The 245,353-nt window shown below is 50.5% G+C and overlaps 6 protein-coding genes and 2 long non-coding RNA genes across 16 annotated transcripts; 3 read left to right on the forward strand and 5 right to left on the reverse strand.

The window, feature by feature from the left end:
* Positions 1-41,221: 41,221 nt before the first annotated feature.
* Positions 41,222-48,394, reverse strand: NPY4R2 (neuropeptide Y receptor Y4-2). The gene is made up of 2 exons (XM_041749643.1): positions 48,357-48,394; positions 41,222-44,752 (listed from the first exon to the last, which is right to left on the reverse strand). Exon 2 carries the CDS (start codon positions 44,710-44,712, stop codon positions 43,585-43,587), a length of 1,128 nt encoding a protein of 375 aa, XP_041605577.1. The 5' UTR covers positions 44,713-44,752; positions 48,357-48,394; the 3' UTR covers positions 41,222-43,584.
* A 23,989-nt stretch (positions 48,395-72,383) lies between these two features.
* GPRIN2 (G protein regulated inducer of neurite outgrowth 2) lies at positions 72,384-82,992 on the reverse strand. Of its 2 annotated transcripts, XM_041746816.1 has the most exons (3): positions 82,826-82,992; positions 82,039-82,116; positions 72,384-77,864 (listed from the first exon to the last, which is right to left on the reverse strand). In XM_041746816.1, exons 2-3 carry the CDS (start codon positions 82,090-82,092, stop codon positions 76,590-76,592), a joined length of 1,329 nt encoding a protein of 442 aa, XP_041602750.1. In that variant the 5' UTR covers positions 82,093-82,116; positions 82,826-82,992; the 3' UTR covers positions 72,384-76,589. The 2 variants fall into 2 exon arrangements, with proteins under 2 accessions (XP_041602750.1, XP_041602751.1); XM_041746817.1 differs by lacking the exons at positions 82,039-82,116; positions 82,826-82,992 and adding an exon at positions 79,275-79,555.
* Positions 82,993-91,636: 8,644 nt separating this feature from the next.
* Positions 91,637-100,759, reverse strand: LOC121488369. Of its 2 annotated transcripts, XR_005987032.1 has the most exons (5): positions 100,506-100,759; positions 98,969-99,105; positions 95,741-95,840; positions 92,794-95,010; positions 91,637-92,377 (listed from the first exon to the last, which is right to left on the reverse strand). It is a non-coding gene; the product is annotated as an uncharacterized LOC121488369 (long non-coding RNA). The 2 variants fall into 2 exon arrangements; XR_005987031.1 differs by having other exon boundaries at positions 92,794-95,840.
* On the forward strand, positions 95,921-106,976 carry LOC121488367 (synaptotagmin-15-like). Of its 3 annotated transcripts, none has more exons than XM_041750886.1 (8): positions 95,921-96,375; positions 98,591-98,786; positions 99,165-99,307; positions 100,297-100,592; positions 101,224-101,527; positions 101,863-102,056; positions 102,765-102,868; positions 103,722-106,976. In XM_041750886.1, the coding sequence occupies exons 2-8, from the start codon at positions 98,605-98,607 to the stop codon at positions 103,903-103,905; spliced, it is 1,407 nt and encodes a 468-aa protein (XP_041606820.1). In that variant the 5' UTR covers positions 95,921-96,375; positions 98,591-98,604; the 3' UTR covers positions 103,906-106,976. The 3 variants fall into 3 exon arrangements, with proteins under 3 accessions (XP_041606820.1, XP_041606819.1, XP_041606821.1); XM_041750885.1 differs by lacking the exon at positions 95,921-96,375 and adding an exon at positions 97,982-98,037; XM_041750887.1 differs by lacking the exons at positions 95,921-96,375; positions 101,224-101,527 and adding an exon at positions 97,982-98,037 and having other exon boundaries at positions 101,886-102,056; positions 102,765-102,885; positions 103,722-103,901; positions 104,450-106,976.
* A 14,120-nt stretch (positions 106,977-121,096) lies between these two features.
* SHLD2 (shieldin complex subunit 2) lies at positions 121,097-198,761 on the reverse strand. 4 transcript variants are annotated; one of them, XM_041748603.1, is made up of 12 exons: positions 198,708-198,761; positions 178,236-178,328; positions 173,943-173,989; positions 153,952-154,057; positions 152,068-153,588; positions 147,933-148,040; positions 139,096-139,290; positions 138,799-138,933; positions 133,023-133,229; positions 126,696-126,924; positions 122,169-122,284; positions 121,097-121,444 (listed from the first exon to the last, which is right to left on the reverse strand). In XM_041748603.1, exons 5-12 carry the CDS (start codon positions 153,581-153,583, stop codon positions 121,209-121,211), a joined length of 2,742 nt encoding a protein of 913 aa, XP_041604537.1. In that variant the 5' UTR covers positions 153,584-153,588; positions 153,952-154,057; positions 173,943-173,989; positions 178,236-178,328; positions 198,708-198,761; the 3' UTR covers positions 121,097-121,208. The 4 variants fall into 4 exon arrangements, with proteins under 4 accessions (XP_041604537.1, XP_041604538.1, XP_041604539.1 ...); XM_041748604.1 differs by lacking the exon at positions 133,023-133,229; XM_041748605.1 differs by lacking the exon at positions 121,097-121,444 and having other exon boundaries at positions 122,195-122,324.
* LOC121487189 lies at positions 137,204-165,419 on the forward strand. 2 transcript variants are annotated; one of them, XR_005986785.1, is made up of 5 exons: positions 137,204-138,545; positions 146,464-146,593; positions 149,077-149,221; positions 160,843-161,017; positions 162,942-165,419. It is a non-coding gene; the product is annotated as an uncharacterized LOC121487189 (long non-coding RNA). The 2 variants fall into 2 exon arrangements; XR_005986784.1 differs by lacking the exons at positions 160,843-161,017; positions 162,942-165,419 and adding an exon at positions 153,480-153,621.
* A 155-nt stretch (positions 198,762-198,916) lies between the features above and the next one.
* Positions 198,917-233,750, forward strand: GLUD1 (glutamate dehydrogenase 1). Its single transcript, XM_041747175.1, has 13 exons — positions 198,917-199,487; positions 212,823-212,903; positions 213,423-213,478; positions 214,284-214,347; positions 218,746-218,840; positions 224,175-224,354; positions 225,484-225,621; positions 225,829-225,966; positions 226,337-226,417; positions 227,498-227,621; positions 228,417-228,508; positions 231,683-231,745; positions 232,349-233,750. Exons 1-13 carry the CDS (start codon positions 199,049-199,051, stop codon positions 232,466-232,468), a joined length of 1,671 nt encoding a protein of 556 aa, XP_041603109.1. The 5' UTR covers positions 198,917-199,048; the 3' UTR covers positions 232,469-233,750.
* A 7,370-nt stretch (positions 233,751-241,120) lies between these two features.
* Positions 241,121-243,206, reverse strand: FAM25A (family with sequence similarity 25 member A). Its single transcript, XM_041747180.1, has 3 exons — positions 243,056-243,206; positions 242,082-242,144; positions 241,121-241,300 (listed from the first exon to the last, which is right to left on the reverse strand). The coding sequence occupies exons 1-3, from the start codon at positions 243,126-243,128 to the stop codon at positions 241,167-241,169; spliced, it is 270 nt and encodes an 89-aa protein (XP_041603114.1). The 5' UTR covers positions 243,129-243,206; the 3' UTR covers positions 241,121-241,166.
* Positions 243,207-245,353: the final 2,147 nt, after the last annotated feature.

Raw genomic sequence — 245,353 nt, forward strand, 5'->3', positions numbered from 1 at the left:
TTGAGGTCCTGCCCTGGACTTGGCTTCGGCGCCAAGTCACTGAGTCACCCTCTGCCCTCAGACAAGACTCTGCGCTGCCATCCCTCGGGGCACAGCCTTGGCCCCAGCAACCCCCCGCAAAACTAGCCTGACGCAGCCAAACAGGAGCCTCAAGACACGTGGTAGGGGAGGCAGCTGGGGAGACACCGCTGTTACACCGATGTGCCCGGTGGGGACCCTGAGCAGCGGCACGCAGGCTGTGCTTTGGCCCGGGGTGGGACACCTCTGCCCCACAGGCAGAGCAGGGGTCCCGGGTTCAGGGAGACGCGTCCCGACGGGGCCGCGGCCAGAGCGGCCTGCGTGGTGCGTGGCCTCCCCAGAGCTGGCTCCCGTCTGGCCGTTGGCGCTCGTGGCCTGGGGCGACCAGCGGACTCTGGGGCCGCGGGCGAAGGGACGTGGCCAGGCACCCTCAAGCCGGGACACGGCACCTCCAAGTCACGTTTGCTGGAACAACCTCTTGGCACTTCTGGTAAAACAGACGTGGTCCTAAGGGACTTTTCCAATGGCTCTGGGATTTTTTTTTCCTTTTTTATTCCTTTTTACTGCATCTGTGTTCTTAAAGATAATTTGGGGTCTGGTCGGTTTGATTTCAGCAAAAGAGGAGAAGCTGGGTGCTCCCCACTTGGGCCCCTGTCATCGGCCCATGATGGCACGGTGTTTCCTGGCTCTCTACGGATTAGGGAGGCACCCCCAGGTGCCTCATCCCCGAAGCGCGGCCCGGCCTCCTCCTGGCGAGGCTGACTGGTAGAAGGAACCCCCAACCTGGGACCGGGTCTGCCCCCGGCGCTGCCCAATGGCCTTTCCCAGAGTCCTTTTCTGCTTCAACGGAGCCGCCCTCACCACCTGCTTCCCAGACGCCGGGTGCCTCTTGGACTCTGAGAGGGAAGCCTTCCTGTCCACCCTAAGGACAGCGGCCCTGGACATATGAAGGGGACGCATCCTCTCTCGACTCCTGGCACCTGCCGGGCACCTGCCGGGCACCTGCTTACCGCTGCAATGACCAAGGCAACAGGTCCGACCCCCCGCCCCACCAACCACCATCCAGTGGGTTGAGCAGCCACGGCCAGAACCGGAGCCGCCTTCTCGCTGCCCCGGGGCTGGGGCTCAGCCTCCCAGTGGGCGAGTCAAAGCGCAGAGGAGCCACGGGAGGCAGGCAGGCACACTGAGACCCCAAGCTCTGGGACTTCCAGGGACACAGGGAGCCTCTAAGGGCTGGGGCCTCGCACATCAGGGCTGCAGCGCTCCCCGCCGTGTGACTGAGGAGCCCTCACTGCCCCTGCAGAGCCAGGGCCACCCCTGCGGCCCTCCCAGTGCGTACCCAGCTGCAAGTGGCGCCGGGTGGCCTGGGACCCGCTGGCGCCGTGCCCTCTGCTGGCCGCAGGGTTACCTGCCCGCATTGCCCCCCCCCTCGACCCACTGCCCCCCCCCCCGGACCCACTGCCCCCCCGGACCCACCGCCTGCAGAGGAGGCTGGCGGGCCGGGCCCCCTGACCATTGGTGGGGGAGCCCGAGCTCCCTTGCACACCCGGTCTGTGCTCTGCGGGGCCACCGGCCTCTCCAATTAGGTTTCAAAAACACTTATCTGGGGGCGCCCGGGGGCTCAGCGGTGAAGCATCACCTCCAGCCCAGGGCGTGACCCCGGTCCCGGGATCGAGTCCCACGCCGGGGTCCCTGCAGGGTGCCTGCTTCTCCCTCGGCCTGGGTCTCAGCCTCACTCTGTGTCTCTTGTGAATAAATACATGAAATCTTAAAACAAAAACAAAAACAAAAACAAAACAAAACTAGAGTTCATCAAAATTTTAAACTTCACCAGTAAGAAAATTAATGAACAAGTCCAAGACTGGAGGAAGAGGTCCCAAAGCATCCCGAACAAGTGGTTTGACGTTGGAATGTCTAAGAACCCCTTCGGGCCTTGGCCAGAGAGCACGGGGTGTGGGGCTGAGGGCTCAGTTCTGGGGCCTCCGCCGCTCGCAGCCCTAACTGCTGGCTCTCGGTACAGACCTGGAAGTTGCCGAGCAGCGGCTGTTCGGTGGCCCCAGCCCGGGAGACCAGTCACCACGCTGTGACCCAGGTGACCCAGGTGACCCAGTGCCTCTCACTGCAGCGTGACGAGCAGCACGTCCACACACTGCTCACCTGTGCCCATTAGGGCTCCATAAAGCTGGAGGACAGGGTCTTTCTACGAGTTGGTAACAGGGTGGAGGACACCCTCGGGCACCCGCCCTCCCAGGGACACATGCAAGTGCCAGTAAGTGCACGAGGACACTCGCTCCTCTCTCTCAAGTGCCACACATTCACTTTGCTGTGACAAAGTAAATTATGTAAAAGCTTTAGAAAACCTTTCAGTGGGTGCCAGGGGCTCAGTTTGGGGGCCAGCTCTGGACTCCGGCTCAGGTCTTCCCCCCAGGGTCCTGGGATCGAGGCCTGTGTCAGGCTCCCGACTGGGCCCGGAGAATATTCTCTCTCCCATTGCCCCTTCCCTGTCTCTCTCACTCTCTCACTCTCTCTCCAATAAATAAACAAAATCTTTTAAAAATAAAAAATAAAATTAAATAAATAACATCTTTAAAAGAAAAAAATTCAGTCACTTCTTATAAATTTAAATGCAATGCCTTACTGTACAATCCAGCAATTCCATTCTTAGGTTTTTGGCTGAAAGGAGTGAAAACTTACCTCGTACAAAAGGATTTATACGGCAATGTTCACAGAAGCTTTACTCTTATTCTTATTTTTTTTAAGATTGTATTTATTTATATGAGAGACACAGAGACACAGGCAGAGGGAGAAGCAGGCCCCACGCAGGGAGCCCAACGTGGGACTTGATCCCGGGTCTCCAGGATCACGCCCTGGGCTGCAGGCGGCTAAGCCGCTGAGCTCCCGGGCTGCCCAGAAGCTTTATTCTTTTTTTTTTTTTTAAGATTTTATTTATTTATTCATAGAGACAGAGAGAGAGAGAGAGGCAGAGACACAGGCAGAGGGAGAAGCAGGCTCCATGCAGAGAGCCTGATGTGGGACTCGATCCAGGGTCTCCAGGATCACGCCCTGGGCTGCAGGTGGCGCTAAACCGCTGCGCCACTGGGGCTGCCCCCAGAAGCTTTATTCTTAAAATGTGAAACAATCCAAGCATCTATCAACAGGAAAATGAACAAATAAATTGTGTTGGATCCATGCCAGGAAATGCTAGCGGGCCTTTACAAAGGAAACGGGCCCTCAGTGCACATGACAACACAGAGGAGTCTCCGACACGTGCTCCTGATCCGAGGAAGCCCCATGTGAAGGAGCACGTAGGGTAGGACGCCACGCATATGAAAACTAACCCACAGTGAAAGAAATCAGACTGGTGCTGGCCCCGAGATTTTGGGGTGGGCCCAACGGGCAGAGATAAACTGGAAGTGGCACAGAGGAACTTTCTAGGGTATTAGAAGTATTTTAAGTCTCATTAAATGGGGGCTACAGGCAGGCACGAACTTGCCAAAACATATCAAATTTTAACAATTAAGAATTGTGCGTTGCGTCGTATGTACATTATCCATCAATAGGAATATCGTAGAGAAAGCTGTGATGAACATTTGTGTGCAGATTTTTATGTGGACTTACGCTAAGGTCTCTGCTAAGTGCCCGGGGATGTGACTACTGAGCACCCAGTAGGTGCAAGTCTTTGCTCAGTGGACGTTTAGGGTGTTTTTGGTCTTCTGTTATTTGGAAATAATACTACGATAAACATTCCTGTAGGAATTTTTATTTTTTAAGATTTTATTTATTCATTCACAAGAGACAGAGAGAGAGAGGGGCAGAGACACAAGCAGAGGGAGAAGCAGGCTCCCCACAGGAGCCTGAGGCGGGACTCAATCCAGGAACCCGGGTCACAGCCTGGGCTGAAGGTGGATGCTCCACCGTGAGCCCCAGGTGCCCCTCTTGTAAGAATTCCTACAGGTCAGTCAGACGACAGACTCCTAAAATACAGCACCTGGATCAAAGTTCATGCGGCATTGTAATTGAGATGAATTTTGCCAAATTGCCGCCAAAATGACATTTGTGTCGATTTTTTCTTTAGGAAAAGGAAAGAACCAGTCAGTCTCCTAATCCTCTCACTAACAGTAAATTCTCAAAATTTGATCACTGTTAGTCCGCTGGGGAAAGTGTGGTCTTCCTGTGATGACAAATGGTCTAAACACATGATGCTTTTCACATCCCTAGGAGCCCTTTGTATTTGTCTCCTCTGCTACTTGACAGTTCCTCCCTCAGTGGAGCTCGGGGATCAGCGGCGTTGTCATCGTCCCTGTCAGGCCTCCCACCCCGGGGAAGGCCACATCTGTGTCTCCACTTGTCGGCTGAAGGGCACCTGGATTGTTTTACTTTGAGGCTCCTACGAACCCACTATGGACGACTTTGCGTGAACATACGTGTTCAGATTACTGGGTGTGTACTGGGAGCGGAATTGCTCACTCACTTGATAACTCCATTTACTTTCCTCAGGACCTGCCAGGTTGTTCTCCAAAGTGACTGCACCACTTTATATGCCCACCGGCAGCACATGAGATTTCTAATTTTTTTACATCCTCATAAACAGGTGTCATTATTTGTCTTTTTTGTTAAATCCATCATAGCGGGTACATAGTGCTATCATCTTGCACTGTTGATTTGCTTTTACCTAGTAACTACTGATTTGGGCGTCCTTCCATGTGCTTCTTGGTCACATGTGTGTCTTCTCTGGGGAAATGTTTGTTCAAATTTTCTGCCCATGTTTTCACTTGTTAGCTGTCTTTTATTATTGAGCTGTAAAATTTCTGTCTATATTCTGCATATAAGATCCTTATCACATATATGATTTGCAAATATTTTCTGTTCCTGGGTTGGTTTTTTTTTCTTTCTTTCTTGATAGTGGCCTTTGAAGAATAAGTTTTTAATTTTGATGATATCTAGTGTATTTAGGGTTTTTTTGTTTTTGTTGCTCTTGCCTTTGGTGTCGTATGTAAGAATCCTTTGTCAAGCCCAAAGTCATGAAGATTTACCCATATATTTCTATTTTTTTAAAGATTTTATCTATTTATTTGAGAGATAGAGAGGATGAGCAGGGATAGGGGTAAGCAGACTCCCCACCCAGCACAGAGCCAGCCTCTGGACTCAATACCAGGACCCTGAGATCATGACCTGAACCAAAGGCAGATGTTTAGCCAGCTGAGCCACCCAGGTGTCTCCCATCCTTTCATTTCTTTTAATAGCTTTATAGTTTTACTTCTTACATTCAGAACTTGGATCCATTTTGAGTTAATTTTTGTATATAGTGTGAGATAATGGTTCAACTTCATTCTTTTGCATGTGGATATCCAGTTGTCCAGCATCGTTTGTGGTAGACTTTTTACCCCACTGAACTGTCCATGCGCCCCTGCCAAAAATCAACTAACTGCAAGTGGAAGGGTTTATTTCCAGAACTCAGTTCTATTCCATTTCCAGTAACACACGGTCTTGATTATTACAGCTTCGTAGTAAGTTTTGAAATCGGGGAGTGTGGGTCCTCTCACATCGTTCTTCTCTAAGAGTATATTGGCTTTTCTGAGTGCCTGGCATCTCCATCTGAATTTTAGCAGTAGCTTGTAAATTCCTAAGAAAAAGGTAGGTGATGGGGATCCCTGGGTGGCTCAGTGGTTTAGTGCCTGCTTGTGGCCCAGGGCGTGATCCTGGAGTCCCAGGATCGAGTCCTGCATTGGGCTCCCTGCATGGAGCCTGCTTCTCTCTCTGCCTGTGTCTCTGCCTCTCTCTCTCTCTCTGTGTCTCATGAATGAATAAATAAAATCTTAAAAAAGAAATAAAAGAAAAAGGCAGGTGAGATTTTGATTGGGATTGCACTGACTCTGAAGACCAATTGGGAAGTAATGTCATCTTAACAGTATCAAGTCTTCCAAATCCACGAATATAGGATATCTTTCTATTTATTTAGGTCTTCTTTATTTTAATAGTGTCAGGTGGTTTTCAATATATATATTTTGTATTTCTTTTATGAAGTTTAGTCCTAAGCATTTTTGATGCTGTTAAAAATGGAATAATATTCTTAATTTTATATCTGAATTGTTTGCTGCTAGTGTATACAAATACATTAAACTTTTTTAATATATTAAACTTTTATATTGATTTCATATCTTCAAACTTGCTAAACTCACATTTTAGTTCTAATAGTTATTTTGTGAATGCCTTAGATCATACCTGTGAATATAGTTTTACTTTTTCCTCTATAATCTGGATGTAATTTATTTCTGTTTATCTACTCACTTGTTTACTTATTTGCACAATTGCCCTGTCTTGGATCTCTAGCCCCATGTTGAGCAGAATCGATGAGAGCAGATTTCCTGGCCACCTTCCTGGTCTTCGAAGGAAAGCATTCAGTCTTCCACCATTAAATATGATGTTGGATATGGTTTTTCACAGATAATCTTTTCCAGGTTTCAGAAGCTCCCTTTCTCTTTCTAGTTTGTTAAGTGTTTTTATCATGAAAAAATATTGGACTTTGTCAAGTACTTTTTCTGCATCTATTGAGATTATGTGGTTTTGTCCTTTATTCTATTAATGTGATATATACTTTGATTAATTTTCTCATGTTAACCAACTTTCAGGTATTTTATTGTCATACAAATTACATCTTTATATGTTATAAGCCCATCAATACTTTCATAATTATCATTTATGCAGTGGTCTCTTAAATCAGACAGGATAAGAAAAAGGTAACAAAAATTCATCACACTACTCTTTTTTGTGTTTACCTGCGTAACTGCCTTTACAACAGTCTATTTCTTTGTGTGGATTCAAGTTATGATCTAATGTCCTTCATTTCAGCTGAAGGACTCCTTTTAGTATTTCTTATAGGTAAGGTCTGACAGTGATGGATTATCTCAGTTTTTGTTTATTTGGGAATTTCTTGTTTTTTCAAGGATAGTTTTGCTAGACTGAGAGTTCTTAATCGACAGTCTTGTGGCACTTTGACTATGTGGCATCCCACTGCTTCAGCCTCCACTTCTCTTTTTTTATTATTATTATTATTTATTTATGATAGTCACAGAGAGAGAGAGAGAGAGAGGCAGAGACACAGGCAGAGGGAGAAGCAGGCTCCATGCACCGGGAGCCCGATGTGGGATTCGATCCCGGGTCTCCAGGATCGCGCCCTGGGCCAAAGGCAGGCGCCGAACCGCTGCGCCACCCAGGGATCCCATCCTCCACTTCTCTAATGAGAAGTCAGCTGATCTCCTCATTGAGGTTTGCTTTTGATAGGTTGTTTTTCTCTTGCTACTTTCAAGATTGTCTTTGCCTTTTGACAGTTTGACTCTGATGTACCTAAATGTCGGTCTCTGGGTTTATCCTACTTGCAGCGCAAGGTGTGTGGATTAATGTTTTTCAACAAATTTGCAAACATAACGACAACTATTTCTTCAAATATTTTTCTGCCATTTTTTTATCTTTCTCTCTTCTCCTCCCAGGACTCCCATTATGCATCTGTTGATAGGTTCGATGTATCAGGTCTCTGAAGCTCCGTTCACTTTCTTCTTTCTTTATTCTGTTCCTCGGGCTGTATAATCTCAACTGATCTATCTTCAAACGACTTCTCTTCACTAATTCTGTCCTCTGCCTGCTTAAATCTCTTTGGAGCCCATCTAGTATATTTTTCATTTCAGTTATTGTACTTTTCAAAACCAGAATTTCTAGTTAGCTCTTTTCTATAATTTCTATCTCTTTATTATTTCTCTGGTGAGATATCATCATACTTTTCTTTAATTCTTTAGACATAATTTCGTTCTTTAAAGATGTTTATAACAGGTGATCAAAAGTCTTTAACAGTAATTTGAATGTCTGGGTTTCCCCAGTGGCGGTTTCTAATGAATACTTTTTTTGTCCCTTTGAATAGGCCATTTGTTATTATTTCTTTGCATCTTTCATATTTTTTTTCTTGAAAATTGGCATTTTTAAATAATATAATGTGGCAACTCTGGACAACAAACTTCTTCCGGGGTTCTTTTTCTTATTGTTGTACTGATGCCTTTTCTGTTTGTTTAGTGATTTTTCTGGACTAATTATCTAAATTCAATATTCTTTGTCACATATGGCTACTGATGTTTCCTCCTGGTTAGTTTAGTGGTCATCTACTGATTAGACAGAGACTTCTTTTAGTACCTGAACCACTAAGTCCTCCTACTTTTGCTATGAAATGTGTGTGTTTGTGTGTGTGTGTGTGTGTGTGTGTGTGTGTGTTAAGCTATGTTTTCAACAGGCCAGCAAACAACTTACAACTCTGTCTCAGTGTTTACTTCCTGCTTGCTGAGAGCCTCAAGGTCAATCATGGTGTAAGCCCTGCACAGGTCTTTCTTGGGTGTATATACAACCCAACACATGCATGTGGCCTTCTGGAATTCCAGGAATATGCCAGTGCTTTTCCAAGTCCCTATGAATATTTCATTCCCCAGTTCTTCCCTTCAGGAGTTTTGATCAGCCTCTTGTTAGCCCCAGCTGGTATTGCTACCCCAGGCTGCTGATTGTTTTTGACAAATGCCCTCAGGATATGGCTGTTTGCACAGAGCAAGCACTGAGCCATGTCAAATAAAGATAATCCCTAAGAAGGGGGCTTTTTCAGGGAACTGTCAGATCAAATAGTGATAATTCTCTGGGAATGGGGTTTTTTTGGAAAGCTCCAAACCCATTCTGTCCTCTCCAGTGACTGCCAGGCTGCTGGTTTTCCCTGCCATAGCTGTGAGAATTTTGGTTTGCAAATGCACCACGGGACTTGAAAGGAGGATGGGAGTAAGGCAAGTTAAGACACCACAAAATTTGGCTATTCTTACCACAACTCATCCATTTTTCTTGAATAAATTATACTCAGAATGTTGAAACCTTTTGGCTAATTTCCAGAGCTCTGAGAAACTTAATTCTGACCATTTTCACTAGTGTTCTCCTTGCTTTTTGAGATTGTATATTTTCAGAGGTCATTATTCTTCCGCTGTTGAAGTGCTTTTCTTGGTCTGAGTTTTTGTGTTATTGTTTTTTTGATTTAGGTTTTGGGGTTCTTTTTTTAGCTAGCTCTTGGAGGAATGGTTTTTCACTGCATAGCCTTGGAATTTTTTTCTTTGAAGTCAAATATTCATTTATTAGCATCTGTTTCAGTGTTGATCACTCTGTATCAATTTTCCTTTCAGCCAATAAATTCAAGTCTACTTTTGTTTCAGGAAAGTTGTTTTGAATTTTGACCCTAATATTTTTTTTCTATCTCACATTTCAGGTTTCCTTAACCGAGGAACAGAATGTCCTCCTCTGTTTTGAATGGTTTCTGTCTTCTGCTGAAGGCTGTCTATATACCACTTGTTTGCCTTTTCAAAACAAGGCCCCTCTATGGAGACTTTTCTGTATTCAAGACAAAATTTAGAGAACTACGTGTGTTTCCCCACCCATGGTAATTATAAGAGTAACCATTATTATAAGGTAAACATCTAATGCTTCAACATCTGATGTCATTTAATGACCACAACGACCTTGTGAGCTATGTATTATCTTCGTTTTACATTTGAAGATACAGTGGCTCAGAGCAGTTAGATAACTAGTCCACTGCCACCCAGCAGTTAAGCGTCAGAAGCAGGATGTGTATTGAGGAACATCCAGCTCCAAAGTCCAAGTGCTTCAACAGGCTGGCATAGTGATACTTATATCTGCCTCCACCAGGGCCCCATCCATTGATCTGGGACACTTGCCAGCTCATCATCCCTGCTACGGCATGACAAGCTGAGGACCTGGCCTATTTACCTTATTAAACAAGGCCCCTCTCAGAGCTTAGAATGGTTCAGTGCAAAGATAGCAAATGATATGATACACATGCCACTTCTCCCCCCCTGGCACACATGGAAGGCTTTGCTAATTGAACATGGCATTCTTCCCCTCTGTGCTCAGTTAGGTCAGGATCCTTCTAGACCCGGTTTTTAGAGCAGCCACTACCAATCTATTAGAGCTGAAATGCAAGTTGAAAGACATCCCTTATCTAAATAGTTTATTAAATAAGGAGGCTGAACTGGGGAGTGGCAGGTGGGGGAGGGGGTGCAGAGGAACAAGTGAGTTCTCATAGAATGAGGAGGCTGAGCCCATGCAACAAATATAGGCCATCAGAAATTTCCAAGAAAAAAAAATCCTCATTTGTCCAGAATTTGGGAAGTGAGTGTGAATCTCAGAAAAATCTAGAAATTTCTGGTTATGGCCTGATGCCAAGTCGCACCGCCCTTATCTAATAGCACATTTGCATTTTTGCATGAGTGTAACTGATAAAACTCTTTGGGGTCTGCTTTCTGTGTTGCTGAAACCCTCATGTCTGACTTTCTAAGGCTCTGCTTTAACATTCGCTGCCAGTAAGTGATCCACATGGCCTCGCACAAATGGCTCTCTGGTGGGCGGCCTTTGCAAGTGCCCAGGACCCCGCTGGTGTGGGATGGGGGTAATGAAGAGCCCCTGATCGCTGACAGCTTGGGGCGGCCCTGTGTGTCCCAGTCCCAGGGAGCGAGAAGCGCCTGTCCCCTCAAGCTTTGGTTCCAATACCCGAGGCTCCTGTGGGGATGAAGGGAGCAGCCAGGCCCCTGCCGGAGGGTCAGAAGCTTGCCCTGCAGACCTCCGGGAGCCTTCAGCCGGCAAGATGGATGGCCGGGGGCCGAGGAAGGCAGTGAGGGCTAAGAAATGATGCAAGCCTAGGCATAATTGGATTCTGGGTTTCTGCAGAGTGTGCTATCACTGCTTACAAATGGGGCCCGGCCACTGAATTGAGTTATCAAGCGAGCAGAGTCCTGAGTCACGGATCACCCTTTGTCCACAGCGGGCCGGAGGCGGCACTGCGTGGGAGATCGCAGCTGGGGGCTCGCGGGGACGCCTCCTCCTAAAGCATGAGAAAGAAAGAGGCCGACAAATAGTCTCAGGCGGGCGGTGTTTCTCACTAAACCCAAAAGCGTGTGTGTGTGCGTGTGCATGTGTGTGCGCGTGCGTGCATGTGCACATGCGTGGCAGGTGTAGAGAGTGCAAGCAGGTAGGAAGGGGCACACGCCGCCGCAGCAAACGGCCACAGATGCCAGCCCCGCGCAGGGCCCTGAGCGCCCACTTCGTGGCCCAACCAGGTGGCGAAGGCAGGTCAGCAGCCACGCCCGGAGACCTTGCCACGGGCCAGGCGTGTGCTCGTCCACTGGTGCAGGCCACACACGTCCCTCATGCCCACGTCCCAAGAAGCCACGCCACTAGTAAGGCAGCCCTCCGGGTTCCTGCGAGTCCGCTGAGAGGGGAGGTGGGCACAGCGATGCACGAGCCCTGGGCCCCCGGCGCCCGCAGCCCAGTGGTGTGACATCGGGCAAATCACCGGCCCCGCTGTTCAGTCTCCTCCTTCATGGAATCCGGGGTGCTCTCAAGTCCTCCTACACCACCTGACCTCTCCTCTGTCACCGTGGCGAAAAGCAGGGCTGACTTGGGAGCCCTGTGGGTGGAGCCAGGAGAAGTCGGGGCAGCGGGGACGGGGACAGGACGCTGGGCTCAGAGTTACTCCTCCAAAGGCTGAGCCGGAGGCCCGCGTGGGGCCCTTAACCTTCACTGGGCCACTCGCTCTGCTGCCGTGGTCTCTGCCCCAGCTCAGACCTTGGGCCCAGAGGCTACACATTATAAGGAGGACAAAGCGCAGAGGGACAGCCCAGTGCCCTGCTGTGCCCAGCAGGTGGCCTGGGGTGATTGACTTCACTCCTCTGAGTCTCTCTTCCTCTGCCTCATTCCTCCACAGAGACATTCCTCACTGCCTTTTCTTTCTTTCTTTCTTTCTTTCTTTCTTTCTTTCTTTCTTTCTTTCTTTCTCTTTCTTTCTTTCTTTCTTTCTTTTCTTAAGATTTATTTATTTATTTTGAAAAAGAGAGAGGGCACGCTCATGCATGAGTGGGGGCAGGGCAGAGGGCGAGAACCCCAAGCAGACTCCCCACTGACCCGGAGCCTGACCCAGGGTGATCCTGAGACCCCAAGATCATGACCAAATCAAGAGTCGGACACGTTAACCAACTGAGCCACCCGCGTGCCCCTCATTTCCTCTTCCAGCGTCTAACTTAACCCCACCATCATTGTTTTCTCTCCATCTCGTGGTTTTTCTCTTCAGGGAAGTTACTACATTTTGTACTTCTCTGTGTATTAGGGGAGGGGATGTCTGTTTCCCCCTGAAATGTGAGCCTCGAAGAGAGGGACGTTGCCAGTCATTCACATTTAATGTCCAGTGCCCACAGGACGCCAGGGGCTCGGCAGGTGAGCGCCTTCCTTCGACCCAGGGCATGACCCCGGGGTCCCAGAATCGAGTCCCACCTCGGGTCCCTGCAGGGAGCCTGCTTCTCCCTCTGCCTGTGTCTCTGCCTCTCTCTGTGTGTCTCTCAGGAATAAATAAATAAAATCTTTTAAACAAGTTCAATGCCCACCACAAAGAAGCTCACGGTGTGTCCCCAATACTAGCAATAATATAACAATAACAAGGGTAATAGTCTTGCCCTGTCCCGTCCTGACCCCACACCTAGATGTCACTTTCAGAAGAGAACTAATTCCTGGCTTGGACCCACCCTTGTGGGCAGGGGCACCAGGCCACAGCGACCTGACACCCCAGGCTCTGGCCTGTGGCTCCGGGGCTGGCCTGGCCTTTCTCCTGGGCGGAGTGCTGGCAGCCTGGCTACATTCCCAGAGAGGTCCTGTCTTCTTGGGCGCGGTCCTCCCACACCAGCCCTTCCAAACCCCGACCAGGCCAGCCCAGAACACACACAGGCAGAAGCTTCTAGGCCCACCTCGGCTGCCCTGCTGGGTCTCGGGAAGACTTGCCGATGGTGCCCGCTCTTTGCAGGCACCTCGGTGGGAGGCTGGGCAGGTTCCAGCTGGCCTCTCTTTTCCCTTCCCCCGAGGAATATCTCAGTTTCCCTCACTCCTGTCACCAAGCATCAGGCCAGCCTGGAGGTTTAAGGCTTTAGTGGTTCAGGAATTGCACAGGGGAGATGAATGGAATAAGGGGTGTGAGCCTCAGTCTCTATAATTCAGCACCTTATCTCCCCTCATCCCTTCCCTCTGTCAGTAAGATAAAGGCACCTCCATGGCAAGTATCCCCCACTCCTGTACAGTGGCTTGGGTTTCCTCATGGCCTTAACATCAGTGAGGAGAATACATGCAACCACTCATATCTGAGAAAAAGAGTTAAACAAGGGGCAGCAACCAACATCCAGAATCCCATGACCATTCTGACCCTAGTGGTTTTAGCGATAAAAGAACCTTAGAGTATTTGAAGCTCAGATTGGGCAATAACTTGACTGAAGTCACACAACCAGAGGGCAACAGAGGCAGGGTTTCACCTGCTGGTCCCCCAGATGCCTTTCCTCTGTACCCTGTTTACCAGCCAGTTGCTGCAGCTTCTGAGGGATCAGCCCTGCTGAAGGCTGCTCAGCAAACTGATCTCTGTGAACAATGTCCTGCCTCTGCTGTAGCAAGCACCCCAGATGACACTTCCCTCCATGACCCCGGCCCCCACCATCATCCCAAGAACACTGCAGGGCTGTTTCACTCATCATCAGCCCAGAATGCAGGGCCTTTGGGCTTTTCCAGGACCTGTAAAAATGTTTGAGGCATGGGAAACTATTGGGAGCTCTGAAATACTTAAGTGAAACTGCAAAAAAATATCTTATTAATGAAATGTCTTACAAGGTGTAGCATTATGTCAACTAGTGAATGTGTTTTATAGTAGTTATGTATGCTATATATAACTCATGTCATTATACATAAACTGCATTTAATGATGTTGGATGTGGCAGCTTTATGGGGTGGATAAGGCCTCCCAAAGACAGACCACGCAGTAAGCAAGTGAGCAGTGCTAGCCTTGATTTGCCAGGTATGCCCAGAGCCAAAGTCCAAGCTCTTCCTACTGTATGTCTTTAAAAGGGCCCTTGGAGCCTTTTATTCCTTTAATCCTTCACCTCTTGTTTTTCTGAAGACATCATTGAAATTGAAGCTTGCAAATTCAAAATGGAAAAAAAAAAACATAAGGCAGAAGCAAAAAGAGAGGTGGGCCATTAATAAGTAAATTAATAACTTCCAACATAGTTCTGGAAGACAGAAATTTCACAAAGTATGGGGAGAAGGAATAGAGGGAGGATCTGCAGTGCCAAATATATTATTGAAGATTCCAAGGGAGGTGGGAGAGGCTCTTTTCACACACTCAACAGGCCTGACAGCAACTGGAAACAGGCAGGGTTTCAACACTTCACTCAGAGTGGTAAAGCTTGGATACTAGCAGACTTTGATAATATATACAAGTGTTCTTTAATGTCCAGGGCAACCACTATGAAATTTGTACAAAGAGATATACTCTCAAACATGATAAATCAATATGGAATCCTAAACAGTATTCAAGTAAACCATAACCCATGAGAAGACCCAAAAAAAGAGAAACAGAGGAATCATAGGAAACAAACATAAAGCAAATCACAAAGTGGCAGATTTAATCCCTAACATACCAATAATTGCCCTAATGTGAATGGTCTGACTGCAGCAAGCAGGACAGAGATTGGCAGAGGGGATTTAAACAACTCTAGCTATTTACAAAAAAAGTCTCACCTCAAATTCAAGGACAGAGGTAGGTTGAAAATAAAATGATAGAACAAGATACACAATGCATACATAATTTTAGAAAGTAGGTGTGGCCCTGTTAATATCTAATACAGAAAAATTACTAGAAACAAAGAGGAAAATTATGAAATGATGAAAGGACCCATTCGGGAGGAAGACATAACAATCCTGTATGTATACATGCCAAACAACAAAGCCTCCAAAAACACGAAGCAAAAACTGATGAAGCTACAAATGCACAATTATAGTTGAGGACTTCAAAATCTGTCTCAGAAACTCAAAGAACTGCTACCCAGTAAATCAGCAAGGATACAGAAGATCCAAACACCACCATCAACCAACAGGATTTAATTGACATATATAGAAAAATCCATCCAACAATAGCAGAACACAATTTTTTCACGTGTCCCTGGATTGCTCACCAAGATAGACCATATCCTGGGCCATAAAACAAACAACAGGGATCCCTGGGTGGCACGGCGGTTTAGCGCCTGCCTTTGGCCCAGAGCGTGATCCTGGAGACCCGGGATCGAATCCCACATCGGGCTCCCGGTGCATGGAGCTTGCTTCTCCCTCTGCCTATGTCTCTGCCTCTCTCTCTCTCTCTCTCTCTCTCTCTCTCTGTGACTATTATAAATAAATAAAATTTAAAAATTAAAAAAACACAAACAACAAAAAACTTAAGGGAATTAAAATCTTAGAGCGTTTTATCTAACCACAATGGAGTCAAACGAGAAATCAAAAACAAAGACAAAAGGAAAATCCTTAAACACTTGGAGATTAGACAACACACTTCTAAATAATCCCATAGGTGAAAGAGGAAGTCTCTAAAGAAATTTTAAAAATACACAGAACTGAAGGGAAATTAAAATACAACATATCAAAATGTCAAAAAACAGAGATTACAGCATATCTTATACAGTACCAAAAGGGAAACAAAAATGTATAATGCTAAACAGGAAGAAGGAAATAAAAATGAAACAGGAGATGTCAGTACAGACCCAATAGCCATTTAAAAGATATAAAACAATGGTATCAACAACTTGACATGCATAAGTGCGAAGCTTAGAACAAATCAATTCCTCAAAAACCAGAAACTACAAAAAACTAAGCCAACTTGTAATAAAAAAATCTGAGTAGCCTTATAACAATTAAACACATTTGATTAATAATTAAAAAGCTGTAGTAAAATAAATCTCCATGCCTAGAAGTTTTCCTTTGAGTGTTCTATCAAACATTTAAGGAAGAATTAACATCGATTTTACACAATCTTTTCCAAGACACAGAAGAAGAGGGAACCCTTTCTGACTCATTTTATGAGGCTTGTATTACACAGATACAAACCAGACAGAAAAAAAAAAAAAACAGACAGAGACAAAGAGAAACAACACATTAATATCTCTCCTGGAAAAAAAAAAATCTTTTCTGAACTCACACCCCAAAATCCTCAACAAAACATCAGCAAATCCAATCCAATAACGTATAAAAAGAATTAGACACCACAGCCAAGCAGGATTTAGTTTAGGTATGTGAGGCAAGTTTAACATTTGAAAATCCACTGATGCTAATCATCACATCAGCAGGCCAAAGAAGAAAAATCACAGGATCATGCAAACTCATGCAGAAAGAGCATTTGACAAAAGCCAACAGTCATTCATAATAAAAGCTCTCAGCAAGTTAGGAATACAGGGAACTAACTCAAACTGATGAAGATTATCTGCAAAAGAAGCCATCACTAACATCATATTTAATGACCCAACAGAATATTTTCCTCTAAGACTGAGAACAAAACAAAGATGTCCATTCTCAGCACTATATTCAACACAGTGCTAGAACTTTTGTGACTGCAATAATTCAGGAAAGAAAAGAAACGCAGATAGGAAAGGAGGAAATAAAACTGTTTCTATGTCAGATAACATGATCGTCCATGTAGAAAATTTCAAAGAACCGGGGATCCCTGGGTGGCTCAGTGGTTTAGCGCCTGCCTTTGGCCCAGGGCGCGATCCTGGAGTCCCGGGATCGAGTCCCGCGTCGGGCTCCCGGCATGGAGCCTGCTTCTACCTCCTCCTGTGTCTCTGCCTCTCTCTCTCTATGTCTATCATGAATAAATAAATAAATCTTTAAAAAAAAAAAAAAGAAAATTTCAAAGAACCTAAAAAACAAATAAAAACAAAAAGAAATCCCAGAACTAATAAGAAATTTTAGCAAGATTATAGGATAAAAATCAACTCAAAAATCAATTTCAAAACTCAACTATAAAATAAACTGAATTAAAAGTGACAAAGGATTTGGATAGAAGAGAAGGCCTACAGACGGCAAATAAGTACGTGAAAAGATACTCAACTTCATTAGTCAGTGGGAAAAGCAAGTTAAAATCACGTGGCCTTAATGTCTAAAACTTAATAATCTGACGCCGTTGCTGGTAAGGATGTAGGGCAACTGGACCTCTCCTACATTGTTAGTGGGAGTGCAAAATGGCACAGCCATTCTGGAAAATGATTTTTGGTTTCTTATAAAATTCAACATATACTTACTGTAGGGCCCAGAAATTCCCCTCCTAGATATTCACCACAGGGAAATAAAACTTCCATTCATCTGTATACAGATGATCAGAGAAGATGATGATAGGGGATCCATAATCACCGAAGCATTAATATCCTCCCAGGAGTAAGTGGATAACATGCGCCACATCCGTACCTGCAACTCCACCCAGTTAAAAAGGAATGAGCAACTGAGCCATGAGCATGCACAGGTGAGCCTCAGAGGTATCGCGTGCCCAGGGAAAGAAGCAGCCTACAAACTACATAGTGCATGCTTTCACTTCCATGCAGCTAACAAAAGGCAAAACTATCGGGCCAGGGAGTAGATAACTGCTGCACGGGGGGAGGTCCTGCAGACAATGGGGCAGCACAAGGGAACTTCCGGGTGATGAAAGTGCTCCATGTCCCAGTCTTGGTGCTTCAGAGCTGGGGAAGCGTCTGCCTTCAGCTCAGGTCATGATTCCAGGGTCTCCTTCTGCCCACCTGTGCGCTCTCTCGCTCTCTGTCTAAATAAGCAAAATCTCTTAAAAAAAAAAAAAAAAAGAGGAAAAAAAAGGAATTATAACTACCCCAAAAGTGAATTTTATTGTTTGTAAGTAAAATTAATTCTAAAAAGATAAAAGAAAGTTAATCATGTGCCTTCTGATGCAATGCAACACAAAATTCATAGAACATCTATGAAGAAAAAAGGTTAAATATACACTTATATGATCTAATCATTTCATCCCTAGGTATTTTCCCAAGAGAGATGAAACTGTATGTCCACAAAACTGGAATAATTCAACATCCATCAAGAGCATTCACCTCTCGCAGAGTGTTCTCAACTTAAAAATTGTGGGATATCCATACAATGGAACACTAATCAGCCATAAAAAAGAAGGTGCTTTTGTACATGGATTAAATCTCAAAATAATCATGCTTAATTAAAAAACAAAAAGAGGGATCCCTGGGTGGCTCAGTGGTTTAGCGTCAGCCTTTGGCCCAGGGCACGATCCTGGAGTCTTGGGATTGAGTCCCACATCGGCCTCCCGGCATGGAGCCTGCCTCTCCCTCTGCCTGTGTCTCTGCCTCTCTCTCTCCCTCTATGTCTATCATAAATAAATTTTTTAAAATCTTAAAAAATTAAAAAAAAAATCTTAAAAAATTAAATTAAATTAAAAAAGACCAGAAAAACAGGCATTCTTATAGTATGATAAGGGGAGAAATAGATATATACATTCATTTTCTTGACTGTGGCAATGGTTTTATGGGGGTGTATATACACTAACAGTCATCAAATTATATGCTTTCAAAATGTGTCATTTATTATATATGAATTTTATACCCTAATGGGCTATTTAAATTTAAAAACAAAAGGAAAAGTAAATGTGTATTTAATGAAGGTTAAGATATGAAATTTCTTTTTTTTTTTTAGATTTTATTTATTTATTCATGAGATACACACAGAGAGAGAGAGGCAGAGACACGAACAGAGGGAGAAGCAGGCTTCATGCAGGGAGCCCAACATGGGACTCGATCCTGGGGTCTCCAGGATCAAGCCCTGGGCTGAAGGTGGTGCTACACAGCTGAGCCACCCAGGGGTCCCCTGAAATTTCATTTAAAATGTGAAGTCTGGTCGGCAAAATAACGGCACTGAGTTGGTGTCAGAGGGGCAGAGACTCGGCGCTGCTAGTGGAGAACTGGAGAACTGACAGTGTTGGAAAGGACAGCCCAGCTTGCATGCCAGCAGCAGCAGCAGAAAGAATAGGACAGCGGCAAGGGAAACTCCGGGTGGCACATGGACCTAGGCCGCTGAGGAACTGACTTCAAAATAGGGTGTCCTAGACAGTCTCGGTGGGTCCTGAACAGTCCCTGGCCGGGGGACACAGGGGCAGAAGAGGAGGTGAGAGCAGTGCCGCGTCCGCAGGGCCCCTGCCGTTGCAGGCGGTGGACGTGGAGGGAGAAGTCCTCAAACCAAGGAGGCGGGCAGCCACCAGAAGGTGCAAGCGGCAAAACCCTGAGTCCCCACTGGAGCCCCGCACACCCTGACCCGGCCCGGGGATACCCACTCCAGACCTCCGACCTCCAGAACTCTAAGATTTGCAATGTGTTCAGCCACTAAGTTTCAGTAATTTGTTACAGCAGCTGGAGAGAAACCACGCAGGGCGCAGAGCTGTCGATTCCTGTTTCATCCGACACTTGAGGCAGTGTCCACCCCTGCGCCATGGGGGGCTAATGCTGAGGGGTCCAGGCTCACGATGCTGGGCACCAGGAGAGGTGGGCCCGCCGGGCGCCGTCATCAGAACTCAGGGCCGGGCTTCTCAGGCAGGATCTCTGCCCGCGGTGGCCCACGGGACGTCACCAGTGGGAATCCCAGAGAAGAAGAAAGCAATTTTAGTAGCGAAAGTACAGGGGTGGATTCTTTTCTCCTAATTAATTTTTTTAAATTCCAATATAATTAGCATACATTGTCCTATTATTTTCAGGTGTAAAAGGAGTGATTCCACAATTCTCTAAGTTCCTCAGTGTTCATGATGATTAAGCGTCCTCCTAATCCCCTTCACCTCCTTCACTGTCCACCCCACCCACCTCCTCTCCGGTCGCCACCAGTCTGTTCTCTAGTTTGGCTCTTTTTTTCTTTGTTTGTTTTGTTTCTTAAATTCCACGTATGACTGAAATGATATGGTGTTTGTCTTTCTCTGACTGGCGTATTTTCCTTAACATTATACCTTCTGGATTCTTAATGGCCTACATCAGGGACCAGGCTCGGGGTTCAGGCAGCTGCCACGGCCAGGGAGGTGGAGTGCCCGGGATGGGCGAGCTGGAGCATGCTCGCACGTACCCCGGGAGAGAAGGGGAGAGTCCTTCCCAAAAGAAAGAGGGGTGGGAAATACGGGAATGCCTGCCACAGTCCATTACCCTGAATGAGGCTGACAAAATGCAGGATCAAGGCTTAATTACGGAGTGCAAAGTTATCAAACTAAATAATGGAAGAACTAAAAATAATTGCGGAAAACTATGAAACCTGGGGAATAATGAAGGGAGGAAAGAGAGGCACATACATGGAGCAATCTCTTGTTTTCCACCGTAGGGGATCCACAAACTTTCTACAGACACTAAGTCAAGAAAAGAGTACATATACGTGCTAGTCTCGGAGGTACCCAAGGGAGGCACTAAAAATGGGAATGTTTAGAAGTTTGCTGGAGAGAGAAGGTGGACACTGCTTTCCTTCATCATAAACCCTTCTCTCCTGTTTGATTTGTTCCTAATTGAATGCATCTTGTTGGTGACCAGATGTACTGCGAGAGCAAAAGATTTTTAAATATTTGGATGAATGACCTAAGCTTTGAAAAGGACTCGATCAGTATCTAGGATGGTGATTCCATTTGAGATGAAATTTTAGAATCGTAAGGAAAAGATCTATGATGTGGTATGATCTTTTTTTTTTTTTTTTTTTTTGACGTGGAATGGTCTTAACTAATATTTGAGTTATGCTTTTTGGAAGGAAACTACCTTATTTTTTATCTACTTGGCTGAACCTCTAGGAGTTTGACTTGTTATATCACAGGTCAATAAAAAAACTTGATGGTCTAAGTCTGGGGAAAAAAATCCACCCTTACCTGCTTTAGTTTTTAAAAGCCAATCACAAATGGATGAGTGAATGGACCTCTTGTCATCCCCTTCTCTCCAGGAGACAGGAAGATGCCATAATTCTCACAAGAAGACTTGCCCCTCTCCATTTATCTGCTTCCCAGGCACGTGGCTCCTCTGTCCGGAACACCGACCTCGCCTGTCCATTCTTCAGTCCCTGCCAGCTCTGGCCCCAGGGGATGGCCAGAAGCCACCTTAGCAGCTGGCCAGGATCCCATCTGCCTTTGCTTCTCTGAGGCCTGACCTGGTGCTCAGACTCTTGGCCTAGATCCCCACCTCCACTCGCCCAGAATCTGGGTCTGGCTCCCTTGTACCTGAATTTCCTACTGACTCATAGGTCACAGCTCCCTGAAGCCCCAAGGTCACTTAGGTTCCAGAGGTTATCTGCATTCCTTCTTCATCAACCCAAGCTCCCAGATAGCCTTGAACACCTCCAGTGACAAGGACGCCATCCCTCCCTGGAGCTGCTCCTACTCCAAGTAAGTCAATAATCATTGCCAGGCTTCCCCTCAACCCAAGGGGCAGCACTAGGACCAAGATGTGGGAGCCACTGAGGCAGAACTTGGCCTGCCCTGCATGCTGACCCCAAGGCAGCCAGACCACAGCCCTAGGATGCTCATACACCACAATCTGGGCTTGATGCTGACTTCTAGTCCCTCTCTGGGTCCCTGCTTACCCACCCAGTGCTCCTAGACATTCAGAGTCTCACTCTCCACCCTCCTCCAGGGCCCAGCCATGGACTTACACTGATGCTGGGTGTCGTATAGAACCATAGTTGATCCCATCTCTGTAATCTTTGGTCACCATCCCAAAGGCAAGCCCCTGGCCACCCACCATCTCCCTCTCTTCCTCCATCCTGCTCTGGGACTCCTCTCTGTCAGGCTCTTCCCCCATGGCTGATTCCAAGTCCTTGTCACTGTACCCTTGGGAGCCCTATCTCTGAGCAAACAAACCCTCCATCATCAGCCTCTTTGCAGAGCTCCCTCGCTCCCGGGCTCTTTGAGGACACATCCCCTTTGTCTTCAGTCAGGGGCTCTCACTCTTCCACATCCAACTGGGGGAAGGATGGAGTGGGGTCCAGAGTCTCCCCCTCTTTCCTCCATCCTTCTGAGGTGTCATCTGCTGTCCGATGGCTGGGACAGACAGCCTCCCCTGAGCTCCCCAGTCCTCCCAGGTCACCCTGTGCTGTCCACCGGAGGATGGACAGTGCCTTTGGGACAGCCTCTCCCATGTTCTGTCTGGAAGCTCTTAGGCTTGCCCGGCTTCATGCCAGGCTCCCAAACCAGGAGCCCCCCTTTTGTTTCAGCTGCGGTCCCCTATCCTTGGAGGACCTCTCCCCTTGGGAAACGTCAATCAAAAGTGGATTTAGCATCTGCATTATTTGGAGTCATGGCAGGAAGTAGAATTCAACCCGGATGGTTCAAATCCGAGATTTTAATGACAATGCTCCCAAAGAAAGGTGGGCAGACTGTGGAGAATAAGTAAGGGAAGTGGAGAACATGGAGGCAGTGACTGTAGGGTGCTGTCACCACCCATGGGCTGAAGACACGAAGAAGCAACTGGGCCACCACTACCAGGAAAGCTGGAGATGCGGAGGGGGCTGCCAGCCGGAGGGAGGCCTTGGAGGAACAAAGCCCTGACCCATCTCTCTTCTAGCCTTTCACCCTCCAACCAGAGCCTCCCAATGGCTGAGTCCAACCTATGCCCAGCGAGAAAGGCCTAGCCAGGAAGCCTGAGGAAGTCTGATTCACAGACCAAATGGGCCAGAGAGTGACAGTAGGAGGTGGAACAGGCGCTGGGTGGACAGGTGAGAACAAAAGGAAAATAGCAGAAACCAGGGCCATCAAAACTATTTTTGGAGTCCAGTTGCCTTGTTTTACAAATGGAGGATCCGAGGCGGGGAAAGGATGGTGGCACAGAGTCCTAGTTGCACAGAGGCTGTGGCCAGGCTGATCCCAGACTCTGTGTCATCATGTCCCCTGCTGCCTGTCACATGATAAAGTCCATGACTCCAGTCCTCCCTTCTATGTAGTCTTTTGAAGTGTTTATGCACTAAAAATAATTTTTAAACCATTTTAATAGGGTACATTGCTCTGAATCCCTTCCCCAACAGGAAATATGCTGGCTGGCTGGTGGGAGGCTTGGCAGCTGGCCTTGAACTCCCTTGACCTCCCCACGCCCAGGCTGAGGTTTTCCATCCGAGCCCGAGCTCGACAGAGAGGCTGGGATTCAACAGTCATAACCCTTCTAGTTATTGCTCTGTAGCCAGCAGCTGGATTAATATTCGGAGAGGATGGGAGGAGAACTCTAATTGAATTCCAACATAATAAATTGAAGCCAACTCCTTCGATTTATGGCACTGTCTTCTGGCATCTTTTAATTTTGCGTCACATTCATTTGGATCCAATCAAATTAGGGCGCTCATTAGCGGCTGAGGTGGGTGAGGCTGGAGCCACGCTCCCTGCTCCCAGAGGTAATGAGATCTGTGCAGCAGAATAATTCAGGAGTCCATTTGGGGCTGGGGGATGGGAGGCTGTGAGGGCACAGTGGTCAGACTCATGATCAGGGAAGCTGACTCCGGCGGGGGCAGGTGTGGACTCCGGATCTCGCTACTTGCTTATAGGATGGCCTCGGCCTTCACCCTCTGCAGCCTCACCTCCTCCCCGGGATAGAAGCATCACACCTACGTCTGAAGGCTGAGCATGAGATGAGATCAAGATGTCATAAACAGCTCGTCCTCCAGGCTTCAGGCACCGACCTCTGCCCTGTCCTCTCACTGAGCCCCCAGGAACACCATCGATGGGCTCTGGCTTCGGTGACCACCCTGGATTCACCCTGCCTCTCAAGGGGTGCTTGGTCAAAGAGTTGGTGGCCTCCTTAACTTTCCAGAAAGACACGCTACTTAGAGCCACCTTGTTGGCTTGCCTAACTAGGAGGCCCACGACCAGGATTTTGGGTACGATTGGGCCCAGGAATTCAAGCGAGGTCTTCGGAGTTTCATGCTCTACCTCTAGACTCTGCAGGCCTCGGCTTGGCTTTGGTTTCACCCACACTGTCTCCATGAGCCAGCAAGATAGTGTGCAGAAGCCCCAAGCTCACCTGGCCCTCAAGGCACATTTAGAAGGAGAGAGAGCTCCTCTCCTAGAATTCATTCTCAGTTCCTAAAGATGGACTCTGGGTGGCCTTGTTGTGTCATACGCCAAGCCCCGAAAGAACAAGCATGTCCGATGTTACGAAGCGCGGAGCCAGCGGCCATCTAACTCGCCATGGCCGAGAGGAGGAGTCTTTTATTACCGCCCAAATCACAGAATGTTGGTCGAAAGGAGCCTTTTTCTCAAAGCAGGGCACCCTGGAGGTAAAATTGTGCCAGAAGTTCCCTGCAAAGCCATGTGAGGACCACACAGCCTGCAACTAGAATGCGACAAAGAGAAATATGCTCCTGGGATTTCCTGGGTCCCCTTTTCCAGTGCCTCCTCCCATATTTCACTCCACCCTGGGACTGTCTCCCCATCCTGCCAGAGCATCTACCTTCCCTGACCTCTCTCGTCTTCTTCTCTAGAAGACCAAACATCTCCTCTGGCACCCTAGAACCTTTCTCTGCTTTCCCTCTGAAACCCGGATCCTCTGCTCAGCCTCCAAAGTGCCTTCTCTCTCTGCCTTTCCCCAACTCTTACCCCTCTCTTGAGTGCCGAGAGGATCAACAAACATCTGGAGGTCCCCTTCCCCAACTTCTAGGGAAAACCAAGGGAACACATCTGGCACAGGTTGGGAACCACATGGATTCCCTGATACCCAGGGTGCCTCTTCTAGGAGGATAGGAAGCTGTTGATGGGAGGAACAAAGGGGATCAGGGCTCTCTGTGGTGTGGAGAGACAATGATTGAGATGCCACTTTTGTATGAAGAGTCCTCAGGTTTAGAAGGCCATGTGGGCCAGATCCTGGCCTAGCACAAGGACGCAGGGTGGTGGGGTGGAGTGAGGGGGAGGGTGCTTTCTGTCCTATTTATGGATGAAAAGAACAGTCCCTTCATATAAGTAAAACCCAGAGTCTTTGATCTAGGTGGCCAGAAGCCCTGCTTTGCTGGGGACAGTCCTGATATGATGTCTTTTGTCCCAGTATAATTTTCAATACTGTCCTGTAGTAGGTTGAGTTATGTCCCCCAAAAAGTTGTGCCCATGTCCTTATTCCTGTGACTTATAAATGTGACGTTATTTGGGAAAAAAGGTCTTTGAAGATGTCATTAATGATCTCAAGATGAGATCATCCTGGATTATCTGGTGGGCCCTAAATCCAATGACAAGCACCCCCGTAAGAGAGAGAAGAGAAGATGCCGATGTACAGAAGACCATGTGAGGACAGAGTTGGAAGAGATGCAGCCACAAACCAAAGAACGCCTGGAGCTCCCAGAAGCTGGACGAGTAAAGGAAGACGTCCTCCTCCTAGAGCCTTTGGAGAAGACAGCCGCGCAGCCCTCTGTTTGCAGAGGCCTCTGTTACTTCCGGCCTCCCAAACTGTGAGAGAATGAGTGTTTTAGGCCCCAATTTGTACTAATTCATTACATAAGCCCCAGGAAACTCATACAAATCCTCTTTATTTTCAACTCTCCAAGTTTGCATACTTGCGTTCTCCCCCTACGCGCACGCACACACACGCACACACACGTACACTCCAGAGGGGAGCCTGGGGAAAGGCAACACGAAGCAGGTTTCCTAGGCCTGTGCCTGTCTTACACGCGGGACCAGAGGCCCAAGGGGTTGCTGGAGGTTAGCAGGGCACCCGGCCCAGGTCACAGCACGGGATATGCGCAGGAACAAAAGAAATGTGTCTGATTCACATTTCCTGATTTCAAAACTCACCCTAAAGCTACAATAACCAAAACGGTGCAATACTAGCAGGAAGATAGACACACAGACCAACGAAATAGAACTGAGAATACTCAGAATTAAACCCATGCTTCTATGGTCAATTGATTTGACAAGGCTGCTGTGTCCCTTTTTGAGGAAAGAACGATCTTTCAACCAACAGCACTGGGACAACTTGATTTCTACCTGCAACAGATGGAAGCTGCAGCCCCGCCTCCCACGCTATACAGACATTAACTCAAAATGTATCAAAGACCTAAATGTATCAAAGACCTAAAAAATCAGAGCCAAGACTATAAAACCCTTAGAAGAAAATATAGGGGTAAATCTATGACCTTGGATTTGGCAACGGATTCTTAAATATGACACCAAAAGCAAAAGCAAAAAAATAATAATAACGAATAAATACACTTCATCAAAACACAGAAACCTTGGAGAATCAAAGGACATCATCGAGAAAGTAATAAAACATACAGAATGGAAGAAAATATGTGAAAATCATGTACATAAAGATTCAATACCCGGAACGTATAAAGAATCCCTAAAACCCAGCAGCAAGGAGATAAACCCAAATTTAAAGATGACCACAAACCTCGCATACATATTTCTCCAAAGAAATGACACATAAATGGCCAATAAGCACGCGAAAGGATGTTCCGCTTCCGGTCATGAGGGAGACGCAAATGAAATCGCGACGAGACACCATCTCACATCTACCAAGGTGGCCATAATTTTTTAAATGGAACGTAACACGGGTCGGCGAGGTTGGGGGAGAACTCGGAGCCCTCATACGTCATCGCCAGGGAGAAGGTAGGACGATGCGGCCGCTTTGGAAAACAGGTGGCTCCTCGAGAGGACCGGGTGGGCCCACCACACGGCCCAGCATCTCCAGTCCCCCGCGGGGAGATCCAGAGCAGCCCTGGTCACGGCCGCCCGACTGCGAGCCACGCAGGCGGAACCGGGGCGCGTGTGGGACACCTGCCGCAGAGGCGCTGCAGCCCCACACGGAGCCCACCCGGCTCCGCACGGCTCCTGCCTTGGGCTCAGGATCGCGCATTGTGGGATCGAGCCCCGCGCTGGGCTCCGCGCTCAGAGGGGGTCTGCTTGGGGGTCTCTCTCCCTCCCGCCCCACCCCACTCTCGCTCACTCTCTCTAAAAAAAGGAATGACGTTTTGATACGTGCTGACCGCATGGATAAACCTTGAAAATAAATATTACGCTAAGTGAAACCAGCCAGATCCAAGCTGATGAAGATCTCATGACTCCGCGAAATCTCTAAAATAGATAAACTCGGGGATCCCTGGGTGGCGCAGCGGTTTGGCGCCTGCCTTTGGCCCAGGGCGCGATCCTGGAGACCCGGGATCGAGTCCCATGTCGGGCTCCCGGTGCATGGGGCCTGCTTCTCCCTCTGCCTGTGTCTCTGCCCCTCTCTCTCTCTCTCTCTCTCTCTCTCTCTCTCTGACTATCATGAATAAATTTAAAAAAAAAATTTTTTTTAATTTAAAATAGATAAACTCGTAGAGACAGAAGGTAGAGATGACGAAGGGCTGGGCGAAGCGGGGAGCGAGGTGTAGGTGGTTAGCGGCTGCAGAAACGGGGTCGCAGAAACTCTTGGGGGACAGTGGCGAGGACGGCACGCCAGCACGGATGTGCTACATGTCCCTGACCTGCACGCAGTGAAACGGCTAAAATGGCAAATCTTACGTTGTGTTACAGCCACGTCTCACGCAATAAAAAAGAACGTGTGTGTGAAGGGCCAGGCCAGCAGTGGTCAGGCGCCCGGCAGGGGTCGGCAGCGGGGGTCCTATCCTCAGACACTCAGTGCCAGGCTTGTCAGCTGTCCTGGGCGCCCCCAAATCCATCTCTTCTGAAAAAGAGAAGAAAGTCCAGGGCACAAAGAGATCATGCATATTCATAAGCTGGCATCCTGGCGTTTGCCGAACACACTCCTCTGCCACCAGCAGGCCCCAGAGCAGGTCGCGGATGGCTCTGCAGCAAGGGCACGGCTCCTCGTCCACTGCCCCCGGGGACAGCCGCAGGGACACCGGGTCGCCGGGGACAGGGATGGGGGGGTGCACACCTTGAAAGGCTGGTTACCGCTGCGCCAGGCAATTCAAGAGGCAAAGAGGGTGGGACAGAGGGCTCCGGGCCATCTGGGGGTCCCCGAGGCAGTGACGGGGAGGCTGCGCCCTGCAGCTTGGGGGCCGGAGGGTGCGGGGCAGGTGTCACTGCGGGCAGGGGCCACCAGGGGCGGGAGGGGGCACGGAGCGCAGGAAGGGAAGAGCCGGGGGGCTGGAATGGGGGCTGTGGAGACATGAGCCCCAGAGAGAAGAGATGCAAGGGAGGGTCCCGCGCCAGGACTCACGGGGAGCAGTGCCCCAAGGCCCACTTATGCTTGCAGAGGAGCCAAGATGAGCGAGGGCCATGGGTGGGGACCACCAGGGGCTCCAGGCGGGCACTGCCCCCATGGGGCCTCCAGCCTTTGCCAGCACTGGAAGAGCCAGGCCAGGCTTGGGGGGGGCCGGGGGGGTCGGGGGCGCAGGGGGGCTGCTTCCTGGCAAGAGCAGACGTGGGGGCTGGTTTGCAAAAGAACAGGGCCCTGGCCCCAGGCCCCCCCAGCCCACAGCCCCTGTGGGGTTCAAGTGCTACTCAATGACAGCAAGGCGGGGTGGGGGGGACGTCAGAATGTCAGCCCAGCTGAGGAAGCTGTGGCCCGGCCCTTGTCCCCAGCCCAGTGTCCCCGCCCAGTGTCCCCAGCCTGGGGTCCCCACGCAGGCCGGCTCTGCTGCACCCCTTGGCTTCCTGACCCCCACGCTCTCAGCACCACGTCAGCCATACCAGCGGGCACAGCCAGCCTCCTGCGAGCCTGATATCAAGTCTCCAGAGACAAGGGACCACTGAGGCAGGCTGTGACTCTGGTGTCGTGGCAACGGCAGGACACAAGACACGCTGGCTGTGGAGGCCGCGGCTCCTGCCCGTCAAAGTGCGTGTATCTGTGGGCTCCGGGCCAGGCCTGGATGCCTGGCGGCCTCAGGGGTGCGGGCAGGAAGCTGGGTGACCCACTCGCAGACGTCTAGGGGGCTGGGGCCCCGCCGCCCAGCGTCTGGGCCGGAAGAGCTGCGCCGGGACTAGGCTCTGAGCCCCTTAGCCGTCCCAGGGAGGGGTGGGCTCGGCCCCGTTGCAGAGGGGGTGCCCTGCCGGCCCAGCCTGGAGGCTGCACAAGCTGTTCACCCTTCGTTTGGCTTTTAGGGAGCGCGCCTGCAGGGATTCCTGGGACCAGGCTCTCCCGACAGAAAGGAAGCCGAGCCGGAGCCCTGAGAGGCCCCGGGAAGGGTCTTTTCCACCGAGGCACGAAGGCTTCTAAAATCAGCCGTTTCTGATGAAAGACGCAACAGCCGCTTATTGTAGAAACCTTGGGAAATGTGACAAATATAAAGAGAATAAACAAAAACATGACTGCAACCCTGTAGCCACTGTGGTCTTTCCCTCCAGGGCTCTGGTCAGGCTGCCTCCTGGACTGTGACACAACGAGGACCCCACTCCAGGGGCTCCTAGGGTCCGCACGCTGGTTGGAAGCGGGTAACGGGCCCCGAGCACCCTCAGGGCCCCTCAAGGGCCCTCCCCGCCCTCCAACCCAGCCTCTTCCGACGACACGGAACCCAGAAAGGCCTCTGGGTACATGAAGCCTATCGCCCTCGGGTCCCCCGTGTGCTCCAGCCTCCTCCAGCCTCACCCCCATGACTTGCACGCAGGCCCCTCTTTCCGATCAATGAGCAAGGGACTGTCGTGCATCCGGCCACACTCGTGAAGGAACCCGTTTGCTTCAGCAACCCCGACACGCTCCAAGCCCCCAGGGAGGCAGATCCAAGCCGCCGGGGAGACTTTTTTTAATGGAAGTAGAGCCGACCTGTCGTGTCAGACAAGCACGTGATGCTCACCGCCAGCATCGGTGGGGTGGGGCCCCGCCGGCCACCAAAGGCACCACAGTCACTTGGCCCACGTCCCCGTGACTGAGCTCCCCCCACTGATCCCCGTAGGCCCGCTGCCGCCTCCCATCCCCCCATGATGTTGCCCACCCCCAGCCCCTCCCCTTGGCCAACGTGTAAAGACGGCTTCTCTTTTTCGTTGTTGCTATTGTCGTCTGTCCACTTGTTTTGTTTTTTTAGGTCCCACATACAGATGGAATCATGGGTATCCGTCCTTCACTTATTTCACTCTTATTTCCCTTATTTTCCCTTTTATTTCACTTAGCATTAATATGCTCTAGGTCCCTTAAAAGAATTAAGTCAATTAAATACATCAAAAAAGAATAGAAAGGAAGAATCATAAAAGGACTGCCTGGTCTAAGTTCATTTTAAAACCCGTGCGAATCAATAAATAGAACTCGAAAGGGAATACGGATCTAAACTAACACGCAAACGGGCATTATCCACGGTTTGGTTTTTGTCTGGTTTATCTGTACGTCCTAATTTTTGTTTGCATGAGACAAAGTTAAACTTGGCTTTTTTGTTCAAAGACAAAAATATAAGTCATTTGTACAGCATTCGTTTCAAGAAAAGGGGACTTTCAAAAAAAAAGACACCAGAGAGGTCTGGGCACCTGGCCGCCCGACAGGGGTGCAGCCGCCGCCACCTCAGCCACCACCTCTACTTGTTCAATAGTTCTAAAAACCAAGTGTTTCTGAGCCAAACGTCTGCTCAGCCCTGTCTGCATAAGGAAGTCTCCATATCTGTTCAGGAACACATGCGTGTGTTAATTGGTCTCTGTTGATAAACACACACGCGGTAGATTCCTGTGTCAACACTGCGGCCGGGCGCCGCTGGAGGAAGCGTGATGGGGCGATAAGCAGGAGGCGCTCCATGTGCCTGGAGCCCGCAGAGCGCGGCCGCCCGCCGAGGGCTCTCTCCCGCCGCGCTCCATCTACGTTACGCCATCCTGCTACTTACACACGAACACTAGACGGGCTGTCCTGGCCGAGGGTGGGTGCTCCACTCGGGAGCCGCCTGGGCTGAGCCCGAGGGACCACTGCAGCCTCCACGAGCTGCGCTGCCCCGCTGAACCTTCCGGTCCGCCCTTCGGCCTCCTCCCTTAGAGCTCAGCCCTGAACCTCCAGGCTCCTTTGTCTGTCCTCTGTGGCACTCACTCCAGGCCAGGCATTGCGTTGGCCACGCAGCGGTAGGGACCCAGGGCCGGAGGGGCCACAGCCAGGAGGACACCCAGACAGACGTCCTTTCTTCCGACCCGTTCTGACCCGTTCGGTGGCCACACAGGCAATGAGACAGGCGCCCGGGGAAAGTGCTCGGAGAGTGAACTTGGACTGTTTGCAGGGACTCAAGGGCGGCATGTTTGAGGGACAGAAAATCAGTGGTTGGTGGAGGGAGCAGAGGCTGGAAAAGAGCGTGAGGAAGGCGGCCAGAGGTGGGCTGGCAAAGGCCCGGGGGCCACGGAAGCGCTGGGGCTGCAGCCTGCAGGGCTGGGAACCACCAGATGGTAGCGGCAGGGTCGGATTTGCACCTGGAGCCCGAGGAAGCCGCCGGACAGCAAGGCCGGACGGCAAGGCCGGACGTGGAGGTGCCCCTGAGGGAGCTTCTCGCCGTAGCCGTGGGGCAGGAGCTGTTGGGCGGCTGGGCAGCGGGGTGGCTGTGGAGGAGGCCCAATGGGAGCACAGGGCAAGGGCCTGCTCGCTTTGGGCTTGCCTTTGGGTGTGGGGGTGTCACCCGCGGGCACGGGAAGTCTGGGGCCCGCCAACCTGCAGGAGCGGCGGAAGCCAAGGGAACCCAACGCAAGTGCTCACGGGAGTCCGGCAGGTGGGCTGCAGAGGCCCAGGCAGGGCCAGGGAAGGGTTGAGACCCGAGGGCCAGAGTTAGGGGAGCGGCTGGGCGGACGTGGGGGGCCGCGGGGTGTCTCTGGGGATGTGGCGCTGAGAGCAAAGTGCTGCCAAGGCCGAGTGGGGAGGGGGCCAGTGTGCGGCGGGCAGCAGGCTACGTGGGCCTCTCCGGACAGCAACTCCAGCAGCCGCGGGCATGAGACGCCAACAGCTGAAGCGGGCAGAGCACGAGAGGGCGGCGGCCGTGGGTCACGATGCTCTCAGAGGAGCTTGGCCTCCGAGGAGAAGAGCTAAGAGGGCTGTGAGGTCCCGGGAGCTGCGGCCGCGTCCCAGAAGGACAGGGCCTGCGGGGAAGGAGCCCAGGGCCACTTGGAAGGACGCGGCCCGATGGCCAGAGGCCCTGATGCCCGTAGCCCCAGACGAGCTTCCTCAGGGAGTTATCCGCACACGCCTGGGGCTGTCGGTCCCGCAGGCTCAGGGCTGGGACACTGGCCAGTGTGGAGCCCCGGGCAGGCGGGCAGGAGCGTCGCGGAGTCTCAGGGACAGGCTGCCCGCCAGGCCCACGGCTCGACGCCGACGCTCTGAGCCCCGAGCGCAGGGGACGCAGGCTACATGGGCCGGGGCTGGAGCCTGGGCGACACGTGGGCAGCGGCGGGACCCGGGCCTCCGAGCCGCCATCCCGGTGCCTTCTCGATGTTTTGGACACTTGCGGCTCGTTCCCCACATGTCCATCGGTGCTCGGTGAGAATGCACACCGATGATGCTGTTGCCTGGCCTTTGCCAGCCTGGTGCACGGCTCTGAGGTGGCCACTGCTGACCTAAGTGACTGACGTAACCGCCCAGCCGCGGCCCCAGCTCCCGCGTGGACTTGCCGGGCCCAGGGCAACCCGGCTGTGAATGCAGCGAGCCTAGGGCCACCCCCCGCCGGGTCCTGGGAGCCTGATGCCAGGGTTGGGGGGGGTGAGGGGGTGGGGGGAGTGGGGGGGCCCCTGCCGAGGGCCTCCGCTCCGGCTGGCAGGGTCGGGGGGAGGCCTGAGGAAGTACCTCGTCTCCCACGGGATACAGAAATCATGGACCCTCCCAAAAGTGCACAGAATCCTGAGAACATTCTAGTCGAAGCCCCCATTTGACGGATGCGGAAGCTGAGGCTCGGTGTTAGCGACCTCCAGGCCCTTCTCAGTGAGCTGGTGACACGGGAGCCACACACGGGGAAGACGGCTGCCATGGCGACAAGCCCGTCACCCCCTGGCCAGCACACTGGACCCCGCGTGGCTCAGGCCGGGTCAGGGCCCCAGGGAGCAGGGACATGTCCCGCAGCGCATGCCGCCACCCTGGGGACGCGTCAGGACAGGAGTGTCACCCCCGCCCGTGCCTGTGGGCCAGGACTCAGCGCTTAGGGCCACAGTGGCCTCGCTTAGCAAGCTGAGCCCAAAAGCTGGGGAAGTGGCCTCAGGGCCCAAACTTCGCTGCGGAGCCCGGATGAAGTAGCGGGGGGCTCAGGGCCCGCGGGACCCCAGACGAGCTCAGGGACGAGCCAGTGGCTCTGCAGGGCCCCGCCGCTGATCCACCGGCTGAGTCAGCCCCGGGAAGCCCCGGCATCGGGCTCCTGAGCAGGGAGGCGCCTGCCCCTCTCCCGGGGATGGCCCCGGGGTCTGAGCACCCCGCCAGCCAGCTCCCCGCGCTCCCAGCTCCAACCCCCTCGGGCCGGCTCGGCTGTCACCTCCCGGGACAGGACACCTGTGCCCCCTGCCAGCCCATGGGCAGCAGCAGCAGCCGCAGCACCTGGCTGCGGCCACGGGGCTTCCCAAGCCCAGCCCACGCGCCATCCCGGTCCTCCTGTGGCCAGCGCCCCCCCCCCCCACCAGTCACACCGCCCGGCCTCCTTCTGCCCCCGCCCCAAACACATGGGATCTGCTGCCTGCGGCTGCGCTCACCACCTGCCTGCGGCTGCGCTCACCACCCGCCCCAAAGGGCCCTGGGGGGACGGGCCGGCCCGTGTGCATGGGGAAGTGGGTGGCTTGAACCACCCGCCCGCTGCGCACCCAGCTGGGCCACCTGCCAAGGGGCGCCCTGAATGAGATCGGAGGGCGGCGGCCACGGGCGCTTCCCCGGCTCAGGCCTCAGGCCCTGCTGGGCGCAGGCGCGGGTCCAGGTTGCACAGGTGCTCAAGCACCCACCCCCCACACTCTGTGATATTTAATTCTTTTTTTTTTTTTTTTTAGATTTTATTTATTTATTTGACAGAGAGTGAGCAAGAGCGAGAAGGGGAGCGCGGAGGGCGAAGCCGACTCCCCTCTGAGCAGGGATCTCAGGACCCCGGGATCACGACCTGAGCTGGAGGCAGATGCCCAACTGAGCCCCCCAGGCCCCGCCCCCCCATATTTAACTGTTGTGACGCTCTGTCCTGGGGGAAGTGGTGCAGGCTGCCACCTCGGAGCTGTCAGCCGTGCTGATCAGAGAGCCCAGTAGTCCTTCCCCAGGACGTAACCGAGGCCCCCCCCCCCGCCAGCTGGCAGCACGGCTCACACCTGCCCAGGTGAGGTACAATCTCCCCGTGCCCCAGACACCTGGGTTGAAGAAATGTGGGTCAGGAAACAGTGGGAAAGGGAGGTGTCTTCTTGGGAAATCCTGGCTCCGCAGCACCTCCACCCGCCCCCACACCCTAAGGTCCTGAAGCCCAGAAGGGGCTGCAAGGGACGTTCGCAGGTGGCAGTGGGCTGCTGGCCCTGCAGAACACACTACCCGGGGAGGGAGATAAGGCTATCGGGGTTTGCGCAGCGGGGCTGGAGCTCTTTGTTCTGAATGTGCGCCCTACTTTCCCTAGGTTTCCTTGGCAGTCAAGACAAAGACTAATCAAATGCCCATTAACACCTTTATGAATGAAAGGAAATGTATTTTAAGAGAGCTTTGTGCTGATACACAATTGCCCTGATAAACTTCTCGAAGTCTGACGGGAATCCATTCCAAATAAATGGTGACATTTAAGCAGCCCGTAACCCCAAGGGCCCGGGTGCAGCAACTCTCCGCAGATCCCTCCCGCCCGGGGCAGGAAGTGCTTGGTCGCTGTCAGCGAGGAGAGCATCCTAGTCTGCTCTGCAAACCCCTTCCCGGTATCTTCTGGAGACCCCGGGGCCCCAGGCTGGTGTGCCTCCGTGGATTGGCAGTGGTCTAGCAAAATATACCAGACCCTTGAAGACACAGTGTAGGGAGAAGCCCCACCACCAGACGAGGCCACGCCAAGATCTCTGTCACCAGAGGCTGTCTGCCCAAGTCAGCACGACCCAGTTTAAGACAGAGACGAGAGCTGTGCTCATTCCTCCACCATCAGACATCCCTCAACACGCTGTAGGAATCAAAGATTTCCTCTTTGAGGAACTTGCAGATCTTTGCAGCATTTTCTCGGGCATTATTGGTCCCTGCAAAGTGATAAGGACAGAACAACTCCCGGCTTCCTGCCAAGAAGCTTGACTTGAGGCTGTTCTTGATTTTCTAAAGAAGCGAGGCCATAGAACAACTCACCTGGTGAGGGCAACCTGCCTGATGTCTCTGGCTCGGCTCTGGGGAAATAGCTCCTATGTCCAGCTTATGCTGCCCTGTCCACCGGGACACTGTCCCACCCCATGTCCTACGACCCCAACATGTTTGCTGACCTCAGTGCCCTATCACCAGATTCAGCTCTAGGCAACCGGAATTCTTTTGGACCATGCCCAGCTCCAAATCAGCCCACACCCTAATCTGGCCCCCATCCGCATGGATTGGTCAGGCCTTGACCCAAGGTTTCCCTAGAGCTCCAGATTTAAGCACCTGACCGTCCATCTACATGCCCAAGTGTGCCATCAACAACATGTCCTAAGATAAGCTACCCGTCCCCCAAATTCTGCTCATCTGGTCCACCTGGTCATTCTGATCCATCTCATTAAATGCACTAACTGACACCTACTTTCCCAAGCCCAGAACCTGAGAATCTTCCTTCTCTCCCCAACACCCAAGGCATCCTGTCCACTTGACACCTAAATATGTTTCCAATGCATCTCTCCTCTCCAAGCCCACCTCTGCTTTGGTGTTTTCTTTTCCTGCCTGGCATCACTTTCTTTGAGAGACTACCTCTATCTCCTGCTATAATAATGCTCCCACCAAAACCACAATGAGGTCCCACCTCACACCAGTCAGGATGGCTAAAATTAACAAGTCAGGAAACAACAGATGTTGGTGAGGATGCAGAGAAAGGGGGGCCCTCAACCCTGTTGGTGGGAATGCAGGCTGGTGCAGCCACTCTGGGTAACAGCATGGAGGTTCCTCAGAAAGTTAAAAATAGAGCTACCCTACGTCATGGCAATTGCACTAGTAGGTATTTACCCAAAGGATACAAGCATGATGACCCAAGGGGGCACCTTTCCCCCCATGTTTATAGCAGCAGTGTCCACAATAACCAAACTATGGACAGAGCCCAGATACCCATCACCAGATGAATGGATAAAGATGTGGTACACACACACACACACACACACACACATACACACACATGCTGGAATATTACTCAGCTATCCAAAAGAATGAAATCTTGCCATTTTCAAGGACATAGAACTAGAGGATATTATGCTAAGCAAAATAAGTCAGTCAGAGAAAGACCATATAATTTCACTCCTATGTGGAATTTAATATAAACAAAACAGGGGAAGGGAAGGAAAAATAAAATAAAATGAAAACAGGCAGATGCTCATTTGGGCAAACCATAAGACACTCTTAATTCCAGGAAACAAACTGAGGATCGCTGGAGGGGAGGGGGATGGGGTGGGGTAATTGGGTGATGGGCATGAAGGAGGGCACGTGGGTGTTACACACAGCTGACAAATCACTACATTCTACCCCTGAAACTAGCAATACACCTATGTTAACCTCATTGAATGTAAGTCTTTAAAACATAATAATGATAATGATGATAATAATAATACTATCAGAGCCATGTGATTCAAGTGAAGTTGACCCACCACCCCCACCCAGGGGTAGTTCCCGGACCCAGGCCTGGCTAAAGAAGGTGTGCAGCAACTTGGCCACGGTCATCTGTTCAGGACTGAGCCATGGGAAGCCTCCCTTGGGTTCTGCCTGGGCGCAGGAGGAAAGCTCTGCTCCTTGTCCCTGCGCTCATGAGGAGCAATGGTGGGAGCTATGGAGCCTCCTCCTGTCCACGTAGGAGGATGAGGCCATGAAGAAACCAGTAGAATTAAGGAATTAGAGTTGTGGAGACAAAGGGGTGAGGGAAGGAGAGTCCTGATGTCATTGTTTGAATCCCTGGATCCAGCCTATAACCAAAGAACTTCTTTTGGAAGAGCTCCATCCCATGATATGAATCCATAAATCCCTATTTGGTCATAACCAGGTTGAGCTGGGGATCTGTCTCGAGGAACTGAGCACCTGGTGGACACAATAGCTCCCATGGTTGGGTCTTTCTGCCTTCAAACTCCCCTCCTGTACTGGTCAGCTAGGTCGCCATAACAATGTATCACAAACGAGGTGGCTTAAATAACAGAAATGTATTGTCGCAATGTTCTGGAGGCTGGAAGTCCAAAATCAAGGTGTCAACTGGGTTGGTTCCTTTGAAGGCTGTGAGGAACGCGTCCGATGCTCCTAGCTTCTGATGGTTTGCTGGCAATCTTTGACCTCCCTTGGCCTGTAGAAGCATCACCCAGACCTCTTCCTTCATCTACAGTATGTGCGTCTCTCTCTTCAAATTGCCTCCTTCTATGAGGATATCAGTCATGTTGGATCAGGGGTCCACCCTCCTCCAGTGCGGCCTCACCCTATACCTGCCACGCCCCCTACTTCCAAGTAAGGTCACATTCTGAAGTACTGGGGGGTTAAATTTTCAACATTATGAATTGGGGGTGGGGACACAATTCAACCGGTACCATCAGCCAGCCCACCTCCAGCTCTGCCCCACATCAGAGGTCGATCACTTATGCCCACCTTCAGATCCTCTCGTCTTCGCCTGCTGGTCCAGTGGCCACCGCAGCACCCAGCTCTGCAAGGTTCTGACCGACTTCCTGCAGGTGTGACCTTCAGGTGCCACATCATCTTATACACTCACCGCACACCTTCTCACCCCTCCCCAGAGCTGCTCTGTTCAGGAGAGGTGAGTTCAAGGTCTAAGAATGCACAACTCCATGGGGGAAACCCCTGATGAGTGAAACACAAGGATTGATGGTTAAATTCTTACTTCTTTCTCCTTCCAGAGAGTCTGTCCTGAGACTTACACAGAAGATCAAGTAATCCGCTGCCTTTGAAAAACAGCCAGTTCAATAACACGTCTTCGAATTGGCTCTCTTTCCCTCCCCGTCTCACTCCCCATGTCCTCACTTCATTCTCCAATAAAGGAAAAGCCCATAAGCCTCTGCCTCAGCTTCTCTTTAGGGGAACCCAGGCCAGCTCAGCCACACTGATCTCTCTAAATGAAACCTGGCCATGCCATTCCCCTGCTTAAGGACTTCCATGGTCCCTCCATTACTCATAAAGTTCAAACTGTCTAGCTGAAAGCCAGAAGGCAGCTTGGAGGTCATCTGGTCAACATTTTCCCTGCTGTAATATTCCAAGTCATGGACTTTGGAATTCATCAGATTCGGTTTCAAATCTGGCTCTTTTTGAAAAGCTGGGTAAAGTGTTTTCCCCCTCCATTCACTTCTTTATCTACCCAATCTGAGGGTTGAAGAGGCAATGCCTATAGCGTGTCTAGCGCAGTGTTTGGGGCACTAAATACGTAGTAGCCAGTGTTACAGACGCAGAATCAGAAACCAAGATGCAGAAGAGGCCTCTGAGGGTAACACAGCCAGCTAGCAACAGCTTTACTACACATGGAACCAAAATCCTATAAAACCAAATGCCTACACCCCACAAATAAGAGGGAAATATCACTCCCTTCAGATTAACTTAAAAAGTTTTTAAATGTATTCACTCTTCAGATACTTCTTTTGCACCTCCCCTATGCAGACAGTCCTCCAGGAGCCAAACCGTGAATAAAACACACAAGGTCCTTGCCTTCATGGGGTTTGCATCCTAATGGGGAAATAAGGCACCCCACAACAAAGCAATAAATGCATGTAAGCATGTCATGGGGTGCCGAGTCCTATGGCATAAGGTAGGCATGCGGGGTGAGGAGGTTGTATTTTCATAGCATGGCTGGGGAACTAATCTTCTGAAAAAGGTTCACTTAAGGTGAAGGGAGCAAGGGTGTGAAAATGTGGATATCAGAGGGTAGCGTCGTCGGGGGTAGGAAGTACAAAGGACTGAAGTAAGAGCAATTTGAGAGTGCTCGAGAGACCGCAGGAGGCCAGCGCTGCTGAAGGAGGTGGAAGAGGGGAAGGGTGGTGGCCAGTGAGGTCAGAGACAAGCAGATGGCCAACTCAGGCAGGCCGTGGATGAGGGATGTGGTTCTGAGGGTGACGGAAAGCCAGTAAAGGGTTCTGAACAGAGCGTTTAAAGGACTGCTCTGCCCGAGTGAGACCCTCAGAGACAAGGCCACCGCAATCATCTTGGAGAGAGGGTGGTGATGGCCTGGACCGGGGGGCAGAGCCCGGGAAGATGTGACGTCGTCATTCTCGATACATTTTGAAGGCAGAGTTTAGAGAACTCACTGGAGGGTTGAATGTGGGCTGTAAGTGGAATTGGACCTCAAATGGTACATCCTGAGAGTAAGTGAAGGAAAAGGAATGATAAAACTTTCTATGAGAAATGCTTGTTCCCTAGTCACGGAGATTAAATGTGCAGACGTTTGGCAGTGACGTGATGGATAAGCTCTGGGTATCAAAAAAGCTGTGCCCACTGGGCCTAGGACAGCTGTGGTGACTTATACTTATCCTTAACTCTTTATACCTGTTATCCTTAAGTATTTATGCACTTGGAGGGTTTCCAACACATCTTTATTTAACAGATAATTTGCCTAGCAGCTACAATGTGTGATGTGGTTCCCACCGGGGATACAGGCGCAAACAAAAACTCAGCATCCTTGGGAAGCTTCCTTTGGAAGCTGGATGTACAAACCTGAGAGTAGGCTGGAGAGTCACATCTGAGAGCATTAGACGCATAAACAGTGATGTTGAAAGCCAGGAAGCTGGGTGAGGCCACCTAGGGAACTAGAGGTGGGCCTCCCTGTCTCTCGGGTGGGGGGAGGGGGACATGCCAGTATTCCGAGACCAGGGACACCAGGTCCAAGAAGGAACCTGAGAAGGACAGCCCAGCAGAACCATGAGTGGGGTGTCCCGGAAAAGCCACATGCAGAAAGAGACTCGAGGAGAAGGGATTGATTGACCAGCTGCCAAACATTGCTAATTGGTCACAAAAGACAAAACTGAGAACTGACCGTGGGATCTGGTGACATGGGAGGTCACTGGTGGCCTTGGCAAGAGCTGTTTGGATGGACAGGTGAGCACAAAAGAGCGTGGGAGGAGAGCAGCAGAGACTTCAAGATCAGACAAGCCTTTGGGGGAGCTCTGGGCAAAGGAGAGCCCAGAAGCGAGGATGCTGGACGCTCAGGAGGGGAGCCGGGACAGGGTCGCGAACAGCAGAGGTCTGCTCTTTCACAGTGACCCCTCAACAGCGGCCGGGCTACAGCAAAACAGGCACAAGCCGCTGAGCACAAACCATTCCAGCCTCTTTGGAAGTCAGTTTCACAGTACGCGTCAGGAGCCTTGAAAAATGTCCACGGCCTTTGACCCAGTAATTCCACTCCACTTCTCCTCTTCTAGGGAAATAATTCCAAATACAGGAAAAGTTCTCTGTGGGCGCCTGGCTGGCTCGTCAGTAGAGCGTGTGACTCTTGATCTCCAGGTCACGAGCTCAAGCCCCACACTGGGTGTGGAACCAACTTAGAATATTTTTTTAAAATAATAAATCAGAAAAAAGTTGTCTTGCATAGAAGCTCATCACGGAGCTACACATAATAGGTCTAGAAACATCTCCATTCGCCACAACAGATGATGATCATGGATGTAGGATGGGTCTAGTCATTGGACTATACACTCTATGAGAATAGGGACAGAGTCTGTTTTATTTACCTCTGTATCTCCGGCACCTGCCATGTGACATATCTGTTGAATGAATGAAAATTCTTACAAGGTCAAGCAAAAGAAAATATTAAAATATATCTCAATATCGTGCATAAATATGCACACACTTACAGTAGGAGTTCAACCGTGTTTTTCCAATTAAACTAACACTATATACAAAAACTAAAGAAATAACTCACAAAATGTAAACAATGAGTGTCACTGGGTAGCAGGACACGATTTCCCTTTTTCTATTTTGTTATTGCATGTTTTGGGGTATGTTTAAGAATGAACGTGATTAACTTTATAATGGGGGAAAAACGAGCCAATGTCATTCCTGGAAAAAGGCAGGGCAGGAGTAAGGCAGGATTTATGCTCCCACCTCCAGGTTCCATAATGCTTTGCTCCAAGGGTCTCCAGGGGGTCTCTGTGGGTGGGTGGCTCCAGCCCGAGCCCCAGGGCTCCGGGGAAGATGGGCTGTTCCCATCACTGGACCAGGGACAGGGACGCGCCCGTCAGCTGGGAGCCAGGAGCCCTATTGCCCCGAGGGAGGTAGCAGCTTTGCTGGCACATTTGCTAAATCCTTAATCTGCTCTCAAAAATGACACACAGCATCGTGGAAGACCGCTGGTGACAGTTTTCAGTGAAATCTGAGGGGCACATTCACTAAGGACGTAACTGCACAGCCTGGTCATTCAGCAAATATTTATTGAAGGAATGAGAAGGCGTCACAAGAATTACGTCCGCGTGCAGATGGAGAAGAGACAAACAAGCGCGGCCAACGAGCCACCTCTTCGGCAGCACCACCGTAAGCCCATCTCCAGAGCTAGGGTTCCCAGGGCACTCGTCGAGATCCCACCGTGGATGGAGCAGAGCTTCTCACCCTCAAACGTGTGCACCGTTGACTTGGAGATGTTAATCACCTGAGGATTCTGGCCGCACAGGCCTCACGTGGGAACTGAGATCCTGCATGGCCACAAGCGCCAGGTGATACTGAGGCTGCTTGCCTGCTGAGCATAGTTTGAGCAACAAAGTCCTAGGGGGCCGGGGAACCAGACAACTCCAAGGGCCATGAGGACCTGGGAGCGCAAAGAGCCATCCGGGCAGGTTGTGCCAACCTGAGCAAGGCGAGGGGAACACAGAAGATGCTCAACAAAGTTTTCACCAACAACCCCAAGTCCTAATGCCAGATGCCCAGCCTGGTTCCCCTGTCCTCAAGCACATAGGCACCCTAAAGCATCCTTATCCCCAAGCACCCCCACTGCAATAGGCAATGAGGCAACGACTCCAGACAATGGCACAGGCTCTGCAGGGGCCTGAAGCCTCCAAATTCTTTGGGAGGCCCGGAGAACGACATCTTGCCGGGATGAGCCCAGGGCCTGGGCTTGGCTGGCAGGGGCTTACGGGGAGCAGCCAGCAGCCGATGGCACCAGAGGACAACCACAAGCTGTGCCCAATAGGCTGGCTCAAAATCTATCCCAAAAGCCAGGGTAAAGGTCAACAGAGGAACGTAATGAGAGATGTGAGCAAAGGCTGGGGTGAAACAAACAGCTCCAGGAAGGGAGCTAGTGGCTCCAAGAGCACTGGTCTTGGGTGTCGGCTGCACGAGGTCTTGGTCAGCCTCCGAGTGAGACTCCTCCAGGCCCCCAGGCCACGGTGGGTCTAGCCACGGCCGCTGTGCCAGAGCGTGGGTGGGTCTGCAGGGCAAGAGCCAGCCCGGGGTCCCGCCACAAGTGGCCCAGATGCGATCCTGGCCTGCCTGACAGGTCTGCATGACAACAAGTCCTCGGATCTGGCCCAGCAGCGAGGACTGGGGCATGACCTCCGTGGGGGAGACAGTCATGGTCAGTGTAGCCCTTCCTCCATTGCCCCCAGTGGGCTGGAGGAAGGGGGACCCCTACTCCTTTCGGCCAGCATCCCATTAAGCCACAATAAGGAACCCCCGGCCCCTACCCCTATGGAAGGCTTGGTGAGGCTTTGGGATGACCATGCACATTGCCCAGAGCAAGTCAGCTTAGCGGTCAGAGCGTGCAATGAAGGAGGCCGGGGTCCCAGCCTTGAGCGCTGTCGGCCTGGCAGTGGTCAACGCCGTGAGGGTCACAGAGTCCTGGGCTTGCGGCCTTGTCGAGAGAAGTCCTGTTGGCCAGGAAGGGCAGGTCAGAGAGCCCTGCCCGTGCTGGACCGGGCCGCCACGCACCTGTGCTCAGCTGAGCACTCGGCAGGGGCGCATGTGCCACGTTCACCGGCAGGGGCCCTGTCCCTGCAGCAGGGCCTGTCCTCGGGATGGAGCACAAGCTCTGTGACAGTGCAGATGCCCCCCAGGGTGCCTTATCAAGGGGAGATACATGTAGGCCCGTTTCCACATACAGTGGCAGAGGCCGTGAAAGAGAAAGGTGGAGGGAGTGTGAATCCTGGAATCCTGCTGCCCGGGGCCGACTTTCCCCTGTAGAGGAGCGTGAGGACCCAAGGTGACCGGGGTCCATGCTCTGCCTCAGGATGTGCCCATCACGGAACAGTAATGCCTCTATCTTGTCGTCAGAGACGTCCTCACGGCCTACGAAGCCTGCCCACCAGCATCACCTCTCCCGGAGGAGAGGGGTTGCCCGAGGTCCAGAGCTGTGACCCCATGGGCTCCTTCCCTCGCCCCACAGGGACCTCACAGTCCTGCTGGCAGAGGCGAAACCCTTGGGCCCCAGGCTGAGCGTCTGTTTGTGAGTTAGAATGAAGTCTGCCACTACGCGCAGAGCATCTCTGGCCTGGCACCTACGCAGGCTGTAAGGCCTACTGCGACCTGCAGAATGCGACTCGGAATTCTCCCAGGAACAGACGGCTGGACCGTCTGAATGGCAAGCTTCACAACGCAAATGGTTGCAAAACCGTTGCTGGCCCCTCCGGGCTCCAGAAAGCCAGGAATAACGGAGTGCCGCCTGAATGCCAGAAGCGGTGCCGGTAAGGATGCGACCGGCCCATGTAGCTGGGTGCAGAGGCTCGGCGACAGACATGGCAGGGAGAGGCCCCGGCCCCATTGGCTAAATGGGGTTAGACCTGCCACTGAACCTCAGAGACCCTTTGGAGACCTCCGTGTGCACCGTGGACAGGGGCATGTGCTCAGACTCATCCACGGGGGTGCTCTGCTGACACGTCAGCACCAGGGCCTTGACCTCCTTCTTGAAGTTGGTGTTAAGAAAGCCATAGATGAAAGGGTTGACACAGGTCGAGGCCATGGCAAGCAGATGACACACCAGGAAGATGAGGTTGCCGTAGCAGATGGGGATGGCCTCGTGGTACCAGTCCTCCAGGCTGTTGAACACGTGCAGGGGCAGCCAGAGCACGGCGAAGGCAACCACCATGGCCACAAGGATCCCGTTGATCCGCTTCATCTGCCAAGCCCGCGAGTTGTAGGTGCCCTTGCGGAATACCCGCTTCCGCTTCCGCAGGTGCCGATAGACACGCGCGTAGCAGACCAGGATGAAGGCCAACGGCATGCAGTACTGGAAGAGCAGCAGCAAGGTGGTGTAGACGATACGATAGTGGTGCCGCGGCCACGACTCCGTACAGACCAGCTTGTCCGCCAGAAACTCCACGGCCTTGGAGTGGTTCCTGTGAAAGACATTCTCAAGGACGCTGTTGACCAGGAAGGGCAGGGAGAGCAAGCAGGCGGTGAGCCAGATGACCACAATCCCCAGGTAGGCCTGGGAGATGCTGGGCTTCCAGCCCGTTGGGTTGATGATGAGCTGATGCCTCTCCAGGGCCACGAGCACAAGTGAGAGGATGGAGACCGTCACCGACATACACTGGATGAACGCCAACACCTTGCAAAGGGCCTCTCCGAACACCCAGTAGTCCATGATGGTGTATACGGCCGTGAGCGGCTGGCAGATGAGGCACATGAGGAAGTCGGAGAAAGCCAGGTTGGCGATGAGCAGGCTGGTCACGTTGGCTTTCTCCTTCTGCCTGATGGTCACACATATCAGGCAGAGGTTTCCCAGGATGCCTACGACAGTCTCGATGCTGTACGAGGTGACAATGAAGACCATCAGGTCCACAGAATCCTGGCAGTGGTCAGAGAAGTTGTAGGGAACGCCCTTCAATTTGCTCCTGTTCTGACCCTGCGGGGATCCTGGGAGCAGCAAGGCCAGGAAGTGAGAGATGTTCATGGTGCACGCGAGAAGATTCCAGAAGGGTCAGTGACGATGCCTACAAAGCAAACAAATGGTATTTAGGGATCGTGCCTCCTACCAGAATCCAGAGAGAAGCGGGGGCCAGGTAGAGAGGCTCATGGCCGCCACCGTCCCCCGGCTGCTGGGACCTGGAGACCCCAAGGCTCAGACGCGTCAAGCCACTTGCCCACAGTCACACAGCTAATGGGGAACAGGGCTCGGTGGCAAACCCGGGTCTGACGCCACGATCTGTCATACGAGTGCCCTCTGACCTCAGGCTTCCGGGCTGTTTAATGACAAGGAAACTAGAGTTTTGTGTGCCGAGTACCGGGCAGCAATTCTCTGGTCACATCTGATCTACACCAAGACGGCAGCAGGTGCCACCGCGGGCTCGAGTCTTTCTGCACCGCTGGCCCTTTGGGGTAAAACCCAACCTCAGAGCTCGACACCCCCTGGTCCCAGGCCCAACCCGGCTGCCAGCCCTGTTTCTCAGGGGCACACGGCAAAGGGAAGGCCGTCAGGTGTGCAAAGACCGGGTTGCGGGCACGCCGTCCCTCCCCTGCCTGTGCCTGCCTGTCAAGCCCATCTGTGACCCCATACGCGTCCCTCATGATCAAGGGCCGATTTCAAAGCACCGGGGCTGGGGGACACCAGGCGGGAAAGCCACGGTGGGGACCAGGACGGAGCCCAGTGGCCAGCGGGCCCCTGCACGCGCCTGCACAGGCTGGGGGCCCCCGGGGGGAGCCCCACAAGCCCCCAGCCCGGAAAGGCCCAGTGTGCACAAGGGCCAAGGACTTCCAGGAGTGCACCCCAGGGGCCAGGTGGCACGGACCCAAATCCAAGAGCCCCGGGTCCGCAGGAAAGCTGCATTTCTGGTACAGGACCTGCTGGGAGGACACAGGACCCCGGGGCGGCACCCGAGCAGAACCAGGGCGGGAACAGGTAAGACTTAGATGCCACCAGCGCCTGGGGGGGCCGTCACCATCCAGCCCGACTCCACCGTGGGGACTTACGGGGTCAGGGTCACGAACAGTCAGAGTGAGGGCGCCTGGGGGCTCCGTGGCGGAGCCTCTGCCCCCAGCTCAGGGTGTGACCCCGGGGTCCTGGGATCGAGCCCCATGTCCCGCTGCTGCTCAGCAGTGAGTCTGCTTGAGATTCTCTGTCCCTCTTCTTCTGCACCTCCCCACGCTCGTGCCAGCTCTCCTGGGAAGGGAAGGGGATGGAAGGGAAGGGAAGAGGGAATGGTCGGAGTGGGAGCACATGGGGGGGAGGAGTGGGCCACCTGCTGCTGGGCTCTTTCCCTCAAGAGCAGGTGCAGGCCCATGTCCCCGGGCTCAGAACAGTATCTTTTGTTGCACAGGGAGAGCCGCCCTTGGCATCTGGGGCAACAGTAGAGAGACCTCTCCGATCCCGGGGAGGCTGCAGGCCGTGAGCTCGTCCTGGGTTCAAATTCTGACTTCAGGAAAGTCACTAAGCCTCCGTCCCCTTGGCTGTGGGAGGGGCCGGGGAGCGATTCTTATCCCACAGGATGGCCTGGTTCCCTCCTGGGTCAGGGGAGGAAGTGGGCAGAGAGGGTCTGAGCGCAGGCCCTGGAGCTCTCCCTCCCCTCCACCCTTTCAGGTTCAGTCTCCATCTTAGTCCCTTGGACGGATCCCACAACTGAACAGACCGGGACCGGTTCAGGAGCTCTCCGTGCCACCCCCCGGGGAGCCGAGCTACCCACGCAGCAACAAGACCAGCCTGGCACGGCGGAGGGGCTCGTGGGACATCAGCTCCCTTCTGTCCTGCCGCAGCCCACCCACCCCAGCTGCAGGATCCCGCGCACTTCCCCGGGAGGAGTGCCCGGCTCCGGCTCTCACCCAGAGCCTCCTCAGGCGGTCGTACGGGAGGGCACAGAGCGGGCATCAGGCACCTACTCCAATCCTCTGGCCCGTGCCCAGCCCCACATGGGCACCAGCCCCGCTGCGGCGCCCTCCGCCTGACCCTGGCACAGTACCCCCTCCCCCAGGGCTGCCAAGCCCACGCTCCCACCGCTTGCATCTCTGCGCCGAAGACCATGCCATCCACAGGCCCGCAGCCAGCCTGTGAGGCACCGTGCCAGGCCCCACGCTGCCCTCACTCACTGCCCCATCTGTAGGTGAGGCCTCAGGACGCTGGGGGGTCCAGGGGCGCTAAGGAGAGGGCAGTGGCTGCCAGCCTGAAGACGGGCAGACGAGACTCTGGAGTCTGGTCCCTGGATGTCCCAGGAGATGCATGTGGGGACGGTGCAGCCAGAGGCGCAGGGAGGGGACTGGACGCGCAGGCCAGGGAGGGCATGCAGGAGCCGAGTCTTGGAGGATGGAGGGTCGCCTCACCCCCGGGAACAGAAGGGACAGCAGCCTTCACTGCACTCTGGGTGCCTGATGCCCCAGTGAGCACTGATCCAAGCACACCCTCCGGGAGGGCGACACCCAGTTAGAGCGAGGACCTTGAGGTCCCACAGCTAGTGGGAGCCCCACACCCTGACTCTGAGGTCCCGCCCTGGGCCCTGCCACACTGGTGTTGAGAGGGGAAGCGGAGGCAGGACACAAGCTGACTGATGTGTGGGGACTGGGGCAGGGGCAGGTGGGAGATGAGTTCCCAAGGTCCCTGCCAAAGCCTGACGGAGCCCAGGGGTCCAGGGGGTGCCCAGGGGCACTGGCAGGTGGCTCAGGTCCCCTGGGGACCCTGTCTCGGCCAGGTGGAGTGCTCTGCCCTGTGGTCCCAGTTTGCCGGCTCAGAACCCCACCTCCAGGCAGCTCCCGGAGCCTCCTCCGCAGGCCCTCGGCCTCCCCAGGCAGGCCTGGGCTCCAGGTCCCTAACACAGTGACACTCGTACAGTCGTCTCCTGACTGGCGCCACCTGGAACCTCGGAGGCTCCCTAGGCTCCCGGGCAGCAGCAGAGCGAGGGCCCCCAGGAGGAGGGCCGACTGCCACTGCCATGGAGCTAGAGATGCCCGTGCAGGCAGGTCCCTCCTGGCCCGGGGAGGTCACATCCCTGAGCTGGGGCCAGAGGCCACAGAGACCACAGAGACCACAGAGACCACCCCCTGCCCCCCTCACACCGAGACCGGCTCCCCACCTGCCCCGAGATGCCCCGTGAGGCCTCCTGGTGCGACCCTGACTCTGCAGGTGCTGATAGCTGTGGGGACCCGCGGTGCCCCTGAGCCCTGGTGCCTCCCCGCGGCCTGGCCCCCACCGTCCCAGGGAGACCAAGGACCACGACACATCAGAGCAACCGGCCAGGGGAGCTGCTGGGAAGGGCCGTCGGGGCTGGGGCGCCCCCTCCCACCACCCCTCCCCTCCCGCCCCGGTCTCCCCAGGTCCCAGGGCTCTGCAACCGGCCGGGCCACGAGGCTCCGCGCCCCCTTACCCGCCCCGCCCCGCCCCAGGCCCGCGCTCCGACCACCCCGGCCCGCTGCCCCGCCCCTCCCCTCCCCAGGTCCCAGGGCTCCGCGACCCCGGCGGGCCAGGAGGCTCCGCGCCCCCATACCCGCCCCGCCCCGCCCCTCCCCAGGCCCCGCGCTCCGACCACCTCGTCCCTCCCCTCCCCTCCCCCTCCCCTCCCACTCCCCGCGCCCCCGCCACCCCGGCCCCCGCCCGGCACCCAGGGGCCCGCCTACCCGCTCCGCCGCCGGCGCCCTCTGCGCGCAGCCCCGCCGCCTCCGCCCGCCCCGCCTCCGCCTCCGTCCCCGCCCGCGCCGCCCCGGGACGCCCGGCCCCCACCCCGAGCTCCGGCCCCGCTCGCGGGCTCCCCGCCCCGCCCCCGGGACCCCGCAGGGCGCCCCCGGGACTGCGCTGCTCCCCGCCTGGGCCTCGGCGTCCCCCTCCGTGAAATGGGCGGCTCCTGAGCTCGTGGCGGGATGCGCTGTGGGCCTCGCGGCGCCTCGGGTCCCGGTCCCGGGAGGGAAGGCAAACGGGGGAAGAAAGTGAGCCCCGAGGAGTGAGATGCTGCGGGGACAGGTGAGCTCCAGGTGCCCCCCGCGCCCCTGTGACCCCGGGGCTGCCACTCGCTGGGGAAGGGGCCTGGAGCTGCAGGGGCAGCTGCGGTTTATGGCATCTGCGGCTCTACCCTCTCGCCTTATCGCATCATCACAGCAGCTCCCAGGGGAAGGCATTTTTACTCCTGCTTCACTGAAGAAGCCGAGAGACTCCAAGATTGAGCCACTGCCCCGAGGTGGCAGCCGAGCAGCCCTGGGTGGCCTGCAGGCCCGAGCCTCTGCTCCCAGGGCCCTGGGGACCCTCTGCTGTGGAGCACATCTGCAGCCTCCCAGGCTCCCCGGCAGAGGCAGGTGGCACCCGAACCCGAACCCCTTGTGTACCCATTCCCCACCCCCAGGGCCCCAGGTGCTCCTCTGCCCCCAAGGCCCAAGCACCGGTCCAGGGGTCCACGTACAGAGGCAGCATCTGACCAGGGAGGAAGGCCACGCAGTTAACCTTGATCAGAACTGTGGCTTCCTGGAGCCTAGAGTGGACAATGTCTTCTGTCTGGAAGCCGCTCCGCCGCCGCCGGGGGCTCTACCAACACCTGTTGTCTGCTCGCCACCTCCTCGTGGGGCAGCTGTGCTGCCTTGGGGCCTGGCTGCTGGGTCCTTCCGGGAGGTCGCCGCAGCCCTCGGCCGAGACCCTGCCCAGGCCTCAGGAGTCTGGGCCCTAAGCCCAGGGGCTGGAGACCCGCGCGGAGCCACAACAGCCGGATGGTTCAGGCAGCCCAGCCCTGCTGTCAGGCAGTGGGAGAAGCACCTGCTCTCCCTCCACCCTCGCGCCCTGGCCAAGTGCCCTCATCCCATTTCTCAGTGAGAAAAAACTGAGACCCAGAGAAGTGGAGCGACTCGCCCGGGGCCCACGTTGCAGAGGGCCAGGCTGCGATCTTCGGGCAAAGTCGGAGCTGCTGCAGCACCGCAGCGCCCCGCCCCCCCCCCCCCAGCCCCCAGCCCTGAGCCCCGGAGGGAGCGCCTCCCTGCGGACCCGGAGCCCCGCAGGCGCCCTCCCCGGCCTGGCCTCCGCCAGGGAGGCAGACAGCACCCTCTGGCGGCAGCAGCGCAGGAGCGGCCGGAGCGGCCCCAAGAAAGCGGAGGCCGAGCTAGAAACTGGGCACCGTGCTCCCCCCCCCCCCCCCCCCCCCAGTCTGGGGCCACGAGCCAGGTCGGGGAGGCCCTGCACCATGAGAGGGGAGGCCTTTTGTCTGGCCTCCTAGACCTGGAGCCTCTGCGACAAACAGCCTCGCGATGGACAACACCCCCCACCCCCCCCCCACCCCCCCATCCCCCGCCCCTCAGCCTGTTGCATGTGAATCACTTTGGAGCTAAATGCAGACCCTAATCCCTCAGACACCTGGGCTCCTGGTCGCTCAGGCTCCCCCAGGGCTGCCAGGAAGGCTGTGTCAGGAAGGACTGATGCGCCCCAGCAGGCCTCTTGCGGCCAGGGGGCTGCCCTTTGAAACCAAGCCCGTGTCACTGGTGCTGTCACCACCTCGAGAGCCAGGGGGGCTGGTGGTTGAGAGCCGGGTGCAGGCGCCAACTCCCCGGCTGCACGTTCTCGCGGAATGGAGCTAAGAACGTAAGGCGGCGCCTGAGGGCTGCTGTGAGCAGCAAGAGCCGAGATGCCAGAGGCCCCCAGTGGAGAAACGGGCCTGGCCCCGTGGCTGCTGTTGTCCTTCCCAGGTGCCACCCCGCGCCGCAGGCTCACGGGCCGTCGCCAGCAGCTCTAGTCCGAAAGCTCCCCAGACCCACGCTCCCACCTGAGGTAGTCCTACAGTCCTCACAGGCCATGCCCAGGCTCAGTCAGTCTATTTCTCCTTAAACCCTTCCAGGGGTCTCCCCAGACGCCTTCTCCACTCAGGCTCTACGCTGCTAGGGACTCTCCCTGTGATCCACATCGCCAGGTTTGTGCAAATGTTGCTCCTGTCGCCTGGACTCCCTGAGCTCGTCGTCCACTTGGGACGCATTCTTACAGACGGAGCCCTTACAACCAGCCCCCAGAAGATGTCCCACTCCCCCTCATGCTCATTCTAAAGGGAAGCTGTGAGTGTGTTCCCCCCACAGAGAGCTCCCGGGCAGCTGGCCTGCTTTGCTCCTGGAAGATGCAGAGCACAAGAAAGCCATGTTAGCTTTCCAGGAAAATCAGCTTGGTCTCTCATTCTTAGGAACAGAGAACCAGAGAGTCCCACATGCTTAAGAAATCAGCAGCACCAAGGAGACAGGTGACAGATGACCGACCCCACATAAAGCTGAAGTAGCTCGGGGAAGAGAGCAGAACTTTAAGAGATCATACATGTGCGTGAGAGAGATTAACGAAGCTGCTGGATTCGTAAAACAAGAGCAGATTGCTAGGAAACAAGAGACCTCAAAAGCAGGAAAGAAGCCTTGAGCATTAAATATATGATTGCTGAAGTTGAAAAGCATTTTATTGGAAGGGATGGCGGCGGGGGCGGGCAAAGGAGGGAAATGTCTCATAATGTGGAGCGAAAACACAAAAAGATGGAAAACCTAAGAGCAAAAACAGGAGACATAGATGATTAGTGCAAATGATCCCTTATCCAATTAATAGAATTTCCAGGAAGGGAGGAGCAAGAAAACGAAAGGTAGCACATGGGTCACAGATGGGGCAGGGAAGCAGAATCCTACCCCAGAGAGTCCAATGAAGAGACATTAGCTGAAGAGCAACCCAGGGGTGTGGGCAGGGGTAATGGGATGAGGCCCCCAGAGATGGGGGAAGCAGCCACCACCCTACTGGTAGCGGAGCAAGGGGGGAATCCTGTCAGCAGAGCCGGGGCCTGTGCAGGACGGGCCCCCAGTGAGCCGCTACGGTTGAGGCCTGCACGACCTCCAGGGCCGAGCATGGAGACAAGGGAGGTGGGACAGAAGCGTCCCGACTTCTCTCCTTCCACTTCTGGGCTCCTGGGGCTCCTGCCATCAACCAGGGCCCTGGGAGAGGGAGCGCGGGCAGCAGGGGATCACGCAGCCTCCCCAGGTGCAGAGGAGCCCAGCACAACGGCCGAGCATGGCTCTGGGTGACTGTCCGCAGAACGGTGCCCGGGAAAGGGATTCTGAACAATAAACTTCCCCAGAGATGTGGGTTGGAAAGATCTCCTGGGTGCTGCTCAAAATAAAACTCTTTGGAGCACTTCTGCGGCTCAGCTTCCACCCCCTCCCCTCCTGAATATCCACATCTGTACCCAAAGTTTTTTCCCAGGGCCTCCGCGGTTCAGGGGACAATGCAGTCCTGGAGCCATCAGTAGAGCTGAGCAGGGGTTGTCCCGTGAGGGGGAGGCCAGGGTTGCAGATGCTGGAGGCCGAGGACAGGGAGCTGGGGAGGAGAGGAGCTGTGCGGGACCACGTGGGGGCCGCACCCAGCAGGAGAGGGGTCCAGGGGCCCAGAGCCAAGCACTCGAGGACAGCACCCGGCGGGGGGGGCACAGGGTGTCACAGCAGGGCAGAGAGAGGGCCCAGGTGGGGGCGGGAAGCCCTGTCGGAGCCCAGTGCAGGGACATGGACGGGCTGGGGCGGCCGAGAGGGGAGGGGGCTGCCCGCCCCACGGCTCATGTGCGGACCGTGACGCCGCCAGGCCCCTCGCCCGTGGAGAAGGTTCTTACAAACCCAGAGGGGAAAACAGCAGAACGAGCCCGGGGTCCCCGTCACAGCGAAGGTGTTGCGTGGGCGCAGGCTTTCCGTAGACACATGGGCCTCACCTGCGGCGTCTGCCTGACACGAACTTCGACTCCACGCGTGTGAACGCCGAACACATTCGGTACCAATAGCAGTTCTGGATTTGATCGTCCCTGGGGCTGGCGAGACGCAGGAGTGTCCTCCCTCGCGATGCGATCCCGAGGCCTGGCCCCCGGTACCCGCGCAGCTGCTCGGTTTGCACCGTCTTCCGTACAGCGTCCAGTAAGTCGCGTAACAGTCACCACTTTATCACGAACTAGGCTTTCTGCGCCGTGACGGGGCCCAACCGTAGATTGACAGGAGCTGTCCGAGCCTGGTGAAGCTCAGCTCAGCCATGAGGTTCCATAGGTTAGGGTATTAGATGCATTTTCGATTTACGTTATTTCTAAGGCACGGTGGGGACATAACCGGGTTGTAAGTTAAGGGGTTCGTTCAATTGCACATCAACACAGTTGTGAGATCCCCACGCGTGCCTCTCCTTACCTGCCCACTGGGAGAGGCCTGGGGTAGGGACGCCGAGCATAATGAGCACCCCTGGCTCCCATACTCGGCTTCTAGATGCCTCCGGAAAGAATCCAAGGGACCGGGAGCGCAGGACATGCACCTCAATGATCTTCGGAGGCCAGAAAGTAACAGGCCGCCCTAAGAACAATGGGGCTTGTTTAAAAACAACCAGAATCCAGCAGGAGGGGACCCTAACCGGCCAAATCTAGGACAACGTGAGTATTACAGTAAATAAGGAGAGTAACAGATAATGGCCCTGCTGAATAAAATGGAAACCCGCGAGTCGCCTCCAATATAAACAACTGAATGAATGAGGTGAAAGTTTGATGAACAACAGGATGTTTGGGATCCCTGGGTGGTGCAGCAGTTTGGCGCCTGCCTTTGGCCCAGGGCGCAATCCTGGAGACCTGGGATCGAATCCCACGTCGGGCTCCCGGTGCATGGAGCCTGCTTCTCCCTCTGTCTGTGTGTGTCTCTGCCTCTCTCACACTCTCTCTCTCTCTCTCTCTCTCTCTGTGACTATCATAAATAAATAAAAATTAAAAAAAAAAAAACCAACAGGATGTTTACACAGCTCCCGCACATCTCGCCATAAAATAGTCATTAATCACAGAGGGAAAAATTATTTACTTTTCGGCAGAGGAGCCAGGAAGACACCACCCTAATGACCACGATCAAAGCAACCCCCATCACCAACGCAACACATTGAGCTTATGGACCCGGGAGAGGGGGCAAGACGAACCCTCGGGGCTTTCACCGTGTTTCTGTCAAAGGTGGACCCCATCCCGAGCAGCCACCAGACGGGCCTGTAGTCTCGGAACATGTCCGGGCGTGAATGTCCAGAGGACAGGAGAACCGTTCCAGGATAGAGACCAGATTCATGAGAGCTGAAGCCAGGACGCCGGGGCCGCGATGGAGGAGCCGGGGAGGCACAGGGCAGCCACGTATCCGCGTGGTCACCTTAGTCACATGGCTGTGTTCTTGCTCAAGCAGGACAGTGTCGGGGCGGCCCCGGGGGCGCAGAGGCTCAGAGCCGCCTTCAGCTCAGGCCGTGGCCCCGGAGATCCGGGATCGAGTCCCGCGTCGGGCTCCCTGCATGGAGCCTGCTTCTCCCTCTGCCTGTGCCTCTGCATGGAGCCTGCTTCTCCCTCTGCCTGTGCCTCTGCCTCTCTCTGTGTGTCTCTCATGAATAAATAAATAAAATCCTTTAAAAAAAAAGAAAAGAAAAAAAGGAGGAGAATGTCCTTCTCTATGAGAAATACACGATAAAGCTAGTCTAGGGGCGGGGGGCATCTCGTTGCAGCTTACCCTCAAACGGCTCAGAATTTTTAAAAAATATTCCCTACACTCACTTGTTACTTCTCTGTAAGTCTGTCTATACATTTTCAAATAATGATATTATTGATCATAATTAGATTTTTCACCTTCATGGAACAAACCAGAAATAGAACTGAAAGTGGCGACCCCTGGAAATCACCGGGGTGGGGAGGGTGGCAATGGCATTTACCCAAGCAATAAGAATATAGCTCATTTCTTTCTATTAAAGAAGAATAATGGTCATAATTAAAGAAGAGAATAAATGAAAGAAATGAAAGGGCACCCACAGCACCGAAGACAGAGAAGCTCGGGGGCCGCCACCCTGGGCTCAGTGTCATCATCTATAAACTGGAGCCAAGACCACCTGGTGAGGATGCCAAGGTAGAAAGGCCTGACGGAAGGAGGCCGTGGGGGCAGAAGCCCCGAGGGTCTGGCCTTCCCTGAGGCCCTGGGCTGCAGAAGGAAGCACATCTGCTGTTGGGAGGCGCCCTGACCCTGAAGGATCACTTGGTCTTTGTTTGCCTTTGTTCCCTGTGAGGCCATAAAGAGGCTGGGCTGTCGTGACCTGCCCCTGCCGCAGACAGAGATAAGGGGCTGGCAGCTGGCAGCCAACAGCTTTCCTGCCTCCCACCCGCAGCTGGCCTCTCTGGCCCCCTACCCAGGGGTAGGCTGGGCCCCAGCCCCTCCCCATCCTGCTGCCGGGGCTCCACTCCGCTCCTCTGCTCCACCTCCTGGAAAACCAGGGCATCTCCAGCAGCCAGGGAGGAGGGAGCCAGGGAGGAGGGAGCCTGGGAGGAGGGAGCCAGGGTGAGGAGGGAGCCAGGGAAGAGGGAGCCTGGGCGCACAGTCGCCACCTGTCCCCACAGCTCCGTTCCCCCAGCAGGATCTAGGCTGGAAGCTGAGGCCCGAAGACCGCATCCTCCTTCCTCTGCAGAGAGTAAGCAGTCGGGACCAAGGGGCACCATCCGAGGCTGCGCCCTGTGCCCTCCTACCCAGGGCCTCACAGCCCAGCGCGCCGCTGCCCCCGTGGAAGACGAGAGAGAAACACGGAAGCCGCCCTGCCTACACTGCTGGTCTTCACTGCCCCGGTCCTTGTCCCTGCCCCAGGGACCTCCTGGGACCTCCTGGGACCTCGTGGGACCTCCTGGGGCCTCCCAGGATCCATTCAAACCATCCACGGTCATTAATAAATGTTTTTGAGTTCTGCGTGTGCTGGATGCTGGACACAGAGCTTGGCTCTCAAGGACAGGGCCACGGTTGGGTGCCGGCGGGTGCTTAGGGGAGATATCCAGCAGTGTCGCGTGCCTTAGGTGAAGAGCCCACCCTGTTCTACCCGTCGTGCCATGCACGGGCATCGGCCACGCGAGCCGCAGGGCTGAGCAGGGTGTCAAGGGGCGAGGAGCAGCTCGGAGCTGCCACCGGCCTCAGTGGGGCCGGGACCGTGCTCCCCTGACGCGGTGGGGGGTGCGGGCCAGCAGAGCACAAGGTGCTCGAGCGATGATTTATATTCCCCCCCCATACGGAAGGAGCACCTCAACACCAAAGACAGCCAGATTCTGAGCTGATGCACAGAAATGCTCAGAAGCACAGGTTTTAACGGAGACTTTTATTTGAGATCACGGTGGGGTCACGGGTGGTCCTAAGACGCAGTGCGACGCTCCAGGCACGGCTGGCGTGGTTGATGCCACACGACGTGTGAGCACCACGGTCTCCGCTGCCAGTGCCCCTGACTCAGAAAATCGAAGAAAACATGCTTCCAAAGCCTGGATGCTCAGACACGTTCATAAGGCAAGAAATCACACCCCTGAGGAGTGAGGACGTGCTCCGGAGAACGACGGGACGACGACCCTATCTTCGAAACCAAGACCGTCGTTGTGTCTTCGTATGGAACGTCAGGAAACATCATATGATCAAGTCAAAGCAGAATAAAATTCCTTTTTACTTGAGACCCTGACATCAATCGGACTTGTCAGCAAATTGAATCTGTCTTAGTTCACAGAGTCGTGAATATATCGTATCCTTCCTATTTTCATAGTAGCCCGGAAACGGGAACTCACAATGCGGTACCTGAATAAATCAAGCATTTTTAGATCCAAGTGATTCGCTTCATGGTTTCCCTTTCATTAAATGTGATTCTTCTAAAAAAAAAAAAAAATCGTATTTCTGATTTCATGTGTTTTCCTTTTCAAAAAAGGAGGATTATTATTTTCATTCCTAACACATTTCTCTTTCATCACTTCCCCTAAAATTGAAGTTATTTAGATTCTCCGTTTCAGGTTGCCGTAATAGCCGAAAGCCCTTCAGTGATGCTCGCACTGGGTCCTTTGGGGTCACTAACTCCCTCTCCACTTGGGTGACTGTGCCTAGTAATCTCATCCCTTTAGTTTTTTTAACGCATTCTGACAACCATTTTTCATTGCCAAAACCTCGTTAATTAATTAATTAATTAATTTATTTATTTATTTATTTGGTAGGCTCCACACCCAGCATGGAGCCCAACACGGGACTTGAACTCGGGACCCTGAGACCAAGACCCAAGCTGAGATCAAGAGTCAGACACTCAACTGATCGGGATCGAGCAGCCACCCAGGGAAGCCCAATTTTATTTTCATTCTTTTTTAAAAAATAATTTATTATTTATTCATGCGAGACACAGAGAGAGAGGCAGAGACCCAGGCAGAGGGAGAGGCAGGCCCCATGCAGGGAGCCCGACGCGGGACTCCATCCCGGGGCCCTGGGGTCACGCCCTGGGTTGAAGGCAGGTGCTAAACCGCTGAGCCACCCAGGTATCCCTTTATTTTCATTCTTAAAATAAAATTGCTTGTTCTTGTTTGATGGATTTGATGAACTCGTCGTCTCTTTTAAGATTTATTTTTCTTTTAAATCCCCTGTTTGCTCATTTAGCTGTGTCTGTCTGGTCAGTTGTCATACTCCCCCACGCATGCACGTGGGGTCCGGTAGGAAGGTCCGCCGCAGGCTTAGAGACGAGCCCCAAAGAGTAACGCTAGTTCTATTGTTTGGGGGTTGGGTGGGCGGCAGCCAGGCCCGGCCCCTGGGGAGCATTGCTGGGCTGGATGTGCTGACGCTCAGCCTCTGGGCAGCCGTGCCCCCCACTCCTCCGGGTGCCGCCGCCGCTGTGCTCCCCCTGCTGCCTGCTGTTCGGTAGGGGAGGCCAGAGCCCACAAGCCCGCGGCGGTTCCCAGGCCCCCGGCCTGCTACTGCCCCGAGGCCCGCGGCCCCTCCGTGAATCCTTCAGCTGGAATCACCCTGAGAGCCCGTCCTGGCCGCTCACGCAGAGCGGGTGCACCTCCCCGTGCCCACCAAAACCCATGTCTCACGATTCAGGGTGCTCCTACTCTCCAGGCCATGAAAGGTAACCCGATGCGATTGTGTCTGGGGATAGCGGTGGTGAGTCGGGGTCCCCATGATTCTGTCCCACGGCCGCCTCATGACTGTCGGACTGGCGCCACTGCTGCCGCCCAGACCTTGGTAAGGACTTGGTGCGCTGGCCAGCACGGAGCCAGGAGCCCCCCACTGCCCGCCATCCCCCTCCCCCCGCTCCCCAGCAGAAGGAACGTCCTAGCAGGAGAATAAGGGAACGGCTTGCCTTTATCCCAGAGGCCACGGCCCCCACTCCCTGAGCGAGCGTCTGAAGGACACCGCACCAACCACCTAAGAAAAAGTAATAATAAGGTTCAGAAGGGGTAGCTCAGGAAAACAGTGATGCAGAACCCAGGCGCGGACCTCGGGGCCCTCCTGGGGCAAGGCCTCCACACTCCCTGGGCCCCTGTGTCCCCCAGCCCGTAGCAAGGCCACAGTCGAGGGCCTGCGGCCGGGCCGCCCCCTCCGGGACTCAGGCCTGGGCAGGGACCCTCCGTCTCCTCTGCCAATTGTCTGCCATGTGCCCAGCGCTCACCGACTCCCTCACTTACTCTTCACGTGGTCCTGGATGCTGACATCATTACCCCTGTTTCACGGGGGGAGGAAACGGACTCTGTGAACGGAGGTGACGTGTCCCAGCACAGCCAGTAAGGACCCCCCCAGAGCTGCGGCACCTGGGCCCCCCTGGCCAACAGCACGGACAGTGTGCAATGGCACGCTGCCTGCACCCCTGCAAGCAGGTGCCTGGGGAAGGTGCTGGGAAGAGCTGGAGGAGTAAGGGGAGCAGGGTGCCAGGCACGGGGAGCTCCGAGGGTGCAAACAGGAAAGAGCACTTGACTCCCAGCTACAGGCGGTTGACCTCCAGGCTCCCGGTCCCGCCCCTGCCTGTCCCAGGCTGCCCCTGCCCCAGGCCTGTGCCTGCTACTGGCCCCCCCACCCCCCGCAGGACTCGCCACCGCAAGGCAGAGACCTAGTAGGGGCAGTGCCCTCTGGAAGGCGCCGGTGCCCCAGGAGAGGAGCAGGAGGCCCGGGGACCCCAGGCGGGGGGCAGCCTGCAGGTGAGAGGCGGCTCCAGGAGAGGCTTCCCAGGTAGATGCGGGGGAGGGGGGGGCAGCTGTTCTGAAGCTAAAGACCAGCTAACATGTCTGTGAAATGAGGTTCCACGATGTTGGAACCTGCACACGACCCCGAAATACAGCAGGAGCCACGGGCCTGGGCGGGTCCAAAGGACGCTGCTCCGGCCACCGAGGGCGCGGAGCCTCTGTCACCGCCTGCAAACGTGCGGCTGCCTGATTCCCGCCGCGGCCGAGAGCTCCCTGGGCGAGGCCACCCCTCAGTCACCTCCAGGTGACCACACGTCTGCTGGCTGACTGGCACGCAACAGGTCAGCGGCTGTTTCAGCAACAGGTACTCTGGAAACCAAGCCGTCATGCCCTTCCACGTGTCCCACGCTCGAGCCACCCGCCTGGGACACGGCCCTCGCTTACACTGCGGGGGGATGCGGGGAGCCTGCGTGGCAAGGCCAAGCCACAGTGAGGGCCCCCGGGGTGGACAGCAGCATCTGTCCACTGCTCACACGTTCTATTTCCTTTCCCGTTTTTTATGAAAATAGAGGAAAACTCTAAATGCAACTCCCTCTGCCTCTCTCTGTGTCTCTCATGAATAAATAAATTTAAAAAAACACAATACTATCTTTTTATTTATCAAACGGGGCAAAATATTAAAGTGTGACGACACTCACACGTGGCGTGGGTGTCAGAGGATAAGCATCCTCATGTAGTATCAGAGGCAGAGACACAGGCAGAGGGAGAAGCAGGCTCCACGCAGGGAACCCGATGCAGGACTCGATCCCGGGACCCCAGGATCACGCCCTGGGCTGAAGGTGGTGCTAAACTGCTGAGGCACCTGGGCTGCCCTATTTTACCATTTCTTGTTATTTTTGCACTGCTGTCAACTCTGTGGAGGTCTCAGAAATGCTTAATTCATCCTCTTATTTTCTCATATTTCCATTTCCTCAGCAATGAATTCCTCTCCTCATTGTTGATCTTAATTCTCACTCTCCTTATGATTAGTGTTTCCCAGTGTTTCAGAATTCACGTTGCAACTGAACGTCTGTTTCCTTTATTGTTCTCACGGCTCATCGCCTGTACCCACCTTCACCTTCCCAGATCTCATCCCGGCCCCAAACAAGTTCTGCGATAGCAGGTTAGAGCTAGCCTGGGGCTGAACCCAGAGCTGTGACAACTGGAGGGGCCCCAGTCAGCCTCCCAGCCTCCTGGGCATCATGCCTGCCCAGCACGGGGTCACTGAGGCCACACGTCTCCCTGCTCCGTGCTTTGCTCGGGCCCGAGGCCCCAGCCGCACCCCCCCACCCCCGCAGATCCCCGGAGAGCGCCGCAACACACGGCTTCTGTCCTCAGGCCCTGCTGTGTGGAGACAGGTGCTCAAGCATGGCCTCCAAAGTTGGAGAGATCTGAGTTCGAATCCCGACTCAGCCGCCAAGGAGCAATGCAGTCACAGTCACGAGATGTCAGGGCGCTGAACCTCATCTGCCGCATCGTGAACGAACAGCAGCAGCTCTCTGAAGGCGGCTTTCCACTGCTGCAGAGCGCTCGTGCCATGTTTGCCGGGAACTCCTGGCATCTGACAAGGTCGGGGTTCCCAGCTCTGGTGAGCATTAACCGTTGGCGCCCCTTCCCCGCCCGCCCTGACTTCCGAGGAAGGAGGAATCACATTTGATTTTGGGGCACACCTCAGAACTGCTCGTTAACCAAATCAAGAGAAGCACGGATGCACAACCAAAACCCTTTGCCAAACACACGACGGGAAGCGCTGGCACGGGTGCCCCTGGGAAGACACACGGCAACATGGTGAGTGTCCTCGGGCACAGGCACGCACGTGGGGCGCTCCCTGCCGTGTGAATGGGTGAAGAGCAAACCCCGGCAGGCCAGGAGGGTGCAGACTGCTCCTGCTCCCGCCCACAGGAGCCCTCCTTTCTCCCTGCCCTGGAACGCTGGGTGCCGGAGTAGCACGAAGGCTCCAGGTGTCTCCTCCTCCCCAGCTGCCCAGGGTGACCAGGCTCGGCCCGTCCCTCCCCCAACTCCCACCTACGGAGAAGGTTACGGGCCCCAACCCAGGGCTGCTCTGGGCAGGAGCATCAGGCTGGGCCCTGACAGGCCATGTCCTCTACCAGGTGTCAGTCAGGCTCCCCTGAGCCCTGAGGCCCTGGGCCTGCACTGCCCTTGTCCACCTGCCCCTACCTGCCCCTGTCTACCTGCCCCTGTCCACCTGTCCCTGTCCACCTGCCCCTGTCCACCTGCCCCTACTTGCCCCTACCTGCCCCTGTCTACCTGCACCAGTCCACCTGCCCCTGCACTGCCCAGTTGCAGCAAGAGTCTCCCTGAGTCAGCCCAGTGGGAACCCCCCACCTTGATATCTGATCACCCTCAGTATCTGATCAGATTCTTGCTGCCCCGCCCTGGGTGTCTGCTCATTCTGCCCAGAATCCTGCCAAACGGGTTTTAGCCCAGCTTCCCAGCCGCTGAGGCCTCCTCTCCATCCGCAGCCCCCCCGCCCTCCTCCTCTGCCATCCACAGCCCCCCACCCAGCCCCCACCCGGCCCCCACCTGGCCCCCACCTGGCCCCCGGCCCCCGCCCGGCCCAGGCCTTCCTAGGCCGCCTCTCTGGAACCTCCCCAGCCTCTTTCCGGTCTACAAGCTTCTGTCTCCCCCTGAAAGCACACTGCCACCAGCAGAACCAACACCTGCTTCCTATGCGGTCAGAGTGGAGACACGTGTCATGGTTTGTCGGATGAGACTTGTCACCTTGTCCTTCCGTCTGGAAGTCCCCACAGCTTCCGATGCTCCCAGCTTCCCTTCCCCCCGAGTGCCCCGTCTGTAGCCAGGGTACCGTGCATAAGCCATAAAATATGTTTACACAGAGATTCGCCCTCTGAGATCTCAATTATCCCCTACATTCCCAGCTGCTGGGACGTTGCTACAGCCCGCGGGAGTCTGGACAGTCCTCGTAATCTCAGGGCTCTGACCATCACATCTGCTTCACCAGTGCACCCCACCTGGACATCTCACCTGGACATCCCACCTGTGCATCCCACCTGGACATCCCACCTGTGCATCCCACCTGGATATCTCACCTGCACATCCCACCTGTGCATCCCACCTGGACATCCCACCTGGATATCTCACCTGCACATCCCACCTGCGCTTCCCACCTGGACATCCCACCTGTGCATCCCACCTGGACTTCCCACTTGGACATCTCACCTGGATGTCCCACCTGGACATCGCACCTGGACATCCCACCTGGGCATCCCACGTGGGCCTGGCAGTCTTCTCATGGAAAATGATCGCTACTCTTGTCCCAGGTGCCCTTGGCATTGAAACGCGACCCTCCTTCATGCCGTGGGTTTCTCTTCCTGCACCTCAGTGATGAGCCTCCTGAACCAGGTGGCAGCAGGCCCAACCCGAGCTGGCAAGGTGGCCCTTCCGTGTCCTCCCAACCCCTGTTCACGCCACAGGTATCGCCCCCGCGTGTGGTCAGTCGTGTGCAAGGCTGCCTATGGCTGCGGAGACCGTGCCTGATTCGCCCCAGTGTCTTCGGCTCCATCCCAGGGCCCGGCCCCCAGGGCACCCACAGACTTCTCTAAATACGTCAAGGGGTAGCTCGAGTGGACGTGTGTGGTGCATTCCGTGCCGCGTGGCTAACGACGGAGACCCCAGGACCTGTCCCCTGAGAAATGCCCGTCCCAAGTGGACGTAGGGTTAGCTGCCGGTTGGGGCCGATACCTGACGCAGCTTCCACGGCCCAACACAGCACCAGCTCAGTCCCTTCTGGCTCCTGAGAGCAGAGCCTGACACGGGTCTGCAGGGCTGCCATCCTCTGGAGTCATCGGGGCCCCCGCGTCCCAGTCTGTGAGCCCGGTCCCTTGTCCCGCCTTTGAGCCGCAACCCGAGGCATCTTCTTTTGAAGAAGCCGAGGCATCTTCAAATCTTTGTCTCGCTCCTCGTCCTGTCCTTACCCCTTCTGTCTGACCTCACTCTTCTCCGTCCCTCTCACCGGACCCTGGTGGTCACGCTGGCCCCCTCAGGATCATCCAGGATAATCCCCCCTGCCAGCCCTTGACTGCATCCCATCCGCAAAGCCCGTCTGCAGCGCAAGGACATATCCACAGGGCCCGGGGATTGGGACCTGGACACCTTAGGCCGCCTGCCGGAGTCCTGAGCCGGGAAGCCTGAAAGATGGTGAGGGGGTCCGAGCGGGCCACCCTCTTGGGCGAGGCAGTCTTCACACGGCGTCCTCGGCACCACATGCTCCCCGCTGCCCTCCTCACCCCCACACGCTACGAGGGAATGGGGGAGGAAGGCACTTCCACTTGCCAGGCATATGCATCTGTGTTGCTCTCAAAACCACTGTCTGCAGAACCTTCCAGCAGTTTCCCTGACACCCCACTGGGCCCATGTCCCGCTGGCCGGCCTGAAGCCAGCCCCCATGCACCCCAATCGCGCCCATGGGCACCTGGCCTCCTCAGCAGACATCGTACCCAAGGACAGAGGAGGTACCCGGACGCCTAGCCAGCGCGGGCCGACCCCCGGCCCACACAGGATCCTGCCCGACACCACAGGCCTGGGCCGTGCTTTCCAGCCATCATGGGGCCCCGTTGCGCCTCAGGCCCCTCCTCTGGGTGTTCTGGGCCCGGGAGCGCCCATTGTGGCCCAAAAGCCCCACCCTCCATGGGTGTTCTGGCCTGAACCTGCTTTCCCGGCTTCTGGAAACCCAAAGCCAAGCCTGGCCGCACCCCAGGAGTGGCAGGCTGCCACTGCCTCCTCTAGAGCTTGGGTCCTGGGTTTTGGAGGCACCCAGACGTGTGGGAGGAGCCACAGAGAGAGCCGGGAGGGGAGGGGAGGAGGAGCGGGCGCCTGGGACCCTGGGGTCTCCGGCACAGACGCCCGAGGGACAACGGGGACAAGCATTCCACGGGCGGGCGGTGGGACACGGAAGCCCTGGCGAGAAGAAACGGGAAAAGGGAATTTGAAGCAGGTTCCATGCAGGGTGCAGTGCGGCCCCGGGTCCCGCAGGGCATCTTCCCTGAAGCCGGGCTACCCCCCGCCCCGGGTGCTTCTGAGAGAAGAGCTCCTTCTGGGGGCAGTGAGCGGAGAGAGAACCTGGCGCAGAGCGATGCAGGTGCTGCCAGGGAGACATGCCCCCCACCCCGGACCAGCGCCCCAATGTCCCCCACCCCCAGGAGGGGGCAGGTTGGACCCATTGACAGAAGGCCGCTGAGGCTCCCGGGAGTTGGAGACTCACCCAGCCTCACGCAGCAGCTGGGGGGGGAGGTGGGGGGGGCAGGACCCAACCTCCAAAGCCCCTGCCCTGGGCCCTGCACACCGCTGCCTGGCCGGGCTATTGGCCGAGTCTGCACAAAGGCATCCTGCAGGGCAGGCACCAAGCTTGGCCCCCAGGTCTCCCTGCACCCCTCTGCCCCCGCCTGGCCATGAGGTCCCACCGGGATGCACCCGGCCCTCCCCAGACCGTGTCTTCGGGACCCTGGGCCAGGTGGGCCACTGAAGCTGCAGGGCCCGGGGCTGCTCGGGGACCACCGCTCCACAGCTGGACAGCCCCCTGGGCTAGACAGCGGGTGGGAGTGACGGAGGGGCAGCCGGAGGTCAGAGGGCAAGAACACGCAGAGGGGGATGGGGAGGCTGCCCTTCCACCCCAGGCCACCAAAGAAACTGTACTGTAGCCGCCCATTCCCTGAGGGGGCAGTGGGAGCCCCTCGGGCAGCCCCAGGATGCTCAAGCCCACCTTCAGCCCAGCCTCTGGGGTGGGCCCGGCATGGAGGCCCTGATGTTGGGCGGATGACATGTCCCAGAGGGGAGTCAGAGGCGCCCGCACACTGATGGGGGCCTGGCCCGCGGCCCCGTGTGCACTCCCCGCCCCTGGAATCCGGGGCCCAGCCTGGGAGACCTCGGGACCTGGTCCTGCCCGGGGCCACGAGCTGCAGCTGGGGGCGGCCTGGGTCTTTTTTTTTTTTTTGGCGGCCTGGGTCTTGCTGCCCAACCCCGGCCTGGGCCGCTGGCAGCAGGTCTGCTAATGCCTCGCGGCCCCACGAGCGCACCCTTTGCCAGCCACCTGTCCCACCAGCAAAATCCTCTCTAGGACCCGGCAGCTCTAACTGGGCCCCAGGGCTCCCCCGAGGCCGAGGTCACCCATCCGCTTCCCTGCCAGGACCCCCGCTCCCCTGGGGCCAGTCTCTGCCCCTCTGACCCCTGCTCCCCGGTACCAAGAGCCTCCACCTCTCGGGCCTGCCCTTTACCACCCACTGCCACTCTGATCACTCCAGAGCCCAATTCCCCTCCTCATACCCTCAGTGGCCCCACATCCACAGAATAGAGCCTCCCGACCTGGCCCCTCTGTACCTCTGAGGCGTCAGCTGCAGACGTTCTTTATTCCGCCTCCAGCATCCCAGCCCCCTAAACACCTTCCGCTCCCTGGAGGCCTCTGGATCCTCACTTCTGCACATGCAGCTCCTCGGCCTGGCCCCTGTCTTCTCCCCTCCCAACATGCACTTCCAACCCCTACCCATTCATTTTCTCTACAACCAACTCCTATTCATCCTTCAATGTCCTAGTCAAACATCACCTCCTCTGAAACCTTCCCTAGTAGCTTCAGGGATTTAGTGGGTTTTCTTCCCTCTGGGTCCCACAGCACCCTGCTGGGCTTGCTGTAGAGCTTTGGATACAGTTTCATTTGGTTTTCATTCCATCACACTCCTCCCTTAGAGCTCTAAGGGTAGAAAAAGTTCATTATTTATATCTGGTTTTCAAGACCTAAGACCTTCCTTGTCATAGTACCAAATTACAGAGCATAGCTGCTAAATGGAAGGAGAGAGAGAGACAGATGGGACAGAATGGATGGACGGATGGGCGGATGGATGGATGAGTAGATGGATGGATGAATGGAGGAGTGGGTAGATGGGTGGATGGATGGGTGGACGGGTGGACAGATGGATGGATGGATGGGTGGTTGGGTGGGTTGATAGGTGGTTGGGTGGATGGGTGGATGGGTGGATCGATAGGTGGTTGGGTGGACAGATGGACGGGTGGGTGGGTGGACGGCTGAATGGATGGGTGGACGGATGGGCAGGCGGATGGGTGGACGGATGGATGGATGGGAAGAGAGTCAAAGACAGATAATGGATGGGGACATAGATGAGGGGATGGATGAATGATGGCAGTAACATGGGGATGGGTTAAGTGAGGAAGATGGACAGTCAGATGAATGTCTGGATTTGGGTGAAGGATGAGTAATGGATGGGTAGGGAGATGGATGATAACGGATGGTTTGTGAATAGATTCATGGGTAGGGAGATGACGGGTGGGTGGATGATTCATGGATTATGGTGAACGGTGGGTAATAGGTTTGTAGGTAGGTGGATGGGAGTATCCGTGACGAGCTGAGCGGTTGGGAGAGAAAACAGCAATAATGAAGAGGAGGGGCCAGCAGAGAAACGTGGCTGCACCAGGCGTCCATCCCCCATCACCAGGGTCCTGCAGCGAAAGGGATAAAAGTCAGCCCCGAGGCTTGCTGCCGAGACCAGCCCCTGCTTCACACCCGGGCGCCCAGGCGCCCAGCAAGGGGCTGTGAGCCCGCACTTCCCGAAGCCTGTAAACAAGGTCAGAGGCTGAGCGAAGCCTGCAGGTCGGGATGACGTTTTTGGATTAGGAATGGGCTGGTGAATGAATCCCAGCGAACAAGATGACGTCACTGATAAGCCCCCCAGGTCTGAGACGGAGGTGGGAAGCGAGGGAGTGCTGAATCAGCAATGCACTGCGGAGAGTAAGGACCCGGGTCTGGCACCCCGGGGTAGGGGGCCGGATGGAGGGACCACAGCACACAGGGGGAGGGAGGGAATGACACAGGCCCAGGGAGGGTGCTGGGCTGGGGTGCAGGGTGCAGGCAGGGCGACCCCGGGGGGAGAAACAGGGTGACAGAAGGCAGCTGCCAGGAGAAGTAGCTGGCCAAGCTGCGGGCTGCGTCCTGCTCCGGGTCACGGTCGCCCCCCTGCGGCCCTCCCACGACCCTGGCTCTGCCCCCGCCCTGGGAGTCTCTGACTTCCCATGGTGACGGGTGTCCCCCAGATTCTTCTGTCGCAGTTTGAGTCCCGATGCCTCAGATCACGGCCTCACGTGGAGACAAGCTCTTGGCAGAGAAGACACGGGAAGGCCAGTCAGGGGCGCCCGGCGTCCTCACCCACGAGGAGCTGGGAGTCGCAGGCAGGGGGACGAGCCGTGGCCCACGGCCCAGGGGAGCCCACCGCTGGCGCCTGCACCTGTCACTGCCAGGCCGTGTCGCATGCGTCCTGTTGTTTAGACCACCGGGCCGTGGCGGGGGTGACAGGGGCCCCTGGGGGACCCCGCCATCTCCCAGGGTCCGCCTCACATCCCCCCCTCGTTCAGTCTCGCCCTCGAGCTCCGTCCCCCACAATGGCTCGCAGTTCCCTTCGCCCCGAGCCCGGGTTGGGGAGGCCTCCGAGTGTGAGTCCGGGAGGCTCAAACCAGGAGAGCAGGACGGCTGGGTCAGCCTACATCCTCCTCCTCCTCCTCCTCCTCCTCCTCCTCCTCCTCCTTGTTGCCCGCCCCCCTCCCTGCGAGCCCCCCCTCCCCGCCTCCCTCCCTCTCCCGGGCTGCAAGGGCCTCCATAGACCCCCATCCTTCCACGCTGTGGGGGCCGCGGCCGGGTAGCTCCATGCCCCGGGGTGCCGCAGAGCCCAAGGTGGGAGGCCCCGCAGCCCGACGGCCACCCACCCCCTCCCGGGCCCGCGCTCCCCCCCAGCCGGGCAGCGCTCCGGGGCACCGCAGCCTAGGTGACCTGCGCCTTGGACCTTCAGCCGAGGCCACTGCGCAAAAGGCAGGGGCTTTGACACTCCGGAGTGTTTACTGCCCGAGCGGCTGGAGGGACCCACGGACTCACCAGATCCACTGATAACGCGGGAACTCTCAGGCGCCAGGCTCGGTGCAGTGAGCATCTGCCTTCAGCTCGGGTCACGATGTCGGGGTGCTGGGATCGCGTCCTGCATCGGGCTCCCCGCTTAGCAGGGAGTGTGCTTGCCCATCTCCCTCTACCCCTCCCCGCTCCTCCACCCTTCACCCCCGGTTCTGCTCTCCCCCTCTCTCTCTTTAATATTTCTTAAAATAATAATTAATTAATATAAATATTTCTTAAAATAATAATTAACTAATAAAACCATATGATAAATCTCTGTACCTCCCTCTCAATGTAGCTCCGAACCTAAAATTGCTCTAACAAATAAAATCCACTAAAATGTCAACAGAGACACTGGTAATATATGTAAAAGGAGCATCTTATTAATACACCAAGAGCTCTAGCAAGTTAATAAGGAAATAAGAATCCAATAAAAATGGAAAATAGACACGCACAGGCAAATCACAAACAGACTCAAATTGTCAGTAAATATATGGAACAATAATAGGAAACATTTACTTAGCCCTGCTTTGAGCCAGGAACCCGGCGAGCGATTTCCATGTCCGATGCTATTAAATCCTGAATGCCAACCACTGCTGCTCACAGGCGAAGAAACTGGGATCCGGGGAGGTGCCGCAGTTTCCCCATCACGCGGCTCGAGCCCAGCGAACGGGAACCTCAGCCACGCGGCCCGGCCTGACACAACCTTACTCACAGTAAAGGAAAAGCAAACCCAAATAACCACCAAGATACTATCTTTTTAGGGCACCCGGGAGGCTCAGCAGGGTAGCGCCACCTTCAGCCCAGGGCATGACCCCGGGGTCCTGGGATCGAGTCCCGCGTCGGGCTCCCTGCATGGAGCCTGCTTCTCCCTCTGCCTGTGTCTCTGCCTCTCTCTGTGTCTCTCATGAATAAATAAATTAAAAAAAAATACTATCTTTTTATTTATCAAACTGGGCAAAATATTAAAGTGTGACGACACTCACACGTGGCGTGGGTGTCAGAGGATAAGCATCCTCATGTAGTATCAGGTGCAACCTTTTTGGAGAGCAATTTGCCAGCATCCATGGGCATTTTGTGTACACAATCTGATAAAAACCTCCTCCCACAGGGACTCCCACATATGGCCACACAACTATACGTCCAAAGAAATTTATGTTTATGTGGTTGTTATAAAAGCAAAAACTAAGAGAAATAACATCAAGTCTGGCAGAAGAGAACTGGAACAATAATCAACAATCATAACTTTGGTACTCTGTGCAGTACAGCTACACAAGACAATGAAGGAGGGACACTGTGTGTACGGCAATTACTAGAAAGACGCGTTAATTTTTTTTTAAGATTTTATTTATTTATCCATGAGAGACACACAGAGAGAGGCAGAGACACAGGCAGAGCGAGAAGCAGGCTCCACGCAGGGAGCCCAATGCGGGACTCAATCCCGGGACCCCGGGGTCATGCCCTGGGCTGAAGGCAGATGCTCGACCGCTGAGCCACCCAGGCATCCCAAGACGCATTAATTTCTAAAAATGAGTGCAGAGTAGGTCTCATTTGTATAAAATATTCAGAAGCCTGAGGGTGGACTACGGGGGAAATTTCCTGGAGAATGGGAGGACTCACAGCAGGAACTGCAGAGGGGCCAGAGGCAGGTCTTCACAGTCCCTTTACACGACTTGAAATTCTTATCGTGAACATGTATTCCTTTCCTTTTTCAAAAAGTCCAACAAAACCCCAGGCCTGGAGTCACACAGTGCCGGGCGTCTGGACCCCAGCGCCCTCAGGTCCTGGCGGTTAAACCGGAGGGTTCCGGCCCCCGTGAACCTCAGCTGCCCTTGGTGGGGGCCTGGTCACCTGAAGCAAGACGAAGAAGAAGGCGGGACAGAGTCACTGCCTCCGCCTTTGCTCCGGGTCCGGGCCGGGAGAGCTGAGGGCTGCGTGCTGGGACCTGGTGGCGCGGTGCTGTTTCCCGACAAGCCTGTGGCACCTGAGGAGCAGCAGGCGTCTGCGATCACGAGGTGGGAGGAAGGACTTGAACCCCTGCTGTCTTCACCGAGCCACTGAGCCCGCTCCAAAAGCGGCCCAGTAAACTCTCAAGTGAAATTAAGAATTAAGTGGGAAATTGAACATCCGAATTGTTAAGACACCTTTTTGTCCATGATTCAGTTACTTGCAGGCAAAATACATCCTAAGGGAGACACCACCTACCTCAGTGAGGCCGCGTGGGTGTGGGATGGGAGGAGCCTGGTCAGGAAGCGGCTTCCCCAAACCCAACTTCATCCTCCCCTGTGCTCCCCTGTCCTCCCCCATCCTCTCTTGTGCTCCCCCATCCTCCCCTCTGCTCTTCTGTGCTCCTCTGTACTCCTGTCTTCCCCATCCTCCCTCGTGCTCCCCCGTCCTCCCCTCTGCTCCCCTGTACTCCCCTCTCTTCCCGTGCTCCCTATCCTTCTCTGTCCTCCCCTGTCCTCCCCATCCTGCTCCATCTTCCCCTGTACTCCCCTGTGCTCCCCCATCCTCCCCTCTGCTCCTCTATGCTCCCCTCTCCTCCCCTGTGCTTTCCTATCCTCCCCCGTCTTCCCCTGTCCCCCCATCCTCCTTTGTCCTCCCCTGCACTCCCTTCCGCTCCCTGTCCTCCTCTGTGCTCCCCCATCCTCCCTTGTGCTCCCCTCTCCTCCCCTGCCCTCCCCATCCTCTCCTGTCCTTCCCTCTGCTCCCCTGTACCCACATACTCCCCCGTCCTCCCGCATCCTCCCCCTGCGCTCCGTCCTCCCCTGTCCTCCCCTGCACAGCCCTCAGCCACACTGTAGTCAAGCAGGTCTCCTCTCTCTGGGCCGCCCCTCACCTACCCTCCATGCCGCCCACAGTCGGAGACTCGGGCCTACAGACGCTGAGGACAGCCCCGCAGGGAATGCAGCACCCCGTCTCACCCACTGCCCCCCGACCCTCAGCCAGATGGTGCAGGGCCCCTTGGGGGTAGGCACAGGCCTGTCTACACCGGGGCTCAGGAACAGGAGAGGGGGGCACCGGGAACAGGAGTGGGGGGCACCGAGCATGTTCACAGGTTGCAGGTGTGAGACACAGGTGAGCAAAGGGGTTAGAGAACCCTGGGTTTAGGAGCAATGCCAAGGTCTCCTACCAGCAGCCCCTGGGTGCATCCCTCCCCGTGTGAGCACATGAGGCTGCCCCCGTGCCCGTCACCCCCTCCACCTCCTCCGTCTCTATCCTTCCTCCTGGAATCTTCCGTCTGCTTGTCCTGGAGGAGGACCTGGAGGGGTGGGCCCTGGGCACGACAGGCAATGGCGGGAGGGGGCTCCAGGCAGCTGGGGAGGGAGGGGACATGGTCATGGACCCCTGCTTGTATCTCCAGGGACCTCAGCGGCCACGCCACAACCACCAGGGGGCCCCTGGGCTCCTCCTCCCGCCCCGGTGCCCTCCCAGCTGGGGTGCCCTCCTACCCTGGTGTCCCCCTACCCCTGACCCCTCCTGCCCTGGGTGCCCTCCCCCCTGCACCCCAACACCTGCCCAGGGTCCGGGTGTGGGTGGAGGAGGAGGACCCTCCTGTCTGGGTTCCACAGGCTCTGGCACCCCGGGGACCTCGGCCGCACGAGGAGGACGCCCACAGCCAGTGCACCCACACCCTCCTGGGAGGGCAAAGGCTCAGGAGTCAGGAGAAGCCACATTTCCAGGAATATTTTACAATCAGAATTAATGCAACAAATAAATGACCAAGTAACACAAGTTCTAGTAAAGGCAGGATCCCCGGCGGAGCCTGGCTGCCCGGGCCTAGGTCAGGTGTGCGGGGTGCCCGCCCCAGGGCCCCGCCGTGGTTCCCACCCTCCGCGCTCCCCCCTCCCCAGCCCAGCAGCTGGACCCGCAGGGAGGCCGAGCCACCCGGGACTGAGCCAGAGCAGGGGTTCTGGTTGGCCCTTTGGGAAGCTCCAGCCCCTCCCTGGCCCCCAGCTCTGCGGCAGGGCCATCAGCCACCGTCCTCCAGGGCTGCGGGCCAGGCCAGGCCTGAACGCCAAGCGTTGCCTGGGGCCAACACCTTGCCAGACACTTGACGCCTAAAAGTGACAGGTGGCTGGGCGGGCAAGGGGCCCAGCAGGCGCGGGTGAGAAGGCGAGTCCGCCCCCAGGGCCCCAGCACCCCAAATTCAGCTCCACGCTGAGGCGGCTGCGGCTCCCTGCTTGGGCCTTGCCTCTTCCCCGCCCAGTCCCCAGCCCCCGCTCCTAGAGCCCAGCGCAGAGAGTCCACCGGACAGCACACGGCCCCCGGGCTCCAGACCCCACCCCAACCTCGTGACACCCAGGAGGGGAGGGTGCCCACAGCCACCCCCCAGGGCGCCCCCGGCCCCAAAGCCGTGCACCCGCCCAGCGGGCCCGGGACAGAGCGCTGGCAGTGACGGAGCAGCCCGGGGGGCCCGGGGGGGGTGCTACTTGACAAGTCCCGGGACGTGGCTTTCACCCCGACGGGATGGGCAGGTGCGCAGGGAAAGCTCAGACCAAGAAAATCGGGGACACGGGGACCCAAACCGAGCCGTGGCCGTGGGGACACGCACGGGGCCACCAGCCAGCCTTCGGGCGAGGCTGACCTGGGGCAGCAGAGGGAGGAAGGGGCGAGGACAGGAGCGGAGACGGGGCTTCCGGGAGGCAGAGGGGGCTTGACCCAGAGGAGAAACGGGGAGAAGCCGAGGTTTAAGAACACCGGGAGGGGGTGGGGGGTCAAACCTCCAGACAGCCCCCCACCGTCGGCCGGCGCATGGCCACCCCTACAGCGTGCGGTCTCTTCTCAGGGAAACGGAAAGGCCAGGCCAGAGCCGAGCCCCCTCCCCTGGGGACCCTCAGCCGCCCCGGAGGGGACGAGGACCACCATGTCCAGACCCGCCTCCCTGCCGGGCGCCCCCAGCTGGGACAGTCACAGCCAAGTCGCAGGTGGTCACTGCCAAAGGCACAAGGTTCCAAGCTCCCAAAGTCCTGCAGCGAGAGGGCGGGAGCCCACTGTGCACCCCAGCCCCCAGCCTGCACACCCCACTGGGACTGGGTCCCCGGAGCGGACGTCGACCTCTCTGAAATGCTTTCCGTGGCTTATGACCTGTGTGCCCACAGCGACCACAAGAGGCCCGTGCTCTCCCGGCAGGGAGCCCCCGCCCCTCGCAGTTTCCCAACGGCTTCTGCCCAGAAAGGGGGAGCAGCCCGGGGAGGCCCGCAGGGGACGCGCTACAGACACCAGCCGTGGGGGGCTCCCGGGCCCCACTCATGACCACCCCCAGGAAGCGCGCAGGTGAGCCCTGCGTGCCAGGTGGAGACGACGGAGGCCCGGGGGGCAGCGTCCAACCTGCAGGGGGCTGCGAGGTGCCGCGTGAGGCCTGGCTGGCCTCCCCCTCCAATGTCTAGAACAGCTTGTTGGACAGAAACAGGCTCTTAGGGAAGCAGTGAGGACTCGAGTGGGTGCCCCTCCGCTCCGCGCTTCTCTGGACCTGAGGGTCCCCGGGCCACCTCTTGGGTCTGAAGAGCGCGGCCGGCATGAGGCTCCGGGTTTGCCCGTGAAGACTGCTGGCTCCCAGGGACCGCGACGGGTGCTGACTCAGGGTGCCCGGGGGCTGGCCCTGCTCCGCCCGACGGGTTGGAAGGAAACTGATAAGGGACACGTCGCAGCTTCCGATGACAACTGGGCCAGGCCAGAAGGGCGCCGCGGGGGCCTCCAGTGTGCCAGGTGCAGAGTGCCACCCATGAGTGGCTGCGGCCGCCCGGCACGGACACCACCCGCACGACGGCCCAGAGCAGCCCACGGGGAGATGCGCAGGCCCTGCAGGCCCCAGACCCCGTGCATCCCCTGGGCGGACGGCCGCTGTGCAAGAGGCTTGCCCGAGGACAGCTGGGCCCCCAGGACGCGCCCAGGCCCCACGCAGAGCACCCGGCCCCGGGGCAGAGCCTGCCTTGGGCTCTGCTGTGGCCAAGCCGAGCTGGGACTCTCCACTCGACCCCCTTGCCGACCCCACGCCCTACCCCGGGGCACTTCCAGGCCCTCCAGCCACAGTCTCCCCGCGTGGCTCCCAAAGCTGCTGTTCCGAAGAGCCCTGGCCAGAGCCAGCGTGTCCCGAGCCAAGCATGGAGCTCGGGGTGAAGGAACGGGAGGGAGGCTCCTAGGGGGAATGGCCGGGGGCAGATACGGGCCTTGAGCACAGCCTAGCCCGGGCCTGCCGGGGGCCGCGGCAGTGATGCACCACAACGTGGGCAGGTGTGCGCACCAGCATGCCAGGTGCTCTCCATGGATTATTCCCCTCGCTCTGCAGAGCAGGGACAGAGGCAGGCCTGGCTGCCAGCCTCTCCACGGGAGGACGTCGAGGCTGCGAGGTCACCCCTGGCCAGGCTCCCATGCTCTAGACATGGCCTGGGGCCCCAGTGCAGCCCAGGGGAAACAGGCTGCAGTGTCCCCGCCATGTCCAGGACGCCAGGCTCTGCCCGGGGCGGGCCTGTGCACCCGTGAGAGGAGAGCCCGCTCTCCTGGGCCGCACCCCGTGCAGCCCGTAGGGGAAGTGACCAGCCCTTCTCGGCCCTGGCGTCTCCGGCCCCGCAGCACGGAGACCCCGGGGGCGGCCTTCACTCCGGGGTGGACCAAGCCCCCCGAGCCTCGGCCTCGCCCACAGGGGATACGCACAGAAGGCCAGGCCCAGCTTGTAGGGGCCCCCAGGGCTGCCAGGAAGGTGGGAACAGTGGCCAGGGGCGACAGGGACAGGGATTCCTGCCGGGTGGGGGCGCTCGGAACATGGGGCGCTCCGAAGGACATGACCTACTGGAAGGAAACCAGATCAGCCAGGCCCGCAGGCTGTCCCTGCAGACCTCTGGCGTCCAGCACTTTATTTCTAATTCAGCAGGACAAGCGTACACAGGACAGAATGTGCATGCCCCACAGGCCCTGAGCGTCTGGCCGGAGGCCAGCAGGTGAGCGCAGGTCGTGCCCGAGGCTGCTGGCAGTGCCCCGAGTCCCTAAGCATGACCCACCGGCGGGGCGGCCAGGGGACGGGGTGCAGGCCCCTCCCAGGCCACGCACTGGGGTCCAGCCGCTGGCCCAGGCCGAGCCTGCTTGCGGTGTGCGGCTGGGCAGGAAGGGAGGTGCGGGCCGCCGGGCGCCCCGAAGGAGGTGGGTGTGCAAGGCCCGTGCCCAGAGCTCCAGGCACAGCTGGGGGCTGCATGCCAGCCGAGCCTGAACTCGCAGCAGCCTGGAAGCTCCTGGGGGATGTCTCAGGTCGCAGCCCTACATCCCTCATGCGACCCTGTGCCGGCCCCCCCCCCTCCGCCGCCGTGCCCGGCAGCCTCATCTGGCTCCAACTGGAACCCGGCCCCCCGGGGTCCTCCTCCCCCCTGAACCCCCTGCAGGACACGGGCACGTGAGCTACCCGCCTCTTCCATGCTCACTTGTCACAGCAACCCCGAGATCCTGTTTCTCCCTGGCACCGGGGTCCTCCTCGCGGGGAACTGCCTACCCGCCCCCCACCCAACAAGTGCCCAACTCGGCCTGAGCGGACAGGTCCCCCCCACCCCCTCCGACCTGGATGCCCTTCCGCACCGTCCACCCTGCTCGGCTGCGGCCCCGTGTGATGCATTCCCCCCACCCCACGTCATCATATCCCATGTCCCCGCAGCCCCTGAAAGCAGGAGGGCAGCCCGGGACCAAGGGTCACGCGCCACAGCGTGAGGTGCCCAGAGCCTGCGCACACGCGAACGCCTGCCGACCCCACCGTAACGGGGGCAAGGCCGAGTCCACTCCCGCCCCCAGCAGCCCCTTGCCCCAGCCCAACCCTCACAAGCACCCCGGTCTCACATGGGCAGACCCACCCCTGCCTCCAGTAAGCCCGCTATCGCGGGAGGCTTCTCCACCCTGGCGAGCACAGGCTCCTCGGGTGGGCTCGGCTTGGCCAGCGGGCAGGGGCCAGCGGCACCCTCCCAGGCAGGGGTCCCCGAGCAGCACCCCGACCTGCTCCCCCAAGGGGTAGGTGGGCGGGTGGTCCTGGGAGCCGAGGACCTTCCACGGCAGCCCAGTATGAGGACCCGAGCCCGCTCCCGACTCCGGGGCTTGAGACACCCCTGGGCCATGAAGCGCAGGGTCCAAGCCTGGGCCCCGGGGCCCCTCACCCAGGACACCCCCACCTCCCCCACCCCGCCCAGGCCAGCTAACGCAGGCAAGGCAGGGAGAACAGGCCCATGGCCTCCCCCGCCCGAACCCCACATCTCAGAGCCCACGCCGACCCCTCCGGTTCCCCATCACTCTCCCTTCCCTCCCTCCTGCACCCACCAGGAACCAGCCCTCAGCGGCCCCGGGGACCGGGCCCAGCTCTGAGCACCACCCCCCTTCCCCCCCCGCGCCGGACCTTCCTGAACACCCACCTCCCAACACCGTCAGCCCAGCGAGGGTGCAGACAGCCTGGCGCGGCCCTGCACACGACCCTGACCTGGAGATTTTCCTGGGGGCGGCTCTGCCCCGACCAGCCACCTGCCTCAGGGGACAGAGTGGCCCCGGGTCCGGGTCCGTGTTGCAGAGGTCACGGCCAACCCCCAGCAGGCCACCCGGCACAGCAGCTGCGGCCTCACCAGATCTCCCTGGTTCCATCCAGAGGGTGGGGCTAGAGGTGGGCGCCCAGCAAGGTAGGCGCCCCCCCCCCCGACAGCCCAGGGTGTCCCCGACAGTGCAGCCCCTCCCTGAGGACCAGGCCGTCTGGTCACATGAGGAGTTGGTCAGGGCCCAGCACTGCTTCCAAAGAAAGCCACCGAGTCCTGGGGAAATGCCAGCGGGGTTGGGGACGGAGCGTCAGGCCGTCCCTGGTGGGGACCCTGTCCAGGGTTCGCAGCCCGGGGGGACAGGCATGGGGCGCTCGGGGAGTGGCGGGGAGCGCAGGCCGGGGCAGCCCCCAGCTCGGTTGGGGCACCTCCATCCTGGGCTGCAGGTCCCGGGAGGTTGGCGTCCCCAGCGTCCCCAACCCACGGCCCCGCGTCACTCGGGGGCGGCGCTGGAGCAGCCACAGCAGCTGGGGCGCCGCAGGGACTGCATGACCGCTCGAAGCGGGCCCCTCCGGCCCCCCCCCAGGCTGTCCACGCTGGCAGGCGCCCGCTGCAGGTGCTCAAACTGCATCTCCAGGTGCTTCTGGATGGCCACCCCCAACACCTCGGGGTCCAGGGCGGCTCCGTACACCTCCCAGGTCATGCCCTCGGCATCCCACCGTACGTCCCGCACAGGGGACGGGGCCTCCTCCAGGCCAGACCCCGGAGTTACCTCTGGGAACGTGAGCAGGGCCCCGGGGGCTTCCAGGGCCGGGCTGGTGGCCACGGCCTTGCACGCTGCCAGGGGCGCTGCCTGCACGCCCGCGTCCTGGGCTGACAGACAGGAAGCCGACACGGGGCCCAAGTCACTGGCCGAAGTCATGGTCCACACGTCCTTGGTCCTGGCAGCAGGTCCTGTGGCGCATGCGGTGGGACCCCAAGGGTGGGCACAGCAGTGGGAGAGCCCGGGGGGCCCCCTGGGGAACCTGCACTGGCAGGTCCCCCCCCGCTGAGCCTGAAGCCCGGACTCACTCACAGATGCCACCAGTTTGGGAAAGGCCGGGACCCCCGGGGCAGGCAGGGCAGGGCAGCAGCCACCAGCCCCCACTGCCGGGGACAGGGCGTGGCAGGAGGCAGCGGCCGGCTGCGCAGTGGCTGCGGGCCCGGCCTGGGGGCTGCCGCTCCGGGGGGCCGTCCCTGCCAGCTGCACCCCACTCCCCACCAGGGTCCCGGCTGAGCCTGCCGGCCCTTCCTCGGAAGCCGGGCCCCCCTCCAGGCCCGCGGGGGTACCGCCCGGCTGCAGCTCGGCCGCGTGGACAGGCGAGGCGCCCAGGGCCGAGCAGCTGAGGCTGGCCTTCTGCGCGGCACCGTGGCCCCGGGCCTGCGGGCTCCGCACCAGGTCCGAGTGGCTCCTCTGCGTGGCGGCAGCCCCGGCGGTCTTCAGGCGACACGGGTCACCACGGCCCACGGTTGACACGTTGCCCACAGTGCTGCTCCGCCAGTGGCCCACGGCCCGGACCCGGGGGCTGGGGGCCGGGGGCTGCGGCACGCCGTCCACGTGGTGCTCCTCTTCCTCGGGGACGCGCGGCCCGCCGCTCGCCTCACCAGGCTGGGCCTGCCACACGGTGCTGCTGGCACTCTTGCGGAGCTCGGGGGCGCGCCCCCCGCCGTCCCCCAGCAGGCTGGACGAGCTCCGCGACAGGGGCTGCAGGCGGGTGCTCATGGCGGCCTGCAGGACAGGGGCGGGGGAGTGGGGCTGAGCCCGGGGGGAGGTGGCACAGGACTTTACCACCCGGGGAGGGCCCACTGGTGAGGACTAGCCGCTCCAGAGCCCCCCCATCCGGGACCGCCCCTCACCGGGCACAAGGCTTCGGCTTAACGCCGACAACACCTTTCCACCTTTCCGGAACCGCTCTGGGCCCTCCCCGCACCCCAGGCCCGGCCTGGGTGAACTGGGCCGCTGGGACTCAGCCCTGCAGCTGGGAAGGGGACGGGGCTGCCGGACTCGCTCCTCTGGCTCCAGGAGAAGGAGGCCCACGCACTGTCCCTGCACACCCCCAGCCCTGCACACCATCACCCTGCACACCCCCAGCCATGCATACCATCACCCTGCACACCATCACCCTGCACACCCCCAGCCCTGCACACCATCACCCCTGCACACCACCAGCCCTGCACACACAGGACCCGCAGCATCTGTTTACTGGGTCCACAGCCGGCTCCAGAGCACCTTCTGTGCCAGGCTGTGGAGCTGGGGCCGCAGAACCCAGATCGGGCTGTGCTCCCAGGAACATGGTCTAATAGCACCACGCAGACAGGCCTTCCTCATAATTTAAATTCCCTCTTGCCGAGGGGGCCTGCACTCTCCTTGTCTCCCCTGCCCCACCCCCCTGCCATTCCCGTCCTGTCCTCCAGCCCCGCAGACCTCTCTGGATTCAGAGCCAGCACGGTGGCGGCCCCCAGCTGGGCTGGCTCCGTCTCTGGCCGAGCAGCGTCCAGCAGGGATGCAGCGACCTGGCCAGTTACGGGCCTCCCGCCAACCCGCAGTTGCCAAGGCAGGCGTGTGGCCTCTGCCCTCTCTGCACCCGACACCCGGCACTGACCCGACACACAGCTGGTGCTGAGACCGCCCGGCCGAGGGAGCAAGAGGACGCACGAGGGAGGCCACGGAGAAAGGGCCGTGAGCAGGGCACTGGCAGGGGAGCTCACTTTCACGATGAAGCAGAACAGGCCTGGGGGAGGCCCAGCCCCGAAGTCGGCAGCCAGAGAACGAGCGAGGAGAAGGCGCCAGCGAGAGGGAAGAGAAGGAGCCCAAGGCAGCCGGCTCCCCAGAGGAGTGGTGGGCGGGGGCTGGGCAGGGCCCCACAGGGAGGACCCGCCAGGGCATCCGGGCCAGCCGGGCCGGAGCCAATGCTGGGAACGGGGACTCTCCCCAGGACTCCCGGCCTGGCAGGACCAGCTGGAGAAACAGGGTGGCGGAGGCAGCTCAGCTACAGACTGGGCGATCCCCGTCCTGCCCTCCACCCCGGGCTGATAAGAACTAGCAAGAAACCGACCGCCTCGGCCAGGGGAGCAAGGCCAGCGGAGACGGAGCCTGGGGCAGGGCTCCCAGGAGCCAGGTTTCGGCACAGTTACCCACCTCCCCGGCCCCGGCACTCGGGGGACGGCCGCTGGTGGTGCCAGCCCTCGGTGAGGCTGCTTCTGGAGCCCAGTCCCCCGCGGGCTCAAGGCTGGCTGTGGAGTCCAGGTCAGCACAGCTTCCACGATGACGGGAAGATTCTAGTCTGCGCCCTCCGATATGATGGGCACTGGCCGCCTGTGGCTACCGAGCCCTTGACAGGTGGCTACACGCTGGATTCCTCAGTTCAGGTCAACACAAGCGATTTAAAGGTAAATGGCTGCAGGTGCTTCACAACTACAGTCCCTGACTGGGCCTTTTGGCCCCTGGGGGCCAAAGCCAGGCCAAAGCCCTGGTCCCTGGGAGCATCAAGAAAAGGATGAGCAGCCAAGGGAGGGCTAGCACCCAGGCCTCGGGGGCTCCAGGATGGACGCACACAGACAAGGGCGACAAAGCCAGGAACAGCCAGCGACGAGGGTAAGAAGGGACAGCTCCCAGGGCTCCGTCACCTGTGCCACGCACGTGCACACCCTGTCTACGCACTGGCTCCTTTCATTCTAATTGTCAGGGTAGCCTCGTGACATATGTCAGCAACCCCGTTCTCCGAGGACGAGGCCAAGGCTCAGAGAGGCATGCTCACTTGCCCAGAGCCCCGCAGCTGCTGGGCGGCTAAGCAGGGATCAAACCCGGGAGCGTTGGAGCACTGCGATGACCTCTGTCCCCGAAGCCAACACCCTCCACTGTCCCTGACTTTTTACTCTTCTGTTACCCTGACTCAGCTGAAGCCCCAGCACCCGACACAGCCCCCGGCACTTGCAGCGGTGCCCATGCCACGCTGGGGGATGGGGGGGGATGAGGGAATGAGTGGGAACGAAGCCTGGGCCCCGCCCCGTCTCAGCAGCCCCCTAGGCTGCCTGGAGCCAGGGCAGGAGCTGCGCCTGCTGGCGGGAAAGCTGCAGCCACCAACGGCCCCCAGCGGCAGGTTCAAGAACAGCGTCTGGCTGAACCCTACTGACTCAAAACCCTCCTAGGGCCACAAGGAGCCAGGTCAGCTCCCCACCCCCAGGGAAACAGGTGGGATGATGCTGGGGGTGCCCTCAGGCCCCTCCAGGCACAGCACGGTACCAAGGGTGCTTTGCCCCTCACCAGGACTAGGCATTGCCCGGAGGGAGCAGGGACCACGGAGCTCCCCGGCCGGTGCTTCTCCACTGCTTCCCTTCTTCATCTCACCCCAGTGGCAGGTGACGAAAAACGGGCTGGAGCAGCTCAGAGGTGTCAGAGTGCCCCCAGCTGAACCCCAACAGGTAATTCTCCCATAACCTGGCCTTCCCAGCCTTGAGGGGGAGAAGCACCTTGAAAAAGTCACTTGGGCTACCGCAGGGAGGAGTTTCCCACAGGCCCATCGGCGGGAAGAGGAGCCTCCCAGAGGCAAGAGGAGCGGACCACGTGGGCTTTGGTGCTGGAGGGGAGCAGCCAGGGGAAGGGGTTCCGCTCCTAACCCTGTCCCCCCTTCCTGCGCACGTGCCCTCTGGGGGACCCCGTGCTCCTGAGCCTCTTGGTTCACCTGGTCTGCAAACCAGCAGGAAGTCCCCGCTGCAAGACTGCCGTGCAGCCAGCGTGACGGCGGACTGAACGGCGACCGCTGCTAACGACGTGTTCTCTCCTCCGTCAGGAGGGATCTGCGCTCAAGGTGTCACAGGGACTAGCACCGGAAGCCACTGAGACACCGCTAGGTTAGCCGAGGCTCACTCCCCAGTCCTCCCCGTCTGCTCTCATCCTAGGACCAGTGTCTGCGAGTCCATCACGGCACTAAGCCTCCCAGTCTACTTTAAAACTTGATTTGGGAGGATGCACGTGCCTACACTTGTACACGCACGCATGCGGGCACACACCCGAGTCTGGAGTCTGCAGTCACAAGGTCCTGGGTGGCCTGCCCACCTGCCTTGGCTTCACCCCAAACAGACCCCAGGAAGATGCTTTAGTACAGAATAAGGGACAGGCACACGAAGCTATCTGAGACACCCAGTGTTCTTTGAATGACACCTTTCTGTCCCCTCTTCCTGCCCCATATGATGCCAGTGTGGCCCTGCCTTGTGGCCGGTACAGGAGTGTCCTGCGGCCCCAGCTCTGCTGGTCAGGAAATGTAAGGATCACCAGCCTCACGTGCAGCAATTGGCTGATGTGACTTTGAGTAGATCCTCCCGGTTCCCCAGAACCTTCCAAGCTGGCCTGCGCGGCTGACTTGGTCAGAGACTCCAGCTGCTGCCGGATCACCCGGCAGAGGAGCCCAGGCCTTTGGGAGTGTGGCCAGGAGGGCCACCAAAGCCGCTGCAAGCAGGCCCTGCTGCAGACCACCCCATGGTGTCCACGCACACCTCCTCTTGTTCACAGACAAGCATTTGGACGCTGATTCCGACAAGAAAAGCAAACCCGTGTGGTCAGGAGGGGAAAGGGCTCCAATGTTAAAACACGGACCTACCCCTCAGGGACCTGGAAGGGACACACACCACATGAGCCCCTCATCGGAAAGTGGGGTGTGGCTACCTCCAGCAGATGGTCTGATCCATCCCAGTAGCCAAAAGGGACCTGACAGGACCACTCAAGGCCCCAGAGGGGCAAGGCAGCAAGGAGCATCCCTGAAGGATTGTTTGGAGGGCGTGAAATCTGCCCATCACGGAAGGATGGGGGGGACTTCAGTACCCAATGCTCGGGTCATGAGCTGTGGCCCGGTAAAGTGTTCGAGGATAACCGTGGGCAAAGGCCCCAAGGACCCAGCACTGCTCACCGGAGAGAGGCCCAGGCCCGCACCAGCCCCAGAGCTTCTTCCTCCGAGGACCATCTGCCCGGGCTTCCCAGGAGGCACCTGGTGGAGAAGGCAAACCTGCTTCAAACCAGAGGCAGCCCCGGGAGCCAGTGCGTCCCCACCCGCATGCTCCCTGTACCCATGCACTAGCACCAGCCCGGCGGGCCCCACCCGAGGCCCCATCGAGGCAGACGCAAGGCGGCTCATGGTGGGAGCCGCAGGAAGCAGCACCTCCACAGCTGCCTCTGCACAGCACATGCACAGGCCGCCCTGGCCTCTGGCTGCGGGGCGGACACCCTCCCCCGGAGCACGGCCGGGCCCTCGCACAAGCCCCCCCACTCAGGGGGAGGTCCTCAACACAACCCCACACTCGGCTAGGGCCTCCCCAGGAGCAAAGGGGAGGCCGGGGCTGGGGCAAGGGGGCAGGGTGGGGGGACAGGAGCGGAGGTGGGGAGGCTGGGGCTGGGCAAGGAGGATGGGGTGCTGGGAGAGGCCCGCGGGGGGCAGCGGAGGGTGGGTCCCCGGGAGGGGGGCGGGCAGCGGGGGGACGGGCGGGGAGGCGGCGGGACGGGAGGGACAGGCGGGAGGGGGGGAGGGAGGACGGGGAGGGCGGGTCCCCGGGGGCGGCTCGGGCCTGGGGTGCGGGGTCCGAGCGCCCGCGGAGGTGAGCAGGGGCTTCCGGGGCGCAGGAAGGGGAGGCCCCCCCAGGGGAGGCCCCCCTCCCCCGCTCCCCACCCCCGCCCCCGGCACGCGCCCAGCCGCCTCTCACCCGCTCCCCGCTCGCCCGCCCGGGGCCGCGCAGGCCGGCGGAAGCGCTGCTCCTGCGGCCGCCACAGGTGCCCGGCGCAGCGGCCCGAGATGCAGCCGGAGCCCGACCCGGCCCGGGCCCGACACGCCGCCGCCGCCGCCCGCCCGCGGAGCCAGCGCGCGAGAGGCGCCCAGGGCGGCCGGGCCCAGAGGAGGGCGCGGGGGGCGGCGGCGGCTCCGCGCACCTGGCCCGCCCCGCAGCCCCGCCCCGCCCCGCCCCGCCCCCGCTCGCGAGGCCGAGGCCCCGAGGCCCCGCCCCCGGGCTGCCGCCCTGGCCACGCCCCCGCCCTAGGCCACGCCCCCGGGCTGCCGCTCTGGCCACGCCCCCGCCCGAGGCCCCGCCCCGGCTGCCGCTCTGACCCCGCCCCGCCCGAGGCCCCGCCCACCGTACCGCCCTGGTCACGCCCCCGGGTGCCGCTCTGGCCCCGCCCCCAGGGCGCTCCGGCTGCCCGCACTGCACCCTGTCCCCGTGGCCCACGAGCCCCCGCCGTCCTTCCCGACCTCAGGATGGGTCCCCCGGCCCGTCCCTCCGGCCCCGCCCCCTCGGGCCCCGCGCGTCCTCCGGTGACCCGGGTCCTCCCGCTCTGCCCCAGGTGCCCGTCGTCCCGGCCCCACCCTCGAGCCCCCCTTGCTCTGGGGCCGCCCACCGTCGGCCCCGGCTGGTCCCCCGCGGTCCCCCCTGCGCGCCCGGTGCTCCGAGCCCAGAACCGCAGGGTTTCCTCCTCCCAGCTCCTCTGTCGCGGACTCGGAGACGACCCAGGTCCTCCGCGGGCGCCCCCCCCGTCCCCCCCGCCCCCTTGCTCCCCCCAGCCCTCCCCCGCTCCCCTCCCCCCAGAGCCTTCCCCCCTCCCCCCAGCCCTGCCCCCCACCTCCCCCAGAGCCCAAGCAGGTGGACGCCATCTCTGGAAGCCCGGGTTCCCCCACCCTTCCCCTGCCCACATCCTCACCCCCACCTTCGCCGGGGCCCCACCCCACTGCAGGCCCTTCAGTCTCCAGCCTGCCCATACCCCCGCACCTGCATCCCCCAAACGCCCCCCCCACCCTCCCTTTCTGCTTCACAACTCTGGGAAGGGTCCCGCTGGGAGCACCTGCTCCTGCCCCCTTTTGCTCTCCATCCCCCAATGTCTGACAACCACTGGCCTGCCTAGGGGTTCAGAGGTGCCACCCACCCTGACCTGCCTCTGACCCCTTCAGCTCCCGGAGGTTCCTGCCACCCATCCCCCCTCCTTGTAAGAAGAGGGTGCGCGTCCCATCCCTGGCCCCCGTCTCTGAGAACTGGGTCCCAGTGTTGACTGGATTCCAGCTCTGGGGACCCCTGGTTTGCCTGCCCAGCCTTCTGCCGAGGGGTCTGACCTCTTTGGTCCCATGCTCCCCACACCCCCCTGCCCCCGCCACCGCCCCAGCCAGTGCCTCTCTGCTCCTCCTGCGGTTTGGGAGAGCTCAAGGCCTGGCTCACGTCTGCAGCCTCACCCAGCCCTGCCCAAGGCCAGAGCGTCAGCAGAGGGTCAGCGGGAAGCCCCTCACCCTGGCGCCAGGTGGAGAGTGGGAAGCCGGGCGGAGTGTGCACCATTCCCCCCCTCCCCCAGCCCCTAACCTGGCTCCTGGCCTGGTCCCAGAGCAGGGGTATGCAGCACGGTGCAGCAGGTGTGACTGGCACATCACACGCAGCCACCACCCCCCACCCCCCCCCCCACCCCCGCTGCCCTGTTCTCCAGTGCGGGAACCCTCACACCCAGCCTCGGCGTCCCCATCTGGAGCTCTGAAGGGCCCTCTTCAGATTATCTCAGAACCACGGAGACAATGCGGACCACCCTGTCACCCACAGCATTTGGGGCCGCAGGTCAGGCCCTCCCACTTCCCCGCTGACCTTTAACACAGATATCCATGCCTCCCCATCCCCACTCCGTCCCCCTGGGGTCCCGATGGCTACGGGCCTGGCCGGAGGCCTTGGCCCTACCTCCTCTGTCCCCCACTCCCCGCCCCCATGGTCAGCTACAGCTTCAAACTGGAGCTCAGTCCCTGGTAGAGACTCACTTCCTGAGTCCCGGGAAGACTCCCACTGCCCTAAGCACCCCTTTCCAGTGGGGCTGCAGAGCATCCGCCCAGAGTCTGGCACCTGGCTCCGGGGGGAACGGGATGACCACGATGAGGCCCCAGGCCCTGTCCTCCAGCACACACCGGCTGGCAGGGGCATCCTGCCCCAAAGGAGGCACAGGGGAGACTGTGCTGAGGCCACCAACCCTCTCCTGCTCCTGCCTAGCCATGAGTGCCCCTCCTTTCCCATCTCAGGGTCTTACCCACATTCCCTTTTTAGGGAAACCAACAGAGCCCCGAGAAGGGACAGGCTACCTGGGGTTACAGGGAGAGTGGGCTCCGGTCCCTGCGGCTCCCAGCTCCCTGGCCATGAGCCAGCCCTGAGGACCTCGGCAGGTGTTCCAGGGGGGCGGCTTGGCGTCGGGTGTCCACCTGCGGGGGCGGCCGGGCCACTCAAGCCGCCGGGGTCTCTGAGCGCCCGCAGGGCCCCAGCACCTGGCCGGCGGGTCCTCCTCTTCCTCTCCTTCCAACGGTGGCTTGGCGAGAAGCTTCTCCGGCTGCGGCGGCCGCCCAGGGGAGCCAGTCTGAGGCTCCGCCACAGTCGCGATCCCGACTCCCCTACATACTCCCCCCCCCCCCCAGTGGCACTGCTCCCCTCTCTGGCCTCGGTCTCCTCATGTGCACAGTGACAGCAATCCCCCCCCCGCCGAGGCCACAGGGAGGATGGGGCTGCGCAAGGGTCCCCCCAGCTCTTGCTGTTGTCAGCCACTTGACCAAGGATCCCCGAGCTCCTCCGGTGTGGGCTCTGCGGGCTGTGGGGCGGCTCTGGGCTCGGCGGGACGAGAGGCTCCAGTTCAGGCCCCAGGGCAAGTGCCACTTCTGGGGACTCGGAACCTGATGGAAGAGGACAGCCGGGAGGCTCAGGAGTTCAGCGGGGCCAGGCCAGGACTCAGGGCCAAGGTGAGCGGCACACGTGGAACTCCGGGCTCCTGGGCCCTCTGGGCATCCGCCTGCAGGGGTCCCTGAAGTCCTGGAGTAAGTCGGGTCCTCAGGGGGAGTGAAGGGAGGGTGGCCTCCCAGGCGGCAAAGGCCTGAGCAGCAGCCAGAAGGGACAGGGGAACTTGGGACATTGCTGGGACATGGGGGGCCCCCGAGCCGATTCACCATGGTGCCGGAAGCCGAACCCCCGCAGCGCACGGGGTGGGGTGGGGGTGTTGGGCCAGAACCCAGGACGGCCGCGGGCACACACTCTTCAAAGCAGGACCATAAAGGGGAGAATAAGGGGTGGGGGGTCACCCGGCAAGGGACGTGCGGTCAAGAGAGATTTGGAGGTTTCGTTCTGGTTGTTCGGTTTCCTTTCTAGGATGCTGCGTCATGGAGCAGGAGTCCTTGATTTCAAGCGACCGAGAACAATTCGGGATCAGATAGAAAGAGAAGGTGCTGGAAGACTTGGGGGAGCTCAGGAAGGAAGCTAATGTGGAGCGCTAGCCTTGCTCCCCAGGGTGGGAGTCCGGGGACCCCAGACCCCAAGAGCAGAGGCCGCTCCACAGTCTTGCCCCGTCCCTGCCTCCGAAGGAAGGATTCCGGGTTTTTCCTCCTTTGTTCCCCCGTTCAAGGTTCAAAGCCTCAGGGAGCAGGAGCTTGTTTGGGGAGATGGGGCCACGTGCCTCTGTCCTTGGAAGGCAGGGGAACGCTTCCCAAGTCTGTCTCCAGGACCACAGCCTAGCAGGACATTTCCCGGGTTGGGGCAGGGGGACGGGGCCAGACGCACACGGATCTGTGCCCCATCGTGATGGTGACGGGAAGGAGCCGTGGGGAGGGACTGGCTGGGGAGCTGGGAGGAGACCAATGGCCAGCGGAGGTCCCAGGAGCTGGGGCCTGGAACCCGCGAGGCGGGAGGAGGTGGCTTCCCTCTAGGTGGAAAGCGGGAGGACTGAGGCCAGGCACCTGGGTAAGCCCCGGCTGTGAGCCTCTGGACTCTGCTTTGTGGAGCAAAAGGGAGGCTCTGGTGGTGACGGGAAGGGAGGACGGAGGGGAGTGGGGGCAGCAGAGGAGGCTGGCGGGGGCGTGGCGGATGGGCACCCAGTGGGCAGTGATGGGCAGTTTCAGCTCAGGCCACTGTCACGCGGATGTGGGACTGAGCCCCCTGCGGGCTTCGGGCTGCGCCAGTCTGCTTGAGGTTCTCTCCCTCCCTCCCTCTCCTGCCCTGCGCCCCGCGATAAAAATAAGAGAAAAATAAAAAGCGACAGTCGTCACAGAGAGGGAAGGAGCCTGGGTCAGCCACCCAGATGCAGCAGAAGCCTGCTGAGCCTACGGGGCGGCGGGGGGAGGGGGAGGGCATGGGAGCAGCAACAGCCCCCCCCCCACGCAGCAAGTTACAGGCAGGCCTGGGGGGGGCAGGGAGCGGGGTCTTGGAGCGGGTGGGGGCCGAGGTGGGCTGGTGGGGGTGCAGGCCTGGCTGACCAGCGGCCACGGAGTTCGAATCCAAGTTACTCTGCCTGTGCGACCCCATGAATAATTGTGTCTCCGCTCTTTATTTATTTATTTATTTATTTTTTTTTGTGTGTGTGTGTCTCCGCTCTTTAGGTCATGCATGAACTGGTGGAAAAGGCGTCGGAAGAGAAAGCTCCGTCCTCCCCCGGAGGACTGGGTTACACGCTCTGCGGAGTGAGTCCGGAAGCCGTAGACCGCGTGTGGGAAAGGCCACCTGGAAAAGAATGGGGTGGGGGTGGGGGGTCATAAGAGTCTAGGACATTTCTGAATCAGGTGGCCGCCCGCTGCGGTCGGGTCACTGACTCGCCCCCGAGCTGGTCGTTGGCTAGATCCGAGCCCCGGATAAAAGGGCCGATGCGGTGCCGTTTAGGCAAACGGGAGAGTTTTTTGAATCCAGCTTAAAGCCAAAGACTCAGAGGAGGCGGGCACGCTTCCCTCCGGGCCAACGTGTCACGCGGTCAGGCTCCCCTGGTGGGAAGCAGGGCAGCTGGCAGCCCTGAGTCCAAGCCCCTGAGCCAGGCCTCACCGGCCCGCCCGGCCACCCAGGCCACTGGAGGCGCAACCCTTGGACCCACCAGCCTGGGGCACCTGCGCTTGCCGGGACCGTGGGGGCCCCGAGCTGTGCTACGCAGCCTCTCCTGGACCACCGGGCCTTGTGGACAGACCAGGTGCTGCTGCCAGACCGGGGGAGAGGGACCCGAGCTGGCCCGAGGCCCAGGTGGCCGCAGGCAGCCACATTCTGCGCGTCTCAGAGACGAAGCCACTGGACAGTCCCTGTGTCGTTTCAGCTCCCCGCAGCCCCGCGTCGGGTTGCCTCAAGGCAGACACCACCAGCTGACCCAGGACCATCCTCCCCCCACCTGGAGTGACAGCACCTGCCCCAGACTCTGTGCCGCGTGGCACACTGGTGCCTGGGCTCCGGCCCCCAACACGTTGGCAGAAGAGATGTGTGCAGCCTCTGCTGCACCCTGGGCCATCCTGTGCCTCAGTCCTTCCATCCCCCGGCCGCAGCAGTCACCGTTCACCAGGCCGCGTGGGGCCCCCAACGTGTGTGACCAGCAACAATAGCCGCAGAATCATCCGGACAAACGAGCGTCAGGAGAGGGGAAGAGAGTGAAGGCCACCGCGCCCTGGGTGCTGGCGGCCCGAGGATACACCCCAGCGGGTCGGGCTTTGGGCCCCCGGCAGCATTCAGCACCCCACAGTGGTCTCGGCGTGGGGCATGACCGAGCTCTGCGGGCAGGACAAAGGGACCTCAGGCCGTTGAAGCTGCTGTCGGGCATCCGCCGGAAGGAAGGCCCGTGCATCTCATGGCACCCAAAACAGGTTCTCAAGGTGCCTGTACTATCGACGGGAAGCCCAAGAGCCTTGCGGGCCGCGTGAAGGTGGCACATACAGGCCTCCCACGGGACCCCGGAAAGGCACCTGTAGCTGTAGGAACACGGGGGCACTCAGAACGGGGGCGACTGTGGGCTACCTCCTGCCACTCTCGGGAAAGTCCCTTGTGGGCCAGCAGGGCAGGGACAGGGCCAGTCCTTCATGGGCCAGCAGGGCGTGGACGGGGCCAGTCCCTCATGGGCTAGCAGGGCGTGGACGGGGCCTTCCCATCTCAGCTGAGCGACCCCGCTGGTCAAGATTGGGGGGTGGTTGGTGGAGTGCACAGGCCACTAGCCAGCTGGCCAGAGTCTGTAGGCTGCATCGCTAAACAGGTGCCCGCGAGGAAACCTGGAAGCAAATGGGCAGAAAGCCCACGACGACTGTGGGGAAGCATGTCCGCTCGGGCAGCGCGGGCCCGGCCAGGACGAAGCCTTCGCTGTGGACGCCTGAAGACGCAGCCTCCGCGGGGCGGCCTAAGGGGTGGGGGAACTACTGTACCACAACCTGAATGTGACGCGTGGGTGAACTACCTGCAATTATGATAAAAACGTGAAAGAAAAAAACCAAGCTGACCCCTCGGCAGCAGCCCCACACGGCGGGAAGCGGGCTGCATAACTGCCAGCCCAGCAGGTGCACGCCTTCCATGCCAGGGTCTGGCCGCGTGGACAGAGGGCACCAGTGGGGCTGGAGGGACAGTCCTGGGGAAAGGGCCGTCGTCCTGGGGACTCGTGGTCCCGGGAATCTTCAGTTTCTGCCCAGGGGGACTTGCCGATGGCGACCCCCCCCCCCCCCCGTGGCCTCAGCAGGGGCCCATTTCTCCTAGTGTGGATGGGGTTCCCTGGTGTGCGGCCTGTTCTCGCGGGCCGTCCTAGAGCGCAGGTGACAGTGGCTCGTACACGAGTCTGCTGAAGGAGCACACGGCCAGGCTCAGGCCAGCCACCGCGTCCTGCCACCCCGGCCCCAGAGACGGTCCCGGAGATGAGCAAGCGTCCCACTCAGAGCCAACAACGCACAGCAGAGTCCCTCTGGGAGTCCCGAGGAAGACGCTGCACTTCCCGGGGACATGGAGGGCCTGAAGCCACCGTGTGATGCAAAGCTTGGTGCTGCAGCCAACCCGGAGGGTGACGTCGAGGTGAAGATGTGGGGAGCAGCAAGGTCCTGACACCTCGTCCAAGCTCGCGTGAGGCTGAGGCCAAGGCTGGTGTCCTTCCTTGACTTCCCAACCATGGAAGCCAGGGATGACCCTCCTTCGTTCAAGCTGCAGTGCGAATTAAACTCCCACCCCTTGTTACCCAAAGCGGCCTCGGTGACAGTGTTGGGCAGCCTGGGAACAGTTCAGGGGCAGCGTGGCAGGCAGACGGCCGCGGCCAGCCCCACAAGGTGAGCCGGACGCCCCCAGCAGCTCGCTTGGGAGACCTGGACGTGTTATAGGGACACGTGTGCGTCTGAGCTCGAACCAGAAAGTCCCCGGAGCTCTCAGGGCAGCCCAGCCCCAGCCCCGCTGCATCGCTTCCCGCCCGGAGCCGGGGCTGCCCTCCCCCTGCAGCCTCGGCCCCGCTTTCCACCAACTGGCACCCTCCAGGGACACACAACTCCGGCCCCTCAGATACCAGGAACCACCGAGGCCCCACCCCTGCCGCTGGCTGCCTCGCCCCTGCCATCTGTCCCAACCCCCGGTTCAAACCAGACAAATCTGATAGACGTGGGTCACCTTCGACGCTGAAGGACAGCACGCACCCCGGCCAGCTGACGGACGCAGCTCCTAGGTCAGGAGCCCCCTCCCCAGGATCACATGGTCTAAGACACGGCCACCTACCCGTTGTCCCCTAGCCGGGGCAGCCACCGCTGCTGAGCTGTCGTCCACACAAAGATGTCACACGAGCCACCACTCTGGCGTTGGGAGGCGGCAGCCCACCTCCAATGGGCTAAAGCACCCAAAGGCCCCGAGTGGGGCTCTTGTGAGTCAGCAGCTCATGGCGGTTGGATCTGCGGGACGCGGGGGGCAGGGACATCGTGAGAACCTGGCACCTCCCGCGTCTTGGCAGGGCTGCCTTGCACGGTGGGGCCTCAGCAGCCCCCGGGTTGTGTCCCTGCGTCTATCCGTCCGCAGAAACGGACTTAAAGCATCGGGAGCAACGCCGTGTTGCTGTGTGAGCTGCTGTTCCCGCCGCCCCTAAACTCGAGGCCTGGGAGACGGTAAAGGAACGTGAGCTGCGGCCCGGCTCTCAACCCGTCCCCGTAGCCGAGGCAGTGTGAGGCCCTGAGCGCCCGTCCCTGGGTCAAGCTGAACTCTGGAGGTAAGGGGTCCCCCCATCTCGTGCTCTGAGACGGGGGGAACACGCGGCCTCAGTTGCCAGAGGAAATACGGGGGACACGCGGCACAGCAGCCGCCCACCACAGTCTGCACCTCCAGCGGTGCAGCATCCACGCACATCCTCCCTCCCTGGATGTCGTCGAGAAGATGTTCTCGCTTAGGATAAAGCCGGAGTGCCACACGCTGCCGAACCCGCCCCATGGAGGAGCCCAGAGGGAGCAGTGCCACGCGGAGCTCCAGGGCCCAGGGGCGGGACCCATGGGAGCCGCTCTGCAGGGTGTGACCGGGTGGGGGGAAGCCGGGGGAGGGCGGCCGGGTCAGCGCCCCGACGGCAGCCCAGCTGGCCAGCTCCCCCAACGCTTCCCCGGGGCCTCTAGGCCCACTCGGGGCACCCTGGGACACGCCCAGGGGGACCCACCGCTCGGACAGTAACGCCGCTGCCGCTGGCGCCGCCGCCGGAGGCCTCCCGGGACAGTGAAGCACCAGGCAGATACCCGGGGCCCCACGGGGCGAAGCCTCGTGTCCCTTGCACATCAGCAGGAGCCGCTTCCCTCGGGAGCCCAGGCCCCTTCCGTCCCCTCCCGCCCCCTGCCCGCCCGCGGGTCGAAGCCTCGGTGGTCAGGACGGTGGGAACTGGGCACCGCGACTTGGAGCGTCCCCCACGCCCCGTGTGCTCAGACTCCACCCGCAGGGGCTTCGTGCGCCCACCCGCGAGGGGAGGAGAGCCGCCCCGCCCTGCCCGCTCCCGAGGGCCACTGCCCCGTCTCTCTCCTTCCTCAAAGACGCCCCGTTTCCGGGACGACGGGGCCCCAGGCTGAATGCACTGGCCCAGCTTCCCTGCGAGTAGGGCCAGCGGGAGACCGACCACGTCCTGAGCAATGAGGTGTGGAAGGGAGCCTCGGGGAAGGACGCCGCGTGACGCCTGGGGACACCACAGCCCTGCTGTGAGCACAGGACAGAAGCCCCGCGCTAGGGAGGCGAGGACCAGGATGGGCGAGCCCACGCTCTGCCTCGACCCGGGCTGCGGGGTCCAGGAGGACTCTCGGGTCCACCGGTCGTGGCGTCGTCTGGGGTGTGCATTCCTCACCCTTCACCTTCACTGCTTGAAGTTTCTCAAAACTCCGGTTCTGCCCATTTAAAGACTGTACGCTCAGGCTTTAGCCTGTGATGACTCACGCTGCGGCGCATCGGTCCATGCATGCCTCAGGTCCAGGCTCAGCCGATGCACCGCCCTGTGTCCTTGAGCAGGTGACGAAGGACATGTAACCAAAGCTCTTCGAGCCTGTGTTTCCTCATCTGTAAAATGGGAATAAAATTGCCGTGATGCAGACAGCCGTTTCCCTTACTCACCTCCCACCGTGGGACGGAAAAGGGCAGGCGCCCACCCTCTTGGTGCCCCTGGACACCAGCCCCCATGGCCTGCCCGGCGGCGATGTACGGGGCAATGTGCTGGGGCTTCCCGAGGAAGGGACCGGCGTGAGTGACGGGCACACTTGCTTCTTCCTCTCCTGCCTTTGGACTCGGAGCTGGAGGACGCCCAGCCTGGGGCTGCGGAAGCTCCCCCGCTGTGAGGCGTCAGGCGGGGAGGGAGACTCCCGGGCCCGGCTCTTGGATAGGAACCTTCAGCAGCCAAAGCAAACCTGCAGCCCTCTGACCGCAGATCCCCCAATAATCCCCTATCTCTCCAATCCTAAGGCCCACGCTCTCCTTACCTCTAACACCTCTGAAATCAAGCCACGCGTCACCACCCGGTTGACGCTGAAGGACCCTTTCACTGCTCGGCAGGATTCTTCTCAGATGCCGGCAAAGCGGCGTGATAATGGTGCGTTTAGCATCTTAAGGTCATCGCAGTAGGGAAGCGAAGCCTCCTTGTGGTGAAGTCCCGGTAAGTCAGGTTTTCCATCAGACCAAAGAACTGCTAACTGGGGAAGGTACCTGCTGCAGAGGGCGGCTGGGAAAGATGCACACAGGTGTGCTGCGCACGGAGGGAACCTGGGGTAGGTTCTATTTAAAGGGAAGGTACTTTGTCCCAGCCTCAACGTGCCGTTGGCCCAGCCATAGACACGCGCAGCCTCTGAGAGACGCAACTATTTGTCGAGAAAATAAGCGCAGGCAGACGAGGAGTTCTGGGCTGGACCACACAGAACTCAAAGCAGGTGCCGACCTTGTATCACTTGAAACTTTTGATTCCAAACGGAGACACGCACTCGAACCGGCTCGGGGGCAAATGGGCAAAGTCCCGGATGTTCCAGCCTCGACGGGCTCTGAGTTGGACCCGCGACGCCGTGGCTCGGGCCCCGGGGCACCAGCGGCACAGGGCACGCTCCGTTCTCAGCTGGGCTCTTGGCTCAGGCAAGGTCCCCGGTGAGCTTCCAGGCCCTGGGAGGCCCGGCCCGGCACCACCAGGAGGCAGGTGTCTGTGGGCCTGGCCCATCCTGTGTCTGTCCGGGTGGCCCTGAACCCGGCACAGCAACAGCAGGGGGAGCCTCCGAGGAGCCAAGGCAGAGGGAAGGGTCAACGCAAGCCGCGCCGGAGGAGGGAGGGGGCTGTCGCAGAGCACACAGGCCACCATGTCAGCAGCAGGACAGGGGACGGCTTCTCCTCTCTGCCCCTCAGGCCACCACCCCCCAGGCCTCCCCTCACTCACAACGAAGGCTGGTGCAGGGAAGACCCAGCAAGGAGCTGTGACGAGGCCATGCACCCCAGGCCACCACCCCAAGGCGTGTGGAGGGGACAAAGGGTGCAGCTCTCCGGAGGGGAGCCCTGCTCGGCGCATTGCCCCAGCCTCACTGGAGTCACCGAAAGTGGAAACCGTGTTTCAGCCCCACTTTTGCTGCTTAGGGAATCTCTGTGGCACTCATCCATGAGCGTTCCTAGCGCCTCCCACGTCCCAGGTCCGCGGGGCTCAGCCAACAGGCTGAACCCACTGCGTGCAGGCGCTCCGGTGGGTTTGCACCCGCTGCACAGACCCCAGGGCCTGCACCAGCCGCCCCTGCCACCCGGGCAGGCTTTCCTCGGCCACGACCCCGCCTCTGCTCCGGCCCCCCCCCCCCCAAGTCCTTGGCCAAGCTCGAGGCCACGCGGGAGGGAAGTGCGGCTCCTGCCAGGGGCTGTGACAGCAGCATGACATCCGGACCAGGAAGAGAGGACTTGGGACCAGAAACTTTATCTACTGCAAAAGGTAAACCAAAGATTTGGCCTTCCCCGCGGGCATGGGTCGTGGATTTGTTCATCATAGAGAAAGCTCCGCTCTAAGCCCTGAGGCCGACCAATGGCCTCCTCGGTGATCTGTGGTCCAGGGAAAGGAGGAGGGGCCAAGGGAGTGCTGAGGCCACCCTGTCCCACCTGCAGGGAGCCGCCACCGTCATGCGCCCTCCCTGTCCCTGTGTCCCTGTCCCCTTCCCTCAGCAGCCACCAGGAGTCATCCTCCCCCACTGGTGAGTCATCCTGGAGTCCAGGGGCTCGGGGCTCAGAGTCTGGAGGCTTCTTTCCTGATGGAGACAAAGACTGCTCTAGGCTCTAGGCTCCGGGACCTGGAGGAGGGACCCAGAGGAGGGACCCGGAGGAGACTTGCTGCCGGGCACCTGGAAAGCCTTTAGCCGCTATCCCTTGGCCGCTGCGCCCGCCTCTCCATACCCAGTGGCAGAGCCGTGCTTCCCTGATCCCAGCAGGTGGACCATCCCAGCTCTCGTCCCTCTTCAGCCCCTAGAAGGTCCCCCTCCCTGGGGGGTGCTCCCATGGTTCTGGGTACAGCCGCCCATGCCCGTCAGTCCCCCCGGGCCTGCCCCCTGCCCCAGCCTCACCGCCTGTGTGCATCAGCCTCCAGGTGGCTCTTCGATTCTGTGACATTCCCCGGTGAGACACGAGGTCCTGGGGGGTCCCTGAGGCTGCGTCCGCAGGAGGGGGAGCTTCAGAGGAATCCCGAACTCCTGAACCCCGGGGTTGCACAGCAGGCTCAGAGCAGGGTCCAGGCCAGGGCTTAGGAGGAGGTGGGCTCAAGCCCGCGCCCCAGGGGGGGCACCCTCCAGCTCTGACCTGGCCAAGGCTGGCGCTCTCCCCCCACACGGCCTGGTCCCCCAGGGTGGGCTGAGGCTGGTTCTCTGCCACCTGCCTACCTCCGCTCTCTGGAGGCTCCTGTTGGTTTACTTTTTAAAGATCTTATTTATTTGAGCTGGAGGGAGCGTGTGCACATGCAGGGGAGACATGGGCTCGATCCCTGGACCCCGGGGTCACGCCCTGAGCCAAGGGCAGCCACTCGGCCGTCCCGGGAGACCCCTCTGGAGGTTCACGGCTAACTTCTCGGAGTCTTTGCCGAAACATCAACTTAACACCTTGATACGTGCAAACCAAACTTTTTAAGAAGCATTTCCCAGCAGCCGCCGAGGGCCGGCCCTGTGCCTCCCGGCCTCCGGCGCCAAGGAAGGCTGGCCAGGTCAGGAGCCAGTGGGCGCCGGCCATGTGTTTCTTGGCACAGCCTTCATCCTGCTCCGGGCTCTGTTCCGCGGCGACGAGAGACGAGGGTCCCCAGACAGGCTGGCTCTTAGGGTTAATTGAAAATGGCCTTTCTCCTCAATCACCCGCTGCCCTCAAGTGTTAACACGGCAGGCGCGGAGGCCTCGAGGCCTGGGGCCCTGCCACCCTCCCCGGGAATGCTCTTACCAGGCGAAATGTGACTTCCTTTTGGCCTCAGAAAAGACAAACCGGGTCTGCCGCTGTTTCCAGATTTTCCAGCTCCCAGAGACCCGGGGAGGAACAAGACCTGAAAACAGGAAGCAGGGCCCGGCTACAGCCAGGCCTGGACACCGTGGATGGAGGGGAGCTGGCCCCGAGGCTGCGGCCCTCGGCCTGCTGCACAGCCGGCCCACGGGGAATGGTCTCGGGCCTTGCTTGGCCTCTCCTCTCGGCCGGCCAGCAGGGGAAAGGAAGGAGGAGTAGGGCAGGGGCGCCCCACGGTTTCCAGGTGGTCGGCAGAGCCCCGGATTCCGTTTGCTCATCGGAAGACAGTCCCCACCCCGCAGGGTGACACAGCAGGTCTCCAGAGGCCACGTGTGCCGAGCCTGCACCCTCAACCCCCAAACACGAGCGGCAGGAGAAGCAATCTCCCTGACACCTGCCCTCATCTTGCAGGAGACGGAACCAGGGTCTGCGCTCAGCGGGCCGCGGCGTGAGGGCAAAGGCCCAGCCTCTGGTCTCCAGGCCCAGCCGAGAGCTTGCGGGGGCCTGCGATGCGGAAGCCGGGGGAGCAGCGCACCCGGGGTGCAAGCCCTCCAGCCCCGGCCCGGATGCTGCGCCCAGTAAGACGCGGCTCCCTGCCTTCATGAAGCCCCGTCAGCCAGGGAGGGAGACGCGGGGTCACACAGGCACTGGGTGCGGCAGAGGGGTGGCGGCGGGGTCCTGCGGGGTGAGCCTGGAGGACAGCTGGGGGTGGGGGCTGAACATGAGGAACGGAGAGGAAGTGGGTGCAGTGTCGGGGTTAGAGATGCCGGCCAGGCTAGAGAAGGTCGTCCTGGGGGGAAGCTGTGAGGGGGGTGGTGGGGGGGCTGTGACAGAGCAGCCAGCAGGCCTGAGAGCTCAGCAGGAGGCTGGGGCAGCCACAGGCACCCCTTGGCAGAAGCACCCACTCGCGCAGCCGGGGGCCAGCCAGGGGCTGGGGCGGGCCTCGTGGGGGGTCCCCGATGCGGGCTGCGTGGGCCTTGCTTGCTGCCCGTCCAGGTGGGGGCCCCTTGAGCGCCTCAAGCGGCAGGAGGGAGGATGTGAAACCCCCCCCCCCCGAGGCTGCAGGGACGGGGGTTCCAACAGCACCCCCGTCCTGCCTCGGCCCTAGAACCCGGTAACCTCACCCAGAAATGGGAACCCCGCAAGCCCGAGCCCCCTCTCCTAGGCATCACCAGCCCAACACGAGCAAAGGTTCGAGCCCCAGGCCCTCCAGACCCTGCAGCCAGCGCAGTGGGCGCCAGGGGAACGGGTGGTACAGGGGCCGCCCGGCCTCCTGGCAGCCCAGGTTGCAGAGGACAGACAGGCCCTACTGGGTACACACGCAGGGACCCCCTTCACCTGACCACCCAGGGAGGACCCCGAGGGCACCACCCACCTATCCCACCTGCGCCCTACCAGCCCAGTGGGCTCCGTGCCTTGTCCACTCAGCCTCCTCCGTGGGGGGCCAGGTACAGGGGCCAGGCGAGCGGGGCTGACTCGGTCTTGGGACGCGGCCCTCAGAGCTGTCAGACAGGCCGACCCCACCCCATGCACGTCCATTCCTTTCGGTCCCACCTATGACGCGGCCCCAAGTCTCACATGCTCCCAGCGGTGCCCCCAGGGATGCTGTGCCGTGTCCCAAGGGGGTGCGTGTCCTCCCCTGGGCACCGCCAGAGCCCGCAGAGGAGCGGGAGGCCCTGCCCCAGCCTCGTCACCTGGCGCCGCCCCTGCGCCCCGGCAGGAATCCACACAGTGCCGGAGCTGCGGGTGTCCAGGGGACACAGTGCTGCCGAGTCACACAGTGCACATAGCCCCCCCCCCCCCCAAGGCCTGGCCACCATCCTGACCCTTTCAGCCCAGAGGGCCCTAACCCCACCAGACACTGTGCAGGCCCAAGCAGCGCAGCTGGCGAGGGCGGAGCCCAGCGGAACCGGGTTGGGGGCCGGGAGCCTGGTGGGCACCAGCCTGGGGGGGAGGGCAGGGGGGGGCAGGTGCAGGCCCCTCCATCAGATGCTGCGGCAAGGGCCTTTGCCCCGACCCTCCCTCCCTGCCCTGCACCCCCACCTCCCTCCCCGTGCTCAACACACCCGGACTTCCCTTCCGGCATCCACCCCCCCTCCCCCCACCCCCTGCTGGATGAGCCAGGCCTGGTTGGGTGGAGCTGGCTGGCTCCCGGCCTGCACCGCCCCCAACGGCCCTTAAAAGCCTGCCCCAGGGCTGAAGGCACCGAGACCTGAGCGCTGCCAACAGCCCCATGGCCCGTAAGTCCCCCACCCTCGCCCCCAGCGGGCGTCGGGCCCTCCCCCGGGCCCCCCCCCCAGGCCGCACTTGCCCAGCGGCGCAAGCCCGAACCCATGGCCAGGTCCCCGCAGGTCCCGGCCCCGCAGCGCAGGGGGTCCAATCCGGGGCGCATCGCCCCTCCCGCCCGCACCCTCTCCCACCGCCCCGAGGGCTGAGGAAGGGATGGGCCTTCAGAGAAGTTATGGACCCCAAACAGTCCAGCGTCCCAGCAGCTGCCCCACCCCAGGCGCGTCCCCCGTGCCTCCTGGGGCGCCTGACGCCCACACTGGGCTACCCTAGCCTGACCCGGACGCAAGGCTCAGGGAGGCTACATGGGAGCACGAGGAAATGGTCCCTTCCAGCTAGAAGCCCAGGTTCAGGGCCAGCGGCTTTCCCAAGCCTGCGGGGGGGGGGGGGGGGGTGGTCCAGGGGTCTGCCCAGGGGCCAGGTGCTGCGAGAGCCCTGCCCCCAGCAGGTGAGGGTGAGGCTGGTGTGGCCTCCCCGCAAGGCGATCCTGGCGGCCTCTGTCCCCAGAGCAGGTGGCCCTGATGGCCGGGGGCCTTGCCGGGGGGCTGCTGCTGCTGCTGTTGCTGCTGCTCTGCGGGAGCTACTGCCTGTGGAAGAAACTTCGCACCGTGCCCGCCTACGAGGAGCTGCCGGGGACCCCGTCTGCCCGCAGCCTCCGGGGGCCCGGGGGGCGCAGGCCTGGGGGGCGCAGGCCCGGGGGCAGGTGAGGCAGGAGGCAAGGGGGCCGGGCACGGGCTGGCAGGGGTCTGTTGTGGGGCAGCCCTCGGCCCGCCACAAGGGAACCCCGGGACCGTCACCACCAGCGGCGGGGCAGGCGTCGCAGGCTCATGTGCCAGATGAGGAAATGGGCGCAGAGGACACGCGGGGCCGGGGAGCAGGACTCACAAGTGCCAGAACAGGCATTAGAGTAGGGCCTGGCAGCAGCAGGCGACAGCATTGGCTTTGCAGGCGGGGTGACGGGGCCGAGGGGGCCCCGGGAGATGGTGCTCTCGCCTCCTCCGCTCCTGCTTCCTCTTCTTCCCCTGTGGGCCAAGCACACCGAGGCCACCAACATGCATGTCCTCTCCCTGCCTCGGGACAGGCCACCAGATGTGCCATTTGTGGTGCCCCCTTCCCTCCAAGACCAAGACCGGGGGCCCCTGTGCAGTGGAGGGTGTGTGCAGGCCCCACAAAACCCCTGCCTCGCCCTGGAGCTCCGGCCCCACACCTCAGGCAGCATCGCTGGTGAGTGCTCCCGCCAGAGCCCGTCCCAGGCCAGGGCCCGTCCAGGCCGCGTCGGGGGCACCCATTGGCCTCCACGGCCAGCAGCCCTCACCGCCAGTCACCAGCTCTGTGGGCAAAGCCCCAGGACTGCGATGCCTGGGGAAAGCCCACAGCACTGGCGCCTGCTGGCAGGACCTGGACAATGACCTCCCCCCCAGGTTGGACCCCGGGAGTGAAACACCGCGGGAGAGGGGGGGGCTCCGCTGGGTCTCAGCAGGAAAGCCACGTCCCCGGGAGCCTAGTGCTCCGGGCAGGGCCTTCTGCTCCCGACCCCTGGAAAGAGCTGCCCAGGGAGCACTTGGAGGACTCGGGTTTACCGGGAGCCGTGGCAGCCCCAGCTCGGGCGTCTGAGGGGGAAGGGACCGCACCCCTTCTTACTCGACCTCAGAGCTGAGCTGGGCCTTGTCAAGGTCTCAGGGTGGTGAGCAGCACATTGGGGCGCAGGCCGCGTGCGGGCTCTGTGCTAGGCTGCGAGGCGGCCTGACGCAGGGGGCACAGCCTCTGCCGCCCCCGTGCTCGGACGCCAGGCCCCTTCCCCGGGACCACACCGGCACCGCTGACCCTTCTAATTGGAAGGGGAGGAAGAGGCAAAGCTTTGTCACTGACGCCCCCCAGACACGGTGGGCAGGAGCCAGGCCAGGTGCTGGGCACCGCGTCCCCCTCCCCAGCCCCAAGCAGGCCCTGACCTTCGGGGCAGCGGGTAAATGAGTACCGGGGACGCCGGGGGGCCTCGGGGGGCAGCAGGCCTGGACAGGGCATGCCTTAGTGCTGGTGGGCTTCCTGGGGGAGCTGCACTGGAGACGGGGCTGTGTTCAGTGGGAGGAGGGCTGGGGGGTGCGGCCCAGAGAGGGCTGCCCGCTGGAAGCTCAGCCAAGGAGAGACAGGTGGGGGGCCCTGGGCTGCCGCCCCCTCCCCCCCCTCCTGGCAGACCACGTGGCCCTGTGTTGCAGGAGAGGTAAGCACGGTGGGGACCATCAACCCGGAGCTGTACAGGGTCCCGGAGGACAGGAGTGAGACTGACTTCCCCGAGGGCTGCCTGGGGCGGCTGTGGTTCTCTATGGAATACCGGCAGGAAGCCGAGTGGCTGCTGGTGGGCTTGATCAAGGCGCGGAGGCTGCGCGCCCCCTCAGAGGCCTGCAGCCCCCTGGTGAAGCTGTACCTGCTGCCCGATGAGCGGCGCTTCCTCCAGTCCAAGACCAAGCGCAAGACCTCCAACCCGCAGTTCGATGAGCACTTCGTCTTCCAGGTAGGACGTCTGGAGCAGGGGGCTGGCCTCCGGCGGGGGCGGGGGGAGTGGACGCTGCACAGGTGGGCCCTGGCCTCCCGGGCTGGGGGGGGAGGGGACGCTGTGAAGGTGGGCCCCACCACATCGCCCGAGGCCCCAGGCACCAGGGCTCCGCTTTATCCCACCGCCAAGTTGGGACGACAGCCCTGAGCCTGATGGTGGCGCTGGGGAGACCGGAGGGAGGTGTGGGGAGAGGCCCGTGCTCCTCTCCGCCACCCTTGGAGCGCCTCCTGAATGCATGCCAGGCGCTGGCAGCCCTGGCTCCGGCCCGGGGGCGGGGGTGGGGGGGTGGGGTGCTCCCGGCCAGGTTCCCGAGGCAAGCAGAGGGCGAGCCCCACTGAGGTCCGCAGCAGGCGGTGCCCTGGCTGCCCGAGCACCGGCCGGCTCAGGGCCGAGGTGCCGAGGCTGCGGGGTCTGGGAGCCCGAGCAGGTGACTGGGGCCCTGATGGGAACCAGCCCTCAGGAGCCACCGTGAGGCCTGGACAAACATGGTCGAGCTGCGCTGGTGAGGGGCGGAGAGGTCTGTGCGTGGCGGAAGTGTGATCCCGAGAGCACGGCCCTGATCCTTGCCCCCTTCTGGGGCTGGGGGCAGGGGCTGGAGCCAAAGGCCTGGCAGGGGCCCAGGCAGCAGAACTCACAAGTGACCCTGGTCTTCCCGCACTGTGAGGATCAAGGCCCACAGACCCACGTGGCTCCACGTCCCGCTCACCGACGGGCTCCCGTCCACTCACGACTCCCCGCCCGGTCGCAGCCCCACTGGCTCCGCTCATGCTTGGGGGCAGGGGCAGCCGAGGGGGGATGCGGGGAAGTCCGTGCTCACCGACCATCTTCCAAAGGCCAGACGCTGCGATTGGGGTTTTCCAACTCAGAGAGTAGGAATCGTGTCCCCTTTCCAGGTGAGGAGACAAGGCCCAGAGGGATACCCGGGGCGCCCAGCTCAGGGCAGGGTGCGGGACGTCGAGCTGTGATGGAAGGCCAGGTGCCGGGAGGTGCATCTCCTCGTGGGCGAGGGGCGTCCCGTGTCTCAGTGAGGCCCTGGGGGCGGGGCGGGGGGCTGGTCCTCAGCTGCACCGTGCAGGCTCCCGTGTCCCCGGGGGACCAGCGCCTGCGGGGAAGGGTGCCCTGCAGGTGGCGCCCGGCTGCGGGGAGCACAGGTCCCTGGCTGCCACCTCTCCGCACAAGCTCCCGCGTCCGCAGCCGCAGCCGCCCACCAGTCTCTGCACCCACCCAGGCCCAGATCCTCCCATCCCCCAGGTGTCCAGCCAGAGCGTCACCCAGAGGGTCCTCAGATTCTCCGTGTACCACGTGGACAAGCAGAGGAAGCACCAGCTCCTGGGCCAGGTGTTCTTCCCCCTGAAGCACGAGGCCCTGGCAGGTGACCCCCTGCACGTCGTCTGCAGAGACCTGGAGCCCGAGAGCCTAGAGGTACCAATGGCGGTGGCCCGGCGCGTGCCGTGTGTCACACTACTGAGGGCAGCCAGCGGCCTGGCCCTGCAGCCGCTGCAGCATCAGCCTTCGGCACACGGCCCGGGGCCCAGCAAGGGGGACCGAGGGACCAGGGCCTGGGCCGGAGCTGCAGGGGGTGGGGGGAGACACTCTTGGGCCCCCAGGGCCCCCTGAGCTGCCTTTGCCTTGGAGACCAGATCCCCTGGAGCACCTGGCAAATCCACACTTAAATTCCCATCCACAACTGACACCTGCGACAGGTGACACCCCAAATGGGCCAGCCATGGGAAGTACTTACTCTCTATCCTCCTGGCCCCCGAGAGGACCTGGGCCACTTGCAAGAGGCTTCGGGATCCCCGAGCCTGGAGTTTGAACCCTCAGCTCTGCTCCTCACTACTGTGTGATCTCAGCCCCTTCCACTGACCAGACCTCAGTTTCCCCAAGTATAAAATGACGGGGGTTTAAAAGAGAAAATGGGGTACATGTGCCTGACTGCTCGGACCAGGGGGGGAGGTAGTGTGGCCCCCTCAGCACCTGCTGGGTGACGGGGTGCCCTAGGACCAGGGGGAGGTAGCAGGGCCCCTCCAGCACCTGCTGAGTGACTGGGTGCCCTTGGACCAGGGGGAGGTAGCGGGGCCCCCCCAGCACCTCCTGGGTGACCGGGTGCCCTCCCTCGGGCCCCTGTAGCCTCCCTCCGAGTTCGGGGACCTGCAGTTCTGTCTCAGCTACAACACCTGCCTGAGTCGCCTGACGGTCATCGTGCTGCGAGCCAAGGGCCTCCGGCTGCAGGGGTACGCAAGCTCCGTCAGTGAGTGTCCTTTTGGGGCAGCTCCTGTCCTGCAGCTGGGACCCTCCCTCTGCACACGACCTGGCTCGGAGCCTCACTGTCCCCCGTGGACGCCTGTGATACGAGGCCACTCCATCACCCTGCACCCATGACTGTCCCCCGGGGCCTCCACCAGGACCCCACGGGCCCAGGCCAGGTCGGCCCTCTCTTACCCCCCGTAGGGTCTTGGCTCCTGGGATGGTGCTGTCCGTCCTCCTCCGCGTCTGTCCTTCCATGAAAGATGCGCGGTCCTCCAGCGCCAAACCCCCCCGCCCCCCCCCAAGGGTTCCTTGAACACGAGGCGTCCCAGCAGCCTCGCTCCCTGGAGGCCGGGACCTGGAGGAGCGAGGCCCTGCTCTGGCTCAGGGAATGTCCTGCCTGAAGGGCCCCTGTGGGGGGGGGGGGGTTGCCGGCCACCTGTGTGTCCTCGTGGTCACTGCAGCAACTTGTCCTTGAACCTCCCTGTGAATCCACACCCCCTGCGAGCGCCACGCCAAGAAACTTGTCCCCTGAAGGCGAAGGCGCTCAGGGGGCCGCAGGGAGGCAGGGCACGCAGCGGGCGGGCTGGGCATGGTGCCCTGGGAGCCCCAGAGCCTTCGGGGGACAGAGGAAGGAAAAGGGGGGGCCGGGCGCTTCCTCGGGCGTAGGACCACACCCACCCACCCCGTTTCCTCGGGTCACCGCCTCGGGCTACAGCGGCCATGAGTGATGGGGTCCTGGCGTCCAGGGTGCGCCCGCTGCCCAGCCAACCCCCAGCTGCCCCGGCCAGACCCCAGTAGCCCCCTGCCCCCACCCAGCCAGGTCCGCACCGCCCCCAGGTGTGTGGGTCCAAGTGTCCCTGAGGAAGCAGCACACGATGGTCAAGAGCAAGAGGACGTCGGCCGTGCGGGGCTCCAGCTGCCCCGTGTACAGCGAGACCTTGAGCTTCTGCACGCACCCCGCCGAGCTGGACGCTGCCAGCCTCAGCCTGACAGTGCTGCAGGGCGCGGGAGCTTACGGTAAGGCAGCCCCACCTGGGGCCCGGGCGCACGGTGTGCCCCACACAGTGCACCCCACTCAGGCTGTGCCTGGCCCGAGGACACGGAGCTCCTGGTGCCTCGGGGACCCGCCCAGCCTGGTCCGTGGGTCTCGCGGCAGCGGGGCCTCCCTGGGGCACCTGAGCCACCCATCCCTGAGCAAAGCCACCGACAGTGGGGGAGGTGCCACCATCGGGACCGGTGCCACGGCCGCTGTGCGCCCCACCAGTCCCAGACTGGGCCCAGGGTCAGGGCGAGGGTCTGGGTGCCCTCTGGCCCCCAGGGTCCTCACTGGGCCCTTCTGCACCCTGCGCGTGGCGGGAGGTGCTGGCCAAGGATCCCGGACAGGCGGGGCTGCCCCTGCGCTGGCCCGTGTCCCTCCCGCTGTGACGCCCGCCGCCCCGCTGGGCTCCCCCCAGAGCTCCTGCCACCGCATCCCGCTCCTGCCTGGGGGGCGCTTGCTGCGGCCTGCGGGGGAGGGGCGGGCGCCAGGTGGGGGCCTGGGGCCCAGAACTGACCCGCCCCCCCAGGCAGCCGGCAGCTGGGCCGCATGGTGGTGGGCCCCCACATGTTCCCGCGGGGCAGGCCGCGGGAGCACTGGGACCAGATGCTCGGCGCGCCCGGGGAGCTGGTGAGGCACTGGCACGCACTGGGCCGCGCGGTGGAGGAGCCCCGAGCCCGGGACCTGCGGTGGCGCAGGGAGCACCCCCACTCCGCACCCTGCACCCCAGGAGCACCCCTACCCCCCACCCCGCACCCCGCGCCTCAGCCTGGAAGCCAACACCAGAGGGGACACGAAGCCGCAGCTGCTCCCCAGCTGGAGGCCCCCTCCCCGTGGAGCCGCCTGGCGCCCCCCACACCCCCCTGATCCCAGAGCCCTGGCAGGGCCACCCCGGCAGCACCTCAGGTCGGCGGAGGGGCCTCAGCAGCCACGCAGGACACCCCAGCCCTGGGGTCAGCCATCAGCACCGTGGCAGCTGCACAGGACGCAGGTTCTCAGGGACTCGCCCGTGGGCTCGGCATCCGCCCGTTGTACAGGTCCCCGGGCCCTGTGGTCTCCCGGCGACAGAACTTAGCCCATGTGGCTCACTTCGGAGGGAGCGGTGACAGCGCGTGGCCACAGCACAGCCATGACTGGACCCGGCGATGGCCGGACGGTGACCGACGACCCATGACCGCCTCGGGCAAGCCTGCACATTCCATGAAGCTCGTCACCGCCTCCCCACGATGCTGGACTCAAGGTGATGGGCATCAATGCGCCAGTCACTGTCACCTGCCGGGGGCCTTGCTGTGGTCGCGAGCCGGACAAATGAATCCTGGGTCTCCCGGTGGCAGAGAAAGTCAGGATTGTCACGCTCTGTGCCTCTTGTACTTTGTGTCTGATCCCTGTCACGGCTGAAGGTGGCCTCATCCGGCAGAGGGTGTGCACCCTCCCACAGAGCGCACACCACGGCCACCCCACGGCTCCACCCTGTCCCCACGTGTGACAGCTCCACGCCCCCATCCCCTGTGTGTCACGGCTCCACCCTGTCCCCATGACCCACGGCTCCACCCTGTTCCCACATGTCACGACTCCACGCCCTCATCCCCCAAGTGTCATGGCTCCACCCTGTCCCCACGTGTCACGGGCCCACCCTGTCCCCGCACGTCACAGCTCCACCCTGTCTCCACGTGTCACAGCTCCACGCCCCCATCCCCACGTGTCACGGCTCCACCCTATCCCCACGTATCACAGCTCCACCCTGTCCCCACATGTCACGGCTCCGTGCCCCCATCCCCCACGTCACAACTCCACGTCCCTGTCCCCCACGTGTCACGGCTCTGCACCCCATGCCCCATGTGTCTCAGCTCCATGCCCCTGTCCCCCACGTGTCTCGGCTCCACGCCCCTGTCCCCACGTTTCATGGCTCGCACACTCGTGCCGTCATAGAGCAAGCTCCTCCGCCAGGCCTGCTTCCGTGTCCCTGGGGCCTGAGCCAACAGGCACCAGCCGCACCCGCATGTCAGGGGGACGTGGCACCTGCCACTGGCCCTGCTGGTGAGTCAAGCATCCCCCGTGCAGGACACAGTGAATGCGGGTGTCTGACTCACAGCTGAAGACTCTCAGCAGCAGGAGGCTGTCGCCCTGGGCCCTGCGGGAGGGGATGGAGGGGGGCCGGGGGCAGCAGGGTGTCTGCAGTCGGGGTCAGGGCAGGACATAACTGGAGGGGGCAAGCGGGGCTGCCTTGGTCCTGCCCACCGGGCACCTCCGGAGGGAAGCCCTTCACCTTTGCACAAAGCATTTGGAAGGAGCTGGTCAGCGGCCATGCCAACAAGTGCTAGCGCGTGGCGGGATTCTCATGGAGTAAATACACCCGTTTGGGGGCCGTCTGATATCCCTACAACTTTGCATCTTCAATCCACTAACATGGTATATCCCTCCGTCTCCTCTGGTCGGTCTCTCTCTACCTCCAATTTTTAAGGATGCCGGTATCATTCACTTTTTGTTGTTTCGTTCGTTTCAATGTCATTTATTTTAATTCCACATATATTTTACAGTGAGCGAGACATTACTATTATTACTATGTTCCATCAGGATTCACTTCTATTCACCCCCAGCATCGTTCTTTCTTTTGCTTTCCCTTCTCTCCTGCACCTCTGGGACTCTACTTGAGATCATTTTCCTCCTACTTGAAGAACTCTTTTTAGTATTTCTTTTAGTGCAGATCCACTCCCAGCAAATTTTCTTAGTTTTGTAACAGAAACGTCTATTTCAAATTCATTTTTAAAGGATTTTGTCTTTGTTTTTGTGGAAATAGAATAGGCTGACAGTTTCTTTTCTGTCAGTGGTTTAAAAATTACGTTCCTTGTCTTCTCCCTTCCCTCATTCCTGTCGACACATGAATTATCCGTGCTGTTGTTTCTCCTCTGAAAGTAATGCATCTCCTTCTACTTCCCACCCTTTGTGTTTTTTAATATTTTATCCGTATCTTTGGTTTTCAGTAGTTGGAGTACGATGCACCTCCAGGACTTATCCACCCTGGGAGTAATAAATCTTCCTCGGTTTGGGAAAATTCTCAGCCCGTATTGCTTCAGATGTGGTTTCTTTTCCCTTCTTCCTCTCCTCTGCTTCTGAGACTCCAATTACACGCTTGTTAGATCTTCCTGCAGCTCCCACAGGACTCCGGGCACCTGCAGTTTCCAGGCCCTACGTCTGTGCTTCGACCCAGTCTTCATGCCGCCCTCCTCTGTTCCACTATATCTTCCTTCCGCGAAGTCTAACTGTATTAAGCTATATGCTGAGGCCTGCATTTTAATTACTGCATTTTTCCGTCCTAAGTTTCCACTTGCTTCTCTGTGATGAGCTCCAGCACTCTCGTGCAGGGAGAGCTCTATTTTGCCAAACACACCCGATCAGCGGGTCAGTTTTATTGTGTATGTTTTCACCCTCGGGTCCTGTTACGTGGTGTGTTTGGTCACATATTGTCCGACGCTGACCATTATGATAAACGATAATGGCTCCAGGAGACAGTAGTCCTCCAGACACGGTTCACGGTGTCCTCTGGTTGACAGAATGAGGGGAGGTCACCTTGATCCAGTCTGGTAATGAACTAACTGGGGTCTGGGTTGCAGGATTTTTGCAGGGTTTTTTGTTGTGTGTTTTTTGCTGTTTTTAGAGAAAGTGTGAGTGTGGGGTCGGAGTGATGGGGGGAGGGAGACAGGAATCTTTTCCTTTGTGAAGATTTTCTTTATTTGACAGAGAGGGTGAGAGCGTAAGCAGGGGGAGAGGGAGAAGTGGGCTCCCCCACGGAGCAGGGAGCCGGATGAGGGACTCGATCCCACGGCCCAGGGATCATGACCTAAGCCAAAGTCAAGAGTTGGATGCTCCACCGACTGAGCCACATGGTGCCCCTGGTTGTAGTTTTTCTGAGGCTCCATGACCACCCCCAGGTTTCCCCCATTTCTAGGGTGTAGTGTTTCAAGGACACCATTTGGATCACCCGAGGAGGCTCTGGTGCGATGACTGGGCTCCTCTTCCTTGATAGGTCCTGGAAGTCCAGTTTTTATATCCCCAGTGTCATGCTATTGTCACAAAAAGAAAGGAAAGGAAAGGAAAGAAAGAAAGAAAGAAAAAAAGCCCAGCTGTCATCCAGGGGCTTTCTGCATAGATTGATTCAGGTTCATAAACCCAGCAAATGCCTCAAAGGGAAAGAGCCCTCCGTGCCTGAATCCCCTCCTGTCTACTCTCCAGCCGACACCCCACTCCTTAACCCCCGGCCCTGTGTCTGCCCCGTGTCTGTCCCGCTGCAGACACCGGGCCGCCGCCCTGCGGCCTCTCAACCACGGCCCCTGCCCTGAAGCCCAGCCTCTGAATGGAAATCAGTCCTTCCTGGAGGGACGGGTCCACGGACGTCAGGCCACCTCCGCGTGCTTTCCCTCTCTTGAGAGCACGGCCTGTTGAACGCCTGTCAAGTTGGCAGCTGCCAGGAGCTTCGAGAGATTTTCTGTATCCCCTTCAGCTTCCCCAGTCGTTCCCCGGCCTGAATGTCAGCCCAGCTCACATAGAAAAGTCATTCTTTTCTCAGAATCCCCAGAAAAAGAGTCCCCTCTTGTCAAAGACCGAGAACCACGCGATCCTGGGAAGGCTGGTGACCCCAAAAGAAGGAGGGTCACTCGTTTGCCACAATTGCGCGTAGCAAGCAATTGCGACACCTCAGCTTGTGCTTCTGAGTGTCTCCTTGCCTTGGCTGTGGCGGGCTGGGCGTGAGCCCCGGGTTGGGGTGCAGCTGCTTCAGGTCCCCGCCAGGCCCGCTCTGGTGCGTCCTCCTGCCACAGGCCCGGGAGCCGGGGCCCCCCTGGGAGAAGGCCGACCTTCTGCTGCTGCCAGGCTTTATGTAATAGCCCCTCGGGGCCGAGGATGCTGTGTGGCCAAGGTCAAAGTGGGGGGGTGGGGGCGGTGTGCAGGGAGCCCAGGTGCTGTTTCCGAGAGGAACTGCAGCTGTGCCGCAGCCACAGCCTGGGGGCGGGGTGGGGGTGGCGGTGGCGGGATGCCCCAGTGCAGGCACTTGCTGCCCATGGCACCTGCTCCGCGGGGCCTGCTCCGCGCTGGCCTGTAGGCCTTTCCCATTGCCCACTGCCCACTGGGGCCGTCCGCCCGGAGCCGACGCAGAGTCGCACTGGCCCAAGGGTCAGGGTCAAAGGCAGAAGGCGGTGCGTCACCCTCCTCCCACCCCTCATCTCCGCCTGTCACCTCTCACGGGGCGCTCATCCTGGAGCACGTCCATCGTCCGTCGTCCGTCGGAGCATCTGCCAATGATGATTTCCAGACAATGCAATAAAGGCCTTTAAAAGGGATGGGAGGTGCCGCCCTCCCCCTGCTGGGAGAACCCCAGGTACCAGGTCGGCAGGGGCTCCAGGGACTCACGGGGGAGCGACCACCCTCGGCTGGGGGTGACCTCAGTCCCGGATCGAGTCCCGCATCGGGTCCCCGCGCGTGGAGCCTGCTTCTCCCTCTGCCTGGGTCTCGCCTCGCTCTGTCTCATGAATAAACACGTGAGATCTTAGAGAGAGAGAGAGAGAGAGAGATCAGCAGAGCGAGAGGTTGTTCAGGCGCCCGCAGGAGAATGCGGCTCCTGTGTGCCCTGACCGAGGGCCTCTGTCCCCACATGGCCCCGCCGCCCCCTCGCTGCCTGGTTAGCAAGCTGGGGGAGGAGTGGGAGCCCAGGACGCGACAAATAGGAACCCAGTGCTTGGGCCCTATTCCGCCGTAGCCTGCGGGGCGTGGGGAGGGGGGTACGATGACAGTGTGCAGGGTCCTCCAGGAGCTAAGGATACAGCTGCCTCACGACCCAGCAACTGCACTGCTGGGGATTTACCCCCAAGACACATGTGGGGCAACACGGGGACCCCTGCAGCCCAGCGATCCCAGCAGTGGTGCCCCCGAGAGCCACGCCGTGGGAGGAGCCTCGGTGCCGGACAGACGAGGACCAAGAAGACCTGGTCTGTGCGGACATGGGTCGTCCTCAGCCCTTGGCACGAATCCCCTCCCGGTGCTTCCTCAGGGGTGATGCTGACTGCGGTCACTCGGAGGAGAACAATCATATGGTCTCAGTCATACAGGGAATATAAGAAATAATGGGGTTTTAGGGGAAGGAGGGGCACTGAGTGGGAAAAATAAGAGAGGGAGACAAACCAGGAGAGACTCCTGACCCTGGGAAAGGAACAAGGGGCAGTGGAGGGGAGGCGGGTGGGGACGGGATGACTGGGTGACGGCACTGACGGGGCACTGGACGGGATGCGCACTGGGGGTGATACTGCATGTTGGCAAACTGAATTTAAAAATGTTTCTAAATCCAAAATAAATACAAATAAAAATGGGGAGAAAATGAAAAAAGAAGTGAAGTTGCAAATTCCAACTACACGAGACTGGACATTTTAAGTGCTAAACACAGTCTGTAGGTAGGAGTTATATACAAAGAACTTGTCGTCCCCCAAGAGTGACCAGCATAGTCCAGGGCCTTGTCCTAGATGTTATGGGCCCGGGGGGGGCGGGGGGGATGTGCGGAGAGGCCACCTGCCGGCAGCTTCCAGTGCGGCCCTGGGAAAAAGAGAAGTAGTGTGTTGATGCGATGCCACCGCCGACTGTGGCCCCTGGGGTCTGGGACCTGAGCTCAGTCCCACGGGTGACAGAGGGCAGGTCCCCGGCCTCAACATCTTGTGGGTGATGGACGCAATTAGTCCCCCGGTCCCCCCGCTCCCCCAGCGTTGTTCCAGGTGTTTGGTTCTCAGAGAGGGGATCTGCTCAGGGGGGCGGGGGGCCCACCGTGGAGCTGCACCTGCTCGGGGAGCTCGGTGGTGGGGAGGACCCCCCCGGCAGAGAGGCCTGCGCATCGCCCAGGGGGCATCGCCCAGGGCGCAGAGCAGGAGCAGGGGGCTGACGGGCCGGTGCAGGTGCCCAGGGTGCTCTCCCTGCCCCCACCCGGGGGCTGGAGAGCGGGACGGATACACCTGGGCCGGCACCTTCCACTTGTGCACCTGCAGGGCCAGCGGTGCATTTCTCCCCCTCTCCCCACCCCCTCATCTTCCCCTCTTCTCCCTCCCTCCCACCCCTGCCCCCCCCTTTGGTGTCAACTGTGGGTGCTTGTCCACTGATGATGGAGGCTGACCCGCATGTGACAGCGCCCCCCCCCCCCGACCTCACACCCGTACCCTGACGTCGGGGACTCAGTGCACCCCAACCTTGCACCCTGATGTCAGGGACACAGCCCCCACCGACCTTGCAGCCGCACCCTGACGTTGGGGACTCAGTGCCCCCCCACCCCCAACCTCACACCTGCACCTTGACGTTGGGGACAGAGCCCCTCCCCACCTGCTGTGCCCGCTGCGCCCTCTGCCGTCCAACTCGGCTCACGGCAGAGCACCTTGGAAGGACGTGGCTAGGAAATTGTTAACTGGTCAGCCAGCCTTCCAGACTCTTCCCTGGCCCCCCCAAAGGCACCTGTCCCTCCACCAATATAACCACTAACCTGGTTTTTGTGGAAATGGCTGCTTTGCTTCTCCTCCGTGACGGGGCCGCCGTCAACACCGGGCCACCGGCCACCGCAAAGCTCACAGGGACTGCGACGGGCGCTGCTTCCTCTTGGGCTCCTGGAAGTTAAAACACACTGTAGGCTCGGGGCGGGGAGAGGGTGCCAGGGAGAGGGCACAGGGAGAGGGCACAGGGAGAAGACACCAGGACTGGGGAGAGGGCACGGGGCGAGGGCCCCAGCGCGGAATGCAGTTGCTGGTCACAGGTGTCCGGCTGTCCCCACCCAGGAAGCTACCCCTCCTCCAAGTCCCCCACCAGGTTCACTTCTCCCCACAGCCGACTCCCCGGTGCTCTGCATCCTTGTCCACACTTGGTCTCCTCAGTCCTATTTCCATCATCCTCTTCCGTAGGCCGGTCCCCACGGTGGATCTAGTCCCTGCCGGATGGTGCCGACACTGCCTGTTTGCAGGGCATGCGGTCATTCCGGGTCTCCTCCGTTACGAAGAGCTTGATCTTACCTGCTTCTCTGTTGGGTTGTGGTTTCCTCACTGACTTGTAGGAAGTCGTTTCAATTAGATGTAGTCCCACTGTTTCCTCCCATTCTGTTTCTTTTTTAATAACTAATACATTTGCAGTTGATTTCCTCCCATTTTTATGCCGTTCTTTTGATAAATAGAAGTTTTTGATTTTAGGGCAGCCCGGGTGGCTCAGCGGTTTGGCGCCTGCCTTTGGCCCAGGGCGTGACCGTGGGACTGTCCCCAGATCGGGTCCCATGTCGGGCTCCCTACATGGAGCCTGCTTCTCCCTCTGCCTGTGTCTCTGCCTCTGTGTGTGTGTGTGTGTGTGTGTGTGTCTCTCATTAATAAATAAATACAATTTTTTTTAAAAAAGAAGTTTTTGATTTTAATGGAGTCAGACGAAGCAATCTTCTATATTAGTGTTTTCTGGTGCCTCCTTTTTAGAAGCCCCGTAGATGCGCCGAGCATCCTCCCTCGTTGGCCTCCACCATGCTCGTGGCCATACAACGACCTCTCGGGGCTGCGTGTTCCAGGCCCTGTGGAGGCCCGCGTACGCTCTGACCGGGATGTGGGAAGGCTTGTTCCTGCCTTCCCTAAAGTTGCTTCAGTAACTAATCGAGATAACACAGTTTCTCACCACCTCCCTCCCGGTTTTGGACACAGCTGGCGCCTCAAGGTCCGTTACGTGTTAGGCCCTTTGACCTCAGCAAGGTGCTCTCCACACATCCCTTCACCCTATAAAATTTGTGGACCTAGGTCTGACTCTGGGGAGAAGAACTGTGCAGCTCTGGATTGCCACCCGCCCAACGCCTGTGTCAGTGACTTTCCCTGGATAAACCTGTGCACACTGCATGGAGCCATCCGTTTTGTTTCCTGGTGTCGGAGGGACTTCTCCCTTCCTCCTCCCCCACCTTCCCACGCGCCCCGTACCTTGGGATCACGGAGATACTCTTCTACACTATCTTCACATTGAGATAGAGAATCTACTTCAGATAGACGTTTCTGGAGTTATAACATTGGGCTCAAGGTTCTTTCTTTTTTTTCCCTATAGGGTATTGAACTATCCAAGCACCATTTACTGAAAAGCAGATCCTTTTCCCCCTTAGCCTGCTGCAGCACCTGGACATGAATCCAGTATCTGTATGGCTGCGTCTGTCCCTGGGCTCCTTCCGCTACGTTAATGAATTTGCGGCTCTCTATCCTAATACCGTCAGCTCTTGATCATCTGTAAGGCCAACCCCTGCTTGAGGGAGTCCGCAGTCTGTCTGGCTCTTCACGAGTCGTGGCCACTTGGGTGCGTGGCATGTGCATGTAAATTTTAGAATCGGCTTGCTAAGTCCCTCCCATCTCTTTTGTGATTTTGGTTGAAATTGCCTGGAGTCTGTATCCAGTCACGGAGACTCGTCTGGAATGCCGCGTCTGCCAGTTCCCGGACACGGCGCACGCCTGTACCGACCGAGCCCCTCTCTCACTTCCCTACCCAGTGTGATAGTGGCATGTGCAGGCTTCGTAGATCTTCATGACCTTTTTTCCTGGCCCCTTGGTTTTCTTATACCATCATAAACAGGATTTGTTTTTCTTTTTTTTTACATCGTTCATCTTGTATTTCTTGCTGGTATCTGCAAAGTGGGTCTTCCTCAATTGACCTTGCGCCCAGCAATCATGCCACACTCATTTATCTCTAGATTTGTGTTTTTAATACACCACAATCATAGTGCTATATCTTGGCTCCAATCCTTCTATTTTAACTTCGATTTTTTGCTTTATCGATTGGGCTGGGAACATCAGGGAAGCATTGGATGTAGGTGTTGCCACTGGACATCCCTGTCCGATTTCTGTTCCCGGAAATATTGCATCATTACTAAAAGGTCTCCTGTAGCTGTTGGCTCCTTAGGATCAACATCGTTAAACCTCTCCATCTCTCTCCATTGATGTAATGTACGTCTTGACAAAAACGAAGTGTGTTATACACTATTTCCTGAAGTGATCTTTCACTTAATGTACTATAAACACGGGTGTTTTTTTCATTGTTTTGCTTACTTTATTTTTTGTCTGTTTTAGCTTAAAAACAATTTTTTCTGCCTATTCTTTTTTTTTTTTTACCAGCTTTATGGAGATATTCACAAGTCAATCAATCCACCACGTAGAATGTAGGACTCAATGGTTTTTAGGATATTCACTTTCCTTTTTGTCCTTCTCACTTAATGTGTAAATGGGTCTATCAACTTCTTTATACCGTCAGGGGCTTTGGTTAATATTGAATCAACTCCGCATCCTAGATCTTTTCAAGCAGCAAGAGCGCAGGACCATGTTTCATTGATTCTTTTCTCTTTTTGTTTCTCTCGTAGTTTTTTTTTTTTTTTAAGGAATGCTGTATTTTTATAAGTTGCATTTCCTTTTTTTTTTTTTAATTTTTATTTACTTATGATAGTCACAGAGAGAGAGAGAGAGAGAGGCAGAGACACAGGCAGAGGGAGAAGCAGGCTCCATGCACCGGGAGCCCGACGTGGGATTCGATCCCGGGTCTCCAGGATCGTGCCCTGGGCCAAAGGCAGGCGCTAAACCGCTGCGCCACCCAGGGATCCCTCCCTCGTAGTTTTAAAATCATTTCCTTTGAATACATAAAGCCTTTCACGTTTTTGGTTTTGTCTATTATCTGAACTACACAGTGTTGTGGGGTGGTAATATATTACCACCTTTAGGATTTTTAAGTTTATGTTGTGTTTATGTTCTATGCAATTAATATATTAGCAATATGTTTTTTGGTTGGGTTTCCTAAGATTATTTTTCTTTGTATACATTCCAGCCATTCAAAATAGTGACATGTTGATTCATTTAAGACTCCTTGTTACAAAAAAAAAAAAAAAAAAAGACTCCTTGTTACAACCACACATTCTTTTTTCTTCTGAAATCACGTGGCCATCATATCTAATGCTGAACAGGCATTTGAAAAATATTAATAATACACACTTCTGGCTTTCAACTAGAACATGCATATGATCAGTAAATAAAAAAGAAAGAAAAAGAAACAACCCAGTGAAATAAATGAACAAATGACCTGAGCAGGCCGTCCACAAGTCAAGGTGCATAGGCAACAAATAAAGCACATGAAAAGTTGCTCAACACCATCAGTCTTCACAGAGAAATGCAAACCAAAACCGTGAACTAGGGGTGCCTGGGTGGCTCAGGTCATGATCCCCGGGTCCTGGGATCCACCCATTGGGCTCCCTGCACAGTGGGCAGCCTGCTTCTCCCTCTCCCGCTCCCCCTACTTGTGCTCTCTGTCAAATAAATAAAATATTTTTAAAAATTAACTTTAAATAAATTTTAAAAAAAGACCATGAGCTCTTGCCTCACATCTAGTAGAATGGCTAAATGAAAACGATCGGCACCTGGGGAACAACTGGGGCCCTCATACCTGGCTTGTGTGTAAAGCCGTACAACCTTGGAGCGCTATTTGGCAGTTTCTTTGGAAGTTAAATAGATATCTACCCTATAAATCAGCAATCTCAGTCATGGGTACTTGCGCCCCCAGACCCCAAAATGAAAATGTATGTCCACAACAAGACTTGCAAAAAGATGGGGGATCCCTGGGTGGCTCAGTGGTTTCGCGTCTGCCTTTGGCCCAGGGCGTGATCCTGGAGTCCCATGATTGAGTCCCACATCGGGCTCCCTGCATGGAGCCTGCTTCTACCTCTGCCTGTGTCTCTGCCTCTCTCTCTCTATGTCTATCATGAATAAATAAAAATAAATCTTAAAAAATAAATAAATAAAGTTAAAAAAAAAAAAACTTGCAAAAAGATGTTTATAGCAACTGTTCCTGACAGCCCCAAACTGGAAACAACCCAAATGACCTCCAGTCACAAAACATAATGTAATAAATTCCCATGTTGGCATATCACTCACCAATAAAAAGAACAATCTACTGAGTCCGTGAACCTCAAAAACATTGTGTGAAAAAAAGCCAGCCACAAAGTAATATAAACCGTCTGATTTTATTGTTACGACATTCCAGAGCAGATAAAACTCATCTATGGTGATGGAAATCAGAAACGTTGTTGCCGAGCATGAGCGGGATTGACTAGAAGTAGAAATGAGGGAAATTTTTAGAGAGATAGAAACAGAATTTTGATCAGAGTATTGGCTACAGGAATGTATTTGTCAAAATTCAGCAAACTGTACATGAAGATCTGTGCATTCTACTCCATATAAACCTTAACTGCAGGAAAAACAATCCGATTGGCCCAGCGTGAGTCAGGTGTCCTACTGACTGAGTGAGGAGTTCTTGCCGGGAATCAAACCAGGTGCAGACACAACCCAGAGACCGTGCATGTGTGCTTGGCCCCCCACTCCATGGAGTGTCTATACCTGCTGGTGCCGTTAGTTTCTGTATCGAAACCATGTCGTCCTTTCCTAAGTGTGGTAAGTAATCTTGATACAGGAAAGTTGTATTCGTTAGAAATTAGGGAAATTTTCCTAGTGATTCCATCAGATAAAAACCACCATAAAGGAGAAAATAAGACCAAGCCGCCCCACCCCCCATCCCCTCACCCCACCCCCGGGGCAACCAGGATACCGTTGTGGTGAGATCCTTCCACTCGAACGATCACGATGCTACAGGACTTGAACAGGTGCACGAGGACAGTCCCCCCGCCAGTGCGACACCTGGCCACACAGTCTGCCAGCCTGCTACCTCGCTACCTCGCGCTTCTCTGGGTTTGCTGGTCGGCTGACACCTGGAGGGAGCGGAGGGTGGAAGAGGTGAGGCGGGAGCCTGACCCAGTGAAAGCAGCCAGGCGCTTGCTGCAGGACAAGGGGAAGCTCTGCGCTCACAGGCCGGGGGGAGTGGGGGTCATGAAACCTTGTCCCCTGTCCTCCCCCCACCCCCCGCCCCCATCAGGGCAGGAGCTGGGCCTCAGGGGCAGGGAAGGCACCGGGAGAAACGGCCTCACCCCCAGGTCCCATCCTCCTCCTGCGGGCTCCAGGGAGCTGGAGTGGGAGAGACGCTGTGGGTCCCTCCCCCCCCCACCCCCCACCCCCGAGGCAGGGAGCTCACCCTCAGCACATGTATTCCTTAAGGGGCCGCATCAACCTCCTGATGACACACCAGGCTCAAGAACCCCAAAGACAGAATAACAATTAATCGGCAAACTTCTTCCCCTCTCACCTATTTCTCACCCTATTGACCTTAAAAGGGAGGCCAGAGGTAAACTCTCAGGAAAGATGAACACTTGAGTCTCACTGTCCTGATGTGTGAACCATCTAGAGACCCTCCAGGAGGCACGTTCGTCATTTAAAACGGGAGACACAGGAACGGTACGTTTTCTGTTTCATTCTATACTCTTGAGAAATTAGAGAGGTTTTCTTCTAAGAAAACCACATGACAGCATGTGCTCGCTTACTCAGGCTGTGCTGACCCTAAACCAACGCAAGACTAGTTGTGAATGACTTAGGGCCTTGGTCCACAGTAGTTTAGGAAGATTCTGGGATGATGATGATTTGTGATCACCGATACAGTTACCCTGTGGGAACTCTGTAGACTCTACTCCTCGGCACAACAGCAGGTGAGGTAAAAGCCCTCCTCTCACCTGCTCCCAGCTCCACTGAGTGTGCATTTCACAAAGTCAAGTGTCAGGTAGTGCTGTCGACCCAACTTCCAGATGCATCTTCAGTCGTAACAAACCGTATTTCGAAGTCTGGATGCCACTGGTGACCCCAGTCTGGGGATGCGGGACTCGGCTCTGGTTTCTCAGCCCCCGTGTCCTCTGCTCTAAGGCTGAAGCATCCGTACGGGATCCCAGCGTGTCACCAGCATCCACCGAGGTATGTGACGCTGCACCGTGCGCCACGCCAGTACTCTCAACGCCAAACTGAACTTATAGAGACTCCCTTGCTTTGCAGGTCAGGGTTTCTTCAGAGATGTCCTGTCCTTAGTGACTTAGGTCCCCCCCATGCGTTCTCGGGGGGTTTCACTTCCTCAGCCCCATTTGAGATGTTGCATCTTCCCAAGTACACTACACTACTTCATGCACGTCACAGTTTTCGTGGCAAACATCTCATATTTTGAAAAGCAGGTTCAGGGCAGCTGGGTGGCTCAGCGGTTAAGTGTCCGACTCCTGATATCGGCTCAGGTCACAATCTTGGGGTCGGGGTCATGAGATTGAGCCCCATATTGGGCTCCACACTGGGCCCAATATGGGCACCAGCCAGCTTCAGATTCTCTCTCTCCCTCTCCCTTTGCCCACCCCACCCCCACTCACGCAAAAATAAAAATGCAGGTTAATGAGTTCCTCTGTGAAGCCTTCTTGCATCTTCTGTTGTAACAACAGGTTTGTGTCTGCCCTGAATTCCCCTTCCCTTATGGAAAGGCTTTCATCCTGTGTGGTTCTAGCCCTTTCAACCCCAGTGCCACACGCACCCCTGGCCCTGGGGGAGCATGGGTAACCTAACAGACTCAGTCTGAGTCCTTCCATGAAATTTGCTATCTGGACACTCACAAAAAAAAGAGTCTCTTTTTCTATAAAGAGGTTTGGGGTTTCCTATTGCCATTTTTCCTCCATGTGGACGGGCAGGAAAGATAGGGCAGAGAGAGAGGAGGGGAAGCTCACAGGAGGGAAAGGCCAGTAAAGGGAAAAAGAAACATGATGGGAGAAGGGGAGCCAACAGGTCATAGGGAGAAACTGAAGGGAAGGGAAAGAAAGAATTAATGGGGTGGGGTAACCAAACTTTAAGCCAATGGATGGAACTGTGCTTTAAGCTACTGCTACCTGTTACACGAGCCACCATTTCCCCCTTTTTGGCTCAAGCTAGTGTGAGTTCAGCAGAAGTCCGCAGGGTGGATCACGTGTGCAATTTTGTCGCCCTTCTTGAAAATCAGAACCCTCCTTCCCCAAAAAAGCCCCCAAGATATAAGAGGAAAGTCAGCACAGCTCTCAGTAGGGAAAGCCGAGTGCCTCTAACAGCCGAGGAGAAACTGCACGTGTTAATGTCAAGCACCCATGGTTCTCTAAGGTGGGAGAGCTTCCCTCTCAGCTGACCTGTCAGGAGGTGAAAAATGAGATTTCGGGGGACCCCTGGGTGGCTCAGCAGTTTAGCACCTTTCTTTGGCTCAGGGCATGACCCCGGGGTCCCAGGATCGAGTCCCACGTCAGGCTCCCTGCATGGAGCCTGCTTCTCCCTCTCTCTTTCTGTGTCTCTATGAATAAATAAAATCTTAAAAAAAAAAAAAAAGAAAAAGAAAAATGAGATTTCCCTAAAACGCCTACCATAGCACCGCCAGACACAGGGCTGCCGGGGCGGCTGACATTCTTGGGCTAGCTGAGTTTCATAAAAATCCATGGAGTAGGTTAGATGTACTTACCTGCGCGTCTCCTCGGGTAAGGAATATGCCTGTTTAATTAAATACATGATAATTGCCTTGGGACAGAAGGAAGTTATTTTCAGCTCAAATTAGGGTTCCTGGAAAGATGGTTTAACCCGTGAACGAGGTACCAAGAGCTGTGAGGGGCCGTTGGTGTGACCTGCTGTTCTAGGCTCCCCAAGTGCCTTGGAGATGTCTCCCCAAGCCAAGACGGTGCCGAGGCATCTCCTCCAGGGCTGTTCTGGGGTTGAGAGGTCAGGCCGCACCTCGGGGACCACGGGGAAGGGCGAGTTTAAGGGAACAGCACTCCCCGTGGGCCGACACTCACTGCGTAGCCTCCACATCAGAATTCCAGACTTGCCTCCACCGTCCTTTAGCCCAGAGAGAGCCTGGCTTGGAAGACGGCGGCTCTGGGCTGGAGGCTCCCCACCCATCATGGGGATTTCCTGGGAGAGCCAACTCTTGTTTGAATGTCAGTGTCTGTAGGGACAGCACGGGGACAACTCTTCTACTCTCATCCTGGGGGCTAGATAAAACCCCGCAATCAGGGCAGCCCTGGTGGCTCAGCGGTTTAGCACCATCTTCAGCCCAGGGCGTGATCCTGGAGACCCGGGATCAAGTCCCGCATCGGGCTCCCTGCATGGGGCCTGCTTCTCCCTCTGCCTGTGTCTCTGCCTCTCTCTCTGTGTCTTTCATGAATAAATAAATAAAATCTTAAAAAAAAAAAAAACTGCAATCATCTGATTCATCCCCTCCCCCAAGAATTCACACACCAAGCAGAGCGCTTGTCCCTCTGCCCCCTCTCTGCCCCCTCTGTTGGTCAAGGACCCGGGAGGATTTGCTGAGAACTACTCACCTCCTCTACAGGAAGACATCTGTCTGTGTGTACGCACTCTCTTGCACACATTTTTGCATGTTACTTTGAGGAGAATACAAAACCCCTGAGGTTCATTTTTAGAAAAGCCAAGTTACAAAAAAGAGGAAGAAAGAAGAAGAAGAAGAAGAAGAAGAAGAAGAAGAAGAAGAAGAAGAAGAAGAAGAAAGAAGGAGAAGAAGAAGAAGAAGAGAAAAGAAAAAAAGAAAGAAAGAAAGAAAGAAAGAAAGAAAGAAAGAAAGAAAGACAAAGCAACCCTGAATGAGAGAAAACAATTGCAATGAACCACAAGAATTTTTTAAAGCACATTATGATAAAACAAACTTGTTCGTTTCTTCATGAATTTAGTTATTTTCAAGCAATGTTTTCAATCAATGAGCCCGCAGCATACTGCACGCATCTGGGCGAGGGCCACTGCACCATCCTCAGCCGCGACTGCCAGTTTAGATGAGCTGCTTCTACAGTCTCGGTGAGAGAACAAATCACTGAATGCTCGTTAGTAATACGTAAACTCAGAAGGTGCTCAGCTTCTGAAAATGAACTAACACCACGACTCTCTTCCTCCTTTTGCAAAATGAGTTGAAGCAGGATGTTGTTTCCCTCATTTCCCATGCTTCTTTAGGGAAAGAAATGCTTGTGTCAAAATGCAGGCTTACACAAACCAACCCATTGCCATCTGGGTCACAATTGGGGAAACTGTTGCGCATCCCCAGCTAATTAGAGCAGGATGGAGGGTGAGCGCAGCAGAGCAGCAGCTGCCCCGTCCTCTGGCCTGTGCCCTGAGGCTGGTGCGGTGCCCGCTGGCACAGAGCAGGGACCAGCACAGGAACCCTTCCTCCCCAGGGAACGGCTACGCAGAGTCTTTATCACTTACATCCTTCCTCTAGAAGCAGGAGAGGGAAACACCAAAAAAAGAAGCCAAAAACCTCAATGAATGTTCTTAGAAAAAAAGTTTTAATGTATAGATATATCACATTTCTCCATACAAAATATACATATATATTTAAAACCCAAGGGAAAGCCCCGTCCTTCATTTATTCCACAAGGCACACGACTCCAGGGCGGTCCTCGAAGGACCTGCCGCGTCCTCAGCGCGGGCGTCGGGGTGGAAATCCAGCAGGGAGCACTCCTGCTGCAGCGGGCAGCTGTTGTCGTCCAGCACGAACAGGCTGTGCACCTGCAGGAGCCACGGCGCCGCACCGGCCGCCAGCAGTGAGTGCAACAGGTCTGCGGCCACCGCGCCGTAGGTGACCTCGGCCCAAGGCGCTGTGGGACACAGGGACATGGAAGCGCACGGCCAAGGCTCCGAGGCCCCCTGGGCGCCTGGCCCTGCCCCACCATCGCCCGCTCCGACCCCGGTGCTGAGGCTGCTCTGAGGCCCGACAGTGCCTGTGTGGTCGGCCCAGCGGGCCTGGTGCGCCAGGGCTCCTCGGCGGGGACTGGGCCCCGGGGCTCGGATGGTCGGGCTTGGGTCATGATCTCCGGGGCCTGGGTTGGGGTCCCTGCCCCCGGGGAGCCCACTTCTGCCCCGCTCGCCGCTCCTGCTCCCGCTCGCTCTCCCTTCAAATAAATGAAAACCAGTGGTGGGAGCTGGCACTCGTGGGCCTCGGGGGGCCTGGGTGAGGGGAGCGGGCATGGGGGCTCAGAGGGCGGGCAGCCCACGCACAGGCCGCGCCACACTGGGCCCTAGTCCCGAGCCCGCGACTTCGGCCAAACCTGAAGCCGGGACACGCTAGCGCGGCCGGGGCAGGCCCACGGGCCCTGTGACCCCGGCGGCAAGCAGGCGACTGGGCCCACCACACGCAGGGCTGCCCTGGCCGTGGGGACCAAGTCTTCCCCTGCAGCTCACATGCTCCTCGTCCCCCTCATACCTCTGTCTTTACGCGGACAGAAAAGCCCCTGAGGTCCATTCTAATCCACGGGCGCCATCCACCCCCGTGCATGAGTGGTTCCAGCACCGCCACCCGCCCCGCGGCCGTGGGTATCTCACCTATAACTCTGCGGAGCCAGTCGGGAGGAATGTTGAGAAGCATCTTCTCCATCAGCTGAGATCCCACCCGGATGCCCACGTTACACCCTCCATCAGCCACAGTCATTACAGCTGGCCTACAGGGCAGGGACACGCGGCCTCAGGAACGCCTTCCAACTAAGGAAATGCTTGAATACAGTGAAATTCCAGAGAGCACTGGGTTGTTGTTGTTGTTTTAAAGATTGTATTTATTTATTCATGAGAGACACAGAGACCCAGGCAGAGGGAGAAGCAGGCTCCCTGTGGGGAGCCCAACGCAGAACTCGATCCTGGGACCCCAGGGTCACGCCCTGACAGCGGTGCTAAACTGCTGAGCCCCCAGGCTGCCCAAGCACTGGGCTTTTATGCAGGGTTCATTTTAATTCCTAAAACAACTCTAGGATGTTCTGAAACATCTTAGGGAAAAAAAGAAGGGCTCTTCTTTTTAAGAGTTTCAAACGATAAATTAATAAATTAGGCTTATTCTATGTTCATTTTAAAATTTCAAATACTAATATAAGAAAGCCTATTTTTACACTGTTGTGTGAATTAATTTTACAAATAAAAATAAAGATAATAATCGCAATATTTCACAATCACAACTTCAAGTTATTTTTCCCCACTGGATTCTTTCCTATTAAAACCAGGCTGCTTTACAAGTATTGTATTTATCAATACAACTATTGATAAATAGTTCCCTATTGATAAATAATATTCAATATGTCCTACAGTGGAATACTAAGTGGCTGTTAAAAGGAATGATGAAGGTTTATAAGTGCTATTAGGGAAGGGATGTCATTATGCACTCTAAGGAACAATATGAATAAAACAAAATGGACAATATTATTCTATTTATGTATTTTTAAAGGAAAGGATATACATGTGTTGGTATGAGCATAATAAATTATTAGAAGAACATACAAGAACCTCCTACGACCATGGAAGCAGCATGGATGGTGGATGGGGTACATGGGGAGGAACTTTTTGCTTATTTTTTTTTAAAAAAGATTTTATTTATTTATTTATTCATGAGAGACACACAGAGAGAGGCAGAGACATGGGCAGAGGGAGAAGCAGGTTCCATGCAGGGAGCCCGACACGGGACTCGATCCTGGGACCTGAGCTCACACACTGGGCCAAAGGCAGGTGCTCAACCGCTGAGCCACCCAGGTGTCCCTACCTTTTGCTTTATATCTTCCTTTACAGTTTCTATTTTTACCGTGGTTATATTACCTCTTTTAAAAATTGTTAAAATAAAATTAAGAACACTTTTTTTTTTTAATTTGAGAGAGAGAGGGAGTCTAAGCAGAGGGAGGAGCAGAGGGAAAGGGACAGACAGACTCCTCGCTGAGCAGGGAACCCAACACATGGCTTGATCCCATGACCCTGAGATCACGACCTGAGTGGGAATCAAGTCAGACCTTCAGCTGACTGAACCACACAGGGGCCCCAAGAACAGAGTTTGGAAACAGACTGGTGACCATAGAGGAACTTATTGTAACAGCTCAAACAACACTACTGGTTTTCCCTCAAAAATCTACTTCTCCTTTTGCCTACATGATGATTCTAGATCTTTCCTCTTTTTTGACTCTACTCTTTCCCCGTGCTCTGTCCGCCTCCATTCTTCACCTCAGCAAACACACGCTCAATATGTACTATGTGCCAAGCACTGGGAATACAACTGGCAAACAAGACGGATCTGGGTCCTTCACTCAAGGAGCACACAAATTTGGTTTAACAGTGGTGCCAAGGTGACTTCACAGGGATACACTCGTCTTTTCAACAAACTCTGCTGGGACAACTGGATATTCGCATGTTAAAGAATGAAGTTGGACCCTTTCCTCACATTAACTCAAAAATACGTCATTGCCCTATCTGTAAAGAGTTAAAATTATAAAATCTTTATAGGAAAATGTAGGAGTAAATCTCCATGATCTCGGCTTAGGGATGATACCTTTCTTAGATATGGTACCTTTTAAAAGCACAAGCAACAGAAAGGAAAACAGATAATAAAATACGTTGGCAAGGATGTGCAGAAACTTCACACATTCCTGGTAAGAATGCAAAATTGTGCAACAGTTTTGGAAACCAGTTTGGCAGTTCCTCAAAAAATTAAACATAGACTTACCAGACGACACGGCAGTTCTAAAACATACGCCCACTGAACATCTGTACCCAGATGTTCACAGCGGTTATTCATAGAATAGCAGCCAAATGTGGGAACTGTCCAGATGCTGGGCTGCGGGGAGGGGAGAAGTGATGGGAACGGGGCTCCCGGGCAATGAAAATGTCTCTTAAAAGGGGCTGTGGTGACCAAGGCACAGCCCTGTGAATATACTCAAGCCACCGATCATCCCATTTAGATGGGTTCATTCGATGCTGCGTGAATCCTGTCCCAGGAAAGATGTTTTTGAGAGAAGACAGCACACGGGACAAGCACAAGCTGCAGGAGTACACGCATGGTGCCCTAATGGAAAATACGGGTGGGATTCGGAAGGCTCCTCGATGAGGTGCCACTAAGACATGGAGGAACCCTGTGGAATCAGGTGGAGGCAGGGACACGCAGGGAAGAGCAAGGAGAAGAACCTCGGCGTGTCTGAGGAATTGGAAGAAGGGCCGGGGGCTGGAACACGCGAGCAAGGGAAAGCGCAGCCAGAGATGAGGCTGCAGGGGAGAGTGTGCTGGAAAGTGCTGGAAGGTGTGTAGGTCAGGTAGTGGTCGCCCGGCAGCTGCACAGAGATGGACTGAAGACTAGAGACTACTGCTCGCAGGGTTCGAGCAAGACCCAGCAGCCCGGGCTAGGCCCATGGGCTTCTGGACCAGGAGCACCACCACGGCACTACAGCTGAGGACTCCACCCTGCATACCTCATCCTAGGTCACACCCTAATCAGGGGATACTGGTCTGTGAAGTCCTGTTCCTTCTCGGGAACAGTTATTCTTTCGACTGAAGATTCAAAGTCTGTCTTCTCCATGAGGGATATTTACTGGGTAACATTTTTGTCCAATAAACAATTACATTCATTAGAACATTAAGAATTACATAAAATAACATATACACTCTATAAGGAGCCTTGACTATTGATCAGAAATCAATTTTAATTCATTACACTTCTTATATAGCATATGCATCTTAATTTTCTTTTCCATAAAAGCAACGTTCAGAGTAAGAGCAAAATTCATTTGCTTATTTATAACACACGTACGGAAAGGAAAATAAGGCTTATGGATTCAGCTTCTGGAAACGTGCTTAATGTATACCATGATAACATGCTGAATACATTTGCATTTAGTTTTTAGGCACTGTAGTATTTAGAAATAGAGAAGAGCACAAAGAGGATCCCTGGGTGGCTCAGCGGTTTAGCACCTGCCTTCGGCCCAAGGTGTGATCCTGGGGTCTTGGGATCGAGTCCCACGTCGAGCTCCCTGCATGGGGCCTGCTTCTCCCTCTGCCTGTGTCTCTGCCTCTCTCTCTCTCTTTCTCATGAATAAATAAATAAAATCTTTAAAAAAAAAAAAAAGCACAAAATACTGATGGCTAAGGACACCTGGGTGGCTCAGTGGTTGAGCATCTGCCTTCGGCTCAGGTCGTGACCCCGGGGTCCTGGGATCGAGTCCTGCGTCGGGCTCCTTGCAGGGAGCCTGCTTCTCCCTCCACCTGTGCCTCTGCCTCTCTCTCTCTGTGTCTCTCATGAATAAATAAATAAAATCTTTAAAAAAGTAAAAAAAAAAGAAAACACTGATGGCTATTTTATAAAGGCATCCAAAGGCATATAAAGGCATATTTTTTACAAGGTAAAAAGAAAAAGTTTATCCAAGATTTGGATTATTCGAAAAATGTATTTTTCACCTAGCTGGTCTGCCATTTTACTAAAGAACACTTGTAATCCTCAATCTCTAAAGTGAAGTTGGAAAACCTGAGGCACAGAAAAGTTAATAAACATTTTATTAGCTTCCACACTAAGACATTAGATCAGAGAACACTTTTAACCTTTACATTCCAATTACATGGTAAAGTATGGGATTCAGCTTCTTATGAGCCATTTAGATCTTGGTTAAAAATATAAACCAAGTAGGGGCAGCCCGGGTGGCTCAGCAGTGGAGGGCCCGCCTTCAGCTCAGGGCATGACCCCGGGGTCCCGGGATCGTGCTCCCTGCATGGGGCCTGCTTCTCCCTCTGCCTGTGTCTCTGCCTCTCTCTGTGTCTCTCATGAATAAATAAATAAAATCTTTAAAAAATATATAAACCAAGTAAAAATTTTCTTCAATAGAGCTGCTAAAAGACAATCAACTCTTCTAATTACTGCTTTTAAAGATCCCTGTTACAATTACTAGATAATTTTTGCTTTCGGAAATAGCCATTAATCACTCAGGGGAAAAAAGTTATTCTCTTGGACTAGGTCTAGTTAGTCCTGATTAGAAAGTAAGAATTGATATATGCAATTTTTTGGTCATGTCCAGTCATATAATAAAATACTGTCCATCCCACTGGCTTGCCCGGCTGCCTCACCTGTAGTATAGCTTCTTCATAGTAAACGGCAAGCAGCTGTAACACTGTTTGTAGATCTTGTTCTTGTCTGTTTCCAGTTCCAACCCACATTTTGCACAGCCAGTATATACCATGTCCGGAAGGGAAGAGAGGATGTTCCTCAGGGAGCTGCGGGCATTTAGAGCTATCTTCTGACCTGCTGTGATAGGAATCACTAGCTCTAAAATCTGGGCTTTGATTAGAATCACTCCTACAAGAGACAGAAAGAAGTATTTGTAAATTATAACTTTCATTTATGGACATGGTTAATGATACGGTTGAATGAGGCCACTTAGAGGATGTGCCCAAGGACTCATTCATGGTCTTCCCTCCTTCATTCTTTCCCTGGACAATCTCACTCACTTGCGGCTTCAGGGTTTACTCTAGAAAGTGAGAGGTGAGCTGCCTGTAACTAAGAGTGAAGATTTATTTGGCTAGTTTGGCTGCACAGGTGGCTGTTTTCATCCCCCCCTGTCCTGCAGAGTCATGCAAAATAAGGTCGATCCCTCTTTCAGTAGAAATCCCTTCAAAACACTTAAAACTAGCTGTGATCCTGTCTCTTCCCATCCTCTCTTCTTTTTTTAACTGATCATTGCTGAAAGCCAAACAGCAGGTCAGTTATTCTTCCAGTCTGTACATTATCCAAAAATAATATACCACTAGCTTATCCTCTTTTTAATCTTTCCTTTCAGTCTCCTGCCCATTACCATCCATACTCTGGGCGTTGGTATAGAGCACGTGAGCATGGAGAGTCCTCATTTACCAAATGTGTGACTCACCAGGACCTCGAGCATGTTCATTCACTACTCACTGGCTCATAAATTCACCTGTTAAACAAATACTGGGTATCTGCTATCTGCCATTTTCTAATTTACCTTTGCCTTATTGTATACTAGTGAGGTGTGAGTTCATCTGAGTTTATCTTCTCCCTTCCTCTCCAGATTCAGTTGAAAGCCTTTGTTAAGCCTTTGGATTTGCTTCTTCATCCTTTTAGTTGGCAGGACACTAGGGGTCAGGAGCTCATCCTTCTGGCTACCTGTTCTCTTTTTGGGATTATCTCTTCAAGAGTCCTGCTAATGGTGATTGTCCTATTCCTAAGTCCTTCTGTTTGCTTTAGTCTCTCGGTGCCCAGAGACTGTTTCGTCACCTTCTCCAAGCATGCCCTCCATCCCTACATGAATGACAAGAGTGTGTAGTGGTCAGCGTACCCAATAAACTATAGCACACTGTACATCACACCTTTCCACAGACATGTTGTGTCACTAAGAAATTAATGAAAGAATTCCATAATTTTAGAAAGATGTTAACATCACTCCAAACATTTTCTAAATGTACACATCTCTATAAAAGAATGAAAAGTTCGTGATTAATGTGGACTCTGCTTTCAAGGGGCTTCCAGCCTGCTGGGCCCTGACATTCTGCTGATGATAGGGCCAGTTGCTGAGTAGGCACCCTCATTTCTTGACAAGGGGCCAGCCACTGCCTCACCCCATCCAGCTTCTGTTAAGCTTTGTGAAGAGAGCAGACCCTCCTGGGAAATTCTCTCATGTTGAGCTCCCTATCCCGCTCCTTTAATTGTGAAGCAGATTAGGAAAAAAGTTGCTTGTACTTCCCTATGTTCTCTCCATTTCTGTCTCAAAAGCACATCAACAATGGCAGAAACTACAACTTCAGGCCTCAGAGCTGAACATAAAGAAAATGAAAAGTGGCTAAACGGCCCCCTTTGACACAGCCTATCAGGGACTGATTGTAACAGCACAAAGCTTTTGCATGGCTTACCAATGGGGAGCCCACCTCGAGGGCTTGCAAGGACATTCCCAACCCCAGCCTCAACCCCAAACCAAACCTTCAGAGCTGTGAGCACCTATTTTATTAGAGTTCATGATGGTGATTTTTATTTTGAAATCTAATTCTACGTTAATTCCAGAAGGTAACTGCTCTGTGTATGCAGTAGATAAGACAGCTGACTTCTCCATGACAGCAAATGAAATGTAGCTCCTCCACTGCCCGAGTAGAGTTAAAACCTTCCAATAAAGAAAACTTCAGGCCCACAGGGCTTCACTTCTACCAAACATGTAAGGAAGAAAACATTCTAATTCTAAACAAACTCTTCCAGAAAACTGAAGAGGAGGATCTACATCCCAACTCATTCCATGAGCATTATTCTAATACCAAAAGCAGAAAAAGCTATTACAAGAAGAAAAAAAAAATCTATCGTTCATGAACACAGACATAAAAATTCTTAACAAATGTTAGCAAATTAAATCCAGCAATATATAAAAAGGACACATCATGACCAAGTAGGGTTTACCTCATAAATGCAGTTGTTTTAACATTCTAAAATCAATCAATTATATTAAAAGATTGCAAAAGAAAAACTGTAAGATCACTTTAATTGATGGAGAAAGAGTGTCTGATAAATTCTAACATTCATTCTTGATTTTAAAAGTTTTTCAGCAAACTAGGAATAAAAGGCAATTTCATCAGCTTCAGACAGAGCATCCAGGAAAACTCTAAGTCAACGTCATACTTAATAATGAAGAACAAATGTTTTCTCCCTAATACCAGAAACAAGGTAAAAACGTTTGCTCTTACAACTTTTTTTCAATATTATATTAGAGAAGTTATCACATGTAAAGGGGTGAGAAGAATAAAGAAAGGACATCCAGACTGGAAAGGAAGAAATAAAACTCTTTATTCACAGATAACATGATCATCTATATAGAAAATTCAAATCTACCAAACAGTTACTATTGAGCTTAGTGAGTTTAGCAAGGTTACAAAAGACGAGATCAATATACAAAAAAACAATGATATTTTTACATAATAGCAACAAACAATTAAAACTGAAATTTTAAAAAGCACCTATTGGGACGCCTGTGCGGCTCAGCAGTTGAGCGTCTGCCTTTGGCTCACAGCATGATCCCGGGATGGAGTCCCACATTGGGCTCCCTGCATGAAGCCTGCTTCTCCCTCTGCCAGTGTCTCGGCCTCTCTCATGAATAAATAAATAAAATCTTTAAAAATAAAAAAAAATTTTAAATAAAGAGCACCTATTATAATAGCAGAAAAATAGAAAACAGGAATAAGTCTGAGAAAAGATATGAAAACCCTGTTTTCTGAAAACTATAAAACACAGCTAAGAGAAATAAGAGACATATTTTGTTCATAGGTCGGCAAACTCAATATTAAGATGTCAATTCTCCCTCAAGTTGATGGATAGCTTCAAAACAATCCCTGCAGGCATTTTTTCTAGAAATTGACAAACTGTAAAATTCACAGAATAGCCAAAACTACTTTGAAAAAGAACAAAAGGAAGGCAAACGATATCTGATTCTAAGGCATATTATACAGCTATCGTGATCAAAATAATGTGGTACTGATGTAAAGATAGACAAATAGATCAGTAAAATAGAAGAGAAAGCCCAAAAATAGACCACATACAAGTGGACAACTGATTTTAACAAAGGGGTAAAAACAATTCACTGGAAAAATGGCAATCTCTTCAACAAATGGGGCTTAAACAGCTGGGTATTCGTATGCAAAAAGGAATAGAGCTCCCAGCCATGCATCACAAAATATACAAAAATTAAACTCAAAACAGATCCTGGACCCAAATGTGAACCCTAAAACTCTAGAACTTCTAAAATAATATAGGATATAAATGCTTGTGACACTCAGTAAGGCAAAGATTTTCTAAGTAGGAAATCAAGAACATCAGTCATACAAGAACAAATGGATAAATTGGGAGTTCATCAGAATTCAGAACTTAAGGTCTTCAAAAGGCCTGGTTAAAAGAATGAACGCACTAGTAACAGACTGGGAAAACATATCTGCAAAGCCTATACATAACAAATAATTTTCACCCAGAATATAAAGAACTCTCAAAATCAATAGTAAGAAAATAATCAACCCTTTGTTTTTAAGTAGGCAAAAGATTTCAGTTGACACTTCATCAAAGAAGACATATGGATGGCAACTGAGTCCATGAAAAAATGTTCAACATCATTAACCAATAGGGAAATGCAAATTAAAACCACAATGACTTATCATTACAGAAATTATAAAGAAGGCCCATACCAAGTGTTGACACGAATGTGGGAAAAACAGAACTCTCACACGCTGCTTGGTGGAAATGCAAAATGCCACAACCACTTTGGAAAAGTTTGGCAGTTTCTTAAAAAGTTAAACATGCACCTACTATATAACCTTCAGCTTATTCAGCTACTAGGTATTTATTCAGGAATAAAGAAAGACTATGCCCATATAACATCTTGAACATGAATGTTTATAGAAGCTCTACTTACAAGAGCTAAGAGCTGGAAACGACCCAGATGCCCATCAGCAGATGGACAGATAGACAAATCATGGTACGTTCGTACAACAGAATAAAGAAGAATGAACTTATGTGCACAAAAGTTACTTAATTAAAAATGCCAAGCAACACAGTGTACATAATGTATGATTCCATGTATATAAAATCATAGAAAATTCAAACTAATCTCCAAGGACAGAAAGCAGATGGGCTGCCTGGAGGGATGGGGGGGAGCACGTACCCGGGGAAGGGTGACATTACAAAGGGGCAGCCTGGTGACGGTTTCGTGGGTTTCGTGTCACAACTCACCAGTATGAATGTGGACACTTCAAGTGAGGGTGGTTCACTGTATGAAAATTATACCCTAAAAATTCTGTTAAAAATAATTTTAAATTTGATGCTCTGAACCATATTTGAAAACCACTCTGAGTTATCTTCTGCTCTGCTTATGGACACAAATGGACACAGCTTTTACATTCTGGGGATGGACCAAAAGGGGGCATAGCACGCTAGCAAAAAGTCCTAGAAATATACTTGAGACTCTTAACACGTGATCTCTTAGGAGTTTCAACTCATTTCATTTTGGGTCAGATTCTTTTTCTTAGAACTGTAAAAATAATCTTGCTTCACTCAAACCACATCTAACATTTAATAAAATCTAAAACTATAAGAAGCTGGAAAATTATTCATGTAAATGACAGAATAATATTAAAATTTAGTACCAAGATCCAAAGTTCCTGAGTTATTCTTAATAACTTAACCTTCATAAAAGCACCAAAAATGATAATCTCATACAAATTCTGAGAAAAAACTTTGACCGAAGATTTTCTTCATTAAAAAACTTACATAACTATAAATTTACAGGCACATCCCATATTTTTCTACCCTCACTCCCCCTCTAAAAACAATTGCTACAGTAGCCACCAGAAAACATTGTTAATTTCCAAAATTGATGATCATGGACACTTATTGATTGTTGGCATTTAACAACCTTAAATATAGTTTCAAATGCAGTTCAATCTGTTACACATTTTACTAGGAGTTAGCACACTTTTAGCATCATCTCTGTACTGAGGAAGCCAATACAATTTAATGAAAAGTATTTCCTGCTAAAACTGTATCAACTTATCTGGTCATTTTCACCATTTTATTCTCTTCATTCCAAAGTGTATGGCGTATTGAACCTAAAACATATTCCTTTTACTACTACACTCAAAATTAATTACTTTAATGGTATTAAGTTCATGAAAAATGTGTATGTATGTATATAAAATCCATCACCAAAGGCAATCTTCTGCATAGCTGTAGTATGTTTCTGAGGATGAATTTTATACACATACATGCACACACACATAAATATGTGAGTTCAGGAAGTCTGTTATTACATTTTACTAAGGCAGCAAGCAAATTGCATGCATTCTGTATCAATGCTAAATTTTAAAAACCATGTACAGGTAACAGTTTAGTAACTTGATAAAATGCTTATCTCAATCAACTGACTCTGGTTAGGGTCATTTTTCTATTTCTGGTTTATTAAGTGATAAGCTGCTTGTATATGTATGCAAAAAATATTTTTAAGTGATCCTTAATAATTACAACTTAACCTCAAAGGAGAAAGCTAAGAAGATGCAAATATCTGGCTGAGTTCTTTACAGTGATCTATATTTCCCTCCCTCCCTCCCTCCCTCCCTCTCTCTTTCTTTCTTTCTTTCTTTCTTTCTTTCTTTCTTCTTTCTTTCAAGATTTTACTTAATTATTCATGAGAGACACAGGGAGAGACAGGCAGAGACACAGGCAGAGGGAGAAGCAGGCTCCATGCAGGGAGCCCCATGCAGGACTTGATCCCGGGACTCCGGGGTCACGCCCTGGGCTGAAGGCAGCACTAAACCACAGAGCCACCCGGGCTGCCCAACTTTCATATTTAATTACACATTTTTTCCCACAAATGGTAGCTTGCCTTGCTTAAATTAAAATGAGGAATATAAAGATCTTACCTGAACGCTTATCTTCCAGGTGTGTTGCCAAATCTGAGATCTTCACAAAGGAGGGTGTGTTTTTTTGAAATTTTGCTTTAAACGTAATTGCCCTTATATCATCATCAAACAGGCACTCACAGGATGACCAAAATGTTGTATGCAATTCTAGGCTTTCTACGATATCATTGTGCTGAACAAAAAGATATTTAAATTCCCAAATATAATCTTAAACAAACAAACAAAAACAAAAAGTCACCAAAAAGGAAATAATCCAGGCTCAGAATCAGATTAAATAAATTGATCCAATTAAGTCAGTTAAATACAACTTTCATCACACTAAGGAATTTGGGTATAAAAAGAAAAATGTGAATTACACTGTTTCAGGGCATTGGGATGAGGATGCTGGAGATAATTTTATTTTTTAATTTTTTTTATTTTTTTATTCATGAGAGACACACAGAGAGAGGCAGAGACACAGGCGGAGGGAGAAGTAGGCTCCCTGCAGGGACCCGATGTGGGACTAGATCCTGGGACCCTGGGGTCACAGCCTGAGCCGGAGGCAGACACTCAACCGCTGAGCCCCCCAGGTGTCCCTGGAGATAATTTTAATTAAAGTTTTTCTAAAGATTTCTTGGTCTCTTAAACAGTCATAATTTATCATAACCAACTGCTTCTCAGAGTAGCTAATTCCTGTTTTGATATCTACAGACAAAGGTTTTTAAAACTAGTAAGACATAGAAATGGACACACATCCGCCATAATCAATATCTCTCACTGATTTTCAACACCTTCATTTTCTTATTTAACTAATTTTTCCAGGATAAAAAAAAAAAAGCATTGAGAGACAATTGCAGCATGTATTTTTAGTTCCCTCAGCCATAATTGTAATGGTTAAAACTGCAGTGGCACAGAGCTTCTTGCCAAATAGTCCCTATTCTATTTTAATACATTCAACTTCAAATTCTAATAAAACAAAAGTATTTCTTGGCACTAAGTCTTCTAATAATAACAGCTGTCTTTTTAGTTTCCACTTCTTCAGGCCATAAATCTAATTCACACCCTTCCCCACCACCACCTCCTTAGTTTTTTCCCTTAGTTTCTTCTTGAAAAATGGAAAATCTTAAAACAAGTCAGTAAAGCTGTATAGATAGAGCATCATTAGAAAGAGCTAAAGCATATATATTCCAAGTCACTGCTTAAAAACAATCACTATTTTTAAAATAGTTTGCTTCAGGGATCCCTGGGGTACTCAGCGGTTTAGTGTCTGCCTTCAGCTCAGGGTGGGATCCTGGAGTCCCGGGATCGAGTCCTGCATCAGGTCCCCGCAGCGAGCCCGCTTCTCCCTCTGCCTGTGTCTCTGCCTCTCTCCCTGTGTCTCTCACGAATGAATAAATAAAATCTTTAAAATAGTAAATAAATAAAATAGTTTGTCCTATTACAAAATACATGCTTCTAAGTTAGAAATCAGATTAAATAAATAAAATAACAGCCATAATCTCAATACCCCCAAATAAACACAGTTAACACTTTCAGTGGACATCCAGTTGTTTCTTCTTTTTTTTTTCATCCAGTTGTTTCTAATTTGTCTTAATATGCCAAATATATTTTATATGTCATTAAGTATTATTCTATATTATTTAAAATACTATACAGATATGCCAAAAATCTTAAAAATTATTATAACAATTCCCTATTTGGGGGCATGTTGGTTATTTTTTTTTAACTGTTAGAAAAAATACTGTGATAAATGCATTTTTAGCTACATCTTCATTCATAGCCACAATAAATTCCTAAAAGTGTAGTTATTAGGCCAAAGGTATTCTAAATTCGGTTTTCATATGCATTGTCGGTAATCTTTAGGAAAGGTTTTGCCAATCTACATTTCCAATAGTTTATGAGAGTAGCTATTCCCTTGTATGTTCTGTATCAATTTCTCAGGAGAAAAATCATGTACTGTCATTATTTTATGTGTGTGCCTTCAATTACTAGTAAGTCCATTTTTTTCCATACATTCATTGGCCATTTTTATTTCTTCTTTGGGGACATCCTGTTTATATCTATTACCCATTTATCCTTTCAGATATTTGTCTTTTGCTTTTGAATTATTTTCTAACAAAATGCAACATTTTTTTTTCTGGCTTTTCACTTGCCTTTTAATTTGGTATATGGTGATTTTTATGTATAGTTCTTGTTGCTGCGTTATGTTTAACCTACCAATCTTTAGATTACAAATAAGTTTGCTTATATTTTCTTCTACTACTCATTGTTTCTTTTTTGAAAAAAAATATTTGAATCTCTAATGCACCTGGAATTTATTTTGGCACAAATATTAAGTATAAATTTAATTCTATTTTTTTCTCAAATTGTTAGCTCAATTGTTATCTATCTCAAACAGTACCTACCTTCTTTTTTTCAAAAGGAAAAGTTTGCTTTATTTCTTAGTTATAAATAAAATGTATTTACTATAAAATATACAGTAAGACAAAAGGGTCGTAATAGGTGAAATAAGATTGGCCAATGTTCTAATATAATGGGTATAATGGGTATTATAATAGGTACTTCATTATATTACACTCTGTATACTAAATCTGAAGTTTTTGCTAAATGTATAAAAACTAAATGCAGATTCACACATGCATAAAATTCAAACTAAAGGCATAAAGAAAAAACACAGTAACCACTGCTAGCATTTTAGTATATGTAGTTTCAAATTATTTAATGTATACACACACTCATGGTCCCACTTTATTAAAATGGGATCCTATTATACATGAGATTTTATAATCTACTTTTTAAACTAAACAGTAACATCACATACGTCTCTCCAGGCTAGTGAACATTCCTATCTTTGGTGGTAAATACCTTTGTGTGTCCACTCAGACCACAAATGACCCTCAGCTGTCCCCCACCCCACCCCCCAAAAAGCCCAGGCATTCCTATTGTACCTTCCCACCCTGTCCCAGGGCCACAGTTGATTGGATCTTACTCAATCTGGGCAATCAGATATTCTTTGCTGGGAATTTGGAAATGGACTGGTCTCTTAAAAGGAAAAGGAAGATCAAGGGCTACAGGGTAAGCATCTTCTGCTGGCTTCCATGTGGTTGAAAAGCAGAGAAAGTCTGCACTGAGTGACTAAAGCAGACAGATGGAGAAACTGCAGCTCCCAGTTCCAAGTGCCCGTGAGCCCATCAAGCTCTTGCCCTATGTACTGTGAGATACCCCTGTACACTCCATATATATGCCCCCTAACTGCTGAAGTTAGCCAGAGAAGAGTTCTAGTTTGGGTCACTGACAGCCTTCTGTGCCCAAGTTCAAATGGAATTTATTAATACATTCCAGGAACTGGAAAACCCTTGTGTGCAGCATTTTCAAACTTGTGATTTCTTTTCTTATCATTTGAAACAAAATTTTTCCCTCCTCAAACTTGCTTCTCTTAGTCCTTAAAGATCGGAAATGTTGAGTGAGTGGTTGCTGATCTGTATTTTAGTCTTCATCCATCCATCCATTCATTCATTCACTCGTTCATAAAGCATTTACGAGGGCAGGCACAGGGCTATGTAATGAGGATACAGGGATGAATAAATAAGTTTGGTAGAATGCTTGTATTCACGGAATTTATGGTCTATGTTATAGATTTTTTGTTATTTATTTATAATCTATTCCTATTATTATATAAGCTATGTCATATTTATAACCTATGTCAATTAAAGTGATTATGTATATACGTATGAGGTCGCTCTGAGGATATGATCTTGGAGCTGAGAAATGAAGGAGACATCATGTGGGGAGCTGGAGGGGAAAGCACTCCAGGTAAAGGAATCATAAACTCAAGATCCTAAGGCAGGAAAAGGACTGGCAAGTTCAAGTATCAGGAAGTAGTTGTGTGCAGGTTAGACTAGCAAGTCTGAGGGAGGCTGGTAATGGAGACCATTTCTAATACATTTCTATATTTAAATCGTGAAGTAAGGGTGTGAGTAGATTTCAAACCTCCATACAATTATGATTTGCATGAAGTATAATTACAAATGTTGGGATCATTTGCATTACCCTGTGCTTAATTAATAATGTCACGAGAATATTATAATTTGTTATACTTTTTAAATTTTAGACTTAAATACCTTCAGAATTTGAATTGGAATGGCATTTAGTTCTAAATAGCTTATTTTATGTACCCAGTTATTCCTAAGAAGTGTACAGTATGAAGTCTACCTTCATCAGGACCTAAACTGTGATCAGAGCTCACTACAAAGCCCCATGCCTATTTCAAAAGAATGTGAATTTGGGATTTCTTGTAATTCTCCCCCAAAACATCAACTCTGATCAACAAGTATTCAACAATGATGACTATGTGATGATCACTTCTGATTATATCACCTAAATGTGAGTTTGTTACCCTTAGAACAAGTAAAACCAGTGCCCAATATGGATGTTAATGCCAAAAGAAATACTAAACGAATGGATAAAATGCCAACAGTTTCTAAAAGTAGAATCACTTACTTAGATGATCCTTCAAATTGGTACTTTTGAAAAGAACAATTTTGAGGTATTGAGGTGGATATCAAAACTTAAAAATGATGGTTGTAAGTATGCTGAAGGAATGAATGAACAAAAAACAACTCTATCTTAATTCCTGGTTTCACAAATTTCCAGTATTAACCTAAATACCACAGAATTATCCGGAGACAACTATAATGACTCTTCTACTAGCTAAATAACTACTACTTTTAGAAGAACATTCATGTTAAGCATGGAGCAATCTGCTCTGCTACAAGCTCCATCACAAATGGAGTAACACCGTTGACCTACATTTTTGTTTCACATGCACTAGACTCATGTCCCCGGCTATGATATAGTGGTCAACTGACACATGTTTGTCAGATTTCTCAACTGAACAAATATTTACTATTGTTTGATCCTAACATGAAAGTCAAAAGTCAGACTTATCTCAAAGCCTGGTCAGAGGCTATTAATGATTAAGGGAGAGAATGTGACAGATCATATGCTTAGATAACTATTTTGTAGGGAGAAGTTCGGGAAGAGACATTAACTCTTTCAAGGAAAACAGAATGAGTCACACACTTAATCTCTGGAATAATTCAGCAGGATAAAATAACTCATAAGCCACTAGTTAAACCATCTCTGACTATTTACAACAAAAGGATCTCACAATATCAAAATGAAGATATTATACGGTTTTATTGAAACATCAATGCCACTTAATTAAATTTATCCTAAATCATTAATAACTCATGCTTTAAGGAAAAATGTAATCATGGGTCATATTTAAAACATAAGCATGCTACAGATGGCTAATAGTCCACACTTTTAAAACAACTGGTATAAAAACCTGGAACACACTAATTTATGAAACAGGAACATTGCGACTTGAAAGGGTTAATGCAGCTCCCCTAACATCTGCCTTATAACCAGAGAGAAGTTTATCCATGAGAGTACTCTGGCTGAATAAAAATTGTAGAAGCTTCTCCAGATTTCAATTTTTAAAGAACGTTTCCGGAAGGAGATAAGATCTTCACTGAAAAGGTAAAGTAGTATACCTGGGAATAAATGGAAGCTTTTCTTTGCCACTATTAATTGTAGAGGACTTTTTAGATCACTAAATTGCTTACATGAGATGTAAAATCATAAGAAATCTGAGGAAGAACATTCAGTTATGAGCGCCTACTATTTCAAATGTAGCCTATCTTCTTCTCTTAAGATGTTCCTCATCTTAGGCTCTTAAGCATTAATCATTTACCTAACTATAAATAGGTTAAATCCTTTTTGGTATATTTACCTTTTTTCCTTTGAAGTTGAGGGTACCAGGCTGCTCCAGGACCCCATAATACAAGCACATAATGTTGACCTTGGACCTGTTCCACTGTTAACATAACTTTCTTTTGCTTCTGTCCTCTATAACTGTATAGTGCCTCTGGAAAAGAAATATTTCAGCTAGCATTACTTAATCACACAGAACACCATACTTTAATGTCTGATGATAAATAATAGTAATAACCAAATAATATACTATCAAAGTCTTGTATCTTAATTACTTTATAATCTAAAATTAAGAAGGTGCCCCCCAAATATTTACCTGTCAGTACAGTGATATCAACGACTCTTAGTACTGCATGGACTAGTATGTCTGGCTGCAGCCGCTCCAATTCTACAAATTCTATGCTGTTCATTTTCTGAGGCTGCCTCTGAGGAAGATCTCTGAGATAGGAATGTTCAGAAGACACATATGCCAGTAAGTCTTGAAGTACAACACCATTAACTATACCGGAATCTAAGAAAGAAAAAACATACCTGTGTATGAAAGATAGCAAAACTCTACCTTCTTAACAACACAATATTTTCTTAGAAATTTTCTTTATGTTGTAAAGTGTGATTAAAAGTAAAATATGCTTTCATTTCTAAAAATATTAACTTTTTCTTAAATGTTTAGGTGCAAAAATATGCTTGATATTTTTAACCAAGGGAATTAGAATTATTCACTGTCTCCAAAACAACCTGCCCAGCTCCCTTCTCTATTTTGTTAATGATAGCATTTTTCTATGAATTTCGGTGATTTTCTATGAATTTCAGTATTTCGGTGATTTCTTTGACTCCTCCACTACCCTGTTATACCCAGTTGTTTCCCTAACCCCTGCAGTCTGATTTGCTTTTGTCTCCCCCGACATCCCAACTGCTACTGTTCTTCCCCAAGACTCTTATGTTTCTCATCTGAAATACTCTTATGGGTCATCTAACTGACTCTTTCCCTGAACAGGCTGCCTCTTCCCCACTTCTAAGCCTCCATCCTCACCACTATCACTGGCTGCAATGCTGTCATCCTCTCTGCCTCTCCAAATACAACACAGAAAAGCAATCACTATACAGAGGCTCCTAGTAACTTCTTCCCCCAGGGCTTTTATCTCCAGCTCTCATTTGGCATTTGAGCGTGTGCTACATTGTAATATTTCTCTTTTTTAAAAAAGATCTTATTTATTTATTCATGAGAGACACACAGAGAGAGGCAGAGACACAGGCAGAGGGAGAAGCAGACTCCCTGCAGGGAGCCCAAAGTGGGACTTGGTCCCAGGACCCCGGGGTCACGACCTGAGCCGAAGGCAGACGCTCAACCACTGAGCCATCCAGGTGCCCCTGTAATATTTCTCTTGATTGTTAAATCAGATGTTTAGTTCTTTGGTCATTATATCATTTAAATATTTTCCTTTATTTTTTAATTATTTGTTTCAAATTTTTCTCATTTTTTGAGCTATACTTTACATACAATAAAATGCATAATTTTAAATGTACAGATTGATGAGGTTTGCTGATTAAATTTTAAATTCCCTGAAGGAAAAGGAAGTATATTTGAATATACAGTAGACTGTTGACCAAAATAAGATCCTAGCAAAAAGCACTTAAGTACTTTTTTAGAAGGTTGGGTCTATCTGCTGATTTCAGTAGGAATGAAACAAATGATTCTTCTTTCCTTCTCCCATTAATATTCTCATCCTAATGTATTTCTTGCACTAAAGCCTCATTATTCATTCACTTATCAGGAGACCATCCACTATGAGCCAGGCATTATGTCAGGTGCTAGGGATACAAAGAGGTATCTTGACACGATACCCACACTGAAGGAATTATCGACCTCGAGATAGGCAATAACAAACACTGGGCTGAGGGGGTGAGAGATACATGTAAGCCCTCCTAAGAACACACAAAACCACCGCCCAGCCAAGTTGGAAGAGTCTTTATTGAAGGAGTATTTTAGCTGGGTTTTGGAAAAAATATCCTAGAGTTTTCTAGGTAGTAGATGAAGGAGGGGGTATATTTCCAGGTAAAGAAAAAAGGGATCTGTATTCCTTTATATACTATAGATGCTTCTGGTAGTCTGATGAAGCATATGAATCCATCATCAGAATAATAGTTTTAACAGCCTTATTGAGATATAATTCACATACATAAAATTCACCCTTTCAATGTGTATCATTTGGGGCATCTGGATGGCTCAGTCGGTAGAGCACACAACTCTAAATCTCAAGGTAATGAGTTCAAACCCCATGTTGGGTGTAGAGCCTGTTTTTAAAAAAATTTTTTTTAATTAAAAAAAGATAGGGGATCCCTGGGTGGCTCAGCAGTTTAGCGCCTGCCTTTGGCCCAGGGCGCGATCCTGGAGTCCTGGGATCGAGTCCCACATCAGCCTCCCGGCATGGAGCCTGCTTCTCCCTCCTCCTGTGTCTCTGCCTCTCTCTCTCTCTCTGTGTCTATCATAAATCAATAAATAAATCTTTAAATAAAATAAACAAAATAAAAAAAGATAATGAAGTGTATGATTCATTTTTTTTAGTATTTCACAATGTTGTTCAACTATTGCCATCATCTAATTTTATAACATTTTCATTACAAAATCATATTTTGCAATGCATAAAATAAGATTGCAAAACCAACCACATGGAAATAGAGCAATCATGTGCCTCATTAGTACATTTGATAACAAAATATAACAGAATATGTAACAATTACCATAATTTCAAACCAGTGACAGGCATAAATTATATTCAAGTTATTGGGATGCCGGGGTGGCTCAGTGGTTGAGCATCTGCCTTTGGTCCAGGGCGTGACCCCAGGGTCCTGGGATCGAGTCCTGCATTGGGCTCCCTGCATGGAGCCTGCTTCTCCCTCTGCCTGTGTCTCTGCCTCTCTCTCTGTCTCTCATGAGTAAATAAATATTTTTTAAAAAAATATATTTGTTATCTTTGACAACTGTAATGTGATATGGTGGCCAAGACACAGGCACTGCTGCTACTACTGTGCATTGTTGATGCACGATGGAAGCAGATGCTCATATTCAGTTAGCTGTCGGAGAAAATAGAGATGTGATGCCTTCCCATCCACGTTCATGGACCCTTTAATGCGGAGGAATCAATTTTCACAGACAAGAGTAGGAGGAACATTTAGGAGGCTAGCAGCCCCCGGCGGGAGACGATAAGTGCTAGAAACCAGGCAAGACTGCGGAAAGGGGTGTCAGACCTGTGAAAATAGTTTAGAGGTGGAACCCAAGGGACAGTGAGATGGAGAGGATACAGAAAAGATGAAAGATGGTATCAAGATTCCTTACGCAGCTGAGCGCACGGATGAAAATAAATAATAAATGCTTGAAGGTTTTTAGAACCTGAAATCTATTCTAGTTAAGATGACTCCATTAGTCAATGACTTCTATGAAGCAATGGTGATATCACTGACAAAGGCAAGAAGCGTAAGAGAGAAGAACAGATGGCGGGAAAGAGCAATGAGAGCAAGAGAGGAAGCGAGAAGACCCATTCGATTACAGCAAAACCCAGTTCCAAGCAGCTTTGACCGTGGCTCCAATTCGTCCACCAGACATCCTGATCCCTCTTTTGCAATATTCCAGCACGTGTGGAATCAAAATTCAGATGGGTTCAGATTCTGACTCTGTCAACAATGAGTTCTGTGAACTTATACATGACTTCTCTGGGCTTCATTCTTTGTCTACAATGTGGAGTTTTTCGGGGAAAATACAAAGATCTCTGATATCAAATTATTTATCCCTGCTTTATCAGACAGAAACACAGGATTACTTAGATTCCATCTAAAACAGTCTACTTCACAAAAACATTGTATTAACCTTTGATTTATACATTTAACTTAATCATTTCAATTTAATAGTATTTAAGATAACTTTATGTCCTATCAAATTATCAGGACTAGGTTTGTAAAATACATAACACCTCACCATAATGAGGAAAGAGCAGAAGTCTTTTGCAAAAGCACAACATATTGATCGGAGGTAAGAATGTTCTCCTGAGTTGTAGCCACTTGCAAACACAAAAACAAAAACCTAACCAAATTGATGTATCCTTTCAGAAGAAAAACAATTACAGTATTCTCAAAGTATCAACTGATAACCATTCCCCTAAATCAAACAAAAAAGAATATACTTTAGCTACCAACCTAAAACAGGGCAATATAAATGTTAAGTATAAAAACAAAGAATTTAAAGTAACCTTCAAAGCTTCTCTAATTTGGGACACCTGGCGTGGCTCAGCGGTTTAGCACCTGCCTTCGGCCTAGGCTGTGGTCCCGGGTCTTGGGATCGAGTCCCACATCGGGCTCCCCACATGGAGCCTGCTTCTCCCTCTGCCTGTGTCTCTGCCTCTCTCTCTGTGTCTCTCATGAGTAAATAAACTCTTTAAAAAAAAATTAGCCTTTAAATACGTTGAATATTACTTACAACTCATTTAGCTCCATAGAAATAGGCTCTCCCAGATGTGGCAATACTTCAAATACTCATAATAAAACATCATTACACTTACATCTTTTCAATGAGAAATTGCCTTTTCCATTTTGTTGCTTCCAGTTTCCAGGCTGTTGCTAACCCACGCCCCCCCGGGGAAGCACCTCCAGTAACCAGACCGCAGCACTCACGCCATCCCTTCGTCCTGGGCCTAGCAGAATCCAGTCCGTACACTGCTTTCAACAGTTACTGAGTTTTGATCTTGTCTTCCCCCCACCCACCCTCCTGTGTAATTATTTTATTCACGTGTAATACAGTTGGGTTCATTTGTCAGTGTTGGTGTTCCCTTTGAGCTGCCCCCTCCACTACATTTTAGTTGGTTTTGATGGTTTTATGGTGGGGATGGGAAGCATCACTGTGAGTCAAGGCCACACAAAGAGACCCACTCAGAGAAGTGTTATTCCCTCCCTTCAATGTTACCCTATTTCCATTCCCTCCTTCCTTTTGTCCTTTTCCTACCCATTCTCTGTAGGTAACTAGTTTCTTTGGTTTGTTTTTTTTCTTTCCTGCATTTTTTTTTCACAAATGAGGAGATAAACGTATATCTTATTCCTCCCCTCCTTCTTACACTAAAGATGGCATACTAGGTTTACTTCGTTGAGCTTTGTGTTTTTCACATAGCAGTATGTCCTGGAAGTCACTTCCTACCAGTTCAGAGCTCCTTTTCATTCTTTGTCACGGCGGCAGAGTACTTCACTGCAGGAATATACCACCACCTGATCAGTCACTCTGCTACGTAGGGGTGTTCTGATTTTTCCCAGGGTCTGGCAATTAGAAGCACTGCCCTGAATAACGTTGTGCGCGTGTATTTTCTCATTGTTGTATCTTCAGGACAGACTCCTACAAGTAGGCTGGCTGGGCTGAAAGCTGACTAGATAGGTCATCCTGTTAGAGCGCCAAATAGCCCTCCAGGAGAACTGCGGCAATTCTCATGCCCGCCAGCAACGTACAAGAGGGCCTGCTTCCCGCAGCCTAATCAACCGCATAGGCCGCCATATTTTTTAATTTTTGCCAATCAGATAGCAGGAAATGAGATCTCTGTGTAGCTTTCATTTGAAAGTCTCATGTCTTTTTCCCATTTTCCTATCAGTCCTTTGTCATCACTCAATTTGTAGGAGTTCTCTATATATTAGGAATATCAGCCTTTTGTCTAAAGCATATGTTGCAAATATTCTAAGTTGCCAGTTTTCTTTTGACCTTGTTTATGGTGCTATTGCTCGGGCAAAATTTTATTTTTCTATAGTCAAATTTATCAGTCTTTTTTTTTTTTTTTTACTGTTTCTAGATTCTGAGTAATAGCAAGTTTTCCCTACACCAAAATAATAGAGAAATTCATCCGTGTCTCCATCTAGCAGTTAATGGTTTTACTTTTTATATTTAGATTCTTAATCCATGTGAAATATATCCTTTTATCTTGTATGAGATACTGTTCTAATTTTGTCTTCTTTCTAAATGACTATCTGGTTGCCTCACCACCATTGATTAAAAAGTTAACCTTTACCTCAGTGACCTCAGATAACATCTTTGTCATATACTAAATTATATGTATACGGGTCTAATTATGATCTTCCTATTCCACTGGTCTATTTGTCTATTTATGCACCAGAATCACATTGTTTTAATTATAGAGGCTTTACAGTTTAAAGCCTGTCTGGTGAGCGTGGTCACTCGTATGCTTACTTTTTCAATGTTTTCTTAGCTATTCCTGCATGTTTGTTTTTCCATATGAACATTAGTATCAAGTTGTAGATGCCATACCACAACTTCCTAATATTTTTATTAAGATGGCATTGAATTTATAAATTAACCTATGGAGAACTTTACCATTATAATGTTGAGTCATCTTATCCATGAAAAGGGAATGATGGGTTTCCATTTGTTCATGTCCTTATTCTTTCTGTAGTGGTTACAATTTTTTCCTTATATAGGTTTTGCAAAGTTCTTGTTAAATTTATTCGGAAGTACTTTCCTTATTGCTTTTGCAAATGAGTTTTTCCCTACACTTATGCCCTCTGTTTAGTGTTTGTATGTATGAAGGCTATTGTGTTTTTAATTTCATCTTTGACTCCCTGGAATTTTTCAGATTTATCAAAGCATTTGTGCATATAGTTTTTACTCTTCTTCACCTATTCAGATACCTCTTCTTATCTAGTTCTACTGGTTGGTAACTCTGTATACTGATGACAAGTAGGAGAGAAAGTGGACATCCTCATCTTGTTCCTTACCTTGATTTCAGTGGAAATGCCTCTAGTGTTTCTCCATTAAATAAGATACTGACATTAGGACTAAATACTTCTATTTTATCGACACAGTACCAATTGTATTGTAACACTGTATTAATACCGCATTTATTGATACTGAATAAGAAAGTATTCAGTATCCCTCAATTCTCATTTCCTGGAGCACTTTTTATGGTAAGTGAGTGTTAAATTTCTCAACATCTATGCAGATAATCATATAATATTTTCTTTAGATTTATTAATATGATATTCAATATTCATGAATCTTCTAACATTGAATATACCTTTCCATTTCTGGAAAAAAAATCTCACTTGATCATTATTTCTTTAATGTTGTGCTAGATTGTGTTTACTAATTTTTTTTAGACTTTTTATTTAGACTTCATGCATCAAATCTCATGTATAAAACTGGTCTGCATTTTTATTTGTAATGACTTTATTTGGTTTAAGGGTCAGTGTTATATTTGCTTTCTAAACGGAATTAGGAAGTTTCCTTCTTCAATACTATGGAATAATTTTTAGAGCATTGGAACCATCCAGTCTCTGAAGGTATGGGTAGAGTACTCCTGTGAAACTGTCTAGGCCTGGCAGCTTTTTTGTACATTAGTTCTTTAATAATTGTTTCTATTTCTTCTTTTTTTTTTTTTTTTAATTTTTTTTTTTTGTTTCTATTTCTTCTATAGAAACTGGTCTGTCTAAACTATATCTCAAATCCATCTATTTCTCATTATTTCTACTGGCTACCCATTACCACTCAGCCTCTACTACTATAATAACTTCCTAACTCCCTGATTCTGCTCAGCCCTTCACAACCAGATCTATGGTTTTTTAAATCTTTCAGAGCATTCGTCCTCACCCGCAAATATTATATTTGCATGTCTGTTTAGTTTCTACCTTGTCTGTCCTCCCACAGAAACACCAGCACCATGACGGCCAGCACCAGGCGGACGCTGTTCACCACTGTACCCCCGGTGCACAAAGTGCCTCAAACAACGTCAACACTTAATACGTATCAACTGGGTAAATGAAGAACTCCACTTTAGGTATTTTCCGAGAATATGTCAGTGCTGATATCCAGCTGACCAGCTTCCCTAGAACAGAGGGAAATCTCACCCCTTCCCAAACACCACAGTTCTTTTCTGCTTACCCTGCCTTTCTTTGAGAATTCTTATTATTCATGGGTTGGAATTCCATGCTGTATCTTCCATATGTGCCTTACAATTTTCTTGTTATTATAAAGAATCTCTTCCTTAATCAGTATCTTTCTATATACCAATAGCTATTTTTCTGTGACACTGTTTCACTATTCTATCAAATCTATTCTGCTTATTTCTTCTCCTGTTAATACTACTATATGGTTATTTTGTATTGCATGCAGTTTCAATGCCCCATGTTCATTCTCTCATTTAATCCTCATAGCAACCCTATGAGCTACACATATGTATTTTACTTCCCATATCACAGATGGTACAGTGAGGTTAATTAAGTACCTTTGCTGAAAGACATAGACTGTAGAAGTGGTAGGGCCAGGATTCAAATCCTGCTCTATTTGACTAGCAGGTTATACTGTCTCCCTTATTGTGTTTTCTTTTTTATTTCTGGGAGGAAAAGACAGCAGCTGGGCTCTATTCTGAATAGCTTATTTTAAGAAGAGAAATGGATGTCAGAGAAGGAAAGTAGTCTTGCCTCACAGTGGTGGACTGAAAAACAAGGATACGGACCACAACTGTCTGACTGCAAGGCCCATGTTTTTCTCATTAGCTCAAGGGTTCCTAACCACAGGCTGGGAAATCCTACAGAAGAACTTCAGAGATCCATGGAACCATCTGGAATTATACGCAAAATTTTGTGCTTAGCTCCCTAAGTCCATTTTTCTGCAGAAATGGCCCATAGCTTCTCAAAGAGAACTATGCCTCCCTAAAAGGCTAAGGACCATGTTTCTTATGTGGACTCTAAGAAAAGTATGAAAATGGAACCTGAACCCCAATATTTCTCAAAATATTTATGATGTACAATGCACAAGTTTATTTTTACAAATTCTATTTTTTTTAAAGATTTTATTTATTTATTCATGAGTGACACAGAGAGGCAGAGACACAGGCAGAGGGAGAAGCAGGCTTCCTGTAGGGAGCCTGATGTAGAACTCCTCTGAGGACCCCGGGATCACGCCCTGGGCCCTGGGCCAAAGGCACACGCTCAACCACTGAGTCACTCAGGCGTCTCTATAAATTCTATTTTCATTCTTGCTAAAGAAAATAAACCAATACTGGCCAGCTAACCTATTTAGAAAACATTTTGTAAAACTGCCATTGTAATTCCATTTTCTAGTATGCATATATACTTTAAATACTAAGAAATTATCATATTTAAAATGTGTCTTACATTCTTCAGGCTGGACAGATGAGTAACTCCCAAGATTTAATAACTGACTGGTAAATGTTGATTGTAGTATTGTCTCACCAACCCAATGATCTTCGTGAACAGTAACATCTAGAAAAGAGAAAAAAAAAGTTCTGATTATGTCATAAATTCCTTCACGTTGTAGTTAACTTAGCAATTGTAGCAAGATATTATCCATGTCTCTCACATGCCAGGCAAAAAAAGTTCACAAGGGTTAAATGATCTGCCTAAAGACACAAAATAGTCAAATAGCAATAACAAAATTGCTTCTGTATATTTGAACAGTATCAGTATGGAAGCTCACTGCTCCACAAAGAATGGTTTAATGGCTTTGTTTAGATAAAAGAAATGTTGTAATGTCTATTTTGAGAAATTAAAAGGAAATCATTTAGAGCCAGGAAGCAAAGCAATGGTTCCAAAGCAGTAGTGCCTAGGAGAGTAATATTTAGTATGCATTTATCTCTTCTGCTATAAACACATAAGAATATAATATAAGGCATTCTTAAGGGAATTCGATTAATTTTTTCCCCCTCAAAAGCATGGTAATCTTCATCTCTAGATGTTAAAAGTGAAAGATTCTGGAAATAAGGAATACTTTCCAATAGGAAAAAGAGAGTTGTATGAACTGAGATGCACTACAGAAGAATCAGAGAATGGAACTAAATATACTAACAGGTAGAAACAATTCCAAGTAGAGCAAAAACTGTTAAGTTAGAGACAGAGACAGATGGACACCAGGCAGGATATAAGCAGTGTAAAAATTGTTAGAGGTATACAGATATCCTAACAGCAGCAAATTTTTGAGATAGTAAGAAAGAAAAACAAGGATGCACAAATTCCAAGTACTTAGTTCCAAATTTTTACCCAAACCATACCCAAATAGTTGTAATTTGTTAGTTCTATGGAATTAGCCAGGTCAATTTAAATGTAAAGTCATCCTGAACTTCCACCTCTCCCTCCCCACCCTTCTCTTGACTACCTCTTGAGTTTCCCCACAGCCCTGCCAATACTGTTTTACACTATACATTCCTCTCTCTCCTAGCAAGTCCCCTTCCCACCTCGAATCCATTTCCCCAGTGCTAGTGATTTCTCAAGAAAATTAATGTGATCCATTTACTTGTTTAAGAAACACTCAGCGGCTCCCCACTGCCTGGCCAGGAAGAGCTAGCAGAGCATTCTAGACTACTCAATCTGACCATCAGGATGCCTGCTCTTCAGAACAAATTTCAAGGAGAGACTTTGGAAATCTAGGTTGTAAAACCTTTGTTCAGGTGAGTGACTTGCTAATCACTGGTGATAGGGTAGGGCAGAATTCACCCGTCCAGCCTTTGCCTCCAGGCTCTCCCGATTCCCACTCACTGATATGTCCCAGAGTGTCTCCTATTTGTTCTTGAAAACCTGTGGTTTTCCAGTTAAGTGCCAGGTCCTCTTCAAACTCTGGCCAGACAGTCCTCCCTTACAGCACCTCTTCCTTCTATTGCTCCAAGTATGATGGCAAAATGTCAACTATATCCCTGAACATCATGTGATCTGGAATATATCTGGGCAGAAAGATGTTCAATTCTGGGGTTTATATCAGTAGATAGTATGAGATATCCCATGTAGAGATATAAGAATCTACAATTACATGCTGTTAATTAAAATGGAATTTCATCCATAAATTCCTATGTAAATGTAATTTCAGAACTAGGACAATAGAAAAGTATAGATTTCTCTTTTTTCCATGAAGTTTTCATCTGTCACACAAAAACAAAGGAAACATTCAGAAATTGGTGAACTAGGGGCAGCCTGGGTGGCTCAGTGGTTTAGCTCCTGCCTTTGGCCCAGGGCCTGATCCTGGAAACCTGGGATGGAGTCTCATATCGGGCTCCCTGCATGGAGCCTGCTTCTCCCTCTGCCTGTGTCTCTGCCCCTCTCTCTTTCTTTCTCATGAATAAATAAATAAAATCTTTAAAAGGAAGGAAGGAAGGAAGGAAGGAAGGAAGGAAGGAAGGAAGGAAGGAGAAAGAAGAAAGAAAGAAAGAGAAAGAAGAAGGAAAGAAAGAAAGAAAGAAAGAAAGAAAGAAAGAAAGAAAGAAAAAAGAAAGAAAAGAGGCGAACTAGATAGATTTTTTTTACCAAGGAAATAAGGCAAAACAGAAAAAACTGGTTTTTTAAAAAAGATGCTCATCGAAATAATCTAAATACCCTATAACAGAAAAATGGCTAAGTAAAGCAGTAAGTCATGTGATAAACGGTTACCTAGTTGCTAACAACTGCATGGACACTAGGAAAAAACACAGGGATGGCAGGTTTGAGTTTCCACCTGTCAGGTAAAGTCCTCCTGTGAGGCTCACACAGTGACAATAACCATGGTCCTGGGCCTGGTTCTCTCCTGATAGTCTGGGAATCTGATTTTGTCAGCACCCCAAAAATAGATTTCAGTTCTGCAACATAAGCTCACATTAAACAAGTTAATGAGACAAACAAACAAAAAACAGAACACAATTATTTAAATTTACAATGAGGCACTGATTGCCACAGAAACATTTGCAGCAGAGTCTCATGTAGGCGGTCTTATACCTGGGAAGCCAGATCCTAAGCAAAGGGCTGCCTGGTGGGCACTGAATCAGAATAGAGGGAGCTAGATGAACTGACTTTCCAACAAATAAGACATGGTCAGTGGGCGGGGACTGCGCTGTGATTGTCGGCTACAATCCCACACACCTCTCTATGAGAAGCTGCCCCTGACAATCTTACCTACACACCGAAGGTGTTCTAGACAAGGCCTCTGTTCCCCCAGCAAACCACTTGGTAGGAACCACCAGTGACTGCCTTATGTTTTCTTTTTCTAAGCTTCTAAGGCCCACCCACCCTTTTTAACCACATTCTTTCTTTAGATATGTTATTTTTTTTTTTAATTTTATTTATTTATGATAGGCACACAGTGAGAGAGAGAGAAGCAGAGACATAGGCAGAGGGAGAAGCAGGCTCCATGCACCGGGAGCCCGACGTGGGATTCGATCCCGGGTCTCCAGGATCGCGCCCCGGGCCAAAGGCAGGCGCCAAACCGCTGCGCCACCCAGGGATCCCTTTAGATATGTTATTGAGCTTAATCAGCTTCCTCCCGCCTGGGACTCGTCCATAAAATGACTAGAATCTCTGTTCTAATACACTGTGTATTTATTTTCAATTAATGAAGAACATGTACAAAAAAAAAAAAAAAAAGTTAGATGTCTTAGGTCCGAAAAAGCAGCAGGATAAAAACTGTATGTTCTATTTATGATTACAACTGTATAGTAAAAATATGGGTTCTGGAGTCTAGGTTGAAATCCTGGCTTTGCCAGTTCCTAGATGTGTGAAACTGGGTTTACTGCTTTACTTTTCCGGATCTCAGTTTCCTCAAAGTGAAAAATGGGGGCTAATGATCAGTACCTTCTTCACAAAGCTATTGTAATGAACTGATATACATGTAAAGTTTAAAACAGGGTTGGACACAAAGTAAGTTCCCAATAAATACCAACTAATTATATATGTATGTATACACATTTTAAGGAGCAGAGGGAAGATAACTGGAAGGTAACACTCCAAAACTCTACTGGTGGTGCTATGAGGTTGCTTTAATATCAGCAGTTTTCCCTTTCCATATATATTATTAAAATATTATTTTAATAATTAAAAACACAATAGAAAGTCTCTATTGGTCCCCTCAACAAGAATGTGATGTGTACAGCATTATCAGGGATTAAGTAGTAGAAACCCTGTCCTTTCATCCTAAGACTGCTAATATAGCTCAGGAAAACACTTAAAAAATAAGACATCCGTAGACAAAACCATAAGAAAACAAATAGCCTGATGATATGACCTGAGTGCTGACACAGTGAATGAAGGGGAGGAGCAGCCAGGGAAGGCTTCTCAAAGGTGAGTGGAAAGAAGGGACAGAACCAAGAAGGCTAGAGCAAAGGCCCAGAAATGGCAGGGACACGGGATATGGGGCAGTGGTAATTAGGAGACCAACCAGGATACTGGATAGGGATGGATCATGCTGGCTCCCACATAGGCACACGGTAAAAAGGCTTAGAGTGCAAGGGGGAGAAGCCTACAGCTTCAAACTGGCACTATCCCGTGATGACCTTACCTGTAAGCAAAATTATATCTCCGGGAAACACCGTAAGTGCCCAAAATGCTGCAGTCCTCCACAGAGAGACCTTCTTCTTAATTCCTGACTGGTCAGTTACTGCAATTGTTGCTAAAGGCACTTTACAGCCAGAATTTGGTCCAGATTTTATATTTATTTCTTTCACATGGCATGGAGATAATACCATGACTAAACAATTATACTTCCGACTTTTAGAATCACAATTTTTTATTAAAGATGTTTTTGTAATGCCCCTAAACTTCCCATCTCTCTGGTTCTCTGCTGCAGTAGGATCTCCTGCATTGGAAACCAACTTAATTTTCTTGAATGGTTGGAGGACTCTGGGCAGAGTTTTTGAATGGCCCAACTTCTCTTCAGGGATCCAACTTCTTTTAACAGAACTTTTGTGGAAGGTATTGAGTTGGGAACACAGCATTCCTGAGCCATATGGCTCAATGCATACATCACTGGGTGGCAGTTCATCTTTAAAATTGAAAAGCTCCTGAGATCCTATATTTTCTTCAAGACCTTTATCAGGTTTCATGTGAGTGTCACTACTTTTTGTTTCAGGACAAACAGGACTAAAGAGTTCAAGGGAATGTGCTTGGTTTTGTCCACTTTCATATCCTCCTGCAGAGTCATCATTAGGCTGAATCAAATTATCTTCAATTATTCTTATTTCCCTGTGACTTGCCTTTGGTTTGCTCTCCATGTTTACAGTCCCTTTATTTATAGAGTTCTGTCCTTTAGACTTCCTTTGAGATAAAAAAGCAACCTGGCTGGAAGTCATTATACTAAGAAATTCAGTATCAGTAGATATTTTAAGGTCTGTGACCTTTCTAACAGCTTCAGACCTTGGCTTATCTTCTGTCTCCAAGGAAGAGAACTCTGAACGCTGGTTTTGTACCTCATGATGCTCTGTTGGTACATACTTCGTCCCAACAGCTCCTGGCCCTACATTAATTTGTTCTGTACTAGAGACCAAATCTAGTTTAGCTGTACACTTATGATCTAACTGAAGGAAGTTTTTTTGAAAGTTTTGGCCAAATGTATTTGACTGATCTTTATGCTGTTCGTCTGTAATTTTCTTATCTTCGCTGAAAAGCTTTTGATACTTTTCTTCTTCAGTTAAATGTTGAGCCTTGCCCTTAAATCCACATATTTGCACATCGGAGCTAGTTGTATCACTCACCCCCGAAGGGGGACTCTTCTCGGATTTTACGGTCTGTGTTTCAGAAACACAATGTATAAAGTCTTCTTTCACATGAACAGGTTCACTCAGAGAATTTGTTGAAAAATGAGCATTAGGAAGATCTGGAGGGCCATTAGCTTTTAAGACTTGATAGTCTTCAAGAGTTTCATCCCTCAGATGTAAAGAGTGTTGATTGTATGACAGCTGAATTTTTTTCCAGGGGTTCTCAGTAGACATTAAAGAAGTTCGTTCCTGTGATACTGTCATGTTCAATGGACCAACTGGAGCACCCCAAAAAATGTGGACCTGAGATCTTCCACTCATAGTTTCTGAAAAAAATTAAAATGAGTTTTTTCTCAGTAGATTTTTTATATATTAATATTAACTTAATAATATGCCAACAACAAATGTAATATAAACTATGAATCAAAAACATAATAAAGGTTATTTATATTGGTATTCCATTTAACTACAAAATTCATAAAAATAGAAGAAATCATAAGGAGAAAACAAAAGAGCCCCAAAAATCCTCATCTAAAGACTCTCTTCAATAAATTATATGAAATACTGAAAAAAAAAAGACAAAAAAATAAAGCTAAGTACACTAACATCAAATGGCATTTAATAACATGTAAAGGACAAGTTAGTAGAGAAGGAAAAAGGAAGCATTTGTTTCATTGTACTATAGTCACCTTTAAATTTCCTGTTTTCTTTACTCTGTAGATTATTTCAGTAGCTTTGGGGCCTCCTTCCTTTAACTGTGAACCCAATTCCCAAGACCAAAATAGAAGGTTTGAACTGGAAGGGAGAGAAAATACAAAACTGAGACTTGAGGTTCTCTTCAAAATGTAGAAGTGATTGTGTCATCTGTGCTCACGCCAATCTGTGAGCACAACTAGGAACTGCTTCTGTATTTTTAAATCTTCTCTGCAATACAAATAAAAAAAAAAATAAGAGTAGTCATTTTGTAATACATGGATCAAAGAAATTCGTTGTGATTTAAACTTTTTGTCATTAACTATGGTGCCTGATATAAGTACACCTAAGTGAGCATCATATTTACTGAAGCTAAAAATGAGGAATCGTACCACTATTTACTTCATTATTACTGACTTTCAAAAGGAATTTATGAAATAGATCTGGCCCTAGAGCTTGCTAAGAACTTTTTCACAGTGCTGCAGGGTCAAAAAGACAGATAAAGTTCTCGGCCTGAACAAAAAGGAGAGGAAAATAGTGAATGTAAACTAATACTTTAAAAATAATGTACTAAATCCTACAGACTATAAACAGGAAACAACCATCTGCTGGGGAAGAGAGCTGCTGGGGAAGGCAAGCACTGTGGCTGAGAGCAGTTAAACAAAACAAACAGTGTCTGTAAAAAGCAGAGTTAAGCAAAACCATGGCACAACTAAGGGCTTTTGATCAGAGTACAGGGTCCTTTGTAAAAAGGTAAGGTTTCAAATCATAAAAAGTCCATATGGAAGTACAAGGAGTCTAGAAGTATACAGAAAGGAGGAACCGGCAAGAAATGACAACTGTAATCTCCAGTCCTTCTTATCATCCTTGAGGATTTGCTCATTGTCACCTTTCCAAATCTAATAATCTATCCGACTATAATTCTTGTGATTCCAGTATCAGTGTGGATGATCCTTCCAATTCCCTGGCCTCTTGGCTCCTTGACCTCCTCTCCTCCTTTGATTATATTTCTCCACCTTACCCCAGTTACCTATTCTTATAGTCACATACCCTCCCCATTATCAGTAACTGCACACTTTCCTAAATTCAATTTTAAGCTTATTAGTTTCTACCATTTTTCTACTTATTCCCTCTAAATGCACTACTCCAGCAATTCTTTCAACATACAGGACCTACAAATGATCGTAGGGACCACATTTTTACAGCTTCATTCTTCACTTCCCTCCTTAACCAGCTTAGATCCTGTGGGCCAAGGTTAAAATCACTCTACCATACACCACTAATTCCACTGCTCTCCTCGCTAAGGTATCTGCCCAGCTGAACTCAACCACTGGTTGAATCACCACCTACCCTGCAGTAGCCCAATGGCTACAAGTAACTAGAAAAAAAAATACACTTTCATCTGAAAACAAGTCTCATTTTAAGTTCATGACCACTAACCTCCAGGTGATACCCAGCAATCATCTCTCCCTGTCCACTCACTAAGCTAACTCTTCCATGCCTCTTCATTCTTTAAATCTCCAGCCTATCTTCCTTGATCCTGGAGTGCAGCTGGTGACCATGCTACCCTTTCCACTTACAACCTCTTAGCAACATACCTATCAACCCACCTTGTCGTATTATACACTGTGCCCACCTTCCTGTCACTATGGATGAACTGTCCATGCTTCCCTGCAAGACCATGTCTTCCTTACTTACATATTAGGTCTTATTCCCCTTTTCTTCCTCAGGCTCCAACAATTCTCCCCTTCTCTCCTATGTGATTGATTTTTCTCTCTGTACTGGAGCATTCCATCAACATACAAACATGCTGGTTTTTGTTTTTTGTTTTTTTTCATGTTGTTACTCAGCTCCTTTGCCCCTCCAACCATTCTGCTCCTCTCTGCAGCAAAATTCCTTGAAAAAATTGTCTATGCTCCTTCTCCCATTTTCTCTTAAACCCACTCTTGTGGAGCTTTGGTCCCAACCACTCCACTGAAATAGCATATTCCAAGGTCCCTAGGAGCTTCCACACTGCCATGATAAGTCAATTCTCCATTTTCAGCTTACACAGCCTATCAGCAGCATTTGACACTGCTGACCTTGCCGTCCTTCTTAAACCCTCTATCATCTGCTTTAGGGATACTACACCTTCTTGATTCTTATTCCACGTGGTACTGCCTCACCACGTGCTCTCTCTCGGGCTCCTCTGCTAGCTCCTCATCTCCAGAACTCTGTGCTCAACAACCTGTCCTTGAGTCTCTAAGCTCACTCCTTAGGTGACTTCACTGGGTCTCAATACCTTCTCTGCGCTAATGACTATCACCCATCACAACCTCTCCTCTGAACTCCTGACTCCTTAACCAACTTTCTACTTACTCTTCATTACCACAAAATGTCTAATAGGCAGCTGTACAGAAAAGAGTTAACACAGCAGGCCTCAGACTACTGTCCTTAAAAAGACTGGCTTGCAAGGTGAGCCTGGGCTGGCATCTAGGAATTTAGATTCCAGGAGGATTCCCACCATTCCTTGATAAGAGTGGCTCACCCTGCCTAACCTATCTATGTAAACAATGTTATGATGAACACCTGCTTTCCTTCTGAGAGGCTGGGACTTTGGTATGTTATACAGATGATAGGTATGTGACCAGAACTCCTTAGAGAAATGGCTGATTTCAGGTCTGGAGCAAGAAATGTATAAGGTGAACCAGAAACATCATACCAGAAAGTAAGAAATCTATCAAAAACTACTAGGATGGTGTCAAAAGAACCCAGAAGCCAGCTTAAAGAGGTTCCCACTGGCCAAATTGAACAATCTGAGCATCATTTAGAATGATTACTATAATCATTTGGAACACACCAAATACGTTTAAACCCAGGAGTTCATAAAGATAACTAAAACAAACTCACTTAGTGATCACCTTGGGAGGACATAAGTGACTAAGCAATTGTTTTTGCTTTGTTTTGTTTTGTTTTTAGCAATTGTTTTTAAAAGCTGGTGAATGACGGGAAAGAAACTCTATCTTGTCTTTCTTTACTAAACAGTATCTCAAGATGACCAACTATTGGAAGAGAAAAATCTCTCTTTACAGAGGTATCATGATGTTTAAAAAAAAAAAAAAAAAGAGGGGCACCTAAGTGGCTCAGTCGGTTAGGTGTCTGCGGCTCAGGTCACGATGCCAGGGTCTTCAGATAGAGCCCTGAGTCAGGCTCCCTGCTGAGATTCTCCCTCTCCTCCCTGTTTGTGCTCTTCTATCTTGGTCTCTCTCTCTCTCTTGCTCTCTCAAATAAATAAATAAAATCTTAAAAATAAATAAATAAATAAAATCCTTAAAAAAGAAAAAAAGGATGATCATGGGAGACTTTTTAAGCAAAAGAAGTTTAGAACCTAAAAGTCCATAAAGAGGAGAATGGAATATTCATCATGGGATATTCAGAGACAGATATGGCAGCAAAAAGAAGTAACAGAGTTATTTGTCAACACGGATACATCTTACAAATACAAGTCCCAATGCTGGGTTTGAACTTATGGCCCTGAGAGCAAGACCTGAACTGAGATCGACAATCAGACACTCAACTGACTGAGTCAACCACAAATACAATTTTAAATGAAAGAAACAATTTGAAGAATATATAACTTTGGGTATCAATATTGAATTTTTTACATTTTTATAATTTGAGCATAGTTGACACACAGTGTTACATTAGTTTCAGGTGTACAACTTAGTGATTCCTATTCGACAAGTTTATACATTATGCTATGTATATATAGCATATATGTCCCTTAAGGGGAGGAATGGAGACATAATAGGTAAAGAGTACACAAAGGGCCTGAACTGTGCTGAACATGTTTGGTTCTCCTTATATTGTTCATATATATTTTATAATATAAAAAAAATCCTAGGAAGAAAAAACATTGAGAATGTCATTAAGGATGATTTTTAATTTTTTTCTATATTTTAAAAAGTTTTATTGTGTTGAATAATGAATATGGATTATTTTTGTAATAACCCAAATCTTTTTTGCTTGGTAATTCAGGCTTTTCTTTCACAACCCCCAACTGAATATGATGGTCCAATAGCTGTAGAACAATGGACCTAAACCTAACCTTGCACAGCAAGAGCTGAACACAATGACGGCAGTTAGTGATGTGCAAGCAGCTAAAACAAAGACAGACTGCAATTTTCAAGGTTTATAATGGTGAATTACTAGTATGGAAACAAATTCGTGGTAAGTTTAGGTGTCAAGTTTTGACAGATAAAAGAGGACGAAGCCTCCCTAAGTACTGTAACGACATACCTCACCCTATCTAATCCTCATAGAAGAACTCACATAAGGCGTAACAGGCGCAGCGGGTCAATCCGCATTTTGCCACTTATGTCACTTCAGATTGGCCACCAGGGGGCCCCCGAACAGCAGAGCCAAACCCCCGATGTCTGAGGGGCAGTCAAATCAAGCACCAGAGGACTAAACCAGGCTGACAGGCAGGTGACAGTACTTATATTTAAATCAAATGCATAAAATTACTATGATAATGACCGTCCCTCTCTCAAATCTCTGGGTTTCTCTCCAATGGTTTCTTCCCTTTAATCTCAAATCTTAAAAAACAAAACAAAAAAAACAAGCTTATATCTTTGTTCTTCCTGTTTATTCTTCAACTCACTTAAATATGGCTCTTACTCCACATTTTGCTATCACACTCTTTCCTACGAAAACCAATGCCCTTTTACAGCCAAATCCAAAGGTCAGTTTTCGATCTTGATCTTACTGCCATTTGACACTTTATAAATCCCTCTTTCCTGAAGCATTCTTTTTTGATTCGGTGAGAGCATCAGATTGGAATTACTTTGTGCTTAAGAGACAGATAATTGTTGGTTTATTCATTTAATAATTCACATAACAAATACTTAGTGCTATTTGCTGGGCATTATGCTAGGTAATGGGAAGTCAGTGATAACAACAAGGAGCTTTAAGGAGCTTAGAGTCTAATGGGAGCAATAAAATGACAATTATAAAATAGTAATATTGAGCTGCCACAGGATTAAATGCAGGGTGTCCCTAGAAGGCAGGAGGTGATGGCAACCAACCAAAGTAGAAAACTGCCGATTATTTGCATTTTTCATAGACTCTTTGGACTACAGTTAGTAACAAAAATGTTGAAACTGAATTTAAATAAAATCAGAAAAAAAGTGTGTGATACAGCCCCCAAGTCCCCTCCCCCCCACCTCCCCAGCACAGGAGCCAGAAAAGCAGCTTTGGCTGGCTGGCCCAAGAGACATACAAGCTACAAGTAATCTCCAGAACGTTTACAGAGAATATAAGACACTCACTGCTTCTGTGTCCTCACTTAGCCTCTTCTCCTAAATGCCCTGCAATCAGACTTCTATTTCTTACCTCTGTTAAGACAACGTGAAGTTCAAATTGTCAAATAGGTACTCACAGTACTGGGCACCCTAACTGTAAAACTCTCCCTCGTTTCTGGAATGCTGTGCGTTCAACCTTTTTTTTTTTTCTTCTACCTCCTTGGTTCTTCTTTCTTTCTTCTTTTTTTTTTTTTCTTTCTTTCTTCTTAGATCATCTCTTCTTTTGACTCCACACAACCCTGCAGATTTTCACTAATCTCATTCATTTAACTACTGAATATCCAATTATGCTTTACCAATCTATACTTAACCAACCACCTTCCCTAATGTCAGACACACTTCTAGTCTATGTTTGATACAATCACAGTAGATAAAAAAGCAATATTCTATTTATCCTCTTTCTTGAAGGCAAAATCTGACTAAATGACCGTGGATCTAAATGGATTACACAGTTCTTGGGCTCAATTCTAGTAAAGTTTACAGTTACAAGGCCATGAGGCCATAGGTCCTCAATTTTCAGAGCCCTGTGTGCCCTCTAGATAGAGGAAGATGGGGAAGCACACAGGGTGACACAGGGTATCTTCAGAGTTCAGAGAAGATCTCCCAGGACAAGAGATGTCTGAAATCAATTAGTTCTATAAAACACAAGGTTATCTGTCCCTAATTGTTACTTCTGTATGCCTTTACTTGTCTAAATATACACCTCTAAGTGTATATTTAAGTGTGGAACTTCCCACCCACACATGAAAAAATGGACAAGAAAGTATGGTCCTGTTAATTCAAAAAAGAGGAATTTTCTTAAAGGTCTTTATATCTATGGCTGCTGCTATGAAATCCTGTAACTGACAGAGGAGTTGTGAGCGTATGAACAGGGAAATAGGATGTGGTGAGGACAGGGGGAAACAAAACATTTATCAAAGCAAAAATACACAGACTGCAAAGTTAAGTTATTGACAACTGATAAATTGCAACGATTCTAGGATATGTTTTGAGTGAACTCAGAGGGTTAAAGCTCATTAAGATACCAGATGAAACTTGCAAGTACATACCCATTACCGTAGTTAATAATTAGCCAATTTCTCAATCTGCAGAAGGCCACTTCAGTCAGAAAGACCAATACAACCATAATCCTTTATCTTTAGAGTGGTCAGAGTCTGATGAATGGGTCAAAGATTTATAAAAACAGGATGAACTGTATCAGCAAGTTTTGTCTTGCAGAACACTGCAACTAAAAATGCTTATTACAAAATATATGTGGTTAAAAGAGAGTGCCTTCTCCGCCTTATTACCAACCTATAAAACTCACTGTTATAATGCCTTTCCATGTCTATTTTACCCAAAACACTAAGCATCATAAAGTTATTCAATAGCATTAAATGACAAAATGAAGAGGCAAGACAGGGTTGTAAATGAGAAGCATGGGTTTCAGGGTAGGATAGATATGGGTTCCAACTCTACCGCTTACTAAAAATGTGAACTTGAAATTGTCGAAGCTAGGTGATAATTACCTGGGGCTCATCATTATTATTCTTGCTTCTTTTGTAGATATTTGAAAACATCCATAATAAAAAGTTAAGTTTCTTTACCCGTCAAGTGAGAATTATGTTTATCTGTCAATTGAGAATAACATCAGTCCCGTCTTACAGTGTTGTGAGATGGGCACACAGTACTCACTCAATAAATGTGAGTTTCAAACCTTGGAAACTCTACACACAACTTGGTAAGACAAACAAAAAACCAACCCATTATATTTCCTCCAAGGTTTTGGTTTTTTATGTGTATTTTTACATAGTTGCAACCATAAAATTGAAATAATTTTATATTCTGCTTCAGTGGTTTTATAGGGCCACCCTTTTATGTCAATCTGTAATCTTCCTAATCATTTTTAACACTCACTTAATACTTTAATGATGACTCTAATTTAGTTAACCATTACTCTCCAATTCATTAATTTGTTTCTAACTTGTCATTATTATAGCCCTTGCTGCAATAAATGGTTTGGGGCATTCAACATTACTTTTCAATTATTTTCTGGTGGTAAACTTCAGGTATGAGATTATTGGGTCAAAGACATGTCCATTCTTATGGCTCTTAATATGTATTATCATGTTGTTTGGAAAGGAACTGAACAGTTTATAACACTACAAACGATAGCTAAGAGTTCCAGCTTGACACAAATTTGTTAGCTTCCAAAAAAAATAATTTTACTAGTAAGGGTACTGAGCTACTTTGCTGCTGTTTCATTTGCATTTCCCTAGATATGTCCAAACAGGAAAAAAAAAATAGTGAATTTTAAATTACATTTGGATGAATATCCTTAATATATAAGGAGTATGCAAGCATTTGCATACATGGGCATGCAAAGTAATAAAAAAAATGGGGGAAGAAGCCAAGCAGGTATATATAGCACTGAAAAAATATATGGTTAAAAACAAAGAAAACGTGTACTCCTAATAACCTGAAAAAAATTTATAAATTAGTGAGAAAAGATTTCTACCTATCAAACTATCAAAGATTCATTTAAAAGTTACAAGGGTGCAGGGAAATGACTTTTACCCAAAGAGTTTTAAATTTGTAAAGCCTGTCTGGGGGATGATATGGCAATGTATGTCAAAAGTCTTAAAATTCTGCATCCCTTTGGCCCTTACAATTACACTCCTAAGTTTAACCTAAAGGAAAAAAACCTCATATACACTCTCACTGACTTAGCTACAAAGATATTCGTAACAGTAGTGTATAAAATGTTAAAAAAGAAACAAACTGAGGACAATGTGCATCTATTGAGGTCTGTGAAGTAAGTGATGGCATAGCCATACAAAGGCAAACTACATAGCCACTAAAAATCATGAAGATAGGGCACCTGGGGGCTTAGTTGGTTAAGCATCTGCCTTGGGCTCAGGTAACGATCCCCGGGTCCTGGGATGGAGCCCACACTGGGCTCCCTGCTCAGTGCAGGGAGGGGGGAAGTGGGGAACCTGCTTCTCCCTCTGCCCCTCTTACAGCTCATGCTCTCTCTCTCTCTCAAATAATAAATAGAATATTTTTAAAAATCATGAAGACATAGCACATATAAAAAATTTCCTCAATATATAACAGGGAAACTAGAGAAAATTGCATATGGAAAACTGTATTTTATATTTTAAAATATAAAAATTCAGTATTCAGTTTACCACTATTTACCTTGAAGTTAGAAACCATTTCCCTTCCTATGTAAGAAAAAAATGTGTTCTCCATGGTAACTGATACAAGTGGTGGCGAAAAAGTAATAGCTCTTTTATGCTTTAGCCTCATTTAATCAGTCCAATGTGTTATTTTCCATCATTGTGCTAAGAAGTGAAGTGGAGTACTAACAACCTACTAATAACCTACGTATTATATACATTTGCACTGAATTCTACTCTAAAGAATCACCAAGAGCTACTAAATGCTAGCACCTGAATTTCCCATTTAAAATGACAGAACAGTGCCACACTTTATGTGACCTATGAAAGGATAAAAGATACAGTATTTGTCCTAAAAACAAAAGCAATTGGAGTTTAAAGCTATTACTTTTTCTTGTAGCTAAACTAACAGCTACTAAAAACAAACCCGGGAGCAGACAATTGAGTCCTTAAATCTCCTTGCATAACCTTGATTTCTTTTAGGACACTCTGGTTTTCACGTGAGGAGTGTCTTCCTGGGGCCACGGCCACCTGACGTGGGACAGGCAGTGAGCGTGCAGTACGCTGGGAATGTCCTTCCCACGCTCTGTTCCAGTATGCGCCTTTCTCCTGGTGAGGTCCAAGCATTTAAACAGGAAGCGAACCTTAATCTACCTGCTTTTTTACCATCAGAAGATAGTGACCAGGCACTTGGATTTGCCCAGAAGAGTCTTATTTTAAACGTGCTATCCTCGTGGCCTGGTCAGTAGGGTTCCCTCTCCACTCTTCCAATGTCCCAGTGCAGAGACACTATATAGTCACCGAGTTAAGAACCACACAGATACAGGAATAAATGTTCTATTAGTGAAGAGTGTGCCTCTTACTACATTTCGTCAGAAACATTATAATAATAGGGACAATTTAAGGGGGATCCCTGGGTGGCTCAGAGGTTTAGTGCCTGCCTCTGGCCCAGGGTGTGATCCAGGAGTCCTGGGATTGAGTCCCACGTCGGGCTCCCTGCATGGAGCCTGCTTCTCCCTCTGCCTGTGTCTCTGCCTCTCTCTGTGTCTATGTCTCTCATGAATAAATAAATAAAATCTTAAAAAAAAAAATAGGGACAATTTAAGGGAGAAAGGAAACAACCTGTTCAGTTTTCCTGTACATTTTTTTTTAAAGATTTTTCATTTATTTATTTTGAGCAGCACATGAGCCGGGAGGAGCAGCAGAGGGAAAAGGCAAAACAGACTCCCTGCTGAGCAGGGCACCCGATTTGGGGCTCACTCCCAGGACTTTGAGATTCTGTCCTGAGTCAAAAGCAGATGCTTAATGGAGTGAGCCACCAGGCACCCCTCTTGTACAATGTTTTAAATAATGAAATACTAATGGAAATAAGGTTGAACAGTATCTAAACATTGCAACATGCATTTAAGAATCTCACAAAAGAGATAGGAATTAAATGAGGTAGAGAAGAGAATGAATGTGTTTGGCAACTAAGGAGGAAAAAGCGTCTGGCCGACTAGTTCTGCAGACAAGTTCTTACAAAGCTGCCAACAATGGTATTACACCTTTTGGGTCCAGTGTTCCAGGGAAATGCCTCAGCAAGATGTCAACTTGACCAAGGTTCATGCCTTCTAAGGAATTCCGGTCAGATCCTAAAATATCGCACTTTGCCTCCTCCTCCCCCACACCACCTAATGGCAAAGGGACTGAACTCTGAGGGGTAATCACAGTCCCGTAAGCATTAGCTGGACTCCAGGGTCTGCCTGCCAACTCCCATGCTTGCTACCATCTGCACCCACGCCCTAAAAAACATAAAAAACAAAACCAAACCAACAAACCAAGGGGAAAAGGACAAAAGATTTTGCAGCTTAGGCTCTGACATTCCTTTGTAAAAAGTAACACTCAGGGACTCCTGGGGGCTCACAGTGGAGCCACTGCTCAGGGCGGACCCCGGGGTCCCGGGATCGAGTACTGCATCGGGCTCCCCACAGGGAGCCTGCTTCTCCCTCTGCCTGTGTCTCTGCCTCTCTCTGTGTGTCTCTCATGAATAAATAAATAAAATCTTAAAAAAAAAAAAGCCACAGTCAATAAATGGAGGCTCCAGCCTCTAAGTTCCTCAAGCCAAAAAACTTGGCGTCCTCACTGATTGCTTTTTCTCCAAACTTCATCTCCTAACTCCTCAAACCCTTTTAGCCCTCCCTTTAAGATTCCCTTAGAATTTGGCCACTTTTCTCCCCCTTCACCTGCTCCTGCTCTGGCTCCAACCACCATGGTCTGGATGAAAGGCAACAGGTTCCTAACTGCTATCCCCGCTCCCCCGCGGGAGCCTTGGCCCGGGTCACGCAGCCCGTGGTCATGGAGCAGGCTGGAGCGAGCGAGTCGGGGTCTGTGCTGCTCACCCCTGCCCCTACTGCCTTCTGCTCCCGTCTTCACACATCCCTCAACGGGAGCTCGCTAGAGCCCTGCAGCCCAGGCCCAAGCATCCTCAGAGCCCTGGCCCACCCAAGGTGGGACGAGAACAAAGCTTCGCTATAAAGCAGCTTCACTAGCAAAGGATTCCACTGGGAGGGTCCACTGTAAACTTCATAATAAGGAAAATAATAAATGGCTTTTACAAAAACATCTTTCATAATCCCTTCTTTCCTATCTGACTCATTTTCTCTCTCCTCCCCTTCCCCCTTCTCTCTCACTCTCACTCTCACTCTCACTTTTCACTATAATGATAGGGCAATGTGATGTTAAGCTTCTAAGAAATTAAATATTCAAATTTTAAAACCTGTTGCTTAGCAAGTTGAAACAAAGTTAAACTACAGATGACAGAAGGAACCCACCTGACCTGATCTTACACTTTCTTTCACCGTCCATATCCTAAAGTATAACCCAGCACCTAGGAGTACTTGCATTAACATTCTTCCCCTAAACCTGTTTACTAGTTTTTAAATTTTCTTAATTTAAAACATTTGTGGGGTGCCTGGGGGGCTCACGATGGAGTGTCTGCCTGCGGCCCAGGGCGTGACCCCGGGGTCCTGGGATCAAGTCCCGCATTAGGGTCCCCACAGGGAGCCTGCTTCTCCCTCTGCCTGTGTGTCTGCCTCTCTCTCTCTCTCATGAATAAATAAAATCTTTTTTTAAATAAAGTATTTGTAATTAAACGTTTGATAATGGCACAGGTAAGTCTTAAGGGTCCTGTCCAGGGATCCCTGGGTGGCGCAGCGGTTTGGCGCCTGCCTTTGGCCCAGGGTGCGATCCTGGAGACCCCGGATCAAGTCCCACGTCAGTCTCCCGGTGCATGGAGCCTGCTTCTCCCTCTGCCTGGGTCTCTGCCTCTCTCTCTCTCTCTGTCTCTCTCTCTGTGTGACTATCATAAATTAAAAAAAAAAAAAAAGAGTCCTGTCCAGTGATGAGTGACAACTGTCTACACCCACGTAACCATACCCAAAACAAGACATGGCACATCTGCATGGACCTCTGGAAGTTCCCTCCTATTCTTTCTTCAACGGTTTCCCTCCTCTCCAACCTACAATTATCTTCTGATTTCTATCATGGTATAATAGTTTTGCCTTTTCAGGGACTTCATACAAACCACATAGTATATGTTCATTTATGCCTGGTTTCTCCACACAGTGGTTTTGAGACTCATCTGTGTGGCTAAGTGTATCAGTTGCTCAGAACTGCAAACACACCACAATTTATCCATTTTCCTGTAGATAGAGATTTTATTGTTTCCAATTTTTAGCTACTAGGAATGAGCCTGCTATGAACACTTTTGAATTCATAATTTTGTGGATATGTTTTCATTTCTCTTCATTAAATACCTAGGAGTAGAACTGACAAATCATAGGATAGAAATGTGTTTGATTTCATTAGAAATTGCCAAATGGCTCCAAAGTAGCTATACCATTTTCTGTAACCACCAGCAATGTATGGTACCAGTTGTGTCACATTATCCCCACTGCTAAGCATACTTAGTCTTTCCCTTGCTAGTCGTTCTAGAGGGTGCGAAATGGTATCTCACTGTGAGTTTACATTGCTTTATTTCCCTGCTAAGTGATGTTGATGCCTTTGCAAGTGGTTATTGACCATTAGCATGTCCTCCTTTGGAAAGTCATGTCTTTTCCTCATTTTGTTACTAGACTGTTCCTCTTTTGCTCATTTTTCTGTTGGGTTTTTGCAGTTCTTTATATCCCCCAGATACAAGTCCTTACACATAAAAGTGCTAGAAATATTTTTCTCCCACTCAATTATTTGATGCTGGACACTTTAACTGTTGATTTTTACTGTATTCATTTAAAGAGTGATGGATTTAGTTTGGCACACAGTTGAGTTACTTACAAATCATTTGATACTTTCCAAACATGCTTCCGAGCTTTGTTAGGGTCGGTTTAGAGAGGGCTTCAGTCCACGGCTAATTTAACCCCAGTTCAAGATGTCCAGCCAATGTTCACGTATGAAACAGTCTTTCTTCTGTACCTAGTACATACACACACTATTCCAAGCCCCTGGAATTGTTCAGTGTGCTGATTTCAGGGTGGCTTTCCCCAGTTTGGTGGGGTTTCATACTTTGCATATGCAGATGAGTATTCAACAAAAGATTCTAGAAGACCCTCCTATAGATCTACAAGTTCTATGGGTTTCTTTCTTTCTTTCTCTTTCTTTTTTTTTTTTTTTTTTTGATTTTATTTATTTATTCATGAGAGACACAGATACAGAGAGAGGCAGAGACACAGACAGAGGAGAAGCAGGCTCCACGCAGGAAGCCTGATGCAGGACTCCAGGATCACACCCTGGGCCGAAGGCAGGTGTCAAACCACTGAGCCACCCAGGGATACCCTGGATTTCTGTGTAGTACCTACTGCTCTAGTTTTTTTAATCCCACAAACTCTAGTTGCCTTAGCTTCTCTAAACTCTCCTGGGCTAGTTTTGGGTTTCCCTACTCTGTGCTGCAATCTAGAAAGTGCCTATAGGCAGTGTGCTGGGGCACCTACAGTGCTCATGTCATTTATCTCAAAGATCACCAATGTCTGAAAGCAGCTGTTTCATATATTTTAATCCTGTTTTTCAGTTTACAATAGGAGGGCAATCTTCAAGGCGGTTAATCCTACACGGGAAGATGTACCACTTTCATAGAATCCCTCTTGTGGTATGTTATTCAACCTACTTAGGGCTTGCTGACCTCTTAACTCTGTGAATTGAGGTCTTTCGTTGATTTTAGAAGTTCTTGACCACAGTCTCAAGAATGTCTGCTGCCACTTTTCTTTCTAAAACTCCAAATTCACATACATTAGAGCGACACCCCCATAGGTGGAGTTCATTTCTCCCTCTCCCCTCCTCTCTGCTCTCATTTGCCACGTTGGATAACTGCCATCGACAAGGCTCCACATTCACTGATCCTATCTTATGACATTTAAGAAGCTTTAAGCCCATGTGTAAACCCAATCTTCACTTCTAATATTGTATTTTTCATTTCTAGTATTTCTATTTAGTTCTGTGGTAAAGTTCCGAGACTCTGCTAAAAATCCCCATCTCCTCATGCATGTTGTCCACCTTTACCATTAGATCCTCCAGCATTCTGTTTTTCAAAGTTCTCTTTAAGTCTCTATCTGATAATTCCACCATCCGGATCACCTCTGGGTCTCCCTCTCCTGGCTATTTCCTCTCCTAACACTTGGTCACATTTTCTTGCTTTTTCTTCTGTCTTGTAATTTTTATCATAGCCCAAACATTCTGTATAAAAATACATTCATGATTGAAGTAATATTTCACTTCTAGAAAGAGACATGGCAGGGGGATCCCTGGGTAGCTCAGCAGTTTAGCGCCTGCCTTTGGCCCAGGGCCCGATCCCGGAGTCCCGGGATCGAGTCCCGCGTCAGGCTTTCTGCATGGAGCCTGCTTCTCCCTGTGCCTGTGTGTCTCTGCCTCTCACTCTCTCTCTCTATGTCTATCATGAATAAATAAATAAATAAATCTTTTAAAAAAAAAAAAAAAGAAAGAAAGAAAGAAAGAGACATGGCCCTTCTGTCAGGGCACTGGAATGGGGTCTGGGTCAGTCTTATCTATAATTAATCTGGGTCTTGGCTTTAATGCAGCTTTAGTTTGATGCAGTCTATCACTGGCTTCAAATATTTAGAGGGTGGGAATCAGGACTTTTGCTAGAGCAGGGTCCGGGATCCAAGCCCAGGTAGGATTCCAGAGATCTGCTTGTGCTTCTCAGCTAAGCCATGGGCTTTCAAAACTGTGGGAGTGCTTGATATGTACACTGTGACTGAACAACTAAGTAAACAGATGGCAGATGGTGTGAGCCAGCTTTCTCACTACTAGAATAAGAGTTTACAGATAAACAAGGGGAGGAATTTAGAATGATCTATGTGGCAACAGATTTGAGTTGGGCGTGTCAGTATGAACTCATATTTAGCTTAATATAGATATAGATGGGTACATACAGAAATATTTATAGATATGTGTATAGATACAGATTAATGCACCAACAGTTCCTGGCTCTGTCAGCTGAGAGGGCCTACAAGCACAACATCTCAGAAGCAACAAGCACACCTAACACCTAGATCTTGGTTTCCCCATTCTCTATTCTCCAAGGAACCAGAGCTCCTTGGAGAAATAGCTGACTACAGGACTGTGGCAGGAAATGTACAAATAAACCTGGAGCGTCACGCAGAGCCAGAAGAAAGAAAGTGCTTGCTCTCCCTCGCCCTTGCTCTCTCCCTCTCTCTCTCACACACACACACAATTTGATGGGGTTATGACAAAGAGACATGAGAGCCAACTGAAAGCTCCCAACGGTCAAAGGTGGAACAAGTTCACCAACAAAATAAATAAAGTAGTAACTGGATTATAACCTCAAGTATAAAATAAATATCCATGAGTCCATACTGTTAAAGAAAATAATTGACTAAGTAAATAAATGAGGGAAAAGAGACAAATTTCCTGCACGGGAGAATTCCAGGTAATTTATGTAGATGCTCCACCCTTATGGAAGGAGAGCATAACTACCCACTTCTTAAGTGTGGGCTTGAAATAAGTGACTTCCTGCCACAGACTGCAGTATGGAAACAGAAAACAAGAGTAACTTACAGTGGAGAAGCTCGAAAACCACTACCTCGACCAGGTGATCAAGCTCAACACCAACACTGATAAGTCCTGTACCCTTAATATGTTGAAAATGGCAAATAGCCTCTATGGTCTTCCTCCTCCAAACCTAAAATCCTAATCATGAGAAAAATATGAAACAAATACTAATAGAGGGATATTCTACAAAACTCCTCAACAATACTCCTTGAAACTGTCTAGGTCATCAAAACAAGGGAAGTCTGAGAAACTGCCACAGCCCAGAGGAGCCTAAAGAGACATGACAACTAAATGAAATATGGAACCCTGGATGAGATCTTGGAACAGACAGAGGACATTAGGTAAAATCAAAGAACATCTGAATAAAGTATGGACATTAGTTAAAAATGATATATCAGGACGCCTGGGTGGCTCAGCAGTTGAGCGTCCGCCTTCAGCTCAGGGTGTGACCCCGGGGTCCCGAGATCGAGTCCCACATTGGGCCCCCTGCAGGGAGCCTACTGCTCCCTCTGCCTCTGTGTCTCAATACATAAAATTTTTTTAAAAAATAATATATCAATATGAGTTCATTACTTATAACAAGTATACCATGCTACTAGAGGTGTTCACAATAGGGGGAAATCAGTGTGGGGCATAGAGAAACTTTCTGTACTATATTTGTGATTTTTCTATAAAATTCAAATTATTCCATGGGTTCCATGCTCAGCAGGGAGTCTACTTGAGTCTCTCTTTCTCTCCCTCTCCTTCTGCCAACCCCTTATGCTCACTTGCACTCTCTCTCTCAAATAAATCAACAAATCTTTAAAAAAAAAAAAAAAAAACTAAAACTATTCCAAAAAATAAAGTTTATTCTCAAAAAAAAAAAAAAAGAAAAAACCTGGGAGCTCTCTCTCTGCGTTAAGCATGACTGCCAGGTTTAATCACTTATTCTCTTTGCTTTCCCATCCCACACTTTGCTTCCTGCAGCACAGGTGACCTCCCTCAGCCCGGTCTTCCTCCCCAGCCTTCCTGCTGGGGGCAGCTTTCTACACTGCGTGAAGGCCTGGAATGAATGAGGGGAGCTTCTCACCTCTCCTGCAGTCATCCTCAGTCCTTGGGGACTGAAAGCACAGAGCTGCGGGGGGGGGGGGGGGGGGGGGGGGGAAGCATCTCCAGCTCTCTCTGCCTTCAGCCTTCCATAACTGAAAACCTAGGGCACCTGTGCTGTGTTTCTCTCAGCTCTCCAGGTCTGCTCCTTCACCCCTGTTCAGTGCCCTGTGCACTTGAGGGGAAAGCCCTGGGCCTCAGGTAGGGGCTGTCAGTGGCACTTCCTGGCCCAGATGTGTGCTTTATCACCTGTGGCTGAGGGCTGGAGGCAGACTTGCTCCTTGGTGCAGGAGAACTGGGGCTCATCAGGGTTCTAGCCAGGTGTGCCAGCCCTCCGGCACGGGGCCACACGAGCCACCCGAAAGTGTGGCTGGCTCCTCCTTTCCTCCATCTGTGGCAGTTCCCCTTCTTGGGCTGTTCACCTCAGAACAGCCATGGGCCTCTTCTCTACTGTGAAGCTTTTCGTTACTTTCTGGAGTTTAATTCATCTAAGTTTCCTTGTATCTTCACTCGCTGATGGGTTTTTAAGACTATGATTCTTACTTGGCTTCTGCTGGTTTTCAGGGTAACGATAACAAAAGCCTTGTAACTTTGTACATCTAAGTGTACAATGAAGCAGGATTCTTTCCCCAACATTTCTGATGCTTCGCCCGCCCCCCCCTCCCCCGCCCACTGCCCAGCAATAAGATTTCTGCTCAAATATCCTCTCTAAAGAAGCCTTGCCTGATTGCCCTGTCTAAAAATGTTTCAGCAGATCTGGCAAATCCACAGGGACAGAAAACAGATCAGTGGTTGCCAGGGGCTGGGGAGAGGAAGGAGTAGAGAGTGACTGTTTAATGGGCACTGGTTTCCTTTTGGGGGTGATGAAAAAGTCTGGAACCAAACAGTGGCGACGGGTACATAACATGGTGTATGTGCCTTAATGCTATTGAGTTGCACACTTTAAAATGGTAAGGATTCTGTGCGTTTTACCACAATTAAAAAAAAGAAAAAGAAGAATAGATAAATGCTTAGGCAAACGAAAAAAATCTAGCAAGTTTCTGAGAAGATGGAAAGATTGAGCATACACATTTAATTTCATTCTTTCCCAAAATTGAGCTGAAATGCTAATAAAGTATTTTTAAGGCATAGAAAAAAGTTTGAAGGCCGGAAAGCAGATGGAACAGTAGTAACTACTAGCAGATCCAAGAAAGCTGAATCTTAAACCAGGAATGTAGAAAGCCAAAAATTAACCTGACTTAGTCCACAGAATTCTCCAAAGGCACAGGGCCTGGTAACAGATGGTACCTCTGGAAACGGGTGAAGGGGACACCAAATTAGGCAGGTCAGTTGAAAGCTCTTTAAGAAACGGCTTCATCTCTCAATGCCTTCCTAAATTTCATGTGCTTAGGTTAACTGTGCCTCTCTCACCAAGGTAAAATTCTAGAGGGTTATTCTCTGAAGAGGATTTCTGAACAAAGGAGACAAAGCACACTGCAGACAGAACTTAATGAAATCAGGGGATTAAGTAAGCACATACATATACTGTATGCTGAAATCCTCAGCCTTTTCCCCTTACTCAGCTCCCAGGGAAATGCATGTGGGCTTTCAGACCACAGGCAGGAGATTAAAAGACTTCTCCAAAAGGGGAATGAAGGGATCCCTGGGTGGCGCAGCGGTTTAGCGCCTGCCCTTGGCCCAGGGCGCGATCCTGGAGACCCAGGATCGAATCCCACGTCGGGCTCCCGGGGCATGGAGCCTGCTTCTCCCTCCCTGTGTCTCTGCCCCTCTCTCTCTCTCTCTCTCTGTGACTATCATAAATAAATAAAAATTAAAAAAAAAAAACAAAAGGGGAATGAAATCAGAAACAGAGATCAAGTGCTCCCTAGTAGACAGCAAAGCCAAGTCCCCGGACAGTGAACTCTCACAGTCAACAAGTACCAGTGATGTACTCAAAGCTTCTAATCAACCTTTCACAGCCCAGGATTATTACTCATCAGAAAAAAAAAAAAAAAGAAAAGAAAAAAGAAAAGAAAAGGAACTTGGAGGAATCACAATATTAACCAAAGAAATTTTTATTTTATTTATTTTTTAGAAATTCCTTTTTTTTTTAAGGTTTTATTTATTTATTCATGAGAGACACACACAGAGAGAGGCAGAGACACAGGCAGAGGGAGGAGCAGGTTCCCTGCAGGGAACCTGATGCAGGACTCGATCCCGGTACCCTGGGATCATGCCTTGGACCGAAGGCAAGACGCTCAACCACTGAGCCACCCAGGTGTCCCAATAACAATGCTTTTTAAAAGAGACCTTGGAAATTAAAGTTAGGGAAATTCATCAGAAAGAATAGAGAAAAAAACAGATGATAATAAGGAAAAAAAAATGAATTCAAGGTCCAGTCAAGATAATTCAATATCTTGTACAGTAGAGGCTCTAGGGATGCAAAGTAAGAGAATGAACCAAGAAAGCAGACACAGGAGAGAAGAAATAGAAGACCCAACACAAAGGAAAAGAGAGCCCCTGACATAAGAGCTGAGCTCTATGGGAAAGCAGAAGCTACTCTGCACTGCAGCACTTTGCCCTAGGAGAAATTTCCTCAGGACGATGATGTTAACAGAATAAATTATGTGAGAGAAAACAGGAACTCTGGGCAACGGGTAGAGACTGTTGAGTTCAGTTAGTGATAAGGACACAGAAAATCATACAAACCCAAGTTATGCCCTAAACTAAAAACTCAGGTAACATCAATTCAAATATGTTATTTGAAAAACCACAGGCAAATCCCAAACAGTGAAGACAGTCGAGAAGTGTCACCTCTGGGAAGGGGTAATGAAGGTGGGGGACTGAGGATCCCTGTTTGAACAATCCCCAACAAATGACTTAACTTGCTGAACTGTATAACCTTGAAAAAAGTGTGCACAAAAGAGTATGGAAGATGAGGAGAGTGCAGAAAACCCACCCCGACAACAAAATCTGACCTGTGGGAGCAAAGAAGTCCCACAAAGTAACAAATAATGAGATTGGATGAGTTTGAGGGGGGAGACAAAAGAGCAAGAAAGAAGTAACACTACTTCCACGATATCACAACACTTGTTAGGTGCACGATGTCAACAGCAGAAATTCGTCGGTTTCTGGGGTTCAGTGCCCTAGTCTGTAAAGCAGGTGTAACAGTATCTCTCACAGGACTCTTGGTAGGCTTAAATCAGATAATGAACATGAAGTGCTTACTGCGATGGCAGATATAAATATTATTAACACGGTTAATAATTCACTCTTCTTTAAATAACTGAAATTCTTTTTTTGATATCAATTCAACCAATTCAATTGTCACAATACTGAAGAGTTTACTTGAATGCTTACCTTGTCTACTCAAACATCAAGGCTTCCAACCCTTCCATCAAGGTCTCCTAAAAAAGGAGTGAGGGAGAGAAACTATCTGAGAGACAGAAAAAATGTTTATAAAAACACTCATCACACTAAAGAATTGACTGTACCAGAAAAACTATCAGGTCACCATGCTTTATCTTACACTTTCTAGTTGATTATGATCAATCATTCACTCACCAAGCAAGTCAGCAATTAGAAATGAAAACTTTGTACTAACTGTACATTAACTCAGTAATGCTGAGGCAAGAATTTTTCCATTTCAAAAAAGGCAAAGTCTCCAACCTATGCACACATTGTCTTCTCCAAGTTCACTGAGACTTTGTTAGAAAGCTTGGGAAACATTTTTCCAAAGAAACAAGATTATGAAATAAAGCTGTAACCCTGGGCAATCACCAAAGGCCAATTTAATCCATAAGTACCTAAAAACCATAGAAAAAGAAAGGAAGAAATATAGCCATGTTAAATGACTTTCAACCACTACTTTTATTTTTCCGCAGCTAGCAAAAAAATAGCTCTTATTTGAGATCAGACATTATATCACCCCTGGTTTCATTCATCTTTTTATCCTTGTAAAAACAAGCTGTATATACCACAGTAGCTGCCTTATCTCAGAAGCTTAAAATTTTAACTTAATGGATGAATAACTAGAATTAAAAGTACTATTTGAACTACACTCTTTCTATGGGGAAATGCATTACAATTTCCAACTGAAGGAACACCTTCCTGTATCTTGGCAACAAGACCAGTTTGAACACCAAGAATAATACAATGTCAGCAGACCCACCAATATAATAGTCACCCTCCTTAGAGACTGTGTTTTGGTGGGAGATCACTCATACTAATGCTAAGTATGTATAAATCACTAAATTGGGTTTTCATAATATAAAATCATAATTTGGGACGCCTGGGAGGCTCAGCAGTTGAGCATCTGCCTTCAGCACAGGACTTGATCCCGGAGTTCTGGGATCAAGTCCCACATCGGGCTCCTTGCATGGAGCCTGCTTTTCCCTCTGCCTGTGTCTCTGCCTCTCTCTGTCTCTCATGAATCAATAAATAAAACCTTAAAAAAATAAAAAATAAAATCATAATATAATACATAAAACTTGACCTCCTGACTTCTTTCCCTTTACCAGTACCTTAAATAAAAATAGCAGCCAAACATTCTTATCTGGAAAGATTTTTTCCCCTAGTTTTATTGATATTTGACATACAACATTATGTTACTTTTTAACATACACAGCATAATGACTTATATGTATATTACAAAATGATCACAATAAATCTAGTAAACATCCATCACCATACAATCACAATTTTTTTTAAACTTTTTTTTTTTTTTTTTTTTTTTTTTTTTTATGATAGTCACACACAGAGAGAGAGGTAGAGACATAGGCAGAGGGAGAAGCAGGCTCCATGCAGCGGGAGCCCGACGTGGGATTTGATCCCGGGTCTCCAGGATCGTGCGCGCCCTGGGCCAAAGGCAGGCGCTAAACCGCTGCGCCACCCAGGGATCCCTACAATTTTTTTTCCTTGTGATGAGACCATTTAAGATCTATTCTCAAGAAAAAAAAAAAAAAATCTATTCTCACAGCAACTTCCAAATACACAATACAGTATTTTTAATTAATTAATTATTTGAGAGAGAGCGAAAGCTGGGGTGAGGGTTGGGCGGGGGGGGGAGGCAGAGGGAGATGGAAAAACTTAAGCAGACTCAGAGCTGTGTGCAGGGCCCAGTGCAGGGTTCAGTCTCACAACCCTGAGATCAGGACCTGAGCCAAAACCAAGAGACTGACACTTAACAGACTGCACTACCCAGGCACCCCCAGTGTAGTATCTTTAACTACAGTCACCATGCTGTACATTACATCCCTGGAACTAATTTATGTTATAACTGGATATCTGTAACCTTTGACCACTTTCACACACTTCACCCATCCTCTGCCTCCGGCAACTACAGATTGGTTCTCTGTTTCTGGGCCTTTGGTTTTTTTGTTTTGTTTTGATTTTTAGATTCCACAACTAAGTAAGATCACACAGTATTTGTCGTTCACTTAGCATAATGCCTTCAGGTTCCACCCATTTTTTATTTTTGTAAACTGCAAGATTTCCTTCTTTTTTATGACTAAACATTCCAGTGTGCGTGTGGCACATACCACATTTTCTTTATCCATTCATCCACTGATGGACATTCTGGTTGTTTCTATGTCTTCGGTACTGTAGATAATGCTGCAATGAACACGGGGGTGCAGATGACTCTTGAAGACAGTAATTTCATTTCTGTCAGATATATGCCCAAAAGTGGAATTGCTGGACCATGTGTAGTTCTATTTTTAATTTTTTGAGTAGATTTTTGATTTGTGGTTTCTGTACTACTTTTAGTGCAGAAGCTTAAGAATTGCAAACTTAATACCATATCCCCCAAAAATATTTTTAAAAACTGTTTAAAAGATCTGATTAAAGCCCAGTATTCACCCCCCTCACTTTCTCTCTCTTTCAAATAAATAAAATCTTTTTAAAAGGTTGGGGGGCTGGGGGGCTCAATTGGTTAAACCTCAGAGTCTGGGACTGAGCCCCGCAGCATCAGGCTCCCCGCATCTTCCCCCTGCTTTTGCTTCTCTCTCCCTCTCTCTCTGTGTCAAATAAATAAATAAAATATTTTTTAAAAACTCCTTTATTTAGATTTTTATTATTTTTTTAATTTAAATTCAATTTGCCAAGATATAACACCCAGTGCTCATCCCATCAAGTGGAACTCCTTTAATTTTTAGTTACTCTAGGAAAACAAATCAATCTCTATAATACAACTATACAAGGGACTCTTGGGTGGCTCAGCACTTAAGTGTCTGCCTTCAGCTCAGGGCATGAGCCTGGAGTCTCACATGGGGCTCCTTGTGGGGAGCCTGCTTCTCCCTCTGCCTATGTCTCTCTCTCTCACTCCTCTCTCTGTCTCTCATGAATAAATAAAATAAAATCTTAAAAAAAAAAAAAAATATATATATATATATATATATATACACACACACACACCCATACAAGAATAATTCATGAGAGAGAGGGAGAAAGAGAGCTTACTTCAAGCTTTTTGGAATAACTGATAATCTCATTCCTTTTCCAAACACAAAATTCATATAGATTGTCACCTTAAATGAGACACACATAAAAAGCACTTAAGCTCCAATCTAGCATCAGAAATTATTCCATAAATGTTATTTCTCTTGAGCACCCTTTCTGCTCTAAAATTCAATACACCCAATAAAACCAACTTACTTTATTTCTTTATAACAATTTCATTTTATGTAAATTTATGAACACTATATAAATATTTGTTAGAACAAATATAAGAGGTTGAAGAGTTGATAATGACTGACAACAACGGAAGCAGAGACATAAATAATGTCATCAGCGGAGGAGACAAAAACATCTCTAAACTACCTACAACATTCACATAATACCCTTAACATAAAGATTTTGAGGCCAGATCTTTATGTGACATTTTTGAAAAATATTTGCACATCTAAGAAAATTTAATCATAAGTTATTAAACCTATATTGAATTTTGTTTCAACAATGTTTTCTGTTATTTGAGTCCTTTCTCTTTTCTTTTTGATAAGTCTGGCCAGAGGTTTATCAATCTTATTAAACCTTTCAAAGAACCAGCTCTTACTTTCGTTGATCTGTTCTACTGTTCTTTTGGTTTCTATTTCAAGAATGTTTTCTATTAAAAGAACAATGTTTGGGGCACCTGAGTGGCTCATTTGGTAAAGTGTCTGCCTGTGCCTCTCAAATAAATAAATTAAGTCTTTAAAAAAAAAAAAAGGTCATGGTCTCAGGGTCATAAAATCAAGCCTCCCATCAGAATCTGCATTCAGTAGAGTTGGTTTGGGATTAGCTCTCTCTGCCTCTGTACCTCCCCCTGCTCATGTGCACACATGCACTTTCTCTCTCTAAACAAATAAAATCTTAAAAAAAAAAAAAGTCACTTCTGCTGAACCTGATTCCAGGGAAGGCCAACGTCAGTCACCTACATAATCATATGCCCAATGTTCATTCAAAATCTTCCTGGCTGCTCTTAACAGGGTTAGAGTAGAGTAGGCCCTCGATATACACCAACTACCAATGTATATTATCAGATTAAATAAAAGTCTCATCTTAAAATAATAAATCTCTTCTGTGCCTGCACAAACCAGGCAATGTAACCAGATGTTTTATACATATTATTACTCATTTCAACCTCATGATACTTTACGGACAGGTTAAGTAACTTACCTAAGGTCATAACACAGTCGGTTGTGAAGCCAGAATTCAAACCAAGGTCTGTTGAGCATACGATCACTTTTGCTGAAACATTCCAAGTGTTGGCTACAAAGGAATATATTTTCAGTTTAATTGGCAAACACTCGAATTCTCTCTTGAACATGGCTTCTTAGTGTTTAGGGAGTGAGAAAGTGCTTGAAAATAATACTGAAGAACAAAGTGAGGTAGGTGTCTGGGAAAGCATGTAATGCACCGGAGGCCCACTATGTGCCATGGGCCATGCTGGCTATTTTAAATGCACGAACACTCCACTGTTACAACAATCCTGGGACGTAACTATTGGTACCTCATTTTTTACATAAGAGGAAACTGAAGCTTAGAAACTCCCAGAAGGTCCAGGTTTATAGAAGTTGCAAGCCATAAAATTGGGATTAGAAATCAAATTCAGTCCATCAATAAGTATTTACTGATGCTTACAAGGTACCAGGGCTAGAAGAGGTACTTAGGATAGAATCCTAGAGAGATCCCCCCACATACAGCTCAAAACAAACCCATTTTCTTTTTGCTGAAGGAGTTAAGTCATTGGGCAATTGCCAAATCTCCATAAATTGCTTTCTCCTTTTAATCATTTTATTTTAGGGGACGCCTGGGGGGCTCAGTGGTTGAGCGTCTGCCTTCAGCCCAGGGAGTGATCCTGAGGACCCGGGATCGAGTCCCGAGTCGGGCTCTCTGCATGGAGCCTGCTTCTCCCTCTGCCTGTGTCTCTGCCTTTCTCTCTCTTTCTGTGTGTCTCATGAATAAATAATTAAAATCTTTCAAAAAATCATTTTATTTTAAATAATTATTCATGCTTTGGTTAGATGTGTTAAGTACTGCCCCCCCTAAACTCCAAAGTTGAGTGCCAGGAAAACTGAACAAACCTCCAGTAGCAAGGGTAAAAATAGGAGCAATTCTGTCCTACATGCATGATTCTGAACATACTGCTGAATGGAGAGGACCACTTTGGAATATAAACTTCACATGTTCTGGAGGATGGATTAAACCCTTTAGCATTCTGTGAAGCTTCTCAAGGTCTGGCAGATTTTAAATGACAACAGTGAAATTTCAAAAGGAACAGGATAAGTCAGCACCAGAGCTGGTTTAACATTAATAATAAGTGATCTAATAAATAGGTCTATGTTTGCCCAGTCAGGCTTTGCTTATTATGTCAGTTGGAAAGCCAGAAGGAAACTGGTTTTAACTCCCATACAACCTGTATCGGGACAACATCACTTTATCAGAAAGGTAGCTGATGTCAGCGTTAACGCTGAGGCAGTTCAAATGCAAAGTGACCTTTCTTTTCCAACTAATGAATTTCCAACAATTCATTCATGGTATAGAATTGAGAGCAACTACCATTGGTCGTGAGCTTTCTATGTGCCAGAAATTCTATGAATTTTCTCATTTGATTCACAGCCACCCTGTAAGATATTAACCTTACCTTTCATAGGAAGAAACAGAAGTTTTGAGAAATAAAGTGACTTTTCTAAGGTCACATAGCTTGTAGAGAGGCACAGAGGCAGAGTCAAGGTTCAAGTTCAAGATGTCAGTTACCATCATGTTCCAAAGCACCAAAAAGCTGTCAGTTTCTTGTAAATAAAAATTTTTAAAGATGTTATGTATTTATTCATGAGAGACACAGAGAAAGAGGCAGAGACACAGGCAGAGGGAGAAGCAGGCTCCATGCAGGGAGCCTGACTCAGGACTCGATCCTGGGACTCCAGGATCACGCCCTGAGCAGAAGGCAGACACTCAACCACTGAACCACCCAGGTGCTCTTTGTAAAGAAATTTTTAATTAAGAGCACAGAAAGCAGAGTAAAATAGCGATTTGGATTAAAACTGCTTTAGTACATCAAACATAGTGTAAAGTGATGTTGACCTTTTAAAAATTCCTAGGAAGGTCATTACAAAAGACAATATAAAATGCCCTGAAGTTAAAATACTAGCCTTTCAATAACATTTTAAAGTAACAAATAAATATAGTATTTACTATTATCAACAGAAAACCAAGATTTTTTTTTTTTTTAATGTTCTATTCTAAAATAATGGTGTTTAAGAGACTGCATTAGTGCAGGCTGGTTACAGGCAACACTTCCAAGTTAACTCCATGGAAGACTAATCCCTAAAAAAATATTGAAAGACCATGAGCCTCCAATATTAAATAAGCTTGAGAAAAATGCTGCACTGAATACTAAACCGTCTTCTTTTAGGTTACAAATAATACAAGGTAGTGCATGAAAATCCTCTGGAGCCAGTCTATCTGGGATGGCGTCCTGGCTCTTCCATGTACTAAGTCATGCTATGGTAACTTTGCGCCTGTTATCTCACCAATCTGGACTTCAATTCTCTCATCTGTAGACAAAAGGACGTAATTACAGAAGAGAGACTTGTTGTAAAGATTAATATGTGTGGGATTGTTAAAACAGAGCCTCAAAATACTAAGTACTCAATAAATGTTAAATCATTAGTGGTAGTATCATTTCCCTGAGCTTTATTAAGCTGATGAACGTTGATATTCACCTTTTATCACCAAGTGGGAAAGGGATACAGTATGTAGCTTCTTCTCAAAATTGTATGATGGAACCTACTTTTTCACAGACCATCAAGAAGACTGGTTAACGTCCTCAAAACCAAAAACCAAAAACCCATACTCTCAAAAACAATACAGAATTCCACCACCAAAATAAAATCTGCTTTAAAAAAAAACAAAAAAAAACCAAGGTTAGTGCTTCCCAGTAGCTGAACACATTAAGGTGCTAGAGGGGCAATGTGTCCAGAGTGCCCGTGGAAGTGCCCCTTCCCCCATGCCTTGTCCTACATGTCTCTTCCATTTGGCTGTTCCTGAGTTGTATCCTTAATAATAAACCAGTAACACCTCCTTACAGATTCCAGCACATAGATTTAGTGCCCTGAACCTATACGTGTAATGAAATGAAATACCATTTTGTTTTCTATTCCATAGCTCACACTGGCTTCAAACCACCATCTGCCTCATCAGATCAGTCATTCAATTATCTAAAACCCTGTGTGTTACCTATTCAGTCATCATCCAGCCTGGAGTTATCTGAATAAGAACAAAAATGTTTTCCATTATCAAGATATGGCCATCTATGTCAGTCTCACATCCCCCGTATAGATTTGAAAATATTCAGGTGGTGTTTTTTGCATTTGGTGTTTACTGTGACCATTTGCAAAATTTAGTCGTTGCTGGAAGTGCCAATTATGTTACCCTATCATTAAGAATTTTTCTAAGCAGTATGTGTCAGGATCTTCAGAAATGCTTATAGCCTTTGAACAAACAAATCCATTTCCAAGAATCTACACTATGGAAATAAATAAAGAATACGTGATAAAATTTTATGCAAATACATATATCGCCATATGGTTTAGTATTCTAGAAAATTAGAAATACAGTTGACCCCAGGACAAAGTGGGTGTTAGGGGCATTGACTCCCACACAGCTAAAAATCTGAGGGGGAGCCTTGGGTGGCTCAGCAGTTTGGCCCAGGGCCTGATCCTGGAGACCTGGGATCGAGTCCCACGTCCGGCTCCCTGCATGGAGCCTGCTTCTCCCTCTGCCTGTATCTGTTTGTCTGTCTCTCTCTATCTCTCATGAATAAATGAATAAAATATTTTTAAAAAAGAATCAAAGTATAATTAACATACAGCATTACACTAGTTTCAGATATACAGTATAATGATTCAACATTTCTATCTATACATTATTCAGTGCTTATCAAGATAAGTGTTCAAGAGCACATATCAATATTCTGCTTTTGTTTTGTTTTTTTACATACCAATATTCTTAGGGGTTTGTAAAAATACCGTGCATCATGAATCTAAGTATTCCTTAACCCAAGGAAGTCTGAAAGTATATTTTAAATATGTCAAAGATCAATGTAGTAGAAGTTTTGGTTTTAAGAAAGCCATTTTGAGGGGATCCCTGGGTGGCTCAGTGGTTTAGCGCCTGCCTTTGGCCCGGGGCGGGATCCTGGGGTCCCGGGATCGAGTCCCACATCGGGCTCCTGGCATAGAGCCTGCTTCTCCCTCCTCCTGTGTCTCTGCCTCTCTCTCTCTTTCTCTCTCTATCATAAATAATAAATAAATAAATATTTTAAAAAAAGAAAGCCATTTTGGGAGAGGTAAAACTTCAAGAATATGGTTTTGCAACTTTATAAATGGACACGTTGGGATCCCTGGGTGGCGCAGCGGTTTAGCGCCTGCCTTTGGCCCAGGGCGCAATCCTGGAGACCCGGGATCGAATCCCACATCGGGCTCCCAGTGCATGGAGCCTGCTTCTCCCTCTGCCTATGTCTCTGCCTCTCTCTCTCTCTGTGTGTGACTATCATAAATAAAAAAATAAAAAAAAGAAAGAAATTTATAAATGGACACGTTTTCTAATTCTGAAAATAGACATTTAATGCTTTTCACCTTAAATAGGATTTAAATATTGCTGCAATGGTATTAAATTTATAAGTGATCAAGAAGATCAGGAATCATTCCTATTGCTATTCTCTCCTTTTGGGACTCAAAACTTCTGATATTTCCCCTCCAGCTGGCATCAGCTTCCTCACTCCAAGGCCTATCATTTCTCATCCCGATTTGGACCCAGGGGATCCCTGGGTGGTGGAGTGGTTTGGCGCCTGCCTTTGGCCCAGGGCACGATCCTGGAGACCCGGGATCGAATCCCACGTCGGGCTCCCGGTGCATGGAGCCTGCTCCTCCCTCTGCCTGTGTCTCTGCCTCTCTCTCTCTCTGTGTGTGACTATCATAAATAAATAAAAATTTATAAAAAATAAATAAATCCGATTTGGACTCAGGATCATCTCTACCCATCTGCCCACCCTGTAGAGACAAGTCCGTCAGGGTCAAGGGTCCAGGCAACCCTGGCTAAGTGCTTCCACCGTGCGGCCCTCCTCACCTAGGCTGAGCCCCGCCAAGGAAGAACACTGCCCCAGGCCCCACACAGGCTTCTTTAAGACCTGCTGAGCAAAGGCCAGACTGCCGAGCTGGCTGCATGGCTGTGAGGACGGTGCAGTCATCAGCTCCGTGCAGGAGCCGAATCTCGGTGCATCAGCATAAACATTTTCCCACAAAACTAATACAAATGTGGAGATCAGCCACAACCACCCCGTGTCTCGTCACCCCGTCCAGGGCCTGGGCCGGCGCTCTGCTCGCTCTGCCCGTGTCTGCGGTGCCCCCCGCCCCCCACCTGGGCTGCTCCTCCCGACGACCGGTGCTGCGCCTGGAACCCAACGAGCACCTCTCAGCCTTGTCTGGTCCGGGCTAAACCTGGCGCCAGCTCCGTTCCTGCCTCCTGCCCACAGCCCGCGGGCGGCCTGGCCCCAGCTCAGCAGGCCGTCCTGGCCCTGCCCCTCCAATTCTGCCATTGCTGACCGCCCGGCCCTTCTCATACGCTCCCCAAGGACTTTGGGACCCCGTTCGGGGCCTTCCTGCCCGTTGCTCCAGACCGATTGCGAGCACCTCGCTTTCTGCAATGCCCCTGCTTTACGGTCCCGAAGCAGCCCAACCCCAACCCTTCACCTCTCTGCTTCAGAAACCCAGTCCCTGGCCAGCTCCTGCTCCCCCTGGGTAAGTTTCAATTTAACTTAATCTAAATTCTAACCCCCAGTCTCCACCACCCCATGTCCCAGATGCCACTTTGTGGTCTCCGTCATTCCCTCGTCAGCCTGGACTCCATGGCCCGTCACCTTGAACACCATCACTGCTGGAATCTCTTGCTTCCCTTTCTGCCTCATTGGCCCGTTTAAACCCAGACCACCAAGGTCAATCCACTCCTTCGCCTTGTCTGCTCAGAGGCTCGGCCTGCTGAGCCTTGAGATGGGGTGGCGGGTGGGGACCACTCACACACCAGAGCCATGAAAAATGTGTCATTACAACTCATCGAAGCAATCCTGTTCAGTTAGTTCCCTCATTTTCCCCCATGGCCAGCTCAAAATTCTCCCTTTCTCCTCAGACTCTCCCCTACAATCACCATCTTCTGTCCCTATAATCTCAGCCAATGACTACATCCCTGCCACTCCACCAGAAAAATTCATCAAGTGTACCCAGGCCCCAAATTCCTCACCTACCACCCAAACACTGCTCTCCATTGACACCATCCCTCCTTCCATTATTCCCATGGTCAGTGGAAACTATATTCCTGTTCCTACTCAAATCTCTTATCTTTACTCCATTCCCTCTAATCCTAAGGATAATGTTCAGTCAATCTCACATACCTCCTTCTCCCTGTATCGTTTTCCCTTTCTTTTTTTTTTTTAAGATTTATTTATTTATTTATTTATGATAGACATAGAGAGAGAGGCAGAGACACAGGAGGAGGGAGAAGCAGGCTCCATGCAGGGAGCCCAATGTGGGACTCCAGGATCACACCCTGGGCCAAAGGCAGGCGCTTAAACCAGAGTCACCCAGGGATCCCCAAGTTCTCCCTCTCTACTGACTTCTCCTGTGAAGCAAGTAACCATGCTGACATCTCTCTCATCTTGATAAAACATGCACTCTCCCTCCTATCCTTCCAGCTTTTTGAAAAGAATGTCTGCACTGTCTCCACTCTTGCAACCGCTCACTCCTGGTCCTCAGCCATCTGGCAATGTACCCGCAGCACGGAGATTCCACCGGAGTGTCTTCAACAGAAGACAATCAATCAGCAACCCGTTGCTCCACCCTTAAGTCAGTTGACCTATTTGAGATCGGATACAGCTGATCACTGTTTCTTAAGGCGTCTCAGTTTTCATTTAACAACATTTACTGGAAGCCTACTTTATGACAAGAACTGGGGATAAAATGATGAACATGGCACAGTCAAGCCCTCAAGGAGCTTAGAGTCGAGAGGGGGAAGCTTCTTTGAAAATTCAAACCCTTCTTTCAACCTCTCAGATCACTCCTTTCTTTCTCTACTTACTCCCTCAGGACTCCTTTCTTTGCTCTTCTCACATCCATCCTGGGACTACCATGTTACACTGCCTCCTCACTGATGATGACAAAATATATATCTCTAGCTTAGAAGTCTGTCTTGAGTTCTGGACCTACTCACTCTCTTGAAAAGGTACTGGTACTTCAATATCTCACTATTTTGATAGTATCCTCATGCACAAACGTTTTTGAATTTTGATGAAGTCAAATTTATCTATTTTTTGTTTGTGCTTTTGGTGATGTATTTAAGAACCTGCTGCCTAATATAAAATCATGAATATTTACAACTATATTTTTTTTCTAAGAGTTTTATACTTTCAGCTTTTAGATTTAAGACCTTCATCCATGGAAACCATAATTGTCAAAAGCTAAGAATTTCACTTTCAAGATCTAAGGGTTTTTAAAATTCTAAGACCTTGGCTTTAAATATCACAAACCAAAGCAAGAAAACTTTCCTGGCAGAGTTTATACTGTAAACTACAGCATCCAGGAAGCGGCAGGTAATGGCGTAAGTACAGTTCTCCCACAACAATCAAGAGTATATAAAAACTGGGGGGAGGAATACAGAGAGAAAGAGGAGGTAGAAAATAAGGAGAAGTTTGGAATTCTTAGCTCCTATCCCATCTGAAACTAAGTCTTGGGGTGAGAAAGGGTGAGAAAAATCTCCAGTATGTTTGTGCGGAAGGACCCAGAAGAGAAGATAACCTTCTTTCCCTTTCCTAAGTTATGGTCCAGGGAACATCAAGTCTTTTAGCAAAACCCTGCAGCTAGCACTGCATCCGTGTTCACAGCCAATAACGTGTCCAGACCATATTCCTGAAAAGCTGCCTCAAAGACCCAAGCACATCAGCTTGGTGCAGGAACTATTAAGACGTTTGCTTTGGGCCAGTTTGCTGAGGGCATTCGATCATGAGGGAGAATATAAATTTTAGTTTGATAGTACTAAAAACATAATTCAAAGCTTGGGACCCACATAAAATAAATGATGAGCCTAAAGAAAGAGTGTCCCCACAATAACCTGTAACTCTTAAGGGCAACATCCTCAGGGTAACAGTCATCACAAAGAAAACCAATGCCTGAAGTCTTCTAACCAAGGTTTGCATTGTTTGATGGCCCAGGAAACTGCAAACCTTGGATTAAGTGGCATGTGGCCTGACCCTGGCCACCTATAGAATGAAAGATAAAAAAAAATATAAAGTTGGAAAACACAAAAAGAATAGGTAAGAAACACTGAAGATAAAGTGAAGGAGGAAGGAACAGGGAGTAGAGACAGGATTGGAAGAGGTAACAGTTGCAAATGTTCCAGAACCTGAAAAGATCTCCATCTCTAGAGTCAAAAATTGCAAAGAACAAACATGCAACAGAAGATACAGGTAAAACCATTAAACTGATCCAATGAAGAGACTCTGTCTAGCGAGGTGCCCTAGCTAACCTCTGCCGTTCCTGCTTCTGCCTCTCCTTCCCCAGCAAACCCACAGATGCACACCCTCCGGCCACAGGGAACTATGGTCCAGTTAATCTAACCCAGACCATTCTGATCAGGCTTTCTTGGTTTAAATGAATGACATTTCAACCCATTCTGAAAGTGGGGAGAAGGATATTGTAGACACCTGGATTAGAAAGAAAACTAAAATTGGAAAGCCATTTTTCTGGCCACATCAGAGGTTTCTGGCCAGCATTTAGACTGGACATGGCTGGGTACCTGCCCAAAAGGCAGTCAGTCATCTGTAGCCTGAGGAACAGGGGATGAAGGTCACAGGGTACCAAACATGACCATCACATAGAGCTGGGAGCATAGAGGCGATTATGATTAAGATCAGTGGTAGAGTTCCAGGTAACTCAGCAAGAAGTGTGTCGGTCAACATGGCAATTTGGCTGAAATGACAGTTAAAAATCAATCTACCAAAAAAAAAAAAAAAAAAATCAATCTACCTGTACCAATGTTAATTTCTTAATTTTGATAAAGGTATTTTGGCTACATCAGATGTTATCATTGTGCAAAGATGGGTGAAAGAAACTGCAGTATCTTGTATATATTTAAATTATCTCAAAAAAATTATCTCTTCTATATATCTAAAATTCTTTCTAGAAAAAGTTATTTCAGGGACGCCTGGGTGGCTCAGCGGTGGAGCATCTGCCTTGGGCTCAGGGCGTGACCCTGGGGTCCTGGAATCGAGTCCCGCATTGGGTTCCTCACAGGGAGCCTGCTTCTCCCTCTGCCTGTGTCTCTGCCACTCTTTCCCTCTCATGAATAAATAAATAAAATCTTTTTAAAAAGTTATTCCAGGGATCCCTGGGTGGCGCAGAGGTTTAGCGCCTGCCTTTGGCCCAGGGCGCGATCCTGGAGACCCGGGATTGAATCCCACATCGGGCTCCTGGTGCATGGAGCCTGCTTCTCTCTCTGCCTCTCTCTCTCTCTCTGTGTGACTATCATAAATAAATAAAAATTTTTAAAAAAAGTTATTCCAAAACAAATTATTATAAATAAAACTATTTCAAAATTTTAAAAAAATTTAAAAGTGGAAAAATTGAACACATCTAGTCATTGTTTTTTCAATGGTTAGTATCTTAAGTACATCACGGAATGTTTTTGTGAGCCTAAATACATATTTTTAAGTATCATTTTTTTTCATATTTCAGACTTTTGAGGTCTTATCCTATTCTTTACAATTCAAGGACACCTGGGTGGTGGCTCAGTGGTTGAGTGTCTGCCTTCAGCTCAAGTCATGATCCCAGAGTCCTGCATTGGGCTCCTCAAGGAGCCTGCTTCTCCCTCTGCCTATGTTTCTGCCTCTGTGTTTCTCATGAATAAATATTTTTTAAAAGTTAAAAATAAAATTCAAATTCAGGGGTGCCTGGGTGGTTTAGTCAGCTGAGCATCTGACTCTTGATTTCGACTTGGATATGATCTCAGGGTCACAAGATCCAGCCCCACATCAGACTCTTAGTAGAGTGTGAAGCCTGCTTAAGATTCTCTCTCTCTCAGGTATCCCTGGGGGGGCTCAGAGGTTTAGCATCTGCCTTCGGCCCAGGGCGTGATCCTGGAGACCCGGGATCGAGTCCCACATCGGGCTCCTTGCGTGGAGCCTGCTTCTCCCTCTGCCTGTGTCTCTGCCTCTCTCTCTCTCTCCCCCTGTGTGTCTCTCATTAATAAATAAATAAAATCTTTATAAAAAAAGAAGATTCTCTCTTTCCTTCCCTTCCCTCTGCCCCTCCCACCTCCTCACTTGCACACTCTCTAAGAAAAATAAAATTCAAATTCATTTGACAGTTATTACTGTTTTAACTGATAACTGTAGAGAAAAATTAGGAAAACATAGATGTTCCATAATGAGAACCAATATGAAAAAACAGTGATTTGGATTAGAAATAACATGAGTCTGCAGAAATGGGTTAGGAATACATCTAAGCATCCCTTGCTGTCCCATCTGTTCTGTTTCTGAATTCAGACAGCAAGAGTTGGGTCAGTGAGGAATACCTGTAGTTGAAAACGCACAGTCATTGCAGGCTGATGGGGCAGGTTTTCTGTTATTCTCATGTGCACACTTTTTAATTTTTCTCTAAGAAAATGTTAAAATAAATGAAAATTATAAGAGGCAAGGAATTGGAATTTGTCAGGGCTTAGGTGTTTTAGTTTTTTTCCAATTAAATTTTTTCTAGTTAAAGCCAGTGTGATTGATTCTCTATTTCCTTTTTTTTCTTTTTTGTATTGTATAATTAAAGCAGCAAGACAGAGTATGAAATCACAGAAGATAGTGAAAGTCTAGAATTCTTTACAATACTTATTAAAATACATCAAATTGTTATTAAAAAATAATTCCATTTTATATCTGACCTATAAAAAACACATGAAGGTAAGGAGACATACTTGCTTTAATTCGAGCTTCTCGTTACAACTTCCCTTGTTCTGAAAGTCTCTCTGTATCAGCACCTTCCCGCTGATGTACTGCTGTTCACTGATACTTCATCGTTCTTTTTTTTTTTAAATAGCTGACCAGAACTTTCACTGTGGATGGCTGGTGATATCTAGAATCTAAGATGAATCCCTTTGTATTTCACTGTTTTTAGATGGCCCTCCAGGACTACAATTATAAAGATTCTATCTTTGACAAGAAAACTGTGGAGGGCAAATATATGTAAAGGGCACTTTTACATTACGTGTCTGCCTGACGCATCTTCAAAACAGTCTTATCTTGGGGCACCTGGGTGGCTCAGTTGGTTGGGCGCCGGACTCTTGATTTCAGCTAGGATAGGATCTCAGCGTCATGGGACCACACTCCCATGGGTATGCAGCCTGCTTGGGATTCTCTCTCTGCCTCTCCCCCCACCCACCCACCCCGCATATGTGCGAGCTCTTTCTCTCTCTCAAAAAAAAGTCTTATCCCAAACTGTGCTTCTGATGGTATGAACTGTAACACAGAGACTCCAATGAGGCTGTCACTCTGCCCTTAGCATAAACACAAGAAAGGCCAGATTAGCCCTCTTACTGATTTAAGTCACTCGTCTGTGTGTTACACCATTAAGTTGCTGCTGGCAGCTTAATCTGAAGATCCTATAAAATCATCTGAGCATTTGATATTTCTTTATAAATCTCAGACTTTCCTCCTGAACTTGAGGATGGGTTTCCAGGTTCCGTTCTACTTTCCTGACTGGCAATAAACACCACAGCATGGAGATACTGCCTTAAAAGCTGCCAGTGTCCCCCACCCACACCAAAAAAGAGGCATACTCTTAAAACTACAATCATTATATAAAATCTCAAATCATTACATAAAAAAATCTCAATCATTATATAAAAATCTCTGAACTAGACTCAGCAAATGTCTCAAAGTAGAAAAAAATAAAACATGATGACAGTTTTCAAAGGGAACTAGACTCTGCAGATTTCTCAATGTAGAGAACAGAAACCACAGGCATAATTCAGTGTTATATTTAAGAATGCTTCACCCCTCTTAAACTGCGCTGATATTCTAAGGGAATATATTATCACAGTGAGAGCACAGAGCAGGGCAGTTATTTTCTGGGGCAAATCAGCAAACACTGCTGGTTGCCAACTTCACAATTATTCCTCCTGCTTTCTTCCTTGCTGGCAGTGCCTATCTGTCCTTTAGAAGTTCAGAGTGTCAGAAAGTCCTCTTTCCATCCTCCTCTACAGCAGGGGCATGGCACAGAACCCATTCCTAACTCCTGAGGCCCACCCGAAAGAGCAGCAGCTGGCTGGCAGGGCTGTGGAAGTACGTACGGGAGCAAACTGCTGTTCTCCCACATAGCTCTTGGTTGTGTCTGGACATGACCCCTGGAACTGATGGAGCAATCTTCTGACCATGAGGAAAGATACCACCAAGCTGCTGATTGTAACACTGGGAAAGTTCTGATAGTATCACTGAGCCCTCTACCAACAACTGGAGAAGCCTTGCCTCCAGGCTTCTGGTTAGATAAGGGTTATCTCACTTAGTTTGTAGCTTTAGCCTAAGCCACTTTTCTTTGGATATTATTGCTTAAGGGCCAAAACATCCAACTAATACAGCTAGTAAGTATCTGTTCACTTTGAGATCCGAGAGTTAGATCACTGCTACTTGGCTGACCCCAGCCACTTACCAATGTCTCTGTCTTGATCCATCGTACTGCCTCATTCATGTTTTTCTTTTCTTTCACTAAGAGTGGATTCAATGTAATCACACTCACATCTGTACTTTATGATAAAGTCAGTTTCTTCACAACTTTTCACATGATGGCCAATGAGAAGGTGCTTTTTGCTTCTCCAGCACACAAATAAGTGTCTCAATTTTAGCAAACATTTTCTTACTATTCAAACTCCAATCCCTTATTACCCATTCAGATTACATTCAGCTCACAAGTGATCTGAAATTTCCAAAGAGAGGAGGGTGGGGTGCCTGGATGGCTCAGTTGGTTAAGTGTTCAACTCTTACTTTCAGCTCAGGTCATGATCTCAGGGTTGAGATGGAGCCCCACGTCACGCTCCACACTGAGCAGGGAGTCTGCTTGAGATTCTCTCTCTCTCTCCCCCTCTGCCCCTCCTCCTGCTCTCTTTCTCTAAAATAAAATAAATAAATAAAATCTTTAAAATTTCAAAAGAGGAACTGTGAAAGCTAGGATAAAGATTTGGTTTTATAAAGAGTATCTACATAGATAGATAAATGAAGCTGGGTGGTGAGACACCTGGATTGATGAATAATTGAATGTGTTATCCTTTTTACATATAAGGAAAACAAAAGATCTCAATTAAAAATAAAGGAAAAAACACAGACATAATGAATTGCATACAGGTGAGTTCAGAATCCCACCGTAGGGATCCCTGGGTGGCGCAGCAGTTTGGCGCCTGCCTTTGGCCCAGGGTGCAATCCTGGAGACCCGGGATCGAATCCCACGTCGGGCTCCCGGTGCATGGAGCCTGCTTCTCCCTCTGCCTGTGTCTCTGCCTCTCTCTCTCTCTCTCTGTATGACTATCATAAATAAATAATAATTAAAAAAATTCAAAAAAAAAAAAAAGAATCCCACCCTAGTACAGTTATTTTTAAGAAACCTATCCATTTCTAGTATACTATGCTTAAAGAGATAAAGTTCCTACAATGAATTTTCATATTTACTCACAACATGGAAAGAACCCTTAAGTGAGAGTTGATAAAACCTTTGTTGAATGTTATTCAGTAACGCAGCAAAATGAAAACTTGAACAAACTACACAAGTAGATATAGGTGACATTTAATACAGTAGGATAAACAGTTTTTAAAAGGAAAAAGGCTACAAACCCTGAAAATTTCAGATCCTTTTCTGGGATATAGTTTGCTTTTTACTTACTGAAAAAAACATGCTCACTAAAGGGGACAAATGAAAATTACAAACTTTTCTGAAAATCAGTTAGAAGCACAAAAACAAGTATTAGAAAAAATGTTCCTGAAAATTAGAGCACAAAAGCTTGAAAGATAATCCATCATGCACCAAAATGACCAAACTGGAAAGAAAAAAAGAACTAGAGGATACTCATTTTTCAACCAAATTGCTATTTGTTTTTTTTTTTTGTTTTCTTTTTTTTAAGATTTTATTTATTTATTCATGACAGAGAGAGAGAGAGAGGCAGAGACCCAGGCAGAGGGAGAAGCAGGCTCCATGCAGGGAGCCCGACGCGGGACTCAATCCCCGGGTCTCCAGGATCACTCCCCGGGCCAAAGGCAGAGCTAAATCACTGAGCCACTGGGGCTGCCCTTGTTTTTTTGGTTTTAATGTATTTATTTATTTGAGAGAGAGAGAGATGGCAGGTGTGTGTGGGGGGGTTGGGGGGGAGGTAGAGGGAGAGAGAGAATCCCAAGCAGACTCCCTGCTGAGTGCAGAACCTAACACAGGTCTGATCCACAACCTTGAGATCATGGCCTAAGCCAAAATTAAGAGTTTCATGCTTAACTGACTGAGCCACCCAGGTGCCCCTCAATCAAACTGCTATTTAATTATGATGATCAAATTATTTTTAACCCAACTGTATGCTAACCAATACTCTCAAATCATGGTCTCATTTACCTTCAGGTCTCTGCATATGGTGTCCCTTAGTACAAGATTCCCTTCTCTCCTCATATTCAACTGGCTGATTAACAAAGTACTACTAAGCACTTGTGAACTAAAACCTATTGAAACATAGGAACACCTGGCTAGTTCAGTCAGCAGAGCATTGCAACTCTTGATCTCTGGGTCATAAGTTCAAGCTCCATACTGGGCATGAAGATGACATAAAAATAAATTAATTAATTAAATGTCACAAATAAAATATATTTTTAAGAAAACTATTAAAATAAGAAAGATGGTGACCTAATAAAAGAAATATCAAGATTCCTAGTTCCTTTTTTTTTTTTTTTAAGATCTTATTTATTTATTCATGAGAGATGCAGAGAGAGAGAGAGAGAGGCAGAGACACAGGCAGAGGGAGAAGCAGGCTCCATGAAGGGAGCCCGAGGTGGGACTCGATCCCAGGTTTCCAGGATCACGCCCTGGGCTGAAGGCGGCGCTAAACCGCTGAGCCACCTGGGCTACCCAAGATTCCTAGTTCCTTGTTTAGAAGTCATGGTTTATAAAATTAAATATTTGACTTGTCTACATAGAGTAACCAATTACATCAAATAGGAACAACTTTATAGGAAAACAAATTCTGACCACTGTTAAATTCTTCCTAAGTTCAAATTCAGTACTCATACTTTAAAAGGCAAAGACATTCTGAGATGAGAAAGTCTGAAAACTGATGTTCTATGTAACAGGTTATTCACTGTAGCACTGCTGTAACTTCAAGGTATTGGAAGCGTGTCCATCAACGAGGGACTAGGAAAAATAATAATGGTACACACATACAATGAACTACTGTGCAATAACAAAAAACAAATGAGCAGTTAGGCAGTAAAATAGAATAATCTATTGGAAAGGAAGAAGTAAAACTATCTCCCTTTACATATGATCTTGTATATAGAAAATCCTAAGAAACCCACTAAAGTAATGATCAGAATAAATGAGCTTAGCAAGGTTAAAAGATAAGAGATCAATATACAATAACCAATTCTATTTCTGTAATGTGAAAAGAAGAACTTAAAAAGGAAGTTAAGGAAACAATTCCAATTATAATAGCATCAAAATGAATAAAAGGCTCAGTAAAAAACTTTTGTTTTTAAAGATTTATTTATTTATTTAAGAGAGCATGTATGTGCACAAGCGGGATAGGGAGGGGCAGACGGAGAGACTCTCAAGTAGCACTCCCTGCTGAGTGCAGAGCACCAAGACACAGACTCCATCTCACCGCCATCTCACCGCCCTGAGATCATGACCTGAGCTAAAATAGTCAGACACACTTAACCAACTGAGCTACCCGTGCGCCCCTCAGTAATAAACCTAATGAAAGAAGTACAGACCTTTTTTTTTTTTTAAGATTTTATTTATTTATTCATGAGAGACACAGAGAGACAGAGACCCATGCAGAAGGAGAAGCAGGCTCCATGCGGGGAGCCCAATGTGGGACTCGATCCCAGGACCCCGGGATCACACCCTGAGCTGAAGGCAAGATGTTCAACCACTAAGCCCCCCAAGCGCCCCCAGAAATACAGAACTTCTATTCTGAAAAGACAGAACACTGCTGAGAGCAATTTTTAAAGACCTAAACAAATGAAAAAACATCTCATGCTCATGGGTCAAAGATGTGGTATCATTAAAATACCACCCCCCAAATTGACCTACAGATTCAACACAATCCCATTCCAAAATTCTAGGCAGAATCAGAGCAGAAATTGACCACCTGATCCTAAAATTCATATGAAAAGTCAAGGGATTCAGTATAACCAATCTTGAAAAAGAACAAAGAATACTCAACACTTCCCAATTTCAAAATCCACTACAAAGCTACAATACTCAAAATGGAGTTCTACTAGCATAAAGAGAGACATATGAACAAGTGGAAAAGAACTCAAGAGTCCAGAAATAAATCCTCACATTTAGGTCAATTAATTTTTGATAGAGTGTGAAGACAATTAAATGGGGGAAAGAAATAGCCTTTTGAACAAACGGACATCCAGAAGCATAAGAATAAAATTGGATTCCTTTATCATTCCGTATAAAAAATCAACTCGATATCCATTTTGAGAATATTTTGTCCACTCCATATACAAAACTCATTCCATATACAAAAATCAACTCAATATCCATTTTAGTTCTTTTAAAATATGAAATAACTAAATGTAAAGACCTAAATATAAAAGCTAACACTATAAAACTCTTAGAAGAAAACACAGATGTAACTCTTCATGACCTCCAATTAGACAATCATTTCTTAGACATGTTAACAAAAGCACAAGCAACAAAACATTTATAAATTGGACTAAAAAAATAAAAAATTTTTGTGCTTCAAAAGACACCATCAAAAAAGAGAAAAAAACAACAGAATAGTAGAAAACACTTGCAAATCATGTATCTGATAAGGTATTTGTGTTTTGTTTTGTTTTTGTTTTTTGGGTTTTTTTTTTGTTGTTTTTTGAGATTTTATTTATTTATTCCTGAGAGACATAAAGAGAGAGGCAGAGACACAGGGAGAGGGAGAAGCAGGCTCCATGCAGGGAGCCCCTGGGCCGAAGGCAGATGCTCAACCACTCAGCCACCCAGGAGTCCCAATAAAATCTTTTTTTTTTTTTTTAATGGGAAAAGGAAATGAATAGACATTTCCCCAAGAAAATATATGCAAATGAGCACATGAAAAGATGTTCAACATCATTAGCCACCAAAGGAATGCAAGTCAAAACTAAAATGAGCTATCACTTCACCCCCAGATAATACTATGTGTTGGGGAGGATGCAGAGAAAATGCATTCCTCATCCACTACTAGCAAGAATTAAAATGGGTAGTCTGTGGAAAACAGTTTGGCAGTTTCTCAAGGTTAAAACCTTTTTTTCCAAAAGGTTAAACAGCAATTCCATTCCTAAATATATACCCAAGAGGAGTGAAAACACATGTCCACACAAAAACTTGCACAAGAATGTTCATAACAGCATTATTCACATGAGCCAAAAAGTGAAAATAATCCAAATGTCCACGATTGATTAAAAAATGTGATAAGGCCATACAGTGAATACTATTTAGCCATAAAAAGAAATGAAATACTGATCCATGCTACAACATAGATGAAATCTTTACATTATCCTAAGTAAGAGAAGCCAGTCACAAAGGGCTAGGTATTGTACCATTTGGTCTAAAGGAAATGTCCAGAAGAGACAAGTATAAACAGACACAAGGTGGAAAGTATGTATTACTTTTTCAAATCATTTTTTAAAATGCTATGATGTTCTTTTATTTTTACGCTATGTCTTTCTAAATCTTAAAATTCTTCTTCTGAAATATTCTTAAAAGCACTTGAAAACACAAAAGCATACAATACATCAAAGTGAAATGACCTAGAATTCTAAAACAGCTAAGGAAAACTCATAAATGTCAAAGGCAGAAAATTGATTTGTCTTTGTTGAACATTATCAAATGATCAAAACTCCCTCCAAGTTAAATCCTGGCTTCCTTTTGAAATGGAAATTACTACTAATTAAACTTTAATTTGCAAAATAACTGTATATTTTATAGAGGCAATCATCAAGGTAACCTGCAGAATTGTTGAATCACTCCATTGTACACCTGCAACTAATATAACACTGTACGCTAACCATACTGGAATTTAAAATAAAACAGATCATCAAGGTAAAGCTGAAACTCACGAGACCTTACATCACCAATTAAACTAAATGCAACACATACTTAAAATATTTCTTGGCATTGCGGCAATAGAGTAACTCTCTTGTGAAATACACAGGTTTGAGTCTCAGCCCGCTATTTACCAGCTAGGCGACCACCAACAATCTACTCGGTGTCTGGGAGCTTCAGTTCCCTCTTGCATTAAATCAGGAATTATAATACCTACTTTAGCTTAAAAAGAAATACTCAAACTACTTACTAAATGGGGGGAGGGAGAGTAGTGTTGTTTGGAAATTGTCACTCTTTAAACATCTGGAAAAAAATTTTTATGACTTCTAAAACATAACGAAGACTTAAGAAATGAAAGCATCTAGGTTCATAGGGTTCTCATGGAGCCATTCGGTAAGGCTTTTATACACAGGAGGCTGTCCTGGGTTAAAAATGATCTCCTTGCTACTTCCATAGCCTTTCTGACTTTTGAATTCAGATGAATAAAACTTGGAAGAAGCAAAGTTAAACATTTATTTTTCTGAAGGATATGGTTATCACGAATGAGATAAACAGGGTAATAAAACTAAGCTTTTAAAACCACTTTCCCCAGAACATACCAAAGAATTTAATTTGAAGAGAAAAAATGTCCACACATTTACGGATGCTAGTCCACTTTATTCTAAAATTTTAGGATTTGGGGTTTGGTTTTCATGGGTTTTTTTGTTTTGGTTTTTGCTTCTTTTCTCTTTTTTTTTTTTGCAATGTAAAATGAAGCCATCAAGTGAAAAGCAAATTGGTACCTTCATTTGCTTAACCAAGAAGACAAATCCAGGTTTCAGTTCAGAGAATAGTTTTCACTGGAAAACAACCAATAAAAATAATGACACATTTATCTATACCAAACAAGATAAAATATAATGTGCGTCTTCTTGGCGTTGAGAGCACCGAGAGGCCCGAGCCATCTAACCCACGCAGGTTTCCCTTCACACCTGTCAGCGCCTTGTAGGAATCAAGGCCATTCTCTACCGTGGCGTAACAGAGGAGTGAGGGGAGTGCGGGGACGCGAGGTCGCTTCGCAGGTCAAAAAGGTGACACTTTAAAACCAGCAAAGTAGGGATCCCTGGGTGGCGCAGCGGTTTGGCGCCTGCCTTTGGCCCAGGGTGCGATCCTGGAGACCCGGGATCGAATCCCGTCGGGCTCCCTGCATGGAACCTGCTTCTCCCTCTGCCTATGTCTCTGCCTCTCTCTCTCTCTCTGGGTGACTATCATAAATTATAAGTAAAGGGAAAAAATTCTTTTTAAGAATAGAACAAGCAAAGTACACAGGGACAACTACAGCCAGGCATGTGGCCTCTGGTCGGTACCTCGGCTAACAGACAGGGTTCCCGGCTTGAAGCCGCGCGGCCCACCCGGAGTGCAGGGCGCAGAGCCCCGCAGGGGCAAGCGGCCCCAGGTCTGCAGAGGCTGCCCCAGGCCGACCCCAGGTCGCAGCCCCAGGTCTGCAGAGGCCGCAGCAGCTCCAGGCCCATGCCCAGGTCTGCAGAGGCCGCTCCAGGCCCAACCTCAGGTCATGGCCCCAGGTCTGCAGAGGCCGCTGCAGCTCCAGGCCCGACCCCGGGTCGCGGCCCCAGGTCTGCAGAGGCCGCTCCAGGCCCATGCCCAGGTCTGCAGAGGCCGCTCCAGGACCATGCCCAGGTCTGCAGAGGCCTCTCCAGGCCCAACCTCAGGTCATGGCCCCAGGTCTGCAGAGGCCGCTGCAGCTCCAGGCCCGCAGAGGCCGCTCTGGGCCGCGAGGGCCGCCTTCCACCCTGACAGCGCCCGGGGCTGCGCGGGGCAGCGCCGACGGCTCCCCGGGGGCTCGGGCCGCGGGGAGGGAGTCCCCAGCCCCCCCCCCCCCCCGCCGCCGGCCGCCGGAGCTCGGGCGGGGGAGCGGACGGGAGCGGCACTGGTGACTCACCCGGCGCGGCCCGCGCCAGGCCTCGGCGCCTCCCCCGCGGGCCCGGGACCCGCCGCTCAGCGCCCCCAGAGGCAGGAGAGCCCCTGCCCCGCCGGCCCCTCCCCGGGCTGCTCCCCCGCCCCCCGCGGGCTCCTCCCCGGACTGCCCCCTCCTCCTCCCGCGGCCCCCCCTCCCCCGGCGGCCCCCCTTCTTTCCGGGCTGCCTCCCGCTCCCCCCACAGCTCCCCCATCCCCGGGCTGCCCCCTCCCCCGCGGGCCCCTCCCCGGGCGGCCCCCCCCGTTCCCGGGCTGCCTCCCGCTCCCCCCGCGGCCCCCCCTCCCCGGGACGAGGTCGGGGGCGCGCACAGACCTGAGACACCGCCTCCGCGCGGGTCCGCTCCTCCCGCCGGGCCGTCGCCCCGCCCCCCGCCGCGCGAGCATGCGCACTGGGCCCCGCCCGGCCCCGCCCCCGCGCCCCGCGCCCCGCGAGGCCGCGCTGAGCCGAGACCCGGCTCCCGGGGGGCGCGCCCCGCCCCGCCCCGCCCGTCGCAGGCCGCCCGGGCCGCGGCCCCGAAGCCCGTCCTCCCGCGCGGCGGCGGGCGCCCGAGGGGAGGGGACAGCCCGGGGGAGGAAGCCGCCGCTTAAAAGGGCGGCGCGGCCGGGCCGAGCTCCCTGCGCCCGCGGCCCCCGCCCGCCGCCGCCGCCGCCGCCATGTACCGCCGCCTGGGCGAAGCGCTGCTGCTGCCCCGCGCCGGGCCCGCCGCCCTGGCCTCCGCCGCCTCCGCCGCCCCCGACGCCGCCGCGCTGCGGGGCCGCGCCCGCCCGCAGCCCCCCGCCGCCCCGCCGCCCGCGCGGAGGCACTACAGCGAGGCGGCGGCCGACCGCGAGGACGACCCCAACTTCTTCAAGATGGTGGAGGGCTTCTTCGACCGCGGCGCCAGCATCGTGGAGGACAAGCTGGTGGAGGACCTGCGGACGCGCGAGAGCGAGGAGCAGCGGCGGAACCGGGTGCGCGGCATCCTGCGCATCATCAAGCCCTGCAACCATGTGCTCAGCCTGTCCTTCCCCATCCGCCGCGACGACGGCTCCTGGGAGGTCATCGAGGGCTACCGGGCCCAGCACAGCCAGCACCGCACGCCCTGCAAGGGAGGTGAGCCCGCGGCGCCCCCCGGCCTCCACCCTGCCGCCCCCCGGCCTATCCCCGACCCCCGTCCTCCCCCACGACCCCTGCCCGGGCCCAGCACAGCCCGCACCGCACGCCCTGCAGGGGAGGTGAGCCCGCGGCGCACCCCCCGCCCGCCCCGCCCCTGTCCTCCGTCCCCCGGCCTCCACCCCTGCCCGGGTCGCGGGCATCCCCTACTCCTCGCCTCTCCCCTCCTCGCACCCCCCAGCCGTCGTCCTGCACCTGCCGGGTCTCGGGCACCCCCGCCCCTCCTCGTCCTCCCCTCCTCGCCGCCGCCTCCCCCCCAGGCCGGGTCGCGGGCGTCCCCCCGTCGCCCTCCCCCCGTCGCCGCCCCCCCCCGCCCCGGTCGCGGCACCCCGGGCTGGGCCTGCGGATGCGGGCGGCGGCTCCGTGCTCGCGGGTGCAGGAGGCCGGGTGGGCCCGGCGAACGCCCTTCTGGAAATGGGAATGGCCGGCCCGATCTGACGGTGCCTTTTTCAAGTTTTTGTGAGCTTCTATGACTCACCGGAACGCAAACTATGAGACAGTTATTTCCAGGGTGGTTTTTTGGGTTTTTTTTTTTTTTTTTTATACGCTCCTTTTCACATCCGCGACAGACGATCGGGAGACCTACAAAGTGAATTTGCCTTTTCGGTTTGAAATCTAGACCGTGTACTAACAGATGACTTCACTAATGACACGTTGGTCTTTTAAGGCGAGTTATTTTTCTGCCCTGACAGCTTCTGTTTTGCACACACACACACCAAAAAAAAAAAAAAAAAAAAAAGCAATACACGAGCAAGGTATCATCTCCGACAAACAAACACCAGGCGCCGTGACAGTAAATCTAAAGGGTGTAGAATGCAGGCCGGCCCGCCAGCCAATGGAATGAAATAGCCCTGGGGGTGTGTACTGGTCCTGGCTAGCACCAGATTTGAGCTAGGGGAGAAGATAAGTACTGGAGAAAGGAGCTGAGTCGATTACAATTTGGTAGTTACCCAGTTATCCTGCAGTTAAATTTGGGAATATCTGTACATTTGGCTTCTATACTGTCAGATTGCTTCCCTTGAGGAAATAAACTTAAAAAAAATTTTTCCCCAAGAAATTGCACAATACATGTTTAAAGGTGCCTAGGCATAACCTAGAAAGAAGGCACAATCGCTTTTTTTCTACTGAAAGAGAATGATGTCCGATAAAAGGCCCAGGAAGTTGAAGTCTTGCTGGAGGCTGCTTGGCTAACAAGCACAGAAGATGTTGGGCTGGACCCTTTGTCTCCACCATCAGCCTGGTACAGTGTTCTATTCTACTAGCTGAAGTCTAAGGATAGTTTTTAAAAATCTCTCTACTAGAGAAATTTGAGCCCTGCTGGCCCTTCCAGCCTGGGAACAAAGGTTGCCTGAAACTGTTTAATGTTTTACTTGCTAAATCTGCATTGACCCCACCCTCTTCTGGGACATACCTTTAGAGCTTAATTATCCTCTAGCTCCCTTTCCTCTTCTCAAACTTCCGTTTGAGCCACTTTGACCTCTAATTTCCCTTTGTGCCTCCAAAATTACATAAAAAGTACAATCTCCACCATCCTCTTCCTTCTTCCTACCACTCCCTTATTGTCTTAAACAAGAATACACGTTTTAAACTCCCAAGAAAACCAAACAAGGATGTTGGAGAAAGAGAAGTTAGCAAACACTAAATTGCAGTGTTTCTTTAAAATGGCCGTCTAGTTTATATTACTATCCTGTTGGCAATATTTTCCAGTCACTTAAGAGATAAGCAAATAAACCAGTATGTGTGTTTTTCTGCAGGATCTGATTTCGTGTCCTTGAAGTTCTTTATAATCCTGTGGTCTTTATAGGCCAAGCCCTCTCCTATCTTTAAAGATCTCAACTCCACAAATTTACTAAAGCAACTAAGATTTGCCATAGTTTTGTCAGTCCTCCTCCTCTTGTTGTCACAGCAGTTGTGATACCAAAATATTGAACCTAGCAACAAACCGCATCAGCCATATTGAGGCACTGATACCGTAGCACTTGCTTGTACTGAAGTGTAAGATACAATTCTCTCCTCAATTTATCCCATTTACCAAAAGGCATGTACTGAAAGCACTGTCAACTCCCAGCATATAAACACAGAAACCGAATTGCAACTAATAACTAGTAGCAGGCATTGGAAGATAACATGGAAGAAAATTGGCCTCTATAAAGTGATAAATTTATTATCTTAAGAAAGTTGAAAACTTTAAGGAGGTAAATAGGATTGGGAAGGGTTATATAGCTATGAAGGCCCTTGAAATATTTTGATGTGCTTAACATAACAATCAGTGTGCTAAATAGTTGATCAGCAAATTTGAATAATGTGGACTTAACCTTTTGCTTTCCTGACACTCCCAAGATCTTCCCATTTTATCACCTTTATCAGACTACAGAGACTGTATATGCCAGGATCACCGTATTCTGGTAGTTTTTGTCTCCAATTAAACATTTAAAGCTGAGTCGTTTGGGGGGTTTGTTGTTGTTTTTAGATTTTATTAATTTAAGAGCAAGAAAGTGGTGGGGTGGAGCAGAGGGAGGGGGGAAGCAGGTTCCCCACTGAACAGGGAGCCCGATGTGGGGCTCGATTCTGGGACCTTGAGATCATGACCTGAGCAGAAGGCAGATGCTTAACCAACTGAGCCACCCAGGTGCCCCTGGGTTGGTTGGTTGGTTTGTTTGTTTTTTATAAATTGTTGACCTCATGGATTACACTCTGGTCTTAGAAATATAGAATATATTAGGTGATTGAAATTTTTTTTTTAGGTGATTGAAATTTTTAAGGGTCCTTTGAATAATCCCTGTGACTTCAGTACATCTTGCCCTTTTAAGCACACTTTACTCTCACCGCCTCTACTGCCTTCTCTACCATTGTTCTCAAACACACACACACACACAAGCCTTGTCTGCTCCTCTTCATCCCATTCATCACCCTCAGTGTTCTGCATCTAATCTTTCCTTGAGCAACTTTCTACCTGACTTTTCCAAAATACCATTTTCAAGGTTGAAGCAAAATAACAATCTAATTATAATCTGTATGAGGGTAACAGGTGGTTTTGAGACCTGGGGTGGCTGATGTGTACTTTATTCCAAGTAAATATTTAATAAGACATTTTGGGGGTTTTGCCTCTTCCCCACAAGGGATATTTGACTGAAGCCATAAAATTTGCATCTCTTAAGGATTTGCAAAAGAATATGTTATAGGCTCTGAAGGGAAGTTTTAAGAGCAGCCTTAATATTTTCAGTAAAATGAATGTTGTGGGAATTTCTGCTTTGAGAAGACTTTTTCAAAGTTTCCTACATGTTTGAAAACATTATCACTGATTGTTCCTGTTAACTTTCTCGAAATAAATTATGTATTTTATTGGCCTGTGGTTCTGCCTGAGACCAATATAGTGCCTTTTCAGAAAGTGTATCTTTGGCGAGAGAAGTACAGATTGATAATAGCAATTCATTGATGTAGGAGCAATTTAACTTTCCCAGCTTGTCCTCCCCTATCTTCTTATCTTCATATTAAAACTAATATTAACCTAGAAGTCCCTGTTACTCTTCCTTCCATCATAGAACTTTCTAAAATTACCATCATTTTATATAAAGCTAATAGATTCTAAGTGGAATAGTGTGATACACTGACCCTAAATCTTTGGCTTAACTGTAAATATCAGTACCAAAAAAAGAGGTATAAACTCTGTTAACCCATTGACTTGTTTTTAAAGAGCCAAAATGCAAAAAAGGAAACAGTGGGAGGTAGACGGTCTTTGTTCTTGTCTCTAGGGGACAGGATGCAGGGGTGGAGGCCTTGGGAGGCTGCTCTGGATTGGAGTCAGTGTAGCATTAGTCCGCGGTCCTCTGGGCTGTGATGGTGCGGTGAATGGTAGTACTTTGGAGGAAGACTGCAGAAAGTACTGATCCTGTTTAGAAAACAACACATGCATGCTCTGCCTTTACTGGGGAAAAAAAAAAATTTCTGACTTCTGTGCCAGGTTAACAACCATCAAAACTTGGGTAACTTTGGTTTTTGTTCGTTTGTTTAAGATTTTATTTCTTTTTGAAAGACACAGAGAAAGGCAGAGACATGTAGGCAGAAGGAGAAGCAGGCAGGGAGCCTGATGTGGGACTCGATCCCAGGACCACACCCTGAGCCAGGGACAGGTGCTCAACCACCGAGCCACCCAGGCATCCCGGTAACTTTGAATAAACTCTCACATTCTCTAATATTCTTGAAGTGTGAGTGTGTGTCTGCATCTGCTCCCACAAGATAAAATGTAGCCTTAAATTTAGGATTTAACTCAATCTGAAAGTTCCACTAGAAGACAAGTAATTTGTAATGTGCTCTTCCCTGCAGCCCTCAACCCTGAGGTTTCTGTGGTTGCTGCCCCACTGCTGCTTTTTTTAATCCTTTTAAATTAAATCCAGAACTGGGTTGCCATCATAGAGGCCCTTGAATTTCATAGAAGCCAAATGCATGTGACCTGCCGCCATCCCGCACCTCGAGTAGAAAACGAGGTTAGTGGCGGCGACTCCGCATCCGATGGCCCTCGGGCCTTCCCTCACTTGGTCCAAATCCCCGTAGCTGGCCAGCTTTGGCAGCGAAAAGCCCATATGCGGGCACACAACCACGGCCCTCTCATTATGCAGGGAACACACTGCGGGAATTGGAGCATCAACAATTGGAGGACAAGCACCAGTGTATTAAACCCCAATGAAATTGGCAGTGCTTGAATTTTAAGTACAAGAAATAAAAAATGAACATGGACTTTCTGGCCTATAGAGGGAAGAAATTGGGTATGCAGCTATTGATGATGATTTAGGTCAAGAAAATTGTTTTTTGTCCAATGATGTTAAAGGTGCTGAGGGTTCGGCCAGAAACCAATAAAGGCCAAAACACTGGCTTTTTGGTTGTTGAAGAATTCCTAGGCAATAGCCTGACCTGGGGCTTCTGGGGCCGTGTGGGTTTTTTCCACTTATTTTGCGTAATAATTAGATTTTTGTTTTATAAAAAAGATTTCAGACCTCATATCACCTCGATAAAGGATTCGATTCCTAAACAGCCCATGATGGCTATACCCAAGAAACTCCTGTTAAAATACCTGCATAGCCTTCAAATGTTCAAATAGCAGTTAACAGTTATAAAATGAAAAATGAAGCAGCTCTGCCCCCAGATCTTCCCCATAAAATAACTGAACAATTTTCTATCCGAAGCCATTCCCTAAAACTAACAGTTGCTGTCCCAGCGAGGCAGAGTTGTCCCCTCTCCAGAGGCAGACATGAATGCAGGTTGCAGTCTCGTGAGGGCTGAAGCGTTCACCTACAGGATCATAGATGGGATCATAGCGGGATGTAATGGGGCCTGGGCAGGCATAGCAGGGGCGGAGCCGCATCCCGCCAGAGGGCTGCTCCAGGCATTTCCTTTCACAAAGGCGGCAGCACCTGGGACATCCTGCCTCTGCACAGGTCAACCGGCAGAGCAGGGGGTAAGCTAACAGCTGACTTTGCCGAGCTCTCTGCGGACACCAGGCACTTTGCTAAGAGCTTTTCACGCATCATCACTTCTATTGCCCATGACAACCTCATGAACACAGTTGTCCCCTGTTTTCAAATGCAGACTCTAAGGCTGAAGAGTAAAGACTCCTGGAAAGGCTGACACACCCATTTAAGTAGCAGAGTTGGGGTTCTGACTCCAGCAACCCCCTCCTTAATCATTGCGGTTTATTCGTGTAAAAAAAAAAAATTACATCCTAAGCAATGGTTGAGAGCCATGTCATGCCCTGCACACAATGACTCCTAACACTTTGGATAATTTGAAGTGTGTTAAAAGCTACTAGAAGGCCTCCCTCTTCCCTAGAAAATGCATATGTATTCCAACAACTATGCATATAAAACTCGCCCATATATGAAATCTTTACAGGTCCATTTATTCCAGGGGGAAAAAAAGCATTTTGTGCATTTGAGCCTTATGATGTACATGAGCTATTTTTTTTAATCCCTTTTACCAAAAAAGAAACTGCAGGGAATAATAGTCAAGGGTGAGAGTACCCATATTGGAGGTGTATTAAATAAGGACTGTTCATTAAAAGCTGTAGATTATATTCCAAATCTGTTTTTCCATTATGTGTTCGTTTTCCCTGAAGACAAGAGCTTTAAACTTTATGCTTAATTAAGGAGCATTCCTTAGCTCGTGGGGATTTCTGATAGTTAACCTGTTCATTACAGGTCCTGCTCTGTGTTAGGTACTATGCTTTTTTGCTGGGGGAACTATCCATAAGAAAGCTTTAATAAAACCAAAAAAAAAAAACCAAAGCTTATTTTTTTTTCTCAAAATGTCTTTTAATCGATTTCCTCAAAATAGAATCCCAAATCTCTTATGGTATCTGTGTCATTCTCCTTTTGCTTTTAGCTCAGTATTCTATTTTCTACATTTTCCTTTCCCAAAACCAGTCACTAAATGACACGGTTGAAAACCTACTCAACAATGCATTGCTGCAATTGGAGTTCCAAAAAGAAACCAGGGAGCGATAGTCTTAATCTGTAAGCAAGGAGGGCTGGATGGGAATTGGATGGGGGAAAGAACATTTTAGATAAAGAGAAGTAGAGGGGGTGACTGATTCTCAGCCCCAACGACAGGGAGGACTGTGTGATGGCATCCTGGGACAGACTGTGTGTTTGTAAATCGTGGAAAGTGTGGTTTTATGACATAATAGATACTGATTTAGTCTCTGCCCCCAGTTCCTGACACAGAGCTCCTAAAATCCTGGTAATTTCCTGAGAGCCTGTTTTGTCCTAATATTTGGTCTTTGACTCCAGTTCCTGACACAGAGCTTCTAAATCCCTTGGAATTTCCTAGGTGATAGGAGCATCTTTTGTTTCAATGAGGCAACCCTTGGTGGGCTCCTGGATAGCTTCAGGATGGCAGCTGGTCACCAGAAAGACTAAGCCATGATGAGTAGCTTGGAACTTTCAGCCCCATCCTCTGTCCTCCTCCATGGAAGTGAGAGAAGTCGGATACTGAGGCAACAGCCATCGTGCCTACATGAGGAAACTTTCATAAAAATCCCTGAACTACTAGGTTCTGAGAGCTCTGGTGCACATCCACGTGCCTGGAGGATGGCGCGCCTGTTACCCAGGGACAGAAGCTCCTATACTCAGAACCCTTATAATCCAGTAAACATGTAAAGGCTTTACTTGAGTGCCGTGAGCCATTATAACAAATTCTCAAACCTGAGGAAAGGGGATCGTAGGAGCCTCTGGTTTGTAACCAAGTTAGACAAAAGTACGGGTACCCTAGGCACCCAATACTTGGGATTAATATGAAGGCCAGTCTTGTGGGACTAAGCCCTTAGTCTGTGGAGTCTGCACTAACTCCAGGTAGTCAGTGTCAGAATCGAATTAAACTACGTATGACAACTAGCTGGTGTCCACAGAGAATTGGAGAACTGGTTGTTGGTGTGGAAAACCCACACATTTGGCGTCAGAAGTGTGCGAGCAGAAACAGCTTTCTCTTCATGCTTGTTGGGTGGATAATGATAAATCTGGAAGGGCCCAGAAGGCTGGGCAGCAGAGGAGCTGAGAATGAAGTGATAAATTATAGCAAAAGAAATGAAAAGCCACGAGCGGATAAAACATTTTGAAGTAAGGATAGTATTTCCCAACAGGTAGGATCTCTCAATGAAGAGAAAGGTCAAAGATAAGTCAAACTTCTAGCCTGAGGAACTGTTAGAAAAAAACAGTAGTATCAGGGACTAAAAAGTGTTAGTAGGAAAGGACTGAATTTTTAAAATAAGGAGATCTGGTTTAAAATGTTCCTTAGGAAAATTGGAAATACGAGCATATGTTATTTTCTTGATCTTATTTTTTTTAATATAAATTTATTTTTTCTTTTTTTTATAAATTTATTTTTTATTGGTGTTCAGTTTGTCAACGTCTTGATCTTACTCTTGGAAAGTACAGTCGCTCTACTTGTGGTGCCCATCCGTTCCTTGTCTCCTGTGTCCCTCAAATTCTCTTCCTGCTCTTAAGATCCATCTCAAATACCACCTTGGCTTATTAATAATTTATATGAAACAGGGTATCTGTAATTTCGATCCTTTACCCTTTGAACCGTTTTATAACAAGTTATTGTTATGTTTTAATAAATGTCCAATTTTACATTCACTTTTACTAGCATCATTTCCAAGACCTGTTTGGTGAGAAGGTGGGACTCAGTTTACTGCTGTTATCAGAATAAGCAGTCTGTGAAACCAATGAACAAAACCCTCCCCTCTTAACGTATAATCTTTCCTCCATCCGTTGGGCAGTAAGTTCAATACATAAGCACCAGACAAAGCTCTATGTTCAATAGATAGTATGTATTTAAATGCAGGCAAATTATTTGGGAGGACATACACACACACACACACACACACACACACACTTGCTATGAATGGTCACCCGTAGGGAGAAGATGGGGATTACATAGTGCTAGTTAGGAGAGATTTCAGTTTTTCCTGTGTTTCAGCTTTGATGAGCACATATACGTAGGTGTTCTATAACTTTTAAATGTTAATGAAAAAGAAGTGAAATATTTTCCCTTTCATTTCTCCAACATCAGCTAAACATATGCTTCCCAGAACTTACTAAGTTTGTCTCTTCCACTCAAAGATTTTGATTATGGGTTAGAACACTTAAGTGTTCGCTTCCTTGCCTTCTTACACAGACATGGATACTGTAAACAAAAGCAGTTAAAGGTATGCTTTTCCTTTGCTCCTTGCAGTGTGGAACCAGTTTTGATCTGAGACTTCTCATACCTTCCGTGGTCGTTACTTACTGATGTGTGCTGGTTCCTCACTGCTTATTGCTCTCTTCTCATTTGTAATTAGGTTATGCCATTCTGTTGCACATTAGGAAATTATATTAGTATTAAGTGAGAAAAGCTATTCTCATGAGTAAATGGCAAGAGGGTTAGTGCATGCATTTTAAGAGTTCTAAGGCCTTTTTGTTTTCCTGTGAGTTCAGTGCCTGTGATAGAACTGGTTTTCTGAAAAGTGAAAGAATATAGTTGGAAATTGAATTTTTAATAAATCAAGCCCTATTAAAAGATTTGGTTCAAGTAATTTTTAAAACCATTTGGATTTTCATGAATGTGTTTAGTTAATGATTCATCGTAAAAAAACAATGGTGACTCAGTTGCTAGGAGCTTTTTTGTATGTTTTTGGTTTTGAGTCAGCTGGCAAAAGGAAAAAAATTCAAGCTACTCAGTTGTGGTTTTCACTGAGTCTTTTTCAAAGTAAGGAACTGGTGTGGTTTCTTCATCACTATAGCAACTTCAGCTAATTTTCTCTTGATTTTTTATTCTAGAAAAACTTAACTGTACACCAATCATGAAGCTCTTGAGGATAAGGAATATCTTTAAGACTTAATGTCATTAAGTCAAAAGGCAGAGAAATGCTCTCCCTGTTGTGTGGCGTGCAGATACCTGCATGTTATTAATGTTCTTTTGAAACATCTAGATACCAGTTAGCTCAAAATAGCTGCATGGTACAGTTCGTTACTCTTCGGAATAAATGGTCTGATTTCAAAGCTGTGTCACCAACTATACCAGGTTTGGTAAATAATAAACGTTTCTATTAGGCAGCCCTGGACTCCTGCTTTCCACTGAAAGTGTTCACCTCCATCGTGATACAAGTAATCACTTCCCAAATGCTAGTGGTGCTAGTAGCAGCAACATAAGCTAACAGGTAGTGCTGTGGAACTTTAGGATACCAACAAAAAAATCATAATTTACTTTTCTTCCCATTTTTGAAATAAAATTTTTGGTCCATCTATAAGGGTTTTTTGTGTGTGTGTATGTGTGTTTTAAGATTCTATTTATTTATTTGAGAGTGAGCCACCCAGGTGCCCGCAGTCCTTCCAGTTTCCGCCCTTGTGCCCATCCAATCCCTGTCAGTCTGGCTCACCTTTAGCCTTCTCTACCATACTTCCCATCCCAAAGAAAAGAAGGAAAGGTGTGGTTTTAGAAAAAGTAAAAATATTCAGACTTGCAAATAAGATCTTATTTCATTTTGGTTTAAAACATTTTAAGGTTTCCTGATGTTCTTGTATGTATATGTGTTACCTGTTACTTGGCTTTACTGAATGTCTTGTCTTCAAATTCTGTATTCTTGGGGATCCCTGGTGGCTCAGCAGTTTGGCGCCTGCCTTCGGCCCAGGGTGAGATCCTGGAGACCCAGGATTGAATCCCAAGTCGGGCTCCCTGCATGGGGCCTGCTTCTCCCTCTGCCTGTGTCTCTGCCTTTCTCTCTCTGTTTCTCATGAATAAGTAAATAAAATCTTTTTTTAAAAAAAAAATTCTGTATTCTCTGTATTCTTGAAAGATAGGCATTCAAAAATGCTGTTTTTCCCCTTTAAGAACCTTGAAGTTTAAGATGTAGGGTCTGTACTAACTTAAAGTAGTCCGTGTCTACTTAGTCTACATAGTCTATAATATGCTCTATATGCATTTAATATGTTCCTATGATCTGCGACTCTTATCTTGGGATCTCCCTTGCATAGCCCAGTCGTGCCAGGATCTCAATCCACTGGATTTACAAATAGAGTGGGAAGCGACTTCATTTTTGCCATCACACTCTTAGCATCCAATAGAACGTGGGTAAGAATTTTTAGGCGACAGTATATTTTTATTAATTATCTTCGGTTTCCAGTGCTTTCCCTTAGGGATGGGTGAACTCCTGTCCTGGGGCTTGTTTGGTCCCCAGTACTGGTACAGTACAGAGTATTTTATTTATGGCTCTACTTGGAGAGTTTGTTCCAGACTAACAGTTTCAGTAATCCTGTGCTAGTGTGTCTGCCAGCTTAGGGAGTAAAAACATTTATGTGTATCGCTGATTAATTAGAAAGCTGAAACGAAAGCCTGTTTTTTCTTCAGCCTGGCAGTGCCACGGGCACTCCTTCCTCCGCCCCCTCTGCCCCCACTTCATCTGCTCCAGGGCTCAGCCCCCTAACTCTCCTCCTCGTCCTCCTTCCCTTAGTGCTCCTCCCTTGCTTCATGGACTCCTCCGGGCTGGTGTGCAAGGTAGTTGACGTAACTACTTCTCTTCAGTGGCTTGCACTGGAGCTCTGGCTGGGTGTGGCTCGGAAAGAAAATTGCACTTTACAAACAAGAATTCCTGGGTTCCGTCCAGCAGAAACATGTTTTTTGTTAAACATGTACAGTTTCTGACTCATCATTCCAAGGGTTCTGCAATAAAATAGACATTTTGTTTACACCAGTTTGTACAACGAAGAGTCCAGTTTCTAATTAGCATTAAAGTCTAGAATAATAGGATTACTCTCGGATTTGTGAATGTTACTCTTCAAGCTGTGTTTAGTTTCCCACTGAATGCATTAGATTTAAACATTGGATAAGGGAAAATAACTTCTCCCTGCCCTTAAGAAAGCAAGGAAAGTGGTAGCTACACTTGTGAGCATAGTATAGTATATAGGATTGTCCAGTCACTGTGTATGCTACACCTGAAACTGGTGCGATTTTTTTTTTTTTTGAAAGAAAACAAGGGAAATTAAAATAACTTAGCAACTACTTCCACAGGCACTAAAAGAGCAATGAAAAAACTGCTTTGTGTGTGTTGTAGGAGAAATACTAATCCTTAATAGCAGACTATTTTATTGCCCTCATTCATCTTGAGAGGTAATGAAATCAAGATTTATTAAGCTGTTTGTTTAAACTCCTATCAGTTTAAACTTTTTAAAACCTGAATTTCTTTATCTGCCTGTACTCAGTAATACTTGCAGTAGCCGTGATAATGGCAGAGATGGAAGCACTGGCCCCACGCAGGCGCCATGCCGGCTGCCTCACAAGCACTGTCCTGTGCAGGCTTGATTCAGACCCTGGGCACAGGTCTGTGCCCCCAGGTGAGCAGTGCCCTTCCCTGCACCCAGCCCAGGTCCCAGCCTAGTAGCCTGGTTTCCACTGAGTCATATGCCATGTTACATGGTTAACATTTTTACTGATTTTAAAAACACATTGTAGTGTTTAAACAAATTTTTTTTATATTAAAGAAATAAATGTAGAGATGCCTGGGTGGCTCAGTGGTGGAGCGTCTGCCTTCAGCCCAGGTCGTGACCCCAGGTCCCCGGATCAAGTCCCGCATCGGGCTCCCCTCAGGGAACCTGCTTTTTCCCTCTGCCTGTGTCACTGCCTCTCTCTGTCTGTCGTGAATAAATAAATAAAAGCCCTTTTTTAAAAATAATAAACAAATGTTCTTTATTGCTTACAGATTTTTTTTTCTGGAGTACTTTTAGGACCTGAATTTTCTGCCTCTTAACTACTTCCAGCCCTTCCATAGTATATGCAGACACTTCCGGTGAATTGTGTACAACTTAGAGGCTTATCAGAATTTTTAGTGACCATGGCTTTTCTGTCTTAACGCCTTAGTTAAGAAATAATGATATATTTATTCACCACACATTTGGGCATCTAATACGTGCATGCCATTTTCTATGTTAGGTACCAAGATTTAAGTTAAAGCAGTGCACAAAATAAAGTGTCCTCTTGAGCAGCTAGCTTCCCAGGTGGGGAAGTCAAGACAGTAAACAGTATAAAGTCAGCAGTAAAACATTAAGGTAAATGGGACTAGAGAGTGGGGATGAGGAAGGTGCTTTTTTAAAGAATGTGGTCAGGTAGGGCCTCTTGGAGTGAAGAAAGTTCTAATAGAGGCCTGAACAAAACAGGGAAGCAAGCTCTATGGCAACAGATAAATATAACTGCTAGACCTTTTAAGAAAACTGTCATTTCTAATCTAAATTTTTTTAACTCCCTGCTACCAAGTCATCCAAGCCAAAAAAGTAAAAGAAAAAAAGCCTTCACTGAGTTGGTTGCCTTCCTCAAAGCATAAAAAATTCCATTTGAAGGATTTTTTTTATCTTGTGAAGCCATAGTTCCTGCTGTCTGCCACTGGGCTGTACGTTCCTGAAGGACAGGACTGTGGCTCATCTCTTCATCTCCAGGAACCTTGCTTGGTGCTCTTAACTGCTCCCACCAGAATGCAAAAACTGCACTCCCATCCCTGTTTTTTTCTCTTAACCACCAGAATACTTAAAAATCAAAATCAGTACTCCTCCTGTAGCCCGTACAAGGTGATAGGTGTCCAATTAGCAGATTTTCCTTGACTTTGTATCACAAGCCACTTGAAGTGTTCTTGGAAAAAAACAGGGTGTAAAATGCAAAAAGTGTGGGCATTTCCATTTCTAGCACTTTTTCTTTTAACCAGCCCAAAGGATGTTCTAAATACATCCCCTTTTCTCACCCCCCTCCCCCGCCCCGCAGGTATCCGTTACAGCACTGATGTGAGTGTGGACGAAGTGAAAGCTCTAGCTTCTCTGATGACCTACAAGTGTGCAGTGGTTGGTAAGTGATCTCCTTTGTTGCTGCCTGAAAATGCTTTGGGGAAATATGTTAACATACCAGGTTACCTTTAGGATGTTATTTAAATTGCACAGTTTAATGCTTACATAATTTTTCAATTAGTCTTAATTAAGATTTAATCTGTTTTTTAATGGAAAAATTTTTATGGGAACTAATTGGATTTTAAGTGTAGATTTTTTTTTAACTGCTTTTCCATACTCTGTAAGTAAGACCAAATCATAGTAGAAGGAAAATAAGTATTTTTTTTTTCTTTTAGAAGTAGTAAAGCACATTGATTAAATATGCATAATTTGCCCGGCCTTACAATTTCTGTTCCACTAGAATTTTAGTTCAAGGACATTTTAGAAAAGATCAGTGTTGATCAATGTTTATTTCTTGAATTTTCTGAAACTAAATCTTAAAGAGTCACGTTTGAATTATTGTAATATCACATAGTGCTTTCTGCCTCCGGAATTTGTTTATCCTTTGTATGGAATAACAACTTGCAGCCTTCTCTTGCAGATGTGCCATTTGGGGGTGCCAAGGCTGGTGTTAAGATCAATCCCAAAAACTACACTGTAAGTATCAAAATGACATTTGTGCACACGGTGCATTCATAAAGGACTTGAAATTACAGGGCTTCTATGTGTCCCCCATACCAGTGAGATTAATGGCCCCTATTTTAAAGGAATGGAAAAACAAGTAAATAATTAACTCACTGAGTGTGGTGCCATATAAAGGTCACCTGCTTAACATCAATGTCCTTTTTCATTTTTACACTTGGTTAAAAGGTAATTAACATTTTCATATTCTTAGGGCATTTATATCCATCCATGTTACATAGTCTATAATATAAATATAATATGCTCTATATGCATTTAATATGTTCCTATGATCTGCGACTCTTATCTTGGGATCTCAGAACCTAGTGACAGCCTAATTTAGTAAAAATCTTGTTTATCCTATCAATTCCAAGTTAATTTAAGCTAGCTGTTACTATGCTTTAGCTCTGAATTAACATCTGTTACAAACATTATATATGTATATATATATATATATGATTTCATTCTTTTTTTTAACCATTTAAATGAAAATGTACCATAGGGATTATTCTTAGGGTCCTATATTAATACAAAGAGAACAGGAAGTGCATTTGAGCCCTAGTTCTACTGTTTGTTGTTTGTATAACCTATTTTCTGATCTATCATTTCCTTATCTTCAAAATGGGAATGCCTGCTTTATAAGTTGTAAGGATTACACAAGAAGATATATGAAAATGTCCTATAAATAGAAAATATGAGGCAATTATCACTTGTCTCCACCAGTGGTTTTCTATCAAAAACATTTGTTTCCTTGTTTTGTTTTCATTTGTTTCCTTTATAGGATAATGAATTGGAAAAGATCACAAGGAGGTTTACCATGGAGCTGGCAAAGAAGGGCTTTATTGGTATGTATTACCTTGTAGGCTTGAGCACGGAGTAGGAACATCTAAAAGGCAATTTTCTTAAGTTAAACTCCTGTTTTTATCTATATGCACATGGGTAGAATTGCCCCTTTACTTTGAAGAACTTGGGCCTGTTTTGGTAGGTCTCACGTAGAAAAGCTCAGGTTCTCAGTATGCAGTGTGGACACCAGGGGGATCGCTTCCACCTCTTCTGCTTGGACAATCTCTATTGTGATATCCAGAAAGATTTTAGGAAATAAATAATACCTGTTTTATAGATATTTTTTTAATATGTAATAGTCACTTTTACAATAGTCTGTTCTGCAAGCAGTGAAAAATCTGCTGCTTTTTGGAACAAAAGCCTAGAGCAAGCTGCCCCTTCAGAGTAGTGGGCATAGGCTGGGAGGTGAGGGGCTCACCCTGATGACTCCATCTGCCCTCCCTGGCGGGTCTTGAGGGTCCCCGGGGGTTCCTGATATTTGTCACGAGGCCCTTTTGCCAAACACTAGATTTCTAAGAGTGCTGATCTTCAAAGGCTTGATGTTTTTGCATTAAGTGTTGTATGTTTTATGTGAGATGTGAATATTTGCTATGATGTATAAATACTCATCATTTAGTCAGTTTTTCAAGCAAATGAAGTCTGTATATTTCTTTTTTGTGCTAGAAGGATTCTAATTTGTTTTTATAACATAAAAGTATTTAACAGAATGTTTGCCCTTGTAACATAAAAAAAACTGACTAAAATAAGAAAGAAAATCTACTTTCTCTGTTTTCCTGCCCCTGTGTTTTTGTTCCCCAACATTCTCCCCACTGTTAATTTCTATGAACTTAATTAAGATATGCTTCCTTTGAAATTTGCCCTCTTCATAGGAAAAAAAGAGCATGAAATAAACTAATACAGAAATCAATATAAGTAGCACTAGAGCTTGACCAGATTTGGTCTGTTGTTCATCATTTCACAGGCATTTGGATTCTTGGCATGCCTCCTCAGCACTCCTGTGAATCTGTCCTGTCAGAATAGGGGGGTGCCGGGTACTTGGAGGGTACTGCCTCCTTTACAGAACTGCCTACTATTGCTGAGATTTGGTGAACTGCAGTCATGTTCAGCCTAGAGAGCCTCATGATTTTTCTCTTAGCTTCAGTCGCAACGTGTTTAATAGTCTTGAGTCACTTCAGACTTTATTCGGTATTTATTGCCCATACCTAGAGTATAACCAGCTTCATTTTCTCTATATTCACAAGTACCTTGGGATTCCAGAGGTTAAAAGCGATTCCTGGAAATAGTGAAAACCTAAATAATGCAATTTGACTTCTTTGTTGAAGCACAAAAGCCTCATTGACTCACAATGCAGCTAACCTGACACCTGGGCTCAGAAAGCTTTATAGCATCTGGGGGGGAGGGGGGGATCCTTTCTCTCCCTCCAGGGCCCAGAACTGGTCCTGAGTAAACCTCTGCAACTGAGGTCATTTATTTCTCCCTTACTTACTGACTTGTCTTTCCACAGTTTCAGACTGTGAGTTGGACGTGGGCCTGAGTCCTGGCCCAGGCACATCCTATGCCTTTAGGAAAAGCTTTTCATTTTCTGCAAAGAAGTCAGCTGGGCTTTTACTAAGGATTGCAGTGCTCTGCAGCCCAGTATGGAGGGAAGCCGTCCTACCTGGCTAGTGCTCCGGTCCCCGAATACTGAATGTCCTCAGTTGTCATTCTCCTTTCCCTTCCTTCCCTGATGGTCCCTGGTTTTCAGCACAGATCTTACACTACCTCTGTTACATTTATTCATAAGAACTTTTTTTTTAATGCCGTTCTAAGGGATATCAATCTATAGTATTCTCTTCCTGTGAGGCCCTGATACCAGTATAATACTGGCCTCAGAGAAAGAGTTAGGAAGTGTTCTTTCCTCTAGTGTCTTTTTTTCTTTTTTTTAAGCTTGTGAAAGCTTGGTGTTTATTCTGTTGTGTGAGTTTAGATACCACCTTTGTAAACTGTAAAGTTCCCTTGCTAATCCAATGTCTCCATTTCTTTATAATTTTCTCAGCTTTCCCTGCACCAAAATTGGCCTTTCAGCTCCACCCTGTGCTCATGTTCTGTTAAAGCAGCTGTGCTCTTTAGTCATTTTTTCATCTTTTTTATACTATTGTGGGATTGACTGATGGCATTTTAGCTTTCCCAAGGTTATGTACCTGTTTTACAAAGTGTGGATGTTCAGACCTGTTCTCTGTTAAAATATTTGAGTATTTTTCTGTAATTCAGGTTTTGCTTATAATCCGAGCATTGCTGTCCATTGATTTTATGTGAAGTAGAAAACTCATAAGCCTAATAATATTTTGTGATTTCGGCTTTGGATAGGGAGCGCTGTCTCATCTTAGGCCATCTAGATGAATTGAGGTTTTTGAGAAGCCTCGGAATTTATCATGGTACATTTCCAGTTTACAAACTGCATACCTCAAACTTGCCCCTTGCCAATAGCCCTTTTCCACTTGAAATCGTGATTTGACGCAACAAGCATACTTGACACTTGATACTACTAAAAACGTTTGTAGATCCCCCTTGCATTCAGGAGCAGTTTATCATTTACACCTTTGGAGAAAAGCAAATCCGATCAAACAAATCTTTACGAACGTCCTTGAAGTCTTGCTCTCAAGGAATGGACATTGTGAGCAAATGAGAAGAGTAGAGCCCCTTTTACAGAGGATAAGACTAGAATAGGGCATGAGTCCCTCCAAGGAGGAGTAAGGGGTAGAGTGATTTGCGGGAAGTCAGACTTCATGAGAGTTAGAAACTGCCTAAGGGAAAGGGTGCTCAGATGCAAGAGAATGACAGATTGGCTGTGGGCCAGGTGGGAGCGGGAAAAGCTTGACCATTTCCAAGTTGTCTTAGACCAGTTATGTAGCCATTGCATCACAGCCTGTGCAGAGAAACACACCTCCTTGGACGTGGGCCCCAAAAGTACAGGACAATATTAAAGCATATGTTATTCAGTTGGTTAAGTAAAAAAATACAGAACTTGAGTACTTAGAAAGAACTTTTCTGTGGGAGACTTCATTGCTGAATCATTTTTAAAGTTCTATTTTTCTGAAACGTTAATGGGTTTGTATTAGTTAACTGAAACAATACAGAAAGTTATAAACAAGGCCGAAGTGGAAACATCGTGAGCAAGTGTGAGGTATCCATATCCTTCCAAACCTGTGCACACATACTACATATACAGGTGGAAATAAATGCATGGAGACTATACACAGGCCTGTCCAGAGAGAGAGAATTTTATGTAAATGGAACCTCTATACATGCTATACAAATCCTGCTTTTTTTCCCCCACATAATGTGTTTTGGTGAGGACTATAAGCTTTTTACTGGCCGCATAGTATCTCTTTATGTAGATACAGCATTCTTATTTAATTGACCCACTAAATGGGATGTTTTTGTATTTATATGTTTTTGTATTTTATATGTATTTGTATCCCTCCCTTGACAGATTTGAGTGGACATCATTTAACACATCTTTAGGGGCACCTGGGTGGTTCAGTGGTTGAGCGTCTGCCTTTGGGTCAGGTCGTGATCCTGGGATCGAGTCCCACAGCAGGCTCCCTGCATGGAGCCTGCTTCTCCCTCTGTCTGTGTCTCTGCCTCTCTCTCTCTCTTTCTCTCTCTCTCTCATGAATAAATAAATAAATAAAATATTAAAAAAATAATAATAACGCATCTTTACCAGAGATCTCGGTGTGGCCATTCAGTATTAGCGCTGACACTGGCATTTGTTGCTGCCATGGAGTAACTTCTTATCCTCAAACTTTCTAATCTGCTGTGATCTGAGCAATTGAAAGCTGAGGCCTAAAACTTTATGTACATTGAGGAAGCTTTGAATAACAGGTCAAAGCCCAGGTGAAATTATGGGCCTTAACACTAATGCTTCAGCAATGTGTATTTTTTTTCTTTTTCTACTTGATGGGGAGGGCTTACACCCCCATAAGCGGTACGGTTCTGTGCTGCCTCAGACACAAACACTCCCCAAGCATAGCACTCGTCCTTCTGTAGGCAGGATGGTACTGTTCTCTCTGGTTGTATGTAGTTCAAGGAGCTGAGGTCAAGAGGGACACACCGAGATGCCTATGCTCATGTATTCAGAAGTCCATTTGAGTGGCTTCTGTCTGTTAGCAGAACTGACTTCCGAACAATATCTCAAGGCAACGCCAGAGGGAGAAATTACCCATATAACATTTGTGTGTGTGTAAATTTTGTTGTGACGCATTTAATGAGTATTTCTATGACTTCAAGTAGTTACCCAGATGAAATCTAATGTTTTCTAACCACAGTCGCTTTGTTGTAAAAAATTACAAGGATTTATGTGTTTGAGATGAGTTCATCTTAAAAGCTAGTACAATGCCCTTTCCTTGTGCCCCCAGGTCCTGGCATTGATGTGCCTGCCCCAGACATGAGCACAGGTGAGCGGGAGATGTCCTGGATTGCTGACACCTACGCCAGCACCATAGGGCACTATGTGAGTACCCACCCAAAGCCCTGAGATCCTCATTTGCTGTCTACAAGAAATAACAAACTGATATTATGTGGATGGAGAGAATTTGCTGGGTTCTTCTCCCCTTTAATCGTATCTTGAATTTGCACATTATTTTACTTCCATCTCTCTAGTCATAAACCATAAACGTAGCGTGAACATGGACTGAGCTTTCACTTACATACCACCCCATCCTGAAAGCTGGGATGGGACCTCAGAAACGATCACCGACCAGGCAGGGGAGGACATGATGTAAAACACTAGAAGGGAAACGAAGAAGCCTTCAATTCTGAATTCCCGCAAAGAGCTTTCATTTAAAGAGGAACTAAGACACATAAGCAGATAAGTATGGAGATAGGATAATACATGGAGATGAGGCCTATTTAGAAGTGTACTAGTAGAGCGAAGAAGTACATGAACCAGGACAAAAATCTCAAGCCCTAGTTTTGCTAGTGAGAGGGGAGGCTCTGGCACTGCCCCTTTCTTCAAGGAGCCTGGGCTGGTGCTGTTAGACTGCACTGGAGCCCAGGGCCACGAAGCCTGGGGACAGGCGTTGGCACCTGACAGAGACTCCATAGGACTGGAATTGGATGTGTTATCAAGGAAAACAACCAGGAGGACTTGTGTCTGAGAGACCAAGCAGAAGTAGTGCCACTAATACAGAACACGAGAAAAACAAACTTTCTGTTCTTGAAAGGGATGGAACTTTGAAAAACATTTAAGGAGTAGGAAGAGATAGGGAGTTGAAAAGACATTCATTTAAAATGTATCTATGGGGATCCCTGGGTGGCGCAGCGGTTTGGCGCCTGCCTTTGGCCCAGGGCGCGATCCTGGAGACCCGGGATCGAATCCCACATCAGGCTCCCGGCGCATGGAGCCTGCTTCTCCCTCTGCCTGTGTCTCTGCCTCTCTCTTTCTCTCTGTATGACTATCATAAATAAATAAATAAATAATTAAAAAATAAAATAAAATAAAATGTATCTATGGGTAGCCCAGGTGGCTCAGCGGTTTAGCACTGCCTTCAGCCCAGGGTATGACCCCGGGGTCCCAAGATCGAGTCTCACATCAGGCCCCCTGCATGGAGCCTGCTTCTCCCTCTGCCTGTGTCTCTGCTTCTCTCTGTGTCTCTCATGAATAAATAAAATAAAATAAAATATAAAATAATAAAAGATAGATTGATAGATAGATAGAGCGAGCCTCTGCCAAACAAGCAAGGTATTCAGTACAGTTGGGATAATTGGGAGCACAGGGAGTCCTGATGCTGGGACAAGGCATAACAGGGCCCGGCCAAGCCTCCATAGGTGAGGTCAGAGGAGGCCTTCTTGAAGGAGTAAGCTCTGGTCTGCACTCTGATGAATAGGATCACTTACGGAAGGGACGGGGCTGTGAGTGTTGGAGGCAGAAGGAGCCATTGGGTAAAGTTCTGGGGTGCAGAAGTGAACTTGAGGCTGAGGGAAGACTGGGGTAGTCAGAGTGGAAATCCAGAGAGTGGAGTCTAAGAGAGGCCACTTAGAGGAGAATCAGACCAGATCATAGGACCAAAGTCTTTGCCTTAAAAACAGAAGGACGCTGGTGGAGTGCTAACTAGAAGCAGGGGCATTTTGACCTTCACTGTGTGCAGCAGGGAATGGGACTGTTGGGGGCAGGACCATACAGGAGCCCAGGAGATGGGGGACCCTGGCCTGCGGTAGAGCTGGAGACAAATGGACAAATGGGGGAGGGATGGATGGATTGATTGATTTGATTTGATTATTTATTTATTCATGAGAGACAGAGAAGCAGGCTCCATGCCGGGAGCCCAATGTGAGACTCGATTCTGGAACTCCGGGATCTCACCCTGGGTGGAAGGCAGGTGCTCAACCGCTGAGCCACCCAGGAGTCCCAAGGAAGAGGGATTTAGAGGGAAGGTGGTCAGTTGCAGAAGAAGGAGGAGGGCGAGGAGCTCCACATGCCTCGTTGAGGGAGCCGTGTTTGGGAAGAAACGAGTTCAACTAGATCATCCATCTGGGGGACAAAGAGTGGAACCAGGCTGCAAGGAGCAGTTGAAGGAGGGAAATGGGGCACAAGGAGTAGCCTTCACAGAGAGGAATGGAGCTGGGCGCAGAGCGGAAACAAGACAGGTGCCTGCTGCCCAAGGACAAGGGTGGTTGGCAATTGTCTGTCTGTGGGCTTCACGTTCATCCTTGCAGGAGATGATGCAAGAGAGACGGACAGCGGAGGTAGCAGAGTCCTCCAAGGGAATAAAGGCCTCGTGAATTTTCCTTTAAAGGGCCCTGGGGGAGGGGTGCCTGGGTGACACATTCGGTTAAGCATCTAATTCTTGGTTTTGGCTCTGGTCTTGATCTTGCTCTTGAAATCAAGTTCCACGTCACACTCCAAGCTCGGTGCAGAGTCTGCTTGAGATTTTCGCTCTCCTTCCCTCTACTTGCTCCCTCTGTCTCTTTCTCTCTCTCTCTGTCTCAAAATCTTTTAAAATGTTGGGGGGAGGCCCTAGTGGCAAGATGAGCCCTGGAGAGAACTCTTGCCCCCAGAGAAGGAAGGGGGCTGCAACTTGCAGTAGAGGAGCTCAGACATTAGTCTGAGGACCTGAGAGGGTGCAGACTGTGGTTGGGAGCGTGAGCAGACCACCTGGATTCAGAATTGGCTCCCTTACACACCAGCTCCATGGCCTGTGGCAGGCCTTGAGCGCCCTATGCTTCCATTTCCCGTATATAAGATGACAATAGCAATAGCTCCTAATGATTAATTGAATAATAAAATATAATGCACTCAGAATAGTACCCACTCCTGGAGCACCTGGGGGGCTCGGTCAGTTAAGCACCTGCCTTCAGCTCAGGTCATGATCCCTGGGTCCTGGCATTCGGGCCCCACGTCTGGCTTCCACACTCACCAGGAGCTTGCTTCTCCCTCTCCCCCTGCCTGCTTATGTTACCTCTGTCTCTCTCTTTTTCAAATAAATAAATCTTTTTTAAAAAAATAATAGTACCCACTCCTTAGTAAAACACACAAGACAACAAGTATTCATAAATATTAAATCGGTAAATTGCGAAAATCCCCTGAAATAAAACGAGCAGTATGAGATGCTTCAGAGAATTTTGGTTTTAACTGCCATTCCCCAAAATGATGCTTTTTCCATGTCCCCTTTTGATATTAAATGAGCTCCAAATTATGGTCTCTGTTTTTAAACAAGACACTAGACTGCTTAGTGCCAAGTAGTAGATACCACATTCATTATTCATAGCTTACTGCCAGGGGTGACCACAAAAGAAAGTTTTGTGAGGCACTGCCAGCTAAACCTGGCAAAGGGCTTCCCTTCTTAAAGTGATAGGAAATCCAAAATTAGGGCCTAAGGTCAGGAAGCTACTGTTTTTCTTACTCATTTCAGATGTAAACCTAAACCTGCCTCAGCTTTTGTGTAATCTGCCCAGAAGTGCAGGCCGCGGAGTGAAGGCGTGTGGTCCCTGGGCTTCTGGGACAATCAGGTGTGCTGGGCGCTGGGCAGCTGGCACTGGGCCTGACCTCAGACAGGGTTGCTAGCGGCTCCGGCATTCACATTTGCACTGTGTAAAAGCATTTGGCTCTAGGTTTGCAATTCTGCGTTCACACAAGTGTTAATTATTCATGAAGGGAACTGTGGGAAAATTGACTGATTTCTGTAAATCACTTTACTGGACTGCCTTCTTTTTTTAACTTTTATTCTTTTTTTGTTGGCGATTTACAGCTAATACAATTCTAAGTTGTCTCTGTAAAAACAGTTAAGCACACACACAAAAAAAAAAAAACCTTAAAAAAAATAGTTAAACACTACAGATAAAGACCAGGTTACTTGTTAACTCACCCAGCTACATCTATTCGGGGGTAGGGAGAGTGTGAAGTAAGGCATTGCGTCTTCCTTAGTGGGTAGCAGATTGCCCCACAAGTTTATTAAATAGTCCATAATGTATCCACAAATGTAAAATGCTTCCTTCTTTTTATGTTGATTTCCTGTGTATAATAGGGCCATCTATTTTTCCTGCCCCACTGACCAGTCTATTATTCTACATTGTTCTGGTGGCTACATTTATGGATATACCTGGAAGGGAAGTTCTCCCAAGCCCTTTCTTTCTTCTAATTACAGTTTCTGAGCAAGAATACATGGTCACTTCACAGAGTACAGGAGGACAGATGGTAAAGACTGTTACTCCCCCACCCTGCCCCCGGAGCTGGCGTTTGCTTCCAGGGGATCCTCCACTCACACTCGCACAGGAGCCTCTCTGTCTAACCCACATGTACCTTTGTATTTTCCTATCTCAAATGATACCATACCAAATACACAAAAAATTTAAGTTCCTAGAAGTAGAATCTTTGGATTACTAGGTATTTTTATTTTGGTAGGCATTCCAGATTGCCCTGCAAACCCTTTAATTATTTTGTCTTTTTTTTTTTCCAAATTTCTTGAATACTTTTGTTAATCTGTTCCTTTAGTTGAACTTTGAATATTATCTTTTAAAGTAGCATTTAGGGGATCCCTGGGTGGTTCAGTGGTTTAGCACCTGCCTTTGGCCCAGGGCGCGGTCTTAGGGTCCCGGGATCAAGTCCCACGTCGGCTCCCTGCATGGAGCCTGCTTCTCCCTCTGCCTGGGTCTCTGTGCCTGTCCCTCTCTCGCTCTCTCTCTCTCTCTTTATCATGCATAAATAAAATCTTTAAAAAATAAATAAATAAAGTAGCATTTTATTGAATTTCTAGATTAGTTTGGTGGGAGAGTATCTTTACAATGTGGAGTCTTCTCATCTAACCAGAACTACCATGATACCTCTTCCTACTTAGGCTCTGTTTTGATAACATGTTCAAGTTTATGGTAGGTTTTAAGACACATGTAAGATGTATATCCAACTTAATAGGCCGTAAGTACTTTTGAAGGAATAATATTTGTAAACAGAACTATCTCTACTTTTGTGACACTGTTATTTGTACTTAATGATGTTAAGTTCCTAAAAACTATTTCTCCTGTTGGAAGATAATGATTTTTTGTTTTTTGTTTTGTTTTTGAGAGAGAGCGCACTAGCGGGGAGAGGGAGAAGCAAACTCCCACTGAGCAGGGAGCCCACACAGGGCTTGATCCCAGGACCCTGGGATCATGACCTGAGCTGAAAGGCAGACTTAAATTTAACCCACCGAACCACCCAGGCACCCCATGAAAATATGATCTATTTTATTATATGTTTTTCTAGGAACAGAAATCTAAAAAAATGAGGCATATCCCTATTGGTGAAGGTGTATATAGTCCTCATAAGCAAAATAGTTAGACAAAAATATAAAGTTTTGACTTTTTCTTGCAGGATATTAATGCCCATGCCTGTGTCACCGGTAAGCCCATCAGTCAGGGTGGGATCCACGGGCGGATCTCTGCAACTGGCCGGGGAGTCTTCCATGGGATTGAAAATTTCATCAATGAAGCATCTTACATGAGTATTTTAGGAATGACACCAGGGTTTGGAGATAAAACGTTTGTTGTTCAGGTAAAAATGTTTGCTCTCTTGAAGAATAACTGATATACATAGAGTAAGTTTTTCAGTGTTTTTAGATTTGCAATTTTTAAATGTCATTCTTTTGAATCTCTGTAACTATTAGGAGGATGTTTCCAGAGTAATACATGCTTTAATTTCTAAATCTTGGTGACTAGATTCATGTGACTAGAACCACTTTCAGTACCTCACAGATACGTATGAAACTATCACCAACTTCTTTTGGTCAGTATTTAAATTGAAGTTGTTTTCAGAAGGGGAAACATTTGCACAATGATCCAGATTTCAACTTTCAGGAAGAATTTCTTTGGTATTTGGTTATTTTACAGAGTAGAATATAAATTAAGTTGAATGGTACTTTGTTTTTCCCAAAGGAAATGTAGAAAAATGTATAAAGACTACTTTGTACCATTCCATGCAAATAAATTTGAAAACCTATATGAAACCATTTGAAATGGACAGTATTCCAGTAATATCTAAAAACATGTACCAGAAAGAGAAAAGATTCATGAATTTGACTATATCAAAATTCAAAAAGATCTTTTACCTAAGAAAAATCAGTATAAACAATGTAAAAAGACAAAGTTTCCAACTTATTCTACTGTAAAGTTTCAACACTCATAACATAAACAGCATGTAAAAACTGAGAAGAAAAAGAGCAAATAACTCCAGGGAAAAACAGGTTAGTGAAATAAACAGATAATTCTCATAGGAGTAGAAATAAAAATGGTGCTTACATATATAAAGATGTTCTAGCTCCCTCATATTTTTTTAAAAAATGCATGCGAAAGAAAATGACACAGAGGAACTGAATGGTACTTTAAAATAGAATAGAACTCCTATTCCTCCCAGGGTGTGACATAAGGCATCTGGTCCAAGGGACTGAGGACATGGGTGGCATGACTGGCTCTTTTATAAGCCAACCAACCTAAACTTCTTTAGGACTCACTATCACAGATATCAGAAGATGGGATTCCACATGGGACATTTATTGCTGAAGAGAAGCCATTCAGTACATGGTTTCTTGTGACAAAAGGATCTTGAGAATGACTTCTAAACTGAGAGAATGTGTCTTGGTCAGAATATGACTCTTCCGTCTACACTGTGTAATTGTTCTCTCTAGGGATTTGGTAACGTGGGCCTGCACTCTATGAGATACTTACATCGTTTTGGTGCTAAATGTGTTGGTGTTGGTGAATCTGATGGGAGCATATGGAATCCAGATGGTATTGACCCAAAGGAACTGGAAGACTTCAAATTGGTATGTTAATCTAAAGTCTGAACTGTGACTACCCCAAATATTGTAAAGTTGAAATAAGTCTTACTAATATCTATTTCCCTTGTTAATTCTTTAAAATGCAACCCAAAGATTTGCTCTTAATAGATGAGTCTTCCTATCATGGGCACTAATTATAAACACTGAAACTGCAGTGCAGCCATTAATTCTGACTTCTCAATCAATTCTCAGCAACATGGATCAATCCTGGGCTTCCCCAAGGCAAAGCCCTATGAAGGGAGCATCTTGGAAGCTGATTGTGACATCCTGATCCCCGCTGCCAGCGAGAAGCAGCTGACCAAGTCCAACGCACCCAGAGTCAAAGCCAAGGTGAGAGCTTGGTACCAGTGTGGAATGACCGTGAGGGTCATAGAAAAGTTCTCAATTGGCTTTTCTCTTTTTTTAACTGCTTTGTTGAGCTATAATTCAAATACCATACAGTTCACCCAAGCGTAAAATTTAGTGGCTTTTTGTGTATACACAAAGCAGTGCAGCCATCCATCACCGCGGGTTTCCTCTTAAACCAAACTTCCAAAAAGTGGTTAGGGAAATAGAAGGGTTTTATATACTTTATTTATAGAACAAAAGACTTCTTACTAATTTAATTTAAACTGGACTTCTTCTCCCCATTGCCCCTTGCACCTGGTGTAGGGTTTCAATGGCACTGCTGGCATTTCTGTATGTCCTGACTCTCTTGCAGATCATTGCTGAGGGTGCCAATGGACCGACAACCCCAGAGGCCGATAAGATCTTCCTGGAGAGGAACATCATGGTGATTCCAGTAAGTCATCTGTGTTTTATATGTACTTGGAATCCTCTTCTATAAGGAATGAGAGAGAAAGAGATAATCATTAATTTCCCAAACTATAGTAAATCCCTCACCTTTATTTGCTTTTAAGAAAATACAGTAGAAGCATGGTTAGTGTAAAAAACCTGACAATTTTCACGTTGACCTGAACATTATTTTCCAACTTTAAGCTTTCTTGATTATGTATTTAGCCTGCTTAATAATCCAATTCTATAAATGTATATTGTGCTATAAATATGAGTTCCAGTTAAACTCGGAAGCTTCTATGTAATTTCTAACCTCATGCATTTCAAATGTCCCTTGCCTCTTTACTCCTATGAAGAATGTGTGCCTGGGTTATCAGTGGGCAAGCATGGGTTCTATACCAAGGATTATTTGCAAGTGGAAGTTAGTGTGGATTTGTGATGCATTTAGAACTTTTGTTGAAAACATTTAAGAGGGGATCCCTAGGTGGCGCAGCGGTTTGGCGCCTGCCTTTGGCCCAGGGCGCGCGCGATCCTGGAGACCCGGGATCGAATCCCATGTCGGGCTCCCGGTGCATGGAGCCTGCTTCTCCCTCTGCCTGTGTCTCTGCCTCTCTCTCTGTGTGACTATCATAAATAATAGATAAAAATTTAACAAAAAAGAAAACATTTAAGAGATTCATTTCAACTCAAACAGACTGCCCCTAGATAGTAAGAAAAGGAATGCTGATCTTCTCGTGAGGGGCGCTGTGGACAATCCAGTTCTGTGGTTAGTGGGCAAGCAATTTTGTCTCAAGATTTTTTTGGTAGAGAAGCTCTAACCAAAATTGATCAAATACTTGTTAGTTAATAAAAAAAAAGTTATTATTTTTTTTTCAAAATGAGAAAAAACTCAAGTGGATTGGAAAAGACATTTGTTAAATTTTAAGTGTGAAATCCCTGATGCAATCTAAGATCTATTTGGGGAGTTTAAAGTATAATCTATTTGCCTTGATATAAAAATGGAGCTCTGATGTTCATTGAAAGCGTTTATTAAAACCATGATTTTCTCATTTCTTTGGTGTCTTCCCTGTCACATTTTTGTGCCTAGGACCTCTACTTGAATGCTGGAGGAGTGACAGTGTCTTACTTTGAGTGGCTGAAGAATCTGAATCATGTCAGCTATGGCCGTTTGACCTTCAAATATGAAAGGGATTCTAACTACCACTTGCTCAGTGAGTTCCGATTACCTTGTCCAAAAAATCTTGGGGGCCAGCTAAAAGTCTGGAAGAAGCTTACACTTAAGAAAGGACTAGTTTCCTTTTTTAATCTCAGAGAATTTACTCTCAGAACAGAAAATTATATTATTCTGTCTCATGAGCCTGAGGACCAAAAATATATGAGTTTTTTCATGGATATTTAACTTACTAACTCTTTCAAATGTATTTGCATCCAGATGTTGGTTCTGTGCTGTAATGTTCTCTGAACATAATCTATAAATTAGTAAATAGAGTATCCTTTTAAGCCAGACTCTCACTGGTACTCCTCCATTCTGATCTCTGGTTGCTCTTAGTGGAGGCCTTTCTAGTGTCCAAGAATTTTTGGAGTCTCCTGATGAGAATGTGGCTTTTCTTTGCCTAGAGTAGGCTCCAGAGTTAATGGGCCAATCTCGTCCCGCTGAAGTAAGGCCAGACCTCCAGCCGAGCTTCACTGAGGCCGCTCTGAGAATCTGGGTGAAGTGTTCCATCCATTTCCGTTTCTTTTTTCCCTCAGCATTTTCTTTTTCACAGAGCCAAGGAAAAACCCTGGTAATGGGTGTTATGGAAACAGAGCACTGACCTAAATTCACATTTATATAGGAATTTGGCAGAGTTCTAAATGATTAACCTGTTCACGGCATTAGTGTTGAAGGCTTCTAAACTCTGTGGTGGTTTCTGGGTCGTGGATATAGTTGGAGACTACTTTTGGTTCTACTTCATTTTTTTTTTCCTACTAGCAGTATTTTAACTTCACCTCTCGGCTTTCTGCAGTGTCTGTTCAAGAGAGCTTGGAAAGGAAATTTGGAAAGCATGGTGGAACTATTCCCGTTGTGCCCACAGCAGAATTCCAAGACAGGATATCGGTGAGTGCGCTGTGGCGGGCTGCCCCCCCCCCCCCTCCACACACACACACACACACACACACACGCACGCGCCTGGTCCTTAGCCCCCGGCAGGTGGATGAGGGTCACAGGGGGTCAGCAGCCGGCGGTGATGATGGGACCCATGTGTGCTCTGCATGTGCCTGTCTCATTATTCTAAACGGAGTAGGATTTTAGTTTAAAATAATCGCTCTTCTGCTCTTGGTGCTTTTGCAATACAGATGGCTCAACAGGTGATTCTAACCTAATTGTGAAGAATTACTGTGTATCCTAACTCTTAAGCTTCAGAGAAGTGGAAAGAATTGAAAAGTAAATATTAGGCCAGCCTGGCTGGCTCAGTTGGAAGAACAGGCGACTCTTGATCCCTGAGTCGTGAGTTCGAGCTCCACGTTGGCAAAAGGGATCCCTTAAAAATAAAAAATAAATAAACTTAAAAAAAAAAAGCAAAGCTTTACAGAAAACATTAAATTGAACTATATGAAGAATTGAAATTGCTTTGTGGACATGAACAGGAATGAAAGGAAGCAGGTAGAAAAGGTATCAGAGTGAGTTAGCTGACGGGACAGTAATAGTTAGTGCCCCTGTGTCACAGAGAACATCTTCCTCGTAAATGGCAGAGACCTTAAATACAGATTAAGGTTTCTTTAATGTATTAAAGTAGCAAAAACCATAAGTGAATGTTCTACTCACCGTGCTGTGGTGAGACTGAACCTTTATTGCTGACGGGACGGACTGGCGCAGCTCTTGGGGGATGTGACGGGCTCTCAGTCCTGCCCGTGGACGCTGCCCTAACGTCCCGACCTCTGGGACCTCCTTCTGAAGGACTGGATGGCTCCGCGTGTGGTGCCATCATGGGGACGTGTTCACTGTCAGGTTTTTAAATCAGGTTTGATTTCAGAGTCTACATACACCTGCAGGGAAATGGCTCAAGTATAATCAACCTGTCTCTGTGTGAAACGTCAGTCATGGGCAGTGCCGTAGGCAGCACGGCGTTGGGGCCAGGGCGTCCTTGGGTGCTAGCCGCTGCCCTGGTGAGCCGGCCTTCTGGGGCCCCCTGCGCCGGCCCGCCCACCCCGCCCCCGGCCGAGCCCCCGGCAGGAGCCCGGGAAGAGGCCGACTTGCTCTACCCTCTGTAACCAGCGTTGGCCTGGTGTGTGGGCCTCCCTGTTTCCAGACGCTCTACGTGCCTCAGAGGTCGGGCTTCGGGGCTGTCCTCACCCCTGACTCACCGGCTGGCAGGGGACCTAGCGTGTGGGTGTACAGCACAGGCTCTTTCCAGCGCCTTCCCCTAGCTCCCCGTCTAGCTCCGCGCTCCCCAGGCTTGCCGTGGCCCTGCCAGGACCTGCGTCAGCGACACCCCAACACAACACCATGTGTCCCCGGTCCCCTCCTTGTATAACGTAAACCACGGGCTCCATCATTAGCCCCTCCCTCGCCCTGTTGTGCCTCTGCATGCCCCCCGCTAACACCCGAACCCTGACAACCCCAAGCGTGCCCCCATACGCCTGTCCCCTACGGGCAGGAGGCCCTGCCGACCGCCCAGCCCCGACCCGAATCTCAGGTCCGCGGCCGGGCCAGCTCTCGCTTCTCCCTGTTTCACTTTCTCTCTGCCACCCCCTGAGTACCTGCCCCAGGAGCTCTGGGCAGAGACACCCCCACCCCGGCTCCCAGCGCCTGCACCCTATCTCCTGGTCCCAGAGCGGCTCTGGATGCCTCCATCTAACCCCAGTGGCCTGTTTTCACATCCCCAAAGTGTGCAGCTGGGGCTCCCCATCCCTTCCGTCCCACCTCAGCAGTCGTTTCTATCCTGTGCTCCGTGCGGCCTCAAAAACAGTCCGGGCCCTGGGGGCTCATCTGGGTGTCTGCCTTCAGCTCAGGTCATGATGGCGGGGTCCTGGGATCGAGTCCTGCTTGGGCTCCCTGCTCAGCGGGGAGCCTGCTTCTCCGTCTCCCCCTGGGCTCCCCCCAACTTACACTCCCTTGCTGTCTCTCAAACAAATAAGATCTCCAGGAAAAAAAAAACGGCCTCAATCCTAGTTCCCCTTCCCAACTTTGTTCGTGTTTGTCTCCCTCATAGCAACGCCCTTAAGAGTCGTGTACACCTGCGTGCGGTCCCTCCCCTCCACTCCCCTCTGTTGACGCCCTTACCCGGACTCCTGGCACCCTCCTGTCCTCTCCCGGTGCCAGTCAGCACCTGTTCTCACAACTGACAGCACCTCCAGGATCCCTTTCTTCTCTCGCCTCCTAAGACCCCACAGCCTCTCGGGCCTCTCCTTCCACAGACATTCCTTCCGTTCGCCCTCTGCGGCTCCGTCACCTCCTCTCCAAGCCGCAGCCGCTGGATCACGTCGGGGTCTGATGACCTCCATCAGGCATGGGTGTTGGCCATCTCCCCCACCTGGACACTGGTCTTTGAGGGCAGGACAATCCCTCTGCCCCCGGGCCTAGAGAAGCCCCTGGCCGGGCCCCACGAGTGTTCCATGAGGAGCGCATGATAGGGAGTCCGTGCCCCACCCAGGAAGCGCCTTGTTTCCTCTGTGACTTGATAGGACAGAACAGAGTCTACCGCGGGCACTCTTGATACAGGGGTGACAGGTGCGCGCCTCCCAACGTGATGCGAATGCTCGCGATGGAGGGCAGCTTGGACCCTCTTTGGCAGGTGACCCTGTTTTGAGTTTCCAGCTGGCGTGGCAGGATTCATAGCTGACGTGGGGCTGGAAACAACTGCCTAGAGGAGTCTGATGAAGCAAATGAATCATGGGAGTAGTTGGCAGCAGGCAAGCTTACTGTGGTCGAGGACCCTGGTTGGAACAGCCCAGCTCTCGTAGCCGCTGCCTTTGACCGCGGCCAGCCCCCCTGGGTGGGGTGACCACGGGCACAGCGTGGGTGGCACTGCTGAGTGCGGAGCCCGGGAAGAGCAGGCCAGGCTCCTCTGTGCCCTGGGCCCACACCCCACCGTCCTGCGTGCGGTGTCCCCCCGGGATCCTCTTGGTGATTATTGCCGTTGTGTGGAATGAAGAGTAAACGGTAGCCGCACCACCACCACTGAAGCCGCCGTCCAGGGACCACGGGGCAGGGCTGCATGCCAACCTCAATCCTTGTGTTCCCAGGTGAGCGTGTGTGCGTGGCCATGTTAACCGTCTGCTCCTCCCCTAGGGCGCCTCCGAGAAGGACATCGTGCACTCTGGCCTAGCTTACACCATGGAGCGCTCCGCCCGGGTAGGTGCCCGGTGCCCCTGACGGGCAGGGTCTCCAGGGGCTTCATACACTTCCCTGCCGGGCCCGGGGGGGAACCGGTAATTGCAGGTTAGGCCACCGTGAGGTGAAGTGAGGTGAAGTTCGGCGGTTAGCACAGGCCCCGACACCGGCTGGCTGGGTCGCCCTGCAGGCTTCAGGAGGCTCCCTTGCCAGAGAACGAGCGTAGGCAAAGGGTGACTTGGTCCTTAATTCAGGACTTGAAACACAATTTGAGTCCAGTTTTCCTAATTTCTTCTTGTTCAGATTCTGTGTGGCTTTAAGTTGAAATCGCGCAGGCAGACGTTATTGGTGGTGCTTGTTGTTCGGTCTTTTTAACGAGCTAGTAGTTGACACCCTGAATTCACCCTTTTAGAGTAGACAGTCTGCACGCCCAAGCACCCTCACAAGACTGCCTAGGCATGGGCACCCCATGCTTAGCTCTGTGGAATGCTCGCGGGGCCCAGCAGGGAGCTTGCTGCTTCTAGCAGCGTGTCCCAGAGCTCCAGGCAGGGGCAGCCTCCTCGGGGTGGGGCTGCTCGGCCGCATGCCCTCACGCCCGTGTCACTGTCTCCTCCTGCCTTCCAGCAAATCATGCGCACGGCCATGAAGTACAACCTGGGCTTGGATCTGAGAACGGCCGCCTACGTCAACGCCATCGAGAAGGTCTTCAAGGTCTACAATGAAGCTGGGGTGACCTTCACATAGACGCCTGGCTGACCTCTTCACCGCCCTCTTCCCCCCTTCGTATGCAGACCCTTCACAAGTTTACATGTAGCCACAGAAATCTCTCGCGCGCGCTCTCTCGACTTACTAGATAATGGACATCACGCTCAACACATCAGTCCAAATCCGCCCCTTTGAGAAAAATTAAGGTTAGGGGATCATATACCGGCCAACGAATATGGAACTAGAAACGACCTGTGCCACAGAGCCATTTGGGTATTTTTGCCTTTAAATGGAAGGTCTCTTCCCTCCAGCTGTGCTGCCTTGCTTCATGGCTGCTCTGGGAAGGTGGGACCCCCAGGGCGGATCCTGGGGCCGGGAATGCACCTGTTGCCCAGCAGCAGCCAGTGGCTTACTGCCTCGGCTCTGGACGAGTCTGAGACCTGCAGTAGCTCTGACGCCTCTGAGCAGCAGGTGTGGGGCGTTTTCAGAGGGTGGCATGGTCCTCAAGTGACTTACTGGTATTTTACATCAGCAAAATAACTCAGTTTTACAGATTGCAACAAAGATAAAAGCTGTTTCTCTTTATGCATTTTATTCTCTTAGAATAAAATACATGCTGCTGTAATAAAATTGCCTTTAATCACTTACCAAGCCTAACCTTGACTCGAGCAGTGAATGCCTATAAACATAATAAATGAAAAGAAGCTAGTATTTTTATAATATAAAACAGTATCATTTATAGCTTATCAGTCATGTATTGTTGTCCAGCAAAAAAATAAGTCCAATGGAGAATTAAGTTATCTTCACACCTGCCAATGGTGGAGGCTATTTTTGTTAAGACTGTCAGAATTTACTAACCGCAGTTACGACATAGAGTCCAAAGAGTGCAGTAACCTCCTTATCATGGTAATTAATTGTTCTCTTCTGAAGATCTACTGTGTTGTCTAATTGAACAATAATTCAAGTAGAGCGTCCCAGAAAAAAACCACTTGGACTCCCGCTCTGGAGTCTAGCTGGCGGCTCCGAGCCCTGCCAGGGGCCCCAACTCGGCCTGCCTTGGCGTCCCCTGAGAGGCCTGAATTCTGCTCGCAGCTTCATTACCACTGGGCTGGAAACATCCTTGGGTTGAGTGTTTTGTTTGGGAGTTATTTCACGAGGGCCTTTTGAACAGTAGTGTCCCAATGAAGTACTAGATATTATTTATGTAAGAATGAGCTTTTTTTTTTTTAAAACAATATCCTTTCAAAATTTCTAACTACTTTGTAACTGCATGACTTAACCTGGTGATAAAAGCAGTTATTAAAAGTCTACCTTTTCCAAAGCTTATGCTTCCGGTGTTTCTGTGTTTTTATATTTGATAGTAACTGTTTTAGGAAATAATGAAACTAAGTCAGGTCTCTAAAGTTTTTGAAACGACCACCTGTGTAACATTTCTTCCCACAGTATTATGAGCCGTCCAGATTTCTTGAATTCTTCTGTGTTTCATTCTGTTGAACAATATTGGTGGCTCTTGGCAGAGGTTTTAGTACTGAAAGCTGACATGCTCAAGTAATTTTTAGTCTTTTTAAGTAGAGGAGCGTTTCATTGATTAGGGTTCTGTTTTTAATGACTTAGCCACAGCATGTAACCACTTTAGACGGACTGCTGACCGCTGTCAGCAGAACTAGATCCCGGACCTGACTACCAGTCACCTGGCTGCCAAGTCTGGGGCTCAGCTTTCAGCCGGACTCTGTTTTGTCCCAGTTCTGCCCAGAACATCTGCAGTACTGAGGCCTGAGTTAGGCGGTAGGTAAACAAGACCCCCGGCTCCAGGGACATGGAGGCCGTTCCCGCTGGTCTGTCCACTTGCACTCTGGGCAAAGGCTGAAGTAGGGGGAGGGGAACAATCCAGGGCTGGGCAGTGGGTTCAGGTCGCGTGAAAGGGGGATGATGGGTCTTCCTGGTGGCCCTCGGCTGACCTTGGGGCTATTTATAGTGGTTTCTTAGAGGGAAGATCCAGGGAAGATCCACAATGACATGTGTTGCTGGTGCTAATGTCAGAAGCCAGGATGGTGCCTGCTGGCTCCAGAAAGCCAACAGACTGCTGGTGTCCGCTTGGTTTCTGGAGGTTTGGACCTGAAAATGCTGGTCAATTAGTCTCTCCGCTTCACTGAAATTGGCCAGCTTATTATTTCTCATTCTTCTGAGAACTTGCGTAGAAGGCTCTAAAGGGAATTGCTTCCGAGGTAGCCGCACGTGGCCCCGGTTACACACGCAGAATGCTCTGGAGTCTTTACTGCTGCCTCCAGCATCCCTGCTCCGGAATGTAGTCTAATTACCCCGATAGGTGAGGGTTAGGGAAGTGAGACGCAGAAGCTTCCTGTCTGGCAGGAATAGAAGCACTGCTTCTGGCAACTCCCTAGGATTGGGGACTTACTCTTTTAAGAAAACCTTAACCTCTTAACTCTCTGGCTTTAAGTAAATTCGGTATTCCCCAAGGACCCCGTAGACTTTCTTAGCCACACTACACATTCAAACAGCGCACGTGGACACCGCTACGGACCTTGCAGAGGGACCCCTGTGAAAGAATTTTTTTTTGCTTTGTTAACAATTTTCTTTTTCACAAATAACTTTTCTTTTATTGGCTTCTTTATTTTCAAAGCTCACACAGTGATTTAGTCCATCTCAACCTCTGTACTGTTGGCGGTGGGGGCCACATAGTTCCTTGTCGTGGGATCTGCTTTGTAGGATGTTTAGCAGCATCCCTGGCCTCTTCCCATTAGAACCGATGGCATCTCTTGGATACGCCGATCAAAAATGTATTCACGTTGCCAAGTGTCCCCTGCGGGGTTCCCTGTTGAGAATTTCAAGTCTTACTGTGAACAACAGCTTGTACCTCCAAATCTATACGCCCGGCTTCCCTCAGCTTCCACTCCGCAGGGGCAGCCACTTGCAACAACCTCAAATGTTTCATTTTCATTCTATTTAAATCCTTTTCTCGTTTTTTTTTTTTTCAATTGGGTTATCTTTTTGTGGTTGACTTCTAAGAGTTCTTTGTTATATTCTGGGTGTGACCCTTATCAGGATTTGCAAATATTTTCTTTCATTCTGTTGATGTGTCTTTTCAATTTTTTGATGGTGTCCTTTAACACAAATGTTGCTTTTTTTTTTTTTTTTGATGGAGTCAAATCCATTTATCTTTGGTTGCTGTGCTTTAGGTGTTAGAGCTAAGATGCCATCGCCCAACCCAAGGTTACACAGGTCTGATGAACAATAACAAACGTTTAAAGAAGAGTTACCACGACTCCTTTTCAAACTCTCCCAGAAGATGAAACACTTTATGAGGCCAGCATTCTGATACCAAAGCCAGACAGACCTCACAAGAAAAGGAAAACCATGCCAATATCCCTTACGATTGTGGACACAAGAATACCCAGCAAAACACTGACAAACTGAACCCAGCAGCTCACGACAGGTGTTACACATCACGACCAGATGGGACTTAGTTCAGGAATGGAAGGGTGGCACCACGTAAGATCACAGTCACACACTCCACTGATAGGATAGAGGGAAAGAAAAACCACCTAATCATCTCAATCGATGTGGGGAAAGCAATCGATAGACCTCTTCGTAACAAAACATATGTGCTGTCCCAGAACAGGTGTCCACAGATACAAAAGGCCGATTCATGCTGCCGGGGGCTGGGGAGCGATTAGCTAAGAGTGTGGAGTCTTTGCTGAGACGGTGTAATAGGGGATTTTCGGTTTGGTTAGTTTTTTTAAAGATGTATCCATCTATTAGAGTGTATGCACGAGGGCAGCCTGGGTGGCTCAGCGGTTTGGCGCTGCCTTCATCCCAGGACATGATCCTGGAGACCCGGGATCCAGTCCCACGTCAGGCTCCCTGCATGGAGCCTGCTTCTCCCTCTGTCTCTGTCTTTCTTGTCTCTCATGAATAAATAAAATCTTTAAAAAAAAAAAGAAAAAGTGCACGAGTGCGGGGAGGGGCAGGAGAGATGAGAATCCCAAGCAGACTCCCCACTGAGCACAAAGCGATACACGGGGCTCGGTCCCACAAACCCCAAGATCACCACCCATGCCAACACCATGAGTCAGATGCTCAACCCACTGAGCCACTCTGGCGCCCCGAGGTGATAACGAAGTTTTTTTGTTTTTTTTTTTTTAAGATTTTATTTATTCATGAGGCCCAAAGAGAGAGGCAGAGACACAGGCAGAGGGAGAAGCAGGCTCCATGCAGGGAGCCCAACGCGGGACTCGATCCTGGGTCTCCAGGATCACGCCCTGGGCCGAAGGCAGACACTCAACTGCTGAGCCACCCAGGCGTCCCAATAACGAAGTTTTAAAACTAAGAGTGATGGTTGCACAACATTGTGAATACAGTATGTGCCACTGGACTGTGCTTTTTTTTTTTTTTTTACCTTTTTAAAATTTAAATTCAATTTGCCAACATAACTGGACCGGACACTTTAAAACACTTAATTGTATGGTATGTAAATTTCACCTCAATTAAAAATAAATGAAGGAATTAAAAAAAAAAAAAAAAAAACCACTATCTCAGAGTTGAACTCCTGGAACCATCCAGGGAGCCTTGTTGGCCAAAGTTTCTGGGGCAGTGTCCTGTGAGCGGAGTGGAGGCGGTGCTGCCATAAGCACAGTGTCCTGGGGAAGCTCACACAGAGCGCTGCACAGATCCGGGGGTTCAGGGAGGGGCACCTGCTGGTGTTTGGATCTTTGCAACCCTGCAGCGGGTCGTGACCCTGGTGGGACAGGCCAAGTCCTGGGTCCACCATGTGTCCCCTGATGACAGCAGGGTTGGCAGCAGGGAGCGGCGGTCCGATGGGTTAATCCGACTGTGGCCCTGTGAGGACAGATGCCTGTGGGTGCTGGTCCACCGTCTCCCTGGGCACTTTGAGGAGGTGACCCTCCTGCCCGTGGCCTCTGCGGTTTCTGATGAGAAGTCACCTGTGAATGTCATTGAGCCTCTCTCTCATGTGATGACTTGCTTTTCTGTTTCAAGATTCTTCTCTGTCTTTGGATTTGAACAGTTTGATTAGGGCTATGCCTGGTGTGCAGTGTTTGCATCTTCCTACTTGGAGTTCACTGAGCTTTGTGGAAGTATCGGGTTATTACATTTTCATCAAATTTGTTTTCAACTGTTATTTCTTCAGTACTCGTCCTGCCTCTTTCTCTCCTCTCCCTCGAGGACCGCCATTGTACACAGTGATGCACTCATCTCTAATCCTCTTTATTTTTGTTCATTTGTTTGGCTTTCCGTTCCTCAGGTTAGAGAACCTCATTTGACGTGTCTTCAAGTTCACAGATTCTTTCATGTGCCTGCTAACGTCTGATGCTGAGCGCCCTGATGAATGTTTTATTTCAGTTGTACTTTCAACTCTAGAATATCTATTTCATTCTTTTCTATAGTTTCTATACCTATTTGGTATTGGTCTTACACTTTTAATCCTGGAGATGTGCTTTCATTTAGCTCTTTGAACATGTTTAAAACAATTGATTTAAAGTCTTTGGGGGGAAAAAAGTCTTTGGTAAGTCCAATATTTTAGACAGTTTCCATTTTCCCCCCTCAAATGCGCCATAATGTCTTGCCTTGCATATCTTTTTCTTCCTGAAAACTAGACATACTAAGTGATGTAATGTGGCAACCCTGAAATCAGATTCCACTGCCCTCCCCGCAGATATCTTGTTGGTGTTTGTTGTTGAGTGTTAGTTTAGTGACTTTCCTGAACTAGTTCTGTAGTCTGCTTTCTTTGTTGTGTTTTGCCATTGAAGGTTCTATCCAGGTAGCTTCATGGTTAGCTAATGATTGGACAGAGATTTCTTTTTTTTATTTTATTTTTTTAAGATTTTATTTATTTATTCATGAGAGACACAGAGAGAGGCAGAGACACAGGCAGAGGGAGAAGCAAGTTCCCTGCAGGAGCCCGACGTGGGACTCGATCCCGGGAACCCGGGATCACAACCTGAGCCAAAAGCAGATGCTAAACCACTGAGCCCCCCAAGGATCCCTGTTTATTCTTAATTGGTTTTACATAAATGCTCCTGGGATTGCTGTACACTTTTCGTTAAGAATTCTGAAAAGAGTTGATTCTGACTATATTTTTGCCAGTTTTCTCATTACTTTTATGGAGGAGAGAATTTTTGGACGGCTCCACTTCACCAACTTCTCACTACCTATTGCTTTTTATAAACATACCTTTAGATAGACCTTGTCTGAGGCTGATGTCATACCACTCGGTGCACAACACGCACAGTGAAGAGAAAATGACAGAAGCACTTATTCTAGAACAGCACGCCACAAGGTGAAGTTAAGGAACCGTGGGCAGCGCTTCTCCAGCCCCTGTGGCAAAGGACCGATTTGTTTGTTTGTTAATCTAATGCATCAGCATTAGGCATGTGATCCTGCTTCCTGTGACTAGTTCACATACAACTTGCCATGCAAGTTCGACAACCAGAGCTGTTTTTTACCTTGTTCAACAAGCACCATCTGCTGATCACACTCCTGGAGGGCCAGGCAATGTCCCTTTTTTAAAAAGATTGTATTTGCTTATTCATGAGAGACACACACACACACACACAGAGAGAGAGAGAGAGAGAGAGAGAGAGAGAGGCAGAGGGAGAAGCAGGCTCCATGGCGGGAGCCCAATGCGGGATTCGATCCCGGGATGCTCCACCGCTGAGCCACCCAGGCATCCCTCAGTGTAGAAGTTGCTAAATGCTCTGTTCTTCACTCATCCTGTCACCAAGTGGTAAATGATGTTTCAAACCAATAAACTCTGAGTAGCAAGCACTTCAGCAGCAAAGGACCTTGACTAAGCCAGTGTGTGCCCCCTCAACAACATTTTAAAATCTGTGTGTGTCGTGTCGGCTTTCTCTTAAATTCAAGCATCACGACCTGTCATGTAAAGGAGGAAGCTCCTTCTGCTCCCACGGACACAGAGATGAAATTCTCAGTATGTCTGCTGTGTACATGCTACCAGTTTTCTTCTCTTTTTCCACGAGTATGACCTTGCTTTATAGAAACCAACCCTTCCTACGTATGTATGTCATAGCTTCTAATTTACTCGGACATTCCCTCGTTCTCCGTGACAGTCGTGGGAATGCCACTTCACATACACGTGCAACAGTCCTTAACCAGTCCCCACTGGTGGCCATCTGGGCAGGGTCCCGCTCTTCACGCTGGGATATGGTTTCCAATACACTAGAAGTCCGTGTGTCAGCGCTCACTCTGCGCCAAGCCCACTAAGCAGAGCCAAGCCCGCCGTCCAGGTGAGTCTGCCGGGCGTGTGAGGGCGTTGCCAACGCTCGCTATTAGCTCCAGGCCGCGGTGGTCCGGGTGTCCCCTGCTAGGCCTATCTGTGGGTGCCTGTGCACGCTGGCAGGACAGTCTCAGTAAGGGGAATTCTCCAGTATCTCCCACGATTCCCTCCCTCCCCCTCTCTCCCTCTCCCTTCCTCTCTCCTCCTCTCCCTCCCTCCTGCTCCCCCTCCCTCTCTCTCTACCTAGGATTAGACTGGGGAATTCAAAAGTCATCAGGGCCCAAAGCAACATGCGAAGGCCAGATGTAGCTGTGGCCGCACAGGCTCCACGCCAGGACGCTAGATGTTCCCGGGGCTGTTCGCGACTTAGGAGCCACTTCTTTAAAAAAGCCAGAAATGTGATGACCAACTCTCATGCTCCTTAAAACACCTTTTCGTCCAATTTCTGTGAAGAACCAGTAACTTCGGGCAAGATAAGGAAGAATGTTTCCCTGCCGAAGGCCAAGCTAGGTGCCGCTCGCACACGTCTACCTCGTGGGTGCTGCCCCTCGGGGCGCCGAGAGGGCTGGGCGTTCTCAGCCGCTGGCTCCTGGGGACTGACCGGGCAGGGGCAGCTCGCAGGGCCCGTAACTACCTGACCCGGTCTGTGACTGTCTGACCCCACACGTGCTTCTCCGGGCCCTTTCCAAACACAAAGCACCGCGAGTGAGCCTGCCGGCCATCCTCCACGGGGACGGATCACGGAACCCCCAGGGGCGTGTGCGCCCAATTCTGCGCCTTCCCCGGGGCTGTTGGGGGGCACTGGGGTATCGGGGGCCCTGGGGTGTCAGGGGGCAGTGAGGTGTCTATGGCCCCAGGGTGTCGGGGGGCAGTGAGGTGTCGGGGCCCTGGGGTCTCAGGGGGCAGTGAGGTGTTGGGGGGCAGTGACGTGTCGGGGCCCCGGGGTCTCAGGGGGCAGTGAGGTGTTGGGGCCCCGGGATGTCGGGGGGCAGTGTGGTGTCGGGGTCCCAGGATGTCGGGGGACAGTGATGTGTCGGGTCCCCGGGATGTCGGGGGACAGTGAGGTGTCGGGGTCTCGGGGGGCAGTGAGATGTCAGGGGCCAGTGAGGTGTCAGGGCCCTGGGGTCTCGGTGGTCAGTGAGATGTCGGGGAGCAGTGAGGTGTCAGGGGCCCCGGGGTGTCAGGGGGCAGTGAGGTTTTGGGGGCCCCAGGGTGTCGGGGGCCTCGGGCAGCGTCTGGGCAAGCCATCTCTTAGGACAGGTAGCCCCACCCCTGACGACCAGCAGAGCTCCGTGGCGCTGGGAAAGATGCATGGGGCGGGGACCTAGTGACCCAGAGGGTGCCGCAGGCTGGCCTCCGCCCCGCGGGGACCTGGGGGGCCCGTGTTTCCGTCGCCCCAGGAAGGAGTGGCCACAAGCTGGTGGGGCAGCCCTTTATTGAGGCGCGGGAGCCCCGCAGGCCTGCTCACTGCCCCCGCGGGCCCAGGCCCTCCACGGCATGGGCCACGGCACCCGTCACGGCCTCTGTCACTGTTGCAGTGACGTCCTTCACCACTTTCTCCCCGGAGTCCTGGGCCTTCTTCAGGGCTTCGGCAACAGCTGGCGGAGGGAGGGAGCGAGGCAGTGAGCGGGCAGCGGCCAGGGAATGGGGGGCCACAGCCGGAGGTCCCGCAGCCCCCAGGTACAGGGGCGTCCTCCCGGTGCCGCTCTACTGCCCTTCCTTTATGGCAGAAGGTTGGGAGGGTCCGTACTGGGGGGTTTACCAGGCCCACCTGGGCTGTCACAGGCTGGTCCCCACTCACAGGCCACCCCGACTCTCCCAGCCGCTGCCCACTGCGGACACGGGAACGGCGTCCCGGCCCCGGCCCTGACCCCGGCCCTGACCCCGATCCCTGACGCCGGCCCTGACCCTGAGCCCTGACCCAGGCCCTGACCCCAAGCTCTGACCCAGCCCTGACCCCGAGCTCTGACCCCAACCCTGACCCCGACCCCTCACCCCGAGCCCTGGCCCCGGGCCCTCCATCACCCCAATGTACGGGGCCACTGGGTGCCTGGCCCGCCTGTCACCTCATGCTTACACAACTGGAGTGTTTCATGGGAGGGGCCCCAGTGCGCATGCACGTGTGCTGCCATGGGTGTGTGTCACCGTGTGACCTCCACGGAAAGGATGAGGACTGTATCTGCTCTGGCGAGGCGCCCCTGCTCCCAGGTGGCCGCGGGGCACCAGCTGGCCTCAGTCTGGCCAAAGGGTCAAGGCGGGGCTCACCTGCTGGGCCGGGCTGCGCTCCCACCCGCGCTTCCCTCTGGCTCCTCCAGCAGCTGCCCTCCTCCCCCACCACTGCCCCCTGCACCCCGCACCCCGCACCCCTACCTTTCTTACCTTTCTCTCCGGCCTCCTTGGCGTGCTCTAGTACCTCCTTCACCACTCCCTCCACGGCGTGAACTGGAAAGATGAGAAGCCCAGAGTGAGAGCCCACGGCCCAGGGCATCCCGGGCATCACCCTGGGCGGGACTCCCCGGTTTACATCCGCGACCCGGTGGGGCGGGGGCAGCAGTCTGAGAGCCCAGCAGACTCCTGGATGCCCGCCCTGCCTGGCAGCAGCTGGAAGCACAAGCAGGCCTTCCTTCCTTCCCCCGCGGGGCCTGGGGCCAAGGGCGGCCTGTCCCCCGGTCAGGGCACCTCTGGGGTGCGGGCCCGCCCACGCCTGATGCCTCAGGAGGGAAACGGATCCCCGAGGGGTGTCTGGAGTTGGGGGGCAGCAACCAGCCCTAAAGGCTTTGGCGTCAGGAGTCGGGCCGCGGCAGGGGCTGGGGCCAGGGGACGGTGACAGGGGCAGGCCACTGAGGCCAGCAGACGACACAGGGCGGGCAGCGGGCAGCCAGGCACAACCGGGGGGTCCTAGACCGGCCTCCCGACACAGTCGCGGTGTCTGTGGACAGACAGGGTCTGCTGAGGACTTTAGAGAAATTGGAAATGGCCTTTGGCCCCAGGGCCAACGTGGAACCCAGTCTCCCGGTTCCCTTTGAAACTGTAAACCGATGGCCCAGGTGGAAACGGCTCTTCCCTCCTGTGTCCAGGGCTGCTCTGATGCCCGAGGGTCCCAGCCATCGAGGCCCTCCCAGCACCTCCCGGGGCCTCCCCTGAGCTGCCGTCCCTCCTGCCCTCGTCCCAGGCCCCAGGGACGGGTCTGAGCCACAGAGGCCTGTTGGGGCCACGGCCGCTCAGGATCCCGCCCAAGCCACCTCCGCCCCATCCTCGTGGGGCCAGGGCCCCCCAGGCGGTTTGGGATCAACCTCCAACAGGCCCAGCCCTGGGAGAAGGGCCCAGGGAGAAAGGAGCCTTGGGGTGCTCACCAGCCTCCTCAGTGGCCTTCTCAGTGCGGTGGGCCAGGCCCTCGGCGGCGAGTTTCCCCAGGCCTCCCAGCATGGCGTGGCGACAGGTGGCAACTGAGCAGGGTGCAGGGCCTGGGCCCGCCTGCCTTTATAGACGCCTGGCCCTGGCGCCTGGGCCGCCAAGTGGGTCAGGGGTGAGTCAGCGCAGGGGTGGGGAAGAGGCCGGGTGGGGCCCCGAGCTCCGAATGCAGCCCTGCCCCTCTGGCTGCGAGACCCCGCACCCCGGGCCGGGACCCGCCAGGGCCCACAGAGTCAGCTCGGGACAAGGCCCTGCCCCACCACGGCCTGGGCGCCTGGGGAGGCAGGAGGCCGGGTGGGGCTGCGCGCCCACTCGGGCCTCGGGCTTCCAGCCCGCCGTCCGGGATGCCCAGGGCGGCCTAGTTAGGGGCCTGAGGGCCCAGGCACCCGGGCACCTGGCAGGTCCCTCAGCCCAGGAGCGGGGCCATCGGGCCCAGGAACTCAGCCTGCAGTGTCTGCAGCTTTCACTGGAAATTTCATGAGTGTGTGTGGGGCTCATCCTGCGGGGTCATCACGGTGCCTGGCCCAAGGCTGAGGAGGACACAGCACTGACCAGAAAGCCAGTGGCCCCTGGCTGGCAGGGAGCAACTCACAGGAGCACCGAGCACCCAGCACCCTGCACAGGGAAAGCCTGGCACGGGACGAGGCCCTGTCACCCTGCGCTGCGGGCCTGGCTTCTGGGAGGGGCCCTGCGAGGTCAGTGCGCCCCCAGGAGGCCCTAGTGGGGGTAGAAGGGAGACCCACCACCACCGGGCGAGGTGTGCCTGGCCCTAACCAGAATTCCAGAAAGCCACTCTACCAGCCCTGACCCGTCACATGCCTAAGGGCCAGGCTGCGTCCCTCATTACCCGGGATGGACAGACGCCCCAGCCACGTGCCGCATGCCGCACCCATTAGTCACGGGCCCAACCGAAGCCTCAGTTTCCGTGTCTATAAAATGGGGACAGCCATGCCCTCGTGGCCGTGGTGCTGGGAGTCAGGGACCGTGTGCCAAGCTCCAGGGGACTCTATTCCCCGCCCCTCGTCGCAGCTATCTAGGGGAGGCTGCTTGGCGGCAAGCCCCGGGTGACCGGCGCATGGGGCTGGGGTGAGGCCTGACTAGTGTCTGCCCACCGAGTGCCACAGCCTGACAGCCCCCACACTCCTGCCTGGTGCTGGGAGGCCCGCGCCGTGGGCAGGGCCCCCTCGGCCTCCCCGCAGGAGCTGGGAGCCTTCAGCGGCCTGGAGAGGCCCGGCTGCCCAGGACGGCCCGGGCCCAGATCTCGGTGCCCTGGCCCAGGTCTGCTGCCCTCGGCCTTCGGGCTCCAGCTCCGGCTCTCAGCCTGTGCACGGCGCTCCCATGCAGGGCTGGGCTCCACCAAGGCCTCAGGCCCAGCGGCACGGCCTGCGAGAGGCTGAAGATGACCCAGCTGGCGCCACCCCGGAAGAGGCCCCAGGGAGCAGCTGGGAACATGGGCACCTGGGCCCGCCTGGCCTGAGTCACAGGTCACGTCCAGCCTTTCCCGCAGGACAGTCAGGCCTTCAGAGGAGCAGACTAATCCTCCCAGTGGAATGTGGTCAACAGCCCATTTGGCAAAGGACCCACTGGCTGCATCACTCAGTCACGGAGCGCCGATGTTTCCAATAACAAGTTGCCAACTTAGCAATTACCGAATCCGAAAAATAAAAATAAAACATGTTTATTTTAAATGCTCCAGTCCTCGGGGCTGTCTTACGTCTAGAGCAGGACACCTGCTTTTGTGTGCTGAGCTGTGGGTGTCATAAATGTCAAATTTTGGGGATGCCTGGGTGGCTCAGCGGTGGAGCATCTGCCTTGAGCTCAGGTTGTGACCCCGGGGTCCTGGGATCGAGACCCGCATGGGGTTCCCCTCAGGGAGCCTGCTTCTCACCCTGCCTGTGTCTCTGCCTCTCTCTGTGTCTCTTGTGAGTAAATTAAAAAAAATAAATAAATAAAAGAGTCATCCTGGGCCCGTATGGATGCCGAGGACGGCCGTGGCTCTAGGAGCCCCCCACCCCGGGACAGGAGCAGCAGCCACCAAGCAAGGAGGAGGGTGTGGGAGGATTAAGTACCTGCCCTCCCCTCTGCTCTCCAGAATATTCCCCACTGACTGAACTCAACTGGGGCTGAGGGGGGAGGCCTGCTGAGGCAGTTCCAGGGCAGGTCCCGGGCGGGGTGGGGAGGAGCAGGTGGGCGCAGGTGGGCGCAGGTGGATTCCCTGTACGCAGCCCGCAGGCTCAGCC

This window comes from Vulpes lagopus, chromosome 3 (assembly GCF_018345385.1).
Source record: "Vulpes lagopus strain Blue_001 chromosome 3, ASM1834538v1, whole genome shotgun sequence".
Lineage (NCBI taxonomy): Eukaryota > Metazoa > Chordata > Mammalia > Carnivora > Canidae > Vulpes > Vulpes lagopus.

Excerpts from the sequence above, each read along its gene's own strand:
- FAM25A (XM_041747180.1), bottom strand. The coding sequence starts at position 243,128 with ATGCTGGGAGGCCTGGGGAAACTCGCCGCCGAGGGCCTGGCCCACCGC. Across the intron at positions 242,145-243,055 it reads GAAGGCCACTGAGGAGGCTG|TTCACGCCGTGGAGGGAGTG; the intron begins GTGAGCACCCCA and ends TCATCTTTCCAG. Across the intron at positions 241,301-242,081 it reads CAAGGAGGCCGGAGAGAAAG|CTGTTGCCGAAGCCCTGAAG; the intron begins GTAAGAAAGGTA and ends TCCCTCCGCCAG.
- LOC121488367 (XM_041750887.1), top strand. Across the intron at positions 99,308-100,296 it reads CACCTCAGGCAGCATCGCTG|GAGAGGTAAGCACGGTGGGG; the intron begins GTGAGTGCTCCC and ends CCTGTGTTGCAG. Across the intron at positions 102,057-102,764 it reads TGGAGCCCGAGAGCCTAGAG|CCTCCCTCCGAGTTCGGGGA; the intron begins GTACCAATGGCG and ends GGGCCCCTGTAG.
- NPY4R2 (XM_041749643.1), bottom strand. The coding sequence starts at position 44,712 with ATGAACATCTCTCACTTCCTGGCCTTGCTGCTCCCAGGATCCCCGCAG.
- SHLD2 (XM_041748603.1), bottom strand. The coding sequence starts at position 153,583 with ATGAGTGGAAGATCTCAGGTCCACATTTTTTGGGGTGCTCCAGTTGGT. Across the intron at positions 139,291-147,932 it reads ATCTGTCCAGCCTGAAGAAT|ATTCCGGTATAGTTAATGGT; the intron begins GTAAGACACATT and ends TTTCTTTCTTAG. Across the intron at positions 138,934-139,095 it reads TGATATCACTGTACTGACAG|AGGCACTATACAGTTATAGA; the intron begins GTAAATATTTGG and ends TTTCTTTTCCAG.
- GPRIN2 (XM_041746816.1), bottom strand. The coding sequence starts at position 82,092 with ATGGTCCTCGGAGGAAGAAGCTCTGGGGCTGGTGCGGGCCTGGGCCTC. Across the intron at positions 77,865-82,038 it reads CGGGCCTGGGCCTCTCTCCG|GCCGCCATGAGCACCCGCCT; the intron begins GTGAGCAGTGCT and ends CCTGTCCTGCAG.
- GLUD1 (XM_041747175.1), top strand. The coding sequence starts at position 199,049 with ATGTACCGCCGCCTGGGCGAAGCGCTGCTGCTGCCCCGCGCCGGGCCC. Across the intron at positions 214,348-218,745 it reads GGCAAAGAAGGGCTTTATTG|GTCCTGGCATTGATGTGCCT; the intron begins GTATGTATTACC and ends TTGTGCCCCCAG. Across the intron at positions 226,418-227,497 it reads GGAACATCATGGTGATTCCA|GACCTCTACTTGAATGCTGG; the intron begins GTAAGTCATCTG and ends TTTTGTGCCTAG.